Source organism: Aotus nancymaae, unplaced genomic scaffold, assembly GCF_030222135.1.
Source record: "Aotus nancymaae isolate 86718 unplaced genomic scaffold, 86718_ANA_hifiasm-v0.15.2.pri h1tg000006l, whole genome shotgun sequence".
Lineage (NCBI taxonomy): Eukaryota > Metazoa > Chordata > Mammalia > Primates > Aotidae > Aotus > Aotus nancymaae.
Window position 1 is genome coordinate 383,438 of NW_026988417.1, and position 282,188 is coordinate 665,625.

General features: G+C 54.0%; 6 protein-coding genes, 2 long non-coding RNA genes and 3 pseudogenes across 23 annotated transcripts; 4 read left to right on the forward strand and 7 right to left on the reverse strand.

The window, feature by feature from the left end:
• Window positions 1–584: 584 nt before the first annotated feature.
• Window positions 585–20,633, reverse strand: LOC105732214 (uncharacterized). 2 transcript variants are annotated; one of them, XR_010338328.1, is made up of 5 exons: window positions 20,008–20,633; window positions 18,815–18,948; window positions 16,618–16,719; window positions 15,213–15,330; window positions 585–1,759 (listed from the first exon to the last, which is right to left on the reverse strand). It is a non-coding gene; the product is annotated as an uncharacterized LOC105732214 (long non-coding RNA). The 2 variants fall into 2 exon arrangements; XR_010338329.1 differs by lacking the exon at window positions 18,815–18,948.
• Window positions 20,634–20,695: 62 nt separating this feature from the next.
• Window positions 20,696–71,310, forward strand: PIGG (phosphatidylinositol glycan anchor biosynthesis class G (EMM blood group)). 5 transcript variants are annotated; one of them, XM_021667294.2, is made up of 13 exons: window positions 20,696–20,969; window positions 21,853–22,058; window positions 27,507–27,716; window positions 29,170–29,358; window positions 30,724–30,865; window positions 35,782–35,994; window positions 44,545–44,762; window positions 45,152–45,433; window positions 46,940–47,394; window positions 50,790–50,981; window positions 59,318–59,627; window positions 61,864–62,027; window positions 68,553–71,290. In XM_021667294.2, the coding sequence occupies exons 1-13, from the start codon at window positions 20,816–20,818 to the stop codon at window positions 68,767–68,769; spliced, it is 2,952 nt and encodes a 983-aa protein (XP_021522969.2). In that variant the 5' UTR covers window positions 20,696–20,815; the 3' UTR covers window positions 68,770–71,290. The 5 variants fall into 5 exon arrangements, with proteins under 5 accessions (XP_021522969.2, XP_064221127.1, XP_064221128.1 ...); XM_064365057.1 differs by having other exon boundaries at window positions 68,556–71,290; XM_064365058.1 differs by having other exon boundaries at window positions 44,545–44,738.
• Window positions 71,311–93,195: 21,885 nt separating this feature from the next.
• LOC135270104 (uncharacterized) lies at window positions 93,196–101,773 on the reverse strand. The gene is made up of 3 exons (XR_010338338.1): window positions 101,320–101,773; window positions 97,467–97,808; window positions 93,196–93,429 (listed from the first exon to the last, which is right to left on the reverse strand). It is a non-coding gene; the product is annotated as an uncharacterized LOC135270104 (long non-coding RNA).
• Window positions 101,774–101,867: 94 nt separating this feature from the next.
• Window positions 101,868–102,998, reverse strand: TMEM271 (transmembrane protein 271). Its single transcript, XM_064364968.1, has one exon. It carries the CDS (start codon window positions 102,996–102,998, stop codon window positions 101,868–101,870), a length of 1,131 nt encoding a protein of 376 aa, XP_064221038.1.
• An 833-nt stretch (window positions 102,999–103,831) lies between these two features.
• On the forward strand, window positions 103,832–237,492 carry PDE6B (phosphodiesterase 6B). 11 transcript variants are annotated; one of them, XM_064365076.1, is made up of 25 exons: window positions 103,832–104,426; window positions 104,677–105,290; window positions 105,691–105,804; window positions 159,400–159,926; window positions 171,197–171,349; window positions 171,960–172,049; window positions 203,574–203,714; window positions 203,802–203,876; window positions 213,637–213,701; window positions 214,635–214,701; window positions 214,943–214,990; window positions 216,387–216,536; window positions 217,397–217,540; window positions 218,770–218,835; window positions 221,113–221,259; window positions 226,457–226,564; window positions 226,820–226,929; window positions 227,737–227,824; window positions 228,356–228,456; window positions 228,652–228,759; window positions 229,702–229,765; window positions 230,009–230,083; window positions 233,902–233,985; window positions 235,676–235,832; window positions 236,734–237,492. In XM_064365076.1, exons 4-25 carry the CDS (start codon window positions 159,459–159,461, stop codon window positions 236,793–236,795), a joined length of 2,571 nt encoding a protein of 856 aa, XP_064221146.1. In that variant the 5' UTR covers window positions 103,832–104,426; window positions 104,677–105,290; window positions 105,691–105,804; window positions 159,400–159,458; the 3' UTR covers window positions 236,796–237,492. The 11 variants fall into 11 exon arrangements, with proteins under 11 accessions (XP_064221146.1, XP_064221156.1, XP_064221163.1 ...); XM_064365086.1 differs by having other exon boundaries at window positions 105,071–105,290; XM_064365093.1 differs by having other exon boundaries at window positions 105,074–105,290.
• On the reverse strand, window positions 126,673–129,299 carry LOC135270091 (ferritin heavy chain-like; annotated as a pseudogene).
• Window positions 181,269–183,479, forward strand: LOC105732213 (density-regulated protein-like; annotated as a pseudogene).
• A 2,328-nt stretch (window positions 237,493–239,820) lies between the features above and the next one.
• On the reverse strand, window positions 239,821–241,713 carry ATP5ME (ATP synthase membrane subunit e). Its single transcript, XM_021669273.2, has 4 exons — window positions 241,597–241,713; window positions 241,309–241,363; window positions 240,689–240,787; window positions 239,821–239,908 (listed from the first exon to the last, which is right to left on the reverse strand). Exons 1-4 carry the CDS (start codon window positions 241,630–241,632, stop codon window positions 239,883–239,885), a joined length of 216 nt encoding a protein of 71 aa, XP_021524948.1. The 5' UTR covers window positions 241,633–241,713; the 3' UTR covers window positions 239,821–239,882.
• Window positions 241,714–244,926: 3,213 nt separating this feature from the next.
• On the forward strand, window positions 244,927–250,023 carry MYL5 (myosin light chain 5). The gene is made up of 7 exons (XM_064365119.1): window positions 244,927–244,959; window positions 246,445–246,552; window positions 246,677–246,752; window positions 247,620–247,724; window positions 248,539–248,617; window positions 249,393–249,441; window positions 249,922–250,023. The coding sequence occupies exons 1-7, from the start codon at window positions 244,957–244,959 to the stop codon at window positions 250,021–250,023; spliced, it is 522 nt and encodes a 173-aa protein (XP_064221189.1). The 5' UTR covers window positions 244,927–244,956.
• A 549-nt stretch (window positions 250,024–250,572) lies between these two features.
• SLC49A3 (solute carrier family 49 member 3) lies at window positions 250,573–268,630 on the reverse strand. Its single transcript, XM_064364982.1, has 13 exons — window positions 268,531–268,630; window positions 266,086–266,148; window positions 260,493–260,565; window positions 259,786–260,131; window positions 257,162–257,320; window positions 256,683–256,896; window positions 256,414–256,490; window positions 253,695–253,832; window positions 253,469–253,585; window positions 252,641–252,793; window positions 252,255–252,412; window positions 251,726–251,835; window positions 250,573–250,742 (listed from the first exon to the last, which is right to left on the reverse strand). Exons 1-13 carry the CDS (start codon window positions 268,628–268,630, stop codon window positions 250,573–250,575), a joined length of 1,878 nt encoding a protein of 625 aa, XP_064221052.1.
• A 6,797-nt stretch (window positions 268,631–275,427) lies between these two features.
• LOC105731855 (ADP-ribosylation factor 1-like) lies at window positions 275,428–277,844 on the reverse strand (annotated as a pseudogene).
• Between the last annotated feature and the right edge of the window lie 4,344 nt (window positions 277,845–282,188).

Below are 282,188 nucleotides of genomic sequence, written 5' to 3' on the forward strand. Positions count from 1 at the left end.
ATCCAGGGGGCTGAGCAGCATCAGTCTGTGGGTCCCACTTCCGCAGCACCTCACAAGAGACCCACTGGCTTGGAATTACCACCAGCCACCAGAAAAAATGTAGTGCCTGCTTGAGAAGGGTCAGAGCCCCTGGGGAAGGGGTGGGCTACCATCTTTGCTGTTTGGATGATGAAACCATTGCACCCTGTGGGCTTTGGACGGTCCAAATGATCTGAATGAGGAAGGGACTCCACAGCACAGCACAGCTGTTTTATCAAAATACAGCCAGAATGCTTCTTTAAATTCGACCCTAATCTACTCCTCTCACTGGAAGAGTCCTCCCAGCAGGGGCCACCAGCCACCCCCACCCATATTTTTATGAACAGAGTTCAAGATGAAGTGCCCAGGGAGGGGGCTAGCTTTGCTGCCACCTTTGCTGTTCGGTGACTTAGCCATTCTAGCCTAAGGGTTTGGGGAATCCAAGGTAACCAGGACAGATGTGGTTCCCAGTACAGCATGGCTGTATTGTCGAAACATGCCCCAACTGCTTCTTTAAATGGTGTAGTATTGGGATGCGAGATTAAAATCATTCACCAAGACAAAAGTATGCCAAATTGCAGGGTCTTTATTGCCGGCGACCACGGAGGACTCACGTCTCTCTAACCCGCGGCCACGAGGGGAGAGTGTCAAGGCTTTTTATACCCAAAAGACCACCTTGGGAGTGGGGTTGAGGAGCGCGGAGGGGGATCAACGGGCCTCAGACATTCCGAGGGCTGGTGGATTCTGTAAATCATCTCCTGGGCAGGGAAAGGGGTGGGGGCCTCCGGACATTCCAAGGGCTTGGGGGCTTGTCACTCTAATTGCTAAATAAATGATTCACAAAAGTCAAGACAAACATTAGTTTACACATTATCTGGGTAGCAGTGGAATTTACAGATCTTAGTTCACAGGGGCCAAGATGAGATTAGCTTGGGCTGCGCATTCTGATAAGCAAAGGCCAGCAATTCTGTCAGTTACTGATGAGAAAGGTAAACAACTTCACCTGGTGGACATTATCCAGAGCAGACCAGCAGTCTAATTTACAGAAACCAAGTCAGCAGTTATTGCAAAGAGAATGGGGCAGTTATTACAACTCATTTTTGGAGACACAGCTTTGTCTTATACAACGGCATTGCTCAGGTTCTGGCTCCAGGCCAGCTATAGCACATTCCCCCTGTTCTTTTAACACGTATTAAATCTTTAATAGATTTCCTCTTCTTGACATAAGGGCCCATAGTTGGATCTTAGGACCATTAACTTTACTGAATCTATTCTTTCCTGGATAAATTTGAGGAGGAACTAACATATTCTCTAGTGGAGCCCTCGGTAAGGACCCACTGGTAGTAGATGGGCATCAAGGGGAGGGCCCCCTTTGAGGGGCTACCGCAGGAATTAAGGGGACAAGGACGATAACCGCAAAGAGCACGAAAGTCTTAGCTTTAGGAGGTCCGTTGAGGATGGAGCCGCTTCCCATCTTGCATTGGGGGGGGGGTGGTCTTGATATGTGAGTGGTGAATCCAGGCAGTCTGTCCACCTTGACTGCCGTGGGGGTGACCAGGATCACGGTGTAGGGTCCTTTCCAGTGAGGAGTTAGGCCGGAGGCAGTGAATCTCTTTACCAGGACTTTGTCCCCAGGCTGGAAGGGGTGTACTGGCTGGTCAGCGAGGTCTGCTGGGGTAGGCTGAATCTCCCTGATGAGCGTGTGCACCTGGGACTGAACAGACTGGAGTGCCTGCAGGGACTTAAGGAGTGTATGGTTATGGACTTCAGCATGTATGGCGTCTGCAAGTTTGGGGAGCAAGGGAGGGGACATCCCAAACATAATTTCAAAAGGAGTGAAGCCTTTTTTTTTTAATAGGGAGTACATTGGGTACGGAGGAGAATAAAAGGAAGCAGGTTGACCCAGTTCTCACCGGTCTCTAGAATAAATTTTGTTAAAGTTTCCTTTATGAGCCGGTTCATCCTTTCAACCTGCCCTGAACTCTGGGGGCGATAGGCACAGTGTAGTTTCCAGGTTATGCCCAGGGCCTTGGCCAGGCCCTGAGAAACCTGTGCTGGAAATGCAGGGCCATTATCTGATCCCAGTGTCAAGGGCAAGCCAAATTGAGGAACCAGGTTCTGTAACAATTTTTTTTACTACCAGTGTAGTTTCTGACCTAGTGGGAAAAGCCTTGACCAATCCTAAGAAAGTGTCTAGGAACACAAGGAGATATTTGTAGCTGCACACTGGGGGCTTTATTTCAGTGAAATCTACCTCCCAGTGTTCCCCTGGGCTAGCTCCCCTAAGCCTTATCCCTGCCTGACTAGACCTACTGCCTCCTGGATTTACCCGGGCACATACATCACAACGAGTAGTAGTTTCCCTAACAATCTCGTATAAATGTGGAATGCAGTATTTGGCCCTCAGCAGCTCAGTTAGTTTTGTTTGCCCTAAGTGAGTGGCCTGGTGTGTGTCCTTAACTAGAGCCCGTCCTAGAGCCTGGGGGAGCACAATCTTTGATTCCGGTAGAATCCACCATCCTGTGGAATCTTGTTGTCCCCCCTGTTCTTCAGCACAGTTTTCCTCATCAGGTGAGTATATAGGGGTAGAGGGCAGGGTTGGGGCCGGCAGGGTCACGAGAGGAGTTAGAGGTTTCACCGGTCCCAAGGCTGCCTGTCTGGCTTGTAGGTCTGCTGCCCTATTTCCCCTTGCCTCTGGTGCATCTCCTTTCTGGTGTCCTTTGCAGTGTATTACTGCCACTGCTTTGGGCTTCCATACAGCTTCTAGTAGAGCAAGGATTTCTTCTTTGTTTTTGATAATTTTTCCTTCTGAGGTAAGCATCCCTCTTTCTCTATAAATGGCTCCATGTATATGGGCCGTAGCAAAAGCATACCAGCTATCAGTATGTATGTTGACAGTTTTTCTTTCTGCCCAGCTCAAGGCCTTTATTAGAGCTATGAGTTCTGCCTTTTAAGCTGAGGTTTCGTGTGGAAGAGCCTGAGCCCAAATAACCCGGTCTAGGGTGACCACAGCTGCCCCGGCGTACCTGACTCCATCGACCATGAAACTGCTGCCATCTGTATACAGTACCTCCTCTGGGTTCCGCAGGGGGATGTCAGTGAGATCCGGTTATGCAGAGTGGAGGACATTTATTGTCTGTTGGCAGTTATGTATGGGCTCCTCTGGCTCGCTGTCAGGTAGCAATCTGGTGGGGGTTAAAACTGGTTTTTGAAAATTTTATGCGGGGCTGGTCCAAAAGTAAGGCTTGGTTTGGACTACGCGGGCATTTGACATCCATTTTCCCGGAGCTCCACGGAGTAGCGACTCCACCACATGGGGTGCCACTAAGTTTAACCCCTGCCCCAAAGTCAGCTTTGACTAATAGGGCTGTGGCTGCCACTGCTCTCCGGCACACTGGCCATCCGGAGGCTACTGGATTAAGTACATTCGTTTTTCAGTGTCCCTCTCATCGGCAGAGTGCACATTGGTTGTGCCTTAATCTGGGTCTTTGTTCCCCGAGGCCTCTCCGCTGGTCTCCTGGTCCTCGTGAGATAACTCGGGTCTCCGGGAGTGCTGCTATCACTGCCTTAGTAACTCTCTTATCTTGCTTAGCCTCTAAGGTGTCTCTATTGTTAAAGACTTTTTGAGCAATTTCCAACAACTGAGTTAAATTCATTCCCTGGAACTCCTCTAATTTTTGTAATTTTCTTTTTATATCTGGGGCAGATTGGGAAACGAAAGCCAGGTTGATGGCCCGCTGATTTTCTGGGGCCTCAGGGTCTGTGGGGGTGTAGGTGTGGTAGGCGTCCTGCAGGTGCTCTAGGAAAGTGACTGGGGACTCCTGTGGACCTTGGGTCACATTCCCTACCCTGGAGAGATTGGTAGGTTTCCGGGCTGCCCCCCAACCCCCTCTAACAAGTACCGGTGAAAAATGTTCAAAGCCTGCAGGCCCGCTGGGGTGTTTGGGTCCCATTGGGGCCTGGTGGAAGGGAAAATTTCATTAATTTGCTCCTGGCGGTCTTCTACTGACCCTTTCCCCGTCCCAAGTATTGCTTTATGGGCTTCTTGTCTAATTTTACTTCTCTCTTCTGTGGTGAACAGAATTAGTAATAATTGTTGGCAGTCGTCTTAAGTGGGGGGATGAGTCTAGAGTACAGATTCTAAAAGCCCTGTTAAAGCCTGGGGTTTCTCAGAGAATGGGGAATGTTGAGCCTTCTGATGGAACTTATCTATTGTAAAACCCTGCCACCGCCTTAAGTTCCCCAGCCTCCTAGCACGACCCCCTCCCAGGGAACATTTCATCTGAGCAGGTTTCTAACCCTTCCCCTCTTGCCATCTTAGCAGTTCCCCAGCACGAACACTTCCCAGGAACTACTAAACTCAGCAGTTCCCCAGCACCTCCCCCCCACACACACAGCCTCTCACACTGGAGGCATCTCTTGGCTTGCAGGCTATAAATATCCCCTTTGCCATGCCACAGGTGCTGCGCACCAATTTTGGGTGCATCCTGGCAGCTTTTCCCTTACTCTTAATAAAGCTTGTGCCAGCACTTAGTGTTTGGCCCTTTCTTTGATTTCTATCACTTTCCAGTTATACAAATCACTAAGGAAAAAGGGATATGAACAAAGAAGGGGCGGCCCCGGCTGCTGCCATCTGCAGGAGGTGCTTCCCGGAGGGGCAGCAGCTTTGGCGGGTGTGGGTCCCCGCTTTAAGTGTGGAGAGGAGACAAGGGCCGATCATTAGTACTGTCCGGAGAGGGGTGTCGGGATCCTGTCCCCAAGGGCCGAGAATATGGTGGAGGCATCTCTTGGTTCTCAGCAGGGGCTGGAAGAATAGCTGGTGCCGAGGGACTCTTCTGTGGCCTTGCTAACATAACCTGAAGTCTGGCCCATTTTGTACATTTTTTAAGCCAAGGAGGAGGGTGTTGGATTAATTCTAGCCATTGATTAATGTATGGAAATTGATCAGGGTGGCCCGGGGACCCTGTCACGATGTCTTAGACACCCTGAGTTATTTTGGGGTTATATGTTCCGGTATCTAGCCAGCGTACCCCAAAGGCTGGCCACTCTAACTCACAGAGGGTCCGAAGCCTCTGTAGGGTTAGCTTAACCCCATACTAACCAGAGAACCCTGTTTTAAAATTTGCCGTCATGCACCGGAGGGGGTGCATGGTCAAGACTGTGACGAGCCCATTTAGTTTTTTTTTTTTTTCTCTCTTTCTTTTCTCTCTCAGGGTCCTGGAACCTGTATTAGCTATTATTTTGTTTGTTTGTTTGTTTGTTTTAAGCCAACTCAAATGGAAAAGTTCTGTTGCAGAGAGCCAATTTTAACTGCGCTAACAAGTCACTTGCATTATAAAGGGTTAGAAAGCTTTTTAAAGCCAGATTCAGGATGCAAATGCTGCACCCTGAGGCGGTGTGGCCTGCCTCACACCCGGGTGGGGCTTCCGGCTGACAGGAGAGAAAGAGAAAAAAATGCTTTTTGTGTCAGTTTAAAACGGAGCTTGCAGCCGCTAGACCAGCTGCGAGATTCCCGCTCCTGTGGCTTTTTGGTCACCTTCACACAGGGACCCTAAAAACATTAAATCCCTCTTTTCCCTCCTCTCTCTCTGTCTCTCTCCTCTCCTGTCTCCTTTCCCCTCTCCTCTCCTCTCTCCTCTCTCTCTCTTTCTCCCTCTCTCTCTCTCTGTCTCTCTCCTCTCCTCTCTCTCTCTTCTCTCTGTCTCTTTTCTCCTCTCCTGTCTCCTCTCTCTCTTTCTCCCTCTCTCTCTCCTCTCTGTCTCTTTTCTCCTCTCCTTTCCTCTCTCTCCTCTCTCTGTGATGCACCGTTGGGCACTGCCCATAACAACATTGGACACTTTTCTGGCAGAATAGGCAGTTACCAATTTTCCACCCCAGCCTGAGAAAGAACACTCGTAGACTCTGATCTAGGGCTTTGTTCCCGATGACCCCAAACAAACTACTTCTGAGGTGCTGAGGGCACAACTGCCTCCCCGACATGGAATCAGACTCAGCATGGGCACAGGTACTCTTTTCCCGGGGGAGGTGGCTGGGAGAATTTACAGGCCACAATGATTATAACAAGGAAGAGAATAAAGACAACTACAGTTAAGACTATCTGCCACATGGCGAAAGAAGAAAGAGTGAGGCCTCAGTGATAGAAGAAAAAGATGACAAAGAAGGAAAAAGAGTAATTTCTGCTGGGGTGTAATTAATAAAAGTTCCCCGCATCCAGAGGTCCATCAACCACTGTAAAACATCCTCTACCTCAAGGGAACATGGCCTGAACCAGTGAATGTCTGCTAGCAGGAGTCTAATAAAACTGACAAACTTACAAACAGGACAGGACCACATACAAGAGTGACAGACAAAGAGTGGGTGCCCCCCAGATGGGAGACCAGTCAGATGCCTGCCCGGCCACGTTCCCGGAGGAATATTTCAGGGGCGTCTTAGCGAAAGATGTACCTGTATAACCCCCAGGCCTGGTCACCTCAGGATGGAAGTCCGAATAGGACAGCTCTGAGGTGAATCACCATTATGCCATATGACGCCCCCGTGGAACCGTGGGTGAAGGCCCACACAAGCCCCGTAGCTTTCAGCTGTGGGACTACATATATACACACTCACTCTCTCACTCACACAGAGGTTACGGAACACAATCGAATGCTGATACCCACTATATCAGCTACCAGAAGGCTGGTACCCCCTGCACCAGCCACACGAAGGCTGACGCCCACTGCACCAGCTACCAAAAGGCTGATACCCACTGCACCAGCCACACAAAGGCTGACACCCCCGTGCCAGCTACCAAAAGGCTGATACCCCCTGCACCAGCCACACGAAGGCTGACACCCACTGTGCCAGCTACCAAAAGGCTGCCACCCACTATGACAGCCACCAGAAGGTTGGCACCCACTGTGCCAGCCACCAGAAGCCTCAAGCGATGTCTTGGTGAGGCTTGCCAGGTCAGAGTTGCAATGACTCGTCAGTCCCCCGACTCAGGCCCATCCTTTGAACTAGTTCCCAGACCAAACTTACCTCCGGAGGTTTTTAGGACCCTGATGAATTTTGGGTGAATGTCGGCCGTGCAGTTGCTTTGCCTCCTCAGTGGCGCTCCGGGGCCCTGAGATAGCTCAGGGGCGCCTCCCCTAGAGTCCACCGAGGCAGGAGCGGCCACCCGGGCGAGATTCTGAGATGGCTTTTGTCTGGTGATGAGAGAATATCTCACTGGGGCCTCCAGAATAATGTAGTATTGGGATGCGAGATTAAAATAATTCACCAAGACAAAAGTATGCCAAATTGCAGGGTCTTTATTGCCGGCGACCATGGAGGACTCACGTCTCTCTAACCCGCGGCCCCGAGGGGAGAGTGTCAAGGCTTTTTATACCCAAAAGACCACCTTGGGAGTGGGGTTGAGGAGCGGGGAGGGGGATCAACGGGCTTCAGACATTCCGAGGGCTGGTGGATTCTGTAAATCACCTCCTGGACAGGGACGGGGGTGGGGGCCTCCGGACATTCCGAGGGCTCAGGGGCTTATTGTCACTCTAATTGCTACATAAATTATTCACAAAAGTCAAGACAAACATTAGTTTACACATTATCTGGGTAGCAGTGGAATTTACAGATCTTAGTTCACAGGGGCCAAGATGAGATTAGCTTGGGCTGAGCATTCTGATAAGCAAAGGCCAGCAATTCTGTCAGTTACTGATGAGAAAGGTAAACAACTTCACCTGGTGGACATTATCCAGAGCAGACCAGCAGTCTAATTTACAGAAACCAAGTCAGCAGTTATTGCAAGGAGAATGGGGCAGTTATTACAACTCATTTTTGGAGACACAGCTTTGTCTTATAAAATGGCATTGCTCAGGTTCTGGCTCCAGGCCAGCTATAGCACAATGGGACCCCAATCCATTCCTCCCTGCTGGGTGGGTCCTCCCAGACAGGGCCTCTGGCCACCCCTGCCCATGTTCTAAGGCCAACAGAGTTCTAATTTCTCCCTGGATGGAGTGCCCAGGGGATGGGTTGGGCCACCTTTGGTGTTTGGGCATCTCAGCCAGTGCAGCGTGTGGGCCTTGGAGAGCCAAAGCCAATTGTGGGCTGAAGGGATCCCCAACACAGCACAGCTGTTCTACCAAAACATGCCAGACTGCTTCTTTAAGTGGGTTGCTGATCCCATTCTTCCTGATTAGGTGAGACCTCCAAACCAGGGTCTCCAGCCACCTCCGATAGGTGTGTTCAGGCAGTCAACAGGTCAGTACCCGCTGGGATGGAGATCCCAGAGGAAGGGGCAGGCTGCCATCTTTGCTATTTCACAGCCTTAACTGGCGCTACTTCCAGGTACTGAAAAAACCAAGGTGACTAGGGTCTGTAGTGGACCCCCAGCAAACCACAGCAGCCCTACACAAGAGTGGCCAGGCTATTAAAAACAAACAAACAAAAAACCCACAACAACCCCATCCAAAGCTCAGCAATCAAAGACTGAAAATAGATAAGCCCACAAAAATAAGCAGCAGCACAAAAATGATGAAAACTCAAAAAGTCACTGTGCACCCTTTTCTCCAATTGACTACAGCACCTTTCCAGCAACGGTTCAGAACTGCACTAAGGCTAAGATGGTTGAAATAACAGAAGTAGGCTTCAGAACGTGAATACAAATTAAGTTCACTGAGCTAAATGGGCACATTGTAACCCAATACAAGGAAGCTAAGAATCATGAAAAAACAATGCAGGACCTGGAAGCCAAAATAGTATAAAGAGAAACGTAAAAGACCTGAGAGAGCTGAACAAATACACTACACGAATGTCACAATGTAATCACAAGTATTAATAGCAGAATAGACCAAGTGGAGGAAAAACATCTCAGAGCTTGAAGACTGTCTTTCTGAAATAAGACAGGCAGATATGAATAGAGGAAAAAAATAAAAAGGAATGAACAAATCCTTCAAGACATATGAAATTACGTAAAGAAACTGAATCTGTAACTCACTGGGGCACATGAAAGAGATGGGAGAATGGAACCAAGTTGGAAAACATATTTCAGGATCAACTAGAACTTCCTCAACCCAGCTAGACAGGCCAACTTTAAATTCAGGAAATGCAGAGAACAGCAGTAACATACTCCATAAGAAGATTGTTCACAAAACACTTAACGGATTCTCTAAGGTCAAAATGAAAGAAAAAATCTTAAGGGCAGCCAGAGAGAAGAGCCAGGCCACCTACAAAGAGAAGCCCATCAGACTATCAGCAGACCTCTCTCGGTGGAAACCCTACAAGCCAGAAGAGATTTGGGACCAATATTCGATATCCTTCCCTCTTTCCCTTTCTCTCCTTCCTTCCTTTTTTTTTTTTGCAACAGAGTTTTGCTCTTGTTACCCAGTGCAATCGTGCAATCTTGGCTCACTGCAACCTCCACCTCCTGTGTTCAAGCGATTCTCTTGCCTCAGCCTCCCAAGTAGCTGGGATTACAGGCATGCACCACCACACCTGACTAATTTTGTATTTTTACTAGAGACAGGGTTTCTCAATGTTGGTCAGGCTGGTCTCAAACTCCTGACCTCAGGTGATCTGCCCAACTCAGCCTCCCAAAGTGTTGGGATTACAAGGGTGAGCCACCGCGCCTGGCCTCAACATTCTTAAAGAAAAGAAATTCCAACCCAGAATTTCATATCTGGCCAAACTAAGCTTTATAAGTGAAGGAGAAATAAGATCCTTTTCAGAGAAGCAAATACTGAGGGAATTCATTACCACCAGACCTACCTGACAAGACCTCCTGAAAGAAGCACTAAACGTGGAAAGTTACCATTACCAGCCACTACAAAAACATACTGAAGTACCCAGATCAGTAATGCTCTGAAGCAACCATATAATAAGTCTATAAAACAACCCCAGCTAGCATCATGATGACAGGATCAAATACACACATAACAATACTAACCTTAAACATAAATGGGATAAGTGCCCCAGTTAAAAGACACAGCCTGACAATCTGGATAAATTACCAAGAACCATGGGCATGCAGTCTCCAAGAGACCCATCTCACATGGAAAGACACACATAGGCTCAAAATAAAGGGATGGATGAAAATATACCAAGCAAAGGGAAAACACAAAACTGTAGGGGTTGCAATCCTAGTTTCTCAAAACAGACTTTAAATCAACGAAGTTCAAAAGAAAAAAAAAAGACAAAGAAAAGCATTACATAAGGGTAAAGGGTTCAATTCAACAAGAACTAACTATCCTAAATATACAGGTACCCAATACAGGAGCACCCAGATTCATAAAGCAAGTTCTTAAAGACTTTCACTCTCACATAATAATAGTGGGAGACTTAACACCACACTGACAATACTAGACAGATCATTGAAACAGAAAATTAACAGATTTCAGAATCTGAACTCAGCTTTGGATCACGTGGAACTGAAAGATATCTACAGAATTCTCCATGTGAAAACAATAGAATATACATTCTTCTCATCAACACATGGGACTTACTCTAAAATTGACCAAATAATCTGAAATTAAACACTCCTCAGCAAATGCAAAAGAACAGAAAATAACAAATAGTCTCTCAGACCACAGAGCAAGCAAATTAGAACTGAAGATTAAGAAATTCACTCAAAACCACTGAACTACATGGAAATTAAACAAGCTACTCCTGAATGACTCTTGGGCAAGTAATGAAATTAAGACAAACATCAAAAAGTTCATTTAAACGGTTGAGAACAAAGAGACAAAGTACCAGAATCTCTGGGATGAAGCTAAAACATTTTTAAGAGAGAAATTTATAGCACTAACTGTCCACATCAAAAAGCTAAAAAGATCTCAAGTTAACAACCTCACATCTCAACTAAAAGAACTAGAGAACCAAGAACAAACAACCCCCAAAGGTAGTAGAAGGCAAGAAAAAGCCAGGATCAAAACTGAAGTGAAGGAGATAGAGACATGAAAAACCCTTCAAAATATCAACAAATCCAGGAGGTGGTTTCTTGAAAAGATTAATGAAATAGAACACGAGCTAGACTAATAAAGAAGAAAAGAGAGAAGATTCAAATAAACACAATCAGAAATAGGAGAGATATTTCCAGTGACTCCACAGAAATACAAACAACCATCAAAGAATATTATAAACATGTCTACACATATAAAGTAGAAAATCTAGAAGAAATGAATACATTCCTGGACACATACACCCTCCCAAGACTGAACCAGGAAGAACTGAATCCCTGAATAGACCAATAATGAGTTCTGAAATGGGGGAAGTTAATAAAGAGCCTACCAACCAAAAAAAGTCCAGGACCAGACAGATTCAAAGCTGAATTCTACCAGAAATACAAAGAAGAGCTGGTACCATTATTACTGAAACTATCCAAAAAAAAACTGAAAAGGAGGGACTCCTCCCTAAATTATCCTACGAGGCCAGCATCACCCTGATACCAAAACCTGGTAGAGCTACAACTACAAAAAATGGCCGGGTGCGGTGGCTAATGACGGTAACCCCAGCACTTTGGGAGGCTGAGGTGGGCGGATCACCTGAGGTCAAGAGTTTGAGACCATCCTGACCAACATGGAGAAAACACGTTTCTACTAAAAAAAAAATAACATTAGCCAGGCATGGTGACACATGCCTGTAATCCTAGCTACTCAGAAGGCTGAGGTGGGAGAATTGCTTACCTGGGGGGCAGAGGTTGCAGTGAGCCGAGAATGCACCACTGTACTCCAGCCTGGGCAACAAGAGCGAAACTCCATCTCAAAACAAACCAAAAAAATAAAATAAATAAATAAATAAAACTTGAGGCCAATATCCTTAAAGAACATCGATGCAAAATTCCTTAATAAAATACTAGCAAACCAAATCCAGCAGCACATCGAAAAGCTTATCCACCATGGTCAAGTTGATTTAACCTATGCAAATCAATAATTGTGATTCATCACATAACAGAACTAAAGACAAAAACCACATGATATTCTCAATAGATGCAGACAAGGCCTTCAATAAAACTCAACATCCCTTCACATTGAAAACTGTCAATAAACTAGTTATTGAAGGAACATACCTCAAAATAACAGCCATCTATGACAAACCAGCAGCCAATATTACACTGAATGGGCAAAAGCTGAGAGCATTCCCCTTGAAAAGTGCCATAAGACAAGGATGCTCACTCTCACCACTTTTATTCAACACAGTATTGGGAGTTCTGGCCAGGGCAATCAGGCAAGAGAAAGAAATAAAGTGTATTGACATAGGAAGAGAGGAAGTCAAACTATCTTTTTTGCAGATGATGTGATCCTATAGCTAGAAAACTCCATTGTCTCAGCCTAAAAGTTTCTTAAGCTAATAAGCAACTTCAGCAAAGTCTGAGGATACAAAATCAATGTGCAAAAATCACTAGCATTCCTATATACCAGCAAAAGGCCAGTCAAGAGCCAAATGAAGAATGAACTCGTATTCACAATTGCCAAAAAAAAGAATAAAATACCTAGGCATACAGCTAACAAGAAAAGTGAAGCACCTCTTCAAGGAGAACAACAAGTCACTATTCAAATAAATCAGAGATGACAAAACAAATGGAAAAGCATTACATGCCCCAAAACATTAAGAATCAATATCATGAAAATGACCATAATGCCCAAAGTAGTTTATAGATTCAATGCTATTCCCATTAAACTACTATTGACATTCTTCACAGAATTGTTAAAAACAAAACAAAACAAAAACAAAATATTTTAAAATTCACATGGAACCAGAAAAGAGTCCAAATAGCCAAGGCAATCCTAAGCAAAAAAGAACAAAGCTGGAGGCATCACACTACCCAACTTCAAACTATACTAAAAGACTACAGTAACCAAAACAGCATGGCATTGGTACAAGAACAGACACATAGACTGAAGGAACAGAATAGAGAACCCAGAAACAAGACTGCAGACATACAACTACCTGGTCTTCAACAAATCTGACCAAAAAATGCAATGGGAAAATAATTCCCAATTTAAAAAATGGTGTTGGGAGAACTGGCTAGCCATATGCAGAAAACTGAAACTGGATCCCTTTCTTACACCATATACAAAAATCAAGTCAAGATGGATTAAAGACTTAAGTGTAAAACCCAAAACTATAAAAACCCTAAAGGAATGCCAAGGCAATACAATTCACAACATAGGCATAAGCAAAGATTTCATGATAAAAATGCAAAAAGCCATTGAAAGAAAAGCAAAAATTGACAAATGGGATCTATTTAAATTAAGGAGCTACTGTACCAAAAAAGAAACTATCAAAAAAGGCAAACAGTCTACTGAATGGGAGAAACTTTTTGCAATCCATGCATCTGACAAAGGTCCAATATGCAGCACCAAATCCAGAGCCAACTCAAGAATGAACTCCCATTCACGATTACCACAAAAAGAATAATTCATGAGTTTATGGAGAAAAAGAAATGCTCTTACACCATTGGTAGGAGTGTAAATTAGTTCAACTATTATGGAAGACTGTGTGGCGATTCCTCAGATGGCTTAAAAACTTAAATTTACAAAAAGAAAAACATCCCCATTAACAAGCTGGCAAAGGACATTAACAGATACTTTTCAAAAAAAGACATACTTATGGCCAATAAACATGAAAAAAAGTTCAACATGCCTGATCATTAGAAAAATGCAAACCAGGCACAGTGGCTCATACCTGCAATCCAAGAACTTTGGGAGGCCAAGGTGGGCAGATAACTTGAGGTGAGGAATTTAACACCAACCTGGCCAATATCGTTAGGATTACGGTCTCCTAAAAATAAAAAAATTAGCCAGGGGTGGTGGCAGGTGCTTGTAATCCCAGCTACTTGGAAGGCTAAAGCAGAAGAAGAATCACTTGAACTTGGGAGGTGGAGATTGCAGTGAGCTGAGATTGTGCCACTGCACTCCAGCCTGGGCAACAGAGTGAGACTGCATTTGAAAAAAACAAAACAAAACAAAACAGAGAAATGTAAATCAAAACCACAATGAGATATCATCTCATACCAGTCAGAATGGTTATTATTAAAAAGTCACAAAACAACAGATGCTGGCAAGTTTGTGGAGAAAAAGAAATGCTCTTATACAATTGGTGGGATTGTAAATTAGTTCAACCATTGTGGAAGATAGTGTGGTGATCTGACCCAGCAATCTCATAACTTGGTATCTACCTAAAGGATTATACATTGTTCTATTATAAAGATACATACACATGTATGTTCATTGCAGCACTATTCACAATAGCAAAGGAATAAATCTAAATACTCATCAATGATAGATTGGATAAAGAAAATGCTCAAGCTGTAGAAAATGATAAAAATTGAAAAACATTAGGTAAGACTAGAATCTAACAACAGGTGTACTATAGTTTTTGAAATACAATTTTTCTCCCTCCAGTTTCCCATTTTTACTAAAGATAAATCATGGTATTACTAATTTGCTTTAGTATACTTGGCTAGATTATTTGCATAAAGTGCAGAAAGAATAATTGTTTTTCACATAGGCGTTTTAATTGGCTTTGATGGAACTTTGTTCCATAGAAGAAATTTCAGATAAAACTTTTTTTTTTTTGATACAGAGTCTCACTCTGTCACCCAGGCTGGAGTGCAGTGGCATGATCTCAGCTCACTGCAACCTCTACCTCCTGGGTTCAAGTGATTCTCCTGCCTCAGCCTCCCGAGTAGCTGGGACTACAGACTTGCACCACCACACCCAGAAAATTTTTGTTTTTAGTAGAGACAGAGTTTCACCATGTTGGCCAGGATAGTCTCGATCTCTTGACCTAATGATCTGCCCGCCTTGGCCTCCCAAAGTGCTGGGATTATAGGTGTAAGCCCCCACACCTGGCCCAGATAAAACTTTTTAAAAGTCAAACCCAGCCATGGATTTGTGCCATCAAATACCTATGAGTTAGGTCAATTTTCTCTCCTCTCAAGGTTCCAAGATAAACTGGGGGCTTCTGGGCCTGTCAGAAAGTGACATTCTTTACTTACCACAGGTCAGAAACCCTGCAGGCACTCTGTACACAAAATATGAGGTCAGTTTTCCTAGGGCTTTATTGGTTTCATAAGTGAAGTTTAATTACTTAAAGGAAAGCACACCATTCCAGTCAAAGCCTTCATCAAATAACAATTTTCTCCAATTGTGTCCTATTACAAATGAAAACAGATTATTATTGCACTTATGCAAATAACTACATTGCTATAAGGTAAGAATACTCACAGTTTCCAAATTCTGGAGAAATCAGGTAGAGAAAAACAAATATGCTCCAAATTTTGTTCAAAGGAGTATACTAAATTGTCAAAAGCTGTCAATAGTTCAAAAGAAAAGTTTCAAGACTCTGAAAAACAAAACAAAGGATCAGCAACATTTTAAGCAAAAAGTAAAAAACGATTAGTTCAGTCCATGCAGTTAATTTCTGTTCTGCTTGATACTCTGAACCTGCATTAAAAAGCACCTGTCAGAGTTTTATAGCTGACTATAAAACCACCTTCTAAAGAGGACCAAAACAGGACAACAATTGTCCATGGATGACAAAACGTTTCAGGGCAGCCATAGTCAAAGACACAATTGACAAGAAAACGTGTTGCTTCTGTGGCACATGATAATGTTAACAAGACAATTATGATTATTACGGATAATGTACACTAAATCATATCAGAATCATAGGAGTTTCCTATAATTTTGGAACACATACCAATGACATATTTATACAAACACAGCACGAAGAAGACCAAACACCATTTCATATTTGACAATGCTTCCTGTATAATTTTTATACTAAATAAGTCAAATTATGTCATGTTTGGACTTGAGGGAACCTAATATTTTAAAGGATTAATTAGGTCAGAAAAAGACATAATTTATAATTTGATTTTGGAAAGTTTGTCAAATATAAAAGGTTTAAAACACGGTATCACAAAATAGGATTACAGGTCATTGTAAAGTCACTCATTTCACCAAAGGGGTAACTCAAGGATTTCAACAACAACAACAAAAAGTAAAAATGTTAAAGTGTTCATTCTTTGAGAGAGGAGACTTGATTTCCCAAACAAGAAGCCCTAATAAAGACAGCACAAAGCCAATTAAATTTGTTTTTCAAAATTTTGTAAACAATCTATAAAATTTAATCTTGATCATAAAACTTACATAAGGCTTTTATGACCATTATAGCCTTTATCAAGAAGTTGGTTAATGCTTCAAAAAAACCTTGTTAATCTGAAACAGGGGTCCCTATGCTGGTCTTGCATCAGTGTGCCTTTGACATTAACGATTAATATATACAGAAACTTTAGGCCGGGCACAGTGGCTCACAGCTGTAATCCCAGCACTTTGGGAGGCCGAGGCAGGTGGATCAGGAGGTCAAGAAATCGACATTGTCCTCACCAACATGGTGAAACCCCGTCTCTACCGAAAATATAAAAATTTGCTGCGCATGGTGGCACATGCCTGTAGTCCCACCTACTCAGAAGGCTGAGGCAGGAGAATCACTTGAACCCAGGAGGCGGAGGTTGCAGTGAGCCGAGGTCATGCCACTGCACTCCAGCCTGTCTCAAAGAAAAAAATAAAAGAAAGAAACAACTTATTTTCTCTCTCAAATTTGGCCCTTATAATCTTACACACCTACCTCTTCCGTGATAGTCCCTGGGCCTTGAGGAGTTGAATGGCTTAATTTCTTGCCCTGGGTCTCAGGAATGCAGTTTATTTTTACTGGCATCTTCTATAGGGCCTGAAGATGAGGATTTAATTGCTGTCAGTGTTTAATATTTAGCAGGACTTGGTGTCCTTTTTAGATCCAGGAGTGAAAGCCCTGTAACTTAATGTCACAAGTGCTTTAAAAGCACATACAGAAACATACACGGGTATAATAAATGAAATAGAAATTACTTTGACAAAACATAAAATCTGTCAGGCCATTTACCAAAGGTAAAAGAAAAAGACCTTCTGCAGTGGACAGAATATTATGTTGGAAGAAAACACTTCCTAGACCTTTAAGAAAACGTGTCTTTTCAAAGGATAGAGAAAGCCTAAAAATGGCAAGATGCAATAAAATTTGAACTTCAGGTTAAAAAAATTAAAATATCTTATAATTTATTAAGAATAAATCAATCCCTTAAGAAAATTTTATTGTTCTAACAAATAATTTAGTGTATGTGGTTTTTTTTTTACATCAAGTCCAATCTCTAGAAAGACTATTATAATTTCCCTTTAATTATAGACAACGTGATTTCTAAAACTGTAAACCCAAGATCCTTTCACGTGTAATATCTAGAGTGTAAGCCTATATAAAGGCAGAGCTTCTCTTTGTTAGGTGAGCTTGGCCATTTAGACAAAACATAAAGCCTCGCTCTTACTTCCCAGTTCGGTGTTCGAGAGATCTGTTTCTTACGGCTGCTCCTGCTTCAGTATATAGAGAAAAAGCCTGCTGGTGCTGGAGAGAGATAGTTTTATTTTTCTTTGAGCCAAATCAAACATAAAGTATAGAAATCTATCACAGGATTGTATAAGGAGACCGATTTTATTTAGATAGGGACTACATGTCTTTTAACTGGATCTCAGAGCTCTGGGCAGAGCCCACACTGAGTCCTGGGGTCTCCAGAGAAAGGGAGAATTATTTTGAGGTTAGAACATGTGATGCTTTTAAAGTGCATTTAATTTTTTTTAACAAAGACATTTCTGCGTGTCTAAATTACATTCTTCCTTAAAAACCCAAGAGTAGCCTGTTACAATAACTATTTTAGTCAAAAAAATCAAGTGAAAACAGAATTCAGTCAACTGAGGAAAAAAAAAACTTTGGCTCAAAAAAAGACAAGGTCCTAGGAGAGAAAAACAAACATAAAACAAAAACATGAAAACTTCCTAAATACAAACATGAACACATGCATGCATACACACACAAATCTTGGATGCTGGTCTTTTAATTAAGCTAACTTTTAACCATTGAGGGCCTTCAAACAAATATTTTTAAATCTCATTACCATATTTTGGCTAGGACAAAATGCTGTTATTTCAGAAGTATAACCACTGCTCTTTCAATTTGGTCTGACTGGCAAAAGGGTGGCCTTGTTATGTAAATAAAGTCCCTTAATAGTCAAAGTCAACATCTTTTCTCTTTTTCCTTTTGCTGGCCATTTTCCTCCCCCAACCATACCACCCTTTTTGTGTGTGGGGTAGAGGGTGGGGTATTTAGCCGCTTCAGAGGCCTTGTTCCCATAATTTAGAGTTCCCCTTAGGATTTGGCCAAGTCGGGATGTGTGTGGGACCCAAAATGTGTTGCTTGCAGACCTAGCTTTTCAGGGCTATTATCCCCTGAACTGGTTCGGTCCATCTGTGTGGCAGCCACCTGGCACGGTGTCAGAGGCTCAAGGTGCAGGAGGGGGCAGCTCCTTATATGCACCTGCCAGCTGAGGTTAGACCCTAAGTATGTTCTTCTGAGGGGGAAACCTGTTTAGAGCCGCTGCACGTCTTAAGGAGCGTTCCTCCCAGACACCCTCACGTGCTTCTCAGTTGTCTGAGAATGCCCGGAAAGGCTGAGGGGAACAAGGTGCTCTTACTTCTCCAGAGGGGAAGATTGCACGCTCCTGCGCTAGCGGGTTTGCAGTTGGTCAGATCCGATAAGGGAAAGGACCAAAACATACAAAAAAAAAAAAAAACCCAACAAGGCAGAAACAAACAGAACAGGTAAGCAAAACAATGATCACACAAATTACATGACTTCTGAACGCTCCAAGTGTAAGCAGCAATTAGCACCAGCTGGTTGTTAATGCTATCTTTAGTCAGTTAAAAAGAATTTGCAAGACAAAATCCCAAACCAGTTTTCTTACTTAGTGATAGGGCCCAAGCTGAAGACCGCTCTCTACAGATGCAGAAGCAGGCAGGCTTGTCTTCCTTGATGGAAGCGAGTGGAAACTCCCAAAAAAGGAGTTATTTTAACAGCAAATAAACATCAGACCCCCACCTGAAAAACATTGGAAGATCAGGGATTCCTTGAGAAAGCAGGTCTCAGACTTCAGCAATTACCCTATCAGTTTGGGCAATGAGGTGCCCAAGCCAATACCAAGGACCAGTAGGTGAGCTGCTGCAGGCTGGGTTACCGTCACTTAGGATCCCCCAGTGCTTACCAAATGTCAGTCGAGAAAAATGACAAGTCTCAATCATTTTAGGAGGCTTATTTGCCAAAGTTAAGGACGCACGCCTGTGATACAGCCTAAGGATATCCTGACGATGTGCGCCCAAGGTGGTCGGGGCACAGCTTGGTTTTATACATTTTAGGCAGACATGAGACATCAATCATATATGTAAGGACAGGACAGGCGCGGTGGCTCGCACCTGTAATCCCAGCACTTTCGGAGGCCGAGGCAGGCAGATCATGAGGTCAGGATTTTGAGACCAGCTTGATCAACATGGTGAAACCCCATCTCTACTAAAAATACAAAAATTAGCCGGGCGTGGTGGCAGATGCCTGTAATCCCAACTACTCAGGAGGCTGAGGCAGGAAAATTGCTTGAACCTGGGAAGGTGGAGGTTGCAGTGAGCCGAGATCGCACTCCAACCTGGGCGACAGAGTGACACTCCATCTCAAAAAAAAAAAAAAAAGAAAGAAAGAAAAGGATATTGGTTCTGCCCAGAAAGGTGGGGACAACTAGGAGCAGGGAGGGGGTTACCAGGTCACAGGTAGATGAGAGACAAATGGTTGCATTCTTTGAGTTTCTGACAAGCCTCTCCAAAGGAGGGCATCAGAATATGCATTTATCTCAGTGAGCAGAGGGATGACTTTGAATAGAATGGGAGGCAGGTTTGTTCTGAGCAGTTCCCAGCTTGATTTCTCCCTTAGCTTAGTAATTTTGGGGCCCCAAGACTTTTCTTTCACAACAGATAATGAAAATGTGGTATATACATATATACACAACGGAGTACTATTCAGCCCGAATGAAAGAATGAAATCCTATCATTTGCCACAGCATGGATAAACCTGAGGAGATCACGTAAGCAAAATAAGACAGAGAAAGACACATACCTCTCACTCAGGTGGAATGTTTAGAACAGAGTTAATCATTAAGAGATCTGCCAGTCGTCTGAGGTATCGGGTTGACTTTCGTTTTTGAGACGGAGTCTCACTGTCACCAGGCTGCCGTGCAATGGCGCGATCTCAGCTATTGCAACCTCTGCCTCCCGGGTTCAAGCGATTCTCCTGCCTCAGCTTCCAGAGTAGCTGGAACTACAGGCACGCGTCACCACGCCCTGCTAATTTTTTGCATTTTTAGTAAAGATGGAGTTTCACCATGTTGGCCAGGCTGGTCTCAAACTCCTGACTCGTGACCTGCCCGCCTCGGCCTCCCAAAGTGCTGGGATTAAGGCGTGAGGCACCGCGCCCGGCCTGAATTTCTTCAGTTGACAGAGAAACAGGGACTAGAACCGTGGTCAGTAGAGATCGTGGGGAAGGGAGGGAGGGCTGGGAGAGGCCGCTCGTAGGCACGAAGTCACCATCAGGAGGACACATTCTGCTCTCACGCGCCGCGGGTGACGGCAACAGGGAGGTACCAGGACAAGCTCCCCGGTTCGATAATTAGACAACATTCGAACTGTACCCACAAATATGCGCCGTTACAATGTGTCGGCGGCCCCAGAGCCCCGGGAGCGCCGCCCGCTACGCGCACTTCCGGCGTGGCTCGCCGTGACGCGCCGGAAGTGACGCCACCGCGGCGGCTGCGACGTCCGGCGCCGGCGCTCCCGCTCAGAGGCGGGTCCCTGGACCCGGAAGCGCGGCTGCGGCGGAGGGAGGCGTCGGGTGCGGTGCGTTTCGCAGCCCGCCTGGCGTGTGCACGATGCGGCTGGGTGCCGGCGCTTTCGCAGCCTGTTGTGTAGCGATCGAGGTGCTCGGGATCGCGGTCTTCCTTCGGGGATTCTTCCCGGCCCCCGTGCGTTCCTCTGCCAGGACCGAACACGGAGCGGAGCCCCCGGCGCCCGAACCCTCGGCTGGTACGGACCCCTCCCGGGCGTCTCCGCGCCCCGACTCTACTTCCCCTGGAAGACCCTTTTCCCCTTTTTCTGAGCCTCGCTGCTCGGATTTCTTCTCGGCGCTCCCCGGGGGTCTCTTCCATTATGGTCCCCATCCCCAGAAATTCTTTTTCTTTTCTCTTTTTTCTTTCTTTCCTCTCTCTCTCTCTCTCTCTCCCTCCTCCCCTCCCCTTCTCCCTTCCTTCCTATTAACCGCTCCAGCGTCTCTTTTCTGTATTCCTACAACTCTGTGGCAGCCACCGCTACTGGCCCCACTTCGACCTTCCCTCCTGATCACAAAGTAAGCAGCGTCCATCCAGCCTCCATCTCGACTCGCCCAGAGCCCCCGCCCCTTTCCTGGGCAGCCTTTCGCCCCCTGGCACACAACACACAAGACCCCTGCCGATCCCCTCGGGTTTGGTTCTCTTACATTCCTCCAAGATGTTTTCTTCACCTACCCAGCCACACACAGCAAGTAAAGGCGCCGTGGTCTGGACCGCGTGCACACACCACCAGCCACTGACCATGTAAACGCCCGGCCATCCCGTACCTGCATCTGCGTTTTAGGTCAAGCTCCTGAAATGTCCCATTCCAGGACCCTTATTTAGGGACTCCCTTGCTCCAGTACTTCTCACCATACGAAGGATAATTCGCTGCTTACTACCGTGGGTCCCTAAGATTACGCCTGTTAACCCCCGCCCTGTCCCCCTAGCACTACCTACCAAGTACGGGTCGCCTCCCTTTGGGTTGGGTTATGTAGATAGGGCGGGATTTGTGCTGGAGATGTAGGTAGAAGCGAGAACGTGAAGGTGCTTGAATGCTAAGGACAGTTTGAAGTTCAATTTCCTTCTTTTCTTTCACTTAGGAGCCAGTTCTAACTGGACCACGCTCCCACCACCTCTCTTCAGTAAAGTTGTTATTGTTCTGATAGATGCCTTGAGAGATGATTTTGTGTTTGGGTCAAAGGGTGTGAAATTTATGCCCTACACAACTTATCTTGTGGAAAAAGGAGCATCTCACAGTTTTGTGGCTGAAGCAAAGCCACCTACAGTTACTATGCCTCGAATCAAGGTAAGTTTGCCTTAATGTTTTATGAATCACAGTTCGGCGCTTTCGAAGATTTAGGGGGGCCTTTGTAGTCTTTTGCTTGGAGTTGCAATTTTAAGAAGGTGGAAATTTGGTGCTATCAGTTGGCTGGTGCTTTCAGGTATATAGAATCCTGAAAGAGCCTCACACAGGACGGAACTGAGACCCATGATTTGTGCCCCTTATCAAGTAGCCAAAACTCATGCTTCATGGGAAGTATAAAAGAATTAGAGCAAGATCATCCAGGCTAAGCTACCCCAAGAGGTAACATTCTTAGTAACCTTTCTTCTTTAATTGCCACTGGGTCATTTATAATCTTGGAAGGAGCCTTTAGAGTTTATCTAGTTCAGTCTCTAAACTTTATAGCTAGGAAAGCAAACTCAGATAAGTTAAATGTGACTTCTCCAAAACTGTTCACCGGTACACATAATGATCAAACCAGTATGATCTGGCCTCAACAATTATGACTGTTTCCGCCATATCCTTCAGGTGTCCAACCTAGTGACAGTAGCTCTGAAGTACATAGTGCGTTTCCCAAGAACCATGGGTAAATAAAGAAGTAAGTCTTCATGGATTGGGTTAAAAACTTTTGAGCAACTACTGTGTGCTGATATTTTAACGAGTATACAGTTGGGGAGGCCGGGCGTAGTGGCTCACGCCTGTAGTCCAAGCACTTTGGAGGCCAAGGCGGGTGGATCACCTGAGGTCGGGAGTTCAAGACCAGCCTGACCAACATGGTGAAACCCCGTCTTTAAAAAAAAAAAAAAATTGGGGAAAAAAAAGTATCTGTGCCTTCATGGAGCTTTCAGCCTTTAGTGAGATGTACGGCCACCAAACAAAAGAGCATATAAAAACGTGCAGTTGTGGTCAGTGCATGATGGAAAAGAACAGGATGTGATGTTCAGTGCTGAGTGGTGGGGTTAGATTAGTGGGTGAGAAAGCCTGGCTGAGGAAATTGCATTCCAGCTGAGGCGGGGAGGATGAATAAAGGTGGGGGCAGAAAGAAGCAGGGGGGTTGAAGTGTGCGTGTGAGTGTATTGCATGTGAGTGTGGCAAAGTCTCTGACTGAGCCTTAGCTGTGTGGTTGATCATGTGACACCTTATTATCTGGTGAGAAGGAGCTACGTACTGATTTAAGGCTTGGGGGCAGCCGCGTGGTCGGTGCTCAGGAAATAGTCACTGGGTGAAAGCAGCGAAGCGCAGTGCCATGTCGCTCACTGACCTTTCCCTTGAATTCTTACTTTGTCTGCCACGTTGAAATGTGACGTGACCTTCATTCAGCAGTATTTACTGAACATCTACTGCGTGCCACACAGTGCTCTAGACAGGAGGGATGCAGTGAAGAACAAGACAGCATTGTCCTCATGGAGCTTACTTTCTAATTGGAGGGATAGAAAGTGGGTAAAATATGAATCAATCAAGATTGTTTCAGACAGCGACAACTGCTCTGGAAGGAGTGGAGGGGGAGGTGAGAGAGAATGAAGCCCGGGGCGGGGGAAGGTGCCTTTGATCACAGCACCCAGAGTTTCCTCCATTCTGCTGAAACCAGCCGTGGGAATCTGGGAGATATCCAGGCCCCTGGTATTCAGGGACACCGATTTCTTTATCTGCGCTATCAGAAGTGTGGAAGGAGCCCTTTTCTCCCTTATTTATTTATTTATTTAAGATTTAACAGGCAGATTAGAGAAAATGTGTAAGTGATTGTGCGGGCTCCAGGTTCATTCAGAGCAGTGTGTCGGCACTGGTTCTTGGGGCCTCTGTCTCCCGCTTACTGGTTTCATTTCACCTTTGGTGCGGAGCCTCACCCCAGAGCCAGTGTTTGTTTCATTTTCAGTCCTTTGAGGATTCTTCCTCCTTATTCCCCATCAGGGAGGAGCTAGAACAGAAATCTGCCCTTACTGGAGTTAAGATTGTACAGCCCTGGAGTTTGGTGGGTTGGGCAGTGGTGGTTGAGGAAAGTGTCCCCTGCCTGGCCTCCAGTCTGAGAGAGGCTCAGAGCATCCGCTGGTGTTGATGCATTTATAACCAGATGCCAACCCTGAAATGCCCAGTGTGCTTTCACCTGCCGCGACCCTGCAGCAGCTTTGTTTCAAAGTCGTGTCGCTCATTGTTGAAGGCCTTCTCCTTCGTCAAGGACTTTCTAGTCATCGTGATGGCTGGCATTGATCCGCAGACCTGAGCTTTCCCTGAGATTTCCTGGGACTGTGAGTGCAGCCCAACTGCTGCCTGCACGCTTTCTGGGATGAGGGGTGCCAAGTAGTTCCTACGGTCTTTAAAAATATCGGTGAGAACCCACGCTAGTGTGAGGACAAGGGGGCTGCCTTGTAAAGGCTTCAAAGGAGGGATGAAAACAGAAAACTTTTATATCGACATTGTCAAGACGTTGTAAACAAAGTCTAACATGATAAACTGAAAAAATTATTGACAGTGAACATGACATACAAGATGTTAAGCCCACGATGTATAAAGAGGTTCAGATCAAGGAGGGACAGTCCTGTGGAAACTGGGCCGAGTATATAACGGAATCCGCCTAGGAAGAAAGCAGAATGACCAACACACGTATGCAGAGATTCTTTTTTTTTTTTCAGACGGAGCTTCACTCTTGTTGTCCAGGGTGGAGTGCAATGGCACGATCTTGGCTCACTGCAACCTCCACCTCCTGGGTTCAAGCGATTCTCCTGCCTCAGCCTCCCGAGTAGCTGGGATTACAGGCACATGCACCACCATGCCCGGCTAATTTTGTATTTTTAGTAGAGACGGGGTTTCTCCATGTTTGTCAGACTGGTCTCGAACTCCCTACCTTAGGTGATCTGCCCGCCTCAGCCTCCCAAAGTGCTGGGATTACAGGCGTGGGCCACCACTCCCGGCCAAGATTCTTTATTAGTATCAGAGCAGGGCAAACAAAACAGTCCATAAGCCAGTTTTTGTTTATCGTATTATGAAAATGTAAAGATCTCTACCCCGCACACAAAATGAGGTGAATACGTGCTCTTGAAGTACTGTGGGTGTGAATACAAGTTGACTGAGCCAGCATCTCCACTGCCACCGCCGTCGTCCAGGCTGCTGTGGACCTGAACCGTTAAAAATGCCCTAGAACCTTTCTTGCCCAAATCTCACCTGGACACAAACCAGACTCTGCTACACTGCTCCTTAAAACCCTTCAGTAGTTAATGCTCTGCTGGGTTTGAGCACAGGCCGTCACTTGTGCCTCAAGGCGCTGTGCGGCCTCGTTCCCGTTTACCTCCTCATCCTCGTATGGACCACCTTGGTGTCACCCTGCCCTTCATCCACGCGGGTCACACGCAGCTCGGCTCCTCGAGGGTGCTGCCGCTCTCTTTTCTGCCTGGGGCCTTTGCAGCTTGTGGGTGTTTTCCCCTGGAAAGTCCCGCCTCACCTTTTCAACCTTCCGGTCTCAGCTCAAGTGGCACTTCCAGAGGAAGCTGTTTAAAATAAATACCCAACAAAATGGTCGTGGCTAAATGTGTTATTGTACAACCACACACTGGAACACTTGGTAGCTGTTTGGAAAAAAGATAAAATACTTGTATTTTTTCTGGGTAAAGAGGTTTCTGATATATTATTAATCAAAAAAGTTTGAGAATAATTTGTATAGTTGGCTACCATAAAAATGTGTGCCTTCATATATTTGTGGTTACACACACACACACACACACACACACACAGGAAAGAATTAAAAGGATACTCATGAAGAATAATTGGCTGCCTTTTAAGGAGTAGAATTTCGGGGTGAGAGGCTCACGTTTTAAAAAATAACTTTATTGAGATACAATTTTTATACACCTACGTTTTTGTGTGTACAGTGTTTAGCGAATGTGCACATCCAGGCAAACCGCACCTCAGCTTGATTCTGACCCCACTCTAGGGATGGTGGTGGCTGTTACGGTTATTTTGGCTGTTTGCATAGTGACTTCCTAAACTAATTCTGCAGTCTGCCTCCCCGGGAGCATGCAGCAACTGATGTTTTGACTCAGGTGTTTTGGTTCTTTTGGTTTTCAAATTCTTGTTTTTATTTTCAGGCCTGTCTTCCTGAGTGCTGGCCCTGGCTTCGCATAGCTTGGTGGTCAGCCAGTGATTGCTCAGAGGTTGTGCTTCAGCACACCTGTTGTGTTTTCATGACCTCCCTGGACATGGAGCTGGGAAGGAGGGAGGTGGGAGCCTCCACGGTGTGGAAACACCGTGGGCACTTGCTGTTCTTACTGAGATTCCGTTTTTTTCTTAAATAAGGACTTCTCAATCTGTTCTGTAATTTTGGTGAATTTCCAAAGTTCTAAAATGGTTGCTTTTGACAGTTTCATCCAGTTTTATTATTGCTCCTGGGGGAGAGATTTTGCCGAGCTCTTCACGGTGGCATTCCGGAAGTCTGGATAATTCATGCTTGCATTTATTCACTGTTAAAAATTTCTTGGTGAAATTGTTTCACCTGCTGGCATTATCCAGCTTCCTGCTGCACAGGCTCCAGGGTGCCAGTGCTAGGGCGGTTGTAGAACTCTAAATCACAGAGATCCATTACCCATGACTGTGGCCTCTACTCTAAAGTCAGGGAGATTCTTGACTCAGTTCTATTGTCAGAAGGGTATAAGGACATGTCACCCACCCTCCCTCCCAGAAAATACGGTGCATCATTGGGGGTGGGAGCAGAAGAGATTATCCCACTGGCCTCCCTGGCCCAGTTCACTTTGCAAATTGCTGAAAGTTAACGCCTTAGGTCTGCTTTCATCCTGGTTTTCCACTCCAAGGTAGACAATGGAATTGCTTGATTGTTAGGAGTCCGTATGGACTTTGCTTGTCACGTGGAGAAGATTTGAGTCTTAATTGGGAACCTGGCAGAGGCTTTGAATACACAGGTTCGTGTTTCTAACATACACCTCACTTTGCTTCAGCTGTGTCATGAACCCAGCGCTGCTTCTCTGGCTGCGGCTGTTGTCTCCTCTTACCAGCTGCGAAGATTACTGTGAGCCATGAATGTCCTTTAATGTGGTTGTCTTTATGATTGAGTTTACTGTTTTTTATCAGAATCTATGTGCCACTTTCCCTTCTTAACCCTAATTACCATCCTGACGTTGACGCAGCCACCAGTACTACGGATACCCTAGCTTTATGCTTACCTATTTTATCCATAAAATGACCTTCAGACCAGCCTGGGCAACATAGTGAGACCCTGTGTCTACCAAAAAAAAAAAAAAGCTGGATATGGTGGCACACACCTGTAGTCCCAGCTACTTGGGAGGCTGAGGTGGGAGGATCGCTTGAGCCCAGGAGTTCAAGGCTACAGTGATCCACAATTGCACGCCTGCACTTCAGCCTGGGCAACAGAGAGAGATCCTGTCTCAAAAAAAAAAGAAAATCTTGAGTGCCCTTCTCATGCTCCAGTTTTGGATTCGGTGGTCTGATCCTTGCATTTTCTTACTGCAGGCCTTGATGACAGGGAGCCTCCCTGGCTTCGTCGACGTCATCAGGAACCTCAATTCTCCTGCGCTGCTGGAAGACAGTGTGATAAGACAAGCAAAAGCAGCTGGGAAAAGAATCATCTTTTATGGAGATGAAACCTGGGTTAAATTATTCCCAAAGCATTTTGTGGAATATGATGGAACCACCTCATTTTTCGTGTCAGATTACACAGAGGTCAGTCTTATCATGCTAGAATATCACACTGGATAGAGCCTGGCATCACCGTTACTTACTGAGAGATGATACTATTTTGTGTGTGGTTTTATTCATTTATTGGGAGCACTACAGGCAATTATAAAAATTATTCACTCACATAATCAATCAGTTAACAACCCACAGATACAAACCCGAAGCCGGCGTGAGCAGAGTTTTATGGAACCCAAAGCTTAGAACAGCTGAGTGCCACTGAGGGGCAGAGAGGATCAGGAAGGGCAGCACAGCGGAGGGGCCTCCTGAGCTGAGTCGCGATGGGTGAGCGGGGACTCCCCAGGTGAGCAGAGCAGGCTGGTAGCACCTGCACATGGCAGAACTGTAGGACTCCACAGCCTGTTGGTTCTGCTATAAGTAGAGCCTCCTCGTGCCCTGAGGGCAGGTGGCGGACTGGGTGGGGCCTGGTCCCGAGGGGCTTTTCCAACAAAGATTAGACCCGCATGTTAGAAAGCAGACCCTGGAGCACACCAGCACATCTGCCTGGCGGGGTCTGGCTGGGCTCGCCTCCTAGTTGGCTGGGCCTTGCGGAGCATCTGCGGTCCTGCTTACGTTGATGTCCTGTTCCAAAGCAGGGCTCTTTCCGGCAGTTACTTTACAGTAATGACCGAGTTTTCCCAACTACATGTGGCATCGTTAAGAAACACTTCTCTTCGTAGGAGAGTTTTTTAGTGGGCAGGAGGCGAGCTAGCTGAGGGGTCAGGGCTCACCAGACTGACATCTCTGTCTGGCGCTGATCAACTGCTAATCTCATCTCCGTGACGTGTTTATTTCAGAAGTAAATGTGATCATTAAATGCCGTGTCTCTTTCTCTCCAAGAACTGCCTTCTCATAAGACACGTGCAGATGCCCTCAGCTTCACCGTCCTGCTGGTGACTCTAGCTGTGGGTACTGTCATATCTTTCGTTAACTGCCCTTTACCCTTAGTTACCTCGGGACAACTTAGGATCTATTTAACCTGCCCATGTGCTCACCTTTAGTTACGCCCATTCAGCAGTGACTCCACAGAAAAGTATTGTTGTCAGAACAACCCTTGCTCATTTAAATTATCTGTATAATATATTCGATCCGTAGCCTAGGAACATGAAAACAATACTAGCAAATGTTTAATCTAATGCTAATGTTCATTTATTTGTTTAGAGATGGGGTCTTGCTATGTTGCCCAGGCTGGTCCTGAACTCTTGGCCTCAAGCAGTCTTCCCGCTTCAGCCTCCTCAGGTGTTGCGATGACAGGCGTGAGCTGCCGTGTCCAGCCTATATATTTATTTTTAATGACGTAGATTTTGTTGTCTTTCACCTCCCCCAAATCCTGTTACCGGAATAAACCCCTAGATTTTAAGATAACTGTTGCCTTTTCCCTAGGGAATGAAGATCCAGGGAAATTAGGTGAGCTGTTCATACGTGTGTTTCCCCTTCAAAGGTGGATAATAACGTCACAAGGCATTTGGATAAAGTATTAAAAAGAGGAGATTGGGACATGCTAATCCTCCACTACCTGGGGCTGGACCACATCGGCCACATTTCAGGGCCCAGCAGCCCCCTGGTCGGGCGCAAGCTGAGCGAGATGGACAGCGTGCTGATGAAGATCCACACCTCGCTGCTGTCAAAGGTGAGCTTGCTGTCGCGCATTGTGTGGTGATGTAGTTTCGCTTGGATACTTCCTAGAATAAATACAACTATTGTGAATTCAGGGGGCCTGCGTGAACGTCCCCATCACTCTGCCAGCCAGGGGCCCCGTGCCACGTGCGGCACCATCTCAGTGTCCGCTGCACTGACTCTCTCTTCCCAGCAGCCCTGCAGAAGAGCAGGGCTCTTCCCTACCCATGTACGCATTCATTCGACTAGTATCTCCTGAATGCCTTCTGTATCACTCTCTCTGTCCACGCATTTGAATGCGTCAGTGAAACCGTCGATAATCCCTCGTGAAGCTCACGTTCTAGCCAGGAGAGACGAGCAAGAAGCATGAGTAAATACGTATGTGAGGAAGTGATGGGTGCTGCAGAAACACGGAGGGCAGGAGGAGGGGCTTTCAACAGCACGTTGAGAGAAGTCTCCCCTGAGAACGTGTGCAGGGTGAGCGGAGACTTGAAGGGAGGGAGGGGCAAACCATGTGGTCTCTGCAGGGGTGTTCCAAGCGGAGCAGCAGCGGGGGTCAGGCACAGCTTGCCGGGCGTGTCCCGGAGCAGCAGGGGCTGTGTGGCTGGAGCCCCAGGGGCAGAGAAGCCTGGTGGGTGCCCCCCGTGCGGCTCAGAGCTGTCGCCTTGTGCTGTGTGTGTCTTCTCGCAGCAGTCCTGTGAAAGATACTCCATCGGTGTCTCCATTTGACAGATGAGGCAACTGAGGCACAGAGTGTAATGTGTCCGGAGTCTCACAGCTGGCAGTGGCAAAGACAAACCAGATACAAACCCTTTGCCATCAGAGGGCATAAATGCAACCTGCTGTGTTCCATGAGCTGCGTACAATTCTGTGAACTTCGTTTGTGACATTATTTGACTGTGACTCTGTGATCTGGCTATGAGCTCATAGGAAAAAAGAATCTAATTCATTGAGAAAGAGTTATAGCTCTTTTTTTTTTTTTTTTTTTTGAGACGGAGTTTTGCTCTTGTTACCCAGGCTGGAGTGCAATGGCGCGATCTCGGCTCACCGCAACCTCCGCCTCCTGGGTTCAGGCAATTCTCCTTCCTCAGCCTCCCGAGTAGCTGGGACTACAGGCACGCGCCACCATGCCCAGCTAATTTTTTGTATTTTTAGTAGAGACGGGGTTTCACCGTGTTGACCAGGATGGTCTCGATCTCTTGACCTCGTGATCCACCCGCCTCGGCCTCCCAAAGTGCTGGGATTACAGGCTTGAGCCACCGTGCCCAGCAAGAGCTATAGCTCTATAAAGTAAAGCTAAAACCTAAAATTGTCTTTCTAAGATAATGTGCTGTCTTCAGTCTGAGTGCAGTTGAAATATTTTTCCTTTGCCTTACAGGAGAGAGAGATGGCTTTACCCAGTTTGCTGGTTCTTTGTGGTGATCATGGCATGTCTGAAACAGGAAGTCATGGGGCCTCTTCCATGGAGGAAGTGAACACACCTCTGGTTTTAATCAGTTCTGCGTTTGAAAGGAAACCTGGTAAGAATTTAGGAATGGCAACATTTGGAAACTGTAGGTTTTAATTTTGAAAACCCGTTTTTTAGAGGCTCCATAAGGTTGACATCCCCTGAGCAATGTGAGAATGAAAAGCGATGGGGCAAAAGGCTTTCGGGATCTGAAGTTTACATTCTTTCCCCTAATCCTTAAAATACAAATATTCTTCATCAGAATTTTGTTGTATGAATGTTGCTGCCTGGATATCTGGAATTGTTGAAGACAAATAGCCAGTAGCTCAGAGACATCCGGACAGCGTGTATGAACTGAAGGGAACACGAATACCTTGGCGTATTGAAAAAGTTTGCATTATTGAAAACCGTATACTGGCTGCAATGTCCAGCCAGAGCAGGATGGACAGAGGCCCCATCTCTCAGTATTGAGACATGCCCAGACATACACCCCCCCAACTTTGACCTGCGCCCTGATTCAGCCACCAGCCCCCCCACTTTGACCTGCGCCCTGATTCAGACACCAGCCCCCCCACTTTGACCTGCGCCCTGATTCAGCCACCAGTCCCCCCCCCACTTTGACCTGTGCCCTGATTCAGCCACCAGCCCCCCCACTTTGACCTGCGCCCTGATTCAGCCACCAGCCCCCCCCACTTTGACCTGTGCCCTGATTCAGCCACCAGCCCCCCCACTCTGACCTGTGCCCTGATTCAGCCACCAGCCCCCCCACTTTGACCTGCGCCCTGATTCAGCCACCAGTCCCCCCCCCACTTTGACCTGTGCCCTGATTCAGCCACCAGCCCCCCCACTTTGACCTGCGCCCTGATTCAGCCACCAGCCCCCCCACTTTGACCTGCGCCCTGATTCAGCCACCAGTCCCCCCCCCCACTTTGACCTGTGCCCTGATTCAGCCACCAGCCCCCCCACTCTGACCTGCGCCCTGATTCAGCCACCAGCCCCCCCCACTTTGACCTGCGCCCTGATTCAGCCACCAGCCCCCCCACTCTGCCCTCGTGGCCTCGCTCTCCCGTCGGCGGCCTGCCTTCCACTTCGCCAGCTCACTCTGGGTGAGCTCGGCATTTGAGCACAGCAGACACTTCCGGGCGCTGCTCCCACCGACCCTACAGCACCCTCAGTGCTGCTTGTCCCGTAGCTTCTGGGACCTCACCTCTTTCTGATTTTCCTCCTGCCTCTCTCCTTTGTATCTTCACCTCTTTGCTGACCTAGTTTCCTTGCCCGGGTCTTTTTTACTGGACTGCCTTCTTGTTTCATTCTGCATTTGCCCTGGAGATATGGTCTCATCTACTTCGGTGGTTGTAAATGCCATGGATAGGCCCCACACCGGTCAGATTTATCTCTCTAGCTGTCCCCTTTCATCATAGAGCATAGTTTATCATTGCACACTTATTGGTGGGATTTCGTTTGTTTACGGGATTCATGTAATGTCTGCCTCCACGTTACGCTTTAAGCCAGATGGAGACAGAACCATGTCTGTTTTGTTCACTATTTGCCTAGAGCCTGAAACATTGCCTGGCACGTGACAAGTGCCAACAAATATTTGCTGAATGAATGGCCCTTTCACTTAAGTGAGAATTAGTTGGGGAAGCATCTCCAGTTGACCTCTTCTGTCTTTTTATGAAGCCCCTTCATCTGGAACGTCCGAGCTGAGCAGAGCTGGGAAGGGTGGCGGCAGCTGCGTGCGTGCAGGTTGCCTGCAAGTGCTGCTCACATCACCAGCTTCAGTCCTGGGAGTGGGTTCTGTTTTGTTTTCTATATTCTCATCATGCTCATTTTATGAGGCAGGACTGTACTGTGGTGTATTCACAGCATTGGGCAACCATCATCATAGTCAATTTGACAACATCTTCCTCACCTCAGAAAGAAGCCCCATACTCTTCTGCAGTCACCACCCCAGTCTCCTCCCTCCCCCAGCCCTGGGTAGTCGTCATGTTTGTCTGTACATTTGCCTCTTCTGCATGTTTTGCGTAAACGGAACCACATGGTCACGTGTGCCTGGCTTCTTTCATGTAGGATACTGTTTTTCCAGGTTCATAGTTTATCAAGACTGCATTTCTTTATTTTTTTTGAGACAGAGTCTCGCTCTGTCACCCAGGCTAGAGTACAGTGCTGCAATCTCGGCTCACTCCCTGCAACCTCCGCCTCCCAGGTTCAAGTGATTCTCCTGCCTCAGCCTCCTGAGTAGCTTGAACTACAAGCACGCGCTACCACGCCCAGCTAATTTTTTGAATTTTTAGTAGAGATGAGGTTTCACCGTGTTGGACAGGATGGCCTTGATCTCCTGACCTAGTGATCCACCTGCCTCGGCCTCCCAAAGTGCTGGGATTACAGGCGTGAGCCACCGCGCCCGGCCAAGACCTCATTTCTTTCGTTACCACATAGTATTCCATTGCATGGATTTACTATATTGATTCACCATTCCTCAGTTGGTGGACATTTGGGTTGTTTGCACTTCTTGCCTGTGATGAATAGTGATGCTGTGATCACTCGTGTACAGCTTTCTGCGCGGACGTACACTTTCATCTGGGGTCGTTTTCTCATTCCCACGTAGCTGTGCCCCCGTCTGCTACCTCTGCGCCGTTATTGTCAATGCGTTGCTTTTCTATATGTTATGAATTGATGACATGATTATATCAGTGTGGATTTATATAATTTTAAATCAGGAGAGGAAAGAAAAAATGCTTTTGTACTGTGTTTCATAATTATAAAATTACCTTTACTGATGCTCTTTGCTTTTCTGTGTATCTGAAATTTAATCTGGAGTCACTTGCTTTCAGCCCGAAGAATTTCTTTTAGTGTTTCTTGTAAGGCAGATTTGCTAGCAAAGAATTTTTTGTTTTGAAAAAATCTGGGATGTCTATTTTGTCTTCTTTTTGGAAAGACGGTTTTGCCGAGTGAGACTGGGTTGACCTTTTTCCTCCGGCACTTTGAATACGCTGTCGTACGGCCTTCTGGCCTCCGTGGTTTCTGATGAAAAGGCAACTCTTAATCTAATTGGGTTTCCCATTGCTTTGTCTTTTAGCATTTTTACTATAATGTATTTGTATTTTGTCTTTTTTTCAACTCGGAGTTCATTGAGCTTCTTGCATGTGTAGGTTAATGTGCTTCATCAAATTTGGAAAATGTTCTCTCTGTTCTATGGATTGCGTAATCTCTGTCAGTCTGTCTTCTGGTTGCTGGTTCTTTCTTCTGCAAAGTCAAGTCTATTATTGTTAAACCCCTTTAGTGAGTTTTCTATTTCAGTTATAATTTTTTTAACTCCAGAGTTTCATTTGATGCTTAAAAAAATTTTTTTTCTATCTCTTTATTGATATTCTCTATTTGAAGAGAAATTCTCTATTTGATGAGGGAAACATGAGCAGGGGAAGACGAGAGGGAGGTCGCATAACCCTCCCTCCGGAGCTGGGGAAAGGGAGCTCTGTGTTCTAGGCTGCACCCGCCAGAGGGAAGTTTCTGCCCCACAGAAACCTACAGTCAGCTGTTGCTCCAAGACGCCCTGCTTCTCTTTAGTGGAAAGCGGTATTTCAAGACCGCTGTCTCGGAGCTAGAGATGCTCACTGATACTGGGTTGGTCATTGTTTCTAGACACAAAGAAGAAATTTTTTTTAAGATAAAATGATCTTGTGTTTATATCGATACTTCCAGTTCACCTTCAAAACTGTAAAATTAAATTCTCAGGTCTTACATCTGTGCTTTCTTCTTCCTAACTTTAGAATCTTGGTTGTCAACAACTCCAGATATGATAGAATCTCACACAATGTCTCACTTGCTTTATCCCACAATAGACACACAACAGTCTCAGAATAATAGTGCCAGCCCTGCCTCTACCAGTATGAGGGTCAAAAGCAATTTAAGGTGGGTTTGTTTTTGTTTTTGTGTTTTATTTTTTCGTGTCAGCTCAAAGCACTTAATGTAAGAAAATACTAGAAGAAAGAAGTACTGGAAGAAAACGGCCACATTGGAGTGGAAGGTTCTTTCTTTCTAAGCATGACCAAGAAGCCATCATTAGGGAGTTGCCCAAGACATGATTAATAAATTTCACCGAATTAAAAAGGAAAATCCCCTACGACAAAAATGACCACAATGGAAGTACAACCTCCGCAGACTCACAGCTGAGTGTCTAAAGACGCCTCGTGCGCCACCTGTCCTGAGCAGCTGTCCCGGGCCCTCCCGGTGGCCTGCAGGAGTGTGTTGACCTCCCGTGGTGTGGAGCTGTTTGCTGTCTTTACAGATGAAACGCTCCGGCCAAGTTGAGTTTCTGCTCTGAAATCGTAGTGGAGGGTCGCGGAGCAGTGGCCTGGGCCCATTGTGCTGACTTCACAGCCATTCTCCTTGCAAGGGGGCAGTAGGATGGCCACTCACTGTTGGGGCCGACAGGCAGATGTCTAGCTCGTCCAAGCTGATTGGAGCAGCTGGCCCAGCTGAACCTGCCGCATTCTGCACTCCCCTATCAAGCTCCCACAACTTCTCAGGAGCTGTGAAGGGTTCATTTTCTCCATAAGCATGTGTGCTCATAGAGGGCAGAGCATGGATGCTCCAAATCCAGAAGGGCAGGGCTGTCAGCGATCCCCCCTCACTTCATTCCTGGGTTGGCTGTTGACCTTGTCAGAGTGACGGTCCCTCTGTGTCTGCTGGATCACCTGCTTCCTCTGTGTTCGGCCCGTGCTCCGTAGCCCTCACTGTGTGGAACTCCTGACGTGAGTCTCTCTCCCAGCATACTGCAGGCTACTGAAGGAAAGACACTGTCCCTGGCGTAGAATGAGTTCAGTGTCCATACAGCAAGCAGCGAGGTGATTCCTGTACGATTCTGTGTTGAGTGGTGTGAAGAGACGGGTCATTTGGCTTATGCTAGTTGTAGAAGGTCTAATTCAAGAATGACTACCATCTTAACTTTCTAGAAGTCTGTTACTTAAAATATTTTCTTTTTCCTAGGTGACATCCGACATTCAACGCGTGTCCAGCAGACGGACGTGGCCGCGACACTAGCCATAGCACTTGGCTTGCCGATTCCGAAAGACAGCGTGGGGAGCCTTCTGTTCCCAGTCGTGGAAGGAAAGCCCATGAGAGAGCAGTTGAGATTTTTACATTTGAATACGGTGCAGCTTAGCAAACTGTTGCAAGAGAATGTCCCGTCATATGAAAAAGGTCAGTCAGCAGCTCGTTTCCAAACCGTCAGAGCTGTGTTTCCACGGAGCGAGTGTTTCTCCGGTGTGTTTCTGTGGTATGTGGTTTGTCGCAGGAATATTTTGCCGTCACCAGTCTTCGATTACACAGATTGTGTTCCTGTTTTCTTAGAACTTTTAACCATCACCATTGGCAACACCCTCAGATGCAGTTATCTAATTAAAGTTCTTGCATAAATTTGTTTGTTCAATAACTGTTTACCAAGATCTTGTTATGAATGAGGGGCTGTTTCAGGCACTGGAGACACAGCATTGAACAGTATGAGGCTCTGCCCTCGTGGAAGCTTCTAGCGGAAGGAGAGAAGATGGTGATGCCCAGTGGTGATGAGTAACTCAGGGAGAGTCAGCAGGCCTGGGGCGGGAAGTGAAGCGGGTGGGAGCCGCTGGCCGTCTGGGAGGGCGCATTACAGGCTGTGGGAGCAGCAGACAGGGTCCTCCATGGGCGCACATTCAGGGATGGTCAGAGCAGGGGCCGACGTGGGGTGAGAGGGCAGAGGACGTGGCATTGAGATGTGAGGGCCTTTAGGCACTGGAGGGGCTTTCACCTTCCTTCTGAGTGAACCTGGAGCTGCTGCAGGGTTCGGTGAGAGCCAGAAGTCTTCACTTGCATTTTCAAAGGCTGTCTCGGGTATCCTCAAGGAGGATGCTGCTTCGTGCTGTCAGAGGAGACTAGTCAGGAGGCAGTGGCTGTACTTCTGTGGCCAGGGCCCAGGCAGTGGTGGTGGAGAGGTGGTTGCATTCTGGATATATTTTGAAGATCATGAAGACAGGACTTGCTCGTGTGCTGAGATATTAGGTATGAGCAGAGCAGAGGCGTTCAGTAGGACTCCAGGGATTTCAGCTGAAAGCGAAAGAACAGAGGAGTCATTTCCTCAGGAGGGCATGACTTAGAAGGACCAGGTCTGCAAGGCAGGTGCTCGTGGGTGGGAGTGTTGGTGTCCAGGAAGCATGGAAAGAAGTCATTTCAGGAAGCAGGGTGTGGGCAGCTGCCTCAAAGGCTGGTATGATTGATTAAAATCAGGAATGGAGACCGAGCTTTGGATCCGGCCATGTGGGGTGATGAGTGGCTTTGTCAGATGGAGAGTGGGGGAGGGCCTGGCTGGTGCTGGGGTGGGCAAGAGCGGTAGGCAGCAGACGCAGCAGCTCTAATGGGAGCTGGAGGTGGAGTCGTCTGAGGTGGGTGTGGGGCCAAGGGAGGTGCTGGGGACAGGTGCAAGCTGGCAGGAAGGGTCCAGGAGAGGAACGTTCGTCTCCCCGGGACGTCTTCAGATAGTCGGCTCTGACACAGCCACGTTCATCAGAGAATAACGTTTGGCACAGGGCCTCCTTTGAGAGCCTGGGGAAGTCGACTCCTATTTTGAGGCAGCAGTTAATGTGGTGTTGGCAGATTTCCCTGCTTGAAGTAGCAGGATGCTATTACTACCAAATAGAGTGAACGCCCACAAGTTTTCGCTGAGATGTAAACCAGCCTCCTAGAGGCGCTTGTGGAAGACAGACCCTGCCAGCCAAGGAGTGCTTGGGAACCGGACGTGGCGAGGGGCGAGTGGCCCGACCGAGCGCCTGCTCTCACCCCGTGAGGTGGCCAGGTGGGGGGCTTTGGGAACCGTGAGGCCTGGCCGTATAGACATTGGGTCAAGACCAGGGCCAACCGTGACGTGTGCTTTTGTCTTTTTCCAAAATAGTGTGAGTTTGGTAGCTCTCACATATTGCTTGTTTTGTGATCGTGTCCTTTGTTCTATGCTAAGAGCAGTAAAAACAACAACAGAATCAAAACAGCAGTGGAAGGGTTATTGGCCTGTTTCAGAAGCAGCGGCTGGGGGACTTGAGAATTGCAAAGGATGTGGGAGGAACCAGCGTGTTAAATGAACGTAGGTGCCTCCCGTGACTGAAACCGTGGCCGCCGCCTCTGTTACCCCTTGGTGGCTCATTGTCTACACCGTTGGGGGTCACATTTCCTAAAACAAAATGGGGTACATGTTCTGACACTGAAATACGTTTTAGAACCCACAGCCAGGCCCTGCAGCCCTTCGGGGGTGTCCAGTCCGTGCGAGGCGCCACAGCCACAGCCCTTTGGGGGCGTCCAGTCCATGGGAGGTGCCACAGCCCTTTGGGGACGTCCAGTCCGTGGGAGGCGCCACAGCCAGGCCCTGCAGCCCTTCGGGGGCATCTAGTCCGTGGGAGGTGTCGTGCCCGCCCCGGCTCTCTGTGTAGTGGGACCAGCTTTTTCTTGCCTCTGGACTTTTGCACACGCTGTTCCCATCAACCTGATGCTTTTCCTCCAGTAGTTTGCCTGGTGAATGCCTGGGCACCCTTTACATTTCAGCTTAAACGAGACATTCCCGATGTTTACGGGCCGACTCGCAATCTAAAATCAGTTCCTCCCAATTACTGAAAATCCTTCAGGACTGGTACCCTCTACTTCCTTCATGGGCACCCTGTAATTACGAATGTAATGCAGTCACGGTTAGTCATTACACGTGTGTGTGCACGCCCACCTGCGAGTCCTTCTGGCTCCTTCATAGGAACCCTGTAATTACGAATGTAATGCAGTCACTGTTAGTCATTACACGTGTGTGTGCACGCGCGCCTGCGAGTCCTCCTGGCTCCTTCATAGGAACCCTGTAATTACGAATGTAATGCAGTCACGGTCAGTCATTACACGTGTGTGTGCACACGCGCCTGCGAGTCCTCCTGGCTCCTTCATGGGAACCCTGTAATTACGAATGTAATGCAGTCACGGTTAGTCATTACACGTGTGTGTGAACGCGCGCCTGCGAGTCCTCCTGGCTCCTTCATGGGCACCCTGTAATTACGAATGTAATGCAGTCACGGTTAGTGATTACACGTGTGTGTGCACACGCGCCTGCGAGTCCTCCTGGCTCCTTCATAGGAACCCTGTAATTACGAATGTAATGCAGTCACGGTTAGTCATTACACGTGTGTGTGCACGCGCACCTGCGAGTCCTCCTGGCTCCTTCATAGGAACCCTGTATTTAGGAATGTAATGCAGTCACGGTTAGTCATTACACGTGTGTGTGCACACGCGCCTGCGAGTCCTCCTGGCTCCTTCATAGGAACCCTGTAATTACGAATGTAATGCAGTCACGGTTAGTCATTACACGTGTGTGTGCACACGCGCCTGCGAGTCCTCCTGGCTCCTTCATGGGAACCCTGTAATTACGAATGTAATGCAGTCACGGTTAGTCATTACACGTGTGTGTGAACGCGCGCCTGCGAGTCCTCCTGGCTCCTTCATAGGAACCCTGTAATTACGAATGTAATGCAGTCACGGTTAGTCATTACACGTGTGTGTGCACACGCGCCTGCGAGTCCTCCTGGCTCCTTCATGGGAACCCTGTAATTACGAATGTAATGCAGTCACGGTCAGTCATTACACGTGTGTGTGCACGCCCGCCTGCGAGTCCTCCTGGCTCCTTCATGGGCACCCTGTAATTACGAATGTAATGCAGTCACGGTTAGTGATTACACGTGTGTGTGCACACGCGCCTGCGAGTCCTCCTGGCTCCTTCATAGGAACCCTGTAATTACGAATGTAATGCAGTCACGGTTAGTCATTACACGTGTGTGTGCACGCGCACCTGCGAGTCCTCCTGGCTCCTTCATAGGAACCCTGTATTTAGGAATGTAATGCAGTCACGGTTAGTCATTACACGTGTGTGTGCACACGCGCCTGCGAGTCCTCCTGGCTCCTTCATAGGAACCCTGTATTTAGGAATGTAATGCAGTCACGGTTAGTCATTACACGTGTGTGTGCACACGCGCCTGCGAGTCCTCCTGGCTCCTTCATAGGAACCCTGTAATTACGAATGTAATGCAGTCACGGTTAGTCATTACACGTGTGTGTGCACGCGCACCTGCGAGTCCTCCTGGCTCCTTCATAGGAACCCTGTAATTACGAATGTAATGCAGTCACGGTCAGTCATTACACGTGTGTGTGCACGCGCGCCTGCGAGTCCTCCTGGCTCCTTCATGGGCACCCTGTAATTACGAATGTAATGCAGTCACGGTTAGTCATTACACGTGTGTGTGCACGCGCGCCTGCGAGTCCTCCTGGCTCCTTCATAGGAACCCTGTGATTACGAATGTAATGCAGTCACGGTTAGTCATTACACGTGTGTGTGCACACGCGCCTGCGAGTCCGCCTGGCTCCTTCATAGGAACCCTGTAATTACGAATGTAATGCAGTCACGGTCAGTCATTACACGTGTGTGTGCACGCGCGCCTGCGAGTCCTCCTGGCTCCTTCATAGGAACCCTGTGATTACGAATGTAATGCAGTCACGGTTAGTCATTACACGTGTGTGTGCACACGCGCCTGCGAGTCCTCCTGGCTCCTTCATAGGAACCCTGTAATTACGAATGTAATGCAGTCACGGTTAGTCATTACACGTGTGTGTGCACGCGCGCCTGCGAATCCTCCTGGCTCCTTCATAGGAACCCTGTGATTACGAATGTAATGCAGTCACGGTTAGTCATTACACGTGTGTGTGCACGCGCGCCTGCGAGTCCTCCTGGCTCCTTCATGGGCACCCTGTAATTACGAATGTAATGCAGTCACGGTTAGTCATTACACGTGTGTGTGCACGCGCGCCTGCGAGTCCTCCTGGCTCCTTCATAGGAACCCTGTGATTACGAATGTAATGCAGTCACGGTTAGTCATTACACATGTGTGTGCACGCGCCTGCTCGTCCTCCTGGCTCCTTCATAGGAACCCTGTAATTACGAATGTAATGCAGTCACGGTCAGTCATTACACGTGTGTGTGCACGCGCACCTGCACGTCCTCCTGGCTCCTTCATAGGCACCCTGTGATTACGAATGTAATGCAGTCACGGTTAGTCATTACACGTGTGTGTGCACACGCGCCTGCGAGTCCTCCTGGCTCCTTCATAGGAACCCTGTAATTACGAATGTAATGCAGTCACGGTCAGTCATTACACGTGTGTGTGCACGCGCGCCTGCGAGTCCTCCTGGCTCCTTCATAGGAACCCTGTGATTACGAATGTAATGCAGTCACGGTTAGTCATTACACGTGTGTGTGCACGCGCGCCTGCGAGTCCTCCTGGCTCCTTCATAGGAACCCTGTAATTACGAATGTAATGCAGTCACGGTTAGTCATTACACGTGTGTGTGCACGCGCGCCTGCGAGTCCTCCTGGCTCCTTCATAGGAACCCTGTATTTAGGAATGTAATGCAGTCACGGTTAGTCATTACACGTGTGTGTGCACGCGCACCTGCGAGTCCTCCTGGCTCCTTCATAGGAACCCTGTAATTACGAATGTAATGCAGTCACGGTCAGTCATTACACGTGTGTGTGCACGCGCGCCTGCGAGTCCTCCTGGCTCCTTCATGGGCACCCTGTAATTACGAATGTAATGCAGTCACGGTTAGTCATTACACGTGTGTGTGCACGCGCGCCTGCGAGTCCTCCTGGCTCCTTCATAGGAACCCTGTGATTACGAATGTAATGCAGTCACGGTTAGTCATTACACGTGTGTGTGCACGCGCGCCTGCTCGTCCTCCTGGCTCCTTCATAGGAACCCTGTGATTACGAATGTAATGCAGTCACGGTTAGTCATTACACGTGTGTGTGCACACGCGCCTGCGAGTCCTCCTGGCTCCTTCATAGGAACCCTGTAATTATGAATGTAATGCAGTCACGGTCAGTCATTACACGTGTGTGTGCACACGCGCCTGCGAGTCCTCCTGGCTCCTTCATAGGAACCCTGTAATTACGAATGTAATGCAGTCACGGTCAGTCATTACACGTGTGTGTGCACGCGCGCCTGCTCGTCCTCCTGGCTCCTTCATAGGAACCCTGTAATTACGAATGTAATGCAGTCACGGTTAGTCATTACACGTGTGTGTGCACGCGCGCCTGCGAGTCCTCCTGGCTCCTTCATGGGCACCCTGTAATTACGAATGTAATGCAGTCACTGTTAGTCATTACACGTGTGTGTGCACACGCGCCTGCGAGTCCTCCTGGCTCCTTCATAGGAACCCTGTAATTACGAATGTAATGCAGTCACGGTTAGTCATCACACGTGTGTGTGCACGCGCGCCTGCGAATCCTCCTGGCTCCTTCATAGGAACCCTGTAATTACGAATGTAATGCAGTCACGGTTAGTCATTACACGTGTGTGTGCACGCGCACCTGCGAGTCCTCCTGGCTCCTTCATAGGAACCCTGTAATTACGAATGTAATGCAGTCACGGTTAGTCATTACACGTGTGTGTGCACGCGCGCCTGCTCGTCCTCCTGGCTCCTTCATAGGAACCCTGTGATTACGAATGTAATGCAGTCACGGTTAGTAATTACACGTGTGTGTGCACGCGCGCCTGCGAGTCCTCCTGGCTCCTTCATAGGAACCCTGTAATTACGAATGTAATGCAGTCACGGTTAGTCATTACATGTGTGTGTGCACGCGCCCCTGCGGGTCCTCCTGGCTCCAAGCCCCATCAGGCAGGGATTGTGCCTGCTGCTCGCCATGGTGTGCCTTTCCCTTGGCACAGTACCTGGCCCGTAGTCCATGGATGTTTCCTTCACTGCATGCACCGATGCACCCCCCATAGCTCTTTAACTTCCCGATAGAGAGGCAGTGGGGTTTAGACATAAGTACCCTTGTCTCTGTAACTGGGGCGGCGGGGTGTGGATCCAGGCGTCCCCCACTCCCGGGTGGTGGGTGTAGCAGTGAAGGGTGCCAGCCCGGTAACCAGACTGCCTGAGTTCCGTTTGCAGCTTTTACTCACTGGCTCTGTGGCCTGGGTATGTGACTCAGCCTCTGTGTCTCAGTTGCCTCCTCTGGAGAACAGTTACGATGCTCGTCCCTGCCTCGTAAGGTCGCTAGGGAGGTGAAACGAGTGAGCCCTGTAGAGTGTGCTGGCCACTGGCACCTGGTGCAGGTTCACCTGATGCCGGCAGCAGTGGGGTGGGTCTGCAGGTGTATGGGTTCACGCTCAGGGACCTGGTGCCGGCAGCAGTGGGGTGGCTCTGCAGGTGTATGTGTTCACGCTTAGTGACCTGGTGCCGGCAGCAGTGGGGTGGGTCTGCAGGTGTATGGGTTCACGCTTAGTGACCTGGTGCCGGCAGCAGTGGGGTGGGTCTGCAGGCATATGGGTTCACGCTCAGGGACCTGGTGCCGGCAGCAGTGGGGTGGGTCTGCAGGCGTATGGGTTCACGCTCAGGGACCTGGTGCCGGCAGCAGTGGGGTGGCTCTGCAGGTGTATGGGTTCACGCTCAGGGACCTGGTGCCGGCAGCAGTGGGGTGGGTCTGCAGGCGTATGGGTTCACGCTCAGGGACCTCGTGCCGGCAGCAGTGGAGTGGTTCTGCAGGCGTATGGGTTCACGCTCAGGGACCTGGTGCTGGCAGCAGTGGGGTGGGTCTGCAGGTGTATGGGTTCACGCTTAGTGACCTGGTGCCGGCAGCAGTGGGGTGGGTCTGCAGGCATATGGGTTCACGCTCAGGGACCTGATGCCGGCAGCAGTGGGGTGGGTCTGCAGGCATATGTGTTTACGTTCAGGGACCTGGTGTCACAGCGACCCGGACCTCAGTGCCTCAAGCTCCTGTGGAGCTCTTTGCTGTGATGACCGCAGGCCTGGGGCATGCAGAGCTGCAGGGTGGGGTGAGCCTGCCAAGAGGCACAGCTGAGACCCTCCTCTGCATGGCCCTTCTGGAACAGGAAGTGCTTATCAAACCCTGGGGGTCTCGAGAAGCAAGTTCTTGCTTTGCAGACCAGTCTAATCTCAAGAGGGCGTAGTCCAGGCAGAGCCTCATGCATCAGCCACTCTGGAAAGGAAGGACGTCGCTGTGCCCGTGAGCAGCATGGCACTGTGGTCTGAAAGCGAGTGCCATAGCAAGGGGGCAGGGCTCCATCCAGAGGCAGGGTGTCCATGCTCCCAGCACAGCTTGCCCTTGTGAGCAGAGAGGGCTGGAAACTGCCCTCCCTTTCCAAAGAGGACACGAGGAAGGGCCCAGGGTGCGTAACGGGGGATGTTAGAGTGCGGGAAGGGCAGTCTGTGCTGGGGAGGTGCGTGTGGCCGAAAGGGGTCAGGCCACTGCCTGCCCAGGCCCCAAACAGTGCTGTAAGCGTTAGAAAGATTCTACAAAACTTGACTGCTCACATACTGCATTTCAGAATTGTTTTTATATTGCATGTTGACAAGAGGGAGAGAGTGGAAAGAGAGACCAGGGAGGAAGAAGTAAGAGCAACGGGACCAGGCAGCAGAGGGGTGGTCACTGTCGTCTGTGGGGTGTGTGCCGAGGACTGAGCCCTGTATCGCCGGACGGTGGATGGATGCACGTTGGCAGCTTCCCCGGCTTCACGGGGGGCGTTGTGCGGCCCCCACGGAGGGAAGGGTTCATCTTCATTAAGTGTCAGGTCTAAAAGTGAAGCCTTCGCCATGTGCCGTGAATAAATGAATACTTGGAGATTATGTGTGTGTATCTATGTCCACGGTGTGTGTGCACATGTAACCTTTCTGTCTTCTTACTAGATCCTGGATTTGAGCAGTTTAAAATGTCAGAAAGATTGCACGGGAACTGGATCAGACTGTACTTGGAGGAGAAGCATTCAGAAGTCCTGTGGAACCTGGGCTCCAAGGTTCTCAGGCAGTACCTGGACGCCCTGAAGACGCTGAGCTCGTCCCTCAGCACACAAGTGGCTCAGTACGACGTGTACTCGATGACGGTGGGGACTGTCGTGGTCTTGGAGGTACAGATGCTCACACAGTCATGGCTCAGGTGTTGCATTGATTTGGTAACTAAGCCAAATAGTTACAGTTTTAAAGATACAGATTGGTGTTGCTAAAAACGGGAAAACGTTGATTTTCTTGTTTAACTCTTTCATGGTGTGTCCTGATTTGTGACGAGACACAGAGTGTTGTCAGGTGTCGGTCGGCCTCCCTCAGTATTGCTACAGGCGGTAAAAAAATTCCCGCTGTGCATTTTGGGGCAGCTAATTAGGAGTAATCTCTTCCTGAGCTTTGTTTTCTGTTCTTACTGTGTGGACAGCTGACACGGGAGCAGGAGCCGGGCTGGTTTTGAAGTGGGTTTCTCCAGGCCCCGCAGTCTGTGGACGCTGCTGCTGCTCCTCTTTTCCAGGTTCTCACCCTGCTCCTGCTCAGCCTCCCACAGGCACTGCACAGGAAGGCTGAGCTGGAAGTCCCACTGTCATCTCCTGGATTTTCTCTGCTCTTTTATTTGGTGATCCTGGTTCTTTCTGCCGTTCACGTCATCGTGTGCACCTCAGCCGAGAGCTCGTGCTACTTCTGTGGCCTCTCGTGGCTGGCGGCAGGTGGGGTGATGGTGCTGGCCTCGGCTCTGCTCTGTGTAACTGCGTCCGTTCTGACCAGCGTGCTCGTGGGTGGAGAACCCCAAAGGAAGGTACGTACAGTTGGTTCCTGGGAATGTGACGCGGTCCTTCTGCTCAGGCTGTTCTTCTAACTTCAGGCTGCCTTTCACTTACCAGACATTGGTTGAACACCTGGTGTGTGCCAAGTGCTGGCAGTGCCCTCGAAAGGGGATGGCAGGGAGGACTTGGGGCAGCTCATCCCAGGCCTCTGGGTGTCATTCAGATCTGTGCCGTTGGGGCAGACGCCTTCATTCTTGGCTGGAAAGAGAGGTTCCTGCAACTGTTGCAAAGGTGAATGGGAAGAGCTGCCGGTCACAGAGGAATGAGCCCCCCACTGAGGGGGCGTGTTAATCAGACAGCGTCCCAGCAGAGCTGTGGGAGCTGCAGCCCAGGGAAGAAGAGACAGTCGGCCTGGACACCCAGGAGGGTCCAAAAGGAGACTTGGTCGCCCCACTCATCCTGCCGTCTCCAGAATCCATCCTGCCTCATCAAGTCCACATTTCTTTCCAAGGCTGACGTTTTCTATTGGAATTCTTCGTCTTTGGCCTGGGACACCTTCATTCATTAGCTGGGGAGTAGTGGCGAGGCAGTGAGGAAGAGGTGGATGGTCGCACACAGATCCACAGAGCCCAGGATCCAGGGACCCACGGCAGTGGCAGCAGGCCTGTGAGCCCCACCGCGACCCTGCGCAGCCCCCATCCCCGCTTGCCTTGAGCGGTCAGAGGCCACGTGCTGTGTCTGGCCGAGACATTCACATCAGGCCACAGGCTCCCTCGGAGCCAGGACGATCTGTGCCCACGTTTGCACCTCGGGCCTATCTGGGCTCATGCTCTCTCTCCCGCTATTGAAATAGTACCTAGCTGCATGCAACAGATAGTTATCAGAAGAATAAATATCAGTAATTGAGTCCTTCTTTAATGTTGACGGCTCTAAGTTAGTATGTTTAAGGGGTAGTGCTGCCAACTTCGTCATTTCAGCAGAATTCACCTTTTAGTGGAAACTGTCTGGATTTCTGGAATATTCATAGAGAAACCTGAGGTCTGGTTTGGTGGGATGTATTCTTGGGGTTCTTTGGTTTCAAGAAGCAGGAACTGGCGACACCCAGGCTCTTCAAGAGCACAGAAGCGGGAGTGTGGAGGGCCAGGGCCAGGAGCCTCTGGGCAAGCTCTTTGGGCTCCGTCACTGCCCAGACGGTTCAGACCATTTTCAGTCTTTGTCACTTAGCTTGGGATTTGCAGTCCAGTGTGAGAACAGCTGGCTGACCATGCTGTGGCTGCGTCCCCTTCTCTGGGGTGAGGACATCTCAGCTCCCGCAGGCTGTGTCCTGGGCGGAGGGGCTGTCCACAGGCTGTGTCCCAAGAGGAGGGTCCCTGCCATTGGAGCAGAAGGGGCTGTTCCAGGGTAGGGGCCTGGGTATTGGGTGTGAGGAACAGCAGGTGTGTCCAGGGCATCCTCTGCTGTGAGCAAAGACTTTACATGCAGCAAGATGTGTGTAATTGTCAGACTGTCTCTTACAAAATACACTTTCCCTTTTACAGAACCCCATTCATCCCAGCTCAAGGTGGTCAGAGCTAGACCTTCTTATTCTGTTAGGAACGGTGGGCCACGTCTTGAGCCTGGGTGCCAGCAGCTTCGTGGAAGAGGAGCACCAGACCTGGTACTTCCTTGTAAATACCCTATGTCTAGCCCTGAGCCAAGAAACCTACAGAAACTACTTTCTGAGAGATGACAGCGAGCCTCAGTGCGGCCTCCATGTGGAACAAGGGCTTGACGAGGTGGCAGCGGCGTGGCAGGGTGGGCCTGGCTGTGACGTGCTGGAGCGAGGCAAAGGCCATGGCAGCCCCTCTCCCTCCGACGTGCTCCAAGGCAGCGAGAAGTGGATGGTGCTGGCCAGTCCGTGGCTCATACTGGCCTGCTGCCGGCTGCTGCGCTCCCTAAACCAGACGGGTGTGCAGTGGGCCCACCGGCCCGACCTCGGCCACTGGCTCACCAGGTGAGAGCAAGGGCCCATGGCCACAGGCCAGACTTTCTACAGCTGACTGGTCACCTGCCAAGCTCTTCTTTTGCTAAATTGAGGCCATTTTTCATATTAAGAATGGGATAGTAGTTGAGCTCTGAAGAAATGGGAAAATATACTAAAACCCTTGAATCGGTGTTGAAAGGAGAGTTTGTTTGGGAGCTAGCCTAAGAGGTTTGATTTATTGGTGCTGAACCACTGTAACTGTTCGTGATTGAAACTTGTAAATGTTTCAATGACCATTATATAGTAAAGCTGTCATTTGGGGGTCAGGCTTGCTCTGGACGCCCCGTCCGTGTGGCTCTGTGCCCCCGCGCACCGTGCCCCCGCCCATCACTCAGCGTCTCCCTGTGTCAGGACGTTCCTGCGTCGCTACAAAGAAATACCTGAGGCTGGGTCATTTATGAGGAAAAGAGGTTCACTTTGGCTCTCAGCTCCACAGGAGGCACAGCGTCGGCATCCGCTCCTGGAGAGGCCTCAGGAAACTGAGTCATGGCAGAGGGCAGAGCGGGAGCCAGCACACTGTAGTCAGGGCAGGAGCAAGGGAGGGTTGGGGGAGGCGTCAGGCGCTGTTAGACACCAGCTGTGTCGTAAACTACCAGAGCGAGAAGGCACTGATTACTGTGAAGGTGGCACCAAGCCATTTGTGAGGGACCTGCCCCCGTGACCAGCTCACCTCCAACACTGGAGGTCCAATTTCTTTTTTTGTTTTTTGAAACAGAGTTTCACGGTGTTGCCCGGGATGGAGTGCAGCGGCACGATCTCTGCTCACTGCAGCCAACCTCTGCCCTCCCAGGTTCAAGCGGTTCTTCTGCCTTAACCTCCCAAGTAGCTGGCACTACAGGCACCCACCACCATGCCTGGCTAAGTTTTGTGTTTTTAGTGGAGATGAGGTGTCACCATGTTGGCCGGGCTAGTCTCAAACTCCTGACCTCAAGTGATCCACCCACCTTGGCCTCTCAAAGTGCTGGGATTATAGGTGTGAGCCACCGCACCCGGCCTGGAGGTCCAGATTCACTGTGAGATTTGCAGCGGACAAACATCTAAACCGTGTCACTTCCCCAGACCCATATCCCACCGCCGATGCTCCCCAGGCAGCAGGAAGGAGGGTCAGCCAGGCCAGGTGGGCACAGCCTCTGTGGGCCAGTTTCGCCCTTGGCTCCCCTCCGTCCTCTCCATCCCCCTTTTCTCTCTCCTCATCCTGAAGGGACAGAGCTGTGTCGGGGAAGCTTCAGTCACCTCCCGAGCCTTTCACTGAGAACTGGAAAACCGCCAGGAAAGTACAGCAAATCACGTAGCGAATCATTTCAAGCAAGGCTTGAAGTGAGTAGAAGAAACTAGGACAGAAAAGTAACTAAGATTTGCCCAGGCTTTAAGTTTTAATTGTCTGGCAGTGAAGACTTAGGAAAACGGAAGTAAAAGAACAGCAGCAAAATGAAACTAACTGGGTGGGAGTGGCGGACAAGGGTCGCGGTCTCGCCACTGCAGAGACTCCTGTAAGAAATGCCGGCAGGAGGAGAAGAGACCGCCCGGTCCTAGTAACGAGGGTACTGCAGCTGAGTGACAGGGTGGGACTTCACCCCAGTTGAGGCAGAGAAACAGAACTGAATGACGAGACTCGGTCTCGGTGACACGGGGGATTCCTGGGCCCGCATCAGCCGCACGGCTCTTTCAGAAGATGCTTGGACATTCACATCAGAAGCTGTGAAATGACAGGTCCTTCTAATTAAGTAATTCTTGTGGGAGGCTAAGCGTCGGCTACGTCACGAAAGCCTTGGTGACCCAGGTCGTCACAGGTCGCTTCCGTCAGAGGTCTGCCTGCCGCGTGCCTACGCGTTTCCTCTTCAGAGCAACCCTGGGGAGAGGACTTTGGTTGGTCCCTGCTCCAGAGGTGAGGAAGCGGAGGGGAGCAGGCTGGTGGGAGGTTGTGCTGGGCACGCCAGCGTCGGAGTCACAGCCCGGCATGTAGCACAGACGGGTGTCACGGAGCTCCGTGTCCCAGAATAGCACTGTTGACACCTCATTTCTTTTCTGGAAAATTAAAGCATTAGGAGAGGATTGGCTGGCTTTCCACCCTAGATGCAGGAGCCCCGCCTTACCCACAGTTTTGCTTACCCGAGATCAACCATTCTCTGAAAATATTACAGTGTTTTCGGACAGCCCACATTCATACAACTTCTATGACAGTAACAATTATATGGTTATAATTGTTCTACTTTATTATAAAAATGCAGAAGATTGTGTAAAAACACGTGCCATCTCAAAAGCAGCAATATACAGACACCCAGGTGGCCCCTCCCGGGTGAGGCTCAGGGCCCTGTGTGGCCCCGGTCTCCCTCTCTCGTCCTGGGAGGCTTTGAAGCGGGAGTTGCAGTGAATGAAACAGAAGGGAGCCTGGTTTCCCTGCCCTCATGCTCAGGCCAGGGCTGGCTGGTGCTGCACTCCCGGGACACAGTCAGGACTTCAGTCTCTGCCCTCTGGAGAGCTGTCAACCTCTGCACCATGTCCTCACCCAGGAGTGGGTGACAGCAAACCCTGTGAGAGGCCAGGTGGGTCTAGGGTTGGATTGTGCATTACTGAGTTAATGGGAGAAGGCGGGAGAGAGGACATGAGCGGGCTGCATGCTGGTAGAGGGAGGGCTGCCCCCGGAGACGGTACCAGGAGACAAAAGGCTTTTTCTGTCTGTCACTGCTTGGCCTCTGGGCATCCGGATCTGATGATGGGAAACCCATTTGTGAATGAGAAGTGAGAGTTCAAGTTGGCTTCTCTTTTTATTTTATTTTTTTAATAAGAGGTCTCACTATGTGGCACAGGCTGGTCTCAAACTCCTGGCCTCAAGTGATCCTCCCACCCCGGCATCCTAAAGTGCTAGGATCGCAGGTGTGAGCCCCCACACCCCACTGATGTTGACCATCTTTTATTTGTTATATTTTAAGAACCTTTGTGGCTGGGTGCAGTGGCTCATGCCTGTAATCCCAGCACTTTCGGAGGCCGAGGCAGGTGGATCACAAGGTCAGGAGTTCGAGAACAGCCTGGCCAACAGAGTGAAACCCCATCTCCACTAAAATTACAATGAATTAGCTGGGCATGGTGGCAGCCGCCTGTAATCCCAGCTATTCGAGAGGCTGAAGCAGGAGAATCTCTTGAACCCGGGAGGCGGAGGTGGCAGTGAGCCGAGATCATGCCATTAAATTCCATCTCAAAAAAAAAAAAAAAGAAAGAACCTTTGAAAATAAAAATGGATGATTTCATTTAATTTTTGGTTTTTGGGAAAATCAGCTATTTTTAATGCAGTTCTTTGGAAGCCGCTGGGTGTAGATTGACCTCATCGCTGTTTGGTGGTAATGGTGGCGTTTTCCGTTTCATTTCAGCTCTGATCACAAAGCCGAGCTCTCCGTCCTGGCTGCCGCCTCCCTCCTCGTGGTTTTTGTGTTGGTGCAGAGGGGGTGCTCCCCTGTGTCCAAGGCTGCCCTGGCACTGGGGCTGCTGGGCGTCTACTGCTACCGGGCAGCCATCGGGAGTGTGCGGTTTCCCTGGCAGCAGGACAGCAAGGACATTTCCAAGTAAGTGTGTGGGTGTCGGGGTGCTCGTAGATCCACTTTGATCTTGTGTGTTTTTGAGACGGAGTCTCGCTCTGTTGCCCAGGCTGCAGTGCACTGGTGCGGTCTTGGCTCACTGCAACCTCCTCCTCCTGGGTTCAAGCGATTCTCCTGCCTCAGCCTCCTGAGTAGCTGGGATTACAGGTGCGTGCCACCACACCCAGCTAATTATTTTATTTTTAGTAGAGACAGGGTTTCACTGTGTTAGCCAGGATGATCTTGATCTCCTGACCTCGTGATCCACCCTCCTCAGCCTCCCAAAATGCTGGGATTACAGGCGTGAGCCACCGCGCCCAGCCCCCGCTTTAATCTTTTATCACCTGAGAAGACCATGCCCGTCTTCAGAGCACTGGAGTTGGGTGTCTGTGAATTGTGATTGTGTCAACAGACACCGGAGTGTTAACTAAGAAAACTTCAGCCTCGTTGTTAGCTCTTTTTATGTTTTACGTTTAGGAGAGAAATCACTTGGAAGTAAGATTTGTTTTAATTCAAAATAAAACCTCCAGGGTGTGTGATGGGACAGACAGATGAGTATGAATCGGTTTCTAAGTTAGTGGCAACGCATGGTTACCAGGGTTCCGTTTTCCTGGTCAGGGTGTAATTGGTGATAAGGATGACAGGGATGTTTCCTAGCATTTGGGAAGTGAAGCTTGTTGGAAAATCAGACTGTCCCCATAATTTATAACGAGCTCCCTTAAGGGGCCAGGAGCTCCCACTGATTGGTGGGCGGGCTCAGTCAGGAGTACCATTTTCTTCATGTCAAAGCAGCCGCTTTTCTGGTTTTAATGGCGATATGGTGAAACAGGCTCCTCTCACCACTCAGGAGTGGGATGAGCAGAAGCCGCTTGTAAAATGTGGCTGACCCTCTATTTAAATGTCAATAGCCGGCTCTATTTAAATTTGACTCAGGAATATAAGCGGAGGCGGGAGCCTGGGATGGGACACGGGCACGCACAACTGAAGTGTCCTTCACACTTGGAACAACCGGGGTAATTGCCAGCAGCAACACAGTGACCCTGTCAGGGAGGTGGGGGCTCTGTAGAGTCCTCAAGCAGCCTGTTTTCACAGAGCGGAGAAGCGTGTTGTGGGGCAGTGGGCTGTAAAACAGTAGTGTGACCCCAGCTTACCAGCTTACCTGATGTTTTTTTCACGTTTACATGGAAGACTACGTGCTTAAAATACTAGTGATTATATTTAGGACCTGAAATCATAGATTGTGGTCCTGCTTTTTACTTATTTTTGTATCTTAGTGATGTCTAGAGTTAACAAGCTTTTCTAATCAGAGCAAAAATCAAGGTGAGTGATGAGGGCTGTGGCCAGCCTTGGGGGTGGCCATGGGGCTCTGGGGGCCCTCCTGGAAGTAACTCGGGGCTGAGCGGGGAGTGAGGGTTGGGGTCAGGGTGGGCTGAGGCCTGACCGTGGCAGTGGCAGTGCGGCAGACCTTCACCTGAGCCTGGGGCCCGGTGGGGAGAGGATGCCGAGGAGCAGGTGCCAGGGGTATTCTGTGGAATCCGAGACTTTGGGCTCATCCAAATGGATGTTACGTTTGGGGGTGCTTGTTTCAGGTGCAGTGTATGAATAAATGCATTTCCTCACAGATATATAGACTGAATGTCAGCATCACTCTTCACAAGACTCGGCCCTCCTCCCTTCCCTGGCCTGCTTCCTGCAGCACATCCTTTGCTAGGGTCCAGAACTAGCCAGTACGGCCTTTCTTTCCACACGCACTGCCTGGTCCACCTTCTTCTGCTAAAATGCCTGCGTCCTTTGTCCCCATCTGTCCGGATTGTAAGTAGGTCCTGGCTGTGGATGCATCCTGGCTCTAGATCATCGTAACAGCTGCCTCTCTCCTGTCAGTCCCCCGGGCCCTGCTGTCCACTGACAGTCTGAAATCCTTTGCACTCAGTCCCTAACTCTCCTCCACTCAGAAGCCCAGGCATGGCTGGAGTGGAGGTGGAGGTGGGGTGGGCCTGAATGAGGAGGGTCAGGCGCTGCCCAGCCAGGGGAGGAAAAGGACCCACCGAAGGCCCCCGATGAGCAGGGTCAGGCGCTGCCCTGCCAGGGGAGGAAAAGGACCCACCAAAGACCCCGGATGAGCAGGGTCAGGCGCTGCCCTGCCGGGGAAGGAGGAGGACCCACCGAAGCCTCTGGATCATGCCCTTCCTGCTCACCACCCTGCCTGCCCTGGCATGCTTTCTTGACAGAAACCAGTCCCTTTTCTTCTATGAAACTTCTCCGGTGATTGTGACCTTTGCTGGTTTCTCCCTTCTTTGAATGCAGAGGGGTCTATAATTCACTCTCAACTCAGCACACACCTTGGCTTGTGGGGGTTGCCAGGTAGCTGACCCCAGCTCCTCAGCCAGGATGTGGGCCCCTCGAGGCGGGCCACACTGCCAGGCACATGGTATACAGTGCACAGACTGTTTGAATTACACTGGTCAGAGTTTAATTTCTTAATGTACAAAGCTTTCTAGGAAAATCTGATACAGGAAAATTCAGTGTTCACAACATTATTATGTTGACATAAAACATTTATGATTATTTTAAATGATCAGCTTTTGCAGTATATATAAGTATTTCGTTTACAAAATTTATTTAAAATACTATGTTTTAGGAACATAAATGTTTTGTTAGATGACATTTTTCGATAATTGTCTTCTTTACAGCTAACTATCATAATAGTACTTAATATTTACTGAGCTTACTATGTCCCAAATACTGCCTGCATTCCCTTGTTTAATTGCTAGGATGACCTTGTGAGGTGGAGAACCATTTTCTCTTAATTTCACAAGTAGCAAAGCTGAGGGTCAGAAGTCTTGACTGACGCGCCCTGAGCAGGAGAGCTAGTCACAGCAGAGCCCGGTCTGAGCAGAACTCTGGTTTTCTTCAGAGTCCACGGGATGGACGACTGCACCATTACATGGATGTGTGCCTGAAAACGTGCAGGCGCTTATTTACCTATAACTCTGCGTGCGTGTGTGTGTGTGTGTGCCCGTAAACGTGCAGGCGCTTATTTACCTATAACTGTGCGTGCGTGTGTGTGCCCGTAAACGTGCAGGCGCTTATTTACCTATAACTCTGCGTGGGTGTGTGTGCCCGTAAGCGTGCAGGCGCTTATTTACCTATAACTGTGCGTGGGTGTGTGTGCCCGTAAACGTGCAGCCGCTTATTTACCTATAACTGTGCGTGCGTGTGTGTACCTGTAAACGTGCAGCCGCTTATTTACCTATAAGTGTGCGTGGGTGTGTGTGCCCGTAAACGTGCAGGCGCTTATTTACCTATAACTGTGCGTGGGTGTGTGTGCCCGTAAACGTGCAGCCGCTTATTTACCTATAAGTGTGCGTGGGTGTGTGTGCCCGTAAACGTGCAGGCGCTTATTTACCTATAACTGTGCGTGCGTGTGTGTGCCCGTAAACGTGCAGGCGCTTATTTACCTATAACTGTGGGTGGGTGTGTGTGCCCGTAAACGTGCGGGTGCTTATTTACCTATAACTGTGCGTGGGTGTGTGTGCCCGTAAACGTGCAGGCACTTATTTACCTATAACTGTGCGTGCGTGTGTGTGCCCGTAAACGTGCAGGCGCTTATTTACCTATAACTGTGTGAGTGTGTGTGTGCCCGTAAGCGTGCAGGCGCTTATTTACCTATAACTGTGCGTGAGTGTGTGTGCCCGTAAACGTGCAGGCGCTTATTTACCTATAACTCTGCGTGTGTGTGTGTGCCCGTAAACGTGCAGGTGCTTATTTACCTATAACTGTGTGTGTGTGTGTGTGCCCGTAAGCGTGCAGGCGCTTATTTACCTATAACTGTGCGTGAGTGTGTGTGCCCGTAAACGTGCAGGCGCTTATTTACCTATAACTGTGCGTGTGTGTGTGTGCCCGTAAACGTGCAGGCGCTTATTTACCTATAACTGTGCGTGGGTGTGTGTGCCCGTAAACGTGCAGCCGCTTATTTACCTATAACTGTGCGTGGGTGTGTGTGCCCGTAAACGTGCAGGCGCTTATTTACCTATAAGTGTGCGTGGGTGTGTGTGCCCGTAAACGTGCAGGCGCTTATTTACCTATAACTGTGCGTGCGTGTGTGTGCCCGTAAACGTGCAGGCGCTTATTTACCTATAACTGTGCGTGCGTGTGTGTGCCCGTAAACGTGCAGGCACTTATTTACCTATAACTGTGCGTGCGTGTGTGTGCCCGTAAACGTGCAGGCACTTATTTACCTATAACTGTGCGTGCGTGTGTGTGCCCGTAAACGTGCAGGCGCTTATTTACCTATAACTGTGTGAGTGTGTGTGTGCCCGTAAGCGTGCAGGCGCTTATTTACCTATAACTGTGCGTGAGTGTGTGTGCCCGTAAACGTGCAGGCGCTTATTTACCTATAACTGTGCGTGCGTGTGTGTGCCCGTAAACGTGCAGGCGCTTATTTACCTATAACTGTGCGTGGGTGTGTGTGCCCGTAAACGTGCAGGCACTTATTTACCTATAACTGTGCGTGCGTGTGTGTGCCCGTAAACGTGCAGGCGCTTATTTACCTATATCTGTGCGTGCGTGTGTGTGCCCGTAAACGTGCAGGCGCTTATTTACCTATAACTGTGTGAGTGTGTGTGTGCCCGTAAGCGTGCAGGCGCTTATTTACCTATAACTGTGCGTGAGTGTGTGTGCCCGTAAACGTGCAGGCGCTTATTTACCTATAACTCTGCGTGTGTGTGTGTGCCCGTAAACGTGCAGGTGCTTATTTACCTATAACTGTGTGTGTGTGTGTGTGCCCGTAAGCGTGCAGGCGCTTATTTACCTATAACTGTGCGTGAGTGTGTGTGCCCGTAAACGTGCAGGCGCTTATTTACCTATAACTGTGCGTGTGTGTGTGTGCCCGTAAACGTGCAGGCGCTTATTTACCTATAACTGTGCGTGGGTGTGTGTGCCCGTAAACGTGCAGCCGCTTATTTACCTATAACTGTGCGTGGGTGTGTGTGCCCGTAAACGTGCAGGCGCTTATTTACCTATAAGTGTGCGTGGGTGTGTGTGCCCGTAAACGTGCAGGCGCTTATTTACCTATAACTGTGCGTGCGTGTGTGTGCCCGTAAACGTGCAGGCGCTTATTTACCTATAACTGTGGGTGGGTGTGTGTGCCCGTAAACGTGCGGGTGCTTATTTACCTATAACTGTGCGTGGGTGTGTGTGCCCGTAAACGTGCAGGCACTTATTTACCTATAACTGTGCGCGCGTGTGTGTGCCCGTAAACGTGCAGGCGCTTATTTACCTATAACTGTGTGAGTGTGTGTGTGCCCGTAAGCGTGCAGGCGCTTATTTACCTATAACTGTGCGTGAGTGTGTGTGCCCGTAAACGTGCAGGCGCTTATTTACCTATAACTCTGCGTGTGTGTGTGTGCCCGTAAACGTGCAGGTGCTTATTTACCTATAACTGTGTGTGCGTGTGTGTGCCCGTAAACGTGCAGGCGCTTATTTACCTATAACTGTGCGTGGGTGTGTGTGCCCGTAAACGTGCAGGCGCTTATTTACCTATAAGTGTGCGTGGGTGTGTGTGCCCGTAAAAGTGCAGGCGCTTATTTACCTATAACTGTGCGTGGGTGTGTGTGCCCGTAAACGTGCAGGCGCTTATTTACCTATAACTGTGCGTGGGTGTGTGTGCCTGTAAACGTGCAGGCGCTTATTTACCTATAACTGTGGGTGCGTGTGTGTGCCCGTAAACGTGCAGGCGCTTATTTACCTATAACTGTGCGTGTGTGTGTGTGCCTGTAAACGTGCAGGCGCTTATTTACCTATAACTGTGCGTACGTGTGTGTGCCCGTAAGCGTGCAGGCGCTTATTTACCTATAAGTGTGCGTGGGTGTGTGTGCCTGTAAACGTGCAGGCGCTTATTTACCTATAACTGTGCGTGCGTGTGTGTACCTGTAAACGTGCAGGCGCTTATTTACCTATAACTGTGCGTACGTGTGTGTGCCCGTAAACGTGCAGGCGCTTATTTACCTATAACTGTGCGTGTGTGTGTGTGCCCGTAAACGTGCAGGCGCTTATTTACCTATAACTGTGCGTGCGTGTGTTTGCCCGTAAACGTGCAGGCGCTTATTTACCTTTAACTGTGCGTGCGTGTGTGTGCCCGTAAACGTGCAGGCGCTTATTTACCTATAACTGTGCGTGTGTGTGTGCCCGTAAACGTGCAGGCGCTTATTTACCTATAACTGTGCGTGCGTGTGTGTGCCCGTAAACGTGCAGGCGCTTATTTACCTATAACTGTGTGTGTGTGTGTGCCTGTAAACGTGCAGGCGCTTATTTACCTATAAGTGTGCGTGGGTGTGTGTGCCCGTAAACGTGCAGGCGCTTATTTACCTATAACTGTGCGTGTGTGTGTGTGCCCGTAAACGTGCAGGCGCTTATTTACCTATAACTGTGTGTGTGTGTGTGCCCGTAAACGTGCAGGCGCTTATTTACCTATAACTGTGTGTGTGTGTGTGCCCGTAAACGTGCAGGCGCTTATTTACCTATAACTGTGCGTGGGTGTGTGTGCCCGTAAACGTGCAGGCGCTTATTTACCTATAACTGTGTGTGTGTGTGCCCGTAAACGTGCAGGCGCTTATTTACCTATAACTGTGTGTGTGTGTGTGCCTGTAAACGTGCAGGCGCTTATTTACCTATAACTGTGCGTGAGTGTGTGTGCCCGTAAACGTGCAGGCGCTTATTTACCTATAACTCTGCGTGTGTGTGTGTGCCCGTAAACGTGCAGGCGCTTATTTACCTATAACTGTGGGTGCGTGTGTGTGCCCGTAAGCGTGCAGGCGCTTATTTACCTATAACTGTGCGTGAGTGTGTGTGGCCGTAAACGTGCAGGCGCTTATTTACCTATAACTGTGCGTGAGTGTGTGTGCCCGTAAACGTGCAGGCGCTTATTTACCTATAAGTGTGCGTGGGTGTGTGTGCCCGTAAACGTGCAGGCGCTTATTTACCTATAACTGTGGGTGTGTGTGCCCGTAAACGTGCAGGCGCTTATTTACCTATAACTGTGTGTGTGTGTGTGCCTGTAAACGTGCAGGCGCTTATTTACCTATAACTGTGCGTACGTGTGTGTGCCCGTAAGCGTGCAGGCGCTTATTTACCTATAAGTGTGCGTGTGTGTGTGTGCCCGTAAACGTGCAGGCGCTTATTTACCTATAACTGTGTGAGTGTGTGTGTGCCCGTAAGCGTGCAGGCGCTTATTTACCTATAACTGTGCGTGAGTGTGTGTGGCCGTAAACGTGCAGGCGCTTATTTACCTATAACTCTGCGTGTGTGTGTGTGCCCGTAAACGTGCAGGCGCTTATTTACCTATAACTGTGCGTGTGTGTGTGTGCCCGTAAACGTGCAGGCGCTTATTTACCTATAACTGTGCGTGGGTGTGTGTGCCCGTAAACGTGCAGGCGCTTATTTACCTATAACTGTGGGTGGGTGTGTGTGCCCGTAAACGTGCAGGCGCTTATTTACCTATAAGTGTGCGTGGGTGTGTGTGCCCGTAAACGTGCAGGCGCTTATTTACCTATAAGTGTGCGTGGGTGTGTGTGCCCATAAACGTGCAGGCGCTTATTTACCTATAACTCTGCGTGTGTGTGTGTGCCCGTAAGCGTGCAGGCGCTTATTTACCTATAACTCTGCGTGTGTGTGTGTGCCCGTAAACGTGCAGGCGCTTATTTACCTATAACTGTGCGTGTGTGTGTGTGCCCGTAAACGTGCAGGCGCTTATTTACCTATAACTGTGCGTTGAGTGTGTGTGCCCGTAAACGTGCAGGTGCTTATTTACCTATAACTGTGCGTGTGTGTGTGTGCCCGTAAACGTGCAGGCACTTATTTACCTATAACTGCATGCGTGTGTGCCTGTAAATGTGCAAATGCTCAGCTGTACTATTCACATTAAGAATTTCAGCAGTTTATTAGAGTTGACTGTTGCACTCTTGCACTGGGTTTTTAATTAACGGTGCAAAGCATGCAGGCCGTGAGGCATCGCTTGGGTCTTGCCATCAGGTGATCCTTGAGCGAAAGGAGCAAGATCTCCCTGAAGCTAAGCCCGGCAGAAGAGTGTGCAGTGTGCACGAGGACACACCTGTTGGCCTTTGGCAGTGGCTCCCCGGGGCTGCTGTGCAGAGGAGCCTTTCCGTGCCGTGGCAGGCCCTGGCAGTTAAGCAGAGTGCTGTGGCTCCTTCCGCCAGTAATGCTGGGATATTGACTGGTTCCTTAGGTAGATAGGTGTGTCTTTCATGGGAAAAGGGTTTTGAATTTTTCTGGCTGGTGCTAATGAATCCAACTTGTGCTTTTTTTAGGGGTATTATTGAAGCTCGTTTTGTGTATGTTTTTGTCCTTGGCATTCTGTTCACGGGCACCAGAGACTTACTTAAATCTCAAGTCGTTGCCACAGACTTCAAAATCAAGACCGTCGGTTTATGGGAGATCTACAGTGGATTGGTTCTCCTGGCAGCCTTGCTCTTCCGACCGCATAATCTTCCGGTCTTAGCATTCAGTCTCTTGATTCAGACTCTGATGACTAAATTCATCTGGAAGCCCCTGAGACACGACGCAGCTGAGATTACTGTAATGCATTATTGGTTCGGTCAAGCATTCTTCTATTTTCAGGTAGGTTTTTATTATCATCATGGGTAGAAGACTTAACTTTTTACATATCATTTATTTTAAATGTTTCTTTGAGAAAATTTTGCTGTAAGTTGGAAAGTTCCAGTGTTTGTTTAGTGAAAGAACTGTCAGTATGGCATGGTGAATTATGCTGAACTCTCGTGTGTGTGTTATGAGATTAGGTACAGCCGGTTGTTGAAGACAGACGCCCCAGGTGTGGGTGTGTGGGTGTGTGGGTGCCTAAGACACCAGCTTGCTGCTCTGCGGGTTCAGGCCTGGTTTTATCTCAGCAGTTCAGGGAGCACAGACGTCATGTTTTTCACCTGCCTGATTGATGAATATAATGTTCTCATTCTTGCTCTTTGTCCCTGGTGTCAGGGCTGTCCATACTGGGGCCATTGGTGCCCACGTGGTTGTTAGCTCCCTGAGGCCCGGTGGCTCACCAGGACTTCTGGCCAGTGTTTAAAGACACGTCCCAGACAAGCCCAAACCACTGAGTCAGGAAGAGACATGGACGGAGAGGCAGACAGGGCCTCAGAGGGACCCAGGCTCATCCAGCCTCCTGGCAACCTCAGGAGAGCGGGCACAGCTCACAGTGTGAGCGCCCTTGCTCACCTGTTGGCCTTCTACGTTTGGCCGGTCCCTGGGTCTCTACCTCCCTTTCCTCCCTGTTTGATGAGGATAATCATGAAGCACATCAGGACTGTTGGGCTAAATGAAGTCACGCAGGTAAAGCCGCTGTGTGGCTACAGAAGTGTCAGCATGGTTGGAACTCTGTGCCTGGCTGAACCTGCTCAGAGCCACAGTGGCCCCAGGTGTCCTCCCCCCTCCTCCTGTCATTGCATCTGGGACTCTGTCCCCTCACCGCCCCCTGGGCCTCCTGCTGCTGCTGCCGCCTTCTCAATCTCCCTGCACAAGGGCTTCCAAGCGGAGGAGTCACATGATCGGGGTGACGCCGTCCAGGCTGCAAGTCCAGTGGGTCTCAGGGGAAGCTAAATCAAAGGGCTGGGGCTGGAGTAAGACAGCAGGGCTAGGAGTAAACGCACATCCACAAGATGCTGGGGAAGCAGCATCAACAGGATGTGGGGACCCCCTGGGCCCACAGCTGTCTGCATGGAAAGGGAGGAAGGAGTGGGGTTTGACTACTGAGTTTGCCATGCTGGTGAAACCCAGCCAGTGTTTCATGCACGTGAACAGTTCTGGTTCTGGAGAGGGATCTTGTTTGGGCTTGATAGAGACACGTGCTGTCAGACTGTAGATGGCATGAGTTTCTGAGGCAAGGTCAGTGACAGGCAAGTGACAGACCATCGGAGTCAGTACAGATGGAGCATGGAGAGGCAGGGCCTGGGAGCAGAGAGGTGGGGCCTGGGAGCGGAGAGGCGGGGCCTGGGAGTGGAGAGGCGGGGCCTGGGAGCGGAGAGGCGGGGCCTGGGAGCGGAGAGGCGGGGCCTGGGAGCGGAGAGGCGGGGCCTGGAAGCGGAGAGACAGAGTCTTGAGGTGGAGAGGTGGGATCTCAGAAGACCCTTTTTTGGGATCCAGAATCCTGCCACTCAAGAGCAGGGTAAGCTGTGTGGCATCATCCTTTGAGTCCTGCAGGGCGTTACCCACCAGGGTTGGGCCAGGACTGGCCAGAATCTTGACAGATGAAGTTTGACCAGACCAAGTGAGTCCTCATGGTCTGATACAGAAGCCAGATGTGAGTTACCAGTCTGCATCGGAGCTGCGCTGCCCCGGCAGCTGGCCTGCCCTCCACCATGTAACTCACTCACAGCGCCTCACTGTAGAAGGGGCCTGGTCTTCAGCCCAGCTACCTCCTCGGCTGGGCCCGGCAGCTGTGCCTCTCAGGGCCATATGTGTCCCCTCGGACGGGCGTCCTTGAGGGGAGGTCCATGTGCCTGTCTTAAGAAAAGTTGATGGGTCTGGACGAAGGTCTAAAACGTGCTGCAGTCGGCCAGCTGCTCTGTGTGTGTGTCCTTCCTCAGAGGGGCCCCAGCTTCTGCCCGGTTGGCTCACCTCCCCCTCCGCAGCCTGGGCACTGCAGGCAGGGGGAGCGGGTGCCACCCAGGCACGGCCAGCTCGGTGGTCTGAAGGAGTGGCTGGGCAGACCACACGTGTGTCCGTGCCGGTGTGGGTATCTGGGCTGCGTACACATTTCATGCTAACATTGCAGCTGTTGATGCCACATGTGAGGCCCACGTCTCATCTTCTGTATTCTCATCTCAGCTCTTCTGTATTCCAGGGCAACTCCAACAACATTGCCACCGTGGACATCTCTGCAGGCTTCGTGGGTTTAGACACCTACGTGGAAATCCCAGCCGTGTTCCTGACGGCGTTTGGGACGTATGCAGGGCCTCTGCTCTGGGCCGGCCACTTAGTACACTTCCTGAGCTCAGAGACACACAGGTGAGGCGCCTGGTTTGTTCAGCAGTTCTGGCATGGGCTGCCTGGTTTTAAGGGTCATACCTTGTTCCCTATGCAAGGGGGTCTGAGCTCTGTGGGGTCAACAGTCTTTTCATCAGTTTTCCTTAAATAAGGAACAGTCCAAAGCTCAAGGGCCAGAGGCCGGTCTGAGGGGCCCGTGTCGGGCCAGGCTCAGGTCTGATGTGGGGTCTTGCTGGGCTCCCCAGGTCACACCAGCACGTGGTTTCTAGAGACACAGGAAGGAAAATTCTTTTTTCCACCTCCCTAGATTTTTTCTGCTTGTGGCCAGATTGAGGGCGGGTAGTTCTTCTGCGTGGGGACGTGAAGATAAAAGATGGCTCTGGGCCCCCAGAGACCCTGCTGGAGAGTGCAGGACCCCGGAGAGGGCTCCTGGCTGGGACCGTGACTGTTCTGAGTCATCTTTGATTAGCTGGGGGCAGATGCCTTCCATACGTAGGCTGATGAGTTGAGTTGGAAAAACGATGGGGGTACACAGGCAGGTTCAGAGATGTGAGCCCTGCCCGTCGCTGAGAAGTCCCTTCAAGCTGCATCTGGCCCACCCTCCATGCTGTCCTGCCTGGCCCATCTTGTTCCGTCCACCTAGCCTGAGGTCTCCTCTCTGACACCCACCTTGCTCCTGGTGGCTTTGTGCAGACGTTCCCCCAGGGGACATCAGGTCAAGGCTGCAGCCCTCCCTCCACGCGCCCGTCTTCTCTGCAACCCGCCCTCCACGCGCCCGTCTTCTCTGCAGCCCTCCCTCCACGCGCCCGTCTTCTCTGCAGCCCTCCCTCCACGTGCCCGTCTTCTCTGCAACCCGCCCTCCACGCGCCCGTCTTCTCTGCAGCCCGCCCTCCACACCCCGTCTTCTCTGCAGCATTCCCACCACCGCACACTCGCAGCTTCCTCCTTGTGTGTTTCTATCTTGCTCCCCCAAGAAAAGAGGCTTCGTGAGGCAGGGCCTTCACCAGCTCTGTTCAGCACAGCATGCTCAGTGTCTGGCCCTGGCAGAGTCAGGCGCTGAGTGGAGTGCGAGGAGGTTGATTCTATACTTCCCAACCTGGTCTAGCGGAGTCCCCAGGGCCTGCACAGTTATTTGACTGTCGGGTGCCTAGTTTTCCCATCTGTAAAGTGGGAGTTGTCAGTGGGGGGCACCTGGAAGCGCTCGAAGCCTCGGAGGGGCTGGTGGCTCCTGCGGCATCTGCACGCTCGTCCCTGCTGCCAGCCACGGTCACAGATCCCCGCAGCGCCTGTGCATTGCGACTATGCTGGAATCACATGCCGCGGCACTGCCTCCTCCCCAGCAAGCGAGCGTCTGAGACACTGGTCCAGCCCCCCCCACACGCTAGGTGGCTTCGGCCGGGTCAGCCAGAGCTTCGCGTGTGTCCTGTGGTGACAGGAGGCCCAAGTCCTGCTGGGAGCCCCAGGTAGCGCGCCATGGCCCCTTGGCTGAGCAGTGAGGCTGGAGGGCTCCTGCTTCCTCCCATGACTGAACAGTCGCTCTTGCAGCGCTGACTTGAGCCCCATGCCACCCCTCCCAGGACAGGCCAAGGCTTTTCTTGCCGAGCTCTCGGTGACTCCACGGAGCACTCTGCACGTTTCTGTGGGCCTACTCCGCCCTCTGGCTTCTGCTCCACAGCCTCGTTGACGAGTTCATCCTCTCTGCCCACCCAAATCCTTACTGCACCTCACTCCCACTCCCCAGACCAGCTGCTAAGACCCAGGCCACAGGGACCCTTGCCCTTGCCTCCAGACCCAAATGCCCAGCCCCCTGTCGACTCTCTGCAGAGGTGTCCTCGGGCTGATGGGACTGAGGAGCCCTTCATAGGACACGCAGCGGGGCCCACGCACCCAGGTACACCCACCTGCTGCCCTGCCTTTGACCTTCTCCCACCCTGAGAGGAGCCTCTCGCCGCTCCCCTTCTGTGTTGAGGCTCTCACAGCATGAATACTTCTGAGCCAAAGGAACCGTCCACCACGGTGGAGGCGCTCATGACCCACAGACTCGGTGAGCCCGGGCTGGACCCCCTGACTCCCTCACGGGTTTCCATAATGGGTCCAGGGGAGCACCGGCCTTGCTTCCGGGCAGCAGTGGCAGGTGTGTGCGTTCCCACAGCTGACGTGGAGCCATTCCAAGGTCAGAATCGCTTCCTGGCTAGACTGCAAGCTTCCTGAGGACAGGAGTGCCTAAGATTCACCAGTGTTTTCTCCAGGCGCCTGTGGACGCTTGACATGCCCGCTTTGGGGCAGTCTGTGCACAGACCCTCTTGATGTACAGAAACTGCTGAACTCATGGTCACAGCAGAAAACTGAGGTTCTGGGGTGCAGAAGCCCCCAACAGACCAGCCTGGGAGATGCCCCCTTCATGGCAGGGCAGGGTGGGGTGGAGACGTCCTTCCAGACTTCGATTCTGTGAGAAACAAGCATCTGCCGTGAGATCAGCGCTCAGCCACCCGCCTGTCTGTCCGCAGTTGATCTGGGACATCTTTCTCTGACTTGGTTTGAGGCCAGCTGTGTGCTCACGCTGGGCTTACGGAAACAGGAGGCCCCGTCCTCAGCCGTCTGGGGCGGGCCGTCGGCACATCGTGTGGTTAGGTGTCAGGACGGGCGGGCGTCGGTGCGTGGAGGCGCGTCCGTCTCCGCCCTGGAGAATGCGTGTGCCACAGCTGCGCACGGAATGATCCGGCACCTTCTGCGTGCACGGCACACTTGTCGTCTGCCAGCTGGGGACTGAGGGCTGGAAGCGCTGGCCCAGCCCGTCTCTCTGTAGAGTCCGTCATTGACTTGCGGCTGCCCTGATGCTCGCAGGTTACAGTTTGATGGACTAGGCTGCTTGTCGTCTCTTACATGGCCAGGCACGTTGGGAGGAAAAAACTCAAATGAAAGCATTTTTTTTTTTTGACACAGTTTTGCTCTTGTTGCCCAGGCTGGAGTGCAGTGGAGCAATCTCGGCTCACCGCAACCTCCACCTCCCAAGTTCAAGTGGTTCTCCTGCCTCAGCCTCCCGAGTAGCTGGGATTACAGGCATGCACCACCACACCCAGCTAATTTTGTATTTTTAGTAGAGACGGGGGTTTCACCATGTTGGCCAGGCTGGTCTCGATCTCTTGACCTTGTGATCTGCCCGCCTCAGCCTCCCAAAGTGTTGGGATTGCAGGTGTGAGCCGCCGTGCACAGCCATGAAAGTATGTTTTTAAAGTGAGGGGACAGCATTTGGAGCAGCTGGAGAGCGTTGCCTGTTACGCCAAGGCGTGTTTGTCCTTCATTGTAAACGGGTTTTTCTCCGTCCCTTTTGAAAGCGTGAAGCATTAAGTTTCACTCACGGTTTCCTCTTTGTCTCAGTAGAGCAGGAAAACTATGACCAGGTCTAAATGGTAGACAGAGAAACCGTGTTTCCAGCAGGTGAAATGAGTGATCGGTGGCCCTCTGTTCCAGGGGCTGGCGTCAGCGCTGGGCTGCCTGCTCCCTGCAGCACAAGCGACGCTTTGCTGAGGTTTTGGGAACAGCAAGCCCCTGGTAGGGGTGTTATGATCAGACCGAAGCCACCATCTTCTAGATGTGTTGAACTGAAGTGAAGGTCGCGCCCTGTGAAAGCCACGCTTCCCACGTGCTGCTGGGTAGGATGGGGCATACCCCAGATGCCCGTTTTTGCTTCCCAAGAGAGGGCAGCCACAGCCTTGGGGCCCACGGCCCGTTTAGCCACGAAGCTCCCTGCCGAATATGTTCGCCTTCCTGGGTGTTGCTGTCACCAGCACGCCTTGGGGTCCACCTCCCTGTGGGGTCCCCGGCCTGTAGGGCTGGATACCAAGTGGTGACCTGTGGTACAGGTTCAGGGGACCCGCCTAAGGAGCCTCGGTCTGGCAAGGAAAGCAGTGAAAGGAAACAGGCCCCGGGGCCCCCACAGGGAGATCCTAGGGCCTGAGTGTTGGACTGGAACACGTGGCAGGCTGAGACAAGGAGTGGCCCACTGAGGCCTGAGATGGGGAGCCGGTGAGGGGCTGAGGTGAGGCCGTGGAGGGGGTAACCCAGGCTGCCCACCAGAGACAGCGGCGGGGCCCACACACCCAGGCACACACACCTGCCGCCCTTCACAGGACACGCAGCAGGGCCCACACACCCAGGCCCACACACCCAGGCCCACACACCCAGGGCCACACACCTGCCACCCTTCACAGGACACGCGGCGGGGCGCACACACCCAGGCCCACACACCTGCCGCCCTTCACAGGACACGCAGTGGGGCCCACACACCCAGGCGCACACACCTGCCGCCCTTCACAGTACACGCGGCGGGGCCCACACACCCAGGCGCACACACCTGCCGCCCTTCACAGGACACGCGGCGGGGCCCACACACCCAGGCGCACACACCTGCCGCCCTTCACAGGACACGCAGTGGGGCCCACACACCCAGGCGCACACACCTGCCGCCCTTCACAGTACACACGGCGGGGCCCACACACCCAGGCACACACACCTGCCGCCCTTCACAGGACACGCAGCGGGGCCCACACACCCAGGCACACACACCTGCCGCCCTTCACAGTACACACGGCGGGGTCCACACACCCAGGCGCACACACCTGCCGCCCTTCACAGTACACGCGGCGGGGCCCACACACCCAGGCGCACACACCTGCCGCCCTTCACAGGACACGCGGCGGGGCCCACACACCCAGGCGCACACACCTGCCGCCCTTCACAGGACACGCGGCGGGGCCCACACACCCAGGCGCACACACCTGCCGCCCTTCACAGTACACGCGGCGGGGTCCACACACCCAGGCGCACACACCTGCCGCCCTTCACAGTACACGCGGCGGGGTCCACACACCCAGGCGCACACACCTGCCGCCCTTCACAGTACACGCGGCGGGGTCCACACACCCAGGCGCACACACCTGCCGCCCTTCACAGTACACGCGGCGGGGTCCACACACCCAGGCGCACACACCTGCCGCCCTTCACAGTACACGCGGCGGGGCCCACACACCCAGGCGCACACACCTGCCGCCCTTCACAGTACACACGGCGGGGTCCACACACCCAGGCGCACACACCTGCCGCCCTTCACAGTACACGCGGCGGGGTCCACACACCCAGGCGCACACACCTGCCGCCCTGCCTTAGAGCTTTTCCCACCCTAAGAGGAGCCCCTCGCTGCTCACCTCCTGTGTGAGGGTCTCACAGCATGGATGCCTCTGAACCGTCCACCATGGTGGAACCCCTCCCGCCCCGCCCACATCGGACTGTAGCAGCGCCTGGCTTTGGGTCAGCAGTGCCCTACGCGTCTCTGCACACCGGCGTGCTTGCAGGAGGACCTGTGCGGTCAGCACAGGCTGTGCCGTGAGCAGTGGAAGCCGTGCTTAGAGAGACCAGGCAGCAGCGAAGTGGGACACAGACGGAACAGGGAGACCACAGGCAGATCAGCCCTACACTCACTGCAGCCTTTGAGAGGACGCATCAGAGGCAGACCTTAGACCAGGATCCTGGAAAGCCCGGCCTCTGAGGGTCTGGGGGCCGCCCCACGGGCCCTTTGTAACAGGACTTGATCAGAGGCCACGGACGGGGCATGGAAAGTGCCCAAATAATGGAATTTATAATTTTGAAGTCATCACAGACCCACGCGAAGTTGCTTCGAGGAAGATACTTACGTGATGTATTTTGGATTGAAAAGCAGGGCAGTACATTAACGTGTTTCAAGGGGTGGCTCTTCCTTCCGAGAACGCTGCCTTTCCTTGTGGGTTTGCTCAGCACATGCTGCCGGGCCGCTTTCCCAGCCCAGCCCAGGCTGACTGACACGGTGCCCCGCCGGACCGCAGGGAGAAAAGCTCGGAACTTGTGTGTGTGTTCATTTCTGTCTTGCCCTTGTGGGATTTTCCGTTGGTGGTTTGTATCTTATAATGCATGTGATACAGTAGCACATGGATATATAATTTTAAAGTAACTGCAAAGTCTAGGGGTGCGCCTTTCAGAGATGCTTTACAGACGACAGCGGCACTGCTGAGCGGTCGGGGCTGCAGCTCGTGTCCCCTGGGGCGCTGCGGTGGGTGGTTACGCAGACCTTTGCCCACCTCAGACCAGCCACATCCGGATTTCCGTGGGGAGGGGCTCCACAGTGGCACTGCCGGCACACACCGTAGGTGGTTTTTTCTGCAGAGCTCCAGCTGTGTGGATGGGACATGGTGGCCCTCACCCATCCTTCTGTTTACTCTGCTTTATTTTTCTTCATGAATTTGTCTCTTCCTGACACGTTACATGCCTGGTTGCTCCTGCCTCCTTTACTGGAACGAGCCCCCAAGGGGGCAGGGTGGGTTTTCTCGTCTCCAGGGCATCTGGAGAGGCCCGTGTCCCAGCACCGTAGTGACTGGATGTGAGTGTGGAGGAAGGAGCACGGCGCCCTCTAGTGCCGGGGCGGGAACTACTGTAGTCTTCTTGAAAGTGAAGGTTTTGTTGTGCATGTGGCGTGGAAGGGGCATGTGCTAACACACGTTTTCTTCTCCTTCACAGCAGCTCGGCGCTGAGTCATGCTTGCTTCTGCTACGCGATGATTTGCTCCATTCCAGTCTCCACGTATATCGTCTTGGTGACATCTCTGCGTTATCATTTATTCATATGGAGTGTATTTTCTCCAAAACTTCTCTATGAGGGGATGCATCTGCTCATTACAGCTGCTGTCTGTCTATTCTTCACAGCAGTGGATCAAACCAGACTCACACAGTCCTAGTCTAAGCTGAACACTGGAAAAGTAATACATGCTTCGAGTCTGCTGTTATTCTAAGATGGAAGATGTGAGTTCAACAAAGCGGATGAATAGCTTTAACTTTGACCACTGTACCTGAATTTAGATTCAGTAGTAAGTAGTTTAATAAAAGGTCACTTTAATACACAGTTCGTATGATATTTCCCCTACTGGGAATCACTCTAAAAGCTTCTGGACTTTCAATTTCCTCCGAATGAGCTTTAGTATGACCCAAATAGGTGTGTTTAAATCAATGAATGAAAACGTTCCGACCTTTGTTAGAGTCCAGGCGCTCTGGAGGGAGGCACCAGGATTATCTTATGGAGCTCTGGGCTCTTAGACTCCTACAAACCACTGAGGGCCCCAAGGAGCTTCGGTTTATGAGGGCTACACGTATCAGGGTTTATGACATTTGAGACGAAAACTAAGATTTTAAAAATTAGTCATTTATAAAGAATCTATTGCATATTAATATAACACTTTAAGGAAATATAACTATATTTTCCAAAACAAAACAATTCAGTGAGACCCAGCACTTTGGGAGGCCAGAGTCAGGGGATCACTTCAGCCCAGGCGTTTGAGATCAGCCCGGGCAACATAGTGAGACCCTCAGATCTCCAAAAGTTCAAAAATTAGCTGGGCCTGATGGCACACCCCTGTGGTCCCAGCTACTCAGGTGGCTGAGAGAAGAGGATTGCTTCGGCCCAGAAGTTCACAGCTGTGGTGAGCCGTGATTGAGCCGCGATTGTACCACTGCGCTCCAGCCTGGACAACAGTGAGACTCTGTCTTTAAAAAACAAATGTGTAATGAGAAAAGTGGTATTGTTTTACATTTTTGCAAACCTCTTTAGTGTCTGGCTTAATTGAAGCTAGTTGGATTCTGTGTTTGACCTGATGTGTGTCGGCCGAGTACAGTGGCTGACACCTGTAATCCCAGCACTTCCGGAGGCCGAGGTGGGCGGATCACCTGAGGTCAGGATTTCAAGGCCAGCCTGGCCAACATGGCAAAAACCTGTCTCTACAAAAATACAAAAATTAGCTGAGCATGTTGGCGGGTGCCTGTAATCCCTTCTGCTTGGGAGGCTGAGGCAGAAGAATTGCTTAAACCCAGGAGGCAGAGGTTGCGGTGAGCCGAGATTGTGCCATTGTACTCCAGCCTGGGTGACAGAGCAAGACTCCTTCTCAAAATAAATAAATTAATTAAAAAATATATGTATATATGAAGAAAATCTAGCCTCAGACAGATCAGTAGTTGGAAAGAGGAGGAATATTTTAATGTCCTTTTTCTGATCATTGTGGATTTTTTTTCTTTTTTTTTGAGACGGAGTTTTGCTCTTGTTGCCCAGGCTGGAGTGCGATGGCGCCATCTCAGCTCACTGCAACCTCCACCTCCCAGGTTCAAGCGATTCTCTTACCTCAGCCTCACGAGTAGCTGGGATTACAGGCGTGCAGCACCACGCCCAGCTAATTTTGTATTTTTAGGAGAGACGGGTTTCTCCATGTTGGTCAGGCTGGTCTCAAGCTCCCAACCTCAGGTGATCCACCCACCTCAGCCTCCCAAAGTGCTGGGATTACAGGAGTGAGCCACTTCGCCCGGCTAGATGTTCTTTTTTGATAACACCAAATCATTTTTGGTGTCAACACCAAAACTTGACAAGTGACAGTTTTCTGAAGGTTAGTTGGACAAAAAGAAGAGAAATGAGTGTTTGTAAAAACGTGAAAGGCTGCTGAGGGCTGTATTTGAATTAATAGAATTGTGCCCACATTTTCCTGGTTTTGATCTGGGTGTGTAAGATACCATCATTGCGGGGAGCTGGGTGAAGGGTGCATAGAACTCTCTGTACTATTTTTGCAACTTCTTGTGAGTCTTCAACTATTTCAAAATAAAAGCTATTTTGAAAAAAGGTTTGCTGCCATGTGGAATCTGAAATCCTATCAGTGAACTTTCATGCCCTGATGCATTACCACACATCGACCTCTCCTGCACCCTGAGTGGAACTTTTGCCCAGATGTGATTCTGACATCTGCATTGCTGTTTGGAAAATAGCAGTTCACTGAGTGATACAGATTTCCAAATGTTGTTGTTCATTATTCCATACCAAAATCACGTATCACTGCCAGTCTCATCAGAAAAGTCTTTAAAGATTGGATGGTGGCTCACACTTGTAATCCCAGCACTTTGGGAGGTTGGGGAAGCAGGAGGATAGCTTGAAGCCTGGAGTTTGAGGCCAGCCTGGGCAACAAAGTGGGACCCCATCTCTAAAAAAAATCACTTGAAAATTAGCCAGGTGCAAGTGGTATGTGCCTGTAGTCCCAAGTACTCAGGAGGCTGAAGCCAGAGGAGCACTTGAGCCCAGGAGGTCAAGGCTGCAGTGAGATAGGATTGCACCACTGCACTCCAGCCTGGGCAGCAGAGCGAGCCCATTAGCTCTAAAAAAGTAAAAATGTAAAGAAAAAACAAACTCACCACCCAGAAGAAACACTCACTAACATTTAGTGAATACAGTTCACTAAACGGAAGGAGGGAGGATGCGTAGATGCATACATGAAGGTCGTAATATAAAAAGTCATATATATATATCACTTATTCTTATAAAAACTGATATATATATATATATCACTTTTAATCCAAACTAGTTATATAATTTTTTAATTAAACAGAAAAAGTGAAACCAAAGAAAAGGCTGAATTTTTGATCAGTGTTTCTTCATTACAAGAAACATTCATACATTTTTTTGTTTTTTTGACACAGTCTTGCTCTGTCGCCCCGGCTGGAGTGCAGTGACACAATCTCAGCTCACGGCAACCTCCGCCTCCCGGGTTCAAGTGATTCTTCCACCGCAGCCTCCCGAGTAGCTGGGACTATAGGTGCGCGCCACCACGCCCGACTAATTTTTGTATTTCTAGTAGAGACGGGTTTCACCATGTTGGCCAGGATGGTCTCGATCTCTTGACTTTGTGATCCGCCCACCTCGGCCTCCCAAAGTGCTGGGATTACAGGCGTGAGCCACCGTGCCTGGCCCGTAGAATATTCTTATAAAATTAAGAAAATAGATTTCTTAAAACATCTATTAAGACAGTTGGTAGCTAACAAAGAGAAAGGGCAACTTGTCAGGCAGAGGATACACAAAGCCCTGTTTCAACATGGAAGGCTGATTGTCACAGCCTCTTCATACCTGTAAGTACGGAGTATTGTTAGGGAGATTCAGTGACAAGATTAATACTGTTTTAAAGTATTTTTTATGCTAGACTTTATTCTCCTGTTTATGCTCAGTGGAGCCCTGTGACCAAGTTTTCTTTGTAACACCAATAACTTGACCAACTTGACGATACAATCCTAAGATATTCGGAGGAAGAAAATGCTAAGAGGGATCGTTACATGGTAAAATTGATTTTTCACTCGTTCAGCTACTCTGTGTCTTTTGATTGGGGAAGTTAATCCACTTACATTCATTATTATTATTGGTAAGGACTTACTCTCGCCATATTGTTTGTTTTCTGGTTGTTTTGTGGTCTTCTTTCTTGCCTTCCTGTCTTCCTTTAGTGAAGGTGATTTTCTCTGGTGATACTCTAACCAGGGGACAGGAGCAGGTTGCAGGCGTGTTCCAAAGACACTCATTTTTCCCTGATCGGATGTGTTTTCCCAGTCCTTGGGCCTCACTCACCCAAGAATGGGGAGAGCCCTGGTGACGCGGTGAGCTTGTTCAAGTATTGGACCCAGAGAGTTTTGCAGAAACGCAATTTATTAGGCAAGAGAGAGACAGCTCCCACACTGTCATGGGAGGGCATCCAGAGATGGAGTCCGTATAGGTAAGGGAGCAGGGGGAATTTAACCCTGCAGTTACTCCCACCCCATTCAAGTTCTGGTCCAGTGAGCGGAGCTTTCCCAAAATTCCTCTGGAGTGAGTGATTGGCTCGATGCTGGATTGGCTGCCTGGCTTGCAGTAGAGCCCCTCCTTCCAAGGCTTTTGGTGGGCTTTCTAAACAAAGGACGCTCACCTGGGCTGTCTATCCTTCCTGCTCATGGGAAAGTTAGACAAAGAACTCTAGTTCTGGCCGGGCGCGGTGGCTCACACCTGTAATCTCAGCACTTTGGGAGGCGGGGGCGGGCGGATCACCTGAGGTCGGGAGTTCAAGACCAGCCTGACCAACAGGGTGAAAACCTGTCTTAAAAAAAAAAAAAAAGAACTCTAGTTCCCAGATGGGGACATGAATGAAGGCAGGTCAGGCATGTCGCTGGGAAACTTCTGCCTTTGAAACCACGCCCCGTGTGGACTTGGGAAGAGAAGTTGACACAGTCCCTCAATATGATTTAGTTTCTCACGTTTTATTTTTTGTGTATCCAGTGTATGTTTCCTGGTTTGCGGCCACCGTGAGGCTTGCAGATACTATCTTGTAATCCATTATTTTAAGCTGGTAACGACTTAGAGACCACTTGGTTCTCTGCCCACCGTGGCTCTGCTGGTACCTAAAGTGCAAGACGTGGTCCTGTTTGCTTTTCCTTCAGCTTTTCTCAAGCAGGAGTTTTGCCCTGCAGCACAGGTGGGAATGTGCTGAGCCCCACCTGAAGCCAGCCGTTCTCACAGGCTGATTAAGGCCCTCAATGCAGGACCTGGGTGTCGCTGCTGGTTATTCAGAGCCCACGGGCTCTTCCGTTAGCAGGTGATGAATGCTTCCAGGACTGGGTCTTTCCCTTAAATGCAATGGGTTCCCTTCTCACCCAGGGAGTGTCTAGAAATGTCATCTAGGACTAGTCCTGGAACAGGACCTCACAAATATGCCCAGTGCCCTAATCCTGCGGTGGCTGAGCTGGTATCGAAGATGCGAGACAACGTCCTCCCCACTCCCCTCTCCTCTCATCAAGCAGAAGGAAGGGGTCTCTTTCGGAGCTGTGAGCTGTGCAGCCTGGGATTAGGGGAGGGGTGATGCCACCCCAGCTGGTATTTCAGTAAGTTGCATGCCCCTCAGTCCACTGTCTCTGGGCCAGTTCAGCACCAAGACTCACCTGTGAAAAAAAATTTTTTGAGATGGAGTTTTGCTCTTGTTGCCCAGGCTGGTGTGCAATGGTGAGATCTCAGCTCACTGCACCCTCTACCTCCCGGGTTCAAGCAATTCTCCTGCCTCAGCCTCCCGAGTAGCTGGGATTACAGGTGCCCACCACCACGCCCAGCTAATTAGTAGAGATGGGGTTTCACCATATTGGCCAGGCTGGTCTCAAACTCCTGACCTTGTGATCTGCCCACCTCGGCCTCCCAAAGTGCTGGGATTGCAGACGTGAGCCACCGCACCTGGCCTCAAATTTCTTTAGAGGAACTCAAGTCCCCAACCACTTTGATCAGCGATCCCCTCTGGCCAGGGCTGGTTTAAATGCTCCCTCCGTGGCTGGGTGTCAGCTGAGCTTGGTCTGACACTGAGTTCTATGTCTCTCAACCGCTGTGTTCTCCCTCCCGCAGTGCCCATAGACTCTGCACCATGCCACCGCTGCGAGGGGTGGGCATGGTTGGCATCTGCAATTCAGGACTGTTTGTCTATCTCTTCAGTGCCTCGTCCGGCAATACAGAGTTAAAACCAGGTACTATGAGGGCTCAGCTGACGTTTGGTTCTGTGTAGATAGTTGTGAGATTAGTGTCCTTGTTGGGGTGGGGTGATCGGTAGAGACTTCTATTCTGCCATCTTGCTCTGCCTCCCCGTGGTGAAACTGAGCTGAAATCAGTAAACTAATACCAAGCCTCCAAATCAAACTCAGCTGCCGCATTTCCAAGGTGGGGAATCCCCACCCGAACCTCACCCTCCAGCTTTCACAGAACCACATGTAAGCACGGCAATACACTGAAAGAAGCGTGGAGTCCTGGGAGCCCAGCGCAGTGAGCGCCGTGTCTGTTTTCAGACGCTCATTGGACCACTCGCTGGTGTCCCAGCAGCTGTTTGCTCTCCCCTTTGTGAAAATCACTGTCTTCCATGGAAAATCGCAGATTTAATGGAATAGTTGGTTTTTGATGTGATAAATTTTCTGACGCTAACCGTAAAGGTCAGGCAGAGTGCCTGGAGAAGACATTCAGGTGACGTGTTTACTTGGATCAGGCATGTTGATACTTATGAACTTAGCAATAACCACTGAATTAATAAAGTAGGACCGCAGATTATTTTTTGAGAATGAGGAACTTTTTACGTATCTCTGAGCGTCGAAGTTATGCAGATAAGGACTGGTAGAGCCCAGATTTCAGCCCGGGTGTCCTATGTCACACTCCTCTGCACTTTCTCTAGGATGTGCTGCAATTCCCTTTTTGTTTTTTTTAGACAGAGTTTCACTCTGTTTCCCAGGCTAAAGTGCAGTGGCACAGGCTTCGCTCACTGTAGCCTCGGCCTCCTGGGGCTCAAGCGATCCTTCCACCTCAGTCTCCCGAGTAGCTGGGACTACAGGCGCACACCACCACACCCAGCTGATTTTTTTTTTTATAGACGTGATGTCTCGCCATGTTGCCCAGGCTTGTCTTGAACTGCTGGGCTCAGGCCGTCTTCCCACCCTGACCTCGCAAAGTGCTGGGATTACAGACGGGAGCTACCGCGTCCGGCCCACTTTTTTCCAATCACAACCCAAATCCCTTTACATCTAAGGCTTCCAAATAGTCTCAACTTTTATCACATTGCCAATTATAGGTACTCGTTTGTTTAGAAAAGGAAGTTGACTATTAAAATTCTAATGATAAGTAAGTGATCAGTACTATAGGAAATAGCATAAAGTCACCCTACATCGCATTTGGTACATTCTGATATAATCAATTATAATCTTGCTTGGAAAGAATTCAATCCACAATCCCCATATAATGAAATGACTATTTCTTTTGGCAACACCAGAATCAAGGACTTGAGAATTTATTTTTCCTCCTATTATGCAAGAAATGTTATAAAATGCAGATTCATTGCCACTAGGATATACTTAAACTGCTGGGTGTTACAAGATCTAATCTCTGGGATGACATCAGCATTAAACACTGCGTCAGCTCAATCCCTTCTCTACAAATAATAACAAAGTATAACTAAATGATCTTTAAGATGCCAGTAAGAGCCTTCCCTGCTTCACACACACACACACACACACACACACACACACACGTTAAGAATCTGGAGTAATGTTGATTTTTGAAAATTAACTACTTTATCTTATTTTAATCACTATTGATTGACGCCCTGCTATAAAAGATGACAGCACATACTCTTCCTTCGTTCCCCCACGTGCCAAGTTTTCTGTAGAGTTATCACGATTTGTAAAATTGTATATTTTGTCCTGTAATTTACACAACTGGTCAGTTTTGATTCCGTAATAAATGATTCACTGCTCACCGCTAGTCCTTTCCCTACACAATTTGCAGGATGGATCTGATTGTCCAGTAATTCTTTCAAGAACGATTCAAAGATGTTGGACTCCTCACGTTTTGCGTCTCTGTGATGTCAGTCTGGTGTCTTCATGGCTTGCTGTAGAATTCTCATGCAGCTGTTTCTTCCTTCAAGACGCGATGGAACTTGCTGTGCTTCACTGTTACCTGGGGCTGCGCGTGATCTGAAACCAACCTGCTTTGCTTTGGGGCTGCGCGTGATCTGAAACCAACCTGCTTTGCTTTGGGGCTGCGCGTGATCTGAAACCAACCTGCTTTGCTCCCCTCGTGCACCACTCGCTTCTCCTGGGGCTTTCTTTTTCCTCCCTCCCTTTTTCCTTCCTTTTGTCTTTTTTGATTTCACTTTCTTTCCTCTTCGTTGTCCTCTATGTTGTTAGTGGATTTCTTTCCGTTCAAAAAGTTTTCTAGGAGATTGTTTCTTAATGTACAGATATTTAATGTTTACTTTACAAATATTTAAGATTTTTTTTGAGATAGGTTTTGCGGTGTCACCCAGGCTGGAGTGCAGTGGTGCGATCTCAGCTCCCTGAAGCCTCAAGTGATCGTCCCACCTCCCAGCCTCCCAAGTAGCTGGGACTACAAGTGCACACCACCACGCCTGGCTAATTTTTGTATTTTTTTGTAGAGGCGGGTTTCGCCATGTTGCGCAGGCTGGTGTCGAACTGCTGAGCTTATGTGATCCGCCCGCCTTGGGCTCACAAAGTGCTGACGTTATAGGCGTGCACTCCCACCCCTGAGCCAAATATTTAAGATTTTTATCACTTTCTAAATTTTTTTCTATTTATAGGACATCTCCCACTTAGCATCCGGAATTCATCCTAAAAACCCACTGTTTCATGCTAAAATGCCAGCGGGGGATCTATTTCTCATCATCTTAAATGGGAAATTAGGATAATGCCTTACAGACCCCACCCGAGCGCCCAGTTCCCTGAGGTGTAACTGAACAGAGAGACTAGCCACGTGTGAGGAACATGACGTCATGTTAGGGTGCAGAGTGCTTAAAACCTCACTTCCTGGTCACTAAACCGTTAACATGGCTATGACATCACTTGCTCTCTGTCGGCCAGCACGGGCTCGGCATCCGCACGCCGTCAGCGCCTCCCACCGCGTCTACAGAGATTCAGATGTGTTGACAATTGTATTTGGACTGCAACAAGAGATGTGTCCCACCTATTGTTATGTTAAGGTTGGTATTTGTTGAGTTTCAAGGATATAAATTAAATTTTCTATAGAAGGAAGGCTGGGTAATGGTGTATAGAGAGGCATGTAGCCTACGAATGTGGGTATTACAAATTAACAGGCATTATCCTAGAAAACATTGACCAGGACACGTTCTTAAAGGGCATCCCTGTATTTATTCTGTATTTAAAAAGTTGTATCTTGGAAATGTTTGAAGTAGATATAAAATAGACAGCGTAGTGTAATGAGACCCCGGCACCCGTCACCCACCCTCGGCCATCGGCACTTGGACCTTCTCTTCTTTCACCCCCTCCCTCCCAGTCAGTTATTTATTTTACAGGTTTTAGTTTTTGAGGTAAAGTGTACATACACTGAAATGCGAAAAGCAAACCCAGACATCTTCAACAAGTGGATACATCTGTAATTCATACCTCTCTCAAGATATCGAATATTTCTTTTTTGAGGGGACAGAGTTTCACTCTTGTTGCCCAGGCTGGAGTGCAATGGCATGATCTCGGCTCACCACAACCTCAGCCTCCTGAATAGCTGAGATTACAGGCACGTGCCACCACCCCCGGCTAATTTTTTTGTATTATTAGTAGAGATGGGGTTTCACCATGTTGGTCAGGCTAGTCTTGTACTCCTGACCTCAGGTGATTCACCTGCCTCGGCCTCCCAAAATGCTGGGATTATAGGTGTGAGCCACTGCACCTGGCCAAGATGTAGAATATTTCACTCCTCCAGAAAATTCTGTCATGGTCTTTCCCAGAGACAACCACCGTTTTAATTACGTGACAGATGCTCCATGACTTACAATGGGGTTATGTCCCAATACACCCATTGCAAGTTGAAAATACCCTAAGTTGAAAATGCATTTAACCCACCTAACCTACCAAACATAGCTGAGCCTCGCCTACCTTAAACATTCTCAGAACACGTATATTAGCCTACAGTTGGACAAAATTAACACAAAGCCTATTTTATAACAGTGTTGACACTAGTTGCAAAGAAAAAATGTGGAGTGTTGAGTAGTGTACTGAAAGTGGATAAACGTGTGGCTGCATGAGCACAGTTACTGCTGAATGCAAGGTGTGGCTGCATGAGCACGGTTACTGCCGAATGCAAGGTGTGGCTGCGTGAGCACGGTTACTACTGAATGCAAGGTGTGCCTGCATGAGCACAGTTACTGCTGAATGCAAGGTGTGGCTGCATGAGCACAGTTATTGCTGAATGCAAGGTGTGGCTGCATGAGCACAGGTACTGCTGAATGCAAGCAAGGTGTGGCTGCATGAGCACAGTTATTGCTGAATGCAAGGTGTGCCTGCATGAGCACAGGTACTGCTGAATGCAAGCAAGGTGTGGCTGCGTGAGCACAGTTACTGCTGAATGCAAGGTGTGGCTGCGTGAGCACAGTTACTGCTGAATGCAATCAAGGTGTGGCTGCATGAGCACAGTTACTACTGAATGCAAGGTGTGGCTGCATGAGCACAGTTACTGCTGAATGCAAGGTGTGGCTGCATGAGCACAGTTACTGCTGAATGCAAGATGTGGCTGCATGAGCACAGTTACTGCTGAATGCAATCAAGGTGTGACTGCATGAGCACAGTTACTACTGAATGCAAGGTGTGGCTGCATGAGCACAGTTACTGCTGAATGCAAGATGTGGCTGCATGAGCACAGTTACTGCTGAATGCAAGATGTGGCTGCATGAGCACAGTTATTGCTGAATGCAAGGTGTGGCTGCATGAGCACAGTTACTGCTGAATGCAAGGTGTGGCTGCATGAGCACAGTTACTGCTGAATGCAAGATGTGGCTGCATGAGCACAGTTATTGCTGAATGCAAGGTGTGGCTGCATGAGCACAGTTACTGCTGAATGCAAGGTGTGGCTGCATGAGCACAGTTACTGCTGAATGCAAGATGTGGCTGCATGAGTACAGTTACTGCTGAATGCAAGCAAGGTGTGGCTGCATGAGCACAGTTGTTGCTGAATGCAAGGTGTGGCTGCATGAGCACAGTTACTGCTGAATGCAAGGTGTGGCTGCATGAGCACAGGTACTGCTGAATGCAAGATGTGGCTGCATGAGCACAGTTACTGCTGAATGCAAGATGTGGCTGCATGAGCACAGTTATTGCTGAATGCAAGGTGTGGCTGCATGAGCACAGTTACTGCTGAATGCAAGGTGTGGCTGCATGAGCACAGTTACTGCTGAATGCAAGATGTGGCTGCATGAGCACAGTTATTGCTGAATGCAAGGTGTGGCTGCATGAGCACAGTTACTGCTGAATGCAAGGTGTGGCTGCATGAGCACAGTTACTGCTGAATGCAAGATGTGGCTGCATGAGTACAGTTACTGCTGAATGCAAGCAAGGTGTGGCTGCATGAGCACAGTTGTTGCTGAATGCAAGGTGTGGCTGCATGAGCACAGTTACTGCTGAATGCAAGATGTGGCTGCATGAGCACAGTTATTGCTGAATGCAAGGTGTGGCTGCATGGGCACAGTTATTGCTGAATGCAAGGTGTGGCTGCATGAGCACAGTTATTGCTGAATGCAAGGTGTGGCTGCATGAGCACAGTTATTGCTGAATGCAAGATGTGGCTGCATGAGCACAGTTACTGCTGAATGCAATCAAGGTGTGGCTGCGTGAGCACAGTTACTGCTGAATGCAAGATGTGGCTGCATGAGCACAGTTACTGCTGAATGCAATCAAGGTGTGGCTGCATGAGCACAGTTACTACTGAATGCAAGGTGTGGCTGCATGAGCACAGTTACTACTGAATGCAAGGTGTGGCTGCATGAGCACAGTTACTACTGAATGCAAGGTGTGGCTGCATGAGCACAGTTACTGCTGAATGCAAGGTGTGGCTGCATGAGCACAGTTACTGCTGAATGCAATCAAGGTGTGGCTGCATGAGCACAGTTACTGCTGAATGCAAGGTGTGGCTGCATGAGCACAGTTATTGCTGAATGCAAGGTGTGGCTGCATGAGCACAGTTACTGCTGAATGCAAGCAAGGTGTGGCTGCATGAGCACAGTTACTGCTGAATGCAAGATGTGGCTGCATGAGTACAGTTACTGCTGAATGCAAGCAAGGTGTGGCTGCATGAGCACAGTTATTGCTGAATGCAAGGTGTGGCTGCATGAGCACAGTTACTGCTGATTGCAAGATGTGGCTGCATGAGCACAGTTACTGCTGAATGCAATCAAGGTGTGGCTGCGTGAGCACAGTTACTGCTGAATGCAAGGTGTGGCTGCATGAGCACAGGTACTGCTGAATGCAAGCAAGGTGTGGCTGCATGAGTACAGTTACTGCTGAATGCAAGCAAGATGTGGCTGCATGAGCACAGTTACTGCTGAATGCAAGCAAGGTGTGGCTGCATGAGTACAGTTACTGCTGAATGCAAGCAAGGTGTGGCTGCATGAGCACAGTTACTGCCGAATGCAAGCAAGGTGTGGCTGCATGAGTACAGTTACTGCTGAATGCAAGCAAGGTGTGGCTGCATGAGTACAGTTACTGCTGAATGCAAGCAAGATGTGGCTGCATGAGCACAGTTACTGCTGAATGCAAGCAAGGTGTGGCTGCATGAGTACAGTTACTGCTGAATGCAAGCAAGGTGTGGCTGCATGAGCACAGTTACTGCCGAATGCAAGCAAGGTGTGGCTGCATGAGCACAGTTACTGCCGAATGCAAGGTGTGGCTGCATGAGCACAGTTACTGCCGAATGCAAGCAAGGTGTGGCTGCATGAGCACAGTTACTGCTGAATGCAAGCAAGGTGTGGCTGCATGAGCACAGTTACTGCCGAATGCAAGCAAGGTGTGGCTGCATGAGCACAGTTACTGCCGAATGCAAGGTGTGGCTGCATGAGCACAGTTACTGCCGAATGCAAGGTGTGGCTGCATGAGCACAGTTACTGCCGAATGCAAGGTGTGGCTGCATGAGCACAGGTACTGCTGAATGCAAGCAAGGTGTGGCTGCATGAGCACAGTTACTGCTGAATGCAAGCAAGGTGTGGCTGCATGAGCACAGTTACTGCTGAATGCATACCACTTTGGCACCATCATAAAGTCAAAATATTAAGTTAGCCATCATAAGCTGGGGACCGTCTGTTCGTATGCCTATTCTAGAAATGCAGTGAAGTGAACTCGTGTGGACAGTGTGTACTCTTTTGCTTCTAGCTTCTTTCACTCAGAATAGTGTCTATGGGTTCACCTCGTGCAGCGAATCTGCTTTTGCTCGTTTCCGCGGTGAAGCGGGATTCCATTGTGTGTCATAGCGCAGCTTGGTTATTCGTTCTGCTGCTGCTCGGCGTTTGGGTTCTTTCCAGTTTTCTGGCGGTTGAGAATAAAGCCGCTGTGAATTTTCCTATACACATCTTGTTGTGGACGTACGTTTTCACATTTACTGGAAGAGTATCTGGGCCTGGGATTGCTAGGTCATGTAGTAAATGTGTGCCTAAATTCTGGAAGAACTGCCGAACGTCTTTCCAAAGCAGGTTTGCCAGTCTGTATTCACCGCAGGGTCTGGGAGTCCTCCGTGCCTGACGTCACAGCCAACATTTCCTATCTTTTTAATTTTATTCATTCCGACGGGTGCATGATGTTATCTCATGGTTTTTATTTGCATTTTTCTGATGACTAATCATGTTGAGAACTTTTATCTGTGGGGTTATTGTCCATTTGTATATCTTTTTTCTATGAAGTGTCTGTTCAAGTTTTTTGACCATTTTTAAAGTTGGCTTGTTTATCTTTCCCTTGCTGAGTAATGAAAGTTCTTTATACATTCAGAATACAAGTTCTTCATCAGAGGTTTTTTATGAATATTTCTCCCCAATCTGTTGCATATTCATTTTTTTAAAGTTTATTATGGAGTATTCATTTTTAAAATGATGTCTTTTGAAGAACAGAAGTTTTCGTTTGGATTAAATCTAATGCGTCTGTTATTTCTCATGCAGTTATTATTTCTGTGTCTTATCTAAGAAATCTTTGTTCAGGTCACAAAGATATTCCCATGTATTTTTCTAAAATTTTCACAGTTTTAGCTTTTATATTGAGGTTTATGATGCATCTCGAAATAATTTTTATATGTCACGTGATGTGGACGTTCAGGTTCTTTCTTCCCGTCCTCACCCGCCTCTCACTCTAAGGCAGATGGCCACCCGTTTCAGCACTTCTCTTTCCTCATTGAATTATTCTGGCTTCTTTGTCAAAAATCAATTGATGAAGTAAGTGGGAGTGTCTTTCTGGACTCTCTTCTGTGTTCTGGGAGTTCTTTTGTCTCTTACGCCACGACCAGACTATTTGGATTACTGCGGCTTCATGTTGTCCTGAAGTTAGTAAAGTCCTTTAGCTGTCTTTTTCAAGATTGTGTCAACTTTTCTAGGTTCTTTGAGTTTTCATGTAAATCTTACAATCGGCTTATTCCTTTCTATTTTAAAAAAACATGCTGGATAATGACTAGGGTTGCATTAAATCTACAGATAAACTTGGAGAAAACAAGGTGCTTAATCTGGATGGAGTCTTTCAATCTATGAACACAATTTATTTCTCTAGTTATGAGGTTTTTGGTAATTTATCTCAATAATGTTTTATCATTTCCAGCCCTGAGATTTGCAAGTCCTGTGTTAAATTTGTTTCTGGTGTTTTTTTGATGCTGTTTTAAATGCAGTCATCTCCTGTTTTCCAGTGTTTGTCGACAGAATATGAAAACACAATTGATTTTTGTGTATGTCGGCCTCGTTTCCTGAGACTTTGCTAAACTCGCAGTTTCTCTGATTGTTTCGGTGGCTTTTTAGGGTCTCCCACACAAACAGTCGCGGCGTCTGTGAAGACGCAGTTTCACTCCTTCCTTTTCCGTCTGCGTCCCTTCCGTTTACTTTCCACGGACGACTTTATTCGGTTTGTCCGTGTATTCATCTGTCTCCCTGATGTGGGGGCAGCAGTTTCTCCGTCACCTCAGTGCTCTGGTGGATCTAAGGAGAGACGCTGATTTCAGTCCGCCCAGCCTTTGTCTTCTGCGACGGTGACAGTGACAGCTTCCAAGCTCATCGTGTGTTGGGACAGAAACCAGAAGTCCCTCTGCTATTGTCTTCTTAGCTAAACTTTGCATTAATTTCTCGTGTTTGCTGTGGAGAGTATGTCATGCATCTCATGCAGTTTGCCAGAACCTGCTTACGGTCGTGCTATTTCATGTAGAGTAAAGGAATCTCGGAACGGTGTGTTTCTTTTCACCTCCTCTCATCGTTCTACTATTAATATCACACCTGTTTCATCTAGGTGCATCGTAAGCCCCACCATACGGCTTTATGATTTTTGCTTTAAACATTATACATATGGGCCCAGCTTCCGTCTCTGCTGCTAACAGATGGGCCCTTCAGCAGCAGGAGCTGGATCAGCCCTGGTGAGGGGCTCACTTCAGGCCTAGGCATGGCCTCTTTGCCATCTAGGCTGCCAAGTTCGTGGGGCCGCTGGGTGGGCACTGGGGTGCCCAGTTGACATTTACAGAATGACCCGCCCTGTCCAGCAGATTCCACAGTGGCTGTTTACAGGTGGGCATTAATGTGCAATGCAAAGAGTGGCACCCTTGGGGCACATGACAGAAGCGGGATCCTAAATAAACTGCAGTTTATCTGCATGGTGGGATACGACGTATCGATCAGAGTGAATGAACCAGATCCATACGCATCGCCAGGAGTGAATCTCAAAAACATAATGTTGAGTGCAAAAAGAAAGCATATTGCGTGAAGATTAAATACAATATGAAATATTTATGTGAAGGCAAATATACAAAACAATACAACATCATGAGTGCATCACACAATTACGGCACAAGCACACAAACATGCCTATGGCCAACCCCTGGCCAACCACAGGCGTGAGGTGACCACGGGGTTGGGGGGAAGATAAGGGGAAAGCTCTGGCTACTCCTGTAAATTTACATCTTTAAAAATAAGAGAAGCCAGGCGCTGTGGCTCATGCCCGTAATCCCAGCTCTTAGGGTGGCAGAGGCGGGAGGACGTCTTGAGTCCAGGAGTTTGAGACCTGCCCGGACAGTATAGCGAGACCTCGTTCTCCACAAAAAGAAAAAAAACAAAAAGACAAAAAAAAAAAAAGCATAAAAAAAGAGAAATGTGGATCGAGTATGGGGAAATATTCTAGCCATTACAATTTAAAATTTTTGTATTTTAATTTTGATACCAATGCAAAGTGAATCTCAATGGTAGGCACATCTGTGTATGTCACGTGCAGGACTCTATGCTGGACATTTGTCCCACTTCGAAATGAAAGAAGCTGGTAGGGAAAGAGACTCCTCTAAGTTAGACTAGTCAGCAGCCCCTGGCTTTGAGCATGTGACGTCTCAGTGTAAAATGCAACCAGATTTCCAGACTTAGTATGGAACAAGCATGCAAACTCTGTTCATTCTACAGTTCTCCCGAAGCGTGAGCATTAGCCTTGAGTTAGGGCAAGAGCCAGTGAGCTGGAGAGATGGGTGCTGACCCTGGCCTCTCAGCACCTGGGTGTCCCAGCACCCCCTGCCGTAGCACCTGGCGTCCCAGCACCTGGTGTCCCAGCACCTGGCATCCTAGCACCTGGCGTCCTAGCACCTGGGTGTCCCAGCACCCCCTGCCGTAGCACCTGGCGTCCCAGCACCTGGCATCCTAGTACCTGGCATTCTAGAACCTGGTGTCCCAGCACCTTGCATCCTAGCACCTGGCATCCTAGAACCTTGTGTCCCAGCACCTGGCATCCCAACACCTGGCATCCCAGCACCTGGCATCCTAGCACCTGGCATTCTAGAACCTGGTGTCCCAGCACCTTGCATCCTAGAACCTCGTGTCCCAGCACCTGGCATCCCAACACCTGGTGGTCCCAGCACCTGGCATCCCAGCACCTAGAGTCCCAGCACCTGGCGTCCCAGCACCTGGCAAACTAGCACCTGGCATTCTAGGACATGGTGTCCTAGAACCTGGCATCCCAGCACCTGGCATCCTAGAAACTGGTGTCCCAGCACCTGGCATCCTAGAACCTGACATCCAACCACCTGGGCATCCCAGCACCTGGCATCCCAGCATCTGGCATCCCAGCATCTGGTACCCCAGCACCTGGCGTCCCGGTACCTGGCATCCCGGCACGTGGCACCCCAGCACCTGGTGTCCCAGCATCTGGTACCCCAACACCTGGCATCCCAGCACCTGGTGTTCCAGCTCCTGGCGTCCCAGCACCTGGCATCCCAGCACCTAGAGTCCCAGCACCTAGAGTTCCGGCATCTGGTGTCCTCGCCCTGTTTGATGGGTGCTGAATGAAGAAAATGAAAGACTCGTTAGTAAGCGCTGAATTGAAGATGTTGGGGACAGGCGTGTGTAGGGCACGTGAGACAGATTGAGGATGGGTGGGTGGAGGGTGGAGCCACCAGCAGAGAAGGGAAAGATGTGGAATTTGGGGGAAAGGCTGAGTTTGGGGTCTTGAGGGACCGTGAAGGGGTGGCGAGCAGGCAGATGTCAGCACCCAGAGGTCTGGAGGTAGACTCGTTTTCATGCTGCTCACCCACACCTGGGCTTATAAAGCCCCCACAAATGCCTCCTGGGAACAGAACCTGGGTCCTGCCCTGCAGCTGGAAAAGGGCAGGGTCTAGATCCCATGAGGGCTCCCAGTGCTCGCAGCCGACAGCTGGTGTCAGCTCCATCCTTGATCACAGAAGCACATTCTCCAAGCCTCCATTTCCCACCTATAAAGCAATTATTTTCAGGGTAAGGGAGGCAGTGGACCCAAAGCCTTGACAAACAGGGTCTGGCCCGTGTTGTGTCCACATGACAGCGTGGATGATGTGGTGCCGATGCCAGTACAGGCGGTGTGCACCTGGCATGCGGCGGCGGGGTCTGGTTCACTGCAGCTCCCAGCAGAACCTTCCCTGAGTGCTTGTCGAATGCGGTGTCAAAACCTTCAGCAGGTGACGGTCACCAAGGAGGTGGCCTCCTGGAGCCTAGAAAGTCCCTGGAGGCTTCTGTTCCCCGTGGAGCCTTGAGGAACGGTGGGGATGGGCCAGGCCGGGAGACGGGGGTGGGCTCCGCAGGAGCTCGGAGGAAATTCCGCACGGAGCGGCTCCTTCCAGCAGCAGCGTGTGTGGGTGGCTGCACAGTGGCAGATGAGCTTCAATGTGGGAGAACGCAAAGTCACGCACTTAAGGAAAAAATAACCTGAATTACGCTTAGAAAGGCAGGAGGGGCCCTCCCGGGCAGGCCTCCGCAGACTGGGTGTCATTCCCGATCCCACAAGGGGCTGGGGGAGGTGCAGGCACCCATAGCACCTGAGACAGCTGTGGGAAGCTGTGCAGCGGAGGGGTGCTCCAGGGAGGCTCCCAGACACGGTGGCCTCCGGCTGGCCCGGGACAGTGGGGAGGGGACAGGCCTTGGGGTGGCGGGAGCAGGCAGAAAGAAAGCTCCTCAGATGAACGGGGTTGAGGCCAGCTCTGTAGCTCCTGCAGCTGCTCGGAGGCAGGGAGGCCTCAGGAAGAGAGGAGCCCCCAGAGGGAGAGGAGCCCCCGGAGGGAGAGGAGCCCCCGGAGGGAGAGGAGCCCCCGGAAGGTGGCACAGCGGCCACTTTGGAGGGAGACGGACCTACACCGTCTGGATTTGCAAAATAATTCAGTTATTTGTGGCTGTTATGTGAAAATATTTGCAAATAAGCCAAATGTAATTTATTTTCAGAGAGAATTTTCCCTTGGGCAATGACTTTTAATGATTCAGCTTTTTTCTTCATCTGACAGATGGATTCAGGTTTCTGAACACTGTGGTCTGCCACGGACTGGGTCTTTCACCAACCACAGGGCAGCATCCTTGCCGCCAGCCACCTAAGCCGCACAGCAGCCAGCCTGGCACCAGCTTTGCAGGAGGGAGGCGCCCACCTTGAGCCTCCACTGAACTCCGCAGCAGGTTGAACGGCGTCCCCCAAATTCTTGTCCCAGAACTTCGGAATATGGCCTTATCTGGAAATGACGTCTTCACAGATGATACCGGATCAGATGGGCATAAATCCAACAAGAGTGTCCTCGTAGGAGACCGAGAAGGGCACACGGGCACAGGGAGGAGGGGCTCCACGAGGGCAGCAGAGGCTGCTGCGATGCGCCCACAGGCCACGGAAGCCTCCAGAGGGGCCAGCCTGACTGACGCCATGATCTTGGACTTCCAGCTGAGAATCTGTAGTTACTGTCCAAAGACACCCAGTGTGAAGCAGTTTCTTACGGCGCCCCAGGAAATTATTATGGCTCCTAAAATGTCCAGGCCTCTGAGGCAGTGTAGACCCCTGCGGCAGTACAGACCTCTGAGATAATCCAGGCCCCTGATGGAGTGCAGAGTCCTGAGTTGCTGCGGACCCTTAAGTTAGTATGAACCCTAGCTAGAGTGGAACCCTGAGTAGTTGCGATTCTTGCTTCCAGTTCCGTCACGTCACCCCAGACACCCGACACATCCTCACAGCCTTGTCTAATCAACACGACAGTCATTCTTGCCCCTATGAGTCCCTGGGACCCTCCACCTCCCGCTCCTCCCTGCAGCAGCAGTGACCCTTTGAGGCCCCTCATCCCTTCAGAGGTTTGCAAGTCGCCTTGATCCCTTCCAGGCTCTAGTACCCGGCGTGCACGCACTCCTCCCTAGAACCCCCACCCGGCCTGGGGCATCCTCCATTTGCTGCCATCCTATTACCTGGCTGCTGGACTGGGGCACTTAGCCCATTTGCAACAATGATGGGAGCTGAAATCGGTCTCCTGTGCCAGAGCAGGTCGTCCTTTGTCGCTTAATGAAGGTGAGTCCACACACTGCAGTTGCCTCCCTAGTGCCCTCGGCGAATGAATATGAGCAGGTGGGGCCAGTGCTGAAAGTCCCCGAGTTTACACAGCAACTGGGAGCTCTTAGAAAGCTCCTACCTCGTCAGAGCTGGTCTGTCCACCCCACCCACCCTTACAGCAAAAGTTTGCAGCCACCACCTGCACCTACAACCTGCATTACGTCAACTGCATCCCACCCCATACATCTACCACCTGCACCGAACCCCTGCATCCCACCTCTGCATCTCACCCCTGCATCCCACCCCTGCATCCCACCCCATACATCTACCACCTGCACCGGCCCCCTGCATCCCACCCCTGCATCCCACCCCTGCATCTCACCCCTGCATCCCACCCCTGCATCCCACCCCTGCATCCCACCCCATACATCTACCACCTGCACCGAACCCCTGCATCCCACCCCCTGCATCTCATCCCTGCATCCCACCCCTGCATCTCACCCCTGCGTCCCACCCCATACATCTACCACCTGCACCGAACCCCTGCATCCCACCCCCTGCATCTCATCCCTGCATCCCACCCCCTGCATCTCACCCCTGCATCCCACCCCTGTATCCCACCCCCTGCATCTCAGCCCCTGCATCCCACCCCTGCATCCCACCCCTGCATCTCACCCCCTGCATCTCAGCCCCTGCATCGCACCCCTACATCCCACCCCTGCATCCCACCCCCTGCATCTCAGCCCCTGCATCCCACCCCTGCATCCCACCCCTGTATCCCACCACTGCATCTCAGCCCCTGCATCCCACCCCTGCATCCCACCACTGCATCTCACCCCCTGCATCTCGGCCCCTGCATCCCACCCCTGCATCCCACCCCTGCATCTCACCCCCTGCATCTCACCCCCTGCATCTCACCCCCTGCATCTCAGCCCTTGTATCTCAGCCCTGCATCTCACACCCTGCATCTCATACCCTGTATCTCACCCCTGCATCTCACACTCACCCTCTGCATCTCATCTCCTGCATCTCACCCACTGCATCCCACCCCCTGCGTCTCAGCCCCTGCATCGCACCCCTGAATCCCACCCCTGTATCCCACCCCCTGCATCCCATCCCCTGCATCCCACCCCTGCATCCCACCCCCTGCATCTCAGCCCCTGCATCCCACCCCTGCATCCCACCCCTGTATCCCACCACTACATCTCACACCCTGCATCTCAGCCCCTGCATCGCACCCCTGCATCGCACCCCTGCATCCCACCCCCTGCATCCCATCCCCTGCATCCCACCCCTGCATCCCACCCCCTGCATCTCAGCCCCTGCATCCCACCCCTGCATCCCACCCCTGCATCCCACCCCTGTATCCCACCACTGCATCTCACCCCCTGCATCTTAGCCCCTGCATCCAACCCCTGCATCCCACCACTGCATCCCACTCCTGCATCCCCCCTGCATCTCAGCCCCTGCATCGCACCCCTGCATCCCACCCCTGTATCCCACCCCCTGCATCCCACCCCCTGCATCTCACCCCCTGCACCCCACGCCCTGCATCCCACCCCTGCATCCCATCCCCTGCATCCCACCCCTGCATCCCACCCCTGTATCCCACCCCCTGCATCCCACCCCCTGCATCTCACCCCCTGCACCCCACGCCCTGCATCCCACCCCTGCATCCCATCCCCTGCATCCCACCCCTGCATCCCACCCCTGTATCCCACCCCCTGCATCCCACCCCTGCATCTCACCCCCTGCACTCCACCCCCTGCATCCCACCCCTGCATCTCACCCCCTGCATCTTAGCCCCTGCATCCAACCCCTGCATCCCACCCCTGCATCTCAGCCCCTGCATCCCACCCCTGCATCTCACCCCCTGCACCCCCCCTGCATCCCACCCCTGCATCCCACCCCTGCATCTCACTCCCTGCATCTCAGTCCCTGCATCCCACCCCTGCATCTCACCCCCTGCATCTCACCCCTGCATCCCACCCCTGCATCTCGCCCCCTGCACCTCAGCCCCTGCATCCCACCCCTGCATCTCACCCCTGCATCCCACCCCTGCATCTCACCCCTGCATCCCACCTCTTGCATCCCACCCCTGCACCCCACCCCCTGCATCTCACCCCTGCATCCCACCCACTGCATCCCACGCCTGCATCCCACCCCCTGCATCCCACCCCTGCATCTCCCTCCTGCATCTCACCCCTGCATCTCATCCCCTGAATCCCACCCCTGCATCCCACCCCTGCATCCCACTCCTGCATCTCACCCCCTTCATCCCAACCCCTGCATCCCACCCCTGCATCTCACCCCTGCATCCCACCCCTGAATCCCACCCCTGCATCCCACCCCCTGCATCTCACCCCCTGCATCTCACTCCCTGCATCTCAGCCCCTGCATCTCACCCCCTGCATCCCACCCCCTGCATCTCACCCCTGCATCTCACCCACAGCATCTCACTCCCTGCATCTCACCCCTGCATCTCAGCCCCTGCATCTCACCCCCTGCATCCCACCCCCTGCATCTCACCCCTGCATCTCACCCACAGCATCTCACTCCCTGCATCTCACCCCTGCATCTCACCCCTGCATCCCACCCCCTGCATCTCACCCACTGCATCTCACTCCCTGCATCTCAGCCCCTGCATCTCGCCCCTGCATCTCACCTCCTGTATCCACCCCCTGCATCCTACAACATGTATCCACCACCTGCATCTTTCCAGGTACACCTTAGCACCTGTGTCCCACCACATACATCCTACTCCTGCATCCTATGACCTGCATATCATGTGCACGACTGGTTCTGCTGATGGAAGTTTAAGAGGATTCTAGTCCTGCCTTCAGAAGCTTAGGGGCTGACCAGGGGCCAGGCTGGAAGCTCACCACTTCTCCCTCTCAGGGAGTGGCTGGTCTGGTTGCTACAGGCTTCTGTGCAGGTGAATGTGTGCACATGAGGACCAGACGACTCCATGGGGAGATGACTCTCAGGCCTTACTTTGAATAAAATGTTGGTGTTTTCCAGATAAAGACGCAGGAAAGGGTGCTGTGCGTGGAGCGGACACCCTAGGAGGGCTTAGAGGCTGGACGTGGTGCCCCCGGAGGTCTGGGAGCTGGAGGGCAGTGTGTGGCTGAGGATGACCGAAGCGAGGCCCCGTGGGCGGTCCTGTCTGTGACCTGAGGGTCCTGGGGAGCTCTTGGTGGGCCCGGAGGACAGGGCCTCCTGCCTGCTGCATCCTGCCCGGCACTGCTGGCACTCGGCAGTTCGTTGAGAAATACAGGCAACGTGGCTGTGACAGGAGAGGCTCCTTCGGGACAGCCAGGTCGCCTGTGAGTATTTGGTGTTTGGTGTGAGGCTTTGCCACTCCTCGGGGAGACACTGCGCTGGCAGCAGGCTGAAGATGCAGACTTGCCGGCTCTGTGCTGTCCTCTGTCTTTCTGGTATCTCTTTCCCAAGCTCCTGGGGAGGGGGTGACACAGGGCCCTGCCTCTGGGAGACCCCTGAGAGAGCATCTAATGCCCCTTTCCCAAGCTGCACACCCAGGAGGTGGAGTCAGGCACAGCTGTGTGGACCAGGCATTTACGGTGTCTGGAGGCTCCTCTGATAAAAAGGGCTGAGAATCCTAGGACTGCAAAATGTACAGAAACACATGACCAGGTGGGAACGAGGCGGGGCCTGTGGTCCTGCTTCCCCCAAGGGCCAGCTGTGTCTGGTGCAGGGTGGGGCTGGGAGGCCAGAGGACCTGGGCACATGCTGGTGGCAAGCCCCTTTGTAGCTCTGTCTTCTCGTCTGTAAAGAGGGTAGCGTTAGCCTTGTGAGGACGGACGGGGTGAGTGGTGTGAGCACCAGAGCCGTGGACTTGTTGGCTACTGCTGTGTTGTGGCTGCCTCTGCTCCATCACACCCACAAGTCCTGCCTGCACTCCTTCTCCCCACCTCCCTGCACCCACTTCCAATCAGTCTCCTGCTCCCCAACCCATGCCACCCTCCGCAGAGAAAGACACATGATCCCCTCCAAGTATCTCTGGCCTTGGCCTCAGCCTCAGCACTTTCCTGCTGTCCCCACCTGCCTGTCTGGTCCCATCCCTCAGCCCCTGGTCAGTATCAGAAGGCCAGGCCCATCTCAGGGATCCCCTCTTCCACAGGGCTGTCCCCACCACACCCCTCAGGCCCCCCGACATTTGTCCAGGGACCACCAGCTTCACTGGTCACATGCATTTTCCTAGGTACCCACCAGGCAAGAGTCCCTTACCGCTTCCTCCCTGGGCCCCAGTTGCCCACAGCAAAGGCTGAAAAGTTGGCCTGAGGGCCCTCAAGGTCTTACTCTCCTTCCTCAGAAAAAGCACAGCTCTTGAAGGTTGGGGTAACCTGATCTGATCTGAGTTCTATGAAAATGCTACATCAAGAATGGAGAAGCAGGCAGGATGCAGTGGCTCACGCCTGAAAGCCCAGCACTTTGGGAGGCTGAGGTGGGTGGATCACTTGAAGTCAGGAGTTTGAGACCAGCCTGACCAACGTGGCAAAACCCCGTCTCTATTAAAAATACAAAAATTAGCTGGGCATGATGGCGGGTGCCTGTATTCTCAGCTACTTGGGAGGCTGAGGCTGGAGAATCGCTTGAACCCAGGAGGCGGAGATTGTGGTGAGCAGAGATCACGCCATTGCACTCCAGCCTGGGCAACAGAGGGAGACTTTGTCTCAAAAAAATAATGGAGATGAAGAAAAGATCAGGCGAGGACGTTCGGACAGTGTAAAAGGGAAACAGCAGATGTGGCGGGGCCGTGGCAGGGCCGTGGCGGGGATGTGGCAGGGCCGTGGCAGGGCACAGAAGCTGAACCTAGGCCCTGAAGGATGGGAGGAGAGCAGGGGGGCGCACAGCCCTCCAGGTGCCATTCGAAGTGTGGGCTGGGGCCTCCCGGGAGCCGCTGCCAACCCTGTGGGGGGCAAAGAGCCCCCTGCCTTCGGTGCTCCTGGGCAGTCTGGCCGCTTGCTGCTGTATAGTCCACCAGAAGCAAGACGATGACCACGCAGGTGGGAATGAAGGATTGTTTTTGTGGAGTACGTTGTATTTTAAAACAGGTTTTATTGATCCAAAAAAGTTACATTCCGTTGAGGATCAATAGCAGATAAGAGGCAAAATGTAGATGGTATCAGCCGAAGCCTCTCCAAGTGAAATCCACGTGAAATGGTGGCTTCCCTGGCAAAGTGGAGGTTTTAAGAAGCTGCTGTGGACCAGGTTCCATCACGGAGCCATCAGGGTTCCCGCTGCCATCCCACGAAGTCCTCAGGAGACTCCACCTGTGGGGACATAATGAGATCTGCACACTCATTTCCTACATTATTTTCTTCTTCCATGTTGTTGCTGTTTTTCTATTACATGCCGGAAGGCGGCAAGTTAAGCAAAGGCACCGGGCCACTGAGAAACCGAACCGGCTGCCATCGGGCCGCTGCCTCTGCCTCATGTGAAAGGCAGGTACCTAAGCACACAAACAGCGCAGACGTATTTAAATCCCGGAATTCAGTTTTCTTAAGGTTTCTGCCTTTTAGAAATTTTCTCTCGTATCTTAGTGAGAAAAATAATGATTTGGGAAAGGACACCACGCCGCTCAGCAAAGAGCTGGGCCTGAGGGTGACACGGGGTGCTGGCCTGGTTAGCGCCAGAGTCCAGCGTAGCAGTGCCTGGCACCATGGACCGGCCTCGGGGCCTAGAAACTCCTCCTGGCACCCCTGCCTCTCTGCACCCTCCACCCACTGCTCACCTGAACTCCAGCGCCCTCCCTGAACTGCTCCATCTTGCTGTGCTGGTCCACAGGTGATGGCTGCCCCACCAGCCTGCTACCACACGGACGTGACAGAGAGTTCAGGGAAGCTGCACGCAGCTCAGCACTGACAGGGTGCCCTCCCAGGGACATGCTCCTTTAGCGCTTATGCCAGTCCACAGCCAGGCCACAATGCCCTGGACAGGTTCCTCTTGCATCCTGGATGCTCCGGGCAGGGCCGCTGGCCTGGCCCTCAGATACTACCCAGGATGCCATGTGTGTGCATGTACAAGTGTGCAGCCATGTGTGTATGCGCTATACTGTGTGTGCATGTGCACGCAGGTGAGCACGTATTTATATATAGATACATGCATACATCCACACACACAAGAATGTGCCCATGTGTGTATGTGCAGGTGTACTGTGTGTGTGCATGTGTGTGAGCATGTGTTCATATATACGTGTATGCACACACACACATGCACGAGTATGCACCTATCTGTGTATGTGCAGGTGTACTGTGTGTGTGCACGTGTGTGGGCATGTGTTCATATATACACGTAGGCATACACGCACATGCACAAGCGTGCACCTATCTGTGTATGTGCAGGTGTACTGTGTGTGTGCACGTGTGTGGGCACGTGTTCATATATACATGTAGGGATACACGCACATGCACGAGCATGCACCTATCTGTGTATGTGCAGGTGTACTGTGTGTGCATGTGTGTGGGCACGTGTTCATATATACATATAGGCATACACGCACATGCACAAGCGTGCACCTATCTGTGTATGTGCAGGTGTACTGTGTGTGCATGTGTGTGGGCACGTGTTCATATATACATGTAAGCATACACGCACATGCATGAGCATGCACCTATCTGTGTATGTGCAGGTGTACGGTGTGTGCATGTGTGTGGGCACGTGTTCATATATACATGTATGCACACACACATATGCACAAGCATACACCTATCTGTGTATGTGCAGGTGTACTGTGTGTGCACGTGTGTGGGCACGTGTTCATATATACATGTAGGCATACACGCACATGCACGAGCATGCACCTGTCTATGTGCAGGTGTACTGTGTGTGCACGTGTGTGGGCACGTGTTCATATATACATGTAGGCATACACGCACATGCACGAGCATGCACCTATCTGTGCATGTGCAGGTGTACTGTGTGTGCATGTGTGTGGGCACGTGTTCATATATACATGTATGCACACACGCACATGCACAAGCATACACCTATCTGTGTATGTGCAGGTGTACTGTGTGTGTGCACGTGTGTGGGCATGTGTTCATATATACATGTATGCATACATGCACATGCACAAGCATGCACCTATCTGTGTATGTGCAGGTGTACTGTGTGTGTGCACATGTGTGGGCATGTGTTCATATATACACATAGGCATACACGCACATGCACGAGCATGCACCTATCTGTGTATGTGCAGGTGTACTGTGTGTGTGCACGTGTGTGGGCACGTGTTCATATATACACGTAGGCATACATGCACATGCACAAGCGTGCACCTATCTGCGTATGTGCAGGTGTACTGTGTGTGTGCACGTGTGTGGGCATGTGTTCATATATACACGTAGGCATACACGCACACGCACATGCACGAGCATGCACCTATCTGTATGTGCAGGTGTACTGTGTGTGTGCACGTGTGTGAGCACGTGTTGATATATACATGTATGCACACATGCACAAGCATGCACCTATCTGTGTATGTGCAGGTGTACTGTGTGTGCATGTGTGTGGGCACGTGTTCATATATACATATAGGCATACACGCACATGCACGAGCATGCACCTATCTGTGTATGTGCAGGTGTACGGTGTGTGCACGTGTGTGGGCATGTGTTCATATATACATGTATGCACACACACACATGCACGAGCATGCACCTATCTGTGTATGTGCAGGTGTACTGTGTGTGTGCACGTGTGTGGGCATGTGTTCATATATACACATAAGCATACACGCACATGCACAAGCGTGCACCTGTGTATGTGCAGGTGTACTGTGTGTGCACGTGTGTGGGCACGTGTTCATATATACATGTAGGCATACACGCACATGCATGAGCATGCACCTATCTGTGCATGTGCAGGTGTACTGTGTGTGCATGTGTGTGGGCACGTGTTCATATATACATGTATGCACACACGCACATGCACAAGCATACACCTATCTGTGTATGTGCAGGTGTACTGTGTGTGTGCACATGTGTGGGCACGTGTTCATATATACATGTATGCACACACACACATGCACAAGCATGCACCTATCTGTGTATGTGCAGGTGTACTGTGTGTGTGCACGTGTGTGGGCATGTGTTCATATATACATGTATGCATACATACACATGCACAAGCGTGCACCTATCTGTGTATGTGCAGGTGTGCTGTGTGTGTGCATGTGTGTGGGCATGTGTTCATATATACACGTAGGCATACACGCACATGCACGAGCATGCACCTATCTGTGTATGTGCAGGTGTACTGTGTGTGTGCACATGTGTGGGCACGTGTTCATATATACACGTAGGCATACATGCACACGCACAAGCGTGCACCTATCTGCGTATGTGCAGGTGTACTGTGTGTGTGCACGTGTGTGGGCATGTGTTCATATATACACGTAGGCATACACGCACACGCACATGCACGAGCATGCACCTATCTGTATGTGCAGGTGTACTGTGTGTGTGCCCGTGTGTGAGCACGTGTTGATATATACATGTATGCACACATGCACAAGCATGCACCTATCTGTGTATGTGCAGGTGTACTGTGTGTGCATGTGTGTGGGCACGTGTTCATATATACATATAGGCATACACGCACATGCACGAGCATGCACCTATCTGTGTATGTGCAGGTGTATGGTGTGTGCACGTGTGTGTGCACGTGTTCATATATACATGTATGCACACACACACATGCACGAGCATGCACCTATCTGTGTATGTGCAGGTGTACTGTGTGTGTGCACGTGTGTGGGCATGTGTTCATATATACACATAAGCATACACGCACATGCACAAGCATGCACCCATGTGTGCATATATACATTCATGGCTTCCCCCTAAACTGCATCAGGATACTAACCAGGAGTAAAAATTTTCATCACCTTCAGTTTGATATTTACAACAACCAAGCGTTTGACCAATTTTTAGAGTTAGATGATTGTTTAATTGAATTTTCAGTCAAAAATCTCAGTTGTGTGGTTCAAATTCATGTCACCAAGGGCAGAACACCTGCTCTGACCGAGGAAAGGTGTCCCACCTCAGATATCTGAGGCCCTGGGAGCTCCCATTCATTGATCCTAAAACACATGGCTCGCTTGGTGACCATGCTGCCCATTCTGCACACGACACCATGGGTTACCTCTGCTAAGTTATCCCTTAAAGTCAACACCACCTAGCCAGCCACATGAGCTGCGAGCTCCTACTGCTGAGACAAATCACAGCTTTGTGTTTAAAACAGTGACTTACAAACTCAGCATTTTGCCATGCAAAAATGCTAAAATTTGTTTAATTCTTTATCTTACCATCATAATAAACTCTTCACAGGGAAGCAGAATAAGACTTATTTTTAGAAAGGTCCAATAACCGGCCGGGTGTGGTGGCTCACACCTGTAATCTCAGCACTGTGGGAGGCTGAGGCGGGCGGATCACCTGAGGTCAGAAGTTTGAGACCAGCCTGGCCAACATGGTGAAACCCTGTCTCTACTAAAAATACAAAATTAGTTGGGCGTGGTGGTGGGTGCCTGTAACCCCAGCTACTTGGGAGGCTGAGGGAGGAGAATCGCTTGAATCCAGGAGGCAGAGGTTGTGGTGAGCCAAGATCATGCCACTGCACTCCAGCCTGGGCAACAAGAGTGAGACTCCGCCTAAAAAAAGAGAGAGAAGAGACAGAAAGGCCCTAGAACTGGCATTATTTTGCAAGTAGCACAAAGAACGCACTCTCAACCATTAACTTCAAGTTTTTTTTTTTTTTTTTTTTTTTTTTTGAGACGGAGTTTTGCTCTTGATACCCAGGCTGGAGCGCAATGGCGCGATCTCGGCTCACCGCAATCTCCGCCTCCTGGGTTCAGGCAATTCTCCTGCCTCAGCCTCCTGAGTAGCTGGGATTACAGGCACGCGCCACTGTGCCCAGCTAATTTTTTTTTTTGTATTAGTAGAGACGGGGTTTCACCATGTTGACCAGGATGGTCTCGATCTCTTGACCTCGTGATCCACCCGCCTCGGCCTCCCAAAGTGCTGGGATTACAGGCTTGAGCCACCGCGCCCGGCCAACTTCAAGTTTTAAAAAGGTAGGACGAACATGCACGAAATTGCTGCTGTGAGCTGGATAACCTCAGCGTTCAGCGCTGCAGCAGTCACCAGTAAACCAGTGGGAACTAGGAAGGAAGGCCGATGTCTTCATGATCGTCCACTCATTTCCCTGAGAATTGATCTTTGGGGCAATTTGAGCTTAGGAGTATGTGGGATTCTATTTCCTCTGGTAAACTTTAAAAAAATCAAAGCTGTGTATTCCACATCAGTACATGAACACCTATGACATGGAGCTAAGGGATAGTCCTGGAGCTAGGGACACTCAATCCTGAAACAACTCATCTAACTTTCTGGTCACATGGAAAAGGCCAGTTTGCCCCAGCTGGGTCTTTGTGCACTCCTGGATTTTCCTGCTACCCAGGCCAGGGAGGTGCACACGGGGACAGGAGGGTGTGCACTCAGGGACAGGACAGGTGTGCACGCAGTGACAGGAGTGTTAGCACGCAGTGACAGGAGGGTGAGCATGCGGTGACAGGAGGGTGAGCACGCAGTGACAGGAGGTTGTGCATGCAGGGACAGGATTGGTGTGCACACAGTGATGGGGTGTGCACATAGGAACAGAAGGGTGTGCATGTGGTGATAGGTGGGTGTGTACACAGGGACAGGAGGGTTTGCACACTGGGGCAGAAGGGTGTGCACGCAGGGACAGGAGGGTGTGCAAGCAGGGACAGGATTGGTGTGCACACAGTGGCGGGGGTGTGCACATAGGAACAGGAGGGTGTGCATGTGGTGATAGGTGGGTGTGTACACAGGGACAGGAAGGTGTGCACACTGGGGCAGAAGGGTGTGCATGCAGGGACAGGCGGGTGTGCAAGCAGGGACAGGATTGGTGTGCACACAGTGACGGGGGTGTGCACATAGCAACAGGAGGGTGTGCATGTGGTGATAGGTGGGTGTGTACGCAGGGACAGGAGGGTGTGCACACGGGCAGAAGGATGTGCACACAGGGACAGGAGGGTGTGCACACTGGGGCAGAAGGGTGTGCACATAGGAACAGGAGGGTGTGCATGTGGTGATAGGTGGGTGTGCACGCAGGGACAGGAGGGTGTGCACGCAGGGACAGGAGGGTGTGCACGCAGGGACAGGAGGGTGTGCAGGCAGGGACAGGAGGGTGTGCACACTGGGGCAGAAGGGTGTGCACGCAGGGACAGAAGGGTGTGCACGCAGGGACAGGAGGGTGTGCACGCAGGGACAGGAGGGTGTGCACACTGGGGCAGAAGGGTGTGCACGCAGGGAGAGGAGGGTGTGCACGCAGGGACAGGAGGGTGTCCAACCTGCTCCTGGCTGTGGCCTCTGCCCCCAACTATGTTCTGCCTTCTGTTTTGTCCCAAGAAACGCCTGACACTTTAGAGAGGTCACTGATCTTGATCACAAATTTGAAAGCCTCATAAGGCATCTAACATTGTAAGCTGTACAAAACAATTAAGACTAAACGCCTTGGAAACAAAAAGCACACAGGAGGTTTGACTTTTTGCGTCTGTGCTGCCCATGCATTTGCTCCTGCAGGGCAGTGCCTGGCAGCCTTCTGTAGGGAGTCGCCAAGTGCCCACCCCCAGGGAGACCCACCTGGCTGCCCCTGCCTGCTGTGTAGCTCTGGAAGGCTGGCCTTGCAGCCACCTGAGAGGCCTCTGCTTAGGAAGCAGGAGGCCCCGGCTACGCCGTGCTGATTGGATGCAGGCAGACAGAGGGAAGGATCTTAAAAGTCACACTGCGCTGCCAGCGACCGCAGCTTTGCTTAGGTTGATGACTGCTGGGCTGGTTGTCCTAAGGCAGGAGAGGACTGGGCTGTGAGGACAACAGGGACCAATCAGGTCATGTCCTCTGTCTGGCTGGACCTCCTTTCTCACTCTACCACGCAGGGATGCCTATTACGGGCTGGTATCTGAAGAGGCCTGAGGATGAAAACCTAGGAAACTGGCTGTGAGTGATTCTTTGTCCTCCAGCAGCATCCACATAGCAAGGAGAGGCACTGGCCTGAGCTTTGCAGTGACTGAGCAGGCATTAGCAGGGGCAGGTTTGCCAGCTCCGGAGATCAGCCCCCTGAATGGTGACAGGTCTCACTTCTCATCATGGAAATGCAGCAGGAGCCTCCTCCCTCTTGTGGCCTCTGCAGCAGCAGGGCAGCCCAGCCAGGTGCCAGGTGGGACGGGCCTTGGTCACCAGGGGTACAGGGAGCTCTGGCTTTGGGCAACTAGGGGCTGAAGAGAGGCCTCACTCCAGAGCCTGCACCTGAAAACGATGCTCCATCCTTAAATTTGGCCACTTTTTCACAGCTATGAGACTTCTGTACACAATACAGGTATTACACGTGGTTTCTGTAGCTTCTCTCTCCTAACTGCTCTGAGCTGGCACTCACCCCGCAGAGCACCGGCTGCCTCCGCTCCCCCAGCGGGAGGTACACATCTTTTCCACCAGGCTGTGGCTCCGCTCCCAGCTGGTCAGGGTCAGCAGCTGCCTGCCCGGCGCCACAATTCCAGCATGTGGAATCACCTTTTCCCAAGACTTGGAGCTGGCCTGGCTCCCAGCCAACCCACCAGACAGACGGGAACACACTCCAGCAGCATATGGAACACATTTCATATCATGTGTGAAAATACACACACACATATCCTGATCATTTAAAAGTATTACCTTCACATTAATTAAGGCTATTACGGGGTATATTTTAAATGAAATGCTATCATACTCAAAATTACCGGATTAACGCGTTAACAGGAAAATTATGCCAGAAAAACTATGACTGATTTTCCAAAATAGGATTAGATTGTTCATATGTATTAAGCAAAAATAAGCTCTGCTTTGCAGTCGAAACCACACAACCAGTTTCCAAAAAGAGAACTGTACGGGACGTGGCATCAGTGTCTCTGCACACACAGAGAGTCAGCTTCAGAAAGAGGCTGGATCCAGTCAACTAGCTAGCGGAATACAACCGTTCAAACAACTCGACATTTGTCCGACCAAATGCAACCGTTTCCCCCCACGCTGACTTGTGTGTAGACAGCCTCTAATTCCAATTCGATGCATCATCTCCAATAACATAGCAATTAATTTAATAAAGGAACTCACCAATTTTAAATTGCAATAAATTTACCAAACATTTTCACTGTTTATGGAGAGCTTTACAGTAAGAAAGTATCGACAAAAGCAGGCACATCCGTGTACAAAGTGTTGCTGTTGGGTGTTTTCACTTCTTCTTTCCTGAATTTCCAGCTGCTTTGCGTCTCTGTCCTGTCGGCGGCGCGCTCTTCCTCCGCGGGAAGCCGCCGTCCCGGGGCGGGCGCTCGCTCCGTCCCCCTCGCCTCGGACCACCAGGCAGAGCCGCCCCAGGGTTTGGACTTGCCAAGAAACGTGCGGTCGGGCCAGTCAAGCCCAAACATTTATTGTAAACTTGGAAATGGAATCCAGATATGAACGACACAGATAAGAAGAGAAACCTCCCGATACAGAAACGGTCACACGAGGGGCCCCCTCCTGTGGTCACGGAGCCCCGCAGAAGAGCCACGTGGAAGAGGCGGCGCCCCCGAGGCCTGGCCCGGGCCCCCGCCCCCGCCGCCCGTCCTCCCTCGCCGCGGGGGTCCTGAGCGGGGCGCGGGGTGGGGGTGCGTCCCGCGGGCTCAGCAGGCCGCCCGGCTGGTCTCCCAGGGCCGCGGCGTCTCGCAGGGCGGCCGGCAGCAGTAGGGGTAGGAGGCGTTGAGGTCGGGGTCGGAGGGCGCGTACCCCGGCAGCTCCACCGACGGGTGCCCCCCGCAGCGCACCTCCGCGCCCGCCTCGTCCAGCGCGTGGAGGACGCCCACGTTGATGTAGGAGACCGCGTGGTGCGCCGCGAAGCCCGCGCAGTCCCCGGGGGCGGCCAGGTCCGAGTCCTCCGGGGACAGGATGGAGGCCTCGCTCGGCCGCGGCTGCAGCCGCCGCCCCCGCCGGCCCCGCCGGCCCCGGCGCGCCCGAGAGGCGGGCGGCTGCGCGCGGAGCCCGGAGCCACCGCGGGGCCGCGCCAGGGCCCGGCCTCCCCTCCGCCGCCCGCGCCGACCGCGCCGGGCCTGAGACGACCGGTAGTTCTTGACCAGCAGGAGGCTGAGCAGGCCCAGCAGGCACTCGAGCGCGTTGAACACGGTGGAGAGCACCAGGCCGCGCTGGTAGTCCTTGAGCTGCCGGCACTTGGCGGACGTGGCGCTGTCCAGGGTGCTGCGGGCGCGCGGGGCGCCGGGGGCCGCGCCGGGGGCCGAACCCGGGGCCGCGCCGGGTGGGGCCGAGCCGGACGCCCGCGGGGACAGGCAGTAGTGCGAGTACTTGCGCTCCACCAGCGACACCGTGTCGCCGTCGATCACCGCGCCCGCGAAGGCGCTGAGGACGCCGAGCATGAAGACCAGGACGCCGAGCAGGAGCAGGTTCTGGCTGCCCGCCGGGCCCGGGGCCCCGGCCGCCGCCCCCGGCTCTCCCGGCGCGGCCTCGGCAGCTCCCGCGGGGGCCGCGGGGACCCCCAGCCCCGGGCCCGGCTCCTGCCCCGCGAGCGGCGGCGCGTCCCGGGGCCCGCAGCAGAGCAGGGCGGCGCCGAGCAGCGAGAGGCCGGCGGCCAGCAGCAGCCCCGAGTAGAAGGCGCCGGCGGCGGCCCCCAGGCGGAACGGCTCCCCGCGCAGCTCCGAGCCCAGCGAGAAGCACTTGAGGCCGACGGCGGCGGCGCTGAGCGCGCAGGCGAGCAGGAGGCAGGAGGAGAGCGCGGCGCAGGCCCCGCGGACGCTCCACTTCATCCTCCGCGCCCGAGCCGGCCCGCACCCCGCGCGCCCGCCGCCGCACGCCGCCGCCCCCGCCGCCTGCGCCTCCTCCCGGCGCCGCGCGGCCGGACCGCCGGCCTCCTCCTCATCCTCCCGCGTCCTCCCGGGCCCGCGCCGCCGCCGCCGCCGCCGGAGCCCGCATCATCCGCCTCCCGCCGGCGCCGCCGCCGCGACCCCGCGCCGGGAACGGATGCGGCGCCGAGGACCGCAGGGCGCGCGCGCCCCCTCCCCAGCCCGCGGCGCCCCTCCCAGGACGCTCCCCCCCGCCCCCCACCCCGCCCGCCGCCCCGCGCGCCTAGCCCTGGCGCCGCCCTTCCCCGCCCCCGGCAGCCCCCGCCGCCCCCGGGACGCCCCTCCGCCACCTCCTCGGGGACCGGGGCCCCAGGCCGCGTCTCTCCGCCCTCCTTCCCTATCCGCGCCCCTCTCCGGCGCGGGCCGCTGCGGGAACGGCGCCCTCCACCCCCAGCTCTCTCTCTCTCTCTCTCTCTCTCTCCTCCCCCCTCGGACCCCCTGGGCCCCACCCCCGGCGCTCCCCACCGCTCGGCGCCCCTGCGTGTGCGCTCCCCTGTCTCCCCTATCCGCTGGGTCTGGGCCGCACTTCCCACCCACCCGCCTGTCAGCGGCCTGGGGAAGTTATGGGGGTGCAGGGAGCAGGGAGAGGGGAGCTCGTGCTACGGGGGAGTGGGTATGCGGGAGAGCCTGGGGAAAGAAGGGGAAAGGGGGAGCCTGGGAGAGGAGGGAGGAAAGGGACGGAGACCGGTGCTGGGGGGGGGAAGGAACCCGGGGGGGGAGGGGGAGAAAAGCCCGGGTGCTGGGGGCGGAAGGAGCCCAGGGAGGAAGGGGGAGGAGGGCCTGGGTGCTTGTGGGTGCTTGGGGGAGAAGGAGCCCGGGGAGTGGGGGAGGGGACCGGGTGTTTGGCGGTGGAGGAGGGGGGAAGAGTTCAGGGCATGGGGGAGGGAGGAGCCCGGGGAGGGAGAGGGCGGAGTGAGCCAGGGAGGGGGTTGTCCAAGGCATGGGGACGGTCAGGGTCTCCGGGAAGTGCTGACGTGTGCCCGCGTGCGGTGTGTCGCTTGTGGGCGCGTGTGCGGTGTGTAGTGTGTTTCGTGTGTGCATGTGCGTGTGCGCGCGCGTGTGCGCGGGTGGGCCGTGTGCGCGCGGTTCGGGATGAGCAGGGGCGCTGACTTTTAGGACTAGCCGTTTGAACCAAGCTGGAGGTGACGTCTTAGGCAGAGCCGTGGATGAGTCTCGTTTGGTTTTAGTCTACAAAGCGCTTCTGGATCAGACAGGAATTTTCCCCAGACGCGGGTGCACGTGAATTAATTCATCAGAAGGCGGTTCACGGCCTGAGTGAGGGGGACGCGGGCGGCAAATTCCTCCGCCTCATTCCTACCCTGACGATTCAAGGTGGGTGAGAGGAAGGCCGGGGTGGCGGGTGGGTGGGGTGGGAGAAGGTCACCTCCCCGGCCTCTCTGGGCCCTGCAGCCTCTTCCTGAGAGGAGCTGGCCTCGGCCCCGTGGTGGGGGGTGGTGGGGGCGTCTCCGGAAGGGCCTCGGCCCAGCAGCTGGGCCTGCACTCCTGGTCCCTTCCAGTTCGTTTCTGCTGCGGCGGCAGCGAGGCTGGGGAGCCGATGACTCACCCTCCTGGCTAATTGCAGCGTTAAATAACTTTGCGCCGGATTCGGTGGCTGCAGCCAGGGAACGCGCTCCGGGCGCGGGGGAGGTGCAGGTTCGCGCCGAGAACGCACCTCGGTCCCGGTCACCAACCTTAGCAAGTTGTGGCCTGCGGAGCCCTCGCCCAGAGCGCACAGCTTCAAGGCCCCGAAGGGCACGGCGTGGACCCGGGCAGACCCCCAGAGGCCCTGTCTGGAGGAAGCGGCACCCACAGCCTTCAGGCAGTGCGGGCGCAGGCCCCTCGCCCACCTTCACGGAAACCATCTGCCCGTGTGAATCTCTGCGAAGGCCCTTCCTGCGCTCCCTGGACTTGTGCGTGGGATTTACTTCAACGGTGATGGCTGCGAGGGGGACGAGCATGTTTCACTGTATTTTTAGCAGAGAGTGCAGATTTTAGAACCTCGCGAGCGGTCCTGCGTCCCTGCACGACGCCTCGCCGGAGCAGCGGGAATAGTGACCCTTCCTTTGCGTCGATGGTGCATAGGTTTTCAAAGGACAGTGTGTAAATCGGCTTTATAATAGTCGTGGCACCCACGCGCGCGAGCAGACTTGCCATGAGCTGACTTCCACCGATTATTTCAGTTTCCAGGGAAACGAGGTTTGCAGCCACCTCCGGTGAGGGCCTCTCCGTCCCCAGTGCGGGAAGGCTGCTGCAGCCGCAATGATTAGGCTTTGAAGGAGGAAGTGAACTGATGGGGCCTCATCCTCCGCCCTCCCTGAAGGCTGGGGGTGGAAAGATGGGGCTGTGCCCTCTGAGGGCAGGGAGAAATAGCTTGGAGGGGTTCTGCCGTCAGAAGTCCCATAGGAGGCAGGTCGGTCCTGCAGAATTTCTCCCCAGTCTGGCCTCTAGACGCCCCGATGCCTCCCGGCCCCTCACCAGACGCCTCCATCCCTCTGACGCCTGCTCCTGCCACGGGCCCTTTGCACCTGCGGCTGCTGCAGCCTGGGTGTGTCGCCTCTCCACATCCCCACCCGGTGTCTGCGTTTACATTTCACAGGGGCTCGCTTCACCCCACGTGGGCGTAACTAAGTTTTGTGGGATCCCACTGCCCTCCAGGTGCCGCTCCGAATGCTCCACACAGCTTTTCATCCAGTCCTTGCAGCATGCTAAGGTAGGCGGCCCCACTGTCCTCAGAGGCTTCCCAGGCATGAGCCAGTGACAGGTGCACCGCCTCCCTGCCCTCCCCTGCCGCGGCAGACGGTCCTCCGTAACAGCCAGGGGTTCCCTGTGGTCCAAAAGTGTGTGTCCCTGCCAGACTGGGAGCTCAGCTACCCTCCCCCCGCCCCCACCCCGTCAGGATCTGGCTTTGCCCCAGCTGTGTGGAATGAATGCATGAACAAATGAGTGGGTGGGTGGCTCAACTTGTGACAGGGCAGAAAAGTCCGCTGGTTCTGCTCAGAGGCGCTTGGGCCAGGCGAGGCAGGCCACCAGGCAGGCAGACAGGGCCCCATCTCCGTGTTGGGGGTGGGGAAGGGACTCTGTGAGGGCGGGCGAATGCCCCAGCAGCAGGAACACCAGGAGGAGACCCCCTGGAGCTGGCGCACAGAAAAGTCCCCAGGTAGGAGGGGCAGAGTGGGGGCGATACCATGGGGCAGCAGGTGCCCACCCAGAAGGGTCTTCGAGCCTTGCTGGGAAGTTCGGGCTTTACCCTGCAGATAAGGGATGAGGCCCTGCCTGGTGTGTCTGGAAGGAGCCCTGCCACTGGGAGCGGGCGGGGTGGCTGCCCATCTCCCCTCATCTCCCATCTCTTCCTGACGCTCTGCAGATGGCCAGTGATGTTCCTGAGTGAGTGACATTGGGTTGGCAGAGAGGGGAGGGGAGTCTGTGGCCCCAGTCATGCAGAGCTTCCTTGCACAGTCTGTTGAGCCCACAGGCACCCTTCAGCAGCCCTTCCCTCTCAGGGTTGGCCTCTGCACTTGAGCTGGGTTCGCTTAAAATCAGAAGTGGAATTGGGAGCAGACGCAGGCACACGTAGAACGCCGATTCCGTTGCTTTCGGGCAGAGTCCCGTCCCCCAGGCCCACCTGTGAAACCTCCTCCCGACCCTTGACCCCACTTCATGAGGGGACCTCAGGAAGCTGCAGGCTTGTCTGGTGATTTTCGGGCTCAGGGAGGGGCACCCACCTCAGAAAGAAGCACCACACTCGTGAGAAATGACTGTGATAGGTTGCTGGGGAAAGAGGAGTTATTTTAAAAATCACAGAGCCCATCATGTGCCCGCACGTTCTCACAGGGCATGTAGTCCCTGCGGCCGCCTCTGTGCTGGGGCCACGTCCTGTCCTAACGGCAAGGAACTGAAGCCCAGAGACGGTGTCAAAAACACTCGTGAGGTTTCTCTGGTTATAACAGCAATTGTGTTAATCCAAGAATATTTTTCCTATCAACTGTAAACCTTATTTTAATATTTACATATTTATGAGCATTTAAAATGCAGTCTCCTAGAATATTGACTTCAATTGATTTGGCTGATTCTACTTATTTTTACTAATTTGCTTATCACTTCACTTTTTAGTACTTTGGTTTTTTTGAGGTGGAGTCTTGCTGTCCCCCAGGCTGGAGTGCAGTGGTGTGATCTCAGCTCACTGCAACCTCCACCTCCTGGGTTCAAGTGATTCTCCTGCCTCAGCCTCCTGAGTAGCTGGGATTACAGGCACGTGCCACCACACCTAGCTAAGTTTTGTATTTTTAGTAGCGATCGGGTTTCACATATTGGCCAGGCTGGTCTCAAACTCCTGACTTCAGATGATCCGCCCGCCTCAGCCTCCCAAAATGCTGGGATTACAGGCATGAGCCACCATGCGTGGCCTCTTTTTAGTACTTTTATCCTTTATTTTTTTAACTACCTAAATACCCATTTCAAATTATTAATATTCGCCCTCTCTTCTCCGAGAACAATCACTATTGATCTTCCACTGACACAGAGACATTGTGTGCATCTCTGTGTAACTCTGCACAGCTGGTGATTGTGGAAAGAACTTACTCGGAAAACCACAGCCAGTGAGTTCTTGGAGACACGATAATGCCCCTTAATTATTAGCTTAAAAGCTTTTGTCTTGTGAAATGTAAGGGATCCACAGAAACATCATGAAGTATACACGTAATAGCCTAATGACTTATAAATGAATATCTGTATACTTCCCACCCAAAAAGCAAGAATATAGCAGAATTTGAGTACACGACCCACACAGCCTCCCCCCCACCAGAGCTGCTGCTGAGTTCATGTGAAATCACCTTCCTGCATTTTTTTATACTTTTATCACCTGGACATGCATCCCTAACCGTTCTAGTTTGATTTTGCCTGGTTTGTGAACTTTACATTCATGGGATCACATCCGGCTTCTTTCATTCAGCCTCGTGTCTGCGAAACGTTTCCATGTTGCACGCGACGGTGCCTGACTCGCCGCGCGAACACGACACAGTTTGTCACCCACCTCGCTGCCGATGAGCATTTGTTTCTAGTTTGGGGATGTTATGAATAAATTGTGAACCATCTTATCTGTGTGCCCTGATGTACTTGGACATGCATTTCTGTGGTATGTACTTAGCGAAATTGCTGGCTCACGAGTATGCCTATCTTCAGGTATCACTTTGTGTGCCTTTGGCATTGAGATACAATTTATGTGCAAAAGCAATCATTCATGTTAGGTGTACAAATCAGTGAGTTTAGACAACTGGACACCTTGGTACGAGTCACCACTGCCGAGGTGACCCAGCACCGTCCCAGCGTTCCCCCAGTTCCGTTTGCCGGCATCCTCTCCCTCCATTCTGGGCACAAGCAAATGTGACCTGCCCTCTTAGTACAGAATTCCACAGACATAGACTCATGCGCGGTCTCTCACGTCTGGCTTCCCCCAGCGGGCAAAACGCTACACGAATCAGCGCATCGCTTGTTTTCGCCGCCGAATAGAATTCCACCAACATTTGTTTACTCATCCACGAAATGATGGACATTTGCTGTTTTTCCATCTGAGACTGATATGAATCATGCTGCTATTGTCATTCGAGGACGAGTCTTCTGTGAACATCTGTTTTCACTTCTCTTGGGTACATCCTCAGACGTGGTATTGCTGGATCGTATCAAAAGTTAATATTTAACTTTCAAGAAACTGACAGACTGTTTTCCAGCGTGGCTGCACCATTTTGCATTCCCAGACTGACGTGTGAAGCTCCTGACGCCCCACGCCCTCGCCGGCCCACGCTGCTGTCACCTTAATCATGCTGACCGTTCCGGTGGGCTTTCAGTGGTATCTCACTGTGTTTCAATTCGCATTTCCTTGACGACTGATGGTGTTGAGCCTTTCACGTATCTTTAGTAAAGAGTCTATTCAAATCCTTTGCCAACTTTAAAAAAGTTGGGTTGTCTTCTTGTAATTGAGTTTTAAGAATTCCTTATATGTTCTGAATGTAAGTTACTTATCGGATAAATGTTTTGCAATATTCTCCCCGAGGCTTTGACCTACCTTCTCACCTTCTTATCAACGTCTTTTAAAAAGCAAGACTTTTCCATTTTGATGACATCCAATTACTACTTTTTTCTTTTGTGGTTTTTGTGTACTATTTAGGAAATAATTGTGAAACCAAGATTGCAAATATTTTCTTGTCTTTCAGAAGTTTTATGGTGGTAGCACTTAAATACACATCTGTGATCCACTTTAATTAATTTTTGTGTGTGGTGTGATGTAATAGTCAAGGTTTTTATTTTTGCACATGGATATCCAGTTTTTCCAGTACCAAAATTTGAAAATAATCACCATTATCATTAACTTACCCTGGCGCTTTTATTGAAAATCAGTTGACTGGAAAATGTGGATTGATTTCTAGGCTCTCAGATCTGACCCATTGACTTATATATCTTTTTTTTTTTATGAAATCTCACTCTTCTTGCTCAGGCAGAAGTGCAGTGGCACAATCTCGACTCACTGCAACCTCCGTCTCCCGGGTTCAAGCGATTCTCCTGTCTTAGCCTCCCGAGTAGCTGGGATTACAGGCACATGCCACCATGCCAGGCTGATTTTTTGCATTTTTAATAGAGACGGGGTTTCACCGTGTTGGTCAGGCTGGTCTTGAACTCCTGACCTTGTGATCCGCCCACCTTGGCCTCCCGAAGTGCTGGGATTACAGGCGTGAGCCGCCGCGCCCGCCATGTCTGTTCTTAGTCGAGCCCCACAGTACCTGGATGGTTGTAGCTCCATAGTGAATGCTGGAATCAGGTACTGTCAGGCCTCCAACATTTTTCCTCTTTTTCAAAATAATTTGCCTATTTTAAGTCCTTTGCATTTCCATACAGATTTTAGACTCAGCTTGTCAATTTCTTTTTTTTTTTTTTTTTTTTTTTTTTTTTTTTTTTTAGAGACGGAGTTTCGCTCGTTACCCAGGCTGGAGTGCAATGGCGCGATCTCGGCTCACCGCAACCTCCGCCTCCTGGGTTTAGGCAATTCTCCTGCCTCAGCCTCCTGAGTAGCTGGGATTACAGGCACGCGCCACCGTGCCCAGCTAATTTTTCGTATTAGTAGAGACGGGGTTTCACCATGTTGACCAGGATGGTCTCGATCTCTTGACCTCGTGATCCACCCGCCTCGGCCTCCCAAAGTGCTGGGATTACAGGCTTGAGCCACCGCGCCCGGCCTCAGCTTGTCAATTTCTACCGGAAACCGTCTGTCAGGTTTTGATTGAGATTGTATTGAACATATATCTTAATTTGGGGATAAACAGTATGTTAGCAATATTGAATCTTCTGCATTTATTTAGTCTTCATTAATTTATCTCATCAATATTTTGTAGTTTTCAGTGCTCAGGCTTTGCACACATTTTGTTAAATTTTCCTATAAGGATTTCATTTTTTAATATTTTTTATTTTGTAAGTGTTACTTTAAAGAAATAAGACACCCTGCTTATTTTTTTTTTCTGTGTTTTTTTTTTTCTTTTTTCTTTTTTTTTTTTAATAGAGACGAGGTCTCACCATATTGTCCAGGCTGGTCTTGAACTCCTGGGCTCAAGCAGTCCTCCCACTTCAGCTTCCCAAAGTGCTGGGATTACAGGCAGGAGCCACCACGCCCGGCCAGATACCCTCGTTAGATTTTTGTGTCTATTCTTTTTTTTTTTTTTTTTTTTAAAGAGAAAGAGAGAGAGAGAATAGGAAGGAGGAAAAAGGAAGAGAAAGAGAGAGAGAGAATGGGGAGGAGGGAGAAGGAAAAGAAAGAGGGAGAGAGAATGGGAGTATTGCTTTCTTGCCCAGGCTGGAATGCAATTTAGTAATGGGTATTGAAAAGCTCTTTTATACTGATAATTATACTTAATGATGTAGTCAGGAAGGAATAAGGGAAGAAAATAACAAACAAACAGCCAACCAATATTTAATTTAAACCTATGAAATGCTATGCGATTACTGAGGAGTGATTTACTTCCAATTATGTAGTCACCTTTGGAATAGGTGTGAGGTAGTAATGTATGTTTTGTGTATTTGAAGTGGAGAGTTCTATAAATGTTTATTAAGTTTACTTGTTCCGGGTCAGAGTTCAAGTTCTGAATATCCTTGTTAATTTTCTATCTCGTTGATCTGTAGAATCGTTAGCTCTTCTTGTTACATTGATCCTTTTGCCATTATGTAATGTCATTCCTCGCCTCTTTTGATCTTTGTTGCTTTAAAGTCTACTTTATCAGAGGCGAGAATTGCATCTCCTGCTTTTTGTTTATTTGTTTATTTTTACTCTCTGTTTGATTGGTAAATCTTCCTCCTTCTCTCTGAGTCTTTGTGTATTGTTGCATGTAAGATGGGCCCGGATGCAGCATACCGATGGGTTTTGGCTTTTTATCCAATTAAAATATATATAAGTTTAATACCGGTGTTTGATGCTAACTGGCTGTTTTGCCCATTAGTTGATGTAAATTTTTTATTGTGTTAAAGTTCTTTGCTTTTTGATATATTTTTGGAAAGGCTGATATTGGTTGTTCCTTTATATGTATAGTGCTTCTTTCAGAAGCTCTTGTAAAGCAGGCCTGGTGGTGGTGAACTCTCTAAGTACTTGTTTGTTCACAAAAGATTTAATTTTTCCTTCGCTCATAAAGCTTAGTTTGGCTGGATAGGAAATTCTGGGTTGAAAGTTCTTTTCTTTAAGGATGTTAAATATTGGTCCCCACTCTTTTCTGGCTTGTAGGGTTTCTGCTGAGAGATCTGCTGTAAGTCTGATAGGTTTCCCTTTATGGGTAACCTGACCTTTCTCTCTGGCTGCCCTTAGTATTTTCTCCTTCATTTCAACTCTAATAAATCTGGCGATTATGTGCCTTGGGGTTGGTCTTCTTGAAGAATATCTTTGTGGTGTTCTCTGTATTACCTGGAGTTGAATATTACCCTGCCTTGCTAGGTTGGGAACGTTTTCCTGAATGATATCCTGAAGAGTATTTTCCAACTTGGATTCATTCTCTTCATCACATTCAGGTACACCTATCAAACGTACATTAGGTCTTTTCACATAGTCCCATATTTCCTGGAGACTTTGCTCATTCCTTTTCATCCTTTTTTCTGCATTCTTGTCTTCCCGTTTCATTTCACTGAGCTGGTCCTCGACTTCTGATATCCTTCCTTCTGCTTGATCAATTCGACTGTTTAAACTTGTGCATGCTTCGCGAAGTTCTTGTGTTGTGTTTTTCAGCTCCATCAATTCACTTATATTCTTCTCTAAATTGTCCATTCTCGTTAACATTTCGTCAAACCTTTTTTCAAGGTTCTTAGTTTCTTTGCATTGGGTTAGAACAAGTTCTTTTAATTCACAGAAGTTTCTTATCACCCACGTTTTGAAACCTGCTGCTGTTATTGGAACACACGTGTAATCTATTAAGCCTTGTTCCGTTACTGATGAGGAATTGCAATCCCCTGTAGAGGGAGAGGCATTCTGATTTTGAGTATTCTCTACCTTTTTACGCTGGTTTCTTCCCTTCATTATATATTTGTCCGTCTGTCGTCTTTATAATTACCAACTTTCTAACTGGGTCTCTGACGTCCAACTTGTTGATTCCCTGCGCCGAAATCTGAGCAATCCACTGAGCCGGCCAAAACAGCGGTGTTAAGATTGATGGTGCTTTTCTGCCTGGGAATCTCCGGACTCTGCGCCAAGAACTGGCGTGCTAAGGCACCAGCAAAACCGCCACGCCAGCCACAAGAGTCGCCCTGGCGACCCGTGGAGCTCCTCCACTGGGAATGTCCTGGTCCGTGAGCAACAAATATTCGTCTGAAAGTGTGGCGTCCTCTCGTTCTTTGCGCTTTCACTGGGAGGTACGTGCCCGAGCTGCTAATCATCAGCCATCTTGGATCTCTCTGATTTTTGTGTCTATTCTTATTTCTTTAGAGTAAAATTTACTTTAATAAATGTTACTATATACATATATAGTATTAATATAAAATTGTTACTAGTACATATAAATACAATTAACTTTTCAGATTGCCCTCTTACCCTGTGACCTTGCTGAATTCACTAATTCTAGCAGCCGCTTTTGTGTATTTGGTAAGATTTTTCTACATAGAAAATCATGCCGCAGGTAAATAGAGCCCGTTCTACTGCTTCCTTTTCAAAGTGCATGCTTTTCTCCCTGCTTTACTGCATTGGCCAGGTCCTCATGCATAACAGCGAATAGAGATAATGAGAGCAAACACCGTGCCCTGTGTCCTGTCTCGGTGGGAAGCATTTGGCCTTTGTAAGCTGTAATTTTATTGTAGATGCCTTTTATCAGGGTGAAATCTATCTCGATCTCCTTGCCTGTTTCTATCATGAATAGTTGATGAGTCTTGTCGAACGCCTTTTTTCCCTGTCTGTTGAGATGATAATATGGTTACTTTCTTTTTCAGCCTGTTAGTGTGATGAATTGCACTACAGTTGCAAATGTCCGACCTGGCTTGTACTCCTGAGATGAAGCCCGCTTGGTCACATGCAATATTATTTTAATATATAATGGATACGACTTGCTGTTCTTTTGTTGAGGATTTTTGTGTTTAAGTTAATGAGGATAATGTTTGTAGTTTTATTTTCTCGTAATGTTTTTGTCTTTGTTTAGTGTCAGGGAAATGCTGACTTCACAAAGTGAGCTGGGAAGTACGTCCTCATTCTCTTCTCTGTAAAATAGTTGTAGAGAATTGGTATTCTTCCTTAAGTGTCTAGCAGAAGTCACTTGCAAAGCCGTCTGGGGTTGAAGTCTTCTTTGGGAATGGCTTTGACTATAAATTCAATCCCTTTAACAGGTTTAGGGCTATTAAGGTTATAGAATTTCTTTCTTGAATGAGCTTTAGTGTCCTGTGTTTTTCAAGGAATTTTCCATTTTATTTAAGCTTTTAGATTTGTTGGTATAAAGTTGTCCCAATATCTCCTTAGATGTTATGACTTTTACTGTATATAAAACATACCTCAATAAAGCTGAAAAAGTAAAATGTAAAAAAATCCCTTTTAGTCAGGCACAGTGACTCATGACTGTAATCCCAGCACTTTGGGAGGCCGAGGCAGGTGAATCACCTGAGGTCAGGAGTTCAAGACCAGCCTGGCCAACATGTTGAAACCCCACCTCTACTAAAAATATAAAAATTAGCCGGGCATGGTGACTGTGCCTATAATCCCAGCTACTTGGGAGGCTGAGGCAGGAGAATCACTTGAACACAGGAGGCAGAGGTTGCAGTGACCCGAGATCGTGCTCTATACTCCAGCCTGGGAAAAAATAGCGAGACTCCATCTCAAAAAAAAAAAAAATCCCTTTTTATTGATTTTTATCTATAGGGTCTGTCATGAAGTCCCCGCTTTCGTTTCTGATGTTGGTAATTCGTGGGGTTTTTTATGTTGTTTGTTTGTTTGTTTTTTGAGACACTCTTGCTCTGTCGCCGGGCTGGAGTGCAACGGTGCAATCACGGCTCGCTGCAGCCTCCGCCTCCCAGGTTCAAGTGATTCTCCTGTCTCACTGAGCCTCCGACACCACGCCCAGCTAATTTTTGTATTTTTAGTAGAGATGGGGTTTCACCATGTTGGCCAGGATGGTCTTGATCTCTTGACCTTGCGATCCGCCCGCCTCACCCTCACAAAGTGCTGAGGTTACAGGCCTGAGCCAGCGCGCCCGGCCTCGTGTGTTCTCTTTTTTCTAGATTTGGCTACAGATTTATCAGTGTTATTGATCATTTAAAAACTTAGCTTTGGTTCCATTCACATGTATACTTTGCTTCTGCTCTTTGATTATTTCCTTTAGTTTTCCCTTCTTTTCCTAGTTCTGATCTGAGACCTTTCTTATTTTCTTGTATAATTTTTAATGCTATAAATTTTCCTTTAAACATTTCCTTAGTTATATTGCACAATTTTCCTTATGTTATGTTTTCACTGTTATTCTGGTAAACATATTTTCTCGTGATATTTGTGATTTCTTCTTTGACTCCTTGGTGTTTAGACGTGAGTTAATTTTTAGCCATTTGGGGTCCTCTCTAGATGAGTCGTTGCTGCAGATTTCTAGTTCGTTACTGTGGTGGTCTGGAAACACTCTGAAAGATGTCGATCTTCTGAAGTCGGTTACACAAGCGTGCGGTCCGTCTTGATGAATGTCTCACATGCGGCGGAAAGAGTGCGCGTTCCGGAGTTGCTCGTGGTCACCGTCTCTAAACGTCAGGGTCAGTTCGCAGTGTCGTTTGGGTCTTCTCTACGCCTTTTTCTTTTTGTCTGCTTGTTCTGTTACTGAGAACAGCGTGTTAAATCTCCAGCTATGATCGTAGATTGTCTGTTTTCCCTTCGGTTTTATTAGATTCTGTTTATAGATTTTGGCATTCTGTTATTAGATGTGTATATGTTTGTGATTGTATATTCCTATCGTACTGAACAGGAACTAAGCTTTTTTGTCTCTTAATACTCATTATATTGAAGAACAACTTGTGTGCGATCGATACAGTACTGCAGGCCATGTGCAGTGGCTCGTGCCTGTAATCCCAGCACTTTGAGAAGCTGAGGCAGGAGGAATGCTTGAGGCCAGGAGATTGAGACCAGCCTGGGCAACATAGTGAGACCATCTCTACCAAAAAAAAAAGTTTAGGGAATCAGCCAAGCGTAATGATACGTGCCTGTAGTTCTACACAGGAGGCTGCAGCAGGAGGATCGCTTGAACCTGAGAGTTGGAGGTTGCGGTGAACTCTGATCACACCACTGCACTCCAGGCTGGATGACAGAACAAGGCCCTGTCTTACACACGCACACACACCCTCAGCTGTGACAGCTTTCTTACGCTAGCTGTTTGCATGGCATATAATCTTGAAGACAGCGTAAGGTTGGTCCTTGCTTTCCTAAGTCAGTCTGACCATTTGTGCCTTTTGCTTGGGGTGCTTCATCTCCGTTTGATGCGATTATCTCAGTGGTTGCAGCTACAGGCTAGTCTCTGTCTCATCTGTGTTCTGCTCCTCACTTTATTCTTTCTTGCCTTCTTGTTCATTAATGTTATATTTGGACATGTTTGTCTTCCTTCTTTAGTGGAGGTAAATTTCCATATCATTATTTTATCCATTAATACCAAGCTGCACCGCTGGTTCAAATTTACACCCACGTCCCTTTCTTAATTACCTTTCTCAATCTTTTAACTTTTGTTTTTTAAAATTTTGTGTGTCTCTAAATTTTCTGGTTATATCCATTCCGTCTCCTTCCACATATTCTGATTTTATAAAGGGTGGGCAAGCGTGCCCACAGACGTGGCGCAAAGGAGAAAGCCGGCTTCGTGAGAGCTGAGAGGAGGCTTATCCCTGCTGCCTGGCCCTGCACCTGCTCCTCCAGCAGCTTGAATCCATTTCTCACCATCCAGTCTTCACCCTCAGCAACCCAACTTGAGCCACTCAAGACCCATGAGCCAAACGGATGACCATCATTACTCCGGGTAGGCAGCAGCTTCGAACAAGATGGCCTTGTGATTCCAGGTCACAGCCACCTGCTGCCCTCAGAGGAACGACCCACCCCAAATCCAGATTCCACCATGCACGGCCATCAAACATGAGGCCACCTGGGGACGCGTCATGGGGACTGGGTGGATATAAGTCACGTTTCCAGCTACGTTTGGATAACCTTTCTATGTGCGATGAAAGGTGGTCCCAGCTTCTGGACTTGGAGTTTGGAATTCTGTTTCTAGCTGCCCTGAAACACGCTTGGGACACAGGCTTGGAGGACGGAGCAGCAAGGGAGCAGCGTCTCAGCGTCACGTCCTGCGGAGAGGGGCAGCGTTTGGCGTCTTCCGAGGCCGACTTCTCAGCAGAGGATCCCTGTGCCTGAGGCCACAGTGCCCAGAGGTGCTGGGTGGGGCGGGGGATATGGGAACTGGGAAGCAGCCCCGTCCCTACCCCTCCCAGCTGGGTAGCGAGGATTCAGGAGTTCGCAGAACTCTGCCTGACACTGTGCTCAGGCGCGGTCTGGGCAGTGTCTTCACGTCATCAGCAAACGCATCTGGGCTTTCTCCTGTTGGTCCTGGGTGACTCCCTCCATCACCCTTCCACGCACGGGCCCATCTTTTGTCACGCGCCTATGCTGTCTACAGCAGGCTGGGGACACGCAGGCCTGACTGAGCATGGTGAGATCCGGAATTTGTCCTCATTCAGTGAATGTTCTTTAGATTCTTGTTCAACATTTATTTGGTAAGAAGTGGGTGAAGGTTTCCACCGATGAAGACCTTACACTTCCTCAGGAACGTTAGGTACCGGCTGTCCTTTTGCTCACAGCTTTGAGCTTTTCTCGCTGCACGAGTCAGCGTTCTCTAGAGGGACGGGACTAATAGGATCCATGCATCTGTGAAGGGGGTTTCTGAGAACTGACTCACACGATCACAAGGTGAGGTCCCACGACAGGCCGTCCGCAAGCTGAGGCTCCAGGAAGCCGGTCCCAGGCCCGACACCTCGACGGTAGGGACGCTGACGGCGCAGCCGTGTCTGTGGCCGAAGCCCCGAGAGCCCCTGACAAACCACCGGTGTGAGTCCAAGAGCCCCACAGCTGAAGAACTCGGAGTCCGAGGTCGGAGAGCAGGAAGCACCCAGCACGGGAGAAAGACGGAGGCCGGAAGACTCAGCCAGCCCAGTCCTTCCACGGTCCTCTGCCTGCTCTATCCCGGCCGCGCTGGCAGCTGATGAGACGGTGCCCACCCGGGTGGAGGGTGGGCCTGCCTCTCCCATCCGCTGACTCCAGTGGTAATCTCCTGTGGCAGCACCCTCACAGACACACCCAGGATCAGTGCTTTGCATCCTTCAATCCAGTCACGTTTGGGTTGGGTGATGACACTCAATGTGAGTATTAACCATCACGCTCCCCAACTCAAAAAAGCAAAGAAAGAAACAGGATCCCCCAAAACACAACTATTTCTCAAGAGTGTTTGTGAGCTGTGCGGAACTTGCCCAGGGCTGCAAGGGTACGGTGGTTTCTAGGCACACGGCACCCCTGGAGAAAATTCCCACCATCTTTTCTCCTGCCACGCCTCCCTCCCAGCCTCACAACCAGACCAGACCCCACTGTTCAGTCTTCCAAGCACCTCCTTTCTGGACCTCCCTCAGGTCCCCGTAATCCAGGGCAGCTCAGCTCTGTCCCCCCAGCTCCTGTCTTCAGGCTTGAGCGGCTCCTTCCAGCATCTCTAGGCCACCAGACACCACCTTAGAAAGCTTTGGGGGTAGTTTTAAAATGGATTTGTCTTTTATGAGTTCATGTTCAAACTAAGGGAGTCAGTTTACTCGCAGGTTTTTCTATTTCTGTGTAACAAATTTCACCATTTCAGTAACTTAACACAAATGCATTCCCTCCCTCCCTCCCTCCCTCCCTCCCTCCTCCCTCGCTCCCTCTCCTCCTTTCTTCCTCCCTCCCTCCCTCCCTCCTTCCTCCCTCGCTCCCTCCCTCCCTTCTTCCTCCCTCGCTCCCTCTCCTCCTTTCTTCCTCCCTCCCTCCCTCCCTCCTTCCTCCCTCGCTCCCTCCCTCCCTTCTTCCTCCCTCGCTCCCTCCCTCCCTCCTTCCTCCCTCCCTCCCTCCCTCCTTCCTCCCTCGCTCCCTCCCTCCCTTCTTCCTCCCTCGCTCCCTCCCTCCCTCCCTCCTTCCTCCCTCCCTCCCTCCCTCCTTCCTCCCTCGCTCCCTCCCTCCCTTCTTCCTCCCTCGCTCCCTCCCTCCCTCCCTCCTTCCTCCCTCCCTCCCTCCCTCCTTCCTCCCTCGCTCCCTCCCTCCCTCCTTTCTTCCTCCCTCCCTTCTTCCTCCCTCGCTCTCTCCCTCCCTTCTTCCTCCCTCCCTCCCTCCCTTCTTCCTCCCTCTCTCCCTCCCTTCTTCCTCCCTCACTCCCTCCCTCCCTCCCTCCGTTGTTCCTCCCTTCCTCCCTTCCTTTTTCTTTCTTTCCTGACGGAGTTTCACTCTTGTTGCCCAGGCTGGAGTGTAGTGGCGCAATCTCAGCTCACCGCAACCTCCGACTCCCAGATTCAAGCGATTCTCCTGCCTCAGCCTCCCAAGTAGCTGGGATTACAGGTGCCAGCCACTGTGCCCGGCTAATTTTGTATTTTTAATAGAGACGGGGTTTCAACATGTTGGCCGGGCTGGTCTCAAACTCCTGACCTCAGGTGATCCGCCCGCCTCAGCCTCCCAAAGTGCTGGATTTCCAGGCATAAGCCACTGCACCCGGCCCTCTCTCCGCTTTCTATGGGGTCAGTTGAGTCCTCTGCTTCCGGCCCTGCCAGGCTGAAATCAAGGCATCGCCCACCGCTCTGATCTCATCTGAGGCATGAGGGTCCGTTTAGGGTTGTTCTGGTTGCTGGTTTGTCAACGATCAGTTGTAGGGCTGAGGCCGTCACCCCCACCCCGTCGGAAGTCAGCACCCTTCCCCAGCGGTCCACATGTGGCAGTGTGTGACCTTCCTGCTTCTGCGTCTGCTCTCCTCTCAGGACTCACCTGATGAGGCCAGGCCCACCAGAGGAGCCCAGGAGCCGGCGTGTGCTGGAGTCGGCTGGCACTGGCTCCCGGGGTGGACTGCTGCACTGCCAGGAGCTTTGCAGGCCAGTTATTAGAGGCAGACATTGCTGAAAATTAAGTGATATGTACTTGCAATAAATAAAGCTTACTTAAAACAGGAAATAAACACCTGAAGCTGTGATGGGCTTCCACGATCTCTTCCCGGTGCCGTGCTCCGTGACTTCATGTGTGGCTCAGAGTCGGCCGTGATGGGGGCATTTACGCCACAGAAAATGGCAAACGCTACAAAGGCACGTTGGATTGTTGTTTTATCTGCTGTCTAGATTGAATAAAATTACGGGAAAATATGAGTAATGTAGATTAAAGTTAGACGTGTTGCGGCTGTGACCGTTACATCGTAAAGAGTATCAAAAATTAAGGAACTGCTCTTCTAGTGTTAGAAAACTGTCACCTGGCTCAGCAGAAGCGCTCACGTCACTGATGAGGTGACATTCCAATGTCTTTTTTATTTCCATTCTCTTTCACTCATTAACGTAAATGAAAGTATGAACCACATTCAACTCAGAGCTGCACTGTTCACAAATGTGAGCAAGTTCTCTGCTGGGTCAGATGATAATCAGGCATTTGTGCAGGGCCTAATTTTGTGACACCGTGGTTGGTGATGATAGAATTATAAAAACCGAGAGTGGACCAGGGGCAGTGGCTCATGGCTGTAATCCTGGGACTTTGGGAGGCCGAGGTTGGCAGATCACTTGAGGTCAGGATTTTGAGACCAGCCTGGCCAACATGGCAAAACCCCTTCTCTACTAAAAATATAAAAATTAGCCAGTGGTGCACACCTGTGATCCAAGCTACCTGGGAGGCTGAGGCAGGAGAATCACTTGAATCCAGGTGCCAGAGGTTGCAGTGAGCTGAGATTGTGCCACTGCACTCCAGCCTTGGTGACAGAGTGCAACTCCATCTCAAAAAAACAGAAAAACAGAGTGGATTGTGTAAGAAATAGCAAGTCCTACTGGAGCGAGAGGTACAGAGCAAAAATGATTAATATTTTAGCTTAAAATACATGTTATTTCTAAAATTACATGAAGAAATTAGTAATGGGAATTTTTAGGTTAACTCTCAAGTAGTAGCATGAATTTTAATAACATAAAATTATTCTTCAAATTTTTAATATAAATGACGATATGAACCACATTGAACTCAGAGCTGCACTGTTCACAAATGTGAGCAAGTTCTCTGCTGGGTCAGATGATAATCAGGCATTTGTGCAGGGCCTAATTTTGTGACACGGTTGTCGGTGATAGAATTATAAAACCTGAGGGCAGGCCAGGTGCAGTGGCTCGTGGCCCTAAACTACCAAGAAAACAGATTAACTTATGTTTTTTAAGTGTGATTATGGTTAAAAAAAAAAAAAGACACAGAAAAGAATCCTGTGCCCTTCACTCACGCACTTGCTTATTGACTCATTACTGCAGCACTGAGACGAAGGATCTCTCAGTAATGCTGTTTTTACTTCCCGGAAGCGTGCCCTCACTAGCCATCTTGCCATGAGAGTACAATGAACAAAGGAAAAGCAGGCATATTTATCCCTTATGCATCTGGGGTTGTCTTTACTGCTGTGTCTGATCTCCATTGGCTGAGGCCGGACCTCCCGGTCTAAACTAAAACCCCCCTGGCTAACAACTTGAAACTTTTCCAAACGGGTAAAAGCAATGGAGAGCCCTGGGGGTCTCTTCACACAGGTGTTCCCAAGGCGCAGCCCTTGATTCCGTCCCTTCTGTGCTATACTCACTCCCTTGGTGACCTCGTCTAGATTTTTTGTTGTTCTTTTTTTTTTTACATTTGAAGGTTATTTTTTCTTCAACTTTTATTTTAAGTTCAAGGGTACATGTGCAGGACGTGCAACTGTGTGACGTGGGTGAATGTGTTCCCTGGTGGCCTGCTGCACGAATCATCCCTTCACCTAGGTAAGAAGCCCAGCCTCCGTGAGCTGTTCCTCCTGATGCTCTCCCGCCCCCACCCACCACTCTCCACGGGCCCCAGTGCGTGTCCATGTGTTCTCATCATTCAGCTCCCACTTATAAGTGAGACTACGCGGTATTTGGTTTTCTGTTCCTGCATGAGTTTGCAGAGGATAATGGCTTCCAACTCCATCCACGTCCCTGCAAAGGACATTATCTCATTTCTTTTGATAGTTGCATAGTATTCCATGGTCTAAATGTACCACATTTTCTTTATGCAGTCTATCGTCAGTGGGCATTTAGGCTGATTCCATGTCGGCCTGTTGTGAATAGTGCTGCAGTGAACCTAAGTGTGTATGTATCTTTATAATAGAATGATTCATATTCTTTTTTTTTTTTCTGAGACAAAGTCTCACTCTGTCGCCAGGCTGGAGTGCAATGGTGCGATCTTGGCTCGCTGCAGCCTATGCCTCTGGAGTTCAAGCAATTCTCCTGCCTCAGCCTCCCAAGTAGCTGGGATTATAGGCGTGCACCACCATGCCCAGATAATTTTTGTATTTTTGGTAGAGACAGGGTTTCACCATGTTGGCCAGGACGGTCTTGATCTCTTTGACCTCATGATCCACACACCTTGGCCTCCCAAAGTGCTGGGATTGCAGGCCTGAGCCACTGCTCCTGGCCGGAATGATTTATATTCTTTTGAGAATACACCCATTAATGATGTATACTCAAATGGTATTTCTTCCTCTAGGTCTCTGAGGAACTGCCACACTGTCTTCCACAATGGTTGAACTAACTTACACTCCCACCACGGGTGTAAAGCATTCCTTTTTCTCCACAACCATGCCAGCATCTCTTGTTTTTTTGCTTTTTGATAATAGCCGGTCTGACAAGCATGAGATGGTATCTCATTGCGGTTTTGATGTTCATTTCTCCAGTGATCGATCAGCAATGAGTTTTTTTCTGTATGTTTGTTGGCCGCGTGTGTGTCTTCTTTTGAAGAGCATCTGTTCCTGTTCTTTGCCCACTTTTTAATGGACTTGGTTTTTTTCTCATAAATTTGTTTAAGTTCCTTTGTCAGATGAGGAGATTGCAAACATGTTCTCCCATTCTGCAGGTTGCCTGTTCACTCTGATGCTAGTTTCTTTTGCTGTGCAGAAGCTCTTTAGTTTAATTCAATCCCATTTGTCGATTTTTGCTTTTACTGTAATTGCTGTTGGCATTTTGGTCATAAAATCTTTGCCCATGACTATGTCCTGAATGGTATTGCCTGGATTTTCTTCTAGGGTTTTTATAGTTTGGGGTTTTATAATACATTTAAGTATTTAATCCAACTTTAGTTAATTTTTGTATAAGGTGTAAGGAAGGGATCCAGTTTCAATTTTCTGCATATGGCTAGCCAACTCTCCCAGCACCGTTTATCAAATAGGAAATCCTTTCTCTATTGCTTGTTTTTGTCAAATTTGTCAAAGATCAGACGGTTGTAGATGAGTGATCTTATTTCTGAGTTTTCTATTCTGTTCCATTGGTCTGTGTGTCAAAGATCAGGTGGTTGTAGATGTGTGTCTTATTTCTGAGTTTTCTGTTCTGTTCCATTGGTCTGTGTGTCTGTTCTTGTGCCGGTACCATGCTGCTTTGGTTCCTGTGGCCCTGCAGCATGAAGTCAGGGATCGTGATGCCTCCAGCTTTGCTCTCTTTGCTGAGGATTGTCTTGCTATTTGGTTCTTTTGTGGTTCCATGTGAATTTTAAAATAGTTTTTCTACTTTTGTGAAGAATGTCAATGGTAGTTAGATGGGACTAGCATTGAATCTATAAATTACTTTGGACAGTATGGCCATTTTCATGATATTGATTCTTCCTATCCATGAGCATGGAATGTTTTTCCATTTATTTGTGTCATCTCTGATTTCTTTGAGCAGTGGTTTGTAGTTCTCCTTGAAGTTCACTTCCCTTGTTAGCTGTATTCCTAGCTATTATTTGCTTTTTGTGGCAATTGTGAATGGGAATTCATTCATGATTCGGCTCTCTGCTTGCCTGTCGTCGGTAGGTAGGAATGCTGGACATTTTTGACATTTTGTATCCTGAGACTTTGCTGAAGTTGCTTATCAGCTTAAGAAGCTTTTGGGCTGACACGATAGGTTTTTCTAGATATAGAATCATATCAACTGCAAACAAAGATAATTTGACTTTCTTTCTTCCTGTTTGAATATGCTTTATTTCTTTCTCTTGCCTGATTGCCCTGGCCGGAACGTCCAATACTACGTTGAGTAGGAGGAATGGTGAGAGAGGACATCCTTGTCCTGTGCTGGTCTTCAAGGGGAGTGCTTCCAGCTTTTGCCCGTTCTGTATGATATTTCTGTGGAGTCAGTGGTGATATCCCCTTATTATTTCCGATTGTGTTTACTTGAATCTTCTCACTTTTCTTCTTTATTAGTCTAGCTAGTGGTCTATTATATTAATTTAAAAAAAACAGTTCCTGGATTCATTGATTTTTTAAAGGGTTTTTTGTGTCTGTCTTCTTCAGTTCAGCTCTGATCTTGGTTATTTCTTGTCTTCTGCTGGGTTTTGAGTTTCTTTGCTCTTGGTTCTCCAGTTCTTTCAGTTGAGACCTTAGGTTGTTAACGTGAAAGTTTTATAGCTTTTTGATGTAGGCATTCAGTGCTATAAATTTCCCTCTTAGCGCAGTTTTAGCTGTGCCCCAGGGATTCTGCTGCATTTCCTCTTTGTTCTGATTATTTTCAAAGAACTTCTTGATTTCTGCCTTAATTTCATTACTTAGCCAAGAGTCATTCAGGAGCAGATTGCTCCATTTCCGTGTAGTTCAGTGGTTTTGAGTGAATATATTAATCTTGAGTTCTAATTTGAGTTCTGATTTATCAGTCTAGCTAGTGGTCTAGCTAACACTGTGGTCTGAGAGGCTGTTATGGTTTCAGTTGTTTTGCATTTGATGAGTTGTGTTTTGCTTCCTATTATGTGATCAGTTTTTAAGTAAGTGTCATGTGGTGATGAGAAGAATGTGTATTCTGTTATTTTTTTTGGGGTGTGAGAATTCTGTAGATTTCTATCAGGTCCACTTGATCCAGGGCTGAGTTTAGGTCCTGAATATCTTTGCTAATTTTCTCTCAATGATTTGTCTAATATTGTCAGTGAGGTGTTAAAGTCCTCCTCTACTGTTGTGTGAGAATCTAAGTTTCTTTATGGAGCTCTAAGAACTTTGTTTATGAATCTGGGTGCTCCTGTATTGAGTGCATATACGTTTAGGATAGTTAGCTTTTGTTGAAATGAACCCTTTGTCATTTTGTAATGGCCTTCTTTGCCTTTTTTGATCTTTGTTGGTTTAAAGTCTGTTTTGTCAGAAAGTAGGATTGCAACCCCTGCTTTTTTCTGTTTTCCATTTGCTTGATAAGTTTTTATCCATCCTCTTATTTTGGGCTTGTGTGTGTCTTCACATGTGCGATGCATCTCTTGAAGACAGCACACTGATGGATCTTGGTTCTTTATGCAGCTTGCCCCTCTGTGTCTTTTAATTGGGGCATCTGGCCCATTTACATTTAAGGTTAGTATCATCATGTGTGAATTTGATCCTGTCATCATGATGCCAGATGATTATTTTGCAGGCTTGTTTATGTGGTTGTTTCATAGTGTCACTGGTGTGTGTATTTCAGTGTGTTTTCGTAGTGACTGGAAACAGTTTTTCCTTTCCATATTTAGTGCCTCCTTCAGCAGCTCTTGCAAGGTAGGCTTGGTGGTGATGAATTCCCTCAGCATTTGCTTGTCTGAAAGGATCTTATTTCTCCTTTGCTTATGACGCTTAGTTTGGCTGGATATGAAATTCTGGGTTGGAAATTCTTTTCTTTAAGAATGTTGAGCCGGGTGCGGTGGCTCACGCCTGTAATCCCAGCACTTTGGGAGGCCGAGGCAGGCGGATCACTAGGTCAAGAGTTCAAGACCATCCTGGACAACATGATAAAACCCCATCTCTACTAAAAATACAAAAATTAGCTGGGCGTGGTGGCATGCGCCTGTAGTCCCAGCTACTCGGGAGGCTGAGGCAGGAGAATCGCTTGATCCCAGGAGGTGGAGGTTGCAGTGAGCCGAGATCACGCCACTGCACTCCAGCCTGGCGCCTGGCAACAGAGCAAGACTCTGTCTCAAAAAAAAAAAAAAAATGTTGAATATTGGCCCCCAATCTCTTCTGACTTGTAGAGTTTCCACTGAGAGGTCCACTGTTAGTCTGATGGGCTTCCCCTTGTAGGTGGCCTGGCCTTTCTCTCTGGCTGCCCTTAACACTTTTTATTTCATTTCAACCTTGGAGAATCTGATGATTATGTGTCTTGGGGTTGATCTTCTCATGGAGTATCTTACAGGGGTTCTCTGCATTTTCTGAATTTTAATGTTGACCTGTCTTGCTGGGTTGGGGAGGTTCTCCTGGATCTTATCCTAAAGGATGTTTTCCAACTTGGTTCCATCCCCTGGTCCTTTCAGGTACCTCAGTCAGTCATGGGTTTGGAGTCTTTACATAATCCTACATTTCTCAGAGGCTTTTTGTCATTGCTTTTCATTCTTTTTTTTTTTTTCTCTAATCTTGTCTGCCTATCTTATTTCAGAAATACAGTCTTCAAGCTCTCAGATTCTTTCCTCCGCTTGGCCTGTTCTGCTATTGATACCCGTAATTGCATCGTGAAGTTCTCGTATTGTGTTTTTCAGCTCCGTCAGGTCAGGCTATGTCCCTCTCTAAACTGGCTGTTCTGGCTGTCAGCTCCTGTATTGTTTTGTCATGATTCTGAGCTTCTTTGCATTGGGTCACGGATGCTCCTGTGACCTTTGCACACCTTCTGAAGCCTCTTCTCTCAATTCAGCCCAGTTCTGCGCCCTTGTTGCAGAGGCGTTGCAGTCATTTGGAGGAGAAGAGGCACTCTTTGAGTTTTCAGTGTTTTTGCATTGATTTTTTTTTTTGGCACCAAATTTCTTGAAGGAATGGTACAAAGAACTTAAGTGGATGTTTTGGTACAACTTATAGAAAAGGTGAAGGAAACCCCAATGTGCATGCACTGCCTTGGTGACCAGGGAAGTCACCCCATGGCTATGGAGAAATGAGCCTAAGGCTCAGCTTTCATCATCACTGTCTCCCAGGCTGTGCTTGTCAAAGAGACATTCCGCCAAGCCAGACTGGGGCGCTCCCATCTGGCGCAAGTTGGTCACGTGGTCACCCGAGTCTTTGATGGGTTTCACCTGCTCGTTCAGGTAATGCGTCTCAATGAAGTCACACAAACGGGGGTCATTTTTGTCACTGGCCAGTTTGTGCAGTTCCAGTAGTGACGGATTCACATTTTTTTCTGAATGTGACGCACACTCCATGGCATTCAGCCCGCTCTCCCAGTCATCACGGTCTGGTCCGAATGTGACGTACGCTCCGTGGCATTCAGCCCGCTCTCCCAGTCATCACGGTCTGGTCCGAATGTGACGCACGCTCCGTGGCATTCAGCCGGCTCTCCCAGTCATCACGGTCCGGTCCGAATGTGATGCACACCCCGTGGCATTCAGCCCGCTCTCCCAGTCGTCACGGTCTGGTCCGAATGTGATGCACGCTCCATGGCATTCAGCCGGCTCTCCCAGTCATCATGGTCCGGTCCGAATGTGACGCACGCTCCGTGGCATTCAGCCGGCTCTCCCAGTCATCACGGTCCGGTCCGAATGTGATGCACACCCCGTGGCATTCAGCCCGCTCTCCCAGTCGTCACGGTCCGGTCCGAATGTGACGCACGCTCCGTGGCATTCAGCCGGCTCTCCCAGTCATCACGGTCTGGTCTGAATGTGACGCACGCTCCGTGGCATTCAGCCGGCTCTCCCAGTCATCACGGTCTGGTCCGAATGTGATGCACACCCCGTGGCATTCAGCCGGCTCTCCCAGTCATCACGGTCTGATCCGAATGTGATGCACACTCCATGGCATTCAGCCCGCTCTCCCAGTCGTCACGGTCCGGTCCGAATGTGACGCACGCTCCGTGGCATTCAGCCGGCTCTCCCAGTCATCACGGTCTGATCCGAATGTGATGCACACTCCATGGCATTCAGCCGGCTCTCCCAGTCATCACGGTCTGGTCCGAATGTGATGCACACTCCATGGCATTCAGCCGGCTCTCCCAGTCGTCACGGTCCGGTCCGAATGTGACGCACACTCCGTGGCATTCAGCCGGCTCTCCCAGTCATCACGGTCCGGTCCGAATGTGATGCACACCCCGTGGCATTCAGCCCGCTCTCCCAGTCATCACGGTCTGGTCCGAATGTGACGCACACTCCGTGGCATTCAGCCGGCTCTCCCAGTCATCACGGTCCGGTCCGAATGTGATGCACACCCCGTGGCATTCAGCCGGCTCTCCCAGTCATCACGGTCCGGTCCGAATGTGATGCACACCCCGTGGCATTCAGCCCGCTCTCCCAGTCGTCACGGTCTGGTCCGAATGTGACGCACGCTCCGTGGCATTCAGCCGGCTCTCCCAGTCATCACGGTCTGATCCGAATGTGATGCACACTCCATGGCATTCAGCCGGCTCTCCCAGTCATCACGGTCTGGTCCGAATGTGATGCACACTCCATGGCATTCAGCCGGCTCTCCCAGTCATCACGGTCTGGTCCGAATGTGATGCACACCCCGTGGCATTCAGCCGGCTCTCCCAGTCATCACGGTCTGATCCGAATGTGATGCACACTCCATGGCATTCAGCCGGCTCTCCCAGTCGTCACGGTCCGGTCCGAATGTGACGCACACTCCATGGCATTCAGCCGGCTCTCCCAGTCATCACGGTCCGGTCCGAATGTGATGCACACCCCGTGGCATTCAGCCCGCTCTCCCAGTCGTCACGGTCTGGTCCGAATGTGACGCACGCTCCGTGGCATTCAGCCGGCTCTCCCAGTCATCACGGTCTGATCCGAATGTGATGCACACCCCGTGGCATTCAGCCGGCTCTCCCAGTCATCACGGTCTGGTCCGAATGTGATGCACACCCCGTGGCATTCAGCCGGCTCTCCCAGTCATCACGGTCTGATCCGAATGTGATGCACACTCCATGGCATTCAGCCGGCTCTCCCAGTCGTCACGGTCCGGTCCGAATGTGACGCACACTCCATGGCATTCAGCCCGCTCTCCCAGTCATCACGGTCTGGTCCGAATGTGATGCACACCCCGTGGCATTCAGCCGGCTCTCCCAGTCATCACGGTCTGGTCCGAATGTGACGCACACTCCGTGGCATTCAGCCGGCTCTCCCAGTCGTCACGGTCTGGCTTCTCGATATCCTGCAGGAAGACGCGGCCACCTCGTTGCTTCTGCAGCTCCATCAGGTTCTCGGCACGTTCCCTCTCCTCATGAGATTGGTGAAGAAAGTACTTGGCAAAGTCCTTCAAAGCCACATCATCGTAATCCCAATAGTAAGACATGGATGGGTAGACACGGGAGGCCTAGAGCTCCAGGCTGATCTGGCTGCTGATGGCGGCCTCTGAGTCCTGGCGGTGGTTCTGGTGCACCTGCAAAGGTGATGGTCGTCATGGAGGCGGCTAAGGAGAGGCGGCGGGGGCCTTGGGACGGTCCGAGGGCGCGGGGTGGGGGTGACCGAGGGCTGGCTGTGGGTGGCCGGCCGGGCTGGGGGACGAGCGCTGGGCTCCGTCCAAGCACGGTTGAAGAAGGAAACCGCGGCGACTCTCGGCGAAGAACGTCTCTGCGTTGATTCTTTCTCATCTTTGTGGGCTTGTCTACCTTCGACCTTTGGGGTTGCTGACCTTGGAATGGGGTTTTGTGGGGGCTGCTGATGCTGTTTTCCATTTGTTTTGTTCTGACAGTCCGGCCACTCTACCATAAGGTGGCTGCAGTCTGCTGGGGGTCCTCTCCAGACTTGCTTTTCCCATACCTGGACGCATCACCAGTGAACGCTGAGAAACAGCAAAGACGGCAGCCAGCTCCTTCCTCTGGAAGCTCTGTCCTGGGGGCCACGAGCTGTTACCACCCTGAACACACCTGCAGGACGTGGCTGTAGACACCTGTTGGGAGGTCTCACGCAGTCAGGAGAAATGGGATCAGGGACCCACGGAAAGAAGGAGTCTGGCTGCTTTTTTGATGGAGCAGGTGTGCTGTGTTTTGTTGGTAGAGGGGAGTCCTTCCTCACCCAGACCGTCTGTATTCTCCAAAGCTGTCAGGCTGGAATGACTAAGTGAAACAAACTGCAGAGATGGTGGCCACCCTTCCCGCAGGAGCTCCATCCCAGTGAGAGATCTGAGCTCTGTCCGCAGAACAGCCCCTGCAGGGAGGACCCGCCCAGTGAGGAGGAGTGGATTGGAATCACTCTTAAAGAACCACTCTGGCCATGATCTGGCACGGCAGCTGTGCTGTGTTATGGAGGACCCCCCTCACCTGGACCACTTGTGTTCTCCAAAGTCTCAGGCTGGAACGGCTAAGTCTACCGAATTGCAGAGATGGCAGCCTCCCCTCCCCTGGGAACTCAGACCCACCCCTGGCAGAGTCTGGCCTGTTGCTGTTGGCTGGCTGGGACTCCGAGCCAGTGGGTCTTAGCCTGTGAGGTGCTGTGGAGATGAGGTCAGCAGAACAATTCTGCTTGGCTCCATGGAGTCAGCCCTCTTCCTGGGAATATGGAAGGATGGATTTCCCGCCGTGGCAGGGATCCTGGGGCTGGAGTGTGTAGAACGCCTGGGTCTCTGTGTGTGGCTGAGTGGCTGCTCTGCTGAAGTTCCACAAAGTTGGACCCAGGCACCGGTGGCAGGGGCTCATGAAGGGATCTCCTGATCCGCCAGAGAAGCCTGATTTCCCAGGCAGGGTCACACAGTCACTCTTCGCTTCCTTGGCTGGGGTGGGGTTCCTCTGGCTCCGTGTCACTCCAGAGTAGGCCATCGACCCTCCACCGCTTCACTTTGTTCTCTGTGAGTCAAGTTGCTTGCCTAATTAGTCCCGGCGTGAGAACCTGGATATTTCAGTTGAAGAAGCTGAATTCACTCACCCCTTTTCAGTCTTCTCTGTGAGACCACAGCTGTTTCTAATTAGCCATCATGGAGCGACCTGAAGGTTATTTTAAGGTCATCAAGTTGCATGGCTTTAAGTAACACCTTCCCAAATTCATATTTCGGCTCGCATCTTTCCCTGGGCCTCCAGATAAGCCATGGTCTGTCTGACCTCTCCCTCGGGGTGTCCAACAGGCACCCGCTATCACATCGAAACTCAAGGGTCTGTTCCACTCACACAGATCAGATCCACCCTAGCGCCCTGTTTGGAGGCTGGAAACCCTATCCCTGCTCTGGCCAGAAACCTCAGGGCTGTCTTCTACGCCCCCACCCACAGCCGGGCAGCAAATTCTGTGGCCTTTCACCTCGACGAGTGTCGGAGCCTGACAGAGCCCTGCATTTCTGACCTGGGTGATGAAAGGGCCACCCCTGGTCCTACCTGTTCCAAAGGAACTGCCACAAATATCCTTCACAATTTTAAGTCACTCGTTCCGAGTGAGAGCTGAGTCACCACATGACCTTGCCTCTGGCTACCCCCAGCCCTGTGTCAGCCTCCGCCTCTGACACCCACAGGGCCGCCCCTGCCCCTCTTCACGTCTTTACCCAGACATCACGCAGGGAGCCTCCTCTGACTCAAAGTGCACTCCCAGGGATCCCAGCCTCTGTCTCAGCTCTATTCTTCCCGTAAAGGAATCGCCCTTGTGCGGTGAAATTCACTTGTTTGAGATGTTTATCCTTCCCGTAAGCTCTGGAAGACAGTTTTGTCTCTTTTGTTCCCTGACGATCCCAGGAGGAAGAGCAGTGTCTAGCACACCAGGCGCTCCGTGGGTATTTGTGGAATGAACTAGCTAAACAGTTTAAGTGGTTAGAATCAATGAATGGAACCCTTGAGCTATTTGCTAGGATGGGCTGTGGTGAAATACCCTTTACTGCCTGAGTCCTCAGCACACCTGCCACTCAGCAGTGCCACTGACGGGAGGGGCAGGCCCTTGTGTCCAGGCCAGCGCTGTTGGATTTTGTTCTGAAGGCACTCAGACGCTGCTAGGATGTCTTGATCAGGAAAATGATGGGACCGGGTCGGTCGTTTGAGAAAAATGGCCACAGCATGGAAGAAGGATGGGGTGGACAAGGCTGAGGCTCCTGCCCCTGGGTCTCCAGCACATGCCTCTGCCTTGGGTCTGCTTGGACCTGGGGACTGGCAGCTGCGCTGCTGGGCAGATCAAGCAGCGAGAACATTGTTCTCCAACATGCTGACGGGAGACGGCGTCCCCAGCTGCCAGCTCGGTCCTGAAAGAGGAATTCCAAAGGCAGTTGCCTCGGATCCCACTTGGACTCAAGAACACACTGCCTTTCTTAAATGCGAGGTGGCAAAGGGGAACAGAATGGGGGGACGTGGGGGAGCCCAGAGGACAGATGGGGCTGCAGCCCTGCATGGCCACAGGGTCTGCCTCTGCCCAGCCACCTCCCTCCTCGGGCCTTCATCCTGCTCCTCTCTACCCAAGGCCAGCCACTCCCCTGCCCTACAACGAACTACCCATGTCCCCGTCGAGGGCAGCGTGCACCCCGGGGGCCTCCCAGCCAAGGGACGGCCCCCAGGCTTCAGCTGCCCAGGGACCCTGAGCAGCCGCTCCCAATTCTTGTCATCACAGCCGAAAAGGACCTGTAGATGAGGGTCTCCTATCCCACCAGCCCCAGGGGACATGCTCAGGCTGGAAGAAGCCACCAAACACTGCCACCACCTTCCCGGCTCCAGACGCTCTGTGCCAACACCAGGGCCCCTTGGGCCCGCCCAGCCCGCAGACCTTGGACTCCCATGGGCTGTCAGGGAAGGCGCAGGTGGAGCCCAGGTCCCGCCCAGCAGGTGCAGTTCCCAGGCTGCCTCTGGGTGGCGCGCTTGGACCAGTCAGGTGCCCTGTGTTCACCTAACACCACAGAACGCGCTGCCAGGGCCGTGCAAACCGGTAGAAGCACAGACGTGGGCATTCCTCAGCCCTGCCCAGGCCTCGCGGGTGGCGGGTCAGGCACCCCTGCACCAAGGCTCTGGTCCTCCAGATCACACAGACCCCCACTTCCCTTGTTTTCTAGAACTTCCATAGCAAGCTACCACAGACTGGGTGGCTTCAGCAGCAGAAACGTGTCCGCTGACCATTCTGAAGCCTGAACGTCCGTGACCAAGACGTGGCCAGGTGCGGTCTCTGCAGAAGCCTCTCTCCCTGGTCTGCAGACAGCCGCTCTCTTGCTGCCTCTTCACAGGGCCCTTCCTCCACACGTGCCCAGCCGGGGAGACTGAGTCACCCGGTCTCCTCTTACAGGCACGCCAGTCATGTTGAATGACAGCTCCACCTTCATGCCTCATTTCTACTTAATCGCCTCTTTATTTATTTATTTAAGACGGAGTCTCACTCTCTTGTCCAGGCTGGAGTACAGTGGCACGATCTCAGCTCACGGCAACTTCTGCCTCCTGGATTCAAGCGATTCTCCCGCCTCGCCCTCCTGAGTAGCTGGGATTACAGGTGTGCGCTACCATGCCCAGCTAATTTTTTGTATTTTAGCAGAGATGGGATTTCGCCATGTTGGCCAGGCTGGTGTTGATCTCCTGAGCTCAGGCAATCGGCCCACCTTGGCCTCCCAAAATGCTGGGATTACACGCATGAGCCACCACGCCTGGCCTAAATCACCTCTTTAAAGGTCTTATCTTTTTTGTTTCTTTTGTTTGAAACAGAGTCTCGCTGTATCACCTATGCTGGAGTGCAGTGGTGCGATCTCGGCTCACTGCAACCTTTACCTCCCGGGTTCAAGCGATTCTCCTGCCTCAGCCCCCCGTGCAGCTGGGACTACAGGTGCCCACCACCACGCCCAGCTAATTTTTGTATTCTTTATTTAGTAGAGACAAGGTTTCGCCATATTGGCCAGGCTGGTCTCAAACCCCTGACCTCAGGTGATCCGCCTGCCTCGGCCTCCCAAAGTGCTGGGATTACAGGCGTGAGCCACCGCACCCGGCCAAGGTCTCATCTTCAGGTATAATCACATAACCGGGTGCTGAGGGTTGGGACTTCAACATGTGAATTTTCTGGGACACAATTTCGATCCGTAACACTGACGTAAGCTTCTTGTACTGCATGCGAAGTGGTGCAACATTATGTAAACGAGACAATTCACTGGAGAAAGAAATGTCTTTTCCACAAATGATGCTGGAACTATTGACTATGCATGTGCAAAAAGAAAAAGGCTCCATTATACCCGGACATACAACAATGACTCAAAACGCACTGCAAACCTGCGTGTCACACCTACGGCCGCACCCTTCCGGAGGTAAACACAGCGAACGTTTCTGCGATCTTGAGTGGGATCTTGAGGGGACAAAGATTTTTTAGCTATGATATCAAAAGCATCATCTATAAAAATGATAAACCAGACTTCATCAGAATTTTGGGAAGATACTGTTAACAGAATTAAAAGGCAATTCACAGACTGGAAGAAAGCGTTCTAAAATCACGTATCTGATAAAGAACAAAACGCCTTACAGTCCCCCGACCCTTATCCGTGGTTTTGCTTTCTGTGGTTCCAGCCACCAGGAGTGAACTGTGGTCTGAAAACATTATGTACAACCAGATATTTTGAAAGCGGGAGAGAGAGCCCATATTCACATAACTTTTATGGCAGTATATTGTTATACTTTATTATTAGCTCTTAAACTCTATGGAGGTGGCCGGGCACAGTGGATCACACCTGTAATCCCATCACTTTGGGAGGCTGAGGTGGGTGGATCACCTGAGGTCGGGAGTTCGAGACCAGCCTGACCAACATGGAGAAACCCCGTCTCTACTAAAAATACAAAATTAGCCAGGCGTGGTGGCACCTGCCTATAATCCCAGCTACTTGGGAGGCTGAGGCAGGAGAATCACTTGGACCCAGGAGGCAGAGGTTGTAGTGAGCCGAGATCACGCCATTGCACTCCAGCCTGGGTAACAAGAGCAACACTCCATCTAAAAAAAAAAAAAACTCTATGGAGGCTGAGAGAGGTGAGGAGGCTGCAGAAGAAAAGCCTGAAGCAAACAGAGCTTGGTTTATGAGGGTTGAGGGAAGAAATCATCTCCGTAACACGGAGGTTCGAGGTGATGGAGAAGCTGCAGCAAGTTACCCGGAGCATCCCCGCGACCGCCGATGAAGGCAGCCGCGCCACACAGTTTTCATGTAGACAACGTAGTTCTCTGTCGGAGGAAGATGCCATCTAAGCCTTTCATAGCTACAGAGAAGTCAGTGCCTGGCTTTGAATCTTCACATCACAGGCTGACCCTCCTTTAGGGTCTAACGCAGCTGGTGGCCTCAGACGGAAGCCAGTGCCCATTCGCCACTGAGAAAATCCTAGGGCCCTTAAGAATTATGCCAGATGTACTCTGTCTGCGCTCTAGAAATGCAGCAACACAGCTTGGAGGGCAGCACATCTGTTCACAGTACGGTTCATGGGATCCATTAAGCCCTCTGTTGAGAGCTGCTGCTCGGGAAAAACAAGATTCCTTTCATAATATTACTGTTAGCCTGGGCATCACGTCCATGTCTGTAATCCCAGAACTTTGGGAATCCGAGGCAGGAGGATCACTTGAGCCTAGGAATTCGAGACCAGCCCGAGCAACATAAGGAGACCCTATCTCTACAAAAAAGTTAAAAATTAGCCAGACATGGTAGCTCATGCCTGTGGGTCTCAGCTACTCAGGAGGCTGAGGTGGGAGGATCGCCTGAGCTTGGGAGAGCAAGGCACGATCACGCCATTGCACTCCAGCCTGGGTGACAGAGCGAGACCCTGTCTCAAAATATATTTCTATTCAGTGGCCATGCACCCGGTTACCAGAGCGCTGATGGAGACAGACGGAGAGTCACGCTGTTTTCGGGCCTGCAACACCATTTCCACTCTGCAGCCCACGGACCGAGGGGTCGTGTCGACTTCCAGGTCTTACTATTGAAGAAACACATTTCTAAGGCTACAGCGGCCGCAGACATCGATTCCCATGATGGCTCTGGGCAAAGTTCACTGAAAACCTTCCGGAAAGGATTCAGCATTCTAGATGCCATTAACAACACTGACGATTCATGGGAGGAGGTTAGACAGCACCATGAACAGGAGTTTGGAAGAAGCTGATCTCAGCCCTCACGGGGGACTCTGGGGAGCTGAAGACGTCAAAGTCACTGCGGATGTGGTGGAAACAGCAAGAGAACTAGAATTAGGAGTGGAGCCTGAAGATGGGCCCGAATTGCTGCAATCTCAGGGTGACATAAATTTTTTTGAGACCAAGTCTTGCTCTGTTGCCCAGGCTAGAGTGCAGTGGCTCCATCTCGGCTCACTGCAACCTCTACCTATAGGTTCGAGTGATTCTCATGATGCAGCCACACAAATAGCTGGGATTACAGGTGCCCGCCACCACGCCTGGATACTTTTTGTGTTTTTAGTAGAGGCGGGGTTTTGGCGTGTTGGCCGGGCTAGTCTCAAACTCCTGACCTCAAGTGATCCACCCGTCTCGGTCTCCCAAAGTGCTGGGATGAGAGGTGTAAGCCACTGCACCTGGCCCATTGTTTTATTTTTTACTTTGGAACATGTGTGGCCTTTTAACCGTAGCCAACGGTAAACGCATGTTTACACGTGAGCATCACACAGACTGCCGGTACGCTTGGGTTTGCAGAGCACGGCTGCAGGCAGCCTGGAGTCTGCCCTGCGTGCTGAGGCCGGGATTATTTCTCTCTGAGGCACACGCTGCTCAGAGTCTCCTGCAGGAAGGGTCCTCCCTCCCGTCACGCCCAGCATTTCTTCAGGGTTAGGCATTGCCTCCTTTTTTCCAAAAGAAGAAAAAAAACTTATTGTGGTAAAATGCACATAACATAAAATTTACCGTCTTAAGCATTTTAAGTATACAATTCAGCGGTATTAAATATGTTCATGATGACTGTACCACATCGTGAGTGCATTTAATATGTAAAAGGACGTGGACGGTCTCATCTCCAGAACCTCTCAGTCTTCCCAAACTGAAACTCTGCCACCGTTAAACATTCGCTTCCCACTCTCCCGCCCCCAGCCCCTGGCACCCACCTTTCCACTCTCTGTCTCTGGGAATGTGACTTGTGACTGCTCCAGGGACCTCTTTTAAGTGGAATTACACAGTATTTGTCCTTTTGTGTCAGGCTCATTTTCCCTAGCACAGTGTCCTCGAGGTTCGTCCGAGTCGTGGCGTATGTCGGAATCCCCTTCCTCTGTGAGGCCGAGGAATGTCCCGTCGTATGGATGGACCACATCTTCTCATCCACTCACCCGTTCATGGACGCTTTCACATTTTAGCTGCTGTGAACAGTGCTGCTATGAACACAGGTGTACAAACGTGTCTTTGAGACCTGCGGGGCGGCTTATGGTACAGAAATGCATCCGCTTTTCTGCAGCTGTGAACAAAGAGGGAATTTTTTTCCCTTCTTACTTTGTCAACATTTATTTCACAAGAAATTGGGAGAGCTGGCAGGTTTTTTTCAAAGGGACAGTGCTTTGCTCTGTAACCCAGGCTGGACATGAACTCCTGGGCTGCAGTGATCCTCCTGCCTCAGCTCCCAAGCAGCTGGGACCACAGGCACACACCACTACACCCAGTAACTGGCAGGTTTTAAGGCCAGATGTAGGAATTCCATTAATTAATTCTAAGAGGAAAAGAAGGCCATAGTGGGAAGCTCAACACTGACAAAACATAAAGAAATAAGGCAGAAAAATATTATTGACACACAGAAGATGGGCCCATGGCAGACTGACACATGGAAGATGATTGACACGTGGAAGATGATTGACACGTGGAAGATGATTGACACGTGGAAGATGATTGACACGTGGAAGATGATTGACACGTGGAAGATGGACACTTGAAAGATGGACCCATGGAAGACTGACACATGGAAGATGATTGACACATGGAAGACGATTGACACATGGAAGATGATTGACACATGGAAGATGATTGACACATGGAAGACTGACATATGGAAGATGATTGACCCATGGAAGATGATTGACCCATGGAAGATGATTGACTCATGGAAGATGGACACCTGGAAGATGGACCCATGGAAGATTGACACATGGAAGATGATTGACACGTGGAAGATGATTGACCCATGGAAGATGGACCATGGAAGAGATGAAACCTCATTTAATATGTAAAAGGCTTACATATTAAACCTTTTCATATTAAAGGTGACACATTCACCTTCCTCCAGATATTCAGTCACATAGTCTAAATACCGATGACAAGTTCATCTCTTCCTCCCCGGAATGCAGGCTCCACGTTCCTGTTTGCTGCCTTCCAAAGTAACATTAGGGACGGCGTTATGGGGGTTGTCTCTGGCTGGCATCGCAGGACGTCTGCCGAGATGGCACAGTCCCGCCCTTCTCTGCCGTGTGCCTCAGTGAGACTCTGCTGCTCTGTTACCAAGAGGTGAAGCCTTTTCTCTGCCCTTGATCCAGCTGGGCTGTGACTTACCTTGACCCACAGAGAGTGGCAGGGAGCCAGTCAGGACCATCCCAGGGAAGGCCTCCAGGCCACTCAGCTTTTGCCCCTGCCTTGCAGAACCTTGCCTGAGGCTGTGAGGCAGCCCGGTCTAGCCCTCTGGAGTATCAGCAGCTGCGTGGAGCAGCTGAGGCCTCCTGGACCAACCAGCCAGGGCTGGCACCAGCTGCCAGGCTCATGAGAGGCATTGCCACATCCAGCCCAGGTCAGCTGCCAGATGGCAAAGCTGCACGGTAGCCATAGAGAACTGCCCAGCTGAGCCCACCCCAATAGCCTGGCCCACAGAGCCATGAGCAAATAAAATTGTTTAGCCCACTAAGTTTGGGAGCAGTTTGCTATGCAGCAAAAGATAGTTGATGCTCCAGGCCTTCCTAGAAAACATAGCCTGAGGCCAGGGTTAAGGTGAGTCATTTATTAAGGAGATACGATTCCAGGCAGTAGTGACTCAGGGGAGAATTGGCAGCAAAGCCAGGAACAGCGTTAGCGTCCGACACCTGGCTTGTGACAGCTCCGGAGACACAGTGGCTGGCTCAGCACGTGTGCTCTCGGATGCCTGCAGGCTGGCATTTCACCCGCATCTAGAAGTGGCAGGAAGGAACAGCCAAGAGGGAGACGGTGCCCTCCCAGCCCCGGTGACGGGTCAGCCCCAGGTGGCACCACAGGGACCCAGGTGGGCTGGGCGGAGGTGGCTGAGGCAGAGGCCAGGAACCTAGGGGACAGTTGCCCTAGGACCAGCCAGGGGCAGAGATTACACAAACGAAACCGTGCATTGCTGGAAAGTGAGGACGGCATCCCGCCTTCACCCTGCACACAGAGGCTGGGTGTGATGTGTCGGAGAGCAGGTGCTGGTCTTTCTCAGGAATGTCATTTCCATTCCAGAGCTTTATGCTGGGTGGGGTGCGGTGGCTCACACCTATAATCCCAGCCCTTTGGGAGGCCGAGGTGGGTGGATCGCTTGGGGCCAGGAGTTCAAGACCAGCCTGGGCAACATGGTGAAACAAGCCTCATTTCTACTAAAAGGACAAAAATTAGCTGAGTGTGGAGGCGCGCCTGTAGTCCCAGCTGGCACTAATGCATAGTATCAGTTTCTTTATCCCCAAGTGCCTCTGTGTCAGATAGGCTGTGGATTCCTTTCTCCAAGAGTCCCGCCCAGGCTGCGTCTTCTCCCTCTGCTGCTGGACGAAGGCTCCTTCCTGGGCTCCAGGCTCCGTCTGAATCAGGCCGCTGCCTCCCTCCAGGGTTAATGCTGAGGAAGCGCCTGGGTCCTGCCTCGCTCTGATGAGGCGGCGCTAAAATGCCAGAGCGTAGGAAGCCTGGCTCCTTGCAGTCCAGCCGTGAGCATCAAAGCCAGAATGAGGCAATGAGGCGGGTGTAGCTCCCGGGACACAGCGGCACCGAGGCCACCTGGAGAACGAGCAGTCGAGGGAGGGTCCCGGCAGGGGCTGCGGCCCAGGCATCGGGGGGGCTTGGGGCAGAGGGTGGTGGGTATCGTCAGGCGGTGTGGGTGCCAGTGGAAGAGCAGCATGCCACTGAGGCAGATGCCACCCGTGAGAGCCTGAGGGCCCCTGAAGAGCGGAGTCATCTCCTCCGAGGAGGGCGGCCAGACTGCATGGCCAGCAGGCCCCACTCATGAGTGGCGACGCTCCGGGACCTTGACCTGCTCAGCCGAGGCAGGGCCAGGGTGAAGGGGCTCCTGGCTGCATTGCCTGCCCTGACATGGAGGAGCTTCTGCACTGAGAGGTGCCGGAGGCGCGGGTGTTGGAGGCAGAGCCCAAGCCCCCTTGGAGTTGACACCGTGTGATGGAGGCCAGGAACCCGGGGGACGGTGCAGCACCTTCCGGGCAAATGAAACCCAGGATGCCGTGTGACGTCTCACCCACCAGGAAGACCAGCATGAGCCTGGAACTAAGGGACAGAAGTGACCCCTGGGGCCTGGTGCTTCCCGTCCCTGAAACACCGGCTGGGCGAAGCTGGGGGTCCTCGTCTGCTAAGGGGCAGGCTCTTGACTGGGGCCACGACTCAGGTCCCTGCTGCTGGGCACTGGGACTCTGGTGTCCTGGGTTGAGGCGGGGAGGGGAGTGCTGTCTTGGAGGAGAAGCTGGCCCTGAGCAGCAGAGGACGTGGGGCTGCTGCACAGGGGCGGGAAGGGACCCCGTGGGGCCCAACCTCAGGACACCCTTGGCCTGTGTCACTGTGCTCGGGCACGTGCAGCCACCCCAGCCCAGTGAGAGCCTGGTTATTAGGGGCTCAGTCCCCTCATGCAGCCAGGGAAGGCTCAAAGACCTACAGAAGTGACGGTCAAGGGAGAGGAGGCGAAAAGTGAGGGTGGAGGAAGAAGGGAACCCCGCCGCGGCCCAGCGAGAAGCCATGACGGAGAAGGCTGCAGTGCAGGGGGCGGCGCTGTGCCCGGGATTGTGCACCTCAAAGCCTTCTCTCGGGGGACAGGCCCCAGGAACCATGAGGATGGAGACGCCAGACTGTGTGGCCCAAGGCACGGACTGGCTGCCACGGTGTGCTGCCCAGGCCTCCCTCTACATACCCACCCTGATGAGTGGGGGCCGTGGTCTCCAGGCAGCCCTGCCACCCACTCAGCAGAATTGGAGTTGTCTCATTCTGCTCAGGCTGCCATAAAAAATACCACCGACCCGGAAAGTGAAACAGCAGACACCTATTTCTCATAGTTCTGGAGGCTGGGAGTCCAAAATCAGGGTGCCAGCATGCTGGAGTTCTGGCAAGCGCTCTCTTCCTGCCTCACAGACAGCCGCCTTCTCACCATGTCTCCACATGGCCTGTCTTTGATGCCTGCGTGGTGGGGGGTCTCATCCTCTTCCGTAAAGCCACCGGTGCTGTTAAATTAGGACCCATCCTTGTGATCTCATTTCACCTGAAAACCTCCTAAAAGCCTTTTCTCCAGTCACACTGGAGGTCACGGCACAACAAATCAACCTTTGCGGAGACACAGTTCAGTCTGTATGCACGTGAGCGTGCCGCTCTCCAGCTGTGGTCATGCACGCGTCTTTCAGTTCGGTCTGTATGCGCGTGAGCGTGCCGGTCTCCAGCTGTGGTCATGCCCATGCGTCTTTCAGTTCGGTCTGTATGCACGTGAGCGTGCCGGTCTCCAGCTGTGGTCATGCCCATGCGTCTTTCAGTTCGGTCTGTATGCGCGTGAGCGTGCCTTTCTCCAGCTGTGGTCACGCACGTGTACCTTTGAGTTCAGTCTGTATGCACATGAGCGTGCCGGTCTCCAGCTGTGGTCACGCACGCATCTTTCAGTTCGGTCTGTATGCGCGTGAGCGTGCCGGTCTCCAGCTGTGGTCATGCCCATGCGTCTTTCAGTTCGGTCTGTATGCACGTGAGCGTGCCGGTCTCCAGCTGTGGTCATGCCCATGCGTCTTTCAGTTCGGTCTGTATGCGCGTGAGCGTGCCTTTCTCCAGCTGTGGTCACGCACGTGTACCTTTGAGTTCAGTCTGTATGCACATGAGCGTGCCGGTCTCCAGCTGTGGTCACGCACGCATCTTTCAGTTCGGTCTGTATGCGCGTGAGCGTGCCGGTCTCCAGCTGTGGTCATGCCCATGCGTCTTTCAGTTCGGTCTGTATGCGCGTGAGCGTGCCGGTCTCCAGCTGTGGTCACGCACGTGTACCTTTGAGTTCAGTCTGTATGCACATGAGCGTGCCGGTCTCCAGCTGTGGTCACGCACACGTGTCTTTCAGTTCGGTCTGCATGCACATGAGCGTGCCGGTCCCCAGCTGTGGTCACGCATGCGCCTTTCAGTTCGGTCTGTATGTGCGTGAGCGTGCCTTTCTCCAGCTGTGGTCACGCACACGCATCTTTCAGTTCGGTCTGCATGCACGTGAGTGTGCCAGTCTCCAGCTGTGGTCACGCACGCGTCTTTCAGTTCAGTCTGTATGTGCGTGAGCGTGCCGGTCCCCAGCTGTGGTCACGCATGCGTCTTTCAGTTCAGTCTGTATGTGCGTGAGCGTGCCGGTCTCCAGCTGTGGTCACGCACACGCATCTTTCAGTTCAGTCTGTATGCGTGTGAGCGTGCCGGTCTCCAGCTGTGGTCATGCACGCGCCTTTCAGTTCGGTCTGCATGCACGTGAGCGTGCTGGTCTCCAGCTGTGGTCATTCACACGCGCCTTTCAGTTCGGTCTGTATGTGCATGAGCGTGCCAGTCCCCAGCTGTGGTCATGCACACGCGTCTTTCAGTTCGGTCTGTATGCGCGTGAGCGTACCGGTCTCCAGCTGTGGTCACGCACACGCGTCTTTCAGTTCGGTCTGCATGCACGTGAGTGTGCCGGTCTCCAGCTGTGGTCACGCACACGCGCCTTTCAGTTCGGTCTGTATGCGCGTGAGCGTGCCGGTCTCCAGCTGTGGTCACGCACACGCGTCTTTCAGTTCGGTCTGCATGCACGTGAGTGTGCCGGTCTCCAGCTGTGGTCACGCACACGCGCCTTTCAGTTCGGTCTGCATGCACGTGAGCGTGCCGGTCTCCAGCTGTGGTCACGCACACGCATCTTTCAGTTCGGTCTGCATGCACGTGAGTGTGCCGGTCTCCAGCTGTGGTCATGCACACGCGCCTTTCAGTTCGGTCTGTATGCGCGTGAGCGTGCCAGTCTCCAGCTGTGGTCACGCACACGCGTCTTTCAGTTCGGTCTGCATGCATGTGAGCGTGCCGGTCTCCAGCTGTGGTCACGCACACGCATCTTTCAGTTCGGTCTGTATGCGCGTGAGCGTACCGGTCTCCAGCTGTGGTCACGCACAGGCGTCTTTCAGTTCGGTCTGCATGCACGTGAGTGTGCCGGTCTCCAGCTGTGGTCATGCACACGCGCCTTTCAGTTCGGTCTGTATGCGCGTGAGCGTGCCGGTCTCCAGCTGTGGTCACGCACACGTGTCTTTCAGTTCGGTCTGCATGCACGTGAGTGTGCCGGTCTCCAGCTGTGGTCACGCACACGCGCCTTTCAGTTCGGTCTGCATGCACGTGAGCGTGCCGGTCTCCAGCTGTGGTCACGCACACGCATCTTTCAGTTCGGTCTGCATGCACGTGAGTGTGCCGGTCTCCAGCTGTGGTCATGCACACGCGCCTTTCAGTTCGGTCTGTATGCGCGTGAGCGTGCCGGTCTCCAGCTGTGGTCACGCACACGCGTCTTTCAGTTCGGTCTGCATGCACGTGAGTGTGCCGGTCTCCAGCTGTGGTCACGCACACGCGCCTTTCAGTTCGGTCTGCATGCACGTGAGCGTGCCGGTCTCCAGCTGTGGTCACGCACACGCATCTTTCAGTTCGGTCTGCATGCACGTGAGTGTGCCGGTCTCCAGCTGTGGTCACGCACACGCGCCTTTCAGTTCGGTCTGTATGCGCGTGAGCGTGCCAGTCTCCAGCTGTGGTCACGCACACGCGTCTTTCAGTTCGGTCTGCATGCATGTGAGCGTGCCGGTCTCCAGCTGTGGTCACGCACACGCATCTTTCAGTTCGGTCTGTATGCGCGTGAGCGTACCGGTCTCCAGCTGTGGTCACGCACATGCGTCTTTCAGTTCGGTCTGCATGCACGTGAGTGTGCCGGTCTCCAGCTGTGGTCATGCACACGCGCCTTTCAGTTTGGTCTGTATGCGCGTGAGCGTGCCGGTCTCCAGCTGTGGTCACGCACACGTGTCTTTCAGTTCGGTCTGCATGCACGTGAGTGTGCCGGTCTCCAGCTGTGGTCACGCACACGCGCCTTTCAGTTCGGTCTGCATGCACGTGAGCGTGCCGGTCTCCAGCTGTGGTCACGCACACGCATCTTTCAGTTCGGTCTGCATGCACGTGAGTGTGCCGGTCTCCAGCTGTGGTCATGCACACGCGCCTTTCAGTTCGGTCTGTATGCGCGTGAGCGTGCCAGTCTCCAGCTGTGGTCACGCACACGCGTCTTTCAGTTCGGTCTGCATGCACGTGAGCGTGCCGGTCTCCAGCTGTGGTCACGCACGCGCCTTTCAGTTCAGTCTGTATGCGTGTGAGCGTGCCGGTCTCCAGCTGTGGTCACTCATGCGCCTTTCAGTTCGGTCTGTATGCGTGTGAGCGTGCCGGTCTCCAGCTGTGGTCACGTACGCGCCTTTCAGTTCGGTCTGTATGCACGTGAGTGTGCCGGTCTCCAGCTGTGGTCACACACATGCATCTTTCAGTTCGGTCTGCATGCACGTGAGTGTGCCGGTCTCCAGCTGTGGTCACGCACGCATCTTTCAGTTCAGTCTGTATGCGCGTGAGCGTGCCGGTCCCCAGCTGTGGTCACGCATGCATCTTTCAGTTCAGTCTGTATGCGCGTGAGCGTGCCGGTCCCCAGCTGTGGTCACGCACATGCGTCTTTCAGTTCGGTCTGTATGCACGTGAGTGTGCCGGTCTCCAGCTGTGGTCACACACATGCATCTTTCAGTTCGGTCTGCATGCACGTGAGTGTGCCGGTCTCCAGCTGTGGTCACGCACGCATCTTTCAGTTCAGTCTGTATGCGTGTGAGCGTGCCGGTCTCCAGCTGTGGTCACGCACACGCGTCTTTCAGTTCGGTCTGTATGCGCGTGAGCGTGCCGGTCTCCAGCTGTGGTCACGCACATGCATCTTTCAGTTCGGTCTGCATGCACGTGAGCGTGCCGGTCTCCAGCTGTGGTCACGCACATGCATCTTTCAGTTTGGTCTGCATGCACGTGAGCATGCCGGTCTCCAGCTGTGGTCACGCACATGCATCTTTCAGTTCGGTCTGCATGCACGTGAGTGTGCCGGTCTCTAGCTGTGGTCACGTACGCGCCTTTCAGTTCAGTCTGTATGCGTGTGAGCGTGCCGGTCCCCAGCTGTGGTCACGCATGCGTCTTTCAGTTCAGTCTGTATGCGCGTGAGCGTGCCGGTCTCCAGCTGTGGTCATGCACACGCGTCTTTCAGTTCGGTCTGTATGCGCGTGAGTGTGCCGGTCTCCAGTTGTGGTCACACACACGCCTTTCAGTTCGGTCTGCATGCACGTGAGTGTGCCGGTCCCCAGCTGTGGTCTCGCATGTGCCTTTCTCCTTGTGCTTTTGCCTCACATAGTTAGATGCTCTGTTGTGGGTGCACATGCCTTAAGGACTGTCACGTCTTCTTGAACAACTTGACCTTTTATCATTGTGGAATGCTCTCTCTTCCTCCCTGATGGCTTTCTTTGCTCTGAACTCCACCTCGTCTGAAAGGAAAATGGCTACTCCTGCTGTCTTTCCATTCGTGCTCATTTGCTTTCAGTCCATATGTGTCCAACTTTAAAGGTGTTTCTTACAGACAGCATTTAGTTGGGCATCACTTTTGTTACCCACTCTGGCTGAAACATCTGCGGGTCGTGTGTTTTGAGGCGGAGTCTCGCTCTGTGGCCAGGCTGGGGTGCAGTGGCGTGATCTTGGCTCACCAGCAGCCTCTGCCTCCCGGGTTCATCTTGTTTATTTGTTTTCTTTGCTGGGTGTTTTTTATTTTGTTTTGTTTTGGCATTTATCCTGTTTGGGCTTTTCTGAGCTTCCTGGATCCATGGTTTGGAGTCTGACATTAATGTGGAGAAATTCTCAGTCATTATTGTTTGTTTTTTCTCGCCGTTGTTCCTTCGTTCTTTCTTCTTCTGGTGTTTGTGTCACACCTTTTATGGGTCTCCTACGGCTTTTGGACATTCTGTTCTGGTTTTTTTCAGTCATTGTTCTCTTTTGCTTTCACGTTTGGAAGTTTCCATCGAGCTATCCTCAAGCTCAGAGGTTCTTTTCTCAGCTGTGTACAGGCAACTGATGAGCCCATCAAAGGCAGTCTTCATTTCTGTGGCAGTGTTTTCTAACTCTAATGTTTCTTCCGGGTTCCTTCCTGGACTTTCCACCTGTCTGCTTCCACGGCCCGTCTGTTCCTGTGTGCTGTCGGCTCTATCCACTACAGCTCTTGGCATCTTAATCATTGCTGGTTTCAATTACTGGTCTGATAATTCCAGTACACCTGCCGTGTCTGATTCTGGCTCCTCAATTTCTGGCGTGGGTTTTTTTTGTTTTTGTTTGTTTGTTTTGCCTTTTAGTATGTCTTGTAGTATTTTCTTGATAGCCAGGCATGATGTACAGAGTATAAAGAGCTGCCGTAAAGATGCCTTTAGTGATGCGGTTGTAAGATACGGGGGCGGTGCGGGAATTCTATAACCTTTTAACCAGGTCTCAGTCTTCAGTGAGCCCGTGTGCTGCGCTGCGAACTTCTCAAGGGTTTCTCAGCTGCCCGCCCCCCACCTTCTTAGGTGGGACAGGATGGCTCGAGGGGGCGGAAGCTGCATGTTTCTCTTCCCCCAGCAAGTTATGCTCTGGTTGAACAGCTTCTCCTGAGGGCAGCTCTTGTTAACAACAGAATGTTCTGGTGTGTTTCAAAATGATCCATTTTCTGTTCTCCTACCTGAAGAATGAGGAGATTTTTCTCTGATATTCACTGTGAGAATGTGGTAGAACTCCTGGGCTAAAACACACATGTGTGGGGTCCCCCGTGGCTGGACCTGCCGGAGGAGTTTGGAGTCGCCCACACTGAGCCTCCAGCGATTCGTCAGCTAGGCTTTGGGTGCCTGCCCTGGAACAGGCTCCGGAGGTGGTGTCCACTGATGCGTCTCTGCCCTGGCAAACCATGGCCCCTGCACTGACAGCCCAGCGCCCGCCAGCCTCTCCGGTCTTGGGCGTACCAGGTACCTATGTCCTCAGGCTCTTTTGGGCGTGGGAAGAATTGCTGATTTTCAGTCTGCTCAGCTGACTCAGTGTTATGGTGGAACAGCAACTCCTGAGCTCCTCACAGAAGGTTCCAGAGACTGGAAGTCCAGTTTGGGCAGCGGCAGAGTGCTTGACCCAGACCACTCCATCCACAGGGGCTCCCCTGGAAGGCATCTTTCCCAGGGGCTCCTCCGAGCCTGGCTGGTAGGGTCTTGAGCTGCAGTCCCAGGTTGGTCCTGCCCAGCCACCTTCCTTCCCTCCCCTTCCACGGGTGCCACGACCACACCCCCAGCTGGAGTTCCCACCTCCTTCTCCTTCATCTACCCTCCACCCCTCACAGGAAGTCCCCACCCCACAAATCCACTTCCTGTTCTGTCTTGGCATCTGCAGGACAAGTCCCAGATGGCCTGAGAATGAGCGAGCCTCTCCCTTCTCACGCAAGAATACCTGAAGAACGCACCAGGGGTGCAACGGCCGGGTCTAGGGAGGGACTGGCCTACAGCGCTGGCTCTGCTCCTCTGCCTCCTGGGGCAGGATGTCCCTCACGCTGTAGCCCATGAGTCGGGTCACCCTGGGTGTGGGTGCAGAGAGCAGCTTTGGGGTCCCTCAGCTGTGTGAGGCGGGGCACACATAGACAAGACTCCATTTGGGCAGCTTTCCGGGGCCTCGGGACCGGCTCGCCACGGATCCTCGGCTTCTACCGTTCCCTGCTGCCTGCCTGTGAGTAATAAAGACGCTTTTCGTAAGGTGTGGTGTGAGTGTCCTGTATCCCCGGACTCGTGCAAGTGGGTTGATGCCGGGGCATGGTATCGGGGACGTCTTTAGAGTCCTCCCCTGAGGCTGAGTCCAGGGCCGGCCGTCTCAGTCCATCTGTGCTGCTGCAAAGGAGCGCCTGGGGCTGGGTCATTTATAAAGAAAAGCGGTTTCTCTGGCTCACCGTTCTGCAGGCTGTACGGGCCGCGTGGCACCAGGGTCTGCTTGTGGTGACAGCTTGAGGAGATTCCACTTGTGGAGGAGGTGAAGGGAGCCAGCATGGCATGGCAGGAGAAGAGAGGGCGAGGGGCGGGGGGCGGGGGGGCGCCGGGCTCTTTCTAACAACCTGACCTCGCAGGAGGTGGGAGGAGAACTTGGCCCTACAGGAGGGGCACCAGGCCCCACCCCCAGCATCAGGGACCACATTTCAACACGAGGCTTGCAGGGGACTCAGGTCCAAACACACCAACAGTGAACCTGCTTCCCAGCGTCTGCTTCCTGGGGTCCCAACTGACCAGCCCCAGCGTCTGGATCTCGCCCGGGAGCTGTGGGGTGAATCAGTGCTTCTCACAGGGGGACCTTCCTGTGGCCTTTTTTTTTTTTTTTTCTTGAGACAGTCTCGCTCTGTCACCCAGGCCGGAGTGCAGTGGTGTGACCTCGGCTCGCTGCAACCTCCACCTCATGGGTTCAAGCAATTCTTGTGCCTGAGCCACCCAAGTAGCTGGGATTACAGACGTGTGCTGCCATTCCCAGCAAATTTTTATATTTTTAGTAGAGACGGTGTTTCACCATGCTAGACAGGCTGGTCTAGAACTCCTGACCTCTGGTTATCCGCCCACCTCAGCCTCTCAAAGTGCTGAGATTACAGGTGTGAGCCACTGCGCCCGGCTGATTTTTGTACTTTTAGTAGAGACGGGCTTTCCCCGTGTTGGCCAGAATGGCCTGTGTTCTTTTTCGTGGGCTTCCTCTGCCCCTTTAAACCAGGCAGCCGTAGCTCCCATCTGCTGATGAGCCTCTTCTGTTCAACTTTCTTTATAATTTTACTCCTTCTCTATCAGTTCAGAGATTGTTTCTCCAGAGGGTTACCATTCTAACATTCATGCCCGTGCCATCTATATTTTAAAGGGCTTATTGATGATCACTGTGGGTTAATAGGAGAGAAAATAATTTTTATGAAGAGTCTGCATAGTTACAACAGTTCTCCTAATCATGAGATGCTGGCATTGGAGGGTCAGGATCCCTGCAACATGGGAAATCACAGCCTTTCTAGGATGCTACAGGGCTAATACGCACAGTTGCTTAGGTTACGCACAACATAAGGGCACCCCATTCACATGGAAATGTCTTTATTGTTTTGAAAATCTGCAGAGTGCTGTGTAGACACACATTAGGGATTACCTTACATGAGCGTTACTAATTTATGATAGCAGTTATCTGTGTTGTTATGTAAGTGTGGGGGACAGACTGGCCCTGGGGCGGCTGCAGTTGGCAGGGAGTTTGCTGCTGAGGAGGAATCCATGCGCACAAGAAGCCTGGGAGACAGAGACTGTCCCTGGGGCGGCTGCAGTTGGCAGGGAGTTTGCTGCCGAGGAGGAATCCATGCGCACAAGAAGCCTGGGAGACAGAGACTGGCCCTGGGGTGGCTGCAGTTTGCAGGGAGTTTGCTGCCGAGGAGGAATCCATGCGCACAAGAAGCTTGGGAGACAGAGACTGTCCCTGGGGTGGCTGCAGTTTGCAGGGAGTTTGCTGCCGAGGAGGAATCCATGCACACAAGAAGCTTGGGAGGGACAGACTGGCCCTGGGCTGGCTGCAGTTTGCAGGGAGTTTGCTGCCGAGGAGGAATCCATGCGCACAAGAAGCTTGGGAGACAGACTGGCCCTGGGGTGGCTGCAGTTTGCAGGGATTTTGCTGCCGAGGAGGAATCCATGCACACAAGAAGCTTGGGAGAGACAGACTGGCCCTGGGGTGGCTGCAGTTTGCAGGGAGTTTGCTGCCGAGGAGGAATCCATGCGCACAAGAAGCTTGGGAGACAGACTGGCCCTGGGGCGGCTGCAGTTGGCAGGGAGTTTGCTGCTGAGGAGGAATCCATGCGCACAAGAAGCTTGGGAGACAGAGACTGGCCCTGGGGTGGCTGCAGTTTGCAGGGAGTTTGCTGCCGAGGAGGAATCCATGCACACAAGAAGCCTGGGAGACAGAGACTGGCCCTGGGGTGGCTGCAGTTTGCAGGGAGTTTGCTGCCGAGGAGGAATCCATGCGCACAAGAAGCCTGGGAGACAGAGACTGGCCCTGGGGTGGCTGCAGTTTGCAGGGAGTTTGCTGCCGAGGAGGAATCCATGCGCACAAGAAGCCTGGGAGACAGAGACTGGCCCTGGGGTGGCTGCAGTTTGCAGGGAGTTTGCTGCCGAGGAGGAATCCATGCACACGAGAAGCTTGGGAGACAGACTGGCCCTGGGGCAGCTGCAGTTTGCAGGGAATTTGCTGCCGAGGAGGAATCCATGCGCACAAGAAGCTTGGGAGACAGACTGGCCCTGGGGCAGCTGCAGTTTGCAGGGAGTTTGCTGCCGAGGAGGAATCCATGCACACAAGAAGGTTGGGAGACAGAGACTGGCCCTGAGGTGGCTGCAGTTTGCAGGGAGTTTGCTCCCGAGGAGGAATCCATGCGCACAAGAAGCTTGGGAGACAGACTGGCCCTGGGGTGGCTGCAGTTTGCAGGGAGTTTGCTGCCGAGGAGGAATCCATGCACACAAGAAGCTTGGGAGACAGAGACTGGCCCCGGGGTGACTGCAGTTTGCAGTGAGTTTCCTGCTGAGAAGGAATCCATGCACACAAGAAGCTTGGGAGACAGAGACTGGCCCTGGGGTGCCTGCAGTTGGCAGGGAGTTTGCTCCCGAGGAGGAATCCATGTGCACAAGAAGCTTGGGAGACAGACTGGCCCTGGGGTGGCTGCAGTTTGCAGGGAGTTTGCTGCCGAGGAGGAATCCATGCGCACAAGAAGCTTGGGAGACAGAGACTGGCCCTGGGGTGATGCAGTTTGCAGGGAGTTTGCTGCCGAGGAGGAATCCATGCGCACAAGAAGCTTGGGAGACAGAGACTGGCCCTGGGGCGGCTGCAGTTTGCAGGGCGTTTGCTGCCAAGGAGGAATCCATGCGCACAAGAAGCTTGGGAGACCGAGACTGGCCCTGGGGTGACTGCAGTTTGCAGGGCGTTTGCTGCCAAGGAGGAATCCATGCGCACAAGAAGCTTGGGAGACAGAGACTTGCCCTGGGATGACGCAGTTTGCAGGGAGTTGGCTGCCGAGGAGGAATCCATGCACACAAGAAGCTTGGGAGACAGACTGGGCCTGGGCTGGCTGCAGTTTGCAGGGAGTTTGCTGCCAAGGAGGAATCCATGCGCACAAGAAGCTTGGGAGACAGAGACTTGCCCTGGGATGACGCAGTTTGCAGGGAGTTTGCTGCCGAGGAGGAATCCATGCGCACAAGAAGCTTGGGAGACAGACTGGGCCTGGGCTGGCTGCAGTTTGCAGGGAGTTTGCTGTCGAGGAGGAATCCATGCACACAAGAAGCTTGGGAGACAGACTGGCCCTGGGCTGGCTGCAGTTTGCAGGGAGTTTGCTGTCGAGCAGGAATGCATGCACACAAGAAGCTTGGGAGACAGAGACTGGCCCTGGGCTGGCTGCAGTTTGCAGAGAGTTTGGTCCCGAGGAGGAATCCATGCACACAAGATGCTTGGGAGAGACAGACTGGCCCCGGGGGTGGCTGCAGTTTGCAGGGAGTTTGCTGCTGAGGAGGAATCCATGCGCACAAGAAGCTTGGGAGACAGAGACTGGCCCTGGGGCGGCTGCAGTTTGCAGGGAGTTTGCTGCCAAGGAGGAATCCATGCGCACAAGAAGCTTGGGAGACAGAGACTGACCCTGGGGTGGCTACAGTTTGCAGTGAGTTTCCAGCCGAGAAGGAATCCATGCACACAAGAAGCTTGGGAGACAGACTGGCCCTGGGGTGGCTGCAGTTTGCAGGGAGTTTGCTGCCAAGGAGGAATCCATGTGCACAAGAAGCTTGGGAGACAGACTGGGCCTGGGCTGGCTGCAGTCTGCCGGGAGTTTGGTGCCGAGGATGAATCCATGCGCAGAAGAAGCTTGGGAGACGGACTGGCCCTGGGGCGGCTGCAGTTTGCAGGGAGTTTGCTGCCGAGGAGGAATCCATGCGCACAAGAAGCTTGGGAGACAGAGACTGGCCCTGGGGTGATGCAGTTTGCAGGGAGTTTGCTGCCGAGGAGGAATCCATGTGCACAAGAAGCTTGGGAGACAGAGACTGGCACTGGGGTGGCTGCAGTTTGCAGGGAGTTTGCTGCCGAGGAGGAATCCATGCGCACAAGAAGCTTGGGAGACAAACTGGACCTGGGCTGGCTGCAGTTTGCAGGGAGTTTGCTGCCAAGGAGGAATCCATGCGCACAAGAAGCTTGGGAGACAGAGACTGGCCCTGGGGTGGCTGCAGTTTGCAGGGAGTTTGCTGCCGAGGAGGAATCCATGCGCACAAGAAGCTTGGGAGACAAACTGGACCTGGGCTGGCTGCAGTTTGCAGGGAGTTTGCTGCCAAGGAGGAATCCATGCGCACAAGAAGCTTGGGAGACAGAGACTGGCCCTGGGGTGGCTGCAGTTTGCAGGGAGTTTGCTGCCGAGGAGGAATCCATGCGCACAAGAAGCTTGGGAGACAAACTGGACCTGGGCTGGCTGCAGTTTGCAGGGAGTTTGCTGCCAAGGAGGAATCCATGCGCACAAGAAGCTTGGGAGACAGAGACTGGCCCTGGGGTGGCTGCAGTTTGCAGGGAGTTTGCTGCCGAGGAGGAATCCATGCGCACAAGAAGCTTGGGAGACAAACTGGACCTGGGCTGGCTGCAGTTTGCAGGGAGTTTGCTGCCAAGGAGGAATCCATGCGCACAAGAAGCTTGGGAGACAGAGACTGGCCCTGGGGTGGCTGCAGTTTGCAGGGAGTTTGCTGCTGAGGAGGAATCCATGTGCACAAGAAGCTTGGGAGACAGAGACTGGCCCTGGGGTGACGCAGTTTGCAGGGAGTTTGCTGCCGAGGAGGAATCCATGCGCACAAGAAGCTTGGGAGACAGACTGGCCCTGGGTCGGCTGCAGTTTGCAGGGAGTTTGCTGCTGAGGAGGAATCCATGCGCACAAGAAGCTTGGGAGACAGAGACTGGCCCTGGGGTGACGCAGTTTGCAGGGAGTTTGCTGCCGCGGAGGAATCCATGCACACAACATGCTCCAATGATCTTCACAGGGCCACGCAGGGCTTTGGCTGAGGGCTAAGCTTCGCATGCACAGCATGAAACCCCAAGAGCTGAGCGAGAGGGGCCACCTGGGAGCCCCTGAAGGGCCTGCAGGCTGCACCAGGATGAGGCCCCTCCGACCAGGTCTGGTCGACAGCCCCCAGGAACCACTGGGTTGGTTATGGAACCTCAGAAAGTCCCTGCCACTAGAAAGAAATGTTTACATTACTGAAAAAAATATTTGCAGAAAAGAGGTGAAATGGCAGAACAAGGGAACGACTCAGCAGAATGCAGCCCAGAGACCTCAGGTTGGAGAGGTGAACTCAGCTTCTGTCTGCTCGTCCACCAAGAACCCCACAGACAGGGCAGAATACTCACTGCATCCAGCACTGAGACCGAGACCAGAGATGCACCGACAGACCCCCCTCCTGAGACGCTGAGGCCCACAGATGCACGAACCGAAAACCCCTTCTGACACCCCGTGTCGGACACGTCCTGAAGGTTGAGTGGTGGCTCCTGCCCATCTGGAGATGAGGTTTCAGCTCCTCCACCCCACGCCAGCAGGAGTCTCTCCCCAGGCTGGTGTGACCCACACGTAGAGCACACACGCATGTGAGGGGCACCAGCTGCGAGGAGGGGGTCCAGCGCCCCCCAGACTGCGCCTTGACCTTCCCACCCTAAAGTGAGACAGACCGGATCCCCCGCAGGCCAGGGCTGCCTCGCGTCACACCGGCTGCTCCGGCCCTCTTGCACCGGCATCCCCTCCGCGTGGCTCCCCCATCCACGGACACGCAGCATCTCCATCAGCCTTGGCCCTGGGCAGAGTGACTGTTTTCCATGCGTTTGTGGGATTTTAGGCCTCATGAGAACAGGGACCAAGTCTTTTATGGATGGGGTAGGGGAGAGGTGTCCGGAGTTTCAACATGGCACTTCAGGGCTACAAGGAAGTGAATGGATGAAGAGCTCCTGCTGAGTGGAGGAAGAGGAGCCCTAAGGCGTCTTATGAAAAAGCAAAAAATAAGCACCACGGAGCTGGCGGTCATGCCACTGGTGGGAGTGAGATCGTCCTCCTGGGTGCCGACCACTCCCAACCAACAGAGGAACACAGGTTCTGCCTCCTGCCCCGCCTTCCCTCATTACACACAGAAACGTCTTCAGCATGTGGCCAGAAGTCCGTCTGCATCCAGATCTGAGCAGGAGTGGGTGCTGCCCTCACATCTGGAGGGAGCCTGAGACAGCCAGGCAGGAGCCACAGATACAACGTGGTGAGGACCCCCTTCCAGACACCACCCCCAATGCCTGACGGAGGCCGCAAAGAAAACAGCGAGGACCTCCTTCTAGACACCACTCCCCAACGTGGTGAGGAGCCCCTTCCAGACACCCCCTGCCTGGCTCCTGTTGACCCCCGCTCCAATCTTTGCCAGGTGGGGACTGTGGTCTTCTGTGGCATGTTGGACTGTGGTCCTCTGTGGCATGTTGGACCATGTTTATCTGTGGCGTGTTGGACTGTGGTCCTCAGTGGCATGTTGGACCATGTTTATCTGTGGCGTGTTGGACTGTGGTCCTCTGTGGCGTGTTGGACCATGTTTATCTGTGGCGTGTTGGACTGTGGTCCTCAGTGGCATGTTGGACCATGTTTATCTGTGGCGTGTTGGACCGTGGTCCTCTGTGGTGTGTTGGACCGTGGTCCTCTGTGGCGTGTTGTCCACACCTGTCTTCATCAGGAGCACCAACCACCTGCTACACACTCAACAGCACCACATCCCACCCACAAAACACCATTCTTCCTTGCAAGAACAAACCAGAAAACGGGACCTGAAGAAGCTGAGAGACTCACCTGAGGTCAGACAGCAGCTGGCAATGGGCAGAGGACAGAGCCCGGGCTGAGCGCCGCACCCGCCACTGCCCACACAGACCCTGTCCTGTCCTGGGTGGAATTCCCGCACCAGCTCAGGAGGAGCCCCTGCCTCCCTGCTTCCGTGTCCTCATTCCAGGGAAATGGTCTGGAACAGCACTGGCTCCCCACAGAGCTGACCGTTTCTCTGCTTGCAAATTTCATGAGATTTCTGATTGTGACCTCGAATTTCCTCTCCACTTCCACCTCTTGCCATTCCCCTTGACTGGTCAGTTTTCATTTCAGGGCAAATTGTTCCTTGCATAATTGCATCTTTTCCACAGTTTCATTCAAGAAACTAGGATTCTCTTCATGTGAAAGCGATTTGATGGCAATAGTCATAGTCATCCTGTTCTAAGTGACTGCCAGAAAGCGCTCACTAATTTTAAATTCTACATTATGATGAGACAAAGTTAGCAGGAGCCAAGGGATGGAGCAATCCCACATCTCAGACTCTCCTCAGGTGGGTCTGAGGAAGAACATCTGTGGGGAAGCCACCCAGTGAGTCCGTGCCTCACAGGTGCCTCTCACTGGTGTGTCTCATAGGTGCATCTCACAGGGGCATCTCACAGGTGCATCTCACAGGGGCGTCTCACAGGGGCGTCTCACAGGTTTGTCTCACAGGATCGTCTCACAGGTGCATCTCACAGGTGGATTTCACAGGTACAGCTCACAGGTGCATCTCACAGGTACGTCTCATAGGTGTTCTCACAGGTGCATCTCACAGGTGCACCTCACAGATGTGTCTCACAGGTGCATCTCACAGGTGCATCTCACAGGTGTTCTCACAGGTGCGTCTCACAGGTGCATCTCACAGGTGTTCTCACAGGGGCATCTCACAGGTGCGTCTCACAGGTGTTCTCACAGGTGCATCTCACAGGTGTTCTCACAGGGGCATCTCACAGGTGCGTCTCACAGGTGTTCTCACAGGTGCGTCTCACAGGTGCACCTCACAGATGTGTCTCACAGGTGCATCTCACAGGTGTTCTCACAGGTGCGTCTCACAGGTGCACCTCACAGATGTGTCTCACAGGTGCGTCTCACAGGTGCATCTCACAAGTGTTCTCACAGGTGCGTCTCACGGGGGCGTCTCACAGGTGTGTCTCACAGGTGCACCTCACAGGTGCGTCTCACAGGTGCATCTCACAGGGGCGTCTCACGGGACGTCTCACAGGTGCGTCTCACAGGGGCGTCTCACAGGTGCGTCTCACAGGTGCGTCTCACAGGGGCGTCTCACAGGGGCGTCTCACGGGGCGTCTCACAGGTGCGTCTCACAGGTGCGTCTCACAGGGGCGTTTCACAGGGGCGTCTCACAGGTGCATCTCAGGTGCGTCTCACAGGTGCGTCTCACAGGTGCGTCTCACAGGGGCGTCTCACGGGGCGCCTCACAGGGGCATCTCACAGGTGCGTCTCACAGGTGCGCCTCACAGGTGCACCTCACGCGTCTCACAGGTGCGTCTCACAGGTGCGTCTCACAGGTGCGCCTCACAGGTGCATCTCACAGGGGCGTCTCACAGATGCATCTCACAGGTGCATCTCACAGGTATGCCTCACAGGTGCTTCTCAGAGGTGCATCTCAGGTGCGTCTCACAGGTGTTCCACACAGGTGTGTCTTTTTGACTGTGTCAAGTCCAACCCAATCGGGGTCCTCCAGCATCATCAGTAGGTATGTAGGGACATGAGATGCAGAAGGGATGGAACCAATAGAGACTGTGTCATTGAGCAGTTACCCTTGGGCCCCTGCAGTAAGGGAGCTGGGATGTTTGCACACAGCTCCCACGGTCATGGGCTCAGGGCTCCCCAGCAGGTGTGGGCTCCTTGCTGCCCCTGAACCTGCTCACCTGCAAGCATGAAGCCCCAGGGGCAGGACACAGCTGCAGGTGAGGAATGCAGTGCTGTGTGTGGGAGCTGGGGCCGTCACAGTCCTGTTAGGGTGAGCAGGGTGTGGCCCAAACTGTGGGCTCCCTCCCAGCCAACCCTCACTCCCACTGGTGCCCCAAATCCTCAGCCCAATACCCCTTTCCTGTCCCGCCCGCTCTCCATACTGAGCCCAGCCACTCCACATTCCCTTGGGCAGGGATCCTGAGGTCAGCGGATCCTGAGGTCAGCGGGCACCCCCAGCCCCACCCCATGGCCCAGGAGCCCCCCGCATGGCCGCTCCAGCTCACAGTCCCATTCAAAATGCGCTTAGCTCATTTCACATGCAGGTGAGCGTTTCAGCTCAGTGGGCACCAAGGCCCCTGAGGGAGGGAGGCTGGCAGGCCTCTTGCTGACAGGGGCAAGATGGGGGCGTCCAGACGGGAGTCGGGAGTCGTGAGGAACTTGGGGAGGGGGAAGAGCCCGCAGGGAAAGAAGGAGGTGGGGAGGGGCTGGGGGTGGAGGGACCTCAGGGTAGGGCAACTGAGGACCCGAAGCCTCCCTGTGCCACCGCCCTCACATCCAGGTGCGACGCGAGCTTGTCCCTGGGGGTTGGGGACTGCACCCGGCAGGCTCTGGAGACTGTTCTAGGGCTGAATGCAAAGCAGGCAACCCTCGGCCCTGGCCCCAAACCCAAGGACTGCAGTGGCCCCACAACCCCTGCCCCCACCCACATCCCCACCCTGTCCCCAGTCAGAATTCACTATATTTAGGAAAATGGGGAGGCCTCTGAGCAGATCCTTGAAAGGAAGTGGCTTTGTGACTGAGCGGAGGTAGGAACATCATGGCACTGGGCCCCTGTGGACGGCACAGCTGCTGCGTCAGAGCAACCCCAGGACAGGCAGCTGCAACGCCAGCCCGGGGCCCTCACTGAAGCTTCCCTGGGCTGCCTTGTGGCTGAGAGCGCGCTGCCCTCTGGAGGGTACCTGGCTGTCATGCACATGTGCACACCCCCACAAAAGCGTGCATTCACACACGAACACACCTACATGTGTGCACACTCACTCCAGGCACAGACGTGCACACTCATGCATGCATGCACACCCCACAGGCACATGTGCTCACACAACACATGCCTACACGTGCTCTCACACACACCATGCACACATGTATGTGCACACTCACGCACAGACACTTGTGCTCACATGCACACACCCACACGTGCACACTTCCATGCACAGGTATGTGCACACTCATGCACGCACACACTTGTGCTCACACACACCTACACGTGCACACACTCCATGCAGACACATATGTGCACACTCATGCATGCATGCACCCACATGTGCACACACTCCCTCCATGCACAGGCATGTGCACACTCATGCACACACAGACACGTGCTCACATGCACACACCCACACGTGCACACTCCCTCCATGCACAGGCATGTGCACACTCATGCACACAGACACTTGTGCTCACATGCACACACCCACACGTGCACACACTCCCTCCATGCACACACATGTTCACACTCATGCACGCACACACCCACACGTGCACACTCATGCACACAGATACTTGTGCTCACATGCACACACTCACACGTGCACACACTCCCTCCATGCACACACATATGTGCACACTCATGCATGCACACACCCACATGTGCACACTCTCTCCATGCACAGGCATCTGCACACTCATGCATGCACACACTCACACGTGCACACTCCCTCCATGCACAGGCATGTGCACACTCATGCACACACAGACACTTGTGCTCACATGCACACACCCACATGTGCACACACTCCCTCCATGCACACACATATGTGCACACTCATGCACGCACACACACTCGTCCACCAGCTGAGTGCTGTAAAGTCAGAACCACATGCAAATCTTGCATCCTGGTTGAAAGTACAGTGACAAGACGGCAGACAAAATGAAGAGGACGAGAGAAACCTCCGGCCCAGGGCCTGGCAGCTCACAGGTGCCTGCAGAGCGGCAATCGGTGTTTATCTTCCAGGAAATCGGGAGCAGGGCCACCTGCCCGCTAGGCCAGCGCTCACGCCAGCCCCAGCCAGGTGCTTCCGGCCACATCACCCCTGCTGGCCCTCAGGGAGCTGGCACAGGAGCTGAGAGTCCTGTGGGAGCAGGCAGGGCTTGCTGCGGCAACAGCAGAGAGGAGAAGCCGGGCTTTGCTGCCAGGCACTCCCGCCGTTCAGGTCTTCCTGCCACCGAGAGCCGTGTGGCCTCACTGCGGCATTGCCCCGAAGCTCATCCCAGCTGGGGCCGACAGCAGGAAAGGCTGACTAGCAATGGGGGCAGTTCTGGGACTCTGGACCCTCAGAGTGTGGGGGAAGGTGGGCGTGGTCCCACGTCCACATCCAGGGTCCCCTCACTGGGCTCTGGGCGTCTGGGGCCTGGGTGTGCTGACCCGGCCCCCTCTCCCTGCTTAGGGGTGAGCTGCGTCTCCTGGAGGCAGGGCCTGAGGCCACCCATGGGACCAACCCAAGCCCTCACGCAGCTCCGCCTGCAGAAGGGGTCAGGCGGCGTGTGGGATAACCTCCTCAGGGGATTAGTTCTCAGGGCCTGGTCTGCTGGAAGCCAAATGCCTGCCCCCAGCTGCCCACGACCCCTGCAACAGGTGGACCCCCACGGCTTCCCCCAGCCCTTGTTCCACGGGGCCTGGCCTCCCTGGAAGGTGGGAAGCCCCAGGGACCAAGGAGAGGGGGTGCAGGTCCCCATTGAGGGAGTGAGTCAGCTGCCCCGCCCCAGGTCCCTAATCTCACTAAGAAAGACTTTGCTGATGACAGGCTTTCCTGGAGTCCATGCACGGCTGGCGCAGTCGCATCTCCAGGGACAGGCAGCCACCATGAGCCTCAGCGAGGAGCAGGCCCGGAGCTTCCTCGACCAGAACCCCGACTTCGCCCTCCAGTACTTTGGGAAGAAACTGAGCCCCGAGAATGCGGCCGCAGCCTGCGAGGCTGGGTGCCCGCCGGGCTGCGCCAGCTTCCGGGAGCTCTTCCAGGTGGAGGAGAGCGAGGCCCTGCTGGAGCTGGTGCAGGACATGCAGGAAAGCATCAACATGGAGCGCGTGGTCTTCAAGGTTCTGCGGCGCCTCTGCGTGATCCTGCATGCCGACCGCTGCAGCCTCTTCATGTACCGCCAGCGCAACGGCGTGGCGGAGCTGGCCACGCGGCTCTTCAGCGTGCAGCCGGACAGCGCCCTGGAGGACTGCCTGGTGCCCCCCGACTCCGAGATCGTCTTCCCGCTGGACATCGGGGTCGTGGGCCACGTGGCTCAGACCAAGAAGATGGTGAACGTCAAGGACGTGGCCGAGGTGGGTCTGTGCGGAGCGTCGGGGAGGTCGCTGTGGGTGGCGCATCGCCTGCGCCTGTCCCAGGTGTCCGAGGGTCTGCTTGGATCCTCGGGCCTCCAGGGAGGCCTCTTGTCAGGGCAAAGGCCTGTTCTGTGCAGAGGAGCGTGTAGCCAGAGCCCCCACTGGGTACTGCGCTTGGCCACCTGCCTCTCCGCCTCGGAGCTTCTGGCTCAAGCTGACGTTGTGTGGCCGCCGAGTTGCTTAGACCTGAGGCTGAGAGTCTTGGCTGAAACAGACTCAGGCTCAGACCTGGGTGCCCCTGATTCTGCATCCAAGTCCCATGACGGGGGCCGTGCAGGCCGAGTGAGGACCCCTGGCTTCCAGGGAGACAGCACAGGCGGGGGCTTCAGGGCTCTCTGGGCTGGAGGGAGGCCCTGCCCTAGGATTTGGGAAGGAGAGATCACAGTCAAAGGTGATTCAGACGCCCAGAGGGAGGGGGAGCTGGGGGAAGCCCAAGCTCCCACAGTGGCAGAAGTGGCTTCACCCCATCGGAGACCACGCCAGCCACCAGGGGAGAGCAAACCTGGGAGCCACTGAGCACGGGGGTCCAGGGCGGGCCGGAGAGGGAACAGAGGCTGGGAATCCAGGCAGGCTCGCTGGGGTCACTGAAGGCAGGAAGGGCAGGGCGTGTTCACACAAGCACGGGCTGGCCCAGACGCTTCCCTCTCAAGGACAGAGGCGGCCCTGGCAGGACTGGAGACCGAGGGGAGTGTGAGGCGCCTGCCAGGCCTGGGTGAGGGCAGCCACCAGCAGAGACCTGGAAAGGCCCCGAGGGGTCTGAGGAAGAAGGGGGGCAGAGAAGCCCCTCCTCCCTGTCCTGCACCCATCCCGGCTTCCTCTCCTCTTGTCTGTCTCCTCGGCTAAGGAGTCTGCAGGGGACCCAGGCAGCCTCCGCTCTTGCTGAATGAGCCTTGGGAATTACCCGCCAGGTCCCCTGCCCAGGGGCAGGCATGGTCCCTCCTTCTCAGGCAACAGGGGCGAGAGTGGAAATCCTCTTTCTTTTTTGAGACAGAGTCTCGCTGTGTGGCCCAGGCTGGAGTGCAGTGGCGAGATCTCAGCTCAATGCAACCTCCACCTCCAGGGTTCAAACGATTCTCCTGCTTCAGCCTCCTGAGTATCTAGGATTGCAGGCACGTGCCACCATGCCCAGCGAATTTTTGTGTTTTTAGTAGAGCCGTGTTGGCCAGGCTGGTCTCGAACTCCTGACCTCAGGTGATCCACCCACCTCGGCCTCCCAAGGTGCTGGGATTGCAGGCGTGTGAGCCACCGCCCCCAGCCGGAAGTGGCAATCCTCTTATGCCGCCGGCAGTAAGCCAGCAACGAGGCGGTGACCCAGATACAGTAATCCCCGGGTTACCTTCATCTCCGCTCCTGTCCTAAGAAGTGGGGCACCCAGAGAGCAATCGTGCCTCTGAGCGTGAGATACCAGGAAGCCGGAAACCTTGGCGGCGGTGGGGCCTGGGGTGCACGCCAGCCACCTCCTCCCTCCCCGTTCCCTCCTCCCTCTTCCCCTCTCGCTCCTGCCACCCTCCTCCCTCCTTTCCCCGACCTCTCTCCCTCCCTCGCTTCCTTCCTCCTGCACACAATCCCAAGACAACTCATGTCCACCGCGCCTGCGCCCTTCTCCCCACCCGGAGTTCGTCCCCCGGCTGCCACCACCCCTTCCCCACCTGGCTGATGTTCTCTCATCCCTGCCCTGCGGGTCCCCTTCAAACTGCTGGGCTGTCCTAGGTCTGTCCCTTGGCCTGACTTGGCCCCCAGGGCTGTTCCAGGTCCTGCTACCCCCTCCCCCCACAGTGCCACGGCTGCAGTTGCCCCAGCTCTGACCTCCTCCGAGGCCTCCCACCTCCCAGTATAGCTGGTGCCTCCCTGAGGGGCCCGGCTGGGGTCTGTCCCTCCATTCTGTGGAAACCTCTGGGACGTGCTGGGTCTTAGTTACTACAGACTAAAGGAACAGAGACTCGAGTCTAAATTGCCAAAAATGCACATTTTCATTAACCACGGCCACGTGGTGAGCCACTAAGTTCACTTCTCTGTTTACAGAAGGGGAGACTGAGGCAGAGCACACCTCGGTCTGGCCCATCTCACCCTCCTTGGAGGGTGTGAGTGGCAGCAGCTGGATCAGGAGAGCAGCACGTTCCTGTGGTGCAGGAGTCCCCAGACCAGGCATGAGGGTCGCACACCCACTGTACCCGGGCAGACCTGCCACACACAGGCCGGCACACCACACCCGGGACAGCACACCCCGCACACCACACCCAGGAGAACACACCCAGAACACCACACCCAGGAGAACACATCCAGAACACCACACCCAGGACACCACACCCAGGAGAACACACCCACAATACTACATCCAGGAGAACACACCCAGGAGAACACACCCACAACACCACACCCAGGACACCACACCCAGGAGAACACACCCAGAACACCACACCCAGGAGAACACACCCAGCACATCACACCCAGGAGAACACACCCAGGAGAACACACCCCGCACACCACACCCAGGAGAACACACCCAGAACACCACACCCAGAACACCACACCCAGGAGAACACACCCAGAACACCACACCCAGAACACCACACCCAGGAGAACACACCCAGAACACCACACCCAGGAGACCGCACCCAGGAGAACACACCCAGAACACCACACCCATACACCTCATCCTGCACACCTCACCCAGAACACCACACCCAGGAGAACACACCCAGAACACCACACCCACAACACCACACCCAGGAGAACACATCCACAACACCACACCCAGGAGAACACACCCAGGAGAACACATGCACAACACCACACCCAGGAGAACACATGCACAACACCACACCCAGGACACCACACCCAGGAGAACACACCCAGAACACCACACCCAGGAGAACACACGCACAACACCACACCCAGGACACCACACCCAGGAGAACACACCCAGAACACCACACCCAGGAGAACACACGCACAACACCACACCCAGGACACCACACCCAGGAGAACACACCCAGAACACCACACCCAGGAGAACACACCCAGAACACCACACCCAGGAGAACACACCCAGAACACCACACCCAGGAGAACACACGCACAACACCACACCCAGGACACCACACCCAGGAGAACACACCCAGAACACCACACCCAGGAGAACACACGCACAACACCACACCCAGGACACCACACCCAGGAGAACACACCCAGAACACCACACCCAGGAGAACACACGCACAACACCACACCCAGGACACCACACCCAGGAGAACACACCCAGAACACCACACCCATACACCTCATCCTGCACACCTCACCCAGAACACCACACCCAGGGGAACACACCCAGCACACCACACCCAGAACACCATACCCAGAAGAACACACCCAGAACACCACACCCAGGAGAACACACCCACAACACCACACCCAGGACACCACACCCAGGAGAACACACCCAGAACACCACACCCAGGAGAACACACCCAGAACACCACACCCAGGAGAACACACGCACAACACCACACCCAGGACACCACACCCAGGAGAACACACCCAGAACACCACACCCAGGAGAACACACGCACAACACCACACCCAGGACACCACACCCAGGAGAACACACCCAGAACACCACACCCATACACCTCATCCTGCACACCTCACCCAGAACACCACACCCAGGGGAACACACCCAGAACACCACACCCAGAACACCATACCCAGAAGAACACACCCAGAACACCACCCCCAGGAGAACACACGCACAACACCACACCCAGGACACCACACCCAGGAGAACACACCCAGAACACCACACCCAGGAGAACACACCCACAACACCACACCCAGGACACCACACCCAGGAGAACACACCCACAACACCACACCCAGGAGAACACACCCAGAACACCACACCCAGGACACCACACTCAGAACACCACACCCACAACACCACACCCAGCACATCACACCCACAACACCACACCCAGCACATCACACCCACAACACCACACCTAGAAAACCACACCCACACACTTCATCCTGCACACCTCACCCAGAACACCACACTCAGAACACCACACCCACAACACCACACCCAGCACATCACACCCACAACACCACACCCAGCACATCACACCCACAACACCACACCTAGAAAACCACACCCACACACTTCATCCTGCACACCTCACCCAGAACACCACACTCAGAACACCACACCCAGAACACCACACTCAGAACACCACACTCAGAACACCACACCCAGCACATCACACCCAAAACACCACACCCACACACTTCATCCTGCACACCTCACCCAGAACACCACACCCAGAACACCACACCCAGAACATCACACCCAGAACACCACACCCTGCACACCACACCCAGAACACCACACCCAGAACACCACACCAACACCACACCCAGAACATCACACCCAGAACACCACACCCCGAACACCACACCCCGCACACCACACCCAGCACACCACACCCTGCACACCACACCCAGAACACCACACCCAGACCACAGCCCGCACACCACACCCAGAACACCACACCCAGCACACCACACCAACACCACACCCAGAACACCACACCCAGCACACCACACCCAGAACACCACACCCCACACACCACACCCAGAACACCACACCAACACCACACCCAGAACACCACACCCAGCACACCACACCCCGCACACCACACCCAGAACACCACACCCAGCACACCACACCCAGAACATCACACCCAGCACACCACACCCAGAACACCACACCACACCCAGCACACCACACCCAGAACACTACACCCAGCACACCAACCCAGCACACCACACCCAGACCACACCAACACCACACCCAGAACATCACACCCAGCACACCACACCCAGAACACCACACCAACACCACACCCAGAACACCACACCCTGAACACCACACCCCGCACACCACACCCAGAACACCACACCCAGCACACCACACCAACACCACACCCAGAACACCACACCCAGCACACCACACCCAGAACACCACACCCAGACCACACCCCACACACCACACCCAGAACACCACACCCAGCACACCACACCAACACCACACCCAGAACACCACATCCCGCACACCACACCCAGAACACCACACCCAGCACACCACACCCAGCACACCACACCCCGCACACCACACCCAGAACACCACACCCAGCACACCACACCCAGAACATCACACCCAGCACACCACACCCAGAACACCACACCACACCCAGCACACCACACCCAGAACACTACACCCAGCACACCAACCCAGCACACCACACCCAGACCACACCAACACCACACCCAGAACATCACACCCAGCACACCACACCCAGAACACCACACCAACACCACACCCAGAACACCACACCCTGAACACCACACCCCGCACACCACACCCAGAACACCACACCCAGCACACCACACCAACACCACACCCAGAACACCACACCCAGCACACCACACCCAGCACACCACACCCAGACCACACCCCACACACCACACCCAGAACACCACACCCAGCACACCACACCAACACCACACCCAGAACACCACATCCCGCACACCACACCCAGAACACCACACCCAGCACACCACACCCAGCACACCACACCCCGCACACCACACCCAGAACACCACACCCAGCACACCACACCCAGAACATCACACCCAGCACACCACACCCAGCACACCACACCCAGAACAGCACATCACACCCAGCACACCACACCCAGGCCCCAGACACGGCTGGCCCACCGCACACAGGCCACCCAGAGTCTCGCCCACCTGAGCCCTGTCCCCGTTTACACTGGGGAGCAATGTCTGCCTTGCAAGGGAGCTGCAGCGGCTAAACCAGCCTGCTCCTGCGCACACGTGGGCCCTGAGTCTGCAGGGCCGGAAACCACCTCCTCCGTGAGCTGCAAGCGCCGGTCCTCCCGGAGCTGAGGGTGTCAGGCCAGGGCAGGGCTGCAATGGCCTTCGGGCCCCCTTGTCCCCAGGGGCCTGTCCCAGGAGCCGCCACAGAGGGAGTTGCTGCCCGGGGCTCACACTCTGGGGCCTACAGAAAGCCCAGGCAGTGCCAGGCCACGTGAGAGCAGCTTCTGGGAGGTACAGGGCTTCAGCTGCCGCCCCCAGGCCCTGTCTGCTCCCAAAACCCGGTGACTACACGTGTTGCGTGTCATGGCAGCCCCCTGGGGAAACACGCGGATCCCAGGGCCTACATGGGGTGGGGTTGGACGGTGGGCCCTGCCGGGACTCGGGGCTGAGCACAACCTTCCTGGGCCTGGGTTGTAAACCTTAAAAACCTTGGGCTTAGGAACCAGAAGGAACCACACACAGCAGGCCGTCCTCCACCCGTCCCAACACGTCCGAAGCTAACGGGTGAGAGGCCCTGCCCGGCCCTGCAGTGTTCACGGCCCCCAGACAAGCATCTCCGCAGGAAGGACGCACAAGCCGGGCGCAGACAGGGAGCAGCAAGGGGCGAGCGAGGGGGCAAAGGAGGAGGGAGGGGGCGCGCGGGAGGAGGGCGGGAGCGCGGGAGGAGGGCGGGAGCGCGGGAGGAGGGAGGGGAGCGCGGGAGGAGGGAGGGGGCGCACGAGGCGACCCCGCCTCCCCGGGCCCTGCTGTGCGCTGGGGCAGGTTCACCACCCGCACCTGCTGGGAAGCCCCGCCCCTCCATGGCCGGCTGCGGCTCCTAGACCTGCAGGCGTTCACAGCGCGGGCGGCGGGGTTGGAAGGTCCCATCCGTGGGCGGGAGCCCCTCGGCCTCCCCTCTGAGGGGCGCGGGGACGAGGCGAGGCGGGGTCGGGGGTCAGACCCGGGCTCTGACTCTGCGGCGGTTTCTGAGCGCGGCCCGGCCGAGCAGCCACGCGCGCCGCAGTGGGAGAGCTCGTCCAGCTCCTCGCCCGGGGACCCACGGGCGCACCCAAAAGGCCCTCCCGGGACACGGTGGGCCCCCCAACCCCTTCCCCAAAACACGCGTCACGGGGCCTCGCTCGTCGCAGCGATGGCGGCGCGTGGACTCGGACCCGCCGGGTCAGTGCACGGCTGAGCAGCGCGGGGGCGCTGAGAACGCGCGCCGGGGGAGGCGCGGCAGGACCGCGCGTGGCCTCGCTGAGCGCAGACGGCGGGGTCGGCGCGGGCGCGGGCGGTGGGGCGAGGCCGGGGTGCTTTGAGGAATCGCAGCGGGCGTGAAGGCCCCGGAGCTCGGCTGTGCTGGGCACACGCGGCCCCGGCCTGCCCTGAGTCCGCAGCTGCCACCCGGTCTCACCCGGGCTCCCAGCTCGTCCGACCAGGAGGCTCTGGGGAGGGGGAGAAGCCGGGGCTGCCCGGTGGAGAGGGAGAGGGCAGCAGGCAGGGACCCCGGCCGAGCATCACCGCGGGGGATGCAGGGCTCGGTGGGCAGAGGCCGGGGGTGGCGCGTTCGAACCGTCACCTGCAGGCGCACGCGGGTGTGGCTGCGTCTCACAGCGTGCGGGGCAGCTGGCAGTCAGACGGCAAGGCTGAGGGGTCCATCCCTGTGGTCGAGGGCATTTTTCGGGGTGGTAGTCTCAGGAAGGGAAGCCCGGGCTGGGATTGGGCTGCTGAGAGAAGTGCCTGGGCCACCAGGGGCGAGGGACGGAGCCGCCGAGGCCAGAAGCTGCTGTGGCCTGGCTGGTGCCGAGCGCCCATCCACGCCCGCCAAGGAAATGAGAGCAGGGGGCAGGGAGAGAGGAGGAGAGTAGGGGGGTGGGGGGCAGTGGGAGTGTGGGGGAGAGTGGGGGGCAGTGGGAGAGTGGAGGGGAGAGTGGGGGGCAGTGGGAGTGTGGGGGAGAGTGGGGGGCAGTGGGAGTGTGGGGGAGAGTGGGGGGCAGTGGGAGTGTGGGGGAGAGTGGGGGGCAGTGGGAGTGTGGGGGAGAGTGGGGGGCAGTGGGAGTGTGGGGGAGAGTGGGGGGCAGTGGGAGTGTGGGGGAGAGTGGGGGGCAGTGGGAGTGTGGGGGAGAGTGGGGGGCAGTGGGAGTGTGGGGGAGAGTGGGGGGCAGTGGGAGAGGCATGAGACTAGGCATATTGCCCTAAGGCAGGCTGGATGCTTCCATGTGGGGCTCTTTGCCGTCTTGATGGCAGATTTACAAAACAGCGAACGCTCCCTGTGGTGTCCAGGAAGCTGTGGAGGGCAGCCTGCCAGCAGGGTTTGATGCAGATGCTCCTGGGAAGTCGCTGGCTGGGCAGCTGCTTGCAGAGGCCTCACAAGGTACAAGAACCAGGGCAACCTCACTCCAAAGCAGCTGCTCGCAGGAGCATAGCTCTGGCAGAACCTCTGCGGTGGCCAAGCCCCAGTTCTGGCTGCCTGCACCATCTGCCCTCTGAGGGTGGCACCGTCTGAGGGTCATGTTGTGCTTTTTCCAGGATCACTGCTGTATGTCCAGGTGTCATGCTGTGGATGTGTGTGGTACCATCTGAGGGTCGTGTTGTGTGAATCCATGTGGCATCACCTGAGACTCATCTTGTGTGGATCTGTGTGACACTGTCCAAGGGTCATGTTGTCTGGATTTGTGTGGCACCATCTAAGGGTCATCTTGTGTGATGCCTTCTGAGGATCACATGCGGATCCATGTCGTGCCATCTGAAGGTCATGAGGGTCAGACTGTGGATCTGTGTGATGCCATCTGAGAGTATGTGGGTCACATTGTGTGGCTCTGTGTGGCGCCGTCTGAGGGTCATGTCGTGTGGATCCGTGTGGCGCCTTCTGAGGGTCATGTCGTGTGGGTCCGTGTGGCGCCGTCTGAGGGTCATGTCGTGTGGATCCGTGTGGCGCCGTCTGAGGGTCATGTCGTGTGGATCCCTGTGGCGCCGTCTGAGGGTCATGTCGTGTGGGTCCGTGTGGCGCCGTCTGAGGGTCATGTCGTGTGGATCCGTGTGGCGCCGTCTGAGGGTCATGTCGTGTGGATCCGTGTGGCGCCGTCTGAGGGTCATGTCGTGTGGATCCGTGTGGCGCCGTCTGAGGGTCATGTCGTGTGGGTCCGTGTGGCGCCGTCTGAGGGTCATGTCGTGTGGATCCGTGTGGCGCCGTCTGAGGGTCATGTCGTGTGGATCCGTGTGGCGCCGTCTGAGGGTCATGTCGTGTGGATCCGTGTGGCGCCGTCTGAGGGTCATGTCGTGTGGATCCATGTGGCGCCGTCTGAGGGTCATGTCGTGTGGATCCGTGTGGCACCGTCTGAGGGTCATGTCGTGTGGGTCCGTGTGGTGCCATATGAGGGTCGCATTGTGCTCTTTCCAGAATCATTGGTGTATGTCCAGGTGTCATGCTGTGAAGATCAGGAACCAGGGAAGGACTCCAGGTGAGGGTGTCAGTGAGGCCAGCGAGGGAGGAGTTACAAGGATGGGCTCCAGGTAGAAAGGCAGGTAAACAGTAGGAGTGGATCCGAATTCAGCAGGGAGCACACACGGTGGCCACTGTAGCACTGACAGCTGGTGGAGGAGACATTTCCAAACTGCCACAAGCACAGGGAGCAGTGTGCTGTGCTCAGCTCAGGTGCGGAGATGAGCCCTCGGGGGACGCAGGTGCTGAGATGAGCCCTCGGGGGACGGGGGACACAGGTGCCGAGATGAGGCCTCGGGGGACGCAGGGGCTGAGATGAGCCCTCAGGGGACCATCCCGCGGTGTCGGATCCAGTACTGGCATGTTGGCAACACTGCCTAGGCTGCCACCCCTGCCAGGGCTCACTTGCCCGTCTTCCTGCTTCATCATCTTTCAAATGTTGGTTATCCTTCAATCCACCCCACGTTGCTATGAGCAACAGCTGCATCTCCACAAACTGGGAGCAGGAGCGGGCAGGGTGGGCGCGCTTTGGGAGCACAACGGAACCCGCATATCCACAAACTGGGAGCGGGAGCGGGCAGGGTGGGCGCGCTTTGGGAGCACACCGGAACCTGCATCTCCACAAACTGGCAGAGGGAGCGGGAGCGGGCAGGGTGGGCGTGCTTTGGGAGCACACCGGAACCTGGCCAGCCCCCGGCAGACTTCCTCTGACCTCACGTCCTTGCTGCAGGGGAGGGGTTGGAGGGAAGTCTCGGGGAGTCTGCCATATGCCACTGTGGGTCTCCATCCCTAGAAACAGCTCGAGATGTGAGGCGCATCCCAGGAGCTCGCCTTCAGCTGGAGCGGTAGTTGAGGGCAAGGCCTGTTATTTTTGCCGCGTTGACTGGTGAGGAGAAGTCCACAGAGCCGTCTTTTGCCTGCTGCAGGCTGCACGGGTGGGAAGTCCAGACCGCAGCAGGGCTGACCCCGGAGCCATCCATCTGGGTCACTGCCCCAGGGCACCGTGGCCTCACGTAAACAAACGTCAGAACCAGGAAGTAAGAGGAGGGTCTGGGGTCACATCCAACTCTCCGAAGGACAGAATCGCAGTTGCCCGGGCTCCCTGGTCTCAGTAACCCTCAGTGCGTGTGGGCCAAGGCAGAGCTCAGCTGGTCTGTTCCTCGCAGGGCTGGAACCGTAGACCAGAGAGAGGAGGGCTGCTCTAAATCTGGTGGCAGTGAGGGTGCGGAGGAACCCCCACCTCCCCGCCGGGAGCCAGAGCCAGGCCAAGTTCTCATCATGGTGGGCCCTGGGCCCCAGGGAACAGACCCCTGGGAGTGTGGGCCCAGGGGGCCAGAGGGGTGGTGGGCAGACCCCAGAGTGCCAGGACTCACACCCCAGCTTGCCAGCTGCACCTGCCCTGGATAGAGTGTACCACAAACAAGCCCCCAGTCAGAACCGGGTCATCCCACATCCACCCACCGCTGTCTCTCGGGGAAGAGTGTAGGGGTGTCCTGCAGGGGGCTGAAGGCAGGAGAGGCTTCAGGAGTGGGTGAGCAGGGCGCTCAGGAGGTGTCTGGGAGTCCAAGGCGGGTGAGGGCAGCAGATGTTGGATGGCGGGGGAGGTGTCCAGCAGGGCGGGGCCGCCCATGAGGCCTGTCCAGGTATGCGGGGCTGAGCTCTGGGGGCACCAGCATCCTCAGCACTGAGGTGTGTGGAGCCAGGCTGGAGTCACAGGCACGGGCCCAGCTCTCACCGCCCAGTGGCCACGTCCCAGTGTCCAGCAGGGCCCCCGGGGCACCTCACACATGGAGGGCAGCGGCCTCCACAGAGCTTGGTGGCGACCCCGGTGGCGCGGGCTCCAGGCCCACAGAGTGACGGCCTCCTTAGCCGCTCTCCTCTCTTGCCACAGTGCCCTCACTTCAGCCCATTTGCTGACGAGCTCACTGACTATGAGACCAAGAATATCCTGGCCACGCCCGTCATGAATGGCAAAGACGTTGTGGCAGTGATCATGGTGGTGAACAAGCTTGATGGCCCGTGTTTCACCAGCGAAGATGAAGACGTGAGTGCCAGGGTGGGGGAGGCGCGTGTCTGCCTCCTCTCGTGCCCATCTGCCGGCATGTTCTGTGCTGCCCACCTACCCACCTGCCCATTGGCCAGAGTGTTCTGTGCTGCCCACCTACCCACCTGCCTGCCTGCCCACCCGCCCGTCTGCCCGAGTGTTCTGTGCTGCCCGCCTGCCCACCTGCCTGCCCGCCTGCCCATCTGCCCATCTGCCCGAGTGTTCTGTGCTGCCCGCCTGCCCGCCCACCTGCCCACCTGCCCACCTGCTCGCATGTTCTGTGCTGCGCGTCTGCTGGGCTTGGCTCTGCATGCTTACCTGCACATTGCTGTGCTCCTGTGTGTCCGTGCAAACGTGTGTGTGTGTGTGTGTGTGTGTGTGTGTGAAAGAGGGAGACAGAGACAGAGAGACAGAGAGACAGAGAGAGACAGAGCTCACTGGGGTGCCTGCCTTGGGTGCCTGAGCTAATGTGTGCCAGTCCGTGTCTGTGCCTGCCAGGCACAGCTTCCTGGTGTTTCCGGGCAGCCTCAGGTGGGCACATTTCTCCTGCCCACGGTCACATGTCTGAAAACTGGAATTTTAACTCCAATTGTTGCAATTCCTGTTTCAGGTGTTCTCCAAGTACCTGAATTTTGCCACATTGAACCTGAAGATCTATCACCTGAGCTACCTCCACAACTGTGAGACGCGCCGTGGCCAGGTACCCGCGTGCTGAGCACGGCTCTGCCCCAGTGGGCCAGGCTCCCTCCGCCCGTCTCTGCCTGCACAGAGGTGGCGGTGACAGGTGGTGTTGGGCATTGCTCGCCTGGGCAGGTCCCAGGGTGGGCATTGCTCCAGGGAGAGGAGGGTTCGTGGCTTCTGTGGCTGTGCTGAGCTGCAATGGCCAGACCCCGTCTGCCACTTGCCTGCAACCTGGCCAGAATGGGTGTGGGCACCTGCAGATGGGGAAAGGGTCATCCTTCCTGGAAGCTGTCCCCAACCTCCTTGGGAGGAGCCAGCACAAGTGATAAGCGAGCAGTGAGCAGAGGGCATCGGGGCTTGGCAGGAGGGGCTCCCGGCAGGTCCGGCCCTGGCTGAGAGAGGGCATCGGGGCTTGGCAGGAGGGGCTCCCGGCAGGTCCGGCCCTGGCTGAGAGAGGGCATCGGGGCTTGGCAGGAGGGGCTCCCGGCAGGTCCGGCCCTGGCTGAGAGAGGGCATCGGGGCTTGGCAGGAGGGGCTCCCGGCAGGTCTGGCCCTGGCTAAGATGCTGGGGCGGGAGGCCTGAGGACCTGATGGAGTCAGGTGTGCCGAGGTGCGTGGGAAAATGCAGGGGGCTGACCTCCAGGGCAGGTGGTCCTCCCGTCTGAGACCTGGGCTCAGGGGAGATCTGGATGGACAGTGAGTGGGCTGGGGAGGGAGGCTCTATGTTGGGGCTGGGAAACCGTCCACACGGTGGCCTCGGGGCTGAGCCACAAAGAACGGGAAAGATGACTGGCCGCCTCCTGCCTTCCCCATGTCTTGTTCCGTCTGCGGCGGCTGCCTGGCCCTGACTGCCCACTGCAAGCCTGTTGAACGTGGCGAGAGGCTGAGGTCTTTATCTCGGCATCTGGCGGGAGGCCGGGTTTAGGGGCCTCCTCCTGGCTCCAGGGCTGCCTCGGGGGCAGTCGGGAAAGGCGGTCAGGGCCCCTCAGGCATCCAGCCATCCAGCCAGGAGGACCCGTGATAAAATCCCCCGGGAGGGATGGCTCAGCCCCAGTTCAGGCCGGCCTCCCACAGGCCAGGGCCGTGGGAATCAGGGGCCAGGGCAACTGCATCTGTGTAATTTATCTGAAATTCTTTTGCATGAGACATTGTCTCTTCCTCCCCATTTACTAATTTATTCAACCATCTGTTCATGTCAGTCTGGACTTATGAGTATTGTACGCTTAGGTCATAATTCAATATGATTCTCTTTGTGTTCTCGCTCACGTAGGTCCCGCTTTGGCCCTGGGGGCTCTCACTTGGCTCCTGCGTGCTTTCTACATGACCCCATCACGGTGCGGTTTTGTTTTGTTTTGTTCTTGTTTTTTTTTTGGAGGTGGAGTCTTGCTGTGTTGCCTAGACTGGAGTGCAATGGGGCGATCTCAGCTCACTACAACCTCCGCCTCCCAGGTTCAAATGACGCTCCTCCCTCAGCCTTCTGAGTAGCTGGAATTACAGGCACATGCCACCGCACCAGGCTAATTTTTATATTTTTAGTAGAGACGGGGTTTCACCACGTTGGCCAGGCTGGTCTTGAACTCCTGACCTCAGCTGATCCACCCGCCTCGGCCTCCCTCAGTGCTGGGATTACAGGTGTGAGCCACCACACCTGGCCTGGCTTGGTTTTCAAATTCCTCATTCTGAGCACTACGGGATGCCCCCGGCTCATTGTGTATTTCCTGCCCTGGTCCCGCCCTCAGCCACTTCTCCAAGGAGCCCGGTTCCTTCTGCTGGAACGCAGTAACGAGAGCCATGACCTGGGGGCCGGCTGTGCTGGTTGCAGGGGTTGCTGCTTCTGGGCCCTCTCGGCCGGCAGAGCGAGGGGCAGCTGTGCCCTGCCAGCCCTCACATGTCCCTTGCACATCCCTCGCTTGTGCACAGAGCTGCAAATGTTCCTTCACGTGGCCACTGCGCTCAAGCTGATGGCTCCAGCCCTGGCCACAGCACGGCTCAATCTGGCTTCTTCCTCTCCCCGATGCGTGAATTCTCACCCGAAAGCGGGACGCCTGGGAGCCAGCCTCCACCCATGCACTCAATTGTCTGAGTCCAGTGCTGGCGAACAGCCAAGTCAGGACTGTTCACCGCACCCCGTGGAGAACGGTGTTGCCGACTAGGATACGGTGTTGGCTCTGTTCCTTCCCACCAGTGATGAGAGAGTTCCTGCTGCTTGGCACCCTCACCAGCACCTGCTGGAACTGTCGTCTGATGGGTGTGTGGCAGCTTCTCGTTACTGTTGTAACTGACAATCCCCTAATCACAGGTGATGTCACACGTCTTTTCATTTACGTATTTGCCAGCTGTACGTCTCAATCTTTGGTGAGGTGTCTGTTCAGATCTTTGGCCCTCTTTGATTGGGTTATTTGTTTTCTTATCATTTAAAGAGTTTTCATTTTTATTTTATTTATTTATTTATTGGAGACAGGATCTCACTCTGTCACCCAGGCTGGAGTGCAGTGGCACAATCTTGGCTCACTGCAATCTCCACCTCCTAGGTTCAAGCAATTCTCTTGCCTGAGCCTCCCAAGTAGCTGGGATTACAGGTGCCCAACACCACGTCTGGATCATTTTTTGTATTTTTAGTAGAGATGGGCTTTTGTCATGTCGGCCAGGCTGCTCTAGAACTCCTGACCTCAAAAGATCTGCCCGCCTTGGCCTCCCAAAGTGCTGAGATTACAGGTGCAAGCCACTGCACCCGACCAGAGTTTTAAAATATATTTTCAAGACAAGTCCTTTATCAAATATGTTTGTTTAGAGAGCTTCTTGCTGATTTAGGGTCCCAGTGCCCACACGGCTGGCAGCCTTGTCCTAGCAGGTAATGGAGGGGGCTGGGCCTGGTGTTTGCCCTGCACCTTTCACAGGCTCTTCTTTCACCTGGCGGGCAGCCTAATGCCTAATCGTCCAACCCACGACAGTGCTCCTCACACAGGAAAGCTGTTCATATCAGCAGGTGTCTGTGGCTGCTTCTGACCTGTGGCTGCGTCTAGCTCAGGTCGTGCCTCCTGGCCATCGCTCTGGCACAGGCAGCCCCACACTCCATTCCCTCCAGCATCCCGGGGAAAAGCTGACCTGGGGTAGCTCCCAGCTCTTCAGATGGAAGCACAGATTCACCCACCACTGTGATAGGAAACACGTTCAGAGATTTTTACAAGAGGTCCTGGGCAGGAAGGCATCATGATTCAGGAGGGCCGTTTTGTGTTTTGGGGGGTGTTTTTTTTCTTGGGACAGGGTCTCTGTTGCCCAGGCTGGAGTGCAGTGGTGCAATCATAGCTCACTGCAGCCTCAAACTCCCAGATTCAAGAGATCCTCCTGTCTCAGCCTTCCAAGCAGCTGGGACTACAGGTGTGCCCCACTACACTTGGCTAATTTTTTTTTAGAGACAGAGTCTTGTTGTGTTGCCCAAGACAGCAGGAGGGCAGTTCTGTGATGTTTTTCTGGGGTCCACAGTTCACAGGAGGCAGGAATGGCAAATTAGGCAGAGCAGGGGCTCTGCAAGCAGCAAACATGAAGGGATAGAGACCCAGTCCCTCAAGTTCGTGGGTGAATGTCTGAACGGCCTTTTCTAAAGGAAATGGGGAGAGATGGGGAGCCCAGCCTTCTGGGCAGGAGAGATACCTCTAAGGTCTTATGGCTGCCATTGGCTTGAGCCATTTAGGTGCAAAACTGGAAACTGTCCAGGATGACTAAGCCCTGCTTCTGGAATGAGAAAGTTAAACTCGTATTCAAAAAGTGATGCTGAGGCCAGGTGCGGTGGCTCACATCTGTAATCCCAGCACTTTGGGAGGCCGAGGCAGGCAGATCACCTGAGGTTGGGAGTTTGAGACCAGCCTAGCCAACGTGTTAAAACCCTGTCTCTACTAAAAATACAAAAAATAGCTGGGTGTGCTGGCATCTATAATCCCAGCTACTGGGGAGGCTGAGGCAGAAGAATCACTTCAACCCAGGAGGCAGAGGTTACAGTGAGCTGAGATCACACCACTGCACTCCAGCCTGGGCAACAGAGTGACTCCATCTCAGAAAAATAATAATAATAAAAGAAAAGTGATTCTGAGACCAGGAGCAGTAGCTCAATGCTATAAGCCCAGCACTTTGGAAGCTGAAGTGGGAGGATCACTTGAGGCCAGGAATTTGAGACCAGCCTGGGTAGTATAGCGAGACCCCCAACTCTAAAAAAACAAGAAGAGTGATTTGCAAATATTTTTTACCAGGAAGTGACTTGTCTTTTAATTCACTTAACACTGTATTTTGCAAAATAGTTTTAGATTTTTTTATATAATAAAGTCCAATTGGCTGGGTGTGGTGGCTCATGCTTGTAATCCCAGCACTTTGGGAGGCCAAGGTGGGCCAATCACCTGAGGTCAGGAGTTTGAGACTAGCCTGGCCAAGATGGTGAAACCCCATCTCTACTAAAAAAAAAAAACAAAAATTAGCCAGGTGTGGTTGCAGGCACCTGTAATCCCAATTACTCAGGAGGCTGAGGCCGGAGAATTGCTTGAACCTGGGAGGCGGAGGTTGCAGTGAGCCGAGTTCACACCATTGCACTCCAGCCTGGACGACAGAGCGAGACTTCGTCTTGAAACAAAAAAAAAAGTCCCACTTACCATTTTTTTCCTTCACAGATTGTACTTTCTGTTGTATCTAAAAACTCATCACTAAACCCAAGGTGACCTTGATTTTCTCTCATTGTCTGCTAGAAGTCCTATGGATTTGTATTTAAATTAGGTGTGTGCTTCATGTTGTGAATGGTGTAAGGTGCATCTAGATTAATTTCTTTTCTTTCTTTCTTTGGCTGTGGAAGTCCAGTTGATCCAGCACCATTTGTTGAAAGGGCTACCTTCTCTCCATTGTATTGCTTTTGCTCTTTTGTCAAAGATCAACTGACTCTATTGGTTCGAATCTATTCCTGGGCTCTCTATTCTGTTCCACTGATGTATGAATTCTTTCTTGCACAATACCAGGCTTGATCACTGTAGGTTCAGAGTAAGTCTTGAAGCTGGGAATGTCAGCTCTCTGTCTTTCTTTTGCAGTATTGTGCTAGCTCTCCTGGGTTTGTTGCTTTTCCACATAAACCTTAGAGGCAGTTTGTCAATATCCACAAAATAGCTTACTGGTATTGTAATTGAGACTGTATTGAATCTGTAGGTCAATTGGCCTCAGTGGCTCACACCTGTAATCCCAGCACTTTGGGAGTCGGAGGTGGGTAGATCACCTGAGGTCAGGCGTTCAAGACCAGCCTGGCCAACATGGTGAAACCTTGTCTCTACCAAAAATACAAAAAAAATTAGCCGGTCATGGTAGCGCAAGCCAGTAGTCCCAGCTACTCAGGAGGCTGAGGCAGGAGAATTGCTTGAATCTGGGAGGTGGAGGTTGCAGTGAGCCGAGATCACACCATTTCACTCCAGCCTGGGCAACAGGAGTGAAACTCCTGTCTCAAAAAAAAAAAAAAAAAAAAAAAACTACATCAAGTTGGGAAGAATTGCCGTCTTAGAAGTAATGTATCTTCCCATCAGTAAACACAGAATCTCTCTTCATTTATTTAGATCTTTGATTCTTTCATCAGAATTTTGCAGTTTTTGCATATAGATCCATAATTTTGTTAGATTTGTACCTAAGTAGTGTATTTTTTCCATGGTAATGTAGGTGATACTGGGTTCTTAATTTCAAATTCCAATGTTGTTGCTGTTATAAAGCAAAGCAATTGACCTCTGTGTGTTAACTTTGTTTCCTGGGCAGAGAACAGGTTAGGGCGCCGTGGTTAGCCCAGGAGCCTGGCCTGGCTGAGCGGGGGGTCCCTGAGTGCCCGAGGCCTCACCTTCTCCTTAGTCATGTCCAGGAGGCCCACCAAGTACTGTCAGAGCCACACTTTTAAACTGAGGTCTGTTGGGCTGTGCAGTGGGGACAGGCCACCCAGGGTCCAGGCTCCTGCAGGACCCATGAGGCTGTGACTGCAACCCCACACACAGCCATCAGAGCCACGCTTTTAAACTGGGGTCTGTTGCTGGGGGTCCCTACAGCACCTGCCCCTCCCCACTGCTCCCCATCCACCCTGGTCCTCACTGCACCAGGACCACAACTGCCCCGGGGTCCCTTTGCCAGGACACTGTCCCAGTGGGTCCTACCACCCAACCTCCCTGCACCGCCCTCCCCCGCCCCATGGCCCACCCTCTGCTCTGGTGGCCCGTGCCCCTCACCTGTAGCTTCCTTCCTTATCTGGGGCTTCCCGCCCCCAGATTAGAAAGTAAAATCCAGCCAGGTGCAGTGGCTCAGGCCTATAATCCCAGCACTTTGGGAGGCCAATGCAGGTGGTTCACCTGAGGTCAGGAGTTCAAGACCAGCCTGGCCAACATGGTAAAACCCTGTCTCTGCTAAAAAATACAGCTCTGTTTCTGGGGAGGGCTCTCCTCCTGGCTAGCTGTGTCCTCATCCCATAAGCAAGATGCTTTGCTACGTTCATTACTACTTCCAGGAGTTTTTTACTGATTACTTGGTGTTTTTACTTAGAAAATCATGTCGTCTGCAGGCAAAGATAATTTCATTTCTTCCTTCTCAATCTGTGTACATTGTATTTCTTTTTCTTGTCTTATTGCACTAGCTAGGACTTCGAGTACAATTCTGAATGTGAGTGGTGAGAAGAGGGAGACATCTTTGCCTTATTCCCAATCTTAGGAGAAAGCATCCACCTTCTCACCATTAAGAATGACATTGCCCAGCACGGTGGCTCACGCCTGTCATCCCAGCAGTATGGGAGGCTAAGGCGGGTAGATAGCTTGAGCCCAGGAGTTTGAGACCAGCCTGGGCAACATGGTGAAACACCATCTTCACAAAAAATGCACAGAAAGTTATCCGGGTGTGGTGGTGTGTGCCAGCAATCCTAGCAATCACCACTGCACTCCAACTGGGGCACAGACATGCTCTCAAAAAAAGACAACCCCACAGCCAATATCATACTAAATGGGCAAAAACTGGAAGCATTCCCTTTGAAATCTGGCAGTAGACAAGGGTGCCCTCTCTCACCACTCCTATTCAATATAGTATTAGAAGTTCTAGCCAGAGCAATCAGGCAAGAAAAAGAAATAAAGGGAATTCAATTAGGAAAGGAGGAAGTCAAATTGTCTCTATTTGCAGACGACATGATTGTATATCTAGAAGACCCCATCATCTCAGCCCAAAATCTCCTGAAACTGATAAGCAACTTCAGCAAAGTCTCAGGATACAAAATCAATGTGCAAAAATCACTAGCATTCCTATACACCAATAACACACTTAAAGAGAGCCAGATCAAGAACGAACTGCCATTCACAATTGCTACAAAGAAAATAAAATACATAGGAATACAGCTAACAAAGGATGTAAAAGACCTCTTCAAGGAGAACTACAAACCACTGCTCAACGAAATAAGAGAGGACACAAACAGATGGAGAAACATTCCATGTTCATGGTTAGGAAGAATCAATATTGTGAAAAAGACCATACTGCCCAAAGTAATTTACAGATTCAATGCTATCCCCATCAAGCTACCAATGACCTTCTTCACAGAACTTGAAAAAAACACCTTAAACTTCATATGGAACCAAAAGAGAGACCACATAGCCAAGTCAATTCTAAGCAAAACGAACAAAGTGGGAGGCATCACACTACCGGACATCAAACTACACTACAAGGCTATAGTAATCAAAACAGCATGGTACTGGTACCAAAACAGAGATATAGACCAATGGAACAGAACAGAGGCCTTGGAGGCAACGCCACACATCTACAACCATCTGATCTTTGACAAACCTGACAAAAACAAGCAGTGGGGAAAGGATTCCCTGTTTAATCAATGGTGTTGGGAAAACTGGCTAACCATGTGCAGAAAGCAGAAACTGGACCCCTTCCTGACACCTTACACTAAAATTAACTCCAGATGGATTAAAGACTTAAACATAAGACCTAACACCATAAAAACTCTAAAAGAAAATCTAGGCAAAACCATTCAGGACATAGGCGTAGGAAAGGACTTCATGACTAAAACACCAAAAGCATTGGCAACAAAAGCCAAAATAGACAAATGGGACCTAATTAAACTCCACAGCTTCTGCACAGCAAAAGAAACAGTCACTAGGGTGAATCGGCAACCAACAGAATGGGAAAACATTTTTGCAATCTACCCATCAGATAAAGGGCTAATATCCAGAATCTACAAAGAACTAAAACAGATTTACAAGAAAAAAACAAACCCATTCAAAAGTGGGCGAAGGATATGAACAGACACTTTACAAAAGAAGACATACATGAGGCCAACAAACATAGGAAAAAATGCTCATCATCACTGGTCATTAGAGAAATGCAAATCAAAACTACATTGAGATACCATCTCATGCCAGTTACAACGGGGATCATTAAAAAATCTGGAGACAACAGATGCTGGAGAGGATGTGGAGAAATAGGAACACTTTTACACTGTTGGTGGGAGTGTAAATTAGCTCAACCATTGTGGAAGACAGTGTGGCGATTCCTCAAGGACCTAGAAATAGAAATTCCATTTGACCCAGCAATCCCATTACTGGGTATATATCCAAAGGATTATAAATTGTTCTACTATAAGGACACATGCACACGAATGTTCATTGCAGCACTGTTTACAATAGCAAAGACCTGGAACCAACCCAAATGCCCATCGATGATAGACTGGACGGGGAAAATGTGGCACATATACACCATGGAATATTATGCAGCCATCAAAAACGATGAGTTTATGTCCTTTGTAGGGACATGGATGAACCTGGAAACCATCATTCTCAGCAAACTGACACAAGAACATAAAATCAAACACCGCATGTTCTCACACATAGGCGGGTGTTGAACAACGAGAACACGTGGACACCGGGAGGGGAGCATCACACACTGGGGTCTGTTGGGGGAAAGTAGGAGAGGGACAGCAGGGGCTGGGGAGTTGGGGAGAGATAGCACGGGGAGAAATGCCACATATAGGTGATGGGTAGAAGGCAGCAAATCACACTGCCACTGCCACGTGTGTACCTATGCAACAATTTTTTTTTTTTTTTTTTGAGACGGAGTTTCGCTCTTGTTACCCAGGCTGGAGTGCAATGGCGCGATCTCGGCTCACCGCAACCTCCGCCTCCTGGGTTCAGGCAATTCTCCTGCCTCAGCCTCCTGAGTAGCTGGGATTACAGGCACGCGCCACCGTGCCCAGCTAATTTTTTGTATTTTTAGTAGAGACGGGGTTTCACCATGTTGACCAGGATGGTCTCGATCTCTTGACCTCGTGATCCACCTGCCTCGGCCTCCCAAAGTGCTGCTATGCAACAATCTTACATGTTCTTCACATGTACCCCGAAACCTAAAATGCAGTAAAATATATTTTAAAAAAGACAAGAGAATCCCATTATCTCTAGGGTTTTTGTTGAATGTTTAAAATCTAATTGTGGAAGTTCCCTCTATTTCTAGTTTGCTAAGTGTTTTTGTTTTGTTTTGTTTTTTGACAGAGTCTCGCCCTGCTGCCCAGGCTGCAGAGCAGTGGCATAATCCCCATGCACTGCCACCTCTGCCCCCAGGTTCAAGTGACTCTGCTGCTTCAGCCTCCTGAGTAGCTGGGATCACAGGCACCCGCCACCATGCCCAGCTAATTTCTGTATTTTTAGTAGAGCCGGGATTTCACTTTGTTGGCCAGGCTGGTCTTGAACTCCCAACCTCAGGTGATGCAGCCACGTCAGCCTCCCAAACTTCTGGGATTACAGGCATGAGCCACTGCACCCAGCCCTGTTTTTATTCTGACTGAGTGTTGGATTTGTCAAATATTTTTCTGCATTGATTGATAACATCATGTAGTTTTTTTCAAATTTGGAAGGAGCTTTGCATACCTGTGATAAAAGCTACCTGGTCATGGAGTGTAATGATTATTTTCATACATTGTTAGATTGGTCTTACCATGTTTTCTTAAGAATTTTTGCATCATATTCGTGAGCTATATTGGCCTGTAGTTTTTCTTTCTTATAATGTCTTTATCTGGTTTCGTTATTAAGGTAATTTCGACCTCATTGAATAAGAGCGTTCCCTCTGCTTCTACTTTTTGGAAGAGATTGTAGTGAATTGACGAGTTTCCTAAATGTTTGGTCAGATTCCTCCGTGAGACCAGCGGGGACTGCTGCTCCCTTTTTCATGATGATTAATTACTGATTCAATTTCTTTAACACTCACAGAACTCTTCAGATTCTTCTACTTCTCCTGGTGTGAGTCTTGGTGGTTTGTGTCTTTCTAGTAATCGGTCTATTTCATCTAAGTTAAAATCAAATTTTGAGGCAAAGACTTGTCACAATATTTATTATTTATTTTCTTCTGCTTGCTCTGGGCTTAATTTGATCTTCTTTTTCTACTTTCTCAAGCTTTGAGCATTGATTTAGGTCTTTCTTCTTTTTTAACATGTGCATTCAGTACTATAAACTTCCCTCCAAGCACTGCTTTCCCTGCAGCTGACAAATTCTGACAGGTTGTCTATTTTCATTCTCACTCAGTTCAAAATCTTTTAAAAGGTCTCATGGACTCTGGCCCATCTGTTGTTTAGAAGAGTGTTGTTACATCCATTCTGAATTTTTCTGCTTTATTTCTGTCACTGATTTCTAGTTTAATTGCACCGCGGTGTAAGAACATATTTTTCGGTTGCTTCAGCTGGTGGTGGCGGCAGGAGCGGAGCTGGCGGGGCCTGTGTGACCGCCTGGGTTTGTGAAATGGCTGCTGACATTTCTGAATCCAGTGGGGCTGATTGCAGAGGAGACCCGGGGAGCCGTGCCAAGTCAGATGCCCATTACCCACTTCGAGTCCTTTATTGTGGAGTCCGTTCATTACCAGCAGAGCACTGTGAATATATGCCTGATGTTGCTAATTGTAGACAAAGGCCAGAGAAGAATTTTCCAAATGAATTTGCAAACCGTACTGTAGAAAATTCACCCAAACAAGAAACTACAATTAGTGAGGGTCAAGGAACAGCAGGGGAAGAAGGGGAGAGGAGAAAACAGAAGGAGGTGGAAGGGGTCACACAAAACAAAACCATACGCGAAAGGCTGCTACAGCCAGCGTTCCCAGAGCAAAAAAGAAACGTGTGACAAGAGTGTGTGGCCTCGCGACTTTTGAAATTGATCTCGAAGAAGCACAAAGACTTTTTGCTCAGAAATTCTCCCGTGGTGCCTCAGTAACAGGGGAGGATGAAATTATCATTCAGGGAGACTTTACAGATAACATAATTGATGTCATTCAGGAAAAATGGCCAGAGGTAGATGATGCCAGCGTCAAAGATCTTGGAGAAGTGAAGTGAATTTGAAAATTTATCTGTATTTAATGGCCTGAACTGAGAGTTGGTATGGCCAAAGGGAGAGAGACCTTTAAAAAAAAAAATTTATACACACACACACACACACACACACACACACACATATTTATCATATTTATTTATTTATTTATTCTACAGTGAAACTGTAGACTGCCCTCGTCCTTGGCATTTTCACTGTTCTGTACAAGGCGGCTTGTTTTTTTATTGCCAAAGTCAAATAAACAGGGGAGACTGTCATGCTCATACATGAATAGAATTTAGTCAAATAAAAACTTTTGGTCACTTGGTACTGACTTTCTCTTTCTTTCTCTCTTTTTTTTTTTTTGAGATGGAGTCTGATACTGTTGCCCAGCTGCAGTGCAGTGGCACAATCTCCGCTCACTGCAACCTCTGCCTCCCAGGTTGAAGCGATCCTCCTGCCTCCGCGTCCCAAGTAGCTGGGATTACAGGCGCCCACCACCACACCTGGCCAATGTTTTGTATTTTTAGTAGAGACAGGGTTTAACCGTGTTGGCCAGGGTGGTCTCAAACTCCTGACCTGGTGATTTGCCCGCCTTGGCCTCTCAAAGGTCTGGGTGTGAGTCACGGTGCCCAGCCTGACTTTCTCTTTTTCTCTTAATTTATTTTTTGAAAAACCCAGTAGACATTTTTTGTGGGGAGCATTTTTGTTGATTATTTTACGGATCTAAAGCTGGGTGATCTTTTCAAAAGAGTTTGAACTTGGCTTCCTCACCAGTAATAAGTCTCCTTGCATCTTTGATGTGATGGTTTTGAGATGGGTGAGAACCTAGTAGGCTTGTGGTTGAATTTGCTTTGTTGTTACGAAGCCCGCCCTGTGGGCACAATAACACACTGCTGGTAGGAATCGTTCGAGCTATTCTGGAGATTATTTGGTGGAGTACACTGAAACCCTTAAAGCCATGTGCTGTGCTGTTTGACTCAGTGAGCCGCTTCTTTGCCATTAGAAGACGTTAGAAGAAATAATCAACCTTGCATAAAACTTATGGATGAAAGTATTCATCACAATATTATGTATAGTAAATATTGCAAATGTTACAAAGGAACAATTGGAAAATGGTTCAAGTGATGCTGCATTGCGTGGCGGAATATTGTGCATATGTCTAAGGCATCATATTTTCTAAGGTTACGTGGAAACACGTATGGTAATGTCAAGTGGGGGCATCCCAGACATTTATTTTAGAAATTTATCATCATCATGGTTGTGAGTGGAAGGCCGTTCAGAGACACTAGAGGTTCTTATTCTGCCTATAAATTATGTGAGTGAAATTCTGCCAAGCTCAATATATAGCCCTGGAAATAGCAACTGAAACATGTCTTCTCACAAGAGAAAAATGACAGTTTTAACGATGCATTAGATGAATTTAAACTTTAAGTTGGGTGCTGCAAATTGGAAAGACGACTTGTGGTGTTGTAAATTTCTGTGGACACTTTTAAGAAACTTAGAACCCATGAAACCATGGTTTATTGCCATGCAAATTACAATCTTGAATGAGTGTGTTTTTAAAATAAAGTATCAGAAAATGTGTAATAAAGATGTAAAATTTTAAAATGAAAAAACAAACGTTTTTCGTTATTTTTATTTTCAAAATTTTGTTAAGATGTGTTTTACGGAATGGAACGTGGTTTATGCTGCTGAGTGCGCCACGTGACCTTGGGAAGAACATGTCCTGGGCTGCTGTGGAATGAGGTCATCTGTAGATGTCAATTATGTGCAGTTGAAAACAGCGTTATTTTTATTTATTTATTTATTTATTTTGAGACGGATCTCACTGTGTTGCCCAGACTGGAGTGCAGTGGCGCCATCTCAGCTCACTGCAACCTCCACCTTGCAGATTCAGGTGATTCTCCTGCCTCAGCCTCCTGAATAGCTGGGACTACAGGCATGTGCCACCATGCCCAGCTAATTTTTGTATTTTTAGTAGAGACAGTTTCGCCATGTTGGCCAGGCTGGTCTCGAACCCCTGACCTCCGATGATCTGTCTGCCTTGGCCTCCCACAGTGCTGGGGTCACAGGCCTGAACCACCGCGCCCGGCCGACTGTTGTTCAGTAAGGACAGTGATGTCCTTACCGCGGCTGTGCCTGCCAGACGTGCTCATTCTGGCAGAAAGGTGGTAAGTCTCCAGCTGAGCAGCGGATGCGTCTCTCCTGGCAGTTCTATTGGCTTCTGTTTCATGTGTTCTGATGCTTTGTTATTAGAGGCGTGAACATCCATGATTTTTGTCTTCGTAGAGAGACCACCTCTTTATCATGTTGTCCCTTCCACCAATCATTTGCCTTGTTCTAAAGTCCTCTTGGTCTAAATTTAGGTACAGCTACCACAGTATCTTTTGACTAGTGTTAACATAGTGTATATTTCTTCATTCCTTACTTTTAAACTACGCGTGTCTTTACAATTGAAGTGCGTTTTTTATAGACAGCATATGCAGGCTCAGGTCTTAGTTCTTGTTATCCACTCTGAAGGTCTGTCCAGTGGTGTATTCGGCTGTTCACATTTAAAGTGATTCTTGGTCTAGTTGGATTAATAGGCACCATATTCTCAGCCGTTTCCTCTGTGTTGTGCTTATTCCTTATGATTTTTATCCTCCCCTCTTCTTTCTGCCTTCTCTGGTTTTAATGGAATATCTTCTCCCACACGCTCTCCTCTCTTAGCTTATCAGTTATACTGTTTTTCTAAAAAATTTCAGCATTGCCGCAGAATTTGCAGTAATCATTTATGGCTGCGCTAAGCCCTCTTCCAGACAGCATTATTCCATGTCACTCGCGGTGCGGCCGCCTCACACGACCTGCCTCGTTTCTCACCTCCACGCTTACCAAGTTTCCGTCATTTGCTCTCCGTATCCATGTGATATCATCGTGTAATATACTGTTACTGTTATTACTTTGAGCAAATGTTATCTATTAGAGAAATCAGGAAAAATAAAATGTTACTTTCCTGCCATTTATTTATTTTCTCTTCCTTTTTTCATGCAGGTGCGAGTTTCTTAGCTCATTCTTCCTCTTTCCAAGGAGTATTTCCTTCAGGGCAAGTCACTGGCAACACATGTCCTCAGTTTGTCTGTCTGAGAATGTTTTTGTTTCTCCTTCACTTCTGAAGGATAATTTTACTGGATAAGTTAGCACGTGTTTCTCTCAGCACTTCAAACCCTTCACCTCGCTCTCCTCTTGCTTCACAGCTGCTGACGAATGTTTCCAGCGTCTTGTTCCAACCACACCTGGTCAGCTGTTTCCCCACCCCCAGCTTCCCTCAAGATTTTCAGCTTGATCTTCTGCAGTTTGAACAGGACGTGCCTTAGGATCCAGGTTTTTTTGGCATTTGTGTCTCTCGGCGGTCACTGAGCATCCTAGGCATGTGGTTTGCTGTCTGTGGACAATTTCGAGACATCTCAGCCCTTTTTACTTCAAATGCGTCTTCTCCTCGCTCCTTCTGCTCCTCGGGCACCCGCCGTCCGTCGCACCTTCTGTGCTCAGCCCTCTGCTCCCCGCCTCCGCTCGTGGCTCCCTCTGCGTTTCTGCATTTCTGCTGCTGCGTCTTCCAGCTCCGTTCCCCCTTCCTCAGACACGCCCAGCCTTCATTTCCATCTCGCTTTTCCTGTCCTCCAGCACGTCTTTTCTTCCCAGGGCGTCCATCTCTTTGCTTACGTTGCCACCTGCTCAGGGGCACCGCCTCCTTTTTCTAGTAGTGCCTTTAGCATATTGATCGTTGTAATTTTACCTTATTTTTTATTTTTTGGGAATTATCAGACTGAGAATTTGAAATTACTATGATCAGGCCAGGCGAGGTGGCTCACACCTGTAATCCTAGCAGTTTGGGAGGCCGAGGCAGGCAGTTCACCTGAAACCAGGAATTCAAGACCAGCCTGGCCAACATGGTGAAACCCTGTCTCTACTAAGAAGATACAAAAAATTAGCTAGGCATGGTGCATGCGCCTATGATCCCAGCCACTGAGGAGGCTGAGGCAGGAGAATCGCTTGAACCCGGGAGGTGGAGGTCACAGTGAGCCGAGATCTTGCCACTGCATTCCAACCTGGGCGACAAGAGTGAAACTTCATCTAAAAAAAAATAAAAATAGAAAGTCTAAGGTTTGTTCTTGCCAAGTTTAAAAGGAAGAAACTGAGGCCCACACAAGAAGATCCAATGTGAAGGGTTTATTCAGGCTCCCAGGCGAGGTTCTGCGGTCCGACAGGAGGGGCCGGAGAAGTCGCACAGACTCCTCTCAGACGTGGGGTTTTATAGGGAGTGGAGGAGCTCGATTGGTGGTGGGAGAGCAGGACTGCTATTGGGTAAGGTTACAAGCCTTTGTTTGCATACAGGACTCGGCTGCTATTGGTTAGAATTACTCGGCTGCTATTGGCCAGAATCACAAGACCCTGCTTGCATACTGGGTTCTTTAAGGGAAAGGCAGGCTGTGCGAGAAGGGGAGAAGGGAACGTGCCCGAGCATGTCCGAGCTTTTGGAAACAAGAGAGGGGCGGGGTGTGCATCTGAGTTCCCGGCGAGGCACCCGGCCTTACAGAAAGAAAGAAAGAAAGTAAGATCCAAGAGTCAGGCATTTTTGCTCGTTCTGTTGTCTGGTCAACCCAGCCCTAAACCTCTTACTGCCCCGGCCCTCACCCTCCCTCTGTCCAGGGAGACAGTCCCCAGACCTCACCCTCCCTCTGTCCAGGGAGACAGTCCCTGGCGCTCACCCTCCCTTTATCCAGGGAGACAGTCCCCGGTGCTCACCCTCCCTCTGACCAGGGAGACAGTCCCCGGCGCTCACCCTCCCTTTATCCAGGGCCCTCACCACCCACTGCTCCCGAGTCAGGAACTACCTTCTGTGCCAGGCACCCTCCTTGGCTGGAGGCCCCTGTCATTCTCTTTCAGAAAAGCTTCTCGGACGCTCCCGTCAGAGCCAAGAGAAGCCACAGGGAAGCCACGGGTTAGGCCCTGCAGAGCTTGGGTGTTGGCTTAGCAGGGCAATGCCCATGACCCAGCCGTCTGAGCTGCAGCAAAGCTGGGTGAAGGGCCCGTGGGTGCACGGCTGCAGCTCCCACTTCCAAGCCGGCAGGGATCAGGACCTGATGCTTGTACAAGGATGGAGGACGTGCCCCCACTCAGGTCAGGCGTAGGAGGAGTAGGGGAGCCCTCATCTCAGCACGTCTGGCTCTTGCATCCTGTGAGTGAGCAGAGGCATTCGGAAGCCAGGCAGCCAGGAGAGGCGGGCGTGCTCTGTCCACACGGGTAGTGGCCGGAGCCTGTCTGGAGCTGTCCAGCCTCATGGCTCAGGGCCCCACCGTGACGCGCTAGATGGAGCTGGGGGGAAACGCCCTAGCGCAGCAGCCCCTCTGCCATCGCGGACCCCTGAGCACAGGCAAGGCGGATGAGCCTGGGTGTCTATCACCTTCACTTTTAATATAACGTTCTAGTTTATAGGTTACATGATTTAATTGTAATAGTGGCTATGTTTAACAACTGCTCTCAGAATTCCTGAGGATTCGATGACCAGCTCCCGGAAGCCCTCGGCCCTGATGCCGAGACACACACTGGATATAGGACGTCAGGGCCCCGGGCCTGGGGGCGGGAAAATGTCTGCAGAAACCAGGCTCCTGGGGCTGGAGCTTCCGCAGGGACACGGCCCGTCCTAGCGACTGGGCCTCCAAGGGGTGTCGGTGGCCCCTGCCTGTTGTGAAGGTCTAGGAGTGCCATTCTGGGACCCCCAGGCGCTAGCCGGGGTCTCTCATGCTGACCACAGCCTGGGAAGACGGTTTGCTGGTGGACCGCGAAGGCCTGAGTGCTTGCCTGCAGCACGGCCATGGCCCAGGGCTCACGGGGAGACTCTGGCCCTTCTCACCTGGGTGGGTGGCCACTGGGGGTCCCAACTGCCCTGACCCCTCAGGACCTCCTGGCCCCTCCTTCCCATAAGCAATAGACCGAGCAGCTCCCCTTCCAGGGCCACACACATCTCTGTGGCTTCTGCCCCCCAGATGTCACTGGATGCGTCATTTCCAGGTACACTGTGCAGCCACCACTGTCACCTGGGTTTCCCCTGGAGCATTAAACCAGACCTGGATCAGGGCAGCAGGCGCACAACCGCAGCCTCCCCGCGGCCCCGAAGCCCCAGCCACTCGAGCCACCCCCGGGTGCCGGTTCATGCAGCAGGTGGCACGGGCTTGGGTCAGGAGGGGCCCCGCTCCCTGAGGGGGGGAGTCTGGAAGAATTGGGGTGGCCCTGAGCCACACCTTGAAAGGGGCTGGGTCCCACCCAGCACTGGACGTTTGGCTTAACAAGTTCCCAACATTTTAAAGTCGAGAGATTTCACATAAGAATTGGGGTCTCTACATCTTGTGAAAGGCTGGGAGCTCAACACGGCTGGGACCCCAGCCACCTGGGCCACTCCCCGGGGCAGGCAGACCCCAGGCACGAAGCCTCCCAGCCTGCTTCCTTCTCGCAGGCAACGGCCTCCCTCAGAGGCACCAGGCCTTCCCTTTGGTCTGGAGTTAGTTAGAATTGGGGGATGCTGCCCAGGGAGATGCCAGGGCCACGTGCATGGGCAGAGAGGACCAAGAAAGGCCCAAGGGTGGGGTCAGGACACCGAGGGGACAGAGTGGAGCAGGACCCGCAGCCAAGAACCACCCAGACACCAAGACTCCCAGCAGTCATTACAGAAACAGCCCCAGCGCCCACACAGGGAGAGAGGGCTGGCATCCAGAGGCTGTGGGGCGAGAAGGCCAGTGTGTGGAGGCTGTGGAGGTGGGAAGGCTGGCGTGTGGAGGCTGTGGAGGGGGGAAGGCCGGCCTGTGGAGGCTGTGGAGGGGGGAAGGCTGGCGTGTGGAGGCTGTGGAGGGGGGAAGGCCGGTGTGTGGAGGCTGTGGAGGGGGGGGAGGCCGGCGTGTGGAGGCTGTGGAGGTGGGAAGGCCGGCGTGTGGAGGCTGTGGAGGGGGGGAGGCCGGCGTGTGGAGGCTGTGGAGGTGGGAAGGCCGGCCTGTGGAGGCTGTGGAGGCAGGAAGGCCGGCGTGTGGAGGCTGTGGAGGTGAGAAGGCTGGCTTTGGGAGGCTGCATAGATGAAGTTTCAGAGCAGGCCGAGTCAGCGGTCGGAGAAGTCATTCTGGAGCGCAGGGGTGTTGACGGGGGCACAGAGGAATTCCCCAAGCCGGCTGTGAAAATCTGCCCGCCGCACTGCGGTCCATTGCTGTGTGCACCAGCAGGCTTCTAACCGGAAAATTGAAAATGAAAACAAGAAAGAGGAAGGCAGAGGCCTCAGGGCTGGGCGGCTGGGCTCGGACCACCTTGGACTGAGTGCCTGTCCTCACTGGGGCGGCGAGGTCAACAGCAGTGGCTGTCACCGGTGGGGCAGGGGCTGGGGACGTTGGACCTGCCCTGGACACTGTGCTGGGAGGACGAAGCCCCCCTCGATGTTCTCGGATGACTCAGAAGACGAGACGTGAAGCCAGCCCTCCCTGAGCTCCAGTGGGGTGAGCTGCGCTGTGCCCAGCGTCCAGCCCGGGCTTGGTCCCCAGCAGAATATCTGTGCGGTGAACGTGCAGGTGACTCACGTGGCCACACACGTGGGGGGCTCCCAGAGCAGGCGGCATTCGAGAGGGTCTGTCATTACTGCCTGCAATCCAATCCTGAGTGCAGAACGCCTCTCTTCCTGTATGACATGTTGGGAAACAGGTCCAGGAGGGAGGTAGCCTTCCTGAGGTCACAGGGCTGGCGAGAGCTCCACGTCCTCACCGCCGTGATTGGGGAAATGCCTGACTCCCTGTCTGTGCTTTAGCGACAGAGGGCTGAGGTCCTCACCAGCACCCGCGCCTCCCAACCCCGCAGAAGCTGCGGTTCAGAGGGGCTGCTGAGGTGGGACTCCTGTGGGTCAGACTGAGTCGGGTGTGGGAGCCGAGGGGGCTTGGGAGATGCTTAGGGAGGGCCTCCTGGAAAGGATTTGGGGCCAAGCTTTGGGAAGAGGAGGGCCCGGGATAAGGGCCTGGAGGCAGAGGCCAGAGCCTGTGCAAAGGCGCTGAGGTAGGCAGGAGAGAGACTGAGCACAAGAGGGCATGGAGTGTGCGGGGGCGGGGGGAAGGAGGGCACGAGGGGCTCAATGGGTGGGGCCGGGCCTCCACCGACGACGCTGAGGTGAACCAGGCATGCGAGGAGGACACACCTGGTGTTCCCACACGTCTACAGTGATCCAGGCACAGGAGGACACACCTGGCGTTCCCACACGTCTACAGTGAACCAGGCACAGGAGGACACACCTGCCATTCCCACACGTCTACAGTGATCCAGGCACAGGAGGAGGACACACCTGGTGTTCCCACACATCTACAGTGATCCAGGCACAGGAGGACACACCTGGCGTTCCCACACGTCTACAGTGATCCAGGCACAGAAGGACACACCTGGCATTCCCACACGTCTACAGTGATCCAGGCACAGAAGGACACACCTGCCATTCCCACACGTCTACAGTGATCCAGGCACAGGAGGAGGACACACCTGGTGTTCCCACACATCTACAGTGATCCAGGCACAGGAGGAGGGCGCACCTGGCGTTCCCACACGTCTACAGTGATCCAGGCACAGGAGGAGGACACACCTGGCGTTCCCACACGTCTACAGTGAACCAGGCACAGGAGGACACACCTGGCGTTCCCACACGTCTACAGTGATCCAGGCACAGGAGGAGGACACACCTGCCATTCCCACACGTCTACAGTGATCCAGGCACAGGAGGAGGACGCACCTGGCGTTCCCACACGTCTACAGTGAACCAGGCACAGGAGGAGGGCGCACCTGGTGTTCCCACACATCTACAGTGATCCAGGCACAGGAGGAGGGCGCACCTGGCGTTCCCACACATCTACAGTGATCCAGGCACAGGAGGAGGGCGCACCTGGCGTTCCCACACATCTACAGTGATCCAGGCACAGGAGGAGGACGCACCTGGCGTTCCCACACATCTACAGTGATCCAGGCACAGGAGGAGGACGCACCTGGCGTTCCCACACGTCTACAGTGAACCAGGCACAGGAGGAGGGCGCACCTGGCGTTCCCACACGTCTACAGTGATCCAGGCACAGGAGGAGGGCGCACCTGGCGTTCCCACACGTCTACAGTGATCCAGGCACAGGAGGAGGACGCACCCGGCGTTCCCACACGTCTACAGTGATCCAGGCACAGGAGGAGGACACACCTGGCGTTCCCACACGTCTACAGTGATCCAGGCACAGGAGGAGGACACACCTGGCGTTCCCACACGTCTACAGTGAACCAGGCACAGGAGGAGGATGCACCTGGCGTTCCCACACGTCTACAGTGATCCAGGCACAGGAGGAGGACGCACCTGGTGTTCCTACACGTCTACAGTGATCCAGGCACAGGAGGAGGACGCACCTGGCATTCCCACACGTCTACAGTGATCCAGGCGCAGGAGGAGGGCGCACCTGGCGTTCCCACACGTCTACAGTGAACCAGGCACAGGAGGAGGACGCACCTGGTGTTCCTACACGTCTACAGTGAACCAGGCACAGGAGGACACACCTGCCATTCCCACACGTCTACAGTGATCCAGGCGCAGGAGGAGGACGCACCTGGCGTTCCCACACGTCTACAGTGAACCAGGCACAGGAGGAGGACGCACCTGGTGTTCCTACACGTCTACAGTGAACCAGGCACAGGAGGACACACCTGCCATTCCCACACGTCTACAGTGATCCAGGCACAGGAGGAGGACACACCTGGCGTTCCCACACGTCTACAGTGAACCAGGCACAGGAGGAGGATGCACCTGGCGTTCCCACACGTCTACAGTGATCCAGGCGCAGGAGGAGGACGCACCTGGCGTTCCCACACATCTACAGTGATCCAGGCGCAGGAGGAGGACGCACCTGGCGTTCCTACACGTCTACAGTGAACCAGGCGCAGGAGGAGGACGCACCTGGCGTTCCCACACATCTACAGTGATCCAGGCACAGGAGGAGGACGCACCTGGCGTTCCTACACGTCTACAGTGATCCAGGCGCAGGAGGAGGACGCACCTGGCGTTCCTACACGTCTACAGTGAACCAGGCGCAGGAGGAGGACGCACCTGGTGTTCCTACACGTCTACAGTGAACCAGGCACAGGAGGACACACCTGCCATTCCCACACGTCTACAGTGATCCAGGCACAGGAGGAGGACACACCTGGCGTTCCCACACGTCTACAGTGAACCAGGCACAGGAGGAGGATGCACCTGGCGTTCCCACACGTCTACAGTGATCCAGGCGCAGGAGGAGGACGCACCTGGCGTTCCCACACATCTACAGTGATCCAGGCGCAGGAGGAGGACGCACCTGGCGTTCCTACACGTCTACAGTGAACCAGGCGCAGGAGGAGGACGCACCTGGCGTTCCCACACATCTACAGTGATCCAGGCACAGGAGGAGGACGCACCTGGCGTTCCTACACGTCTACAGTGAACCAGGCGCAGGAGGAGGACGCACCTGGCGTTCCCACACATCTACAGTGATCCAGGCACAGGAGGAGGACGCACCTGGCGTTCCTACACGTCTACAGTGAACCAGGCGCAGGAGGAGGACGCACCTGGCGTTCCCACACATCTACAGTGATCCAGGCACAGGAGGAGGACGCACCTGGCGTTCCTACACGTCTACAGTGATCCAGGCGCAGGAGGAGGATGCACCTGGCGTTCCCACACGTCTACAGTGATCCAGGCGCAGGAGGAGGACGCACCTGGCGTTCCCACACATCTACAGTGATCCAGGCACAGGAGGAGGACGCACCTGGCGTTCCTACACGTCTACAGTGATCCAGGCGCAGGAGGAGGACGCACCTGGCGTTCCTACACGTCTACAGTGAACCAGGCGCAGGAGGAGGACGCACCTGGCGTTCCCACACGTCTACAGTGATCCAGGCACAGGAGGAGGACGCACCTGGCGTTCCCACACGTCCACAGTGATCCAGGCACAGGAGGAGGACGCACCTGGCGTTCCCACACGTCTACAGTGATCCAGGCGCAGGAGGAGGACGCACCTGCCATTCCCACACGTCTACAGTGATCCAGGCACAGGAGGAGGACGCACCTGGCGTTCCCACACGTCTACAGTGAACCAGGCACAGGAGGAGGATGCACCTGGCGTTCCCACACGTCTACAGTGATCCAGGCACAGGAGGAGGACGCACCTGGCGTTCCCACACATCTACAGTGATCCAGGCACAGGAGGAGGACACACCTGGCGTTCCCACACGTCTACAGTGATCCAGGCACAGGAGGAGGACGCACCTGGCGTTCCCACACGTCTACAGTGATCCAGGCACAGGAGGAGGACGCACCTGGCGTTCCCACACGTCTACAGTGATCCAGGCACAGGAGGAGGACACACCTGGCGTTCCCACACGTCTACAGTGATCCAGGCACAGGAGGAGGACGCACCTGGCATTCCCACACGTCTACAGTGATCCAGGCACAGGAGGAGGACGCACCCGGCGTTCCCACACGTCTACAGTGATCCAGGCACAGGAGGAGGACACACCTGGCGTTCCCACACGTCTACAGTGAACCAGGCACAGGAGGAGGATGCACCTGGCGTTCCCACACGTCTACAGTGATCCAGGCACAGGAGGAGGACGCACCTGGTGTTCCTACACGTCTACAGTGATCCAGGCACAGGAGGAGGACGCACCTGGCATTCCCACACGTCTACAGTGATCCAGGCGCAGGAGGAGGGCGCACCTGGCGTTCCCACACGTCTACAGTGAACCAGGCACAGGAGGAGGACGCACCTGGTGTTCCTACACGTCTACAGTGAACCAGGCACAGGAGGACACACCTGCCATTCCCACACGTCTACAGTGATCCAGGCGCAGGAGGAGGACGCACCTGGCGTTCCCACACGTCTACAGTGAACCAGGCACAGGAGGAGGACGCACCTGGTGTTCCTACACGTCTACAGTGAACCAGGCACAGGAGGACACACCTGCCATTCCCACACGTCTACAGTGATCCAGGCACAGGAGGAGGACACACCTGGCGTTCCCACACGTCTACAGTGAACCAGGCACAGGAGGAGGATGCACCTGGCGTTCCCACACGTCTACAGTGATCCAGGCGCAGGAGGAGGACGCACCTGGCGTTCCCACACATCTACAGTGATCCAGGCGCAGGAGGAGGACGCACCTGGCGTTCCTACACGTCTACAGTGAACCAGGCGCAGGAGGAGGACGCACCTGGCGTTCCCACACATCTACAGTGATCCAGGCACAGGAGGAGGACGCACCTGGCGTTCCTACACGTCTACAGTGATCCAGGCGCAGGAGGAGGACGCACCTGGCGTTCCTACACGTCTACAGTGAACCAGGCGCAGGAGGAGGACGCACCTGGTGTTCCTACACGTCTACAGTGAACCAGGCACAGGAGGACACACCTGCCATTCCCACACGTCTACAGTGATCCAGGCACAGGAGGAGGACACACCTGGCGTTCCCACACGTCTACAGTGAACCAGGCACAGGAGGAGGATGCACCTGGCGTTCCCACACGTCTACAGTGATCCAGGCGCAGGAGGAGGACGCACCTGGCGTTCCCACACATCTACAGTGATCCAGGCGCAGGAGGAGGACGCACCTGGCGTTCCTACACGTCTACAGTGAACCAGGCGCAGGAGGAGGACGCACCTGGCGTTCCCACACATCTACAGTGATCCAGGCACAGGAGGAGGACGCACCTGGCGTTCCTACACGTCTACAGTGATCCAGGCGCAGGAGGAGGACGCACCTGGCGTTCCCACACATCTACAGTGATCCAGGCACAGGAGGAGGACGCACCTGGCGTTCCTACACGTCTACAGTGAACCAGGCGCAGGAGGAGGACGCACCTGGCGTTCCCACACATCTACAGTGATCCAGGCACAGGAGGAGGACGCACCTGGCGTTCCTACACGTCTACAGTGATCCAGGCGCAGGAGGAGGATGCACCTGGCGTTCCCACACGTCTACAGTGATCCAGGCGCAGGAGGAGGACGCACCTGGCGTTCCCACACATCTACAGTGATCCAGGCACAGGAGGAGGACGCACCTGGCGTTCCTACACGTCTACAGTGATCCAGGCGCAGGAGGAGGACGCACCTGGCGTTCCTACACGTCTACAGTGAACCAGGCGCAGGAGGAGGACGCACCTGGCGTTCCCACACGTCTACAGTGATCCAGGCACAGGAGGAGGACGCACCTGGCGTTCCCACACGTCCACAGTGATCCAGGCACAGGAGGAGGACGCACCTGGCGTTCCCACACGTCTACAGTGATCCAGGCGCAGGAGGAGGACGCACCTGCCATTCCCACACGTCTACAGTGATCCAGGCACAGGAGGAGGACACACCTGGCGTTCCCACACGTCTACAGTGATCCAGGCGCAGGAGGAGGACGCACCTGGCGTTCCTACACGTCTACAGTGAACCAGGCGCAGGAGGAGGACGCACCTGGCGTTCCCACACGTCTACAGTGAACCAGGCGCAGGAGGAGGACGCACCTGGCGTTCCTACACGTCTACAGTGATCCAGGCACAGGAGGAGGACACACCTGGCGTTCCCACACGTCTACAGTGATCCAGGCGCAGGAGGAGGACGCACCTGACGTTCCCACACGTCTACAGTGAACCAGGCATGCAAGAACAGCTTTCACACATCTATAGCTGAATGTGTCTCTGAGCAGCAGGCACCGGGGCAATGGAGAGCGGTCCCCATTGGCACCTGCTGTTTTCCTAAGTCCTGGTCTGGACCCACTAACTCCAGTCACTGAGCTGACTCCTGCACAAGTGCACGGGGCTAAAGCTCCTGATCGGCACAGGAGCACTGAGGGCCGGACATACTCAGAGAAGGGCCTGGAAGGTGGGGAGCTTCTGATGAGGGTGGCACCAGCTCCAGCTCCATGATCACGACTGTGGCCAGGATGGCTCCATGTCCGTGACCGTGGCTTGGGCAGCTCTGTGACTGTGACCATGGCTAGAGCAGCTCCATGACCATGACTGTGGCCAGGGCGGCTCAGTGACTGTGACCATGGCTTGCAGTGGCTCCATGACCGTGACCGTGGCTAGTGCGGCTCAGTGACTGTGACCGTGGTTTGGGTGGCTCTATGACTGACTGAGGCCAGAGTGGCTCAGTGACCGTGACCGTGGCTTGGGTGGCTCAGTGACCATGGCTAGGGTGGCTCTGTGACTATGACTGTGGCCAGGGTGGCTCAGTGACCGTGACCATGACTGGGGCAGCTCAGTGACCGTGACTGTGGCCAGGGCTGCTCCATGACCATGACCAGGGCGGTTCTGTGACTGTGACTCTGGCCAGGGCAGCTCAGTGACTGTGACTGTGGCCAGGGTGGCTCCATGACTGTGATTTGTGGCCAAGGTGGCTCTGTGACCATGACCATGACCAGGGTGGCTCTGTGACTGTGACTGTGGCCAGGGCAGCTCCGTGACCATGATGTTGACCAGGGCAGCTCAGTGACCATGACCATGACCAGGGCAGCTCTGTGACCGTGACTGTGGCCAGGGCAGCTCCGTGACCATGATGTTGACCAGGGCAGCTCAGTGACCATGACCATGACCAGGACAGCTCCGTGACCGTGACCATGACCAGGGCAGCTCAGTGACCGTGACCGTGGCCAGGGTGGCTCCGTGACCGTGACCGTGGCCAGGGCGGCTCCGTGACCGTGACCCTGGCCAGGGCGGCTCCGTGACCGTGACCATGACCAGGGTGGTTCTGTAACCATGACTGTGGCCAGGGCAGCTCTGTGACTGTGACTGTGGCCAGGGCGGCTCAGTGACTGTGACTGAGACCATGGCCAGGGCAGCTCCAATACCATAACTGTGGCCAGGGTGGTTCTGTGACCTTGACTATGGCCAGGGCAGCTCTGTGACCGTGACTGCGGCCAAGGTGGCTCAGTGACTGTGACTGTGGCCTGGGCATCTCAACGACTGTGACCGTGGCCAGGGCAGCTCCGTAACTGTGACCAGAGTGGCTCAGGGACCGTGACTGGGGCCAGTGCAGGGGAGTGCAGAGACCAGGGAAGAGGGTCCACCCCCATCGGTGAGGCAGGAGTCAGTGTAGGCTCCAGAGAGGGCAGAGGTCAGAAGGCAGAGATCAGGGTCACCAGAGAAACATGGCTCCTGTGTGTGGTTTGGGAAAGGCTTCAGGGAGGAAAAGGTGTTGGACACTGTGGGGAGAGAGGCGGGTGCTCGGGGGCTGCTGGGGGGAGAGAGGGGGGTGCTCGGGGGCTGCGGGGGAGAGAGGGGGGTGCTCGTGGGCTGCTGGGGGGAGAGAGGGGGTGCTCGGGACTAGGGGGGAGAGAGGTGGGTGCTCGGGGGCTGCTGAGGGGAGAGAGGTGGGTGCTCGGGGCTGGGGGGGGAGAGAGGCGGGTGCTCGGGGGCTGCTGGGGGGAGAGAGGCGGGTGCTCAGGCGCTGCTGGGGGGAGAGAGGGGGGTGCTCAGGGGCTGCTGGGGGGAGAGAGGCGGGTGCTCGTGGGCTGCTGGGTGGAGAGAGGCGGGTGCTCGGGGGCTGCTGGTGGGAGAAGGGGGGTGCTCGTAGGCTGCTGGTGGGAGAGAGGGGGGTGCTCGGGGGCTGCTGGGGAGAGAGAGGCAGGTGCTCGGGGGCTGCGGGGGATCCGGGCCTCAGCAGGGAGGGAAGGAGGTTCGCTGGGAACAGCAGAGCTGGGACCGAGCACCCCGTCAGGGAAGAGCACTGACGTGTGTGGGCCTGGAGGATGCTGCCGGGAGAAATAAGCTAGGATCTCACTCAAGCGTGGGATCCGAAAACCCTGATCTCGTGGAAACAGAGCGTGGAAAGGCACCGCGGGAAGCCGGGGTGGGAAGAGCGAGGGAGAAAGCAAGACATCGGTCAGAGGGTGCAGAGCACTCAGCTGTAGCCGTGGGCTTCGTGCCAGCCACACTGCATGGCGGCCACCACGGCACTAGCCACAGCGCACAGGGCGGTCGTGAGTGCGGTTCTGCTTCCGGGGCTTATTATGTGGGACAGTTTTGAGTTGGTAACAACACGGAGGTGAGGACATACAGCAGGACAAACAGTTTCATGGCGCTGCCTTGCACGGGGTGCTGAAGTCCTCGGAGATGGTTTAGAGCGTGGGGGTGTGTACAGCCTCTGAGCAAACACTAGGCCGTTTCACTCCAGGGCTTGAGCATTCTCAGAGTTTGGTACCGGATGGCATCCTGGACTCGGTTTCCCCGAGGACACCAAGGGATGGCCGTATTATACACTTCCAAATTGCTAGAAAACAGATTTTTTTTTCTTGCTGGTCTCAAACTCCTGGCCTCTGGTGATCCACCCACCTTGGCCTCCCAAAGTGCTGGGATTACAGGCGTGAGCCACTAGGCCCGGTCCACTGGCTTGTCTTATGACCAAGCTGAGGGTTCTCCGTGGCCAGAAACAAGGCCCTCAGGAAGAGACCTCGGGAAGCAACCTTTGGTTTACAGAAGTGACAGCTGGAGGGATACGGGGAGTTGCTCTGGCTGTTCTCTTCTTTTTATTTATTTATTTTTTAATTTTTTAAAATTTATTTATTTTTTTAAAAAGGAAGAAAGAAAGAAAAAAATGAAGAAGAGGAAGAAAAAGGAAGAGAAAGAGATAGACAGAACGGGAGTATTGGTCTATTGCCCAGGCTAGAATGCAGTCTAGAAATGGGAATTGAAAACCTCTTTTATGCCAATAATTGTGCTTAACAATGGAGACAGGAAGGAATAAGGGAAGAAAATAACAAGCAGCCAACCAATATTTCATTTAAACCTATGAAATGCTATGCGATTACTGAGGAGTGATTTACTTCCAATTATGTAGTCACTTTTGGAATAGGTGTGATGTGGTACTGATAAGAATGTGTGTTTTGTGTATTTGAAGTGGAGAGTTCTATAAATGTTTATTAAGTTTACTTGTTCCGGGTCTGAGGTCAAGTCCTGGGTGTCCTTGTTAATTTTCCGTCTCGTTGATCAGTCTAATATTGACAATGTGATGTTACAGTCTCCCACTGTTATTGTGTGGGAGGCTGAGTCTCTTTATAAGTCACTAAGAACCTGTCTTATGTATCTGGGTGCTCCTGTATTGGGTGCGTGTATATATAGGATCGTTAGCTCTTCTTGTTGCATTGATCCTTTTACCATTGTGTAATGCCCTTCTTTGTCTCTTTTGATCTTTGTTACTTTAAAGTCTATTTTATCAGAAGTGAGAATTGCAACGCCTGCTTTTTATTTATTTATTTATTTTTGCTCTCTGTTTGGTTGGTAAATCTTCCTCTGTCCCTTTGTTTTGAGTCTTTGTGTATCGTTGCATGTGAGATGGGTCTGGATACAGCGTACTGATGGGTTTTGGCTTTTTATCCAGTTAATAATATATCTGAGTTTAATACTGCCATTTGATGCTAGCTGGCTGTTTTGCCCATTAGTTGATGTAAGTTCTTCATTATGTTAATGCTCTTTACTTTTTGATATATTTTTGGAAAGGCTGATACTGATTGTTCCTTTATATGTATAGTGCTTCTCTCAGACTCTTGTAAAGCAGGCCTGGTGGTGGTGAAATCTCTAAGTACTTGCTTGTTTGCAAAAGATTTTATTTTTCCTTCGCTTGTGAAGCTTAGTTTGCCTGGATATGAGATTCTGGGTTGAAAGTTCTTTTCTTTAAGGATGTTGAATATTGGCCCCCGCTCTTTGCCGGCTTGTAGGGTTTCTGCTGAGAGATCTGCTGTAAGTCTGATAGGTTTCCCTTTATGGGTAACCTGACCTTTCTCTCTGGCTGCCCTTAGTATTTTCTCCTTCATTTCAACACTAGTGAATCTGACGATTATGTGCCTTGGGGTCAGTCTTCTTGAGGAATATCTTTGTGGTGTTCTCTGTATTACCTGGAGTTGAATATTACCCTGCCTTGCCAGGTTGGGAAAGTTTTCCTGAATGATATCCTGAAGAGTATTTTCCAACTTGGATTCATTCTCTTCATCACATTCAGGTACACCTATCAAACGTAAATTAGGTCTCTTCACATAGTCCCATATTTCCTGGAGACTTTGCTCATTCCTTTTTATCCTTTTTTCTCTAATCTTGTCTTCTCGTTTTATTTCATTAAGTTGGTCTTCGACCTTTGATATCCTTTCTTCTGCTTGATCAATTCGACTGTTAAAACTTGTGCATACTTCGCGAAGTTCTTGTGTAGTGTTTTTCAGCTCCATTAATTCACTTATATTCCTCTCTAAATTGTCCATTCTTGTTAGCATTTCGTCAAACCTTTTTTCAAGGTTCTTACTTCCTTTACATTGGGTTAGAACACGTTCTTTTAATTCACAGAAGTTTCTCATCACCCGCCTTTTGAAACCTGCTTCTGTTATTGGAACACACTCGTTCTCCATCAGGGCTTGTTCCGTTGCTGATGAGGAGCTGTGATCCCCTGTAGAGGGAGAGGCATTCTGATTTTGGATATTCTCAGCCTTTTTATGCTGGTTTCTTCCCATCATTGTAAAGTTATCCATCTGTCGTCTTTGTGATTACCGACTTTCAAATTAGGTCTCTGAGTGGACGTCCAACTTGTTGATTCCTAGCACCGAAATCTGAGCAATCCACTGTGCCGGCCAAAACAGCGGCGTTAAGATTGATGGTGCTTTTCTGGCCGGGAATCTTCAGTCTGGCTCCCTTCTTGAGTCCGTCCTTCAATCAGCTGAGTAGGTGACTCTGCCTTCCCAGAGCTCCAAACAACATCGGCCAAAAGGGGACCCGCTCACTCTGCACCAAGAACCACCGCACCGGCCACAAGAGTCGCGCTGGCGACCCGTGGGGCTCCTCCGCTGGGAATCTCCTGGTCTGTGAGCAACAAAAATTCGTCTGAAAGTGTGGCGTCCTCTCGTTCTCTGTGCTTTCACTGGGGCTACAATCCCGAGCTGATAGTGATCAGCCATCTTGGATCTCTCTCCCTAAAAAATAGATTTTTAATGTTCTCACCACAAAAAATTAAGTTGGTGAGGTGATGGATATGTTCATTAGCTTGACTGACTCTTTCTGCAATAAATACATAGATCAGAACATCACACCGAACCCCATAAATACATGCCATCATTCAATTAAAGATAAAGTAGGCAATAGGTCAGGTGCAGTGGCTCACGCCTGTAATCCCAGCACTTTGGGAGGCAGAGGCAGTGGATCATGAAGTCAGGAGTTCAAGACCAGGCTGACCAACGTGGCAAAACCCCGTCTCTACTAACAATACAAAAATTAGTCAGGTATGGTGGCAGGTGCCTGTAATCCCTGCTACTCAGGAGAGTGAGGCAACAGAATCACTTGAACCTGGGAGGCAGAGGTTGCCGTGAGCTGAGATTGTGCCATTGCACTCCAGCTGGGCGACAGAGTGAGACTCCATCTCAAATTAAAAAAAAAAAAGAAAAAGATAAAATCAGTGCATTGGGAAATAAAGCTACGAATATATCATTGCTCTTGGCAACAGGAGAGCCTGGTCCTGACCCACCATGAGCTGAGTGCCGGGGTGGAGCTTCAGAGGGCCGCCAGGGAGCCAGCGGGCAGGAGGAAAGGGAGCTGGCGCCACGCGGTAGGAGACCCAGCGGCCGCTGCCAGCGTGAGGAGGCGGGGCCTGGAGGGGCCTGGGTGTGGGCCTTGACCCAGGAGGCAGAGAAGGGCGGCCCAAGGAGGGCCCCGGGGTTAGTCTGAGCCTGGCGGCGGCGCTGATCCAGCAGCCAGGGCCCGTGTGAACGGACGTGCTGCACAGGGCTGACCGGGACGTCGTGGAGCGCGTCTCAGAGCCTCACTCTGGGACGCGTGGTGGAGGAGGGCCTGGCGTCCGGAAGCAACAGCCTGACGTTGGGGATTCTGGAGCAGCAGGCAGAGGAAGGGCTGGTCGGATTTTTGCCTCTCAAGCTCAGAGTGAGGGATTCCACTTCCACCTTCCACTCACAAGGGAGCAAGGATAGGCCAGCCAGCTCCCAGGCGCCTCTGCACATGGGCGCCACACGCTCTGATGAAACCTTGGCCATGGCGCCGCTCATCGGGGTCTGTGCTGGGCTCTGCAGCTGGGCGGGTGGTCAGATCCGTGAGCACACATGTGTGTCGGGCATGAATCGACCCCATGCTGCTGTGGCCAGACAGACGTGGGGGTGGGGTGGCCACAGGCTCACAGGTGTGCCCCTCCCGCCAGGTGCTGCTGTGGTCGGCCAACAAGGTGTTTGAGGAGCTGACGGACATTGAGAGGCAGTTCCACAAGGCCTTCTACACGGTGCGGGCCTACCTGAACTGCGATCGGTATTCGGTGGGCCTCCTGGACATGACCAAGGAGAAGGTGAGGCCTCGGGCGCTTGGGGACCCCCTGTTCGGCCCGGCCCGGCTCCCGCGCGGACCACCTCACCCTCGCCTCTTCTCTGCCCAGGAATTTTTCGACGTGTGGCCTGTGCTGATGGGGGAGTCCCAGCCGTACTCGGGCCCACGCACGCCTGATGGCCGGGTGAGTCTCGGGGCAGGGGCCCAGGGCCCACCCACACGCCTCTGTTTCCCTGGCTCCAACTCCAGGGTGGGAGAGGGAAGGATGGGGCAGGTTTGTGGAGGTGGGAAGTGGCGGGCCAGCCCCTGGGTGCCTGTCGTCTCCCCCAGGCACTCCAGGGATACGGTGGCCATGGCTGGTCCCGAATGAGGGCCAACGCTGGCTCTGATCGCAGGACTCCTGCTGCCCCATCTCCCCCTGTGGGACCCCTGTGCAGGATGCTTGTGCGTGTGTGTGAGTAGGGCCCAATTTGTGTGTGGGGTTGCGTGGGACACAGACTGGGAAGACAGATCTAAACCACAGTGTGTGACGCGTGCTAGTGACGGTCAGCATGTGTGTGCACCGTGAGGCTGTGCGTGTGTGGACATGGCTGTGGGTAAAACACCTGTGCCCGGTGGAGACCTCTGCTCACATGTGTGCACATGCACAGCCATGAGTGGGGGGTGTGCATGTGTGTGACTGTGTAACTGTGTAGCTGTGTGTGCGGGGGGAGGGGTTCCCTCTGAGCTGTGTGGAACTGTGTGTGTATGTATCTGCATGTGTGTGCGTGTGCCCCTCAGAGCTGTGTGAGACTGTGTGCTCTGTGTGTGTGTGTGTGTCTGTGTGTGAGCCCCCCAGAGTTGTGTGAAACTGTGTGTAACTGTGTGTGTGTGGGGAGGGGTTCCCTCAGAGCTCTTTAGAGCTGCGTGTGTATGTATCTGTGCATGTGTGTGAGTGTGCCCCTCGGAGCTGTGTGGAACTGTGTGTGTGTGTGTGTGTGCCCCTCAGAGCTGTGTGGAACTGTGTGTGCTCTGTGTGTGTGTGTGTGTGCGCCCCCTTGGAGTTGTGTGGAACTGTGTAGGTGCATGCGTGTGGGGAAAGTTTCCCTCGGAGCTGTTTGGAGCTGTGTGTGTGTGTGTGTGTGTGTGTGTGTGTGTGCGCCCCTCAGAGCTGTGTGGAACTGTGTGTAGCTCTGTGTATGTGTGTGTGTGTGTCTGAGAGGGAGGCCCTCAGAGCTGTGTGGAACTGTGTGTGTGTGGAGCTGTGTGGAGCTGTGTAACTGTGTGTGTGGGGGTGGAGCTGTGTCGAGCTGTGTGTGTGTGTGTGGAGCTGCGTGGAGCTGTGTAACTGTGTGTGTGTGTGGAACTGTGTGGAGCTGTGTAACTGTGTGTGTGTGTGGAGCTGTGTGGAGCTGTGTAACGGTGTGTGTGTGGAGCTCTGTGGAGCTGTGTAACTGTCTGTGTGTGTGGAGCTGTGCCGAGCTGTGTAACTGTGTGTGTGTGGGTGGAGCTGTGTCGAGCTGTGTGTGTGTGTGTGGAGCTGCGTGGAGCTGTGTAACTGTGTGTGTGTATGGAGCTGTGTGGAGCTGTGTAACTGTGTGTGTGTGTGGAGCTGTGTGGAGCTGTGTAACTGTGTGTGTGTGTGGAACTGTGTGGAGCTGTGTAACTGTGTGTGTGTGTGGAGCTCTGTGGAGCTGTGTAACTGTCTGTGTGTGTGGAGCTGTGCCGAGCTGTGTAACTGTGTGTGTGTGGGTGGAGCTGTGTCGAGCTGTGTGTGTGTGTGTGGAGCTGCGTGGAGCTGTGTAACTGTGTGTGTGTATGGAGCTGTGTGGAGCTGTGTAACTGTGTGTGTGTGTGGAGCTGTGTGGAGCTGTGTAACTGTGTGTGTGTATGGAGCTGTGTGGAGCTGTGTAACTGTGTGTGTGTGTGGAGCTGTGTGGAGCTGTGTAACTGTGTGTGTGTGTGGAGCTGTGTGGAGCTGTGTAACTGTGTGTGTGTATGGAGCTGTGTGGAGCTGTGTAACTGTGTGTGTGTGTGGAACTGTGTGGAGCTGTGTAACTGTGTGTGTGTGTGGAGCTCTGTGGAGCTGTGTAACTGTCTGTGTGTGTGGAGCTGTGCCGAGCTGTGTAACTGTGTGTGTGTGGGTGGAGCTGTGTCGAGCTGTGTGTGTGTGTGTGGAGCTGTGTGGAGCTGTGTAACTGTGTGTGCAGCTGTGTGGAGCTGTGTGGAGCTGTGTAACCGTGTGTGTGTGTGTAGCTGTGTAACTGTGTGTGTGTGTGGAGCTGTGCCGAGCTGTGTAACTGTGTGTGTGTGTATGGAGCTGTGTGGAGCTGTGTAACTGTGTGTGTGTGTGGAGCTGTGTGGAGCTGTGTAACTGTGTGTGCAGCTGTGTGGAGCTGTGTGGAGCTGTGTAACCGTGTGTGTGTGTGTAGCTGTGTAACTGTGTATGTGCGTGGAGCTGTGTGGAGCTGTGTAACTGTGTGTGTGTGTGGAGCTGTGTGGAGCTGTGTAACTGTGTGTGTGTGGAGCTGTGCGGAGCTGTGTAACTGTGTGTGTGTGGAGCTGTGCCGAGCTGTGTAACTGTGTGTGTGTGTATGGAGCTGTGTGGAGCTGTGTAACTGTGTGTGTGTGTGGAGCTGCGTGGAGCTGTGTAACTGTGTGTGTGTGTGGAGCTGTGCCGAGCTGTGTAACTGTGTGTGTGTGTATGGAGCTGTGCCGAGCTGTATAACTGTGTGTGTGTGTGGAGCTGTGCCGAGCTGTGTAACTGTGTGTGTGTGGAGCTGTGTGGAGCTGTATAACTGTGTGTGTATGTGGAGCTGTGTGGAGCTGTGTAACTGTGTGTGTGTGGAGCTGTGTGGAGCTGGGTAACTGTGTGTGTATGGAGCTGTGTGGAGCTGTGTAACTGTGTGTGTGTGTGTGGAGCTGTGTAACTGTGTGTGTGTGTGGAGCTGCGTGAAGCTGTGTAACTGTGTGTGTGTGTGGAGCTGTGCCGAGCTGTGTAACTGTGTGTGTGTGTATGGAGCTGGGCGGAGCTGTGTAACTGTGTGTGTGTGTGGAGCTGTGTGGAGCTGTGTAACTGTGTGTGTGTGTGGAGCTGCGTGGAGCTGTGTAACTGTGTGTGTGTATGTGGAGCTGTGTGGAGCTGTGTAACTGTGTGTGTGTGGAGCTGTGTGGAGCTGGGTAACTGTGTGTGTGTGTATGGAGCTGTGTGGAGCTGTGTAACTGTGTGTGTGTGTGTGGAGCTGTGTGGAGCTGTGTAACTGTGTGTGTGTGTGGAGCTGTGTGTAGCTGTGTAACTGTGTGTGTGTGTGGAGCTGTGTGGAGCTGTGTAACTGTGTGTGTGTGTGTGGAGCTGTGTGGAGCTGTGTAACTGTGTGTGTGTGTGGAGCTGTGTGGAGCTGTGTAACTGTGTGTGTGGAGCTGCGTGGAGCTGTGTAACTGTGTGTTTGTGTGGAGCTCTGTGGAGCTGTGTAACTGTGTGTGTCTGTATGGAGCTGTGTGGAGCTGTGTAACTGTGTGTGTGTGGAGCTGCGTGGAGCTGTGTAACTGTGTGTGTGTATGTGGAGCTGTGTGGAGCTGTGTAACTGTGTGTGTGTGGAGCTGTGTGGAGCTGGGTAACTGTGTGTGTGTGTATGGAGCTGTGTGGAGCTGTGTAACTGTGTGTGTGTGTGTGGAGCTGTGTGGAGCTGTGTAACTGTGTGTGTGTGTGGAGCTGTGTGTAGCTGTGTAACTGTGTGTGTGTGTGGAGCTGTGTGGAGCTGTGTAACTGTGTGTGTGTGTGTGGAGCTGTGTGGAGCTGTGTAACTGTGTGTGTGTGTGGAGCTGTGTGGAGCTGTGTAACTGTGTGTGTGGAGCTGCGTGGAGCTGTGTAACTGTGTGTTTGTGTGGAGCTCTGTGGAGCTGTGTAACTGTGTGTGTCTGTATGGAGCTGTGTGGAGCTGTGTAACTGTGTGTGTGTGGAGCTGCGTGGAGCTGTGTAACTGTGTGTGTGTGTGGAGCTGTGTGGAGCTGTAACTGTGTGTGTGTGTATGGAGCTGTGTGGAGCTGTGTAACTGTGTGTGTGTGTGTGGAGCTGTGTGGAGCTGTGTAACTGTGTGTGTGTGGAGCTGTGTGGAGCTGCGTAACTGTGTGTGTGTGTGGAGCTGCGTGGAGCTGTGTAACTGTGTGTGTGTGTGGAGCTCTGTGGAGCTGTGTAACTGTGTGTGTGTGTGGAGCTGTGTGGAGCTGTGTAACTCTGTGTGTGTGTATGGAGCTGTGTGGAGCTGTGTAACTGTGTGTGTGTGTGTGGAGCTGTGTGGAGCTGTTTAACTGTGTGTGTGTGGAGCTGTGTGGAGCTGTGTAACTGTGTGTGTGTGTGGAGCTGTGTAACTGTGTGTGTGTGGAGCTGCGTGGAGCTGTGTAACTGTGTGTGTGTGTATGGAGCTGTGTAACTGTGTGTGTATGTGGAGCTGTGCCGAGCTGTGTAACTGTGTGTGTGTGTATGGAGCTGTGCCGAGCTGTGTAACTGTGTGTGTGTGTGTGGAGCTGTGTGGAGCTGTGTAACTGTGTGTGTGTATATGGAGCTGTGTGGAGCTGTGTAACTGTGTGTGTGTGTGGAGCTGTGCCGAGCTGTGTAACTGTGTGTGTGTGTATGGAGCTGTGTGGAGCTGTGTAACTGTGTGTGTGTGTGGAGCTGCGTGGAGCTGTGTAACTGTGTGTGTGTGGAGCTGTACCGAGCTGTGTAACTCTGTGTGTGTGTATGGAGCTGTGCCGAGCTGTGTAACTGTGTGTGTGTGGAGCTGTGTGGAGCTGTGTAACTGTGTGTGTGTGTGTGGAGCTGCGTGGAGCTGTGTAACTGTGTGTGTGTGTGGAGCGGCGTGGAGCTGTGTAACTGTGTGTGTGTGTGGAGCTGTGCCAAGCTGTGTAACTGTGTGTGTGGAGCTGTGTGGAGCTGTGTAACTGTGTGTGTGTGTGTGAAGCTGTGTGGAGCTCTGTAACTGTGTGTGTGTGTATGGAGCTGCGTGGAGCTGTGTAACGGTGTCTGTGTGTGGAGCTGCGTTGAGCTGTGTAACTGTGTGTGTGTGTGTGGAGCTGTGTGGAGCTGTGTAACTGTGTGTGTGTGGAGCTGCGTGCAGCTGTGTAACTGTGTGTGTGTGTGGAGTTGCGTGGAGCTGTGTAACTGTGTGTGTGTCTAGCTGTGCCGAGCTGTGTAACTGTGTGTGTGTGGAGCTGTGTGGAGCTGTGTAACTCTGTGTGTGTGTGTGTGGAGCTGCGTGGAGCTGTGTAACTGTGTGTGTGTGTGTGGAGCTGTGTAGAGCTGTGTAATGTGTGTGTGTGTATGGAGCTGTGTAACTGTGTGTGTATGTGGAGCTGTGCCGAGCTGTGTAACTGTGTGTGTGTGTATGGAGCTGTGCCGTGCTGTGTAACTGTGTGTGTGTGTGTGGAGCTGTGTAACTGTGTGTGTGTGTATGGAGCTGTGTGGAGCTGTGTAACTGTGTGTGTGTGTGGAGCTGTGCCGAGCTGTGTAACTGTGTGTGTGTGGAGCTGTGTGGAGCTGTGTAACTGTGTGTGTGTGTGTGTGGAGCTGTGTGGAGCTGTGTAACTGTGTGTGTGTGTGGAGCTGTATGGAGCTGTGTAACTGTGTGTGTGTGTGGAGCTGCGTGGAGCTGTGTAACTGTGTGTGTGTGTGGAGCTGTGCCGAGCTGTGTAACTGTGTGTGTGTGGAGCTGTGTGGAGCTGTGTAGCTGTGTGTGTGTGTGTGGAGCTGTGTGGAGCTGTGTAACTGTGTGTGTGTGTGTGGAGCTGTGTGGAGCTGTGTAACTGTGTGTGTGTGTGGAGCTCCTTGGAGCTGTGTAACTGTGTGTGTCTGGAGCTGCATGGAGCTGTGTAACTGTGTGTGTGTGTGGAGCTGTGTGGAGCTGTGTAACTGTGTGTGTGTATGGAGCTGTGTGGAGCTGTGTTACTGTGTGTGTGTGTGTGGAGCTGTGTGGAGCTGGGTAACTGTGTGTGTATGTGGAGCTGTGTGGAGCTGTGTAACTGTGTGTGTGTGTGTATGGAGCTGTGCCCAGCTGTGTAACTGTGTGTGTGTGGAGCTGTGCCGAGCTGTGTAACTGTGTGTGTGGAGCTGTGTGGAGCTGTGTAACTGTGTGTGTGTGTATGGAGCTGTGTAACTGTGTGTGTATGTGGAGCTGTGCCGAGCTGTGTAACTGTGTGTGTGTGTGTATGGAACTGTGCCCAGCTGTGTAACTGTGTGTGTGTGGAGCTGTGCCGAGCTGTGTAACTGTGTGTGTGGAGCTGTGTGGAGCTGTGTAACTGTGTGTGTGTGTATGGAGTTGTGTGAAGCTGTGTAACTGTGTGTGTGTGGAGCTGCGTGGAGCTGTGTAATTGTGTGTGTATGTGGAGCTGTGTGGAGCTGTGTAACTGTGTGTGTGTGTGGAGCTGTGTGGAGCTGTGTAACTGTGTGTGTGTATGGAGCTGTGTGGAGCTGTGTAACTGTGTGTGTGTGTGGAGCTGTGTGGAGCTGTGTAACTGTGTGTGTGTGTATGGAGCTGTGTGGAGCTGTGTAACTGTGTGTGTGTGTGTGGAGCTGTGCCGAGCTGTGTAACTGTGTGTGTGTGTGTGTGGAGCTGTGTGGAGCTGTGTAACTGTGTGTGTGTGTGGAGCTGCATGGAGCTGTGTAACTGTGTGTGTGTGTGGAGCTGCGTGGAGCTGTGTAACTCTGTGTGTGTGTGTGGAGCTGTGCCGAGCTGTGTAATTGTGTGTGTGTGTGTGTAGCTGTGTGGAGCCGTGTAACTGTGTGTGAGTGTGGAGCTGTGTGGAGCCGTGTAACTGTGTGTGTGTGTGGAGCTGTGCCGAGCTGTGTAACTGTGTGTGTGTGTGGAGCTGTGCCGAGCTGTGTAACTGTGTTTGTGTGTGGAGCTGTGTAACTGTGTGTGTTTGTGGAGCTGTGTAACTGTGTGTGTGTGGAGGTGTGTAACTGTGTATGTGGAGCTGTGTGGAGCTGTGTAACTGTGTGTGTGTGGAGCTGCGTGGAGCTGTGTAACTGTGTGTGTGTGTGTGTGTGTGTGGAGCTGTGTGGAACTGTGTTACTGTGTGTGTGTGTGGAGCTGCGTGGAGCTGTGTAACTGTGTGTGTGTCTGGAGCTGCGTGGAGCTGTGTAACTGTGTGTGTGTGTGGAGCTGTGCCGAGCTGTGTAACTGTGTGTGTGTGTATGGAGCTGTGTGGAGCCGTGTAACTGTGTGTGTGTGTGTGGAGCTGTGTGGAGCCGTGTAACTGTGTGTGTGTGTGGAGCTGTGCCGAGCTGTATAACTGTGTGTGTGTGTGGAGCTGTGTTACTGTGTTTGTATGTGGAGCTGTGTGGAGCTGTGTAACTGTGTGTGTGTGTGGAGCTGCGTGGAGCTGTGTAACTGTGTGTGTGTGTGGAGCTGCGTGGAGCTGTGTAACTGTGTGTGTGTGTGGAGCTGTGCCGAGCTGTGTAACTGTGTGTGTGTGTGTGGAGCTGTGTGGAGCCGTGTAACTGTGTGTGTGTGGAGCTGTGTGGAGCCGTGTAACTGTGTGTGTGTGTGGAGCTGTGTAACTGTGTGTGTGTGTGTAGCTGTGTAACTGTGTGTGTGTGTGGAGCTGTGTGGAGCCGTGTAACTGTGTGTGTGTGTGTAGCTGTGTGGAGCCGTGTATCTGTGTGTGTGTGTGGAGCTGTGCCGAGCTGTGTAACTGTGTGTGTGTGTGGAGCTGTGTAACTCTGTGTGTGTGTGTGTGGAGCTGTGTAACTGTGTGTGTATGTGGAGCTGTGTGGAGCTGTGTAACTGTGTGTGTGTGTGGAGCTGCGTGGAGCTGTGTAACTGTGTGTGTGTGTGTGGAGCTGTGTGGAGCTGTGTAACTGTGTGTGTGTGTGGAGCTGCGTGGAGCTGTGTAACTGTGTGTGTGTCTGGAGCTGCGTGTAGCTGTGTAACTGTGTGTGTGTGTCGAGCTGTGCCGATCTGTGTAACTGTGTGTGTGTGTGTGGAGCTGTGTGGAGCTGTGTAACTGTGTGTGTGTGTGGAGCTGTGTGGAGCCGTGTAACTGTGTGTGTGTGGAGCTGTGCCAAGCTGTGTAACTGTGTGTGTGTGTGGAGCTGTGTAACTGTGTGTGTGTGTGTGGAGCTGTGTAACTGTGTGTGTGTGTGGAGCTGTGCCGAGCTGTGTAAGTGTGTGTGTGTCTGGAGCTGTGTAACTATGTGTGTGTGTGTCGAGCTGTGTAACTGTGTGTGTGGAGCTGTGTAACTGTGTGTGTGTGTGTGGAGCTGTGTAACTGTGTGTGTGTGTGGAGGTGTGCCGAGCTGTGTAACTGTGTGTGTGTGTGGAGCTGTGTAACTGTGTGTGTGTGTGGAACTGTGTAACTGTGTGTGTGTGTGGAGCTGTGTAACTGTGTGTGTGTGTGGAGCTGTGTAACTGTGTGTGTGTGCGTAGCTGTGCCGAGCTGTGTAACTGTGTGTGTGTGTATGGAGCTGTGTGGAGCCGTGTAACTGTGTGTGTGTGTGTGGAGCTGTGTGGAGCCGTGTAACTCTGTGTGTGTGTGGAGCTGTGCCGAGCTGTATAACTGTGTGTGTGTGTGGAGCTGTGTTACTGTGTTTGTATGTGGAGCTGTGTGGAGCTGTGTAACTGTGTGTGTGTGTGGAGCTGCGTGGAGCTGTGTAACTGTGTGTGTGTGTGGAGCTGCGTGGAGCTGTGTAACTGTGTGTGTGTGTGGAGCTGTGCCGAGCTGTGTAACTGTGTGTGTGTGTGTGGAGCTGTGTGGAGCCGTGTAACTGTGTGTGTGTGGAGCTGTGTGGAGCCGTGTAACTGTGTGTGTGTGTGGAGCTGTGTAACTGTGTGTGTGTGTGGAGCTGTGTAACTGTGTGTGTGTGTGGAGCTGTGTGGAGCCGTGTAACTGTGTGTGTGTGTGTAGCTGTGTGGAGCCGTGTATCTGTGTGTGTGTGTGGAGCTGTGCCGAGCTGTGTAACTGTGTGTGTGTGTGGAGCTGTGTAACTCTGTGTGTGTGTGTGTGGAGCTGTGTAACTGTGTGTGTATGTGGAGCTGTGTGGAGCTGTGTAACTGTGTGTGTGTGTGGAGCTGCGTGGAGCTGTGTAACTGTGTGTGTGTGTGTGGAGCTGTGTGGAGCTGTGTAACTGTGTGTGTGTGTGGAGCTGCGTGGAGCTGTGTAACTGTGTGTGTGTCTGGAGCTGCGTGTAGCTGTGTAACTGTGTGTGTGTGTCGAGCTGTGCCGAGCTGTGTAACTGTGTGTGTGTGTGTGTGGAGCTGTGTAACTGTGTGTGTGTGTGGAGCTGTGTGGAGCCGTGTAACTGTGTGTGTGTGGAGCTGTGCCGAGCTGTGTAACTGTGTGTGTGTGTGGAGCTGTGTAACTGTGTGTGTGTGTGTGGAGCTGTGTAACTGTGTGTGTGTGGAGCTGTGCCGAGCTGTGTAAGTGTGTGTGTGTCTGGAGCTGTGTAACTATGTGTGTGTGTGTCGAGCTGTGTAACTGTGTGTGTGGAGCTGTGTAACTGTGTGTGTGTGTGGAGCTGTGTAACTGTGTGTGTGTGTGGAGGTGTGCCGAGCTGTGTAACTGTGTGTGTGTGTGTAGCTGTGTAACTGTGTGTGTGTGTGTGGAACTGTGTAACTGTGTGTGTGTGTGGAGCTGTGTAACTGTGTGTGTGTGTGGAGCTGTGTAACTGTGTGTGTGTGTGTAGCTGTGCCGAGCTGTGTAACTGTGTGTGTGTGTGTGTGTGTGTGTCGAGCTGTGTAACTGTGTGTGTGTGGAGCTGCGTGGAGCTGTGTAACTGTGTGTGTGTGTGGAGCTGTGTCGAGCTGTGTAACTGTGTGTGTGTGTGGAGCTGTGTGGAGCTGTGTAACTGTGTGTGTGGAGCGGGGCACCCCTCGGAGTTTTCTGGAGCTGTGTGGAGCTGCTTGGGGTCGGGGGAGGCCGCCCTAGGAGCTTGGCCAGGCTGCCCCTGACAGGTGTGTTTTGTTTCTCAGGAAATCGTCTTCTACAAAGTGATCGACTACATCCTCCATGGCAAAGAAGAGATCAAAGTCATTCCGTAAGTGCCAGGGTTTTACCGGAAGCATCCCTGGGGAGGGGCCGTCCTCTCAGGGCTTCCCACGGTGCGGTCAGCAGTGCCCGCCTGGCCTGGCCTGGCCCGTGGTGCTGTGTGTGCCGAGGAGCATAGGGGAGTGGGTTTGGACAATCCCACTCACTGTTCTGGGAGACAGTTAGGAGGACGTGGGCAGCTGAGGAGCCTGAGGCTCTGCAGACATCCAGAGTGGACGTCCAGGGGACTGGGCAGGCTGACCAGGCGGCCCCGTCAGCGGCAATTCAGCGTGGAGGTCCCCAGGATCTGCCCCTGGCTCCACCAGCCCGACCCAGACAGTGGAGCCTCTAGCCGGGAGGCCGAGTCTTGACCCCCTGGGGCTGGAAGAGGATGGGAATCCAGTCCTGAGGCCAGGGCAGGACTCAGCCAAGGGAGGGACAGCTGCATGACCCAGCAGCCCTGTGATCCCATAAGCCTATCGGGACCCCAACCCTAGGCCCCACGCAGAAACCAGGATCCGGGTGCCAGGTCAGAGCACAAGTCAGGGTAAGGGCAGCCGGGCAGACACCAGCGCTGAGTCCTGGAGACCACGTGGCCTCCAGAGGGAGGGGCTCCCAAGAGGGCGGGGCCCTAGCACAGCAGCCTGGGGAGGCTGAGAGTAAACACTGAGGATGGCACAGTGCACTAGAGACCCCCAGACCCTGCAGACCCCTGACCCCCAGACCCCTGCAGACCCCTGCACACACACGCTCAGTCCATCTGACCCCCAGACCCTGCAGACCCCTGACCCCCAGACCCCTGCAGACCCCTGCACACACACGCTCAGTCCATCTGACCCCCAAACCCTACAGACCCCTGCACACACACGCTCAGTCCATCTGACCCCTGCATACACGCGCCTAGCCCAACCCAGCCCATCTGATCCCTGCTCTCTGCCCACAGCACACCCCCAGCCGATCACTGGGCACTGGCCAGCGGCCTTCCAACCTACGTGGCAGAAAGCGGCTTTGTGAGTCCCGTGCTGTCTGCAGCCCCGCGGCCTCACCCTCGCTCGGTGTGGCGACGTCTGCTTGTCCTTGTGTCCGCCACGTCCTGCCCCCACCCCCCGGCCAGCCTCCGTGCACCTCGGCAAGCCCCCAGCCGCTCTGCTGTGCCTGCGTAGAAGCTCACCCCGGGGCCACAGAGGCCTCCCTAGATACCGTAGACCTTCAGTTGCTTCGGACGAAACCGTTTTCCTGATCCCTTTTCAGATCTGTAACATCATGAATGCTTCCGCCGATGAGATGTTCACATTTCAGGTATCTGTCCATGCATTGGTAGAAATTATAATTACTTACAAAAGAAAACATGTAGACGCAGAAATGATGAAGTGAATTAGTTTTTGCCACTTGAGAAACCACCTTGGCCCAGTGTGGTGGCTCAGCCTGTAATCCCAGCACTTCCGGGGGCGGGGCGCGGTGGCTCACGCCTGTAATCCCAGCACTTTGGGAGGCTGAGGCGGGCAGATCACCTCAGGTCAGGATTTCGAGACCAGCCTGGCCAACATGGCGAAACCCCGTCTCTACTAAAAATACAAAAAAGAATTAGCTGGATGTGATCTCAGCTACTCGGGAGACTGAGGCAGGAAGATTGCTTGAACCCAGGAGGCGGAGGTTGCAGTGAGCCAAGATCGCGTCACTGCACTCCAGCCTGGGGGACAGAGCGAGACTCCGTTTCAAAAAAAAAAAAAAAAAGAAAGAAAGAAGAAATGAGCTCAAAGTCCCAGCAGCCTACCACAAGCTGGTATTTCATGCTAACTGGTCTGCAGGTCGGCTGAGGTTCACTGGGGCTAAGCTGATCTTAGCTGGCTCGCTGGGCTCGGTTGGGCCAGGCTGGGTCGGCGTTGACGACCAGCGATCCCAGACCACCCAGCGAGGGTCCGAGTCGGCTCCACACATGTTCGTCTGAGGCTGCACGGCCAGGGCAGGCTCCCTCCTGGGGACGGTGCAGGGCCGACCGGACTGGTTGAAACACACTTTGTCCCTGGGGGCCTCCTCTGGAAACCAGCCCACAGTCCATATTTCATTGGCCCGGCCCAGCACCCGTGGGATGGGAGACAGGAGCAACCACAACATTCCCAGGGTCCAGGGCAAATGAAGCATGAGGCCCCTTGATGAGCAATTAATTATGAAGAATTTCAAGAGGGTGGCAGCGGAGCACCCACCACACACGGGACGGAGAGCAGCTCCTCGGACCCAGCCCCGCACGCCCGCGAGACCGTGACCCCAGCCCCGCACGCCCGCGAGACCGTGACCCCAGCCCCGCACGCCCGCGCGACCGTGACCCCAGCCCCGCACGCCCGCGAGACCGTGACGCCAGCCCCACGTGCTCATGAGACTGTGACCACAGCTCCACATGCCCATGAGACCCTGACCACAGCCCACACACCCACAAGGCCGTGACCACAGCCCACACACACATGCTTGTGAAACCAGCCCCAATGGGAAAATGGCCTTTACCTCCTCCAGAGGGAAAAATATCAAGACACAAAAACCATGGACATAAAGTCCAAATGCAAAGAGGGAGTGCAGAGACAGGAACAAGAGCCATGGTCACGGTTCTAGGGGAGAAGATGTGAGGTCACTCTCCCCAGCCACACACCCGGGCCGGGGCCAGCCTCAGGGCAGAGTTCAGCTCTGGATGCCGCTCCCACAGGAAGGGGCCCTGGATGACTCCGGGTGGCTCATCAAGAATGTGCTGTCCATGCCCATCGTCAACAAGAAGGAGGAGATCGTGGGGGTCGCCACGTTTTACAACAGGAAAGACGGGAAGCCCTTTGACGAACAGGATGAAGTTCTCATGGAGGTAAGCGCCGGGGCAGACGTGGCTCCGCCAGTGACGCCTGCGAAGGGTGGGCACTGTGCTGTGTGGGGGCCTCCCCGCCACGCCTTCAGCCGCCCGTGCAGCGTGCAGGGTGCAGGGTGGGCGCAGGGTGCAGGGTGGGTGCAGCAGGGTGCAGGGTGGGTGCAGGGTGCAGGGTGGGTGCAGGGTGCAGGGTGGGTGCAGCAGGGTGGGTGCAGGGTGCAGGGTGGGTACAGCAGTGTGCAGGGTGGGCGCAGGGTGCAGGGTGCAGGGTGGGTGCAGGGTGCAGGGTGGGTGCAGCAGTGTGCAGGGTGGATGCAGGGTGCAGGGTGCAGGGTGGGTGCAGCAGGGTGCAGGGTGCGTGCAGCGTGCAGGGTGGGTGCAGGGTGCAGGGTGGGTGCAGGGTGCAGGGTGCAGGGTGGTGCAGGGCGCAGGGTGCAGGGTGGGTGCAGGGTGCAGGGTGGGTGCAGCGTGCAGGGTGGGTGCAGCGTGCAGGGTGGGTACAGGGTGCAGGGTGCAGGGTGGGTGCAGGGTGCAGGGTGGGTGCAGCAGGGTGCAGGGTGCAGGGTGCAGGGCGCAGGTTGCAGGGTGGGTGCAGGGTGCAGGGTGGGTGCAGCGTGCAGGGTGGGTGCAGGGTGCAGGGTGGGTGCAGGGTGGGTACAGCCAGGGAGAGTACCACAGACAGCCCCTCCTGGGAGCAGGGGTCTGTGTGCAGAGCAGTGGGAGGTCCCAGGTAGAAGCACTGCAGCCCCACAGTGGCAGCCCCGGGACCCGTCTGCCGAGCCACGGGGCCGGGCCCATGGGCACACTGGAGGGGAGGTCTCCAGGAGCCCTGAGCACCGGTGACACTGCCACCCTCTCAGTCCCTGACACAGTTCCTGGGCTGGTCAGTGATGAACACCGACACGTACGACAAGATGAATAAGCTGGAGAACCGCAAGGACATCGCTCAGGACATGGTCCTTTACCACGTGAAGTGCGACAGGGACGAAATCCAGCTCATCCTGGTGCGGCAGGGGCAGGTCACCCCGGGGTCACGGATGTGTGGCAGGGGCAGGCCACCCAGGGGTCACAGATCTGTGGCGGGGGCAGGTCGCCCAGGGGTCACGGAAGTGTGGCGGGGGCAGGTCACCCAGGGGTCACAGCTGTGTGGTGGAGGCAGGTCACTCAGGGATCACGGATGTGTGGTGGGGGCAGGTCACCTGGGTCATGGATGTGTGGTGGGGGCAGGCCACCCAGGGGTCATGGCTGTGTGGCAGGTGGTCACAGATCTGTGGTGGGGACAGGCCACCCAGGGGTCACAGATGTGTGGCAGGGGCAGGTCACCCGGGGTCACGGAAGTGTGGTGGGTGCAGGCCACCCAGGGGTCATGGCTGTGTGGCAGGTAGTCACAGATCTGTGGTGGGGACAGGCCACCCAGGGGTCACAGATGTGTGATGGGGGCAGGTCACCCAGGGGTCACAGATGTGTGGTGGGGGCAGGTCACCCAGGGGTCACGACTGTGTGGTGGGGGCAGGTCACCCAGGGGTCACAGATGTGTGGTGGGGGCAGGTCATCCAGGGGTAACGGCTGTGTGGTGTGAGCAGGTCACCAAGGGGTCGCGGCTGTGTGGTGGGGGCAGGTCACCCAGGGGTCACGGATGTGTGGTGGGGGCAGGTCACCAGGGGTCACAGATGTGTGGTGGGGGCAGGTCACCCAGGGGTCACGGCTGTGTGGTAGAGACAGGTCACCAGGGGTTACAGATGTGTGGTGGGGGCAGGCCACGCAGGGGTCAGGGGTCCCTCTGTGCAGTGGGGAAAAGGTTCCCCAGGGTCAAGGCTGTCTCTGTGTGGTGGGGACACAGCCCTGGGGTGGGAGCCAAGTACATCCCTGGCACGCCACCCCTCCAGGTCCCTCTGTCTGCACAGCCCCTGGATCCCTTCCCTGTACTCAATCTCCCCAGCCAGGAGCCTTGCGTGGCCAGAGCCCTCCTGGTCATCATGAGCAAATCCCATCATTATACCTGAGGACTGCTTAAAGCAGTGCCCAAGAGACAGGACAGGTGGGACAGTGAGCAGGCCATGCACACGATAATTTGTCTCCAGATAGAGGCTCCAGGGTCTTCTCGAGGTGAAAGCTGACCACGAACTGTGGGCAGCACCCTCCTCCAGCTGACACGGGGTGGACGCACCGCCATCACCTTGTCCCACACGCGAGGCTGCGTCTCATGACACGTCTATGTCTCTGTCTGTGTTAGCCAACAAGAACTCGCCTGGGGAAGGAGCCTGCCGACTGTGACGAGGACGAGCTGGGTGCAATCCTGGTAAGAACCTCGCTCCCGTCCCTCCCATGGAGCCAGCCACATGTGAGGCTGGGAGGAAGAGCTCTCCATTCACCAGGGCCCGAGGGTGCTTTGCACAGACAGTGTTATTAGGGATGTTGGTGCTGTGTGTGTGTGTGTACGGATGTATCTAAGCACCTCAATGTACATGTGTGTACATAAGCCTGGCTTTCAGTCTCAGCCAGCCTGTCTCTCAGAGTGTTTGCATGGCCAAAGTGTGGCTTTGACGTCTGCACTTCTGAGTGTATCTTCGTGTCTTCCTGTCTCTTCTCTGCTTCGCCAGATGTTTGGTCTTTGCCTGATGTTTAGTGGACCTGACTTGGACTCACTGTCTGTCTAAGTCATCTCTGCAGTCACAGTGCACAGTCGCAGTGCAACACCCACATGCACACGTATGGGTGTGTATATGTGCATATGTGGGTGTCTGTGTGCGTGTGTGCACAGGTTTGTCTGTATTGTGTGCACATGTGGGTGTCTGAGTGCATATGTGTGCATGTGGGTGTGTATGTGTCCACATCTGGATGTCTGCATGTGTGTGCACAGGTGTGTGTGCATGTGCATTGTGGATATGTATGTGTGCACATGTGGGTGTGCACATGTGTGCACAGATGTGTGTATTGTCTGTGCATGTGGGCATGTATGTGTGCACATGTGGGTGTGTGCATGTGTGTGCACAGATGTGTGTATTGTGTGTTCATGTGGGTGTGCATGTGTGCACATGTGGGTGTGCACATGTGTGTGCACAGATGTGTGTATTGTGTGTGCATGTGGGTGTGTATGTGTGCATATGTGGGTGTCTGCATGTGTGTGCACAGATGTGTGTATTGTGTGCGCCTGTGGGTGTGTATGTGTGCACATGTGGGTGTGCACATGTATGCACACAGATGTGTGTATTGTGTGTGCATGTGGGCGTGTATGTGTGCACATGTGGGTGTGTGCATGTGTGTGCACAGATGTGTGTATTGTGTGTGCATGTGGGTGTGTATATGTGCACATGTGGGTGTCTGTGTGCATGTGCACAGGTTTGTCTGTATTGTGTGCACATGTGAGTGTCTGCATATGTGTGCATGTGGGTGTGTATGTGTCCACATCTGGGTGTCTGCATGTGTGTGCACAGGTGTGTGTGCATGTGCACTGTGGATATGTATGTGTGCACATGTGGGTGTGTGCGTACAGATGTGTGTATTGTGTGTGCATGTGGGTGTGTATGTGTGCACATGTGGATGTGCACGTGTGCACAGATGTGTGTGTTGTGTGCGCATGGGGTGTGTATGTGTGCATATGTGGGTGTCTGCATGTGTGTGCACAGATGTGTGTATTGTCTGTGCATGTGGGTGTGTATGTGTGCATATGTGGGTGTCTGTGTGCATGTGTGCACAGGTTTGTCTGTATTGTGTGCACATGTGGGTGTCTGTGTGCATATGTGGGTGTCTGCATGTGTGTGCACAGATGTGTGTATTGTGTGCACCTGTGGGTGTGTATGTGTGCACATGTGGGTGTGTGCATGTGTGTGTGCCTATGTGTGCACCCATGTGTGTGTGCTCATATGTGCACAGATGGGTGTGTACTCTGTGTGTGTGTGTGCACATGGATATACGCAGACACATGCTTGTGTGTGTCTCCCAAAGACCATTGCTGGATCAATGTGGGGATTATGTGGTGTCCCCATCACCCTGTGTCTGCCTGTGCGATTTAGCCAGAATCTCCAGGGGCCATGAGCCTTGTGAGTGGGCCTTGGACCGAGCATGGGAATGTGCCTGGTGAGTCTGAAAATCCACTGTTGTGTGTATTACCTCATGGCTGTGGGCATGAGCCTGCATGTGTGAGTCTGCACGTATGTGGCTCTGTGTCCGTGGGTGAACCTGGGCTCATGTGTGTGCCTGTGTCCACACCGGTGCCTTATATTCATGGGAGTGTCTGTGTGTCCAGGTGTGCCTGTGTCACATGTGTGTCTGCATCTGTGTGTCTTTTCATGTGCACACCCTTGTGCTGCTTGTTTCAGCAGCATCACCCTGTCCACTTGACTGGGCAAGTTCTTCACTGTTGGGCCATGGAGTAGGAGAAGAGGGGAAGGTGGGACTGAGCCAGGGGTGTGTGTGAGCAGCCTGGGATACAGGCTGGAGCGCCGAGAATGACACGTCTCCTTAGAGATGCCTAGGGTGTCTGAGGCTTGACAGAGGCTCCCAAGAGAAGAAAGGATGAGAAGCAACCGGTGGCTGTAGCAGACGGACCTCCCTCAGCCCACACTCCCTCCCACAGAAGGAAGAGCTGCCAGGGTCCACCACGTTTGACATCTATGAGTTCCATTTCTCTGACCTGGAGTGCACCGAGCTGGAGCTGGTCAAATGTGGCATCCAGATGTACTACGAACTGGGCGTGGTCCGCAAGTTCCAGATCCCCCAGGAGGTGGGAGAACACTGCGGGAGGCACAGTCAGGTCCTGGAGGCCGCCCAGGACATGGGGTTGGGGATGTGGTCAGGGCCTCAGATCCCCCAGGAGGTGGGAGAACACTGCAGGAGGTACAGTCAGGTCCTGGAGGCTGCCCAGGACATGGGGTTGGGGACATGGTCAGGGCCTCAGATCCCCCAGGAGGTGGGAGAACACTGCAGGAGGCACAGTCAGGTCCTGGAGGCCGCCCAGGATGTGGGGTTGGGGACATGGTCAGGGCCTCAGATTCCCCAGAGGTGAGGGGGATGGGATTGGGGATCCTAGATCCCACAGGAAGTTTGGCGGGCAGACACGTTCATCACAGAACAGGTAAAATACAGGAAGTAAGCACAAAAAAAATAACTGAATAGCTGGATTGATGGATGGCTGGGTGAGTCAATGGTAGTTGGATTGCTGGATAAATGGATGGATGGGTCACTGGTAGTTGGATAGCTGGATAAATAGATAGATGGGTGGATAGGTCAATGCTAGTTGGGTGGCGGGGTAAATGGATGGCTGGGTGGATAGGTCAATGGTAGTTGGGTGGCTGGATAAATGGATGGCTGGGTGGATAGGTCAATGGTAGTTGGGTGGCGGGATAAATGGATGGATGGGTGGATAGGTCAATGGTAGTTGGGTGGCGGGATAAATGGATGGATGTGTGGATAGGTCAATGGTAGTTGGGTGGCTGGATAAATGGATGGATGGGTGGATAGGTCAATGCTAGTTGGGTGGCTGGTTAAATGGATGGATGTGTGGATAGGTCAATGGTAGCTGGGTGGCTGGATAAATGGATGGATGGGTGGATAGGTCAATGGTAGTTGGGTGGCTGGATAAATGGATGGATGGGTGGATAGGTCAATGCTAGTTGGGTGGCTGGATAAATGGATGGCTGGGTGGATAGGTCAATGGTAGTTGGGTGGCTGGATAAATGGATGGCTGGGTGGATAGGTCAATGGTAGTTGGGTGGCTGGATAAATGGATGGCTGGGTGGATAGGTCAATGGTAGTTGGGTGGCTGGATAAATGGATGGCTGGGTGGATAGGTCAATGCTAGTTGGGTGGCGTGATAAATGGATGCATGGGTGGATAGGTCAATGGTAGTTGGGTGGCTGGATAAATGGATGACTGGGTGGATAGGTCAATGGTAGTTGGGTGGCGGGATAAATGGATGGCTGGGTGGATAGGTCAATGGTAGTTGGGTGGCTGGATAAATGGATGGCTGGGTGGATAGGTCAATGGTAGTTGGGTGGCTGGATAAATGGATGGCTGGGTGGATAGGTCAATGGTAGTTGGGTGGCGGGATAAATGGATAGATGGGTGGATAGGTCAATGGTAGTTGGGTGGCAGGATAAATGGATAGATGGGTGGATAGGTCAATGGTAGTTGGGTGGCTGGATAAATGGATGGCTGGGTGGATAGGTCAATGGTAGTTGGGTGGCGGGATAAATGGATGGCTGGGTGGATAGGTCAATGGTAGCTGGGTGGCTGGATAAATGGATGGCTGGGTGGATAGGTCAATGGTAGTTGGGTGGCTGGATAAATGGATGGATGGGTGGATAGGTCAATGGTAGTTGGGTGGCTGGATAAATGGATGGATGGGTGGATAGGTCAATGGTAGTTGGGTGGCGGGATAAATGGATGGCTGGGTGGATAGGTCAATGGTAGCTGGGTGGCTGGATAAATGGATGGCTGGGTGGATAGGTCAATGGTAGTTGGGTGGCTGGATAAATGGATGGCTGGGTGGATAGGTCAATGGTAGTTGGGTGGCTGGATAAATGGATGGCTGGGTGGATAGGTCAATGGTAGTTGGGTGGCGGGATAAATGTATAGATGGGTGGATAGGTCAATGGTAGTTGGGTGGCGGGATAAATGGATGGATGGGTGGATAGGTCAGTGGTAGCTGGGTGGCTGGATAAATGGATGGATGGGTGGATAGGTCAGTGGTAGCTGGGTGGCTGGATAAATGGATGGATGGGTGGATAGGTCAGTGGTAGCTGGGTGGCGGGATAAATGGATGGATGGGTGGATAGGTCAATGGTAGCTGGGTGGCTGGATAAATGGATGGATGGGTGGATAGGTCAATGGTAGCTGGGTGGCTGGATAAATGGATGGATGGGTGGATAGGTCAATGGTAGTTGGGTGGCTGGATAAATGGATAGATGGGTGGATAGGTCAATGGTAGTTGGGTGGCGGGATAAATGGATGGATGGGTGGATAGGTCAATGGTAGCTGGGTGGCTGGATAAATGGATGGATGTGTGGATAGGTCAATGGTAGTTGGGTGGCGGGATAAATGGATAGATGGGTGGATAGGTCAATGGTAGTTGGGTGGCAGGATAAATGGATAGATGGGTGGATAGGTCAGTGGTAGTTGGGTGGCGGGATAAATGGATGGCTGGGTGGATAGGTCAATGGTAGTTGGGTGGCGGGATAAATGGATGGATGTGTGGATAGGTCAATGGTAGTTGGGTGGCTGGATAAATGGATGGCTGGGTGGATAGGTCAATGCTAGTTGGGTGGCGGGATAAATGGATGGATGTGTGGATAGGTCAATGGTAGTTGGGTGGCAGGATAAATGGATGGATGGGTGGATAGGTCAATGGTAGCTGGGTGGCTGGATAAATGGATGGATGTGTGGATAGGTCAATGGTAGTTGGGTGGCTGGATAAATGGATGGCTGGGTGGATAGGTCAATGCTAGTTGGGTGGCGGGATAAATGGATGGATGTGTGGATAGGTCAATGGTAGTTGGGTGGCAGGATAAATGGATGGATGGGTGGATAGGTCAATGGTAGCTGGGTGGCTGGATAAATGGATGGATGTGTGGATAGGTCAATGGTAGTTGGGTGGCGGGATAAATGGATAGATGGGTTGATAGGTCAATGGTAGTTGGGTGGCGGGATAAATGGATGGCTGGGTGGATAGGTCAATGGTAGTTGGGTGGCGGGATAAATGGATAGATGGGTGGATAGGTCAGTGGTAGTTGGGTGGCTGGATAAATGGATGGCTGGGTGGATAGGTCAATGGTAGTTGGGTGGCTGGATAAATGGATGGATGGGTGGATAGGTCAGTGGTAGTTGGGTGGCGGGATAAATGGATGGCTGGGTGGATAGGTCAGTGGTAGTTGGGTGGCTGGATAAATGGATGGCTGGGTGGATAGGTCAATGGTAGTTGGGTGGCGGGATAAATGGATGGATGGGTGGATAGATCAATGGTAGTTGGGTGGCGGGATAAATGGATGGCTGGGTGGATAGGTCAATGCTAGTTGGGTGGCTGGATAAATGGATGGATGGGTGGATAGGTCAGTGGTAGTTGGGTGGCGGAATAAATGGATGGATGTGTGGATAGGTCAATGGTAGTTGGGTGGCTGGATAAATGGATGGCTGGGTGGATAGGTCAATGGTAGTTGGGTGGCTGGATAAATGGATGGATGGGTGGATAGGTCAGTGGTAGTTGGGTGGCTGGATAAATGGATGGATGGGTGGATGGGCCAATGGTAGTTGGATGGTTGGATAAGTGTATGGATGGGTGGATGGATGGAGAAGTGGGTGGATGAGTGATAGATGGGTGGATGAATGGGTGGATACTAGACAGATGGTGAACAGATAGATTTAAAGTTTTATTAATAGAAGTTCCAAGCAATTTGATCATAAAGCACATCATTTGGCGATATCAGGGGATTTGGTGTGGGGTACATGGGAAATAGAAGCATCCCATCACCTAAACAGAAGACACGAAGTGGCCCTCCAGGTTTGGCCACAGCAGCGCTCCTGAGAGACCCCCTGGAAAGGATGGAATGGCTTTCCCTCAGCTCCAGGCCCTCCCCGGGTCCCCTGCTCTCCCTCATCCCTCAGCTCCAGGCCTCCCTGGGTCCCCTGCTCTGCCCTCATCCCTCAGCTCCAGGCCTCCCTGGGTCCCCTGCTGTCCCTCATCCCTCAGCTCCAGGCCTCCCTGGGTCCCCTGCTCTGCCCTCATCCCTCAGCTCCAGGCCTCCCTGGGTCCCCTGCTCTGCCCTCATCCCTCAGCTCCAGGCCCTCCCTGGGTCCCCTGCTCTGCCCTGCTTCTACCGATGCATCTCAGGGGCTTCCCACAGCCCAAGGGAAAGAATCCTCTTTACCCATGCCCCTCTGAGAACAGGTGCAGCAGGCTGGCATTTTCAAAAGAAATTGTACTAAATGCTAAAGGAAAACACTGAAGAAAAATGTATAGAAGCTATTTGCAGCCAGACGCGGTGGATCCCGTCTGTAATCCCAGCACTTTGGGAGGCCGAGGCAGGTGGATCACCCGAGGTCAGGATTTCAGGACTATCCTGGCCAACATAGTGAAACCCTATCTCTACTAAAAATGCAAAAATTAGCCAGGCGTGCTGGTGACGCCTGTAATCTGAGCTACTCGGGAGGCTGAGGCAGGAGAATCGCTTGAACCCAGGAGGCCGAGGTTGCAGTCAACAGAGATTGCGCCACTGCACTCCAGCCTGGCGGAAAAGAGCGAGACATCATCTAAAAATGTATATATGTTTGCGTACTAAAACATATTTCCAAATAATTTTCTGACCCTAAAAATCACAATAGCCTCAGAAAGAGGTTCCCAGTGACCAGCATTCCCTTGCCCTGCAGACGTCGACACTTCACCGCTGCCTGCCGCCCAGCATTCTGCCCATTCAAATGCCTGCGCCTGAAACTGACATCTTAAAACATGCTGCATCCCCAGGGGTCCTCCGCCTAGCTTGAGGCCGGGCAGTCAGATGGAGGCCGGGCGGTCAGATGGCAGCTGGGAAGTCAGATGGCGGCCAGGCAGTCAGATGGAGGCCGGGCGGTCAGACGGCAGCCGGGCAGTCAGATGGAGGCCAGGCAGTCAGATGGCGGCCGGGCAGTCAGATGGCGGCCGGGCAGTCAGATGGCGGCCAGACAGCCCCTGAAGGCTGGGGCTGTTCTCAGCTTCTGCCCTGCCCTCCTCCACCCCGTAGGTGCCAATATGGCAGCCCCTATCCAGGAAGGCCAGCAGAGGCCGGTGGGGAACAGTGGGGAAGGGGAAGGTCAGGAGTCCGGGAGACAGAGTGTGGGGATGCCGGCATGGAGCAGGCCTTCCACTGGGAAGCCAGCCACACGTGCTGCCCTGGCAGGACTCACACGCTTGCTGCCGGCACTGTGTCCTCTCGTCCTCTTGGCCTCTCTAGGTCCTGGTGCGGTTCCTGTTCTCCATCAGCAAAGGGTACCGGAGAATCACCTACCACAACTGGCGCCATGGCTTCAACGTGGCCCAGACGATGTTCACGCTGCTCATGGTGCGTGGCTGCCAGAAGGACGGGGCTGTGCGGGCCCTCCTGGTGCCAAGGGCAGCGTCCATGCATCCCTGAGGATGAGACGGGGTCCTCCCAGGGCGGAGGGATGGAGGAGGCCAACAGCCTCCAACACTGCGCAGCCCCCCAGCCCTGCAGCTGTTGGGGCCCCCGGGCCAGCTGCTCTGTCCTCCCAGCCCCTCCCTACTCCCCGCCCTGCTGGAGCCGGGACCGGTGAGCAAGGCGGCCCTGTCTCTACAGACCGGCAAACTGAAGAGCTACTACACGGACCTGGAGGCCTTCGCCATGGTGACAGCCGGCCTGTGCCACGACATCGACCACCGAGGCACCAACAATCTGTACCAGATGAAGTAGGCGCCGCAGGGCAGGCGTGGGAACTAGCCCCGAACCCACTGCCCGTGGTAGGGAGTGTGAATCCGGCTCCCCACGATAGGGAGCGTGAATCCGGCTCCCCACGGCAGGCTCTGTAGAAAGTGGAGTCCACGCCGGGTGTGGTGGCTCATGCCTGTCATCCAGCACTGTGGGAGGCAGAGACAAGCAGCTTGCTTGAGCCCAGGAGTTCGAGACCAGCCTGGGCAACATAGCAAGATCTCTCCTCTATAAAAACTATTTTGAAAAATAGCTGTGGCCGGGCACGGTGGCTCACGCCTGTAATCCCAGCAGTTTGGGAGGCCGAGGCAGGTAGATCACCTGTGGTCAGGAGTTGGAGACCATCCTGGCCAACACGGTGAAACCCCGTCTCTACTAAAAATACAAAACAGCCAGGCATGGTGGTGAGTGCCTGGAGAGTTGCTTGAACCCGGGATATGGAGGTTGCAGTGAACCAAGATCACGCCACTGCACTCCAGCCTGGGTGACAGAGCGAGACTCCATCTCAAAAAGTAAATAAGTAAAAGCTGTGTGTGGTGGCACACGCCTGTGATCCCAGCTACTTGGGAGGCTGAGGTTTGAGGATCGCTTGAGCCCAGGAGGTTAAGGCTGTGGTGAGCCATGATCGCGCCACTGCACTCCTGCCTGGGTGACACAGACAGCAACACCGTGTCTCAAAAGAAAAAAAGAAAGCGGGGCCCATCTGGAGGGGCTGCAGCATGCAGGTTAGGCCAGGCCAGGGCAGGGCCCATGGGATTCACCCCTACCTGCCCCCACCTGTGTGACAGGTCCCAGAACCCCTTGGCCAAGCTCCATGGCTCCTCCATTCTGGAGCGCCACCACCTGGAGTTCGGGAAGTTCCTGCTCTCGGAGGAGGTTGGTGTCCTCACGCTCAGCTTCCGCTGTGGGCTCTGGGGAGCAGGGTTCTGATGCATGGGTGCGCGCTGGGTGAGGGTGGCAGAGAAGGCCCAGGGCTGAAGCTGGGGGCAGGTGCCTCGCAGGCCCTGGGAAGGTGTATATAGGGCTGGATCCACATCTGGAAACGACCCCTCGTGGGGTGGAGTGGAAGCCGAGCCGGACGGGGCCTGGGACTGACCAGTGGGAGAATGACGGGCAGCCAAGCCCCGGGTGGCACCCAAGGACCTGGACACTCAGCCGCCCCCTCTCCGCCCTCCCTGGTGGTGACCTCTGAGGCCATCTGGGTCCCAAGCCGATGACCCGGGGCAGGAACCACTGGCAAGAGGGCTGGGCACCCCGCGGGGGGGCCGGAAGAGCAGGCGGATCGGGGTGCCGCCCATCTAGGGTGAGGGCATGAAAGGACGGGCAGCCGGGCCGAAGGGGCTGGGTCCCTGGGCCCCCTGAGAGGTGGCTGCAGGGCGCCTGACACGCTGGGCTCGACCTCCGCAGACCCTGAACATCTACCAGAACTTGAACCGGCGGCAGCACGAGCATGTGATTCACCTGATGGACATCGCCATCATTGCCACGGACCTGGCCCTGTACTTCAAGTGCGTGCCTTCCCGGGAGGGGGCGCCTGGCGGGGCGGGCGGGGAGCCCTGGGACTCCAGCAGACGCAGGGCGGGGTCCGGCCTGGAGACCTGGGTGGGGGCCTGGTTCTGGCTTAGCTCTGCCTGCAGACAGGGGCTTGGGGCGGGGTCTCCGCACTTGCTCCCACCTGCCCCTCCCTTGTTCCCTGGGTTCAGGAAGAGGGCGATGTTTCAGAAGATTGTGGATGAGTCCAAGAACTATGAGGACAAGAAGAGCTGGGTGGAGTACCTGTCCCTGGAGACCACCCGGAAGGAGATCGTCATGTGAGGCCAGGTGGAGGGGCCTGGGGGCTGTCCTTCCCCGCCGGGGCAGAGGGGCTTGGGGGCTGTCCTTCCCCACCAGGGCAGAGGGGCTTGGGGGCTGTCCTTCTCCGCTGGGGCCGGAGGGGCCTGGGGGCTGTCCTTCCCCGCTGGGGGCAGAGGGGCCTGGGGGCTGTCCTTCTCCGCTGGTGACGGAGGGGCCTGGGGGCTGCCCTTCCCTGCCTGGGTGGAGGGGCCTGGGGGCTGTCCTCCCCCACCGGTATGGGGCAGTGGGGACTGGGGGCTGCCCTTCCCCAGCCTCACTCAGCCACTGGTCAGCCCCTCCCCTGACGCTCTGGAGTGGGGGAAGCCATCTCTCGGCAGCTTGTCCAGGCCCCTGAAACAAATGCTCCGTCCTTCTTTCCCAACTCCCGGGGGACGGCGTGGAGCTGGGAGGACACAGGCACCACCTTGGTTTGTCGCCCTTGGCGACAACTTACTTCATTCTGAGCTTCCGCTTCTTCACCTGCAAAATGGTGACTCACAACCGGCCCCCTCCCCAGGCTGGTCCCAGGGACCCAGTAAGAAAATACGTATAAAGCAGGCCAGGCTCGGTGGCTCACGCCTGTAATCCCAGCACTTTGTGAGGCTGAGGTGGGCGGATTGCCTGAGGTCAGTAGTTTGAGACCAGCCTGGCCGACATGGTGAAACCTCATCTCTACTAAAAATACAAAAATTAGCTGGGTGTGGTGGTGGGCGCCTGTAATCCCAACTACTTGGGAGACTGAGGCAGGAGAATCGCTTGAACCGGGGAGGAGGAAGTTGCAGTGAGCTGAGATCACGCCATCACACTTCAGCCTGGGTGACAAAGACTCTGTCTTACAAAAGAAAAAAAAAGAAAACACATATAAACCACCTGCCCTCACAAGGCGCCCATCAGCATTCGCACCTGCTTTGTGTCTGCAGGGCCATGATGATGACAGCCTGTGATCTGTCTGCCATCACCAAGCCCTGGGAAGTCCAGAGCAAGGTTAGGACTGGCACAGGGCCCTCCAGATCCAGAGTCAGCGCCTCGCAGGGCGTGGGTTGGGGGAGGGAGCCAGGGGGCAAGGGTAGGGTGCCTGTGTGGCCCAACCGGAGCCCTGCATGGGGGAACCCTGAGGGTCTGGGGCAGAGAAGACCGAGGCTCGGAGTCTCACGGGGAGCGGGGGGTGTGCCAGGCCCTCCTCAGGGGCGCAGAGCTCCGTAGACAGCTGCCTTCCTGTGCCTCCAGGTTGCACTTCTGGTGGCTGCTGAGTTCTGGGAGCAAGGTGACTTGGAAAGGACAGTCCTGGATCAGCAGCCCATTGTGAGTGGTGCTTCTGGAACCTTCCACCCAACAAGGGCATTAAAGCCCTTTTGGTCCTTGGGAGCCTCCGGTCCTGGCTTGGTGTCAGGCAGGGAGTTCTGAGGTCTTGGGGTCTTCATCTCACTTTGTGGGGTCATGTGACATGCGTGTGGGTGGCTCAGATCTGGGTACAGCTGTGGCCTGGGTGATGCTTATGCAGAGGTGATGTCGTTGGCACTGGAGGAATCAGGGCCGATGGCTCATCACCAGGAGCTCCTGGGTCCAGGCAGCTCTGCAGATGAACCCCGGCGGGGCCATGAGCCATTCCCCAGGAAAGCCCTGAGGAAGGTGCTAGGACAGAGAACGCATGGCAGGGGGTCATCCCAGGCCCACGTCATGGACAACGCCAGGGTCCTCAGGTCAGCAGCAGGGTCTGGATACCTGCTGGCAGCAGGGTAGGTGCCAGCAAATGGGAGAGGCAGGATAGGGACCAGGGGTGGGAGAGGCAGGTTAGGGACCAGGGGTGGGAGAGGCAGGATAGGGACCAGGGGATGGAGAGGCAGGATAGGGACCAGGGGTTGGAGAATAGGGACTAGAGGATGGAGAGGCAGGATAGGGACCAGGGGATGGAGAGGCAGGCTAGGGACCAGGGGTTGGAGAGGCAGGCTAGGGACCAGGGGATGGAGAGGCAGGATAGGGACCAGGGGATGGAGAGGCAGGATAGGGACCAGGGGATGGAGAGGCAGGATAGGGACCAGGGGTTGGAGAGGCAGGAGAGAGACCAGGGGTTAGAGAGGCAGGATAGGGACCAGGGGATGGAGAGGCAGGATAGGGACCAGGGGATGGAGAGGCAGGATAGGGACCAGGGGTTGGAGAGGCAGGATAGGGACCAGGGGTTGGAGAGGCAGGATAGGGACCAGGGGATGGAGAGGCAGGATAGGGACCAGGGGATGGAGAGGCAGGATAGGGACCAGGGGACGGAGAGGCAGGAGAGAGACCAGAGGACGGAGAGGCAGGATAGGGACCAGGGGTTGGAGAGGCAGGAGAGAGACCAGGGGTTGGAGAGGCAGGTTAGGGACCAGGGGATAGAGAGGCAGGAGAGAGACCAGGGGTTGGAGAGGCAGGCTAGGGACCAGGGGATGGAGAGGCAGGCTAGGGACCAGGGGATGGAGAGGCAGGCTAGGGACCAGGGGATGGAGAGGCAGGATAGGGACCAGGGGTTGGAGAGGCAGGCTAGGGACCAGGGGATGGAGAGGCAGGATAGGGACCAGGGGATGGAGAGGCAGGATAGGGACCAGGGGTTGGAGAGGCAGGATAGGGACCAGGGGTTGGAGAGGCAGGATAGGGACCAGGGGATGGAGAGGCAGGATAGGGACCAGGGGTTGGAGAGGCAGGAGAGAGACCAGAGGACGGAGAGGCAGGATAGGGACCAGGGGTTGGAGAGGCAGGAGAGAGACCAGGGGTTGGAGAGGCAGGTTAGGGACCAGGGGATAGAGAGGCAGGAGAGAGACCAGGGGTTGGAGAGGCAGGCTAGGGACCAGGGGATGGAGAGGCAGGCTAGGGACCAGGGGATGGAGAGGCAGGCTAGGGACCAGGTGATGGAGAGGCAGGATAGGGACCAGGGGATGGAGAGGCAGGCTAGGGACCAGGGGTTGGAGAGGCAGGATAGGGACCAGGGGATGGAGAGGCAGGATAGGGACCAGGGGTTGGAGAGGCAGGATAGGGACCAGGGGATGGAGAGGCAGGCTAGGGACCAGGGGTTGGAGAGGCAGGATAGGGACCAGGGGATGGAGAGGCAGGATAGGGACCAGAGGATGGAGAGGCAGGATAGGGACCAGGGGTTGGAGAGGCAGGAGAGAGACCAGGGGTTGGAGAGGCAGGTTAGGGACCAGGGGATAGAGAGGCAGGAGAGAGACCAGGGGTTGGAGAGGCAGGCTAGGGACCAGGGGATGGAGAGGCAGGCTAGGGACCAGGGGATGGAGAGGCAGGCTAGGGACCAGGGGATGGAGAGGCAGGATAGGGACCAGGGGATGGAGAGGCAGGCTAGGGACCAGGGGTTGGAGAGGCAGGCTAGGGACCAGGGGATGGAGAGGCAGGCTAGGGACCAGGGGATGGAGAGGCAGGCTAGGGACCAGGGGATGGAGAGGCAGGCTAGGGACCAGGGGATGGAGAGGCAGGCTAGGGACCAGGGGTTGGAGAGGCAGGCTAGGGACCAGGGGTTGGAGAGGCAGGATAGGGACCAGGGGTTGGAGAGGCAGGATAGGGACCAGGGGTTGGAGAGGCAGGATAGGGACCAGGGGATGGAGAGGCAGGATAGGGACCAGGGGATGGAGAGGCAGGATAGGGACCAGGGGTTGGAGAATAGGGACTAGAGGATGGAGAGGCAGGATAGGGACCAGGGGATGGAGAGGCAGGCTAGGGACCAGGGGTTGGAGAGGCAGGCTAGGGACCAGGGGATGGAGAGGCAGGATAGGGACCAGGGGATGGAGAGGCAGGATAGGGGCCAGGGGTTGGAGAATAGGGACCAGAGGTTAGAGAGGCAGGATAGGGACAGGGGATGGAGAGGCAGGATAGGGACCAGGGGTTGGAGAGGCAGGATAGGGACCAGGGGTTGGAGAGGCAGGATAGGGACCAGGGGATGGAGAGGCAGGATAGGGACCAGGGGTTGGAGAATAGGGACTAGAGGATGGAGAGGCAGGCTAGGGACCAGGGGATGGAGAGGCAGGATAGGGACCAGGGGATGGAGAGGCAGGATAGGGACCAGGGGTTGGAGAGGCAGGAGAGAGACCAAGGGTTGGAGAGGCAGGATAGGGACCAGGGGTTGGAGAGGCAGGATAGGGACCAGGGGATGGAGAGGCAGGCTAGGGACCAGGGGTTGGAGAATAGGGACTAGAGGATGGAGAGGCAGGATAGGGACCAGGGGATGGAGAGGCAGGATAGGGACCAGGGGTTGGAGAGGCAGGATAGGGACCAGGGGATGGAGAGGCAGGATAGGGACCAGGGGATGGAGAGGCAGGAGAGAGACCAGAGGTTAGAGAGGCAGGATAGGGACCAGGGGATGGAGAGGCAGGATAGGGACCAGGGGTTGGAGAGGCAGGCTAGGGACCAGGGGATGGAGAGGCAGGATAGGGACCAGGGGATGGAGAGGCAGGGCTGCCCCAGCCCACGTGGACAGGTGGGCGCTTTGCTTTCTCACACACCCGCTCCGGTGGGGGGGAGGGGCTGTGTGGAGCCTACAGTGGGGAGAGCTTGGGCCAGGTGCAGCCTCAGCAGGAAAGGGGGCCGTGGTTGGTCGGTGAAGCCTGACAGGGGAAGGACAGGCAGCAGTTTCAACCCCTGGGCCCGGCCTTTAGAGTCCTGCGTGGTTCCCCCTCCCCGGGAGGCTGTCAGGGAACTGACAGATAGCCAAGGGCACCCGGGCTCTGTCACTAGAAATAGCTCCAGAGCACATCTGCATCTGCCCTAGGCGAGGGCACAGCAAGGTCCCGGTCAGCCGAGTGACTGGGCAGTGCAGCCGGATGTGGCTCAGCACCGTGGACAGCGCCGTCCTCGCCTCCCCGCAGCTGCAGGCAGCGTCCCCAGAGCCACCGGGCAGCTGCCTTCAGGGGACCACGGGCTGGAGCCAACAGCAGCTGTGGGAAGGAGCTGCCCACAGATCCGGGGGCTGCGGAGCAGCTGGCTGAGGGGAGGGTGCCGGCTTCCCCTCCCGAGGGCTGGCGTCTGTCGGGCAGGCTCTGCCCAGGCTGGGCTCCGTCATTTTCTCTCCATCAGTACCTCTGAGAGAAAATCGCAGGGTCAGGGCTGGGCACTGTTCTCCCGCCCTCTGTTCCTCTCACCAGCCCATGATGGACCGGAACAAGGCGGCCGAGCTCCCCAAGCTGCAGGTGGGCTTCATCGACTTCGTGTGCACTTTCGTGTACAAGGTGCGTGCTTCATGGTGTTGGGCACTGACTGGGGCAGGGCAGCGGGGCACAGGCGAGGGGCACGGGCTGGACTTGCGTGGACTCACACAGGGGCCCAGCGGCATCCTCACTGGAGCAGGGACGCCTGTGCGGGCTTCATGCCACCCTTGGGTGGGGCAGATGGGGAGGAACATCGGTGTCCGAACCCCGACAGGCACCCCAGCCCATCCTCACCCTGCTGCGCCCCCCGAAGCTCTGAGCCCTTTCCCAGCCCAGAATGTGCTCGGCTTACCTCCAGGCCCACCCCAGAAGCCTCTCCTCAGTGTCCCCCACCGGGGCCAGCACACCCTGTTCTGGGGTCCCTGACTGCAACGCTCTGGGTTCATTTGTTCCACGTCTGTGAACCCTTGAGGCCAGGCTGGGGCTGGGGCTGGCTTTGTGCTGGCGTGCCCGCCCACACCGCTTCTGTGAACCCTCTAGGGGGTCCTGGGTCTGTCTGTCTGCCTGTTTGCCCACCTGCCAGCATGGTGTCTGTGAACCCTTGAGGCGGGCTGGGTCTACCTGTCTGCCTATGCACTCGCCCGCAAGGTGCCTGTGAACCCTTGGGGGGGGCCTGGGTCTGTCTGCCTGTGCACCTGCCCGCAAGGTGCCTGTGAACCCTTGAGGCGAGCTGGGTCTACCTGTCTGACTATGCACTCGCCCGCAAGGTGCCTGTGAACCCTCGAGGGGGGCCTGGGTCTGTCTGCCTGTGCACCCGCCAGCAAGGTGCCTGTGAACCCTTGGGGGGGGCCTGGGTCTGCCTGTCTCCTGGTGTGTCCGCCTGCCAGCATGGTGTCTGTAACCCTCGAGGCAGGCTGGGTCTGCCTGTCTGCCTGTCCACCCGCCAGCAAGGTGCCTGTGAACCCTCGGGGGGGGCCTGGGTCTGCTTGCCTCCTGGTGTGTCCGCCCACATCGGCATTTGGAACAGCAGGAGCCACATCCCTGCAGATTTGCCACAGGCTCAATGCCCAGACGAGTCTCTGAGGATGCAAGGCGGGCACTGAGGGGGAGACTGGGAGGGACAGGGGTCTGACCATGGGGCCCCCATGTGATGCTCAAGAGAGCCACCCCGCTCTGGCCACTCACTGTGGTGTTGGAATCCTCACCCCAAGGAGGATGCCTCAGGTTCCACGCAAAGTCATCCCTGAGTGGGCCCTGCCCCATCCCACCCGACCTGGGCCATCAGTGCTGGGGAGAAGGCAGGACCAGTGAGGACATTTGGGCCTAAAGTGGCCACAGGTCACAGCCCCCCGCAGGTGCCCCCACTGCCTTCCCCACCCTGCCCCACCTCATGTGATGTGCACGTGTGTGGGTGGTGTGCTTGTGTGATGTGTGCGTGGGAGAGACGGGAGAAGGCACTGCAGGGCCTGCTGTCCACCTGCGCTCACCACCCTCTGCCGGGGCACCTACCCCCGCCCCGAGCTCGTTCCTGGGTTCCTCTCCCTGCAACACGGCACTCTCAGCATTCACGCCCTCAAGCTCCCGGCTTTGATGTCACCAGCACATGCCCCGAGCCTTCTCCCTTCATGGAGCTCTGCCCGGAAGGTGCCCCCTCCACACGTTTCCTCCTCCTGTCCAGCAGCTTCCCCTTGAAGGGGATGGATGAGCTGGGAAAGCGCTGTCCCAGCCTCGAGAGCAGGTGGGACACGCAGCGACTTCTCCACCCCCTCAGGAGTTCTCCCGTTTCCACGAAGAGATCCTGCCCATGTTCGACCGACTGCAGAACAACAGGAAGGAGTGGAAGGCGCTGGCTGATGAGTACGAGGCCAAGATGAAGGCTCTGGAGGAGGAGAAGAAGAAGCAGGAGGACAGGCTGGAGGCCAAGAAAGGTCTGGCTCCGTGTGGCCTGCGGGGCAGGGACTCGGCGACGCTCCCAAGGCCGCGTGAAAAGACAGGGCGCAGAGCAGAGTTAGACGAGAGAAAGAGCCGCTTTGAAGCAGCCCCGAGGCGGATGCGCCTGGCTCCTCCCGCAGGGCCACGCTGCGGGGAGAGGGGCCGTGGTGCAGGGACAGCAGCTGCTGACTCCACCTCCGCAGTAACCCGGACAGAAAAGCTTCCTCCATTCCTAGCCAGCGAACCCCATTTCTCACTACAGAAGTGATCATGTGTTATGTCCTGCGTAAAGGATTCCGTTGTCACAAGTCAGCACATTGTGGCCTTGCCATTTGCCACACTTGGCTGCCTTAGCTCTGGGGTCTGGCTTGCTATTCTCACTATGCCATGCTGTGCCCGCCAGCCCGTGCTGTGCCCGCCGCCGCCCCGTGCTGTTCCCGCCGCCCCATGCTGTTCCCGCCAGCCCATGCTGTGCCCGCCGCCCCGTGCTGTGCCCACCGCTGCCCCGTGCTGTGCCCACCAGCCCCGTGCTGTGCCCGCTGCCACCCCATGCTGTGCCCGCCGGCCCCGTGCTGTGCCCGCCGCCACCCCGTGCTGTGCCCACTGCCACCCCGTGCTGTTCCCCTACTCCATGCTATTCCCGCTATCCTATGCTACATAAACAAGGCGACTTCAAGGCTGTGGGAGGCCAGGATGAGTGCAGTCAGGGCACGGTGTCAACAGGGGCTAAAGCACTGAGCAAGGCTCAGCCAGGTTAATCGGCTTGGGCCGGCCATAGACCTCAGCGCTGTCCTTTCTCCTGCGGGAGCTGGTGGAGGTCACACCAGGCAGGAGGGAAGGAGCGGGGCTGCTGTGCACACGTGGTTCCCACTCACCGTCTTCTGTCTTCTCTTGCAGTGGGCACAGAAATTTGCAATGGCGGCCCAGCACCCAAGTCTTCAACGTGCTGTATCCTGTGACACCGGTCCCGTGGGACCCAACAGCTCCCTGTCTTCGCCCACAAGGACTTGGGTTCTGCCTGTGGCCATTTGCTACAAGAGGTTAAGAAGCCCAAGAAAATGAGTGAAGATCATTTTGGATATTTTAATTTTTTTTTTTTTTTTTTTTGAGATGGAATTTTGCTCTGTTGCCCAGGCTGGAGTGCAGTGGCACAATCTCAGCTCACTGCAGCCTCCACTTCCCGGGTTCAAGTGATTCTTGTGCCTCAGCCTCCCGAGTAGCTGGAACTACAGGCGCCTGCCACCACACCCTGCTAATTTTTATATTTTTAGTAGAAGCAGCGTTTCACCATATTGGCCAGGCTGGTCTCGAGCTCCTGACCTCAGGTGACCCCCTGCCTCGGCCTCCCAAAGTGCTGGGATTACAGGCATGAGCCACTGCACCCAGCCTAAATTTTTTTTAAGGTTTGTGTTTTTATAAACTGAAGCCAACTGTGAATAAACAGTGTAGCCTACGTTACTCAACAGTTAGCACTGGGAGAGCTTTCTTTGAAAAGGGTCGGTGAACTCTGAAAGCATTGAGAACACGTGCAGCCCCCGTGCACATCTGCGTATATTGGTGAACAGATGGACACAGAGATGCTGTTTGGCATCCGGTTTAGCAAAACACACATGCTCAGAGATTAAGAATAAAATAAACAGAAAACGACTTGCCCATTATTTGTGGTAAAGTTATGGCAGAAGCCACACTACTTTTGACCCATCAGGAAATTCTGCCAGAAAGGTCAAGACCAGAGTAGGGCGGCGACCAGACTCAGTGGCCTGAGTGTAACCCACCTGGAATGAGTACCATGCAGAAGGCTCTGAAGGCTCCAGGCGGCACCGGGAGGGCGGGCCCGGGCTGGATGCCAAAGCCGGTGTACCCCCATGATTTAATACTGGTGAGCCTGGAGTAAAGGACAGAGGCAAAGAAAGGGACTTCACAGTTGAAATGAGTATCATGTCCAGGATCTCCAGCGCATGATGTGAGCTCCAAAGCATTTGCTCCCAACAGTAGGTGACACCTGGATGGCGTCACTGGGGTGGGCGTGGGGGAGCAGTAGACATGCCCAGCACAGCCACAGGCCTGCAGGAAGGGAGTGGTTTTATTTATTTATTTTTTAAATTTTTTGACGGAGTCTCGCTGTCATCCAGGCTGGAGTGCAATGGCGTGATCTCAGCTCAATGCGACCTCTGCCTCCCAGGTTCAAGCAATTTTCCTGCCTCGGTCTCCTGAGTAGCTGGGATTACAGGCACCCTTCACCACACCCAACTAATTTTTTTATTTTTAGCAGAAACGGGGTTTCACCATGTTGGCCAGGCTGGTTTAAGAGATCTGCCCACCTCGGCCTCCGAAAGCGCTGGGATTACAGGTATGAGTCACTGTGCCTGGCCTTAATTTTCATCTCACTGGTCAGAGACCCCTGGTATCCAGAGCCTGGGACTGCAATGAGGAGCTCCTAATAGGTTCTGAGGGACCCTGCAACCAGCCCCTCTGGACCCCACTGCACTGAGCACAGGAGGGACACCAGGACGGGATGTGAAAGCATCTTGCTCAGCTGGCAAAGTGGCTCACACCTGTAATCCCAGCACTTTGGGAGGCTGAGGCAGGCAGATCATGAGGTCAAGAGATCGAGACCATCCTGGCCAAGATGGTGAAACCCTGTCTCTGGAGGAAAAGTTAGCTGGATGTGGTGGCGCCTGCCTGTAGTCCCAGCTACTCGGGAGGCTGAGGCAGACGAATCACTTGAACTCAGGAGGTGGAGGCTGCAGTGAGCCGAGACCAGGCCACTGCACTCCAGCCTGGCGACAGAGGGACTCCATCTCAAAGGAAAAAAAAAAGCAAGCATCTTGCTCACTCAAACCTCACCTTAACCAAATATCCTGAAAAGCTTGTAGGCTGCTTCTCCCTTTGCTGTTACATTTGCAAATGAACTTACCTTACAAACTGGGGCTCAGAAGCCAGGATTGCTCAAGGCACATAATTAGAACGCAGCAAATTCAGTCTATCCATTCAGTCTATGCAAAACAAATCACCAGGCCAAGGGTCAGGGTTGTTGGCAAGCTGACAGCCAGGAGAGGGGAGAAGCCCAGGAAGCCTCCTGGGGACGGAAGTCCCTCAGGCACCACAGGCCCCCGTCCTGAACAGCTCCAACAGCACCTACCCCAGGCCCCCGTCCCTGAACAGCTCCAACAGCACCTACCCCAGGCCCCCGTCCCTGAACAGCTCCAACAGCACCTACCCCAGGCCCCCGTCCCTGAACAGCTCCAACAGCACCTACCCCAGGCCCCCGTCCCTGAACAGCTCCAACAGCACCTACCACAGGCCCCCGTCCCTGAACAGCTCCAACAGCACCTACCCCAGGCCCCCGTCCCTGAACAGAGCTCCAACAGCACCTACCACAGGCCCCCGTCCCTCAACAGAGCTCCAACAGCACCTACCACAGGCCCCCGTCCCTCAACAGAGCTCCAACAGCACCTATCACAGGCCCCCGTCCCTGAACAGAGCTCCAACAGCACTCAGGCCTTGTCCCCAGGAGGTCACATCGCTGGACTTTAGTCTCGGGTCTGAACTGGCCACCTCCTGGGATCAAAGGGAGGATATGCGAAGTGCTAGGCGGGGGCGAGGGTGAGCGTGGAGGACCCAGCTTCCCAACTCTAAGGGCATCAGCCAGTACCCACCCCTCCCTATCCAGGGATCAGGGCTGCTGACAGCAGCAGCCTAGAACTCAGAATCTAAACAACCCAGTCCCCATGAGGCCCCCAGCTGACTGACTCCATTACAGACAACCTTTGAGGATCCCTTCCAGATGCCCCAGACAGAACAGGCAGTGGGTGTCTGTCCTTCCCGCTGTGTTTGTATGACGCATTCTGGGTCTGTGATGGGCGATGTGGATTAATTCTTTAGAAACCCCCTCCCTGTCTTCCACCCCACATGAACTGGAAGATGGACCAAGCTTGAGTCTAGGAATTGCACAACCGGTGACAGCAAATGAGAAGGAGCTGGTATAGTACAACAGGAAGCTTTATTCATCTGCTGCTGCTCCAGAGAGAGGCTGGGAGGGTCACTCATTTAAATATGGTGTCCTCTTGGGCTGGAAGGTTAGAAGAAAACCACAAGTTACTACACTCAGGAAACCTAAAAAGATCACTTCGGCTTCCCAGTTGTTTGTTTTTTGAGACAGAGTCTTGCTCTGTCACCCAGGCTGGAGTGCAATGGTGAGATCTTGGCTCACTGCAACCTCTACCTCCCGGATTCAAGCCATTCTCTCGCCTCAGCCTCCTGAGTAGCTGGGATTATGTGTACCCGCCATTATGCATGGCTAGATTTTTTTTTTTTAGACAGAGTTTCGTTTTGCTGCCCAGGCTGGAGTGCAGTGGCATGATCTCAGCTCACTGCAACCTCCACCTCCCAGGTTCGAGCAATTCTCATGGCTCAGCCTCCTGAGTAGCTGGAATTACAAGCGCCCAGCACCACGTCCAGCTGATTTTTTGTATTTTAGTAGAGATGGGGTTGCACCATCTTGCCCAGGCTAATCTTGAACTCCTGAGCTCAGGCAATCTGCCTGTCTCGGCCTTCCAAAGTGCTAGGATTACAGGTGTGAGCCACCGGCACCCAGTCATGCCCAGCTAATTTTTGTAGAGATGGGGTTTCAGCATGTTGGTCAGGCTGGTCTTGAACTCCTGACCTAAGGTGATCTGCCCACCTCAGCATCCCAAAGTGCTGGGATTACAGGCGTGAGCCACCTTGCCCGGCCAGCTTCCCCATTTTAAAACAATCCACATCTACTTAGCTCTGCTTAAATGTCCTCCATTTTCCTTATCCCTGCACAAACCTGAGAGGGACAGTGCATAAGAGCCAGTGTCACGCGTACCTTCTGCCAATTCTTTGGCAATCCGTTTCAGTTCATCCTGCTTCTTCTTCTCCTCTGCTGCTATCCTCCTCTCCTCTTCTGCCCGAGGTTTTAGGTAACCTGTTTCAGGGAATGAACTTCACTGGAAGTGCTGCCTGAAAGGAACTGAGTCCACAGGTCAAGGTATCTTCAGCGACGCTGTGAACCAGACGCACCTGCCGCCCCTCTCTTTATGTCAATGCGGTCAAGGCTTGACCTTCACCCTAAAGAGTCCAACCCAGAGGCTACAGGGTCCCTGCTGCCCCTCCCCTCACGCACTGGCTCACTCGTCCTCTGCAGACAGGGACTGCCTCCCGCCAGACCTCAGCACTCCCACACCCACTCAGCACCCGTTTTCACCGAGCAGCAGCCGTTTTCGAGTCCCCCGCCCGGGCCTCAGAAGTCTGAGCTTTGAGTGAGCTGATTCCCAGTCGGCCCGACCTCCCCGCCGCGCTCTCGGGGCCACGCTCGGTGGAGGACGCGGTCCTGCATCCTCGCATCCGCCCCAGCCCCGCTTCCAGAGCCGGAGTTCACCGAACGGCCCAGGAGCTCCCCAGGAGAGCCGAGCAGACCCCGCCCCGGCCCCGCCCGCGGTCACTCACTGTAGCGCGTGGCTCCGTAGGCCATGCCGAGGAACAAGAAGGAGTAGCGGCCGAGCTGCGAGAGAGGACGGTCAGAGGCGGCGGGGGACCGGGCTCGCGGGGTAGGGGCCGCGGGAGGAGACGGGGTGGGGTCGCGGGGTAGAGATCGCAGGAGGTGTGGGGGTCGGGGCGCCGGGCGGGGATCCTGGGAGGGGAGGGGGTCGAGGGTCGCAGCCCACAGGGTCGGAGCTGCGGGGAGGGACACGAGGGGGCCAAGGCATTGGACGGCGGCTGCGAAGCCTGAATCACCTTGATGAGCGGAGAGACCTGCACCGGCGGCACCATCTTGTCCCTGACCTTCGCACCGGAAGCACAACCCGCAGACCGAGGAGGACGCCACACAAGCCCGCAAAGCCGCTGAGGCAAAGGCAGAGCTGGGCGGACGCATGCGCTGTTAGCTGCGAGAGCGCGGAGGCGGGGAGCGCCCCTGGCGGCCGGAGGGTGACTGAGCCCGCCTGCGCGGCGGCGACGTCACGTGGTGCGCAGGCGGACCCGAGCTGGGGCGTGCGCGGATGACCTCCGGCTGCGCCTGCGCGGTTGCTGCATGCGCCGGGGTCCGGGCAGAGTGGGCCGGGCGTACTCTGCCCTCCCGCGCGGGGCGTCCGGGGCCAGGGATCGGGGCGGCTCGGGCGGGTCCGGCCGCGCGGCTCGCGCCCACCTGAGGGCGGCCCAGGAAGGGAGCCGGGGGTCCCGGGAGCCGAGCGTGAGCCGAGTGCAGGTCCCTTCCCGTGCAGGGCAGTGGCCTCCAGGCCCCTTTCCTGTGGCCGCCCCGCCTGGGAGCACCGGGCCCCCCCCGCCCGTCCCGCGGGTCCCCCTCACTTCCGTCCCGAGGAGGGGCCCAACAGAGGCCGCCCCCTTGTCCCCACAGCCCCGAGCTCCGAGTCCACCGCGGCCCAGGCCTGGGGACCACTGAGCCCACACGGGTCTCCGGTGGCCCCGTCCACGTCCCGCGCAGCCTCCCCTGTGCCCGAGCTGCTGACCCGCCAGCCCGCGGCCGGTGCGGAGCCTTGCCGCTCCCACTGGCTGTTCCCGGCGGCAGCCATGCGTCGTGCTGCGCCACCCGCGGGCCCCGTCGCAGTGCGGCAAGGCCTCCTGTGTCCCGGCCTCCCGGCCCCGCACGGCCACAGGCAGGAGCGGCCGGAGAACCGTGGCTGGGGCCCCGCTGAGGCGAAGCGTCACACGCTCCCCCACGCGGGGAGGACCCACGAGCCTGGCGTTCTCAGCCGCCCCTGGCCGCTCCTGGCTCGCTCTGGGGTCCCGGCTCTGGGCCTCTCTGGCTGAGAAACCGGGAAATCATGGGCTGCTTCCTGGGCTGGGGATACCGAGGCCGATCCTGTAGGGCCGCGGGCCGGTGGCGCTTTGTGCCCGGCCAGGAACCGGACCGCGCGGCAGCAGGTGAGCAGCGAGGACGGAGCCGGGCCGCCGAGCCCGCCCGCTGCCACCTCGGCCGCGCGTTGCGTTCCCACGGGAGCGTGAGCCCTACTGCGAGCCGCGCGCTGTTGATGAGAATAGAATGCCGGTGCGATGAGGCGGAACAGTTTCATCCCCAAACCTTCCCCATACCCTCCCACACACGGAAAAATTGTGCTCCGTGAAACGGTCCCGGGTGCCAAAAACGTTGGGGACCTTTTTGGGGCCACCCGATCCTTTCTCCAGCTTCTGTGAGGTGGTGCCCCGGGGCCCCTGGAGCCCCTGCCTGAGGCCCCTGCCTGAGCCCCCTGCCTGAGCCCTGTCCTCAGGGCGCCAGAAGCAAACCCCAGCGCCTCCCACTGCTCGCCGAGGAAGCCGCAGGTGCACGCTGGAGCCGCAAGGCACAGAACCATCCTGGCCCGGTGAAGCCTTTGGCTGGGGCAGACGCCCTCAGGGGACAGCGGGTTTTCCCTTCACTGGATTTTAAAATAAACTAGACTCCTCAGCAACTCCTGCTTCCAGAATCAAAAAATAATTGTCTCTGGGGCCCAAGGTGGGGGGTGAGGGAGACATACCAGCAGCTGCCCCTGGAGGCGGGGCGGGGCGGGGCGGGGCACCAGCAGAGAAAACACACGGGCACACACACTGCCCAGGGAAGATCCTCTGAAGCCGATGGGGCCTGGCTTTGCTCGCGGCCCTTTCCGGGGCTTAGTGGGTGGGCGGGGGAGGTCCCACCTGGCTCAGGACACCGCCCACCGGGGCCTCTGCAGCTGTCGGGTCAGCTGTCAGTGCAGAAGCCGATACTCCCCCGGCTCAGGCTCTGCTGCTATCTTTAGCGATGTGCTCAGACTCCAGTGGCCTGCGACCCCTCTGCAGGGGGCTCCGCGGCCCTTCTCACATTCCCGGTGGCCTCGGGGTGGGAGGGGCTCCCAACCATGCTTCCCCCTTGGGTGTGGTTCTCCCCACTCCTGCAGCCCAGCAGTGCCCCTCGGGGTCACACCCAGACCTCACTGGACTGGGAGCAGGGGATGCCGCGGCCCTTGCTCCCAGTCCCGGGTTCCCAAACCTGGTCGGACATTCGCCCCTTGCAGGCTGCCCCAGCTCCCTCCTGGGTAGGTTATGCCTCTGTGCCGCATGAGGCCGCTGGCCCTGGGGGTGGAGCCCCAGCACCTCAGGGGACGCCAACTGAGAATGCGTCCCTTGGGGGGGTAGGCCCCTCTGGCGCCCCCAGGGCCCCCACCTGGCTGCTGTGGCTGCACACACACTCCCACCCCCGCCCCTGCAGCCCAAAGGGGCAGCTGCCCTGGGTCCTACTGCCTGCTGCCCCCCACCCAGATGCAGGCCTGGGGGCCCTGACAGCTTGTTGTCTGCTCAGCCTGCAGGCCGCCTCCTTGATTCTGCTTGACCTGCCGACCCTCCTCCCACCCCTTGGACCAGGGCATCTGGATTCTGACCCTGAGGTGGCCTCCGACGTCCGGTACCACCAACAGACCCCGGGCCAGGTCCCTCCCCCAGACTCTGCCCCTCAGGCCATGTTATAGGGTGAAGAGCAGACTCAGGGTCCTGGCGGCCCCATCCCGGCCCATCTGGGCAGCCTGGCCATCTCCAGGGTCCCAGAAATGTCAGCACCCATGGGCCAGGCAAGGAGCTCCCAGCCATGAGGTAAGAAGAGGTGGTCCCAGGGCCAAGGCTATGGACTGACTTTTCTGCCACCGAGGCAGGGAGAGGCATGGACACCCCTGACACACAGTGTGTGTGGCAGAAGCCTGGTGACCAGCTGCAGTAGCCCACAGCAGCTTTGTGCAAATCTAGAAAAGATGCCCTTTCCTCTGGCTCCTGCAGCTCCAGGGTGCCCAGGCTGCCAGCCAAGAGCATGTGCAGGTGGCCCTGGTGACACCCAGAATCCTTGGGAGAACGAAGCCTCCCCGGGGGCAGGGGACACGTGGGGTGGGAGGCGCTCCTGGCCAGAGGTGCCTGGGGGGCTGGGGGCCTTGCGGGGTGGGGCAGGGCAAGGGTGTGTGTCACTGCTGAGCTGCCAAAGCTCACTCTGCAATTGTCCAGTCCCCTGGGGTGGCCCCAAGCCTGTCCTTGTAGGGAGTGGCAGCCGGAGTCCGAGCTGCCCTGGGGGACCAAGCAGGAGCTTAAGATGGGCAAGACCCAGGGCTCTAGGCAGACGCATTGAAGCAGGCAGAAGCAGGCATGGTAAGCAGTCCGCCATGCAGGCCTGGGGCAGGCGTGTGTGAGTGTGAGCTGTGCTGTATGTGTGTGCGTGTGCACAGACAAGAGCCTGGGTGTGCCTGTGCGTGTGCGTGTGTGTGTGCGTGTGTGCATGTGTGTGACTATACAGGTGTGGGCATGTGCTATGTGTGTATATGTGCATATGTGAGCGTGTGTATGTATGTGTGTGTGCATGTGTGTGACTATACAGGTGTGGGCATGTGCTATGTGTGTATATGTGCATATGTGAGCGTGTGTATGTGCGTGTGTGCGTGTGTAAGCGTGTGCATGTGTGTGTGACTATACAGGTGTGGGCATGTGCTGTGTGTATATGTGCATATGTGAGCGTGTGTATGTGCGTGTGTAAGCGTGTGCATGTGTGTGTGACTATACAGGTGTGGGCATGTGCTATGTGTGTATATGTGCATATGTGAGCGTGTGTATGTGTGTGTGTAAGCATGTGCATGTGTGTGACTATACAGGTGTGGGCATGTGCTATGTGTGTATATGTGCATATGTGAGCGTGTGTGTGTGTGTGCATGTGTGTGACTATACAGGTGTGGGCATGTGCTATGTGTGTATATGTGCATATGTGAGCGTGTGTGTGTGTGTGCATGTGTGTGACTACAGGTGTGGGCATGTGCTATGTGTGTATATGTGCATATGTGAGCGTGTGTATGTGCGTGTGTGCATGTGTAAGCGTGTGCATGTGTGTGTGACTATACAGGTGTCAGCATGTGCTATGTGTGTATATGTGCATATGTGAGCATGTGTATGTGCGTGTGATCATGCAGTGTGAGTCAGGTGTGGGTGTGTGCTGTGTATGAATGTGTGTGTGCACAAGCGTGTGTATGTGCGTGTGTGCATGTGTGTGTGCATGTGTGTGACTATACAGGTGTGGGCATGTGCTATGTGTGTATATGTGCATATGTGAGCGTGTGTATGTGCATGTGATCATGCAGTGTGAGTCAGGTGTGGGTGTGTGCTGTGTATGAATGTGTGTGTGCACAAGCATGTGTGTGTGCGTGTGTGTGACCGTGCAGGTGTGGGCGTGTTTTGTGTGGTAGGAGGTACATGCTCCTGCCCTGGTGAGAGTCAGAGGCAGGATGAGGGGGTTCCTGGCCTTCACGAAATCCCGGTACCCAGAACAAGCCCACCCAGAGTCCAGAGTCCACTTGCCCCTCAAGCCTTCAGAGGCTGAGCTGGCTGCTGCTGGACCAGGAACCCTGACCCCTGTGCTCTGTGGGCATCTGGGAGCCACTGTCCCTCCCCGACTCCCTGTGCTGAAGCTAGACACCTGCAGTCACTGCCTCCCCACCCCCACCCAGCTGCCCAGGCTCGAGGCCGCTGTGCTCCTCCGCGGTCTGGCCCCCTCCAGCCTCGGGGCTGAGGTCCACCCTTCATCTGAGTTAAGTCTCAAAACTCCGGGTGCCCTGGAGGGTTTCCTCAGCCGTGGTGCTCCCTTCGCAGGCCAGCAGGAAGACCAAGAAGAAGGAAGGGGGCGCCCTCCGGGCCCAGAGGGCGTCATCCAACGTCTTCTCCAACTTCGAGCAGACTCAGATCCAGGAGTTCAAGGAGGTGAGACTTCCCTGCCTCACTGGGAGCCCCTGTCCTCACTCGGGGTGCTGAGGAGCCGGGAGCAGCGGGCAGCGGCAGAGCTCAGCCGGGCCAGCAGCGCAGCAGCCCCGGCCTTGGTTCCCAGGCGTTCACACTCATGGATCAGAACCGAGACGGCTTCATTGATAAGGAGGACCTGAAGGACACCTACGCCTCCCTGGGTAGGTACCCAGGCAGAACGCCTCAGCCCTTGAAGGAGGTGAACAGAGAACGTCCTCCAGCCCCAGACGCCCTGGCCCCTCCTCCTCCAGTGGATCCAGGGCCCTGAGGCTGCAAGGGGATGGCCCTGGCCTCCCTTGGTTCCATCAGAGCTGGCAGCGAGCGTCCAGGGTGAGACAGGGTGGGTGGTATAGCCCACACCTGGAAACTTGGAGTGGGCTTTGGGCAGCTCCAGGGAGGGGCCGGTGCTCCGGTGGAAAGCCACAGGCAGCCAGGCAGCTTGCCCCCAAGCCGGACCACAGAGCTGACAGAGGGTGTGGGGACTCTGCTGGGCCAGATCACAGAGCTGGGGGTGGGGAGGGCCTGGAGACCCTGCCCAGCCAGACCACAGATCTGGGGGGAATGGAGACCACGCCCAGCCTCTGCAGCACAGCCCAAGCGTGGTGGGGACCCTGCCCTCCCCAGCCTCCGTTCTCCCTGTGGGATGTGCTGTTCCCAGCAGCTGCCTCTGGCCTGAGGCTGTAGGGCATGGGGCTTCAGTCCTGCCCTGGGAGCTGGGGAGTGATTTCTCTTTGGGGTGGGAGGGTCGCAAGTGCCCCACTTTCCTCCCGGCCCTGCTTTCACCAAAGTAAGGAGAACAGCAGCTCCCAGCACCTTCCTGAGCTCTGTCACCTCCTCCCTCAGCACTTAGTCCTGGGGCTCAGGGTTCGGGGCGAAGTGAACACAGTCAGACGCACCCCCTGCCCCACACGCCGGAGACAAGCTCCTCCTTCCCACTCCCTCCCCACCCCTCCCATCTACCTGCCTGGCCTGGTGCTGGGGTCACCTGCTGGGGGGACAGCCCCGTGACGCCCCCGAGTCTGTGACAGGCAAGACCAACGTGAAGGACGACGAGCTGGACGCCATGCTCAGAGAGGCCTCGGGGCCCATCAACTTCACCATGTTTCTAAACCTGTTCGGGGAGAAGCTGAATGGTGAGCACCGGTGGGACAGGCCTTGCCCTCCTAGTTAATTCCTGACACTTAGAGATCCACACGTTTCACGTAAAAATCCTTCTTTTCCGGCTGGTTGCGGTGGCTCATGTCTGTAATCCCAGCACTTTGGGAGGCCAAGGCAGATGAATCATCTGAGGTCAGCAGTCTGAGACCATCCTGGCCAACATGCTGAAACCCCATCTCTACTAAAAATACAAAAAAAAAAAAAAAAATTAGCCAGGCATGGTGGTGCATGCCTGTAATCCCAGCTACTCGGGAGGCTGAGGCAGGAGAACCGCTTGAACCCAGGAGGCAGAGGTTGCAGTGAGCTGAGATCTCACTCCAATCCAGTGACCTGGATTGCACTCCAGCCCAGGCCATAGTGTGAGACTCTGTCTCAAAAAAAAAAAATTCCTCTTTTCCGATCTCTGGAGAAGCCCTAGGGCCTGGTGCTCTGGAAGCCAACAGCTATGGGGACCCAGCAGCCGCGTCAGAGCCGTGCGCTCGGGCCCTCAGGCCCCCGCTCCTGCCTCACATGCTGTCTGACCCACCGTCGAGGACCTCAGTCGCCACTCACCCCCAGCTCCAGGCCTGGGCTGACCCTGCGCACCATGAAAGTCATTACACCCCAGGGCAGGAGTGCCCGACAAGCCCCCCTAGGGGTCAGGAGTGGAGAAGGCCTTCAGGCAGAGGGCACCTTGCGGCAGAGGCTGGGAGTCCCGGGAGAAGGGGTCTGGCCTCCTGCCATCTGCCCTTGGCAGCCGCAGCAAGACTGCGACTCGGATGCCCAGGGCTGAAGGCACATTTGTGGCAGGTACCGACGCTGAGGAGACCATTCTAAACGCCTTCAAGATGCTGGACCCAGATGGGAAAGGGAAAATCAACAAGGAGTAGTGAGTGTCCGGCTCGGGTAGGGCGGCCTGGCCTGCGGGGGTCCCCAACAATCTCACCCTGCCCCAAAAGCGACAGTCAGCCACCAGACAATACGCCCCTCTCCACCTCTGACCGGCTTCAGGGTCACCAGGAGCAACCCAGGATCCCAGCTGAGTGGGGGTGACCAGCCTTGCCCGCTGCAGCAACCAGCTGCCGGTGCCTGGGGGCACTTCCACTCAGGCCACTCCTCCATCTTCAGCTCCTGCCAGGTGCTGAGAATGTGCCAGGCACTTGCATGTAACTTCCCTCAGGCTCTGTCCCCATGAGCAGCCCCCCAGCTGCCCCTGCCCAGCAGTGATAACCCCTGAATGTTGTTGGGAAGGGACCTGCCCCAGGGCCACACTCCTGCGGGAAGGGTGGGAGTGTTTTGAGCAGGTGCAGGTGGGTAGGGATGGGAGTGCGGTGAGCAGGTGCAGCCTCCGGGAAGGGTGGGAGTGCGGTGAGCAGGTGCATCGTGGGGGAAGGGTGGGAGTGCGGTGAGCAGGTGCATCGTGGGGGAAGGGTGGGAGTGCGGTGAGCAGGTGCATCGTGGGGGAAGGGTGGGAGTGCGGTGAGCAGGTGCATCGTGGGGGAAGGGTGGGAGTGTGGTGAGCAGGTGCATCGTGGGGGAAGGGTGGGAGTGCGGTGAGCAGGTGCACTGTGGGGGCCCCTAGAGCACCTGAGCCCTATCGAGGAGGCTCCTGCACCCCCACATCAGGCCGCACTGATCCCCTGACCCCCTTTCCTGGTCCTCAGCATCAAGCGTCTGCTGATGTCCCAGGCTGACAAGATGACGGCGGACGAGGTCTGGCGCGTGGCTCCCCTGCTCGCACAGGACTCTGCCAAGCCCGGGAGGGGAGGGCAGGGCTCCCGGGGTCAGCTGGGGGGGGACGCGGGGCCGGAGCGGCTGCAGCACCGCGGTGGGACCCAGGACAGCAGACAGGCGGGGGAGGGGGCTCACATCTAAGCCGTCCCGCAGCCACCCCCACCCCCGACCCTCGACCCTCGACCCCCGCTTCCAGCCCCAGCGCCACCTGCCAGAACCCCCGTCCCCCCCACACCCCACACGGTCCTCCCCGACCTGCGGAAGGGCCCAAGCCCGACACCCGGACCCAGGCTGTGGCTGCAGCCGCCGCCGCCCCCCAGCAGCGCCGCCCCCAGCCCCCTGTTCCACCTCCCCCGGCGCAGAAACCACACCGGGCCGCTGGGGGTTCGCGCCTGTAATTCGCCCGCAGGAAGCCCCTCACCCCGCACCGGCCTGAGCGCCGCCCCCATCCCCCGGCAGGTGGACCAGATGTTCCAGTTCGCCTCCATCGACGCCGCGGGCAACCTGGACTACAAGGCGCTGAGCTACGTGATCACCCACGGGGAGGAGAAGGAGGAGTGAGGCGCGGCCCCTTCAATAAACCTGGGCGCTGGCACCTGCCTGCGAGTCCGAGTCCGCTCGCGGGGGTCCCCAGGCGGGGGGCAGGGCGGGGGCTCCGGGGGCTTCTGGATCCTCTAGCGAGGCCACATCCCGTGCGCTCCGGAGTTGCGGCGCTGCGCCCAGGACCCCGTCCCGTCCCGCGCCCCCTCCGTCCATCCCGGGCCTGAGTCTGCGCTGCCCACGGCCGCCCTGCCTGGTCCGGGTCCACACAGCGTCCTCCGTGGTCCGGGTCCACACACAGGGCCTGCCTGGTCCTCGTCCACACAGCAGTCGCCCTGTCTCTCAGACACGCATCAGCCTCGGGGGCTCTCCCACGCGTCCTGGGTGCACCCAGCTTTCTGGCGGGGCCGGCGCAGCCCGGGGCGACCGAGCCTGCCTCCCCTTCACGCGCCCCCAGTCGGTCTGCGCGCGGCTCTGGGAGGAGGAGGCAGGGCCCAGAGAAGCGGCCCCAGGAACGAGCTGTCCCTCAGCTTCCTGCAGCTTCCAAGCTGGGAGCGCCGTGCTGGGGCCTCAAGCGGTGGCTTCCGGGGGGCACGCCCGGTCCTCAGCGCCTGGGCGCGCGTTCTGGGTGGCGGGGGACCCGCCGGACTCGGCCTGCAGGCGCCGGTATGGGGTGTGGAAGAAGAGCACCACGATGCAGCTGAAGAGGGTGCAGAGGCCGGCCATCAGCAGCAGGGACACTGGGGACACACGGCACAGCTGTCCCCACAGCCACGCCCCGGGGCCACAGATGGGCAGAACCCGATGCTGGCCCATGGTGACCCCACCACCCCCAGCCCCTGACAGCCCCCAGAGGTGTTTGCGGAGCCAGGTCCTGAGAGCTGGGAGCTCTGAGGTCACGAGCAAGGGGTCTGAGACATGAATGTGCCAGCCCCACCTCTGATCTCTGCCACACCTGTCCTGGCTCACCTTTCCTGCTCCCGGGACTCCCCGCGTGGAGCTCACCTGTCCTGTTCCCCCGGGACTCCCCGCGTGGGGCTCACCTGTCCTGTTCCCCGGGACTCCCCGCGTGGGGCTCACCTGTCCTGTTCCCTGAGGACTCCTCGAGTGGGGCTCACCTGTCCTGTTCCCCGGGACTCTCCGCGTGGGGCTCACCTGTCCTGTTCCCCGAGGACTCCCCGCGTGGGGCTCACCTGTCCTGCTCCCCGGGGACTCCCCACATGGGGCTCACCTGTCCTGTTCCCCAAGGACTCCCCGCGTGGGGCTCACCTGTCCTGCTCCCCGGGGACTCCCCTCGTGGGGCTCACCTGTCCTGTTCCCCCGGGACTCCCCGCGTGGAGCTCACCTGTCCTGTTCCCCTGGGACTCCCCGCGTGGGGCTCACCTGTCCTGTTCCCCCGGGACTCCCCTCGTGGGGCTCACCTGTCCTGTTCCCCTGGGACTCCCCTCATGGGGCTCACCTGTCCTGTTCCCCCGGGACTCCCCGTGTGGGGCTCACCTGTCCTGCTCCCTGGGACTCCCCTCGTGGGGCTCACCTGTCCTGTTCACCCGGGACTCCCCGCGTGGGGCTCACCTGTCCTGCTCCCCGGGACTCCCCTCGTGGGGCTCACCTGTCCTGTTCCCCCGGGACTCCCCGCGTGGGGCTCACCTGTCCTGTTCCCTGAGGACTCCCCACGTGGGGCTCACCTGTCCTGTTCCCTGAGGACTCCCCACGTGGGGCTCACCTGTCCAGTCAAGTGGATCTTCCCCATGCACGCAGGTGGAGAAGGACGGCTCTGAGCGTCGCACAGTCAGTGCCGTCAGCACCATTATGATGAGCATGCCCTCAGCCTGCCTGGACACACAAGGCCCTCAGCCCCCACGATGGCTGCACTGCCCATCCCCTCAGCCCCCTCATTGCACTGCCTACCCCGTCAGCCCCCCGCTGCACTGCCCACCCCCTCAATCCCCCACTGCACCCCCCCCCCCCGCTGCACTGCCCACCCCCTTGGAGCCAGGTACTACTTTGGGAAGGGTTGACATCGGGGCTGTCCCTTGTGCCACCACCCTCCAGAAGGCAGCACGCAGCTCGGTCAGCACAGGCCCATCAGCTGGCCCAGCCTGCACACAGCAGGTGCTCAAAACCTTCTACTGGAGCAGGCAGGATCCCACCTCCCCAAAAAGGGGCCTGGGCCACGTGGCGCCACCCCAGGGGGGTAGGGGTGAAGCAAGGGCAGTGTCTCTGGGGTACGGCAGGGGCAGATGGACACTCACCCCAGCACAAAGACCAGGCCTGCGGCAGCCCCCTCACCCACGGGAAAGGAGCACTCCACCGCCAGCTCTGTGGCCACGGGGGCCACCGAGAAGCCGAAGAGCCCGAGCAGCGAGCAGGTGGCGGCCAGGGCCAGGGTCTGTCCCCGCAGCCGGGACACCTGGGGGCAGCGGAACAGCCGGCAGACAGGCGGAGGGGATGGCCATCAGAACTGGGTCTGGCTTCTCAGGGCGCAGGGCGGGAGAATCCATCCCACCCGTCCCGGCTGGCAGAGGCCAGGCCTGAGAGAGTCCAGACCTCTGTTCCAGTCAAGCCGACAACCGCCCTCTCCCGGCCTCACCACCCACCCGCCCCCCTCAGGGTGGTCTTGGCTTGAGGAGCCCCTCACCAGGGCAAAGGCCACGCAGGCCAGAGAGGTCAGGCACAGGCTGATCTTGGTGGCCTCGGTGAAGTGCTTGGTCCGGTCCACGTAGAGGCTGAGAGCCAGCGCGCCCAGGATCCCAAACACGATGAAGAGAGCTCCGCAGAGACCGGAAAAGCCCTGGAGGAGGCGGGGAAGGGCCGGGCCCCGAGAGGCCGCGTTACCTTCAGTGCACACCATCAGGGCAGGGGGCTAAGGGTGGGGCCATGCGCTGTCCCCAAGGCCCAGGCCCGGCAACAGAGGTTCCAGCCACACCGCTGGCTGCCTGCCGGGGTGGGGGTTCCTGTCCTGTGTCCCCACCCCACCCCAGAGCAAAGCAATGGCTGAAGGGAGGAGCCTGTCACCGCAGAGGCCCCCGGGGGTGCCTGTGGCCAAGGTGGAAGCATGCCCCCAATCCTACAGCAGGCACTGATGCCAGAGGGCAGAGGGCAGCCGGAGATGTGTGAGCAGAGCAAGGCCCTCCTGCTGCATGTCTGGATGCCAGAAGGTGGCCCTGCCCTGCACACCCCCAGGGGGGCCTTGTGGGGAAGGGGCACTGGGAGCCCCGGGGCCCCCACCTTCCCATCCACAGAGCAGCCCCTCCATGCCGTCCCACAGCTGCCCACTTCACTGAAGCTGTGCCCACCACCTGCGGACATAACGTCCCACATGGCATCTTGAGAGGCCCACAGCACAGGAGGGTGTTCGTGTGGCCCCACCAGGGTTGGACCCCAAGCACCCTGGAGGCTGCAGTGACTCTGCGGCCACACAGGGTGGGCGACGGAGGCAGAGCCCCTGTGGTGGGGCAGGGCTCACGCTGGAGTAGCCGCTCGCACAGAGGATCTGCTCCAGGAGGGCTGAGAAGCTGGAGAAGATCCCGATGCCTCCCCCAAAACACACAGCCAGGATGACATAGGCCTTGTTCCTAACGAGCTGTGGGGAAAGAGCCTCTCAGCCCCGGAGCCTGGGGGCCCTTCCCAACTCCGTCCCCTCCTCAGCCTCTTGCCCCTGCCCCCCTCCCCAGGGACCCCGAAGCACTGACCAGCTTGAGCCCATCCAGGAACTTCTCCGAGGTGGAGCTGGCGGCCCCAGCAGAGGGCGGGGTGGGGGGCACGCTCTCCCAGAGGCAGGTGGTGGACAGTAGGCAGGCGACGCCAGCAGGGATGGCATAGACACCAAGCTGGGGAGGGTGTGCATGTGCACAGGAGACCACGCGGACTGGCACCCACACACTGCAGCCCCGCCTGCCGCCGGTGCCACCCCCAGCTCCTCCTGCCCCAAAACTGGCTGCCTCCAACCTCTGGTCTGCAGCCGTCCTCCGTGAGGCCCAGGCTCAGAGGGGCCTGCACTACTTCATGTGCACGTGCTCCAGGGGCTCAAGGGGAGCCCTGGCTGCCAACACGCCCCTCCCCGGTGACACCCTCCCGGCCGATGTTAGCCTGGCACCCCCAAGCTCCAGACACATCTCACTGCTGGGTACACAGCCCCCTGACAGGCCTGAACACACAAACACAGGTGGGTGCAGAGGCACACATGTGCACACACATGCACACGCACAACACACACTCAATACATATGCACAAGCACAGACATACCACACACACCCGATGCACATGCATGAGCACGCACAGACACACTACGCATGTGCACAGACACACAGATACATGCACACACCACACACAGACACACATGTGCACAGACACATGCACACACACCACACAGAGAGACACACATTACACATGTGCACACAGACACATGCACACACCACACACTCACACACAGGCACACACTATGCACGTGCACACACAGACACATGCACACGCACCACACGCACAATACACACAGACACACACTACGCATGTGCACACACAGACACATGCACACACCACACACAACACACATAGGCACACACTAGTGCACAGACACAGACACATGCACATACACCACACACAATACACACAGGCACACACTACATATGTGCACACACAGACACATGCACACACCACATACAACACACAGGCACACACTATGCATGTGCACACACAGACATGCACAGACACAAACTACGCATGTGCACACAGACATGCACACACCACACACTCAACATACAGACACACACTATGCCTGTGCACACACAGACACATGCACACCACACACAACACACAGGCACACACTACTCGTGCACACACACATAGACACGCACACACACCACACACAATACACACAGGCAAACACTACATATGCACACACAGACACATGCACACAACACAGGCACACACTATGCATGTGCACAGACACACAGGCATTCACACACACCACACAATACACGCAGGCACACACCACACATGTGCACACACCACAGACAATACACACATACTACACATGTGCACTGACATGCACACACACCACACAACAGACACACACTACGCATGTGCACATACAGACGCACACGCACCACATACAATACACACAGACACACACTACACATGTGCACACAGGCACATGCACACACCACACACTCAGCACACACAGGCACACACTATGCATGTGCACAGACACATGTGCACACATCACACAACACACAGGCACACACTACGCATATGCACAGACACACAGACACATGTGCACACACCACACACCACACACAGGCACACACTACACGTGCACAGACACAGACACATGCACGCACACCACACACAATACACACAGACACGCAATACACATGTGCACACAGACACATGCACACACCACACAACACACACAGGCACACACTATGCATGTGCACAGACACATGCGCACACACCACACACAATACACACAGACACGCAATACACATGTGCACACACAGACACATGCACACACCACACAACACACACAGGCACACACTATGCATGTGCACAGACATGCGCACACACCACACACAATACACACAGACACGCAATACACATGTGCACACACAGACACATGCACACACAATACACAGAAACACAGACAAGCACTACACGTGCACAGACACAGACACATGCACACACACCACACACAATACACACACACAATACACATGTGCACACACAGACACATGCACACACCACACAACACACATGCACACACGATGCATGTGCACACACACCACACACTCAATACACACAGGCACACACTACACATGTGCACAGATACACAGACACATGTGCACACACACCACACACACACAGGCACATACTACACATGTGCCCAGACACACAGACACAAATGCACACATACCACACACTCAACACACACAGACACACCACACATGGGCATAGGAACAGAGACACACCACTCACACCACACACACCCGATACAGGCATACACAGAAATATCACACAGTGGCTAGGCGCAGTGGCTCATGCCTGGAATCCCAGCACTTTGCAAGGCCAAGGTGGGCAGATCACAAAGTCAAGAGTTTGAGAGCAACCTGGCCAACATGGTGAAACCCCGTCTCTACTAAAGTACAGAAAAAACATCAGCTGGGTGTGGTGGCGTGCACCTGCAATCCCAGCTACTCTCGAGGATGAGGCAGGAGATCTGCTTAAACCAGGGAGGCAGAGGTTGCAGGGAGCCAAGGTCGCGCCACTGCACTCCAGCCCGAGCAGCAGAGCGAGACTCCTCAGAAAAATAAATCACACACGCATAGGGACACAGACACGCTTGGGCACAGGACCACACAGACGTGCGTGCACACACGCCACACATGCCACGCAAGGGCACCTCCTGACCCTCACCATTAGTGGAATGTCCTCGCCGTTCTTGACCAGTGCAGGGGACAGCACGTTGGCCACAAGGATGCCCAGGGGGTTCGCTGGGTGGGCAGAGGCACAGGGAAACACATCAGCTCTGTGTGGCCGGCCTCGTTGCCAGCCCACAGGCAGAACCTTCCAGGCCCAAGCTCCACACCCTGGCCAGAGAGCCCGGGGAGCCAAGGATCTGTGCTCGGAGCCAGAAGGGGCCCGGGGTGAACACAGGCAGGTGGCCTCCCTCTCCGGGAACTCACACATGGTGGCTAGCATGTTGGCTGTGGCTCGCTGGTGCTCTGGGAACCACAAGGCAGCCAGCTTGGCAGGAGAGAAAATGACCAGGGTCTGGGCAAGGGCACAGAGGCTCTGGCCGCCCATGAGGAAGGCAAACGGGTTTCGGGTCCCAGCAGCCACACAGGGCATGATGCGTAGCACACTCCCTGCAAAGTTCAGCCACGCGCCCAGGATGGTCTACAGGGACGGGATCAGGGATGGGTCAGGAACAGGGTCAGGAACGGGGCTGGGGACGGGTCAGGAACTCTGCCGCCAGCCAAGTGCCCACCCCGCCCTCCCCGCACCTGGACCCCCCACCGCGGCCATCCCGACGGCTCTGCTGGGCTCCCCAGCTGCCGGGACTGGCGGGCCCTGGTCTGGGGAGGAGGTGATGACTCCCATACCCAAATGCAGAGGCCCCTGCCCTGTCCCAGAGCAGGCCGTGGTGTGGGGTCCGACTCACCGCCCCGCGGAGCCCGACGGAGTCCAGGACCCAGATGGCCGCCACGCCAAACGGGACGGACGCCACGAGGTAGACCAACGACAGCCAGTTGATCTGCTCCACGGACAGGCCGAAGTGCCCGGCGATGATGTCAGCCACAGGCGCGAAGCTGAGCCACAGCTGCGGGGCCAGGCGGGGTCAGCTCAGGGCCAGCAGCCCGGGACCGACATGCTCTGGCCCAGCCAGCCCGAGGGGCACAGTGCCAGCAGGCCCGTGCGAGCCGAGCGAGGGGACACGGCCCGGCATGGACACAGGGCCTTCCTGCCAGGAAGGGCACCACCGTCTCCCCCAAAGGAGGGCCCCCAGCAGCAGGGTCAGAGAGCACATCCTCACCCAGGACTAGCCTGAGGGGCAGACACTGAACCTACAGGACCACGAGCCACACCCAGACCAGACCTGGGGCGCGAAGGCAGGGTCACCCCTAGAGCCTCTGGATTTCAGGCCGGCCCCACCCAAGGCCAGCCCGACCTCCCCTCCCGCAAGGCCGGGGTGTTTGGGCAGGATGCTGCCGGAGCAGGCGCCACTTTCCAGCCACAGGGATTACCAAGAGCCAGGACTCTTCACCCCACAGACATCTGGCACGCAGCACACGTGCACGCCGGGACAGGGGCCGGGCCTCCTGCAGGAGGAGAGACCAGCTCATCCCTGCGGGAGGCCAGAGTGCAATGGGCCACGGGACTCACTACAGAAGGAGGCTGTTTCCGTGAGTCCATCCTGGGGCCCAGCAGCCAGACCCAGGCTCCTCCCGGAGAAGGTCTGACTCAGCCACAAGACGTGACAGGGAGCTTGGGCAACAGTCACTGCGTCTTCCTTTTTTCTCAGGACAAGCTCACCAGGCCCCGCTGCTGCCTGCCTGGCCGGGCCCCAGTGAGAGAAAGACAGGCCTCCACTGACAAAGCCCACGCTGCGGAGCCAAGTCCCCGCTCCAGCCTCAGCTCTGTCCCGGTTCCTCGGCCCGCAGCTGCCTCACTAAGCAGAGATGCATCTGAAGCACGCAGGGCGGCGTGTGAGGACGCTCTGTCAGGCTCGCTTCCTCCCCTCCCAGCCCCGGCCCCATCCACGCTCGCCCCCGTGGGTCTTGGCCAGAGCACTGGGCGGCTGCCTTCTGTGGGGGTGGGGGTGTTAACCTGGGCTCTGCGCCAACCGCCCCTTATGCTGCCCGCTGGAACCCGGCAGCCCTGGTCACCGGCTGCACACGAGTAACCTCCAGCCTCAAGGGCACTTGGCCGGGGTGAATAGGGTTCACTGTGGTGACCCACACAGAGACCATGACAACGGTGTCAGTGTGAGGTTTCTGTGTGTTCCATGATTACTTGTAGATATTAATAAAATGGTGAAGAACTGCCGTAGGGTGTCCTGACTGTCCCCCCTCGACATCCCCACCTAGGACACCCCCACCTGGGACACGCCCCCGCACACACCCCCAGGACACCCCCACCCAGGACACCCATACCCAGGACACCCCACCCAGGACGCCCACACCCAGGACACCCCACCCAGGACGCCACACCCAGGACGCCCCTGCCCAGGACGCCCACGCCCAGGACACCCCCACCCAGGACGCCCACGCCCAGGACACCCCCACCCAGGACACCCCCGCCCAGGACGCCCATACCCAGGACACCCCACCCAGGACGCCACCCTCAGGACGCCCCCACCCAGGACGCCCATACCCAGGACACCCCACCCAGGACGCCCACACCCAGGACACCCCCGCCCAGGACACCCCTACCCAGGACACCCCCACCCAGGACGCCACACCCAGGACGCCCACACCCAGGACACCCAGTGACTCTCAGACCTGTGGAAGCTGCCCTGCGCCCTCAGATGCCCCGCCACGGCCAGGTGTGGCTTCCCCAGTGCTGGACCCAGAGGCCGGGAAGCCGAGCCACGGCAGCGAGTTACAGCCGGCGCAGGTGTCTGTGGGCGGCAGCGGCCCCCAGCCCCACGTGGTAGAGCCCGGGCCTGCGTCAGCCGGGGGCCGGCTCTTCATACCCAGCCAGCAACGGAAGAGGGGAGCGGCCCCAGGCCCACGCGCAGGAGCCCGGCCCGGGCCTGGGAGCAGCTCCTGCTCTGCGCGCTGAGCTTCCCGACCGTCCCAGCACCCGGCGCCTCCCGGAGCTGCGGGGCCGCTGCCAGCTCCAGCTGTTAATCGCGCGTTGGGCAGGTGCCGCCCGACCAGTTCCAGCGGTTCCCGGGCAGGGCCGAGGAGGGCACACGGGGCGGGATGGGCTGCAGCGTGGGGGACGGGCGGGTGCAGCCGCGGGGCGGCGCCTCCGAGTCCGGGAGCGGGGGCGGCTCCCACCCGCCTCTGCGCGCGCCCGCGGTCCCGGGGGGACGGGGACGGAGGCCACCGCGGGGGGACGAGGGACCCCGGGCGTCCGGGGGAGCCACCGAAGGCCGGGGAAGGTCTGGGACTCCGCGACCGGTAGACCCCGGACGGACGCCCCCCGGTGCCCGCGCCCCGAGGGGAAGGCGCCACCCCGGCCCCGCCGGCACCTGCTCCGCGGGCTGTGGCCGCAGGAAAGCGAAACCCCGCTGGTCCGAGGGGACCGAGGGGACCGAGGGTCGGGGCCCGCCCCTACCGTGGCGTTGGAGCAGCTGAGCAGGCCCACGGCCGCCAGGAACACCCAGCGGCGCGCGTAGGTGCGGGGGCCCCGCTGCGCCCCCGTCTCGGCCCCGGTCGGCTCCGCCATCGTCGCGGCTCCGCGGGTCCCCGCCGATCCCGCCGGGCGCCCGGGCTTAAGGAGCTTCCCGCGTGGGCCGGGACCGCCCGCGGGCGGAGGTGGGGCCGGGCGGGGCCACGCGGCCGGCTCCGACCCGAGGACCAGGAAGAGGCTCCTGCCCCGTCCAGGGGACCCAAAAGCGGGGGTGGGGGCAAAGGTGAACTTGGAGCTGGAGCCTCCTCCTTCCGCCTCACGCTGGAAGTCCCTGCCACAAAAACAGAATGTCCCTCCGGAAACGGGCCCCGGTCACAGCCTGTGTGGTCCTCAGGGTGGGCGCAGCAAAGGGGGTTTTGAAGTCACTCTGCCCAGCAGAAGGTCTGCATTCCCTGACGGGGGCTGTGGACCCCAAATGCCTGAGGTTCCAGCAAGCCACAGGCCGCCGAGGCCAGCCTGGGAGAGGAGGCTGGGTGCTTTCCACAGACCCTCAAATCACACCAGCCCCTCAGTGCCCCTGTGGGAGGCAGAGATGGGGGTAGGAGCGGCGAGGTGCACTGCCCAAGCAGGAGGGAAGGCCGGGAAGGCCTGTGGGCCCCACCCCGGGGTAGGAAGGCCCCCACATACATTACCTGCATTTTACAACGGAGGACACAGCTGTCAGAGGAGTAGGCAGACGTTTCTGTTTGTTTAGGGCGGAGAGGCCTATAGGTGAGGAGGGAGTTTAGGCTCGTCTTGTCTGCAAGAACCTGCTGACCCCACAACTGTGCCTGGCCCACCCTGGGGGAACTCAAGTGGCTCCAGCCCTGTTGCTGAGGCCCGTGTAGGGGTGCGGTGGAGGCTGGCCTGGCCAGAGGTACGAGCAGGATTCCCCAAACAAGGAAGCCCTCTTGACCCTGCAGCAGCCCTGTTTTCTGACACTCGCAGTATTAATCCTGACTTTTTCTTTTTTTTTTTTTTTTTTTTTTTTTTTTAGGCGGAGTTTCGCTCGTTACCCAGGCTGGAGTGCAATGGCACGATCTCGGCTCACCGCAACCTCCGCCTCCTGGGTTCAGGCAATTCTCTTGCCTCAGCCTCCTGAGTAGCTGGGATTACAGGCACGCGCCACCGTGCCCAGCTAATTTTTTTTTTGTATTAGTAGAGACGGGGTTTCACCATGTTGACCAGGATGGTCTTGATCTCTTGACCTCGTGATCCACCCGCCTCGGCCTCCCAAAGTGCTGGGATTACAGGCTTGAGCCACCGCGCCCGGCCAATCCTGACTTTTTCTTAAACATTCACCTACTTTGCCAGGTCCTGCCCATGGTCCACACCGGAGTCTGAACAGGCTGATTGTGAGGACCCCGCTTTTACTGTGGGGTCTTCTGCAGGGATTGTGTGTGTGTCTCAGATAGAGCTGTCCACTTGGGAATTTTTTTTTGTAGAGTCCCGTCCAGTAAAGAGAAAATGGGGCTCACCCAGGGGTGTCCTGAGATGGGTGGGCCCCAAGGTACTTGCACTCTCTGAGACGTGTGATGGGGCCTGTGTCCTCACCGTTTGTCTCCTCTGCCTTCCCCCCGTCTGTCCTCCCATGCGTCTTCGTCCCCCATCCCCCACAGTTCCTTCTGTCCTGCTCCTCACCTCTTGCTCACCCTGCCCTGATGACCTGGCCCCTCACAACCTTCCTCCACAGCCCACTGCCAGCATTGGCCTGGGGACTTCCACATCCCCCCAGCCCCACCTGGCAGAGGGGGAGCTGCAATGCAGCCTTCCCTGCTGAGGGACCTTGCTTTTGTGGAACCCTGCCTCTGACAGGTGGCGTCTGGGCCTGTCACCATGAAATGGGGCAGCCACTGTAGCCACCTCCATCATCAAGTCTCCGTTGAGGATGCTTTTTTTTTTTAAAAAAAGATGGTGTTTCACCATGCTGTCCAGGCTGGTCTTGAACTCCTGACCTCAGGTGATCCACCCACCTCGGCCTCCCAAAGTGCTAGGATTACAGGTGTGAGCAACCTCGCCCGGCCGAGGACGCATTGTTGAAGGAGCTTCTCCTCCCTGCATGTCAGAGCTCTTGGGTTGAGTAGGTGAGCTCAGCAAGGCTGCAAAATGCAAGATCAATACACATAGTCAATTGCATTGACATATACCAATAAAAAAACATGAAAACCAAAATTAAAGACATTTATAATTACTCCAGGGAAAATAAAATACTTTGGTATAAACTTAGCAAACCATCTACAGAAGTTGCATGCTAAAAATTACATACTATGGCTGTGCACGGTGGCTCACGCCTGTAATACCAGCACTTTATGAGGCCGAGGGGGGTGGATCACCTGAGGTCAGGAGTTCGAGACCAGCCCGGCCAACATGGTGAAACCATATCTTTATAAAAATACAAAAAAATTAGCTGGGCATAGTAGGTGCATGCTTGTAATCCCAGCTACTCGGGAGGCAGAGGTTGCAGTGAGCTGAGATCACAACACTGCACTCCAGCTTGAGCAACAGAGTGAGACTCTGTCTCAAAAAAAAAAAAAATTACACACCATTAATGAAAGACATCAACAAAGACCTTAAGAAATGGAGAGACATACAATGTTCATGGATTGGAAAATCCAACATAGTAGCAGTGTCAGTTCCCCCTAAATTGATCTATACATTTAATTTAATTCCATCGAAAGTTTTTGTACTCATAGACTGGGAAAAATATTTGCAAACCACATATCCAACAAAGGTCTAGTATTGAGAGTATATAAAGAGCCCTCAACACACAACAGTTTAAAAATCCAATTGGTAGCTGAGCATGGTGGCACATGCCTGTAGTCCTAGCTATTTGGGCGGCTGAGGCAGGAGAATTGCTTGAACCCAGGAGATAGAGGTTGCAGTGAGCCAAGATTGCACCACTGCACTCCAGCCTGGGCTACAGAGTGAGACTGCATCTCAGACAAAAAATATTGGATTAGAAAATTTTAATCTAATTTTCTAATGAAAATTAGAAAATACTCCTGATCTCAGGTGATCCACTCCCCTCCGCCTCGTGAAGTGCTCGGATTACAGGCATGAGCCACCGTGCCCGGCCATGGTATGTAATTTTTAGCATGCAAGTTCTGTAGATGGTCTGCTAAGTTTATACCAAAGTATTTTATTTTCCTTGGAGTAATTATAAATGTCTTTAATTAAGGTTTTCATGTTTAGACATGAACATTTTCTAATCTAAGCCACAGGGCGGCTGCTTTGGTGGGTCACAGCTGTAGTCTCAGCACTTTGAGAGGCTGAGGTGGGCAGATCATGAGGTCAGGAGTTTGAGATCAGCCTGGCCAACGTGGTGAAACCCCATCTCTACTAAAAATACAAAAATTAGACGGGCGTGGTGTCAGACGCCTGTAATCCCAGCGGCTGGGAAGGCTGAGGCAGGAGAGTCACTTGAGCCCGGGAGGCGGAACTGAGATCGTGCCATTGCACTCCAGCCTAGGCGACAGAGCAAGACTCCATCTCAAAAAACAAACAAACAAAAAAAAACAAGAAAAGAGGCAAAAAAAAATTACTCAAGAGAATATACACATGGCAAGTAATAATGAATGGGTAACATCATTCGCTATTAGAAAAATGCAAATGAGGCTGGGCGTGGTGGCTCACACCTGTAATCCCAGCACTTTGGGAGGCCAAGACGGGTAGATCACCTGAGGTCAGGAGTTTGAGACCAGCCTGACCAACATGGTGAAACCCCATCTCTACTAATAATACAAAAATTACCCGGGCGTGGTGGTGGGCACCAGTAATCCCAGCTAGTTGGGAGGCTGAGACAGGAGAATCGCTTGAACTCGGGAGAAGGAAGTTGCAGTGAGCTGAGATAGAACCACTGCACTCCAGCCTGGGCAACAGAGCAGGACTCTGTTACGAAAAAAAAATAGAGAGAATGTAATGTGTTATAGCCGCTGTGAAAAACGGGTTGGCAGTTTCTTATAAAACTATGCAAGAGCGAGACTTCATCTCAAAAAAAAAAGTTTACTTTTTAAAAAATCGCGTAGTATCAGCCCATTCATTTGGAAACAATGACTTTTTCCACTGTCACATCTAATGAAACAGTTCTGTTTAAATTCTCCACAGGCACCTTCAGCACACTCATCTAAGCGGCCTGAGTTTCCCATCTGGGTCTGGCACCATCCTGGGATCCTCAGCCTGAGCCCAGAATGGCCTGTGAGCCTTGAGATGGTGACCTCCACACAAAGGCACCATATCTTGCTTTTCTTTTTTTTTTTTTTCTTTTTTTAATTTTTTTTTTAAAGGCTAGTCAAGTGAAGTCGTGGGAGTGGAGAAGGAACAAAGAAATCTGTAACTGGTTGTGATCAATTAGTTGTAAACACCACTGCACTCGGACCAGCCGCACATCTTTCTTTTCAAAAGGATCTTCGGCCGAGTTTGGCGGCTCATGCCTGTAATCCCAGCCAGCACTTTGGGAGGCTGAGGTGGGCTGATCATCTGAGGTTGGGAGTTCAAGACCAGCCTGGCCAACATGGTGAAACCCATGTTATCTCTTCAAAAAATACAATATAAAAAAAAAAAATTAGCTGGGCAGTGTGGCACATGCCTGTAGGCCCAGCTACTCAGGAGGCTGAGGCAAGAGAATTGCTTGAACTCAGGAGGTGGAGGTTGCAGTGAGCCAAGATTGCACCACTGCACTCCAGGCTGGGCGATGGAAAGAGCCTCTGTCTCAAAACAAAAAAAGAGAAATAAAGAAAAGGATTGGCTAGGTGCAGTGGCTCAGGCCTGTAATCCCAGCACTTTGGGAGGCCGAGGCGGATGGATCACGAGGTCAGGAGTTCACAACCAGCCTGGCCAAGACAAGCCTGGCCAATACAATGAAACCTCATCTCTACTAAAAATACAAAAATTAGCCGGGCCTGATGGCGAGTACCTGTAATCCCAGCTTCTCGGATGGCTGAGGCAGGGAGGGCGGAGGTTGCAGTGAGATGAGATCTCACCATTGCATTCCACCCTGGGCGACAGAATGAGACTCTGTCTCGAAAAAGTAATAAAAATTTTTAAAAAATAATAACCTTTCTAAATGGACTGAGGCCAGCACAGCGGCTCACACCTGTGATCTCAGCACTGTGGGAGGCCGGGGTGGGCGAATCACCTGAGGTTGGGAGTTCGAGACCAGCCTGGCCAACATGGAGAAAGCCCGTCTCTACTAAAAATACAAAAAATTATCCAGGTGTGGTGGTGAGTGCCTGTAATTGCAGCTACTCAGGAGGCTGAGGCAGGAGAATCATTTGAACCAGGGAGGCTGAGGTTGCAGTGAGCCAAGATTGCACCACTGCACTACAGCCTGGGCGACAGAGCAAGACTCTGTCTAAAAAAAAAAAAAAAAAAAAGAATTTGTGTGTGTGTGTGTATGTGCAGGGTTTAAATAGTTATCTAGGCCTGGCATGGTGGCTCACGCCTGTAATCCCAGCACTTTGGGAGGCTGAGGTGGGCGGATCACCTGAGGTTGGGAGTTTGAGACCAGCCTGACCAACATGGAGAAACCCCGTCTCTAGTAAAAATACAAAATTAGCTGGGCATGGTGGCAGGTGCCTGTAATCCCAGCTACTTGGGAGGCTGAGGCAGGAGAATCCCTTGAACCCGGGAGGCAGAGGTTGCAGTGAACCGAGATTGAGCCATTGCACTCCAGCCTGGGCGACAGGAGTGAAACTCCGTCTCAGAAAAAAAAAAGTTATCTATGTTTTGTACATTTTGTGATCAGGTATCTACTTTCTTATACACATGGTATGAAATGAGTGTGTGTGTGTGTGTGTGTGTGTGCACGTGCACGGTGGGTGTCTAATATTCTGGTGTAGGCCTGATCATCATCTATTTTGTGCATGTGTCTGGTGTGAGATTAGCATTCAGTTGTGTCATGTAAGACTATACAATATTTTCATGTGTGTGATGTGAGTTGGATGATTTTAACTTTTTTGCATATATGATATGAGAGGGGCCTCTGTCTTGCATGTATACATGTGGTATAAATGGTTATCTTTTTTTTTTTTGTCTGTATGGGATAAAATGGGCATCCAATTTTTCGTGTAAAGGCAGATACAGCAGATGGGTGTGTACCATGTGTGTGTGATAAAATGAGAATGTTAAATCAGAAACTGGAAGTGTCTGAGACTTTGCTCTGGTCACAAGCTAACAAGCTGGCCGGCCAGTTTCACACATACGTGGACCCGGGTAACATTAGGTCCCGTCAGAGACGGAGAGCATTACCACTCCCGACAAAGGCAGCCGCGGCCCGTCTCCACGTCTCTGCCTCGGCGACGTGGGTGGAACCTGGACAGGCACTGGGTGCGTGCTGGGGAAGAACTCCGAGCTCAGGAAACTCTTACCTTTTCTTTTCTTTTTTTTTTTGAGATGGAGTTTCACTCTTCTTGCCCGGGCTGGAGTGCAATGGTGCAATCTCGGCTCACCACAACCTCGAACTCCCGGGTTCAGCGATTCTCTTGCCTCAGCCTCCTGAGTACCTGGGATTACAGATGCCCACCATCACATCTGGCTAATTTTCATATTATTAGTTGAGACAGGGTTTCACCATGTTGGCCAGGCTGGTCTCGAACTCCTGACCTCAGGTGATCTGCCTGCCTCAGCTTCCCAAAGTGCTGGGATTACAGGCGTGAGCCACTGTACCCGGCCAACACTCTCTTATCCTTTATAGGGCTGCTGGGGGTCTCCTCATCTTCCCTTCCAGAGAGACAAACCTGGTCCCTTCTTTGGGGTGTAAGTAAGCCTTCTCCAGGGAGAGAGGTAGGTGGGGGGCATTGTGGAGGCGGGGGAGTCTTCGTCCTTTCTACCCTGAAAGAAACATCTCCAGAGGGGGAGACTTCTCGGTTAGGCATCACTATCCTAGAGCATCTCCGGGACAAAGATTCTTTTTCTTTTTTTTTGTGATTGAGTCTCGCTCTGTTACTCAGGCTGGAGTGCAGTGGCACAATCTTGGCTCACTGCAGCATCCGCCCCCTGGGTTCAAGCGATTCTCCTGCCTGCCTTAGCCTTCCAAAGTAGCTGGGATTACAGGAGCACACCAACACGCCTGGCTAATTTTGTATTTTTAGTAGAGATGGGGTTTCAGCATGTTGGATAGGCTGGTCTCAAGCTCCTGATGTCACGTGATCCGCTCACCTTGGCCTCCCAAAGTGCTGGGATTTACAGGCATGAGCCACTGCGCCCAGCCAGGACAAACATCCTTAACATGTTTCAGTGACTCTGAGGATCTGGACATGCAGAAACCTGACATGGAGAATTGCCTCCCAGGAGGGTCTAGCTTGCTCTAAGACTTTGAGACGGGTATTTAGGTTTTTGCATGTGGGTATGGTGTGGTGTTTTTGAGCAGGTAGGCACTGTGTTTGTGTGCACACGCCTGTGTGTAATGCAGGTGTCTGATTTATCTGTAGGTGTGAACGATAGCTCACCTTTGCATATTGTGTGGCATGACACTTAACGTATGTTATCAAATTTCTATTGAATATGTTGGAAATGGGCATCTAGTTTTGCTTTTTTTTGTTCTTTGTTTTTGAGATGGAGTCTCACTCTGTTGCCCAGGCTGGAGTGCAGTGGCATGATCTTGGCTCACCACAGCCTCTACCTCCCGGATTCAAGTGATTCTCCTGCCTCGGCTTCCTAAGTAGCTGGGATTACAGGCGCCTGCCACCACGCCTGGCTAATTTTTGTATTTTTAGTAGAGATGGGGTCTCACCATGTTGGCCAGGTTGTTCTCGGACTCCTGGCCTCAAGTGATCTGCCCGCCTCGGCCTCCCAAAGTGCTGGGATTACAGGTGGGAGCCACCAGGCAGGCCTGGCCAATTTTATTCTTTTAAAGGTTGTTTTGGCTATTCTGAGTCCCCTGAATTTCCCTGTAAATTTCAGGATCAGCGTGTCAGTGTCTGCAGAAGATCTCGCTAGGACTTTGATGGGGATTGCGTTGGATGATTAGGGTGGAGACTGCAGCTTAACAATCGTGTCTTCCCACCACGACCCCAGGACATCTTTCTGTTCACTTACATCTTCTTCACGTTCTTTTGGTGATGGTTTGTAGTCTTCAGAATATTAGTTTTGTACTCTTTGGCTACATTTATCAGTAATTTGCTTTTTAAAATTATTAGGCTTTATGTTTTAGAGCAATTTTAGGTTTATGGAAAAATTGATCAGAAAATCCAGAGTTCCCACATACCCCTCTCTCCCCTAAGCCATGCACTCCACTTTCCCATTACATCCTGTATGAGTTTGGTACATTTGTTATGATTGATGAACTGATATTGACAGGTTCTTAACTGAAGCCCACAATGGATGTTCTTTGTGTGGCGCACTCTGTGTGTGTGTGTGTGTGTGTGTGTGTTTGAAACAGAGGGAACTCTGTCACTCAGGCTAGAGTGCAGTGGCGCGATCTCAGCTTACCGCAACCTCCGCCTCCTGGGTTCAAGTGATTCTCCTGCCTCAGCCTCCCAAGTAGCTGGGATTACAGGCGCCCGCAACAGCGCCCAGCTAATTTTTGTATTTTTAATAGAGACAGGATTTCACCGTGTTGGCCAGCTGGTACCTCGGGTGATCCACCCACCTTGGCCTAAGAGTTGGGCTGACAGGCATGAGCCAAGGCGCCCAGGTGTTGCCATTCCATGTTTTTTTTGGAGACCAGCATGACTGCTGATTTACTGCAGGTACCCAGGAGGGCTTTATTTGTTCTTTTCAACATCCTGTTCTGCAGCTTCCTGGGCTCCTTTTGCCCGTACGCTGAAGAGCTGGGCACTGGCACGGGCCACATGAGGTGAGCAAAGGCTTTGAAATTCTCCTCCTCCTCAACGATGACTCGGACTTCCTTCTTCTTACAGACATTCGGGATGGGCGTGACCCGCCCCGCCAGCTGGGTGGCAGTTTCAGTTCTTCAGCAGAGCCGTCCTCCTTCCCGGGGCCTGAGGGCTTCCGGGGAAGAGGATGGGTTTGGAGTGGTCTCCCTCAGCCACTGCACGCTGGCCTGCAGGGACTCGGTGGACTTGTTCCGCCTCCTCGGATCCACAGAAAAGCCGATAGTCCCGCCACGCTCCCGTGAGAAGGTTCTCCTTCCACTCCGTAGTGCTGGCCACAGCCATGTTCACAAGAAGGCGTCCGGGACCACTGGCATTTCCATGATCCGCGTGTCAGCCTGAGGCCGCAGCCGGCACACACCTTCCTGTCCTGCTGAGAGAATATGTTGACTTCTCTTCCCAGGTCCGCAAGGGGCATGTTTCAAAGGCAACAACTTCACAGCGACGAGCCCGACCTGTTCTTTCACATCTCCAGCCAGGAGCTTAGCGGTCTTTGTCTAACTTAAGATTTTGCACTCGGGAAAGGTAGAGAGCCCAGGCGTGCTCTTCTGTTTAGAAAGCTCGAGAAAGGCTTTGAATGTGCGAAAGGCTTTGGAGGAGGGGCTTTTGATAGCGGGCATAGCAACCAATCCAGTATCGAACTCAGAAAATCGATCACTCCAGAGGAAGTTTGGAAAAACTCCTCTTACTGGACGACAACTTGAATGGGGCGGGAGTAAGTCCCAAATTAAAAGAACCCCTGCCCCTCACCTGTTGGGATTTTCTCTCTGGGGAGCCCTTCCCACAACCCCACAACAGTGTGGGAGCTGTCCTTCCTTCTCTGTGCGGACTCCGTCTCTGGATCCCCTCCCACAGCAGTGTGGGAGCTGTCCTTCCTGCTCTGTGCGGACTCCGTCTCTGGATCCCCTCCCACAGCAGTGTGGGAGCTGTCCTTCCTGCTCTGTGCGGACTCCGTCTCTGGATCCCCTCCCACAGCAGTGTGGGAGCTGTCCTTCCTTCTCTGTGCGGACTCCGTCTCTGGATCCCCTCCCACAGCAGTGTGGGAGCTGTCCTTCCTGCTCTGTGCGGACTCCGTCTCTGGATCCCCTCCCACAGCAGTGTGGGAGCTGTCCTTCCTGCTCTGTGCGGACTCCGTCTCTGGATCCCCTCCCACAGCAGTGTGGGAGCTGTCCTTCCTGCTCTGTGCGGACTCCGTCTCTGGATCCCCTCCCACAGCAGTGTGGGAGCTGTCCTTCCTGCTCTGTGCGGACTCCGTCTCTGGATCCCCTCCCACAGCAGTGTGGGAGCTGTCCTTCCTGCTCTGTGCGGACTCCGTCTCTGGATCCCCTCCCACAACAGTGTGGGAGCTGTCCTTCCTGCTCTGTGCGGACTCCGTCTCTGGATCCCCTCCCACAGCAGTGTGGGAGCTGTCCTTCCTTCTCTGTGCGGACTCCGTCTCTGGATCCCCTCCCACAGCAGTGTGGGAGCTGTCCTTCCTGCTCTGTGCGGACTCCGTCTCTGGATCCCCTCCCACAGCAGTGTGGGAGCTGTCCTTCCTGCTCTGTGCGGACTCCGTCTCTGGATCCCCTCCCACAGCAGTGTGGGAGCTGTCCTTCCTTCTCTGTGCGGACTCCATCTCTGGATCCCCTCCCACTGCAACGTTGTGGCTCAATCTCTCGATTTCTTTCTCTTTCTCTCTCTCTGCCTAAATAAATCATTTTCTGCAAAATTCTTTGGGTTAGATATTTACTTAACTGAGCTCACTATGCACCAGGATCCCCTCCCCATTCTTGGGTGAGTGAGAGATCAAGGGCCTGAAAACACCTGATCTGGGAGGGAGCAAAGCTGTCCTTCCTTCCCCCACGTTCCGCAACCGGGTCACAGTACCAAACCCTGGGGCAGTGCACAGTGGGCCGGACGGGCCTCCACGGGGACCCGGGGCGATTCAGGCACCCTGGCTCGCCAGGTCTTTCATCCGCAGATCTTCTGGGTGGCCGGTTGAACCACACAGCCACGTGTCTCTGCAGTGCCTGTGGAAGTGGGGCTCAAGACCCTGTTGCTCTGGCCCTGTGGCTCCTGCACAGGAAAACAGCCAAGTAGAAAAGTGACTTTTAAAACATACAGTTAACTTCCAAGAAAGGCTGAGGCCACGCAGCATCTCCAGGCTCTTCTGAGCAGGCCAGGGCTTCAGAGTTCATTCCCTGCTCACCACACTCATATGCTACTGTCTGGTGGCCATTGCTGAGTTTCAGTTTTGTGTTAAAACACACACACACTGGCCGGGCACAGTGGCTCATGCCTATAATCCCAGCACTTTGAGAGGCCGAGGCAGGTGTGGATCACCTGAGGTCAGCAGTTCAAGACCAGCCCGGCCAACATGGCAAAACACCAAGTCTATTAAAAATACAAAATTAGCCAGGGGTGGTGGCACACGCCTGTAATCCCAGCTACTTGGGAGGCTGAGGCAGGATAATCGCTTGAACCCAAGAGGCAAAGGTTGCAGTGAGCTGTGATCACACCACCGTACTCCAACCTGGGCAACAAGAGCCAGACTCTTGTCCGTCTCAACACAAACAAACAAACACCACACACGCCGCACACACAGATGAACAATTGGAGTTGTTTCTCAGTCAGCGGTTACATTGTACTTGGGTTCACCTGTCGGCAATGTGCTGGCCACTCAGGGTCTGATGCTTCCGCCCCTTCACGGGCACCTGCTTCCCCACATGCAGGGTCCTGCCAGGCGTCTGAGCATGGAGACCCAGGCATCTCAGATCAACTTCCCCTTTTCATTCCTAAGACTGTAAACTTCCCCTTTTCATTCCTAAGACTGTAAACCGAAACCTCTTTTATATGTAATTCCTGAGACTGTAAACCGCGAAGATTGCAAACCGAGACCCTTTTCATATGTTAAGTTATAAACCTAAGATTCTTCCACATGTAATATCTAAAGTATAAGCCTATATAAAGATGGAACCTCCCTTTGTTCGGGGAGCTTGGCTGTTAGGCAACTATGCCACCTTGCTCCCGGCCGAATAAACTCCTTCCTCCTGTATTCGGTGTCCGAGAGATCCATTTCCTGCGGCCGCTCCTGCTACAGCACGGTGTTTGCATCACCACTTGCGGAGTCTGGTTAGCCTCAAGTCTGAAGCTTCTTACTGGGGTCAAGATGGCCAGGGGCAGACCTATGTTGTTTCTCGTTAAATAATTACAAGCTTGCTTTGCTTATTGTACACTGACGTTTATACCCCAAACTAAGCTATGTCAAATCTTGGTGCAGTGAAACAAATCAAGGGGCAACAGGAGGCCTGAGGTGAAGACCTCGCCTGAGAGCGCTGTGAAACCGTGGAGCACTGCGGTGTGGGTGCAGAGCAGGAGACGCCGCTGTGGTCCCACGAATGCCTTCTCAACACGGAGGCTGCACGAGGGTCTCCTAAAGAGGACTTGTGCAAGATCTCTGAGAAGGAAGGCGACCTCTGCTCACAAGACCTGACCCTGCTGACAAGATCCAGGAAGATCTTTGCAGATGGGAGCTTGCAAGGAAGAAAAGCCTTGCAGGGCAGAGGTAACCTGAACAGCACAGGCTCTGCCTAGGTTCTCAGAATCTGGAGTGATTTTGATTGTCTGTGTATGAAATGCTGGGGAGATAAAAAAGCCCTTTGATGGATTGGGTGTGGTCAGACCTGGTGGTGCCTTATGGGCTATGCCTCTGATGCAAACGCACCTTGCTAGCAACCCGTGGTGGAATTCAGTGTTCTAGGTTTACATAAGAATCACGTCTGTTACTGAATAATGCAAACCACACCGCTCTCCATGGCTGTCTTGCCCACATTAGTCTCAAGGCTTCTCCCAATAGTCTCAAGGTGTCCCCTGATCACCTCCCCTGCTCCCCGACCCCTCAATTAACAAGTGTATGCACCTAATAAAGTCCCTAGGCTTGCTGGTCCCCGGACCCATGCTGTAAAATTCTATTCTTGTGTCTTTGTCTTTTTTTTTTCTCACTCCCTCGCCACCGCCAGGACTAAGGGCGCTCACAAACAGGGCTGCGGCTGGTTCCCAGCGCCTCACGACTCTCTCCTCCAGAGCTGCTCTTGTGGGACCATCACGGCTGTGAGCTCGGCCCTGCCCGCTCCTCCACCCCACCCCACCCCTCACCCTGGGAACTTCTGTCATTTCCTGGCTGCCCTATCTTCAGGACCGTCACTTACAGCCCCACCAAGCTCTTCAACTGCTTTGTGAATTATCTGGTCGATTGGTTTTTGTGTGTGTCCAGGACTATAAATTTTATTTCCAAGATTTCCACCTAGTCGATTGAAACAGGAATTCACTGATGTGTTCACTCAACAAACTCCCATGAGGCCTCCTCTGCAGGACACCTGCAGGGACTTCCCGCTCCCAGAGGGGCATGCTGGCATCTGGAGGGAGAAACCAAAAGAGACTGGCAATCTTTTTTTTTTTTTTTTTTAAGACAGAGTTTTGCTCTGTCGCCCAGGCTGGAGTGCAGTGGCGCAATCTCGGCTCACTGCAACCTCCGCCTCCTGGGTTCAAGCGATTCTCCTGCCTCAGCCTCCCGAGTAGCTGGGATTCCAGGTGCCCACCACCACACCCAGCTAATTTTTTTGTACATTTAGTACAGATGGGGTTTCACCATGTTGGCCAGGCTGGTCTCAAACTCCTGATCTCAGGTGATCTGCCCGCCTCAGCCTCCCAAAATGCTGGGCTTACAGGCGTGAGCCACCTTGCCCTGCAATCTTTATAGGTTCTATCATGGAAAACTTCAAGCAAAGACAAACGGAGACATAACTGTGTTATCAGTGTTAATGAACCCATCACCCAGCACTGGCCAGTCTTGTTTGGTCTAAATTCCTCGCCAGCCTCTTCCCACCCCGACTCCTCCAAATGGTTCTGAGGAAGCCTCAGCCACTACCTCGTTTCATGCATATATATGAGTGTCTGTCTCTAAAAGATAAGAACTCTTGAAGAAACACCACATCACCATCCTTTTACCTTAATAACAGGCTCTCATTGTCTTTCTTTCTTTTTTTTTTTTTTTTGAGATGGAGTTTCACTCTTGTCACCGAGGCTGGAGTGCAATGGTGTGCTCTCGGGTCACCACGACCTCCACCTCCCACGTTCAAGTGATTTTCCCGACTCAGCCTCCCAAGTAGCTGGGATTACAGGCCTGCATCACCACGCCTGGCTAATTTTGTATTTTTAGTAGAGACGGGGTTTCTCCATGTTGGCCAGGATGGTCTCGAACTCCCGACCTCAGGTGATCCACCCATCTCTGCCTCCCACAGTGTCAGGATCACAGGCGTGAGCCACCAGGCCCAGTCGATTTTCAGCATCTCAGGTATCTGGTCGGTGTCATCACCGAGACTGTTGGGTAATGTGCTTTGTTTAGTTTACCCTGTGCGTGACTCAGGATCCAAATAAGGCTGCTGGTCTACACTCCACGTCCGTTTGATTGTCGTTTCTCGTTTTGTATCTTCTTCAATCCCCTGCACGTTGGTCGTGGAAGAAACAGTTCCAGCCCTGAGAGTTTCTGCTTACATTCCGAGCTGTCTCCCGCCGGTCCCTGAATCCTGTAAATCAGTGTGAGACCCGGAGACCTAATGAGTGTCTTCAGGTCCCCAAGAAGCAGAGCCTGAGATTCGGGGCTTGGGTTGGGAGCTTTCCTCAGGCGACCACCTTAGGAAGCGAGCACGAGCACTGGGGACGATGGACTCACTCTGGCCCCATGCTGACTGAGGGACAGGTGGGGCCCTGCCTCCCACAGGCTGCCTGAAGGTGGGTGGGGCGGCCTGCGGGAGAGTGGGGCGGCCGTGGGCTCCCAGCCTGGCCCCTGGGAACCATGGGGGCACAGGGACAAGCACATGACTATGGAATGCAGGGTGACCCAAGGACAAGCGAGTTGCGGGATCTCTATTGTGACCATGCAGCATTGATCCCGGTCTGCCGCGCCACCGCCTCACGTTCCCAAGGGGATCAGCCGGGCTGGCGACCGGCATCCGGGCCGTAACTGCAAATCTGTGCTAGGCAGGGTCTCCCTTCTGTGTGTTCAAGTGTTCTCGACTTAGATTTTTAACTATTTTTTTAAAAAATGCACTGAGTTTGGGTTAAAAACCAACCACCAAAATGGATTTCAACACAGCTGTGAAGCCAAGCGCGTGCCCGGCTCTCCCAACACAGCGACCCCTGGAGGCCAGGTGCCCACAGGCCCGGGTCCCCCTCAGCACTCAACAGTGAGTTCATTTTTCTTTTTACAATAAAAAAAGCTGAGTAATGTCGCATAGGACTACCCAAAACTGCCTCACTGGAAACAAAAACTACTTACATTAAATAAAAGCCTGGCCGCAGGTTGCGTCTGCCACATTTACAGCACGGTGCGATGCACACGGTGACCAAACCACGGAGGCAGCTTCTGGCACTCACACCACGAGCCGCACGATTGCCACATAAGAGTAAAGCGGAGGGCGAGAGGAGAGGGAGGGGCGAGAGGGGTGAGGGGGAGGGGCGAGAGGGGTGAGGGGGAGGGGCGAGAGGGGTGAGGGGGAGGGGCGAGAGGGGTGAGAGGGAGGGGCTAGAGGGGTGAGAGGGAGGGGCTAGAGGGGTGAGAGGGAGGGGCGAGAGGGGTGAGGGGGAGGGGCGAGAGGGGTGAGGGGGAGGGGCGAGAGGGGTGAGGGGGAGGGGCGAGAGGGGTGAGGGGGAGGGGCGAGAGGGGTGAGGGGGAGGGGCTAGAGGAGTGAGAGGGAGGGGCGAGAGGAGTGAGAGGGAGGGGGTCGCGTTCACTTCTGGTTCCAGAGCTGATCGCCAGCCAGTCCAGTCCCTCATAGAGCCCGTCGCCAATGGTGGCCTGAATGTACCAGTTCCTGTGGCGTAGGGAGTGCAGCCCCAGCTTGTCTGTGGTCTCGGCCGCATTCATGGCGCCGGGGAAGTCCTGCTTGTTGGCGAACACCAGGAGGACAGCATCCCGGAGCTCATCCTCAGCCAGCATCCTCACGAGCTCCTCACAGGCCTGGTTGACGCGCTCTCTGTCGTTGCCGTCCGCCACGAAGATCAGGCCTTGCGTGTCCTGGAAGTAGTGGCGCCACAGAGGCCGGATGTGGTCCTGGCCACCCACGTCCCACGCAGTGAAGCCCATGTTCCGGTACTGCACGGTTTCCACATTGAAGCCTACGGTGGGAATGGTGGTCACGATGCCCCTAGCCTCAGCTTGCACAGGATCGTGGTCTTCCCCGCAGCATCCAGGCCCACCATGAGGATGTGCATTTCCTTTTTGCCAAAAAGGTCCTTGAAGAGGTTGGCGAAGATGTTCCCCATGCTTGTGGACAGGTGGCAGGACACTGGCCAGGGACACCTCAGCGGCTGCTGCTCCGAGACAGGCGTCGGTTTCGTTCCCCCAAGACGGCGGCTCTCCTCGCAGCATCTTTTTAAGCGGCATATGCATTTGTGGTATAAGCATCCTTGGTGTGCTTTAACCAGTGGCTTCAATTGTGGCCTGTGGGGGTCTCTTTGGGTGGGCCTCAGGCCCTGTGGTCTTCACAGCTTCGGTTTCCTCGTCCATCTCCTGATCCATATCCAGGCACGTTCGGCCTCTGGCTCCTGGAGCCTCTGAAACAGTGCAGCTGCTTCTACGCACAGATGTCATTCTACAGCAGCGTGGTTTCCAGGTCTGCCTCCACTGATGGATTTTCTTCCTCGTCGTGGGTCATATTTTCCTTCTTTGCATGTCTGGTAACTTTTGATTAGATGCAGACATTGTTAACTTTCCAAGCTGAGTTCTGAGTATATTTGTACTCCCATTAAATATCCCTGCGCCCATCCTCTCCAGCCTTCTGAGTTTTGTGAGTGTGGACCAGCTCAGCCTTCAGTCCTGTCCCACAGCCGACCACCCTGCCTGCTGCCCCTGGGCCACAAGGACATCCTGGGGCCAGGAGGAGTGTAAAGACTCCAAGCCATGTTCCACCAGCTTCCTTCCAGAGTCCTTCCCAGGTCTGGGCGCTCCTGCCTGCCCCATCCTGGAGCTCTGGCTGTGGGCAGCCCCTCCTCTCTGCCCCTGCCCTGTGGACTCCGGTGTGTGGGCCGCCCTGGCTGCCAGCTTTGTCTCCTCCACCCAGCTCCTTTCCCTGAGTGGCAGCCAGGAGGCTTCCTTTAGGTCTCACCCCATGCGCTCCTCTCTCAGGGATCATGGCCCATGGTCCCTGATGCCCAGTGTCTGGGAATCCTCGGATGTATTTTCAGCTGCTTCAGGGAAGAGGGGAAACTCGGGCCCTGCACACACATGCTGATGGTGAAGAGTGAGGCTCGGAGCTTTGCCTCCACCCGGCGTGAAAATACGGCATCTTCTGGCTTTGCAGTCCGTGCTGCCCATCTGAATTTTGATCTGCTTTGCAGTTCGACGTGTTTCACGAGGAAATTCAGGGAGATACAAAATTCTTGCTGCTGCCACCATCTTCCCATAATCCACAAGGATTTATTTAGGTATTTATTTTATTTTGAGACAGGGTCTTCTTTTGTCATCCGGGCTGAGACTGCAGACATGAGCTGCACTGGCCTCCAAAAGCATATTGAGCGCAGGAAAATGGGAAGAAGGTTCAATGTAAATGGGAAGAAGGTTCAAGGTAAATGGGAAGAAGGTTCAACGTAAATGGGAAGAAGGTTCAAGGTAAACGGGAAGAAGGTGCAACGCCCCCACCCTTGGGCCTTGGCCGAGTGGGTCCCTGGAGGGTGTGGGTGGGATATGCAATGGCTGCCGATGGGCCACGGATGGCTGGCGTGGGCATGAGAGGAAGAGGGTGCAGAGGACTCTGGGCTCTTGCCTCAGGACTGGTGGTGGGGGTCGGGTGCTGGAGTGCACAACAGACTCAGGAAGGCCTGGGGAAGCCATCCTGCCATGTCGCGTTTGAGCTTCCTAATGACATTCAGCAGAAACAGGGTTGAACACAGAGCACAGGGCTCAGGGTGGAGGCCAGGCACGGCTGACAGCCAGCAGGAGAGAAAGGGCAGCCCAGAGGAAGGGTTTGCACCTCCCTGAGGAGGGGCCTGGGGCTGGGAGCTGGAGTAAGTTCTAAACTGCAGCTTACTGCTCTGTCTCTTCCTGGGGCCACCGCCCTCAGCCCAGGACTGCTTCTGGCCCTTCAAGCCACCCGCCTTGCACTCCGTGCGCCAACATTCCTTCAGGGATGACCCAGCCCTCCCCTCCATATCTGAGGCCTGCCTTCCCCAGCTGAAAACTGCAGTCAGGGCTCTTGAGGCGGGCCAGCTGCTCCAGCACCCCAATCCAGGCAGCCCTCCCCAGTGGGCACCTCCCCCTGCCCTGGGCCACCCCACGGCTCCGGGGAGCCCGCCCTACCTCCCCTCCCATGGCCGCCGCAGTGCGCCTGGGAATGCTGTATACGTTCACATCTCCGCTCTGTGCCCTCCTCCCACCCCCATAACGCGGCCACCCAGTGCTGGAGGTCTCTGGAGGGCCCCAGCTCTTCTCATCTCCTCTCAGCAGCGGACCCAAGCCGTGGCTGGTGGCTGCTCCCCGAGGTCCGACTCCTGACTTCTCCACGGGGTGTGCCACGGCTGGTGGAGGCTCCCCGGGGTCCGACTCTTGACTTCTCCACGTGGCCGGCTGCGGGGCCACTCCCTGGGCCACCCCCTCTCCAGATGAGACAAATTAACGGCTCCCCACTTCTGCTCTACGCCGGCATCCCACAGCTCCAGCGCCCCAGCTAGCGATAGTCTAGGACTCGGAGGGTCCCGCAGCGCAGGGCGGCCCCGTCGGTCTCCTGACCACGCCCCCAGTGGCCCCGCCCCTGCCCCGCCCCTGGCCCTCGCGCCCCGCCCCTGGCCCTCGCGCCCCGCCCCTGACCCTCGCGCCCCGCGGGTCCCTCAGCCGAGTCCTGCCCCGACGCGCCTGCGCCCTCTGACCACGCCCATCCCCGCCCCTTACCTCCCGGCCCCGCCCCCGCCCCGGCCGCGGGGTGGGAGCCGAGCCGCACACCGCGCATGCTCTGAGCGCGGCGCCCCCGACGCGGCGCTCGGCTCAGCTCGGGCATTTCCGCCTCTTTGTTTTAAACTCCGGACGGGCTTTTTTCTCCTCCTCTTGGGGGGGGACCCAGAGGGAGCGGCGCCCCCTCCCCGCTCCGGCGAGGACCCCGCGTGCGCCCCGCTCGCCCGCAGCCCGGAGACCGCAGGTCAGTCAGTCCGCCCCGCCTGGCCTGGGCCTGTGGCGCCCGCTCCTCAGTCTGCGGCCTCGGCCCGTGTCCGGCCCGGAAGGCTCAGAACCCCGGGCCCGCTCTCCGGCGTCCCCGACGGCCTGGCCGGGGAAGCCCTTGGCAGGCCCCGGAGAGGGCTGGAGCCCGGGAGGGCCGAGACCCCAGCCCGGGCGGGACCCCGGGAGGGCCGAGACTTCAACCCGGGCAGGACCCCGGGAGGTCGAAGACCCCAGCCTGGGCAGGACCCAGATCCCAGCCCGGGCACGACGCCGGGAGGGCCGAGACCCCAGCCCAGGCGGGACCCCTGGAGGGCCGAGACCTCAGCCCAGGCAGGACCCCGGGAGGGCCGAGACCTCAGCCCAGGCAAGACCCCGGGAGGGCCAAGACCCCAGCCCAGGCAGGACCCCGGGAGGGGCAGGACCCCGGAAGGGCCAAGACCCCAGCCCAGGCAGGACCCCGGAAGGGTGGGAAACCCAGTCCAGGCAGGGAACACAGGGAGGGTAAGACCCTAGCCAAGGCAGGACCCCAGGAGGGCTGGTCTGAGAACCAGCCAGCACCTGAAGAGAGTTGGGCCCTGGGACTGCACGGGACCCCCAGCGTGCCAGGACAGGTCATCCAGGAGGGTCTGACTCTGGGACAGGCCACCAAAAAGAGCTGGGACCCCAAGATGGGTCACCAAGGAGAGTCGGACCTGGCCACCTGGCAGGGACCAGGGAGGGCTAGGACCCTGGGAAAAATCATGGAGGAGGATCAGACCTAGGGACCAGGCAGAACCCAAAGAATGCCAGAACCCCAGAATAGGTACCCAAGGAAGGTCCCACCTTAAAGTGGGCCACGGATGAGGGCCAGGGACCCACGACCGTCACTCCAGAGGACCTGACCCTGAAGCAGTCCTGTGAGCACTGCTCGGACCCTGAGACCACCCCGTCTCCCCTGGAGGCTCGGACCCTGAGACCACCCTGTCTCCCCTGGAGGCTCGGACCCTGAGACCACTCCGTCTCCCCAAGGGGTGGGCTCGGACCCTGAGAGACAGCCCCATCTCCCCCATCTGCTGGGACCCTGAGACCACCCCATCTCCCCTGGGGGGGCTGGGAGCCTGAGACAGCCCTGTCTCCCCTGGAGGCTGGGACTCTGAGAGAACCCCGTCTCCCCCAGGGGGGCTGGGACCCTGAGACGGCCCCATCTCCCCTGGGGGGGTGCTGGGACCCAGCGACAACCTCATCTCCCCTGGGGGGGCGCTGGGACCCTGAGACAGCCCCGTCTCCCCCCTGGAGTCTGGGACCCTGAGACAGCCCCATCTCCCCCCTGGAGTCTGGGACCCTGAGACTGGACGGTGAGAGGGACTTGTGACATGGACAGGGTCCTAGATGACCAGGGCCTCAAATGGGGTCACTTAGGGTTGGGACACTGGGTATGGATGAGGGGAGGGGAGAAGGCTAGGCTTTCAAGGAGAACCTGATGAGAGCTAGAACTTCCAGACATGTCCTCAGAGGAGCTGGGACTCCTGAACAAGTCACTGAAGAGCATGTAGACTCCAAGACTAGATTGTAAGAAGTACTGGGACCCTGGGGTGGGATCCAGAGGTGTCCTGAATCTGCCTAGCCCGCTCAGCTGGACACACCTGCTGTGAAGGCCCAGGCATCTGGCATCCTGGTACCTGAGGCCCTTTCCATGAGACCCTGGCCCAGCCCTGCAGCCCCTGCACACAAGCTCCCTAGGCTGGGACCTGGGGCAGGTATGAGGCAGGGGACTCAGGGTTCCAGGAGCTCCCAGCCCACAGGCTCCATGCCTCAGGCTGGCACTGTGCCCTCCCCTCCTCTCAGCCCCTCGTCCAGGGCTGCTGTCCTTCCCTCGCCTTGGCCATGGTCTGTGTCCAGCACCTTCAACCCTCCTGCCCCTCTCCCCACCTCCAAGGTTACGTGAGTGCCCCCTTCCTCAGCATAGAGGCGTTTTCAGTGTCTGGGACACTCAAAGGAGGGGTGGGGTCTGAGCTGGGATGTGGACTCCTGGGCATATTTTGGGGACAGTTGGTCCAAGTCAGGAAAGTTGGAGCGGACATGATTGTTTCCCACTCCCTCTCGACTCCAGGAAGGGAAGGAATTGAAGCATCCTGGTGGGGGGGCATGGGGCCGGGGTCTTTATTTCTCTCAAACCTTTGAATCAGCCTTTCATCTAGAACTTGTGGGTGTTTTTCTTTAATTTGGAAGTGGTAATGAAAGCGTGGGGTGCAGTTTTTATACTGCATGAGGTGTTCACGGTGAGTGGTCTGTGCTGTCCTTTGACTAGGGAAGGGTTGTCCGGTGAGATCGTGTCAGGGTGTTTCTCGAGGGTGGTCAGCCCAGGAGCCTGCTCCTAGAGGGTACAGCGTGACTGCTAGCGTGCAGCGCACATTTCCTGAAAGAGCGAATGATGCATGAACAAATGAATGAAAGGCGGTAGATCCCCAGAGATCCACTCGGATCAGGCGTGCACAGCTGTCTGGAAGCTGGGCAATAAGATGAGGTGTAACCCTGAAACTCCAGCTCTCTGGACTCCCAAGAGAGACACTGAATTAGATGGTTCGGGATTTCATCTCTGCCAGAACTTCACTTCTTGGTTACTTAGGAGAAAACCACTTAAGGTTTTCAGCGTAACGTTTGAGGGTGCTGAGTGTCAGCCAGATGTGTCCCTGCCTGGTCAGCCTGGACTAGAAGCTTTTATTTGCCCAATGTAACCGCCTGGGACCTTTTACTCAACACTTCCTTCTGATTTGCTCTTTTGACGTATCCTTACTGTCTTTAAAACTTAATTTGCTTTATGGAATTGTGGAAGAGGCTTATGAAGCTGAGTATTCAGGTTTTTAGAGGTGTGGCTGTCCTGAGTGGAGCAGATTACCCCGTACCTGTGCCTTAAACTGACAGTCAGATAGTATCTTACTGTTTGTGTGGGTCAGGGCTCCAGGCAGGTCTCTGGCTCAGGAGGCTCCCATCTGGGGCTGTGTCTCCTCTGAAGGCTGGACTGGGAGTGTTTGCGTTCAGGCTGCGTCACGTGACTGCGGGCTGGAGACCTCAGCTCCGAGGGTGCCCATGCCAAGCCAGAGAGGGACAGGAAGGACGTCCCAGACTGTGGAGTGACATTCTATCACTTTTGCCAAATTCTCTTTGCTGGAAATGAGTCGTTAGGCCCCTACATGGTTGGGAGGGAACTCCAAACGGTGAGCATACTGTGGGCAGGTGTGGTCCCTGGAACCCGGCGTAGTGGTGCTGTGAGCCTGGCATCTGCCCAGGCACTGGAGAGACAGCACGTAAGTGAATCAGCGATGGCGTGTAGACTGATGTGTTAAGACGAGGAT

What these genes read in the sequence shown, in the direction of transcription:
- SLC49A3 (XM_064364982.1), bottom strand. Translation starts at nt 268,630, where the DNA reads ATGTGGCCCGTGCCAGTGCCCAGCTCTTCAGCGTACGGGCAAAAGGAG. An exon ending in TCCTCCGTTGTAAAATGCAG is followed by an intron (nt 260,132 to 260,492) that starts GTAATGTATGTG and finishes TTTTTGTGGCAG; the next exon opens with GGACTTCCAGCGTGAGGCGG. An exon ending in GTGCGAGCGGCTACTCCAGC is followed by an intron (nt 252,794 to 253,468) that starts GTGAGCCCTGCC and finishes CGCCTCCTCCAG; the next exon opens with GGCTTTTCCGGTCTCTGCGG.
- PDE6B (XM_064365076.1), top strand. Translation starts at nt 159,459, where the DNA reads ATGAGCCTCAGCGAGGAGCAGGCCCGGAGCTTCCTCGACCAGAACCCC. An exon ending in CGATGTTCACGCTGCTCATG is followed by an intron (nt 226,565 to 226,819) that starts GTGCGTGGCTGC and finishes CTGTCTCTACAG; the next exon opens with ACCGGCAAACTGAAGAGCTA. An exon ending in AGTTCCTGCTCTCGGAGGAG is followed by an intron (nt 227,825 to 228,355) that starts GTTGGTGTCCTC and finishes CGACCTCCGCAG; the next exon opens with ACCCTGAACATCTACCAGAA.
- ATP5ME (XM_021669273.2), bottom strand. Translation starts at nt 241,632, where the DNA reads ATGGTGCCGCCGGTGCAGGTCTCTCCGCTCATCAAG. An exon ending in CTACGGAGCCACGCGCTACA is followed by an intron (nt 240,788 to 241,308) that starts GTGAGTGACCGC and finishes TCCCTGAAACAG; the next exon opens with GTTACCTAAAACCTCGGGCA. An exon ending in TGCCAAAGAATTGGCAGAAG is followed by an intron (nt 239,909 to 240,688) that starts GTACGCGTGACA and finishes CTAACCTTCCAG; the next exon opens with CCCAAGAGGACACCATATTT.
- PIGG (XM_021667294.2), top strand. Translation starts at nt 20,816, where the DNA reads ATGCGGCTGGGTGCCGGCGCTTTCGCAGCCTGTTGTGTAGCGATCGAG. An exon ending in TCGTGTCAGATTACACAGAG is followed by an intron (nt 27,717 to 29,169) that starts GTCAGTCTTATC and finishes TCCCCTTCAAAG; the next exon opens with GTGGATAATAACGTCACAAG. An exon ending in GACAGCAAGGACATTTCCAA is followed by an intron (nt 50,982 to 59,317) that starts GTAAGTGTGTGG and finishes TGCTTTTTTTAG; the next exon opens with GGGTATTATTGAAGCTCGTT.
- TMEM271 (XM_064364968.1), bottom strand. Translation starts at nt 102,998, where the DNA reads ATGAAGTGGAGCGTCCGCGGGGCCTGCGCCGCGCTCTCCTCCTGCCTC.
- MYL5 (XM_064365119.1), top strand. An exon ending in GTTCGGGGAGAAGCTGAATG is followed by an intron (nt 247,725 to 248,538) that starts GTGAGCACCGGT and finishes CATTTGTGGCAG; the next exon opens with GTACCGACGCTGAGGAGACC. An exon ending in ACAAGATGACGGCGGACGAG is followed by an intron (nt 249,442 to 249,921) that starts GTCTGGCGCGTG and finishes ATCCCCCGGCAG; the next exon opens with GTGGACCAGATGTTCCAGTT.